This window comes from Python bivittatus, unplaced genomic scaffold (assembly GCF_059951505.1).
Source record: "Python bivittatus isolate LINGU-HERP-01145 unplaced genomic scaffold, Pbiv_v1 ctg000580_np1212, whole genome shotgun sequence".
Taxonomy (NCBI): domain Eukaryota; kingdom Metazoa; phylum Chordata; class Lepidosauria; order Squamata; family Pythonidae; genus Python; species Python bivittatus.
The window spans coordinates 17,111,726-17,358,911 of NW_028277087.1; the positions used below are offsets into that span (position 1 = coordinate 17,111,726).

Genomic DNA, 247,186 nt, shown 5'->3' on the forward strand with positions numbered 1-247,186 from the left:
TCTGGATAGATTTATTTATTTATTTATCATATTTATATAGCCGCCCATCTCACACAAGGTGACTCTGGCAGCATCCAACAGTTAAAAAATAAATACATAAAAACAAGATCACAAGATGGCACTGGTCTGCTACAAATGGAGAACTCTCTGCCAAAAATCTCCATAAGTAGATGGGAGAGGGATTCACATTATTACAAAACACAGGAAGATTCTACAGGAAAAAATACATCTTAAATCCATCCAAGTTACTGGCTATCACCATAACTTGCACTAAAAATTCCACAGGTAAATTATAACCAAATATTGTATAAGAGTAGGAATTAACATTCTTAGAGTTTCCATGAAGGAAGAAACTATGAAGGAAGCTGGACTTTGTACTATACCTGGGTACAATCACTGATTTATGCTTTACTTGATCTCATTTCTCCAGTGTCTTAACATTGCCTGCTTCCTTTAAAAAGCACCTCCCAGTGAACAAAACTGAAAAAAGGCTGTACAGAGATAGAATCTTGGCAAGTATTGAAGAAGAAAGCTAGAAGTAGGAATCATCCATGTAACAAGCCTGTAATATAAACTCTTAAACTTTTTCCCACAATGGTTTCATGTGAATGTTAAAACACAAAGAGGCTACAATAGAGTCCTAAGATGTCCATAAGTCAAAGGCCAGAATTGTGTTCCTCTAGCATCACTTTCTGGAAGTGACTAGCCAAAATGGATTAGATTAAAGATAAAAATATTTCCAGGAATTTTGAAGCCATGGGGGATAAAAACACTCTTTACTCATTGAAGCTCATTTTGCCTATTTTTAAGAACATATAATGCAATACATGTAAGTTGTACAATTATGCTTAGTATATTTATTATGTATAAAATTATAATTTATTATTTTTCTGCACTGCACATTTTAGCTGCCGGTCTCCCATGCATAAACTTGCTAGAAGTGAAACTGGCTTAGGAAACCCTTTTTCAGATTTCACCCCCTTCATCTACTTTGTTCATAGTGATAGCCAGGTGTTCTATCTGGAGTGCTATAAACATAGCCCCCAATCGGTGGTTTCTTCTTTTCCCCTCCCATCTACACCAGGAAAATATGCACCAATTGCTTTCCCTTTTCTGAAGACTGGTAAAGAAAAAAAGAAAAATTGTAGTTATTTCTGTCACTTGGGCTAGAAGGGGGAACTTGCAGAACTCTCATCAATTTCATCTATTAAAAGAAAAATTAATAAGGAAACAGACATCATTTCATCATTTCTCTGCTTAACTTGTTAAAAAAACTCAACAGAGAACAGCACATTTTCACTACCCAAACTGGGGGGAAAAAATCCAGTTTTTCATGGCAGTAGCCCACTAAGTAACAAATGGCTATCAAAGACAGATGGGAGTTGCCACCAGAGCACATGTCAGCAATTTGGAATAGAGGCACTTGTATAAGATGTAATTAAGTGCAGCAGATGGACTGGATTGCCTTGCTTACACCAGCAGAATGAGAAAAACACTACTTTTGATATGGAGCAAGAAAACTAGGTTGGAATTTACTTTCTTACTAGTTTAAGGGTGGGCTAAGCACACTATTGTCCTTTCCTGCCCTCCCAAAATGGCATGTAGCTCGTCCTTGCACTGGGGCAAGCTGGAAGTATGTATCAGCTCATTTATACAGGTAGTCCTCGGGTTAAGAATACCCACTTTAAGGATGACCCATAGTTAAGAATAGAGCCTATTGTAACAAAATTCAAGTTATACACAATGATTCTATTTAAGTACACAATGGTTTGAATGAATTACACAATATTACTTATACAGCATTATACAATAATACTGTTCCGGCTTACATACAAATTCGACTTAAGGACAGACCTTGGGAACAGAACTCATTCTTAAACTGTGGAATACCTCTGCTGTAAAATGTAAACATTTGTAAAAAATAAAACTAAAAATTCTGTAATTCTAAGAAATCTAGGATCTTTTCATTTAGTTGAATTGACAGATTGGGAAAAAAATCAAACTAAAGACCAAATAAATCATTAATATAATAATAAAACAGAATTGTGTACTTTGAGGCTAGTTAAGAACAAATCCACTTAATTCTCCTTTGTTTGTTTATTGAATTTATATAGGCGCCCATCTCATTTGCATGTGACTCTGGGTGGCGTACACAATTGGTGAAAATGGCAGTGCCACCTGGGGGCAGAAATGCATTTGTGCATTTGTGCACCTGGGGGCACAAATGCTCTTGCATTTGGGAGTTAAACTGCACTAGTTGCCTTCCTGTACAGGAATTGTAGTGCTCAGTACTTTAGATAAAGTCTTCCGTTTAACTTAATAGAAAAAAACTGGGGAATATATAAGCACATGTCCTATTGCATTCATTATTTTAAGAATGTATTTCACTAGCTTTTTTTCACTATTTTCAAAATTGTTCAGTTAGGAAAAAATTCTGGGGAAAAGCAGGAAGAAAACATTTAGGGTTTCATAATTTTTTTCTGAACCTTCACATCTCTAGATTGGACCCACAAGAAGTCCTAGTTTAATAAACAACCCCAGAAGAACACGACAGTGAATTATATGAGATAGAAATGAAAGATCCAGTAGAAACAACAGGGACACACTCCCACAGTCCTGTTCCAGTATAAATTATCCCCCGAGTTGACTAAGGTTATTTATATCCCAAAGCCCAAAGTGAAAATTATCTAAAAAAAATTGTTTTCAAGGAAGTCTGAGGGTGTGCAAGCGGCTAACTACTGCATTTTGCTTTTAAAAAGTATGCTTCGGGATTGGCTGATAACCTAACACATTGTGGTCTAACAAAGGTAGAACTACCATATCTGGACTGCAAAAATATGGCTAGCCCTAAAAAAGGCTTCGTCAACAGTGGTCTCATAACTACATCCTTTAGGTAAATAAAATATCTCCTTTTCATGAAGCATTATCTCTATATCCCATTCAAGTTATCCCCTTCTAATAGCTTTAAACAGCCAGCTTAACCAAGGACTTAGTAAGTTATAGTCCTTACCCCTCCAGGTTACATCTGTTTGAACAACTGGTTGATCATGGAGTTGCTCAGAAAGTTGATAACAATAACCTACATTATCAACTAAAAGTAAGGAAACTGGGACTCCAATTTTAAGAAACTAATAACCTTCTAATCCATTTTTTCCACTTTGATTTATTATATATTTTAAAAGAATACAAAATAATAACAGTAATACTATAAAATAGAATAATTTATTATATATTTTAAAAGAATACAAAATAAATAACACAGTAAAGAAAATCAGGCACAGATATTGAAATATGGGTGGATAAACAACATATGTGAAATATTCTAAAACTAATATTTAGAATTGATAATGAAGATATCGAAGTGTTGATGGTTCATCCTAAAAGGCAAAAACCATCTAACAGTAAAGGAAGAAGCTGTCAAAAAATATGCCACATACTAGCACTCTGTAGAGCAGCCATGAAGGCCTTGGAAAAGATATTCAGATGCTGTCATGTGTCTATACCTACAAAAATCAAAATAGTGCAAGCAAGGGTATTACTTGTGACACTCTATGGAAGCTTCAAAGCTGGACTTTAAAGAAGCAGGATAGGAAGAATATTGACACTTTTGAATTTTTTTTTAGATTGTTTTATCCCACCTTTATTATTTTTATAAATAATTCAAGGTGGCGAACAAACATAATACTCCTTCTTCCTCCTATTTGCCCCACAATAACTCTGTGAGGTAAGTTGGGCTGAGACAGAGTGACTGGCCCAAAGTCACCCAGCCAGCTTTCATGCCTAAGGTGGGCATGAATATTGGTGTTGGAGAAGACTCCTGAGAATACCATGGACAGCCAAGAAAACAAATGAATCATCAAACAAATCAACCCAGAGTTCTCACAAGAGGCACAAATGACCAGCCTCAAATTATCCTACTTTGGACACATTATGCAAAGATCTAGCTCCCTGGTGAAGACTTTAATGCTGGGTAATGTGGAAGGAAAGAGAAGAAAATGACCAGCAGCAAGATGGATGGACTCAGCTACAGTGGCGATGGGTGCACCATTGGAAGACCTGAAAGACCAGGTTAGGGACAGATCATCATGGAGAAAATCTATGTGGTCACTAAGAGTCAACACCAACTTGATGGCACATAATCAACCAATCAAAAACACTAATATAATCCAATACATCATTAGAAATTTACAATATTAAGAAATATTTCATATCCATTTTCTAGTCAAAATCTACATACCTCTGTTGAACTTTAAACTGAGCAAAATTTGGTTAACATTGTTCAAATCCTTAAGAAAAACTATAAGTAGTAAATAATGCATTTCACTAATACCATGAATTATATAACAAGTTGAAATATGAGCTCTGTGAAACCAAATTTTGGAGTGGACACAATTCCATGTATGAGATTATAATCCAAGAAGGGTTTCAAATTAAATTTCACATCCGATTTACTTTTTAAAAACAAGATAATTTTATATATCAAGGCATACTCCCATAGTTTAGTTAACCTTTCGTCCAAAGATGGAATCAAAAGTCTTTTTCAATAAGAGGCATACCTTGGAGTAACACTGTTCTTTGTAAAGTAAATTGATAAAACAAATACATTTTATATGTTAGTGTTGCAAGGATAGCAATATAATCTTCCATTACATTGTGCTTCATGACTGAGATGGAATCAGGAATTCCATAAACAGCAAAAGCCAAGAACTCAAAAATATTGTAAAACCAGGGAGGGAAATCTTTTGCATTTTAAATCATGGTATAATAAGCTAAATTGTGAAGAACAACAGAAAAAAATCTTAAAATGAAGTCCAAACTTATTCAGTGATTGCTTCTCACATAGATTTATTCTTCTGGGAAACATAGGAATGCTTAAAAGATAGGAGGACAGATATAAGATGTTTGCTATTTTGTTTGTATAACTAAATACGTTATGGGATTTGCAGTCAGAAAATGTAGCAACTAAAGCAACACCATAAATTTAATCTAGCATGAATCAAAATGATACAATTGTCCTCCACAAAAATAAATGATCTCACTGAGGCAAACAACAGCACAAAACTAAGGGAACTTTCAAACAACCAGCCTTTCCAGGCACAAACTCTTCTGATTCCAATCTAAAGCCCACTCAGTACTGTTCTGGGCTGTCCTGGCCATTTCATATGTTTTGGGAAATTGACACGATGAGTAAGAGGTAGATTTACATGCAAGAACTACCAGCCAATCAGTATTAATTTTTTTACAACAACAGAGCACACAGAACTGTCAGCCAGTCAGTGTACGGCTGCTGGCCATAACTGAGGGCATTGTCCCACTTCACCACATTCACATTTATACCCTTTCACCCTCTTCAGAGAAATACCAGAAAATAAATAGGTAGCATTCATGTGTGTTTCTGCTCAATGTGTGTTATGTCTCTGTCCCTTTCAAAATTACTGATGCTGGGATGCCAAGATTACTACATTTGGGCTCTTCTGACCACTCCAGTCACCACATCACTATGGATGGAGAACAGGAGCTTTGAGGTTAGGTGAGCTGTGGTTTTCCTCCAATAAGAGCACTGACTAGTAAAAACAAGCAAACTATGTTGCTGGAATGGTGTTTTAGTAATGTAACTTTCCCCGGTTGACAGGGAAGGATTGGTATTTCTCACTTTTGCAAGCCTCTAGCTATAGAGATACCTGACTGCAAGTAGAGTGGGGGCATCTCACATTCTGTTATCATCCCTGTCTGGAATTCCCCTCAAATTGTTTGTTAGGTTTTAATAGCTTCCTATTATTTTACAAAGCAGTGTGTCTTGCATCACAGTTATAAGTATTCCTGTGGAATGCAAGCAGAAGAGATAATAAACGTATTTGTTTCATTACAATATTTTTTGAAATGTAAAAACCATACAACAATGACACCAACTGTAAGCTGACCTCTAGCCAAAGTACACATTAATTATCCAGCTTAAGTCAAGCGGATGCTCAAGGAAAGGGGAGATAAAGTTACCCTCAGCTGGATACTTTGTAGTAAACACAAATGTAATATAAAGCGTACCAGAGTTTGTCAAGTGTCTGTCTGGATTTTCAGTTTTCATTAGTGCCCTAATTAAAACCACATTTCTTGACTATATTACCTATAACTAGAAAGGAATGAGAAATGAGGTTGTCAAGGTCAGTCACTCTTTGCTCTTTGTGCTGAGGATCTGCAGGCCATGAGCTGGATTTTGGTGTAAGCCAGAGCAACTGGGGTGGAATGTCACATTACAGCTAAAGTTCTGCAGTTGAAAAGACAAACCTATGAGGTCACTTCCTTTTAATCACCAACAGAACATGTTTATCTGAATGGTGTATGTGAGACAAGGAGGTGGACAGGCTGATGACAGGCGGAAATAGCAAGCTTCCTGAATATAAGTCTATGGATACCTTAGGCTCAAAAAAGGAGGACAGACAGGGCTTAATTTGGGTTAGGTTAACCCTAGAAATAGTTAAGCCAAGCCTTGAAAGCTATAAACAAAAATAAATTTTCATTCATAGGTAGGAAGATGCAGTTGTTCCACATATGCTTATTCCATATGACTACAAGAAAGGACTTGATCTCAGTATTTAAGCTCTTAAGAATTTCATTTTAAAAAGCACATTCAGTGTAAAAATGTAAGAAGACTGAAGGAAAAAAGCAAGTGTTAATCACTACATATAATATGGCAAAATTCCCTTTTCATTACAGCCTAGCTCTTGTAATTACATTTGTTCAAACAGCTAGACTGTTCACAAGTATTTACTCACAACTGAATTAAAATCTTTCTAGGCCTTATTTGCTTAAATCAGATTCCGGAAAGATTAGATTCAAAACAAGTCAAGATTCCTGTCCTTAATGTGTGTAGGAAATTTTGTCAAGTGCACAAGTGTCACATATAGTGAAACAAGTTGTACCTGATTAATTGCTTTCTTCCATATAAGCCTCAGACTGTCAGGTTCAGCCGGCACTGCACGCCTAGGAACTTGCCCAGCCGCGCTTTAGTCAATTTCACCGCTCGAGCGCTAGTGCAGAAAGAGGAAATGCGAAACCGCAAGCTAATGAATGGGCCACCTGGCGCCACTTCACTAATCTGGAGCGGATGCGGATGCGTTGTGTTAACGCCAGAGGGCCGCGGGCGCTATAGACAAACGGAACTGAGGAAGAGATCAGCGCGCGAGGGGATGCTCCCGGCTGTGCGCGCGACAGAAGCCCCAACGAAGGCAACGACCACGCCATAGGCAACAACAATCAAAGAAACAAGAGAACTGAGCTGAACCTGCCATTCCAGTAGAAGGGGGGGATTACAGGGGGCAATCTGCAATCTAATTTGTAATATGTAACCTAGCAACGAGGCCCGCGGGGGGGATTGAGACAACTATAAAGGAGTAATGTAAATGTACCAAGCCAGTCCTGGCTTTGCTTGTGACTGCTACATTACGCATGAGTAAACCTCTTTTGTGAACCACACGTGTCACGGGAGTTTCTCTGTCGAACGGGGCAAACCTTACACAGACAACCACATTAAACACTGGAGATACTTCCTTAACTATTGGTTGGGGAGCAGATAATACTCAATCAGAGAGAGTTGCATAATGAAGTAGTTCTCAGTACCTGCCACTTACTCCACCTATCCTGTTACTGAACTTATTCCCAGTGCAGATTCTAACAGCAAATCTGAGGGTGCTTTCAGGTGGACAGCTCCTAACATTACTAACCAAAAGGATTAGTCCTTTCCCAGCATTAGAGGCTTCTCCAGGGAGCTAGGTCTTCACATAATGTGTCCAAAGTGGGATAATTTGAGCTTGGTCATTTGTGCCTCAAGTGAGAACTCTGGATTGATTTGAACAATTATTCATTTGTTTGTTTCCTTGGCTGTCTATGATATTCTCAGGAGTCTTCTCCAACACTAAAATTCAAAAGCTTTAATACTCTTCCTATCTTGCTTCTTCAAAATCCAACTTTGAAGCTTCCATAGAGCATCATAGGGAATACCATGGCTTGCACGATTCTGATCTTTGTAGGTATAGACACATCATGGCATTTGAATATCCAAGGCCTTCATGGCTGCTCTATGGAGTGCTAGTCTGCAGCATTAGGGTTGATTGCTTGTTCCTTTACTCTTGATGGTTGTCAAAAGACATATGCTATCCATCCTTTTGATATCTTCATTTTCAATTCTAAGGTTGGTTGTTCTACCTGTTGTCATTAGTTTGGTCTTCTTTGTATTTAATTTTAGTCCCGTTTTTTCACTGTGCTCTTTGATTTTTTGAGCATGAAACTGAGCAAACTCAAGGAGGCAGTGAAGGACAGGAAGGCCTGGCGCAATATGGTTCATGGGGTCACGAAGAGTCGGACACGACTTAACGACTAAACAACAACAACTTTGATTTTTAGGACTGGGGCTTGCAGATCCTATGCATTTTCAGCTATCAGGGTAGTGTCGTCAGCATAGCACAGGTTATTGATGTTTCTTCCTGCAATTTTAAAACCAAGCTCACCTTCTTCCAATCCAGCTTCCCTTAATATATATTCGGCATACAGGTTGAATAAATAAAGAGAGAGTATACAGCTTTGTCTCACCCCTTTGCCAACTTGGAGTCTGTTTCACCATGTTCTGCCCATACCGTGGCTCCTTGACCTGTATACAAGTTTCTCATGAGGACAATGATATGTTCTGGGATTCCCATTTCTGAGCACTTTCCAGAGTTTGATGTGATCAACACAATTGAAGGCCTTTCTATAATCAATGAAGTACATACTGACTTTTTCATATTCTTTGGCTTTCTCCATTTTCCATGTGGGGCTTTAATCTGCATTGGATGATCCTAAGCATTATTTTGCTAGCATGTGAAATTAAGGATATTATATGATAGTTTGCACATTCTATTAAGTCTCCTTTTTTTGGTCCTGGATTGTACATTGACCTCTACCAATCAGTTGACCACTGTGCTGTTCTCCAGATTTGCTGGCATAGCTTGATTAGAACCTTGACTGATTGTTCTTCTGTTGCTTGCCATATTTCAGTGGATATTCCACCAGTTCCTGTAGTCTTTCAATTTGGTAATGACCAGAGTGCTGATCTAACCATCTTCTAGTACTAGAGGTTCTTGCAAGTAGATGTTCTAAGGTATCTTGAATATTGACATCTCTACTATACAGTATTTCAGTATACTCCTTCCATCTTTGTTTGATCTCCTTTGGATTGGTTACTATCTATCCATTGGAGTCCTTTAGCATACCAATTCAAGGTTGGAATCTCCTTCTGAATTCAGAGATATTTTGAAAGACTTTCCTTGTTTTTCCATGTCTGTTTCCATTCTCAATGTCTTTACAGATGTTACTGTAATATTGCTTCTTGTCTCTTCTAACAGTTCTCTGAAACTCTTCGTTAAGTTCCTTTCTGAGATTTTTGTCTTTCTAGGCTTTGGCTTCTCTTCTCTTCTTCCAATTGGTTCGGACACCCAGTTTGCCTTCTTCTCTTTTTTCATTCTTGACAGTTTCTTTTCACATTCATCCTTAATAACTTCTTTAAGTTCATTCTATAATTCATTTGGTTCCCTATCAAAGAGGTTCAGGGCCAATGAGGTTCAGATGTCATCTGCATCTAAAAAATTCCAAGAATTCAAAGGGCAATTGCAAAAAAAATTCAACTAGAAACACCTGAAACACCATAAGATTACCTACTGGGAATGTGTAATGGTATGTGGGAAAGAAACTGGACTCAAAATTTATTGGCTCTTTCCCAGTGATTAAGCAAATAAACTCAGTAGCATTCCATTTGCAATTGCTAGTGAAAAAGGCACCCTCTACACTTTGTATTCACAGACAGCACCCTCCTCCCCATACTGGTAAACTGGGAGGAAGAATACGAGGTGGGAGCACTGCTAGACTCTAGATGCAGTGGGAAGCAGATTGAATACCTGATACACTGGAAAGGCTACACAGAGTCAGAGAGGTCATGGGAGGCAGCAACAGACATGCATTGGCCATAATTAGTGCACCACTTTCATGACCAATACCCTAACAAACCCTGTCCTTGACAAAGACCAGCCTTGCAGGAGTCTTGCACTGACCACAATGAGCAGGAGGAGTTCTTCTATGGGGTAGAGGACATTTCAGGGATAGCAAGAGACCAAGGAGGGGGCATGGGAAATGACCTAGCTCCTTTCACATCAGGCATACAGGTCATGGGGGGGAGACCAACAGATTCTGGATGGAGGGGCGGTGATCACCTCTACAGGCAAAGCTGAGTTACAGGATGCCTCATGTGATCTCAGGGAGTTGCCAGTAGAAGAGGGGAGCAACACAGCTACATTTCACTCTCACAGCCCACAGTCTCCCCCATGAACTCGGGGGGGGGTGAGTATGAAGGGGAGTGTGAAGAGTGATATGTGGGAAAGACTTTGAGAGACTGGGCAAAGAGATTCTGGGAATGGTCAGATAAGAGACAGCAACACCCGCAGCTGGATAGTGGGCAGGGCATGAGGCTCAGAAGACACCCTCCTTAGTTTCTTGGGCTGTAAAGGAGACAGGGTGGGGGGAGAATTGTACTTTCTGACTTGCAAGATTCTGTCAATGTAGCTTTACAATAAAGTAGAGTTAGCTCATCTGATTATGATTCCTATGTGGTTTACCCTGCAAGGCCAACAGAATGGCCTTTGGGATTCTATGCTGATGTCACAATCAATTAGAAAAATTCATTGAACTTTTACTACTGAGAATATATTTTATTTATTGTTAAGTTGCATTTAGAGGGAGGGAGGGAGGGAGGGAGGGAGGGAGGGAAGGAAGGACTTTAGAGTTCCTGCTCCCTCAAATACATTTTGTTTGCAATTTGTTTTTGAAATACAGGTTTAATATCTCATCTGCTGATTAATGGCCAAAGCCATATGGTCCCTGTAAAGGCAAATGAGCTGAACTATTACTGCAGATGACTTTCCTTGATAAGTCTCTGTATAAATTAACCTGTTTGCAATTGGCATTTCTTTCAATGGGCACTTCCTTATCTGTAAACCTTATGATACTTCCCTAGACTCCAAAGAAAAAGCTATCCAAATTAAAGCAGCAAAGAGATTAAGATAAGAATAGTCATGATGACAGCAGGACTAACAGAGCCCACCTGAGGTAATAATACTTGCCAAGAGTAGAATCACCATCCTTTGGGATCTGAAACTTGGGAATCAAAGCTGACCTTACACAATCCATTTTGGATTGAGATTGAGCACTTTATCATTGAGATAAATAAGATAAATATATCTTATCTTTATCTTATAAATAAATAATGATAACTTAATTTATCATTGAGATAAATAAGAGATTTTAAATAATGTGCTCTTAAAAGCATATATTATTTTCTCCATCATAATTAACTTCTTTCTATCTGTATTCCTTCCACCTCAGATTAGTAATCTGAAGTAGTTTGGCTTTTCATATATTTTGAAAAAGCATTCTTTGTATCAGGAAATCATAACCATTGTTCATTTTCATATATGTTGGCATGATATTATAGGGGCCACCTAAAATAATAATACCAGATTAGTTCTAATATTTTGTGTTACTTTCATGAGAATTGGTCAAAACAAACTATTGATAGGCATCAAGAAGATGCAATGTAAAGATGGGTGCATCTTGGATAAGAAGTGAAGAATCATATAGATGTTTAGAAGTGGAGATAACAAGTAATTTTGGCCACCATTAAATAAAAGTGCTCCTGTTGGCTGATGGCTGTGCTTTGGTACAAAATATTAATTACAGCAACTAATTACATTAAGTACAGCAACAATTGCATCAACTGGTTTTCTTAGCAAGAAAATATACCTTAAATGCTTGGCATATTTAACTGGGAGCAAGTCATATATACATATGTCACTTTGTGTCAAACGGGCAGCTATATAAATACCATAAATAAATAAATAAATACATATATAGTGGAAGGAAAGTTGAACAGAATCAGTAACAATATGGAAAGAAACATGTTCAAAATGTTTGTTTTACAAACAAAATGAAAAATGTAGAAACTACCTCTCCAGATATATTTCTAATGTTTTATGTAACTGCTTTCATACAATTTCCTTTTATTCAAAAGATAAATGATTTATTTTTAACAATGTTTTTAAAAGAAAAATAAACAGCTTAATGCAGATAAAATATAAACGATTCCAATTTTTACACTCTCAAAATAAAGTTGATAAGAACTTCAAAAGATCCATGCTGAATTAAACCAAAGACCTGAATAGACAGTCAATGGTTTATGCTACTTTGAACATCTTATTTTTCTGTAAGGTATAATAGTAACAATTTTTTAAAAAAAATTAAAAGTACTTACATTCATAAAGCAAGAGTGCCCTCTACAGTTGCAGAAGTATTAGGCCAAAATGCCCTTTTTTTCTATTTAATTAATGAAAGCAGGAGCAAATCCCAGTCACAAAAAATAGGAGGATTAATAAAAATATTATTGTGCATATATTTATAGATGTATTTATATATGTATATAAATGTGTGTGTGTTGATGCTGTAGTATTTGCATACAGTGTAGTAAAATTTAGAGATAAATGCATTCATAGGAAGTCTTTCCTGGGAGGTAAGTTTCACTGAACTTAATTAATGCATATGAAAATACTATTAATTTGTGTATTTAATCTATCCTATTAATATATGCCTAAGATAAATTCAGAATGTGATTTTCAGAAACATACCTCTTTTTTATTAAATATGATTTCTGATACTGAATGGATTATATTGAGATTTTACAAGGAAGAAATTGTACTGTTCTGACACTTCAGATAGCAATTTAGAGTCATAGACTCAGCATGTATACAGTAATTCAGTGGCATTGACAGCAGCTGTTCACATGGCTTCACTTTCAAGGACAACTACAGTCAGTTGTTTTGTTTTTTCCCTAGAAGAGGAGGAGGAAATATGTCTTGTGGGTTTACATTCCATGGAATTTATCTGAAAATTTAACCAGCACCAGAGGCAGGATATCAGAACAATGGAAAAAGGTTATTGTTATTGTGTTTGGTTGGGAAATTCAGTCAACACAGGCTGGGGATGAGCAGAATCATAGCCAACACATCTGGATGATACCTTTTCACATAATAAATGCAGGGAACTTTAAAGCACCCTTGATGTAGTCTCTAAATCAGTGTTTTCAAACTTGGCAACTTTAAGATGTGTGGACTTGAACTTGCAGAATTTTGTTGCCAAGTTTGAAAAACACTGTACTAAAGAAAAACAATATAATCTTCTTTCAAAGAGGCTGCTTTTAAAAGTGTCCAGTCTCTAGTACATTCTGGAAGTTGAAATCCACACATCTTAAAGTTGCCAAGTTTGAAAAACACTGTTCTAAATCATCCTCAGCTGTGCCTCAAATAACACAATACTTTTCTTCGTTTGGGGGTACATTTCTACTGAAGTACTGTATCATACCTTTGCTATTCAAAATCCGCATAAAAAAAGAACTACCTGTATCTTGAATAATTCCTTCACTAGAAATAGATTTTACATACTGAATTACTTCCTGCTGTTTAAGAAAATTTACCTCCTGACCCTACACATACCCACTTCAAAGGAAATCCATACAGTTAATAGTACTATATGTACACGCGACATTTAACTGAACTCAACTTCTCATCGACTTCTTAAAAAGCGCCGACTGTACTGTATTCCGGCCCTCAAAGTCATCATCCAATAAGCATTGTCCTTTCAAGTTAAGGAAAGGAGACTTACCAGGGTTTGAAATTTATTTTTTCCTGCCGCTTGATTGGCTAAATGAGGAAGCTTTCGCGAGGGGTGGGGTATCAGCCCGCGTTCTCGAATCAGCTGAGGGTTTCCTTTTTAAACCGTTGGTGACGGCAACTTTTTGGCGGGAATTCACAGCACTGAGGTAGGGGGGTATCCTAGCAACACGGAGAGCGGGAGGGAAGTTTCTGTTTGGCGTTCTTTTCTGCATTTTGGACTAAAAACGTTTTTATTTTCTCTTCCCTAGTGTTGCTACTTGAGCCTTTTATAATTGAGCCTCTGAGCATGTTCTGAGTTTCCCTTGCACACGGGGGACAAACATGCTTTGAACACTTCTATTTTATTGATTTTAGGATAGAGGCTTCCTTTAAAGCTATTAAAGTATTTCCGTTAACAGAAAAAGAAGAAAATACGGGGAAGCCAAATTAGCAAAGAAATTTTAAAAGCCGTATCTAACATTTATCAATTTGTTCGGGCTAGTTATGTGAAAGAAGCCTTCGGCTTCTTGAAAGATACGTTCTGAGGGGCTTGTGCGTGAAGCCAGAACTTCCGCTACTTCTAAGGCACCGCCCCCAGTTGCCCAACCCGCCCCATCACGGGTTAAGGAACACGATTGGTGGATCTTTCTCCCGCTAGCAGTGACGCTCTAGGAGAGGAGAAAAGAAGCCGGGAGGAATCGGCCAATGGCTGCCCTCCAATTGTCCCCTGTAGCAACTAAGCGGAGCCCCTGGTTACAGAAGTCGTGTAAGGATCAACCAGGAGAGTCGAACGAGTTACCCCCGTTGGCTGTTCTGTGAACTCTAGGACTGATGGAGTGAACTATGCCGCAGCCATCTCGGTGTCCCCCTAGAATTAAAGCTTGGCATATTTTTGTGAGTGAAGCTGCAAGCAGAGCTCCGCAACTGATGAAAAAAATCCGAATTCTGTTCCGACCAACAAATTTTATGAGTAGGCATAAGCTTCGGTGAGCTTACCACCATAGACTAACACGACTCTCCTCCCACAGCATCTGATGACGCGAGCTACAGCTGCCGAAAGTTTATTCCTTTTCATAAAATCTGCTGGTCGGAAAAGGTGCTAGCAGACTCCTTACACGTTCTGTTATCTCTTTCTCACACTTTATCACCCACAGATGATGTTTTTTTAATGGCTTTAATAGTTTTTATTGTTTTAATGGTTTCTGTTATGATTGTAGTTATTTTTGAATTTTTTGTGTTTTTAACTCTGTAAGCAGGCCAGAGTCACTTATGTGAGATGGGTGGCTATATAAATTGGATAAATACAAATAAATTCTGCTGCTTACTATTTCTAATGCTGCTCAGGCTGAAAAAGAATAGTATGATGGGAACCTATACATGTGACATTCCCAGGGTAGCTAAATGGTAATAATTTGGGTTGTGTAGTACTTAGATTTCATTCCAAAAAAATGCTTTGGAGCAGGTAAGAATTGTTTAAACAGCTGCATCTTCTTCTGGGATCACAGGGCTACCTTCTGCAGCAGGTGTGTGATTCCAGGAAAAGGCATGATTGCTTTAAAGAACTGCAAATAAGTGCTATGGTTGTAGTTTTGCATGATTAGAAGCAGCCTTCTGGAATTAAATTTGATGCACAGCACAGCCCTAATTAAATATTCAAATAATAAAATCAACTTGATAAAAGTTCTTCATATCAGTTTCCTATTTAAGCTGAACCTATATAGTAAAATAAACAAGCTCCATGCTTCTCCCAAAATTTATTTTATCTAAAGTTACTATATTTCTGTTTCCTTCTCCCATCTATTGTATTCTTACAACTAATTCTAACAAAACATTTAGAATTCTTTGACTGCTTTACTTACTCCTTTTTCAAAAAGGATCAGCCAAAAATCATTTCCAAGGCAATCCTATGACTTTTATTCAGACAAAAGTCCTTTTTTGTTGTTCAATGTACTCTCATGGAGGCATGCAATATGTATAGAACAGCAGTCTAAATCACTGTCATTCAAATGTTTTACTTTTTATCATTCTATCACATGCTTCTCTTTGTATCCCTAAGTTGGTTTCAGTGGCTCCTGGACCTAATGCATGTTTGTTGCTTTTACCATCAAAATCTCAGCAGTGCTCTGTGTTATTTTTCTCATAACTCAGTATATCTATCCTAGTCTTTATCCTAGATACACTCCTCTCTCTTTTCATCACGGTAGCCATTCAAAGATCACCAGGTGATCTATAACTACAATTCTGCCCTTCCTCCCTTATGCTAATTGCTACCTTGCAGACTGTGTATCCCTCTCCTCCTGTTCTTATTTTAATTTGAACTTTTAGAGGAAATCCAGATTTTAATGGGCCTAAGCATTAAAAAGTAAACAACTAGACATGTAGCAATCCTATTTACCATAGTTATTTGTGGCTAATTGTAAACAGTCTTTCCAGATATTAAATTGTTCTTATGTATGGAAAAGGAAATTAATGCGGACATCCTATGATAACTCATGCAATAAATGTGTTGATGGCATAAAAATATTTTCCTACAATCTTTCCTTGAGATGTGTGCAATGCAGGTAAATGAATTTGACTCATCAGATGAGGAGCCCTTGGAAGAAGAACATACACCTTTTCAAGTATCCTGGTAAGACTAAAGGTGTTGGAGTAAAAATAGAGTAAATCACCTGTAGAATTTTTTGGAGCAACTTAATATTCTGTCCACATCTCATTAATATATTTATTGTCTTTCTTAATTTACTCCATATTATATAAACGAGATGCCACTGTTTAATTTTCTGCCGTCTCATTTAAGTGACAGCATCTCTTCTGAACACCATTTATTTATAACAATTTCCATTCTGCTTCTTTCCAAGAATTCAAAGTAATAACATAGCCCTCTACTCATCTTTTCAATAAATTGACTACAAATATAGAAGGAATAGAAGTTAATTAACTTGCCCTGCTTCTAACATTCATGTTAAGATGGCCTGTGTTTGAATAGAAATGTATATGTATAAGCCTTTTATGTACAAATGGCACCTCTAGTGTGATTAGGAATATTGATTGTGAGTGTGGGACCATGAACTTACAGCTATATATACCTAGATCCCATCCCAAAATTGTGGAATGTAGAATGAGGTGACCAATATAATATTGGTCTTCTATTGGTCTAATATTAACCTTCTATTGATCTAATATTCTCCTCTATTGGGACCAATATAATCCCCCTCTATGCATTCAGTGTACATGTAAAAATTAAGATGAAAGTAGTGTTACAGAGTTGTAATCACAGCCTGAATGTTTAAACCCAGTATAATTATCTACGTATTTAGCTCTCCATTTCTTGGATGTGATTTCTGATGCTTATAAAAATGTCACATACTTGGGGTAAATATGTTCACTAAGCTACTTTTCCATGCCTAACAGATACTTATTACTCTTTTCCATAAATAGAATCATAGAATGTAAAGACTGGAAGAACTCTGGAGATTGTCTAGCGCAGGAGTCCATTGCTACAGCATCCATGTCAGATAATCGTTCAGTATCTTCCCTTCCAGTAAACGGGAGACCAGCAGTTCCTGAGACAGTCTGACCCATTGTTGAACAGGTCTTTCCATTAGGAAATATTTTGGTGCCCAGCTGAAATCTATTTCAATGTAGTTTAAATCCATTCTTATCTTCTGGAATAACTCGGAACAATTCTGTCCCATCTTCTATATGACAGCCATTCAGATATTTGAAGGCAGTTACCATGATTCCCTGCAGTCTTCTGTTCTTCAGGCTGAACATATCCAACCCCTTCAACCATTTCTCATATGTTTTCTCTTCCAGGCCACTTATCATTGTAATTGTTTTCCGGTGAATCCACTGCAGCTTCTGCATACTGTAATGGATGAAATATTCTAGGTGTGGTCTGAACAATGCAGCATAGGATGAATGATGACTTTTCTTGATCTTGGCACTTTACTTCTACTGATGCAACCTAGGACTGTGTTTGCTTTCTTGTAGCTGCATCACACTCTTGGCTCATGGTCAGCTTGTGATCCACCAAGACACTCAGATCCTTTTCACATGTATTGCTGCCTGGTATGGTCTAATCCTAACCCTATACCCACGCCTTTGATTTTTCCTATCCAAATGGAGGACTTTATATTTGTCATTGCTGAAATTCATCTTGCAGATGCTTGCCCAAAATTTCAACCTACAATTCTCCTGAATCTTGATACTGTCCAATAAGGTGTTTGTGGATGACACAAAGAAGGGGTGGCAAATTTAATCATTGTAGTTTGGAACTCCACATCCAAATATGCTGAACAGCCCAGGGCTTAGAGTGGAATCTTTCAGGACTCTACTTGACACTTCTTCCATGACTTGATGCTGTCATTTATGTACAAGTGTTTGATACAATTATTCAGCTAGCTCTGTATCCATCTAATGGTAGCATATCCAGCCAGTGTTCTGACATCTTCTTTCCTAGAATCTCATGATAGATTTCAGTGAATGCTATTCTGAAGTCAAGCTTTCTATGTTCACTGCATTCCTGTGGTCAACTAAATTCATCATACTATCAAAAAGAAGATAAGGTTGGTTGGCATGATTTATTTTTGTTAAACCCATGCTGGCTCCTGCCAAGCAATGCATTCTTTTCTAAATACTCACAAACCAATTGCTTAATAGCTTCCTCTGGAATTTTACCTGGTATTCATATCAAGCTAACTGGCCTGTAGTTACCCAAGTCCTGTTTTTTCTCCTTTTAGAAGATAGGAACATTTGCCCTTCTCTGGCACTATGCCCACCCTCCACAATTTCTGAAAGATCATAGAAAGGGGCTTAGAGAGGCTTCTTGGAGAGCCTTGAAAGTAATTGATCTAGTCCTGGAGATGTAAACTCTGGTAGCCAGGTACTCCCTAATCATCTCTACTTACCTTGAGTTGTCACTCCTACTGCCAATTTGAACAGTTTCTTTTGAGAAAAAGACCAAAGCAAAGTAGGAATTAAGGAGCTGTGCCTTCTCCCTGTCACCTTTCAGTATCCTACCATCCTCCCCTAGCAGCAAGCCCAATTTTAGAGAATATGCAAACTGAAATAATCATATTTCACATTAGAATTTGAGGGATCTAATTTCCAAAGAAATGACGTGAATATACTGATTCTTGGTTGCATGTTTGTTACATACACAAATTTTCCACTTAAGAAACTCTTATCTGTGGGATTAGTGAGAAAATTTATCAGTACGCTCTTGTATATTTATTTTATTAGTCAAATAAAATCACAGCACTCTCAGCAGTTCATAAAGTAAAAAAAAAAAAAATAGGACAAATAATACTCAAACAGAGTGCATGGCATCAGGCCCCCAAAACTATCTGGAAAAGCTCTTTCTTCAGCTTTTTCTGGAAGGCTGACAGTGTTGGAGACAGACTGAATCTCCAATGGGAGGTCATTCTAGAGGACCAGCCCCATTATTAAAAAAAAAAAATGCTTCTGGGCTTTAGCCCCCCAACCTCCTAGAAATGGGAGACACCAGCTGTTTCTCCTGGTGTGATTGAAGTGGTTGGGCTGATTCTCGTGGGGAAATGCAGTCCCGCAATAACTAGGCATCAAGCCATAAAGGGCTTTATAGATAAAACTAGCACTTTAATTTGCATCCAGAAGCTAACACGAAGCCAATTTAGGGCACAAAACTGATGTAATACATGCTCAGCAGTCCATGCCTATGAGCACCTGGGCCACTGCATTTTGCACTAATTGAAGCTTCCAGATGGTTTTTAAAGGCAGCCCCATTTACAGTTGCCTAACTGGGTGGTGTTGGAGGTGTGAGCCACTGTAGTCGGGTCCTCTCATCCCAAGTAAGGCTGCAACTGGCACAACAGCCAAAGCTTCAGCAAAGGCCTCCTGGCCACAGCTTCCACCTACTGATCCAGCAGGACTTCTAAGCCCAGGAAGATGCTCCTTCAGGGGCACTGCAACCCCATTCAGATATAAAATACGGGGTGTGGAGGATCCCAGTGTATAAACCGTAGCTCCATCTTGCTAGGGTTTAGTCATATGTCTTGAGAGCAAATGCAGTAGATAAAAATGTCAATTTGTAAGAGAACTTACTATTGGGTTTTGGGCTTTTTTCCTGTAGGTTACCCTTATCACCAGCTTATTCCCAATCCCTAGGAATCAGCTCACTACCAGGTAAGTGCATAGAAGTGGCTAAAATCAATCCATGGATGTTTTATATTTATAGTATTTATATTTATAGTATTTGTTTTAACCTTAATAGCCATGTTTGTTTCTTTCTTTTTCCTCTTTCTTGCTTTAGGTTGCCGATTCAAAAGTATTAGAAGAAGCCTTCAGAAAGACATAGGTAATTATATATCATAATTATATATTATGATATATATATATATATAATTATATATAATGGCAGAGAGATATGTCCTTTAAAAACTTAATTTTCATGAGTTTAGTTTTTATGCCTTGGAACTGCAGTTAACCATTTGCTTGTGTAAAGGACTTGTATCTCACTTATAAACCTATATCACTGTTGTAAGAAACATAAAAATATATTAGTACAAATCCAAACAAACAAAATGAGGAACAGAACTCCATGAGGCAACTGCATTAACATATGGCATAAAAATATGCATCCTCACACCTGAAAGTAGACTAGACACCAGGTGAAGCATCCTGGGAGAACATCTCCAGCTGGAACATGGAGATTCTCTCTGTTAATCACCTAGTTAACATCTGATGACTTGGGCAACTGGAGAAAAAGTCTCAAAAGCAAAACATAATGCACAGGCAAGTTCATATAGCAATCTTAATTAAGGTATGAGCTTTAGTGAAATAATAGATTGGTTAGTCAAATAACTGCTTTGCATGGGAAAAGTGTGCTTCTAAAATACACATTATATTTAAGACTTGGGAAATCTTTAACCCTGTAGATCAGTGTTTCTCAAGCTTGGCAAGTTTAAGATGAGTAGACTTCAACTTCCAGAATTCCCCAGCCAGCAAGGAGTTGCTGGGAGTTGAAGTCCACCCATCTTAAACTTGCCAAGCTTGAGAAACACTGCTCTAGATGTTGGTAATCTCTAGCATCACTTATCACTGACATTATTAAGTGCAACTGCTAGGAATTAAGATTCACCAAGAGACAAGGCTGTAGGTTTTCCTTTATTTGCTTTATTTAGATGGTGTGGTTTTGTAAGATATAATTTACTACCTGAAATTTTTCTACGTTATTTTAAAAATAATGTAAGCATGTTAAGAATTTTCTCCTGATTACTTGGAACATCTTTTTATTGATTAATATTTTAAATCTAATGATCTAACCATGTGCTCAGTAAATATTGCTGTCCTACTTTTCTTGTATCTGCTAACAGAATGAAATAACAAAATAGCAGATTTCACAACAGAATGCAATTTCTATTGCTAAAATTAGGGAAGCTTAAGTCTGACATCTTTAGTTTGCCTAACAATTAGATCATGATATTCATATTAAAACTGATGGTAAAACCACTTAGAAAAGTTTGCAAATTAAACTTTTCTAACTGGTTTTACAATCAATTATAATATGAATATCATAAATATTATATATGGATTCAGATTTGTATTTAATTTAGCACTTTAACAAATATGTAACTTGGCTTCTGTGCAGATGAACTAATAGGTTACGGGGTGCTGGATGTATTTGTACTCTGTACCAAGGGAGAACTCACAAAGTACCGTGTCCCACACCTCATGGAGACATACCAGAATTATGGGATCACTGTGCATCACCATCCTATTCCTGATGGAGGTACACCAGATATTGCCAGATGCTGTGTTATTCTAAATGAACTGAGGAACTGCCTTGAATGTAAACGAAAAACCATAATACAGTGAGTTCTGATGTTCTAGTCCCTTATCCTCTTTCAATAAATGGAAGTGATTCAATCACTAAATGTTTGGCTGCAATCTCTGTGCCAAAATTAGACTTCTTTTTGCTGCAGTCAGCTTCTTCTGTTATCATTCCAAAATGTAGATCAGAGATACATAGCTTGGGGCTTCAGGGTTGCATATACCCTATACTCTCAATAGCCTGGGGTTTCCAGAATTTTACAATATTGTTATTTTTATGAGACTTTGGGAGAAATTATTAAATTCATTTACTAATCATATTAAGTATATTTAATTCTGATTAAATTTTAATGTAAATTGAGTTTTTGATCTGATTTCAGCCACTATGATTTGGACAGTAATCCTGCATACCAATTGAAGTTTAAATATGTCTCTTGGCTTGGAAAAACTTGTCCTCCCTGTCTAGATAATCTTATATCAAGAAAATTCCACAACTGAGTTTCTGGGAGGGAATGGAAGAAGGGCAGTGAGGTTGTAAGACATTTTAAAAATGGGGTAGGGGAGTAGGGGTTATACTAATGTTAATTATACTTTTTTCTGCTATATATCTAACGAACTTTAGAGTTGCACTGAAGACTAAAATGCCCAGTTTCCTGTTCAGATACTGAACAGTCCCAAAGTAACTTAACTTTGACAGTTTCACTACCATAAAAAAATACTATTCTAGAATATAAGATGATGAAAACTTATTGTGAGAAAGTTGAGAAGCGCCCATTATCAATAGTCCTAGAAAAAAAGAACATTGCTTTTAAGTTAGGCTCTGGAAGAGTAGATCCACCTGAAAACATGTGTATGAAGGAATGTCATTCACAGCAGATTTAAAAAACATGATCTTGGTTATGGAGTTTGTCATGTTTACAACTATTGCAATATATTCATTTAAAAAAATATATTTTTTTGTTTCAGTTGTTATGGAGGACTTGGACGATCCTGTCTCAGTAAGTGAAATGCTCTTTATAAAAATTGCAAAGTATTGATTTCCTTAATATTACTGGTAATATTCTGCAATGTGAACTCATCTAATCACAAAACTATTTTCTCTACATAGCAGGCAGAATATTCTCCTGCAATACACAAAGCCTTATTCCAGAACCAAAAACCAAAGCTCTCTTTAATCTCTCACAGCCAACAGCAGGCTCATATCAGTTTTTAATAGCAACAGATTTCCCTCCCAGTTTGAAGGAGATAACCACCTAAATTGTTTTCTGTAATTATAAAAAGAACTATCCTTTTTTTTAAGCTGGTCATGAGAAGCTAGAGTATTGTACACTAGGTGCATACACACATACTGAAAAATGGGAAAGTAAATGCACACTATGACTTTTATCAGGAATTCTTTGATATAATACTCATTCAGCGAATATGATGAGGGTTTTGGCAAGCCTAAAAAATTCATAGATGTGTTGTGGCAAAAGTTTCAAGAGCGAAGCTGAAGCCCTATCATGATACCCATGACACTAATGTGACATTGGACACTTCCCTTAGTGCTTGTGCCTACCTGACTCCCTTTTTAAAAAATTAATGTAAAAAAAATTTCACAGGAAGGTTACATGCTACAAAACAAGTGCCAGCATCTCACATTGTTGTTTCCAAGAATGTCTGGTGTACTGTAAAATAGGAAAAATATTAATCTGTTATTTCTGTGCTGACCTCTAGTTTACCCACTCTCTAGTGGTCTAGCAAATCTCCCTCTCATAGCTTTTACTGTATTTTCAATAATAATAAAGTATAATCAAGAGAAGGAATGTGAGCATTTTTCCCACAATCCTACATACTAGGGTGTCTGCAGGGTAGGGTAGTCCAAAAAAAAAAAAAAATTAAGATGGTCCAACCATCTTTTAGGGACTTGGATCTCATGATTGCAGTGGCTATCTTCACTTTTTGACAACCACCCCCTGTGGACACTCCTGCTTACATAGAAGCCATGCTCTCTCAATCCAGCTAGCCCTGCTACTATGATAAATCCCTGTTAAAACTATGTATGTACAGAGGATTTGAATTCTTGTTTCAGGGCCTACATTTAATATGCCTAGTCTACATGAATGCTGTCACTGACATTTTCCAAGATAGCTGACATGTGGAAACCTGAAAATCCATGAATAAATGAATTAAGGAATCTTTAAATGTTATGTTACCTTGTTTACCTTTTAAACAGGTTATTCCTCCTCACTAAAAATCTCTTGCTCACTTAGGTTATTGTATTGTTTCTTTACAGTAGCAGCTTGCCTTCTGCTCGAGATATCTGACACCATAGACCCACAGCAGGCGATAGACAGCATGAGGGAGTTGAGAGGTTCAGGTGCAATACAAACTCTAAAGGTTAGACATGCCAAGGGAGAAGCAGAGCTTAAAAGATGCTTCTTAATTTATTTATTTACTCTATTTCTGTACCTCTGTATTTGCCAACGCTTCATAGGATACTTGACTGTAGACATTTTGCTTGGCAGGAAGTCTTTTCTGGATTAAATGCACTACACTTGCCCTCAGGCCGCAGAGCAAATCCACTACTGCTGCTGGGTCCCCCTTGATATTATTAAACCTTTTATTCTTTAACACATACCTTGCCCTGCGTTCATTTTTCCTGCCCTTAGTGTGCTTGTGTCGTTACTGTTTAACGAACGGCGTAACTGTTGCTTCTATCTCATTACAGTAGGCTGCTTTTCAGCCAAACACTTAACCATAAATTATTTAGCTTTCCTCGTTCTGCATGGTTGGGTTTGCACAACACAAGACTTAATTAAAATGGGATTGGGTAGTTTATAATTCAGCAGCTTATCAGAATCAGGACATCATTTTGCCAGACCTTCTTAATAGTGGCACCTCTTCTGGGGAACTGCTTGCCCTACATATAAGATCTCCTCCTTACTGAGTGGGGGGCAATGGGTGGGTAGGGCTCTTTTATAATTTGCCTGTGCTGATTAGGGCTACAGGCAGTCCCCAAGTTAAGAACAAGTTCTGTTCCTAACTCTTTAACTCGAACTTGTACATAAGTTGGAACTCATACTTACAAATGGACTGCCTGTTACTAAAAATGGCGGATGCCATTGTCTTTCCTTGAGCCGACAAACCGCTGAAGCCACGCAATGCTTTCGGGAACTGCTGAAATGGTTGATCAGCTTGCAGAAGGAGAACACCATCTGCCATTTTTAGTAATAGGCAGCCCATTTGTATCTAGGGGTTGTTCTTATGTCGGATGTTCTTAACCCAGGACTGCCTGTATTGTATTATATTTTAATAATTACTCTTTTGATGTTTTTAAACTCTGTTTCTATTGTTATATAATATAGAATTATATTTCTTTATTTACAGCCAAAAGACTCCACTTGGAGCCATTTTGGAGTACAGCGACAAAGAGATGCCAATAATAAATAAAAATGAATAATGTGGCTTGTTTAGACATAGCAAGTTTTAGTAACACAACAACTGTGTTCTGTGAAACTACATATTTACTGAGTTTCCTTGCTTTACTCTGAACTGTGCGTGCTGGGAATGAGTACTGTGAAGTATTTTTTTTTTCCTCAGAAGCAGAGAATTGCCAAAATTAAGCATTTTCCAGGGGGAGGTAGGGAGAATCCAGGGGACTATCTTCTCCAACCCAGTTCAGCTGATAATGGAAAATATTATAGAAACCTGTTCTCTGATAAGAATATCTACACATTCAGAGGAGAGGAGAGACCTTTTGATAGAGAGTTGGAGAATGGAAATCTATTCTATCCTCTTTTTCTGTGGTTCTCCACTCATTTCAACCATATCATTAGAAAACGTTAAGTCATCCTAATGCTGAAGTCTGTCCATTCTGAATAATGTGTTTTTCTTTACAGCAATACAACTATCTTCATGATTTTCAAGAGACCTTGGCTGCCTATTTGGCAACAGAAAGTGCAATAACAAGATCAGTATCCCGATAAAATAACTTGAGTTTAGTTACCACTTGAAAGTATATATTGCATTGTTTTTACTTTGTACACATAGTGGAAAATAATTTTATTAACTGCCTGCCAGTATCTCCTTGACAAGTCACACATGAATAACTGCATAGCACAATGAGTATGAATAAAGTTCCATCTGTGGATTGTATTTTTAAAACATCAAATTATAGCATGCAGCAGAATTCATAATAAATATGATTTTTAATCTCTCTTTACTGTAAACTCTTTCCAGTTCCTATCTAGTTTTCTCTGCTATGATGGAGGATATTTTTGTTGTAGTCCTGTCTACAGTTTATGGGAAAGTCTATATAAGAGAATCTCATTATCTTAATAATGTGGCAGTGCCAGCTTTTTGGTGGGGTATGTCATAGGACACTAGAAACTGAAGGCATTGTGGATTGTGTTTCACATGTGTTCCCTTTTCAATTCATGTGTCCCTGTACCCATGCCTATTACCATGGCAAACCAGATGTTTGCTCACAAATAGAGATGTTCATGAACTAAGGTTTTGCTTGTTTCCTGGTAAAGCAATTCATACAGTCTCCCTTAAAGCAGAGTAACTTTGTAGTCAAGTTGTCCCAGCCCGTCATCTGAAAGAGCACTCTATCATTACTACAACTAAGTACCAACCAACCAGGATATTTATTTTCAGGATTAGCAGTCCAACCTACTACTTAAAACAGGAAATGGCAAAAAAATCTATTCCATAAACAAAATCTGCATGGAGCAGCATGAAATAGTTATTGTTGTACTGCTCTTTGCATAAAGAAAAATGTAGGATAAAAGACTGTTTCCTCTGTGTTCTACATGAATGTGAAACAGATATACTGCAATAGCAGCCAACTGAAATTCAAAAATTTCGACAAGACTGAAGTAGGTCTACTGCTTGAAGCAATATATGTTTGTCTACCTACAGTATTCATTAAATTTATATTCCACCACAATCTAGTGACTCTTTGCAGCTTGTGTGTTATAATATAGCAAAAAAATTTACAACATCCATGTCATGTTAAACTTCCATGGTATGGTTAAAATGAAACAACTAATCATAAAACCTCTCGAACTAAAAGTTCTAATAAAAAATAAAAAAATGGTGCAGTGCGTAAACTTAGAGGGAAGCTCTCCAAAATAATTCCATCTTTAACATAAAGTAGACAATCTTACCACAGACCAGAAGAACACAGAATCAAAACCAACTCAAAACAGAGGACAGAACAGGCCTCAAAAACCTAAAGAAGGACCAAACCATCATCGTCCTCTCAGCAGACAAAGGCCAACACGGTTATCATGGACATATCACAATACACATAAAAAGCCAAAGAATTACTGGAGGACAAATAAACCTACATCCCAGTAAACACCAACCCAATACAGAAACTAGACAACCTGATCAAGAGGGCCCTTAATGACCTAACCAAGAAAGATCAAATCACAACAGTGGTGGATGAAAAGCAGTAGACCCATCCTCCCACGCTTCTATGGATGCCCAAAAATACACAAGCCTGACATACTTCTTCATCCAATTGTATTGTTACTAGGAACCCCAATATACAACAAAGTGAAAGAACTTACAAAACTTGGATGTCTCACAGAGGGGAGTGAATATTCTATCAACTCCCCACTACAGTGCCTCCAAAAATAGATGAAGATGAAATTATGGTTTCATTCAATGTCAAGCACTCTTGACATCCACAGACACAGAACTAGTGAAAGAATCCATGGCAGCAGTACTACACAACACAACCAGCCTAACCAAATACAGTAAGATCAAAATAACCAAAATCATGGACCTCATCAACCTCTGCCTCACTACCTACTTTCAGTTTAATGGACAAATATACCAACAAATCAGAGGAACACCCATGGGATCACCGCTCTCAGGATTCATAGCAGTGCCTAGAAACTATAGCACTCCCACACATACAACCAAAAGTATGGATCCGGTATGTAGATGACACCTTCGCCATAATAAAAAAGGAACAACTAGAGAAGACACATGAAACAACCAACAACATCTTCAAAGAAATAAAATTCACAAGGGAAGAAGAAAATAACACACTACCCTTCCTGGATATCCTCACCAGCAGAGGAAATAATGACAAATTAGAAACACAAGTCTATCAAAAAACAACCCACACTAACCAAGTACTCCATTACCAAAGTAACAACCCAACCTTCCACAAGAGGAGTTGTGCAAGAACATTATTCAGAAGAGCACAAATGCACTGCAGCAACCAGAGCAACAGAAAAAGGAAGAAGAATGCCTACAGAACATCTTCCAACAAAATGGATACCCATGCAAAAAGTGCCTGATCACTCAACACACTACAGCACAAACAACACAAGTTATGAAACATTGCCATACATCAGAAACAACCAAAAGACTATTAAAACCACACAGCATCACCATAACACACAAACCAACTAAAGTCATAGTTTAAAACAGGAGTCATCTACAATATACAGCGTAAGGACTGTAACAGCCACTATGTAGGACAGGCAGGCAGAGTGCATCCATGAACACCAACTAGAAATCAGAAAACACAATGAAAACTCCTTAATCTCACAATACATGGACTCAACCATACAGGTGAAACTCGAAAAATTAGAATATTGTGCAAATGTTCATTTATGTCAGTAAGGCAACTCAAAAGGTGAAACCAATATATGAGATAGACGCATTACATGCAAAGCGAGATATGTCAAGCCTTACTTTGGTTTAATTGTGATGATTATGGCGTACAGCTTATGAAAACCCCAAATTCACAATCTCAGAAAATTAGAATAGTGTGAAAAGGTTCAATATGCTAGGCTCAAAGTGTCCCACTCTAATCAGCTAATGAATCCGTAACACCTGCAAAGGGTTCCTGAGCCTTTAAATGGTCTCTCAGGCTGGTTCAGTAGGAATCACAAGCATGGGAAAGACTGCTGACCTGACAGCTGTGCAGAAAACCATCATTGACACCCTCCATAAGGAGGGAAAGCTCCAAAAGGTAATTATAAAAGAAGTTGGATGTTCCCAAAGTGCTGTATCAAAGCACATCAATAGGTTATGTGGAAGGGAAAAGTGTGGTAGAAAAAGGTGCACAAGCAGCAGGGAAGACCGCAGCCTGGAGAGGATTGTCAGGAAAAGGCCATTCAAAAGTGTTGGGGACTTTCACAAGGAGTGGACTGAGGCTGGAGTTAGTGCATCAAGAGCCACCACACACAGACGGATCCTGGACATGGGCTTCAAATGTTGTATTCCTCTTGTCAAGCCGCTCCTGAACAACAAACCACCTCAGAAACATCTTACCTGGGCTACAGAAAAAAAGAACTGGTCTGTTGCCCAGTGGTCCACAGTCCTGTTTTCTGATGAGAGCAACTTTTGCATCTCATTTGGGAACCAAGGACCCAGAGTCTGGAGGAAGAATGGAGAGGCACACAATGCACGATGCTTGAAGTCCAGTGTGAAGTTTCCACAGTCTGTGTTGATTTGGGGAGCCATGTCATCTGCTGGTGTTGGTCCACTGTGCTTCATTAAGTCCAGGGTCAACGCAGCCGTCTACCAGGAGATTTTGGAGCACTTCATGCTTCCTTCTGCAGACGAGCTTTATGGGGATGCTGACTTCATTTTCCAGCAGGACCTGGCACCTGCCCACACTGCCAAAAGTACCAAAACCTGGTTCAGTGACCATGGGATTACTGTGCTTGATTGGCCAGCAAACTCGCCTGACCTGAACCCCATAGAGAATCTATGGGGCATTGCCAAGAGAAAGATGAGGGACATGAGACCAAACAATGCAGCAGAGCTGAAGGCCGCTATTGAAGCATCCTGGTCTTCCATAACACCTCAGCAGTGCCACAGGCTGATAGCATCCATGCCACAGCACATTGCGGCAGTCATTGGTGCAAAAGGGGCCCAAACCAAGTACTGAGTACATATGCATGCTTATACTTTGCAGAGGTCCGATATTGTTCTATTTCCAATCCTTGTGTTATTGATGTCATGTAATATTCTAATATTCTGAGATTGTGAATTTGGGGTTTTCATAAGCTGTACGCCATAATCATCACAATTACACCAAAGTAAGGCTTGACATGTCTCGCTCTGCATGTAATGCGTCTATCTCATATATTGGTTTCACCTTTTGAGTTGCCTTACTGACATAAATGAACATTTGCACGATATTCTATTTTTTCTACTTTCACCTGTAGTTTCAACTGAGAAACTGTGAGCACCCTAGCCCAAAAAACGCTAGGGAATTCCTGGAAGCATGGCACTCAGACACATCAGCCATCAACAGACACATAGAGATAAACCACATTTACACTCCGTTCAAAAGAGACAATAAGAAAGCTAAGAAGGAAACAAGAAGACCAGAACACATCCTCACCAGCAGCCTATACCCAGATAAGCAGGGATTAACATCAGGCAAACAACCAGAAACAACACTCTAATCAAGGAACTACCAAGGAGGCAAACAAACCAGACAATCAAGCAGAAAACAATACTTTAATCAAGGAACTACCAAGGAGGAAACCACACCCACACCAAAACTGGCAGCTTTTTGGTGGGGTATATTGTAGGACCCTAGTAATAGAAGGCACTGTGGGTTGTGTTTTATGTGTGTTCCCTTTTCAATTCTACTGTATATGAACAGGGAGCAAACCCCACACCCACTAGCACTGATATGTTACCAAGTCAGGTTATGAAACGTCTGCAATCAAACAATCAAGCTCAGAGAGCACCGAGGACTCCACAAAGCATATTGCATTAGCCTAACCAGATGATGATGATGGCATGAGTTACTATACTCAGGTCCCCGGCACCAGATGAGGGCATAAATTAACATACCAGTTGAAGCTGGGCAAAGGCCCCTCTAGCCACAGCTTCCACCAGCTGTTAAAGCAGGAGCCATAAGTCCAGGAGAACCCCCCAAATTGTGAGCCTGTTCCATCATAGATAGTGCCCACCTATGCAGAGATAACATTGGTGTTGACAGAGAATCCTGATGTACAAACAGCAGCTCCATCTTGGGTTCAATTTCAACCTGTTCTCTCTCACCCAGACCCATACAGCCTCCAGGCACCAGGATAAGGAACTGACAGCATCTCTCTACAGCCTGAAATGGCAATATAAAGTTAGATATAATCAGCATGCTGATGTTACCACCCCCCAAACCGTCAGATGACCTCTCCCAGTGGTTTCATATAGATGGCAAAGAGCAGCAGAGAGGCGTCCAATCCCTGTACCACTCCACATATCGGGGCAACCTCTCATCCCCCACCATCACAGATTGAAAGTGCCCCTGAGAAGGAGCAGAACCACTGCAAAACAATCAGTCCCCATAAACCATATAGTAAGATACCATGATCAATGGTATTGAAGGCTGCTGAGAGATCTAACAGGTCTGGGTAGGGTGTACTACCCCATCCAGATCCTGACACAGGTCATCCGAGAGAGCAACTATTGCCATCTCTGCCCCATGCCGGGGCCTGAACCCTGACTGAAAAGGGTCCAAATAATCCATTTTTTCTAGTGTGCTGTGAAGTTGGTCCACTATCACCCTCAACCTTCCCCCAGAATGGAAGCTGGAGACCAGCTGCATCCAGGGATGGCCGTTTCAGAAGGGAGCACACCGCAGCTTCCTTCAAGACTATTGGTAAATCACCCTCCGCAAAGCAGCAGATCATCTCCCAGATCCAAGAGGTTACCTCTCTACCTGCTCCCTGAAACCACCAGGATACTAGGCACAGAACCATCCAGGCAGCACCCTATCCACCCATTCAGGTCAAAAGGAGTCCCACACAATTGGCAGGACAGGACCCTAGTTACCACCAAAGACTGCCCAGTTGAAGTAAAGATTTTGGCAAAGTGAGCCACTTCATCAGCAAAATGCTACGCAAATTTGTTGCAGTGGCCAAGTGGGAAGTTTCTTTACTGATCCTTCCCAACAGGGACTTGGTCATCCTAAACTAGGATGCTTGATGACAGCTCACTGACAAAATAATGAGAAGTTGGTATGCTTTGCCTCCCTTACTGCCATGATATAGTCCTTTTGCATGTTCACATATAGATGATACAAATGAAAAAGCATTAGCACACATTTGGTTGGTTGGTCTGCTGAGGTGCGGAGCGTGTTGCACATACTTTTGGTCCCCAACGTTGAGATTCAGGATGTCTTTACATATGCAGGGAGTATCTCCATCTTCAAAGGCACTCTGAATATTCCACAATCAACAGACAAAGAGCATACACAGAGTACACTGGTACATATAAATTCAGCCAGCCATCTTTTTTTTTTTTCGCAAAAGTTTTATGCTTTGGTTTGGCTGATGTACTCTGTGGTCTATTTTGCTACAAAGACTTGTTTGAATTTGGTGGTTTGACCTGTTTGCTGCTGTTCTTCTGTCCATTTACCACTTCAAGTATAAAAAGAGCTGTTTTGGTAAGCAAGCACACATGCATGACTCACAATTACTCTTTCATTCTGTAGCTATGAATGCTGAGAATATAAATGTAATTTATATTTAGGATGTAAATGATGGCTGTCAGACAGGGAGGAATTTTTTGTGCTTTCCAGAGTAGGGCTCCTTTCCTCAGCTCACTCCTGTTCACCACTAACTGTATTACTGATAAATGGAAGGATTTACATGCAATAAAAAGTGGAAGACAAAGCCATCTTACAAGAAAGCATATTTTAAAAGGAGCAGAGAAAATGGAAGAGTAGTATAAGTATTATCTATTATAAATGGCCTTTTTTTTTTTTTTGTAGCATTAAGCTTTGGAAAGTATACATTTTCCCCCATTTTCAAAGGAGTTCTGTCATTTTTACAACTTCATAATTAGTAAACTGACGAACTGATGTATAGGAACAAACACAATCACTGCTTTAAAAAATATTAAGCAGACTTTTTGGTGAAGGGAGGGATGGAATAGATAAGAGGTCTTATCCAGCATGTGACTCATTATGCGTTTTGTAATATGCGTTGCAATACCAACGGTCATAATATGAATGACAATCCATTATTTTTATTCTTAAAATGCTACATGTCTCCCAAATAGGCAGCATAATGGTGCAGCTAGCATTCAAGTTCATGTAAAAATTCAGTACTACTATAAAAGATAGAAAATACCAAAAACAGAGATATTTTTCCATGTGAATATATCACTAAGGATATCTCACATATTTAAAGGAGTGATGTGGATAATTTCAGGTTTTCTGCAGCAACCTCCATACGTAGAAACTGCTGAATCACATGAACATAATTTGACACGAAGCACTAGCCTAAATAATCTAATATTGAAGATAGTGACAGTGTTCCTAGAAACATGTGCACAGCTCTCATAACAGAATATGGATACACATGTGTTTATAGCATTTTGGTAAACTCAACCCATTTTAAAGAAGTGAGCTTCAAAGCTATTCAAAATGCTCAAAAATGTATTTAATAGGCTCTGTTTCTAATTAAAGTTCTCCATATTCACTCCTTTTTCACCCATCTTTATAGATCTAAATGAAATAAAGTTTTCCTTATTTGCACTTAAAAGAGACCTTATGATCTTGTAGCTCCCTTCTTCCTGAACTGTAAAGGGAAATTCCATCATGAATAGATTAAAATGCTTTCCAACAGGGTGAATCAAATTCAGTCTAGTTTAATGATCTCCTCTTTTTTCTCCCAAGATTATCCATTTCCCAAAGTGCTTTAAATTGAAAAGTATGATTTAGAAATCTCTTGTAGCATGAAAGCATACATAACCTGTTCCAAAGACCATGCTCTTGCTTGAAAATAGTGCTTTTTGTTAGGACCAGAGCAAAGTTTACGAATGTAAAAATCCCAGCAATCAGCAGGTGCTAAACAATCCACTGGAGAATTGTAGCCATGCTTGCTCAACAGCTAACTGTTTATGTTTGAAATGTTAACATTTGGATCTGGTAGCAATATCTCTCTTGGAGATTTTTATCATGTGGCACAGCAAAGAAATTTGCCAAACCATGTGGCATTTGTGACTCAAAATGTATGCCATGCACTCTCAAAATGATTTTTTATTATATTGGCTTCAGATGTATGGCAGTTTGAGACAGTTGCAGAAGTTTTGTAATAAATATGACTTAAAAATGAGCTCTATTTTCCCTAACATCCATTTAACCTGGAAAACTAAAGCAAGGAGCATTCAGCTCAATGTTTCATGTTAATATGAAAATGCTGATCCATGCATATTACAGGAGAATATCAATATCCTAATAGTAAAAATAGAACTACAACTCTTCCTGCAGTTGTACTTATGTATTCATCTACGTGACACACAGAAGTTACCTAAGAGATAACATACAGAAAAGCATTCGGTGTTTTAGAAATGGTGACTACAGTTGACAGTGAGATGGAGGTTCATTATCCAAATGAGCCACTATAAAGTCCAGTAAACAAAAGAAAAAGTAATCCTCTCTTATACTGAGGACAGTAATTTATACATTTTTACTGAAGATACGACTGATCCTTATGGAGGGCAGGAATAAAACTGTCCAAAAGCCAGAGGCAGTTGTGTTACATTAATTTATATGTAATTCTTGCCACTTTAAATATCCCAATTGAAAAAAGTCTTTCCATGAGTATTAAAGACTAGATGCTTTTGGACGGGAGAAAACAGAAGAGGAAGGCATTTTTCCTCTACTATTACTATGATCATCAGATTCCATAGCTAAATCTTTATACCAGTTTCTTCTTCAAAGATAATCCTTTGCTTTATGGCTTTTCTGCATGCACTTTGCTGGAACCAAGTCTGTTGTACATCATCCTTTAAGAGCTCACCAAAACATAAATCATGCTGTTGGAAAGAGAAGAATAAAAAATAAAATATATTTCTGTTAAATTTTTGTTCTGTTTCATTGGAGATGGACAACTAGTAACCAACTTTTAAGCTTCCTCGCTGGGCTCACTAGGCTTATGGCCAGGTATTTTTACTGGCATATCCCTCCTATCACAGGAAACCTAAAAGCAGTCTCACTTGTAGAACGGTATGGTAATAATTGCAGTGCATCAATTAAAAACCTCTGCCAAGAAAAGATGGCATGTTTTTCCTCTCCCAAGCTGATATACTGAAAACAGTATTGGCTGTTCCAAATTTTTGGTTCTGGCCATCATTTTAGCTCCAGTGATTCACCAAAGTTAATTACTAGTTCCCACCATATCATTCATGCATTATTTGCAGGGTTTATTCCCAACAACATAAAAATCAACCTAGCAAATACCTTTTATACTAAAGAGGATGCATATCTCCAGAAAAAGTCAACATGATGTTCACCACTTAACTCTCTTGTTAGTAGTTAATGTTATTCTGATATCAAATCTCAACTTATTATAAAATGTTTTAAGTGTTTTTAATATTTTAAACAACTGCACAACTTTATTTTTATTTCTGAAACGGAAAACAGGTTTTGTCTAAAGTAAAGCCTCTTTCCACAATACAGCAATTTAGTAAGCAACATCTAAATAGAACAAATACTTTTCGCTCTTTCTCTAAAAGTCAGTGGTGAGGTTCTTGTTCCAGGGCCAAAAAGAATTAGAAATTCTGTATCCCCTTTATTGTGAATCAACAAGGTGACACACAGTGAGTCAGTATGGTACTGCTGTTTAAAGTGTTGGACTAGAACTGGAGGCCTGAATACGGATCCATTCTCAACCCAACCTACTTTATAGGAGTCCTGTTCTGGAGAAAAAAAAGGGTGGAAGCAGCTTTGTATTCCTGAATTAAGAGTAGGATATAAATCAAACAATATGCTGCTGGACACTCATCAAGATCCCTTCTCCCTTTCATTGTGTGGGTGTGCGTGTGTTTATTTAGGGAAGCCACCATGCGACAAAACGAAGCAATAGCCTCAAACTTAATATGTATTTCCAAAAAGGTCTCTAAGCTACATGGGCTACAGAGGCTTTCTTAGAAAATAATGTAAGTGGCCACAACTGATTGTATAATGTATATTATGGCATGCAAGTGATTCTTGTCTGGCCTCATCATGGCAACCATTTTATGAAAATGCCACAACATGCTCTCAAAACATTAAATGTGCCCAGGGATCAAACCGGTTGGGATTCCTTTGCTTCAGGCAAATGAATTTTAAGTGCCAGGCCTTTTAGCATTTTTTAAAGTAACTGCTGTAATTCAGTAAAAACATATTTATATTTTTATTTTGCTTTCTTACATTTTGTGTTCATCTACTAGAAAGACATTATTTTATTAGAAAAAGAACACTGGTGACTTACCCATATAGGTAGTAAAAAAAGGATAGAAGATAAAACGCTAGTTTGCACCACCCTTCCTTCTGACAATATGCTAAAATATCCGCATTCATAATGGTTGTGGGATCATAGAGTCCTGGTCCACTCATTACAGGCCTACTCATATACCTGAAAAAATGAATTGGTATTTTAAAAAGTCACGGAAAAATGAGTTTTCTCATCAAGGAACTACACCTATCATCACACTGTAGTGCTTTCTACCCTGTCATTTATTCCATGTACACAAAATTCCTTAATTCAGCAGTAATGAAATAATTTTTTGGTGCCTTCGAGTCAGCGTTGACTCCTGGTGACTGCCTGGGCATGTCCTTGTGGTTTTCCTGGCAAGATTTCAGAAGTGGTTTGCCACTGCCTCCTTCCTTGGGCTGAGAGAGTGTGAGAGAGCCAAGGTCACCCAGCTGGCTTCATGCCTAAAGCGGGATTAGAACTCAGTCTCCCGGATTCTTAACCACTACACCAAACTGGCTCTCAATGAAAGAACATGCACTATTAAAATGGAAACTCTATGTTCAGTTCATCTCTGCCAACATTCACAATGTCTGACATCAAAATGTACTGAGCAAAGGGCCAGCCTGAAAGGATAAGACTAGTTTCATGAAACACAGGCCTAACTCTCAAGCCAAAGTGAAGCATCCTTTATGATCATCTTATGGTCTTTCAACTGAGACAAACAAAAATGTGCAAGCTTGTAATATCTGGCAGAAGGGTAATATCTTTCTGAATGTGCTGACCTGATCCCTCTCTTTTTCACGTTACTGAATGGAAGCATAAACATTATTACATTTTATATCAGTTTCTCTGGGGGTAAAAGCACAAAGCAACAGCATTAAGTATGAATAATGACAGCAAGTTCACAACTGATCTCTGATGATGATACAGCAGGAGAAAGCAACACACTGTTATCTTTCTCTTGCTTCCCTTGGGATCTTCCAGAAGCAAGGAATGGAGGAGGGAATTGAATACAGCCTCTCTCTGTCCCAGCAGACCAAGTAATGTTGGGGAGCAGGATTTAAGGGACAGGAAAATCCCTGTAGAACAATTCATACAAAATGCAATACACCAAAAACAAAAGCCACAATTAAGGTTATACCAAAGGATGTTCAAAATTACCTCCAAATGTGGTAAGCCAGTAATGGCATATTAAGACTCAGTGTAAGCCATTCTGTTGCACACAAAAACATGACACAGAAGAATGCATGGATGAGATACTCTGGAAGTACAAGCTGCAAAAGAAGACAGGTAGTTAGATCATCCTCTTTTCAACTTTTTGTGCACTTAAAATAAGGACAGCATTATTTATGGGAACAAGAAGGAAGTGAAGTAAAAGAAGACCATTAGATAAGGTAAGCCCGTAGAGAAAATATCAATTTATTGTGCCGTAATACCTGGTTTGTAAGCGTTACACGTACTTAGAGAAATTGTATAAAAGTGTAACTTCTCTTACGGAATCTGCAGTATGAACATTAAAATGACAGCACTATCACTTACATATATCTTCCAATTTCCAACTTTTATCCCGGAGATGTTAGATTTATTTTACATAATTTCTATCGGTCTCCATATTACATTAGCAGATGGCATTTAGATACCTGCTGAAACCTAATTAATTGCAAGAAGGACCCGCAGCTGCCTAGAAGAAAAGGTTCTCATAATCTTACTGTACTATCTCAGAGTTAAAATATCTGCAAGCCTGAATTACACACTCTTTTAATAAAGGTTGGTAACTTCTTGGAATATGTGGGCATGTCTGGCATTTTAAAAAGTAGTGTAGACTTCATTATTGAGGAAGGGTGGCTAGTCACAAACTTTTATTTAGTCTGGCCTGTCACAAAAAGCTGGAAGCAATCTGCATCTTTTTATGTGAGAAACAAAGACAGGAAAGCAGAGGGAGGACACGAAAAGGGAGGGAATGGGACAAACAGAACTCACACTCATATAGCTGGGAGAAGGCAGACAAAGATGAAGAAGGGAAAAAGAGAAGACAGAAAAAGGTTTTCAGGGGAAGTTTCTATTCAAATCTCTGGAGGAAAAAAAATGCTCCATTCACTTGATTGGGAGGGGCAAATTCTATGTTGCTCTTCTCCATTTTTAGCTTTCACTAACTATTCCGATCAAATAGTGTTCTGTCTGTTGCATGCAGAAGTTATAGAGCACAATGCACATTAGACAAAGGTTATATACACACAAAGGTTCAGGCCTAAAACTGTTGCACAAACCACTGTATACAGATATCAGCAGCAGCAATTTGACTGCAGAGACAGGAGCAAATAGGATAGAAAAAAAATCTGTGTCTATATTCAATCTTTCTAGAAGCCTGGATTTTATGTTCTGGAGAAAACCTATTTCCAGTTCATATTTTTAATATATTAATTTCTTTACCATCATATTTTTCAATAAAAACCTAATATAGAGAGTTCTGAGTATATGAGGTCCTATTATAGGCAGCTATACTGAACAAAAAATGTGCAGCTATTCACTGTAACAAAAGCCATTGATGATTTGATGCTCCTTGATTTATCTGAGTTTGCAGAAACAAATGAATCTAGTGTAAAAAAAACACAGACTTCAATCAGCATAGGCTCAATAATTTCAAACTGCACTTCTGCTAAACTAGGTTAAACTATGCAATGCCTATGGAGACCAAGTTAACAGCTGAAGCCTCCCTTGGAACCACAAACTCCCTACCTCTTCTGATACTGTATTTTTGGAATCCTCTGTTTTAAAAAATCAAACAGGATGCTGGCATACTGCAAAGCAAAGCACCAGCCCTCTAGTGCCATCTTGATTTTCAAGGATAATATGGGGCCCACAGACATTCCTAGATAATAAAAACAGCCAGGCCAGTGCTTCGTGTGAAAAATGTTTCCAACTGCCCAAAAACAACACAAAGGAAAGCTGAAGGTCTTTGAACATCTGGATGGTTAGAGAGAGTGGCATGGAATAGCCTCATCAGTCTGCCTTCTGATAAGGGGTGTTTTATGATCAGCCATTCCATGAATAGGTAAGTCAGGTCTATGGCGACTTGTTTATGAGACCATCCATGGCATGTAGTACTAAGCAAAATAAAAATCAAAGAGTCATTTATTAAAAAATATTTAAAATTTAGCAATTTAGTAATAAAGTATCAAAAACTGCATTGTAATGCTAACATTCCTACTAACTTGTTGGCAATTTCTTATTTTTGTTGTTACTTTTTCCTGCATGTATTCCCAAGACCCTGCACTAAGAATATGCAAAAGCTCTCATCAAATTAAACAAATAGCCAAGAGAAGCATAACATGCATATGGTAATATCTTTTTCTTAAAAGTCTGATAAAGGGATGCACAGATGTAGTGAAAGTCTCTCTTCTTCGCACAACAAATGAGAGATGAACCGAGTAGGGTAAACTGTTCCATGCACAGCTTCTATCCATGTTTACTTCTTCCTTCATTAGAAAAATGGGGAAACATCTTTTAGCAGTCACTCTTACTTCACAGTAATTTTTTCTTGTTCACTAGTTTGCATTCAGCACTTATGCCAGTTCCTATGGCTCAGGTTCAGCAGGACATCTGGGATATCTTATACAATTTTCTAGAGGAATGCTACCTAGTCAGTCCATGTCAAAAATATATGGAAAGAAATAGCAGTCTTTCCCAAGCCTCTCAAGTATACAATAATTTGTTACTAGTTTGTCAACACGCAAAAGAGAAACATTTTAAAGTAAAAGTGGGAATAATGCATATGAAGCTGGAAAACTCTGTTTTGGTTCTCTAAGGAATAAGGAGTTGCTGGTATAAATGTGAGCAAAGAATGGTAGGTACTGTCTAAACAGGTAAATGCAGGAGATTACAATAACGTCTTACCAATCACATAGACAAGCAGAGTTTGGATTCCCATCAGGAAAGGCCTTCTAAAAAGCCCAGGAACTGCAGGCCATTCAACACTACAATAAAGTCTTCAAGCCAAGCTTGATTCCTGTTGATGTCATAGATATGTGCATACAATTGTCTTGGCAACAATACAGAAATAGTTTGCCACTGACTTCTGGGATGCTCGGTCAACTTCCCAGGTTAAGCCTACAGTCCTGGCTCCCCCAGAGATCTCCCATCCAAGTCTTAACCAGTCCAAATCTAGCTTAGCATCCAGCTCCACACAAGGTCAGCCAAATACTGCCACCTACTAGGACTACGTTAAATATAAACATTTTGGAAATGGGCACGTATCTCACTAAGATCTACTACAGCTGTACTTGTCACAACATGGAAAAACAGAATTGGTGGTATTAAACATACCCATGGCAGAACCTGCAAAAAGTGTCCCTAAGATCAGGGTGGGCAATAGGGGAAAGGTATTGTTTCTACCATTACACTACAGGTACTATTTCCAAGCTATCGCCATGCAAATAATCTACTGTAAATCAAGAAGCCAGAACTGAATGAGTATATTCCTGCTCCCCAATTCCAGGATGAATTCCCTTAACTGTGACTTAAATCTGTATCAGCTCTAATCAGGATCCCAACTTAACCTTGGTTCATGATATGAATTAAATTTGCAAATTCTGATTAAGGAGAAATATGACATTTCTTCCATTTAGATAAACACAAATTTATTGAATTGTTGACATCAAGACCTGTTAGTCTTTGAATTATTGTAGAAGAATTTAAGCATGTAACAGTTTTCCCCATCTCTTACTAAGCAAGTGCAAAATTCAAAGAGTTATTTCAATCCCTGAATAGACAAAGACAAGCAAATGAACAGGCACATGGACCAAAACAAGAGTTAACATAGATATAGACATGTTCCTAATAAATGGAAAGCAGAGAAGACTGTGGGATTAAGACATTAAACTAAAAAGCAGTACACACCTTGAATGCAATTTTGACTCTTTTAATCTTTTTAACCTTTTCAACTGTCTTTGTGCCGAAAACGTAAAAAGCAGATTGAAAGAATGTTAGTGTGACCACTGACAAGTTCACCAGCAGATAAATAAGTCAGAATTTCAAGAATGGGGGGTGGGGGTAAGTGTGAAAGAATATAGGGAAACAATTCTACCTAGAAATCTTAAATCCATTAGATATTGTAGTATCAAATAATATGTATGTTAAATCATCATAAATCTACAAAGAAAAAACCTAACTAGGAATTCATGAAGAAAGTTCTGTCTCATATAAACTTACAGGATTAAGAGTATTACACTGGTCTATGGGATTCTTGTAGTCAGTCTTCAGCTCATCAAAAGCTATAATCTAAAACAAAATTAAAATGGTTAGGTAACAGTATAAGTACTCTTCCCATTCTAAAGTCCAGCATTTAGAACAGCCTAACTTCTAGATGCAAATTCTGAGGGAATCTCCTATGGAATTGACTCATCCAGCTAGCTTCAAGTAGTACTAAATAACTAAGCTTTTTAAAACACAATTTTAAGAATTCACTCATATCCCCTATACAGTAGCAGCATCCTTGCCTCCCACTCAGCCTTGAATAAGAATTGGAGTTGAATTCTGACTGAGCAAGTCACAGTGAACTGACTGAGGCTTCATCTGGTCCTATTATTTGGGAAGTGTTTCACCTTGTCACTCCTGAAGAAGTGGACAGAATCTTGAGTTCTAGCAACCCAACCACCTGGTTATCAGATCTGTGCACATCCAGGATGATTAAAATTTCCTGGGAGGTGGTGTGTGGCTGGATCCATCGGTGGTAAATGTTTCTTTATGTCAGGGAATGGTGCTATCTGTCTTGAAAAAAAGTGGTGATACACCATCCCCTGTAAAAGCCACTGTTGGACATGACAGTTCTGAACAACTTTTGTCCAACCTCCAACCTTCTCTTTCTTAGGAAGGTTGTTGAGAAAGTGGTCAGGGTGCAGTTTCAGAGAGCCTTAGATGAAGTGGATTACCTGGATCCTTTCCAGTGGGGTTTCAGGCTAGGACAACACTGACTGCACTTGTGGAGGTAGGATGGAGGTTGTGTGAACCTGAATCTTAATCTCTTAATGGCCTTCAATACAATCAATCATCATACCCTTCTGAGGGATTAGGAGGCACAATGTTATAGTGGTTCTCTTTTCTCTCAGGCTGGTTTCACTTGGTGCTGGTGTGGAAGAAGGGAAGGTTGATCCTTTGGCCCCTTATCTGTGGGGTGCTTCAAAGCTCAACCCTCTCACCTCTCTTGTTCAATATTTACATGAAACTGCTGGGTGTGGTCATCTGCCAATACAGGGTCCAATACCATCAATACACTGATGATATTCAGTTATACACATTGATCCTGGGCCAACCAAGCAATGTCATCAAAGTGATGTCCCAGTGCTTAGATGCTGTGAAGATCTGGATGGGGAGGAACAGGTTTAAACTCAACCATGGCCAGACGGAATGGCTATGGGTTTTTGGCTCTCGCAGTATCAGGGATTTTTCATCTTTAGTTCTGGACAGGGTAGCACCTCCCCAGATAGAACTGGTGCACAATTTGGGAATCCTCCTGGATCCTCAGCTCCTGCTCAAGGAGGAGGTGGCAGGTGTAACCAGAAAGGCCTTCACCCAATTTGTCTGCTGCACCAGTTGCATCCTTACTTGGATCAAGATTCTCTTCTCACAGTCACTACTACCTTAATCACCTCACATTTGGACTATTGCAATGTGCTTTACATAGGCTGTTCTTGAAGACCACTCAGAAGCTGAAACTGGTCCAGAATGCAACTGCATGGGCAGGTATGGACGCATCATAGTACACCCATGTGATACCTCTGCTGCATGAGCTGTGCTGGTTACCATTACGTTTCTGAGTGCTGCCCACCTTGTATGCTTCTGCAGAGTGGGCATGCTCCAGGTCCCACCAGTGAAAAAAAAGTCATTTAATGGGTCCCAGGAAGTACGCCTTCTCTGTTGTGAAACCTGTCCTCTGAAATATTATCTATCCAGAGGTTTATGTTGCCCCAACCCTGCTGTTGTTTTAGTGGGCTTTGAAGACTTGTCTCTTTCCCCAGGGCCTGGATGAGGAATGGTTTTCTTTGATTGTCTGTATTATCATGACTTGTTCTTTTTTGTTTTTTTTAACTTTTATCAGGTGATACCATCTTATTGGGAATTTTTATTGGTTATTTTTATTGTAAGCCATTTAGACTCAACTAAGTTGGGTAGCTCTATAAATTTGATAAAATATATACATAAAATTTGTTTTTAATTATTTGTGTAATTTCAGGATAAAGGAATAAAGAATGGACTGTGGACCCCACCAGCTAATCCAATTAAAATGTCCATGCCATCTATTTTATAGTATGGGTATATGCTGTGAAGCCAACCTGTCTTCACAGTCCTCCACACTGTCAGCTGCAGTCTTCTCCAATGCACATCCTTTGGTGTCAGACAGGATCCTCCAGGGTAACAGTGTTTATTTTAGCACACAGTTAAAGGGGATTCCTCCTGGCCTATACCCTTCTCCAGAGAAAAAGTGTTTGCCTTTTAAAAAATCCAAAGGAGAAGCAACATACTGGGGCTAAGAAGAGGAGATAAGGGACACTGCTCCTGAGACTCTGATTAGAGATTGTAATCTACTAAAATTTTTAATTTTTTTTTATTTTACTATTAAATTTAGATGCTGCCCATCTCCCCCAGAGGGTGACTCCGGGTGGCTTACAATTAAAAACCAAAAGAATAAAAATAAAAATATAATACCCCCCAATTAAAACCACAAGCAAGAAATTTATAAAAGCAATATACAAATCAAGAAGATGGGGGAAGCAGTATCAATCATCCCATCAGCCAGTTCCAGCAATGCAAGCCCCCACCAGGCCCCCAGGCCATCTGGCATAGCCATGTTTTTATATCTTTTCAGAAGGCCAGGAGAGTGGGGGAAATCTGGAAAAATCCAAGAAAGCAACTAGGAAATGTTTGCTGCATTGATCAGTTCATCTTTAAATGTTAGGTAACAGGTGTGAGCTATAAATACTGTATAAAATTAGTTTTATTTTGGAATGTTTTAAACTTCACAGGCTCTGATGTACACAGTGTTGTGTATTTTCTCTATGCAAGCTCAGTGACTGCGTCTCTTAGGTAACAGACCAATACATCTCATAGTCTGCTCAGAGTCTTAACTTTTCTTGTGTATTTTTTCCACTGGAGGCTCTCTTGAGATGCTCCCTCTGATTTTCACATCTCTCTATTTTTACCTCCTCCTCCACCACTAATTGTTTTGCACATGGCTACTTAAAATCAAAAAGGAATCTTTTATCTTTTAAATAATGTTAATTTTGTTTATACCTTATGAGATTTTATTCTGATTTCACTGCTATGGGCTAATTTTCCTATTCATATATCTCCTGCTACAAGATCACAAGATGACACTATAGAATTTATTTTTTTTCCTTTTACTTGTCAATAAGGTACACAGGTTGCCAGATCCCTATCTCAAACATCAAAGTTGTGGGGAGATCAGCAGGTAAAAACATCCCCTGAAAAATAAGTGGTTGTAGCAGTAGCTATGTAGTAGCTACACCAAGGAAAGAAAGTGGGGCCACGCTGTGTAGTCTCAGAGGGCTTCTGGGAGAGGTGGTCTGAGACTTCTAACCTTTCACCCTACACACTCAGCCCTGCCACTACAGCACAAGCCTGCTAGAAACAGCCTTAATATACTTTCACACAAAAGCACACAGATACATTTTATCCTGAGACTATTAAGATAGCATGTTACAATTCTGTGCAGCATAATGCATTTACCCACTCCCCACATGAATAAGGCAGAGTCTCACCTCTTCCAAGATTCCCCTCTCCTACAATTCTAGTCCCTTTTATTTCACAATCAGCTTTAACAGTCCCTGGCCAAACCCCATGATGTCTCTTGCCCCACAAGTTACTACTTTTTTCATATTTTCCTCTTTATTCTACACATCAGTCCAATTTCAATTCTTCAAACACACACATGAAAAAAAAAAGATGTATCACACTAAAATGCCACCTAGTTCAGTGTCTTACTTCCTACAAAGATCACGGTGAATTAACAGCCGTCCTGTTGTAATCCCTGGCAATTGGCATTCAGAGTCCAACTGCCTTGTTACTGGTGGTAATATACCGGAAGCATGCCAGGAGCCACCAGTGGTGTGAAAAATGACAGTGATCTACTTCAGTGGGACACTTCAACCCTGCCATACCAAGGTACTCCACTTTGACAAAGCATCAAGATGGGGTTGAGCCAACTCAATTGGTCATTTCACTTCACAAAAGAGGTTGCTATGCACACAAGGGAACCCTATGGCTGATCAAATAGAAGTAAGGTAGCTGCTCTATTCCACGGCTGTGCAGGATACCGCCCTTCCTTAATAAGGTACTTTGCGGGGATGATTGTGGAGATGCTCCAATCAAGATTCCTCACAGCAAAGGATCTTTTAAAAGCTCTGCACAGCCCTAACACACTTGAGAGCTTGATCCTTCTGAATATCTCTTGAAGTCATCCAAACAGGACTTATCACTAATATCCTGCAGTATGAAATTCCATAAATTAATTATGGGTTCAGGAAGTAATTTGTTTTTGAATTTTAACTGTCCTGTTTTTAATCTTTTCTAAATATGGCATCTTTTTAAAGCCTGATCACTCCAAATATCCCACACAACACAACACAAACGTGGAATATAAATCCAATACTTAAATACCTTTTAACTTCCCTGAAGTGTAGAGCACTACAAAAAAGAAATATTTCTTCCTATTCACTTTCACAATGCAGTCTTTAATATCCTTCTAACATCCTTCCTTCTTTCTTTTTCTGCACCTTTTCCAGTTTCGCAAAAGTTTTTTTTTTTTTTAAGGATGCAGAGATGACACTACATGCAATACTGAAATGCGGTCACGCCTTGTAATTGCTGAAAACTATGACGGCGCCTTTTTCATGCCCGCTGCGCACATGGTCGATGTCCTGACGCCCCCCAAGACCCCCCGATCTCACCAGGACAGAGGCAAAGTTCAGATTTGGGGGCCCGCAGTGCCTCGCCTGACTCTTCCCTGCCGTGGCGCCACAATTGCCAGTTTTTAATGCCCGCCTCTCCAGTTCTTTGTGGCCACTTTGGGGTTTAACCTCCCTGAAAAACTGAGCGCCCCAAATGAACGGGCACTTCCTTTGCTTCCCCCCAACTCCAGGCAGCCCCTTGTCCACATTCACCCCTTCTTCGCCCCCCTTCCTTTACGCCCACCGCCCCAGATTCCCCGGGAATACCAGACGCTGCCCTCCACTCACATGCCATATAGCGAAGAAGATAAGGGCAGCAGTGAGGAGCAGCGCCAGCATGTAGCAGAAAGCAGCGAACGTGAACGCCATGGCGGCGGCGGCTGCGGCGGCTGGCACTAAGAAAGCCCGGCCCGACGGCGAGGCGCGCGGAAGTTTCTGGGCCAGATTATTCAGGGCGGCCGCAGAGGCCCCGGAGGGGGAGCGGCAGAGGCGTTTGACGTCATTGCGCAAGCGCACCGAGGAGGGAAGCCACGGCCGCCGCCTTCCCGGGCCCAAGGAGCGCGCCTCAGCAGCTGCTGCTGGAGGGCGGTGGAACTGCAACGCGTCTCCCTCCTGACCCCGGGATGCTTGCTCCTCGCACCCCCGGGAGGTGAGCTTCACGCGTGACGCCCGCAATACGGAGGTTGCGCCCGGCGCGCTCTTTCTCCTCCTTCCACGGAAGAGCAGCGTAGCGGGAGGACACGTCGCGAGGAGGGGTCGTGCCCGGGTCAACGGGGGACCTGAATGGGCTTGAGCACCGGGGAACTGTCACGCCGGTACGGATGGGCGTTTACAACCTGCAGATCGCGCCGCTACGGAAGAGGGCACGAACCTGGCTCGATTACAACTCGGAATCGTTTTTCCAACCCCAGGAAAAGGGCTCGTTTTGTATTTGCCCGGGTTCTTCAACATGTTTTATTAGGAATGGGTTTATAGCAGTCCTGGATGGGTCGTTACTAAAGGATGCTCCTTCTGTACGTTTAAGGTTTGATTAAATTAAAAATCCAGTTCTGTTTAAAAATATAAAATGAATTATGTCATTGACATTTATAAGTACATGAAATAAGAGTGTTGCTTTCGTGGAAGCATGTACTCTTTTTTTTCAGAATTCAGTTTTTTATCTGGACAGTTCATTTTATCTTCATTTTATTTTTACTCTCACTGTTACTTTCCCCCAGTTTGGTCCTTGGGTGTGGGGTGAACTCCATAACTCCCACATTCTGGGTAGGAAAGGTGAGACCCTTTTGCTGTGGATGGCCTCCATTTTTTAAATTCACATTTTCTTTCCTAACCAGCATCTCTTGATACTGCAAAGGCTGGGCAACCTTTAATCTGTCTCGCATATAACTTGCATCTGCGTAACCCACATCTCTCTCCTTCCTTTCCCCCCCTCATCCCAGTTTAAATCCTACATCTGTTCGCTGCTCAAAGCATCTGCTGAAAGGAGCTTTAGCTCATAAAAGCTTATGCTTGTGAATGATGTTAGTTGGAAACAGTGATTATGGGCTATCATAGACTAACAGGGCTGTCCTACAATTTTGACAGTGGAGAAATCTTTGGAGCACCTCTGAGTTGGTGTGGGGGTGTGGTGACAAGTTGGTTGGTTATCTGCCATCAAGTGACCATATAGGTACATTTCTCCATGAGATGAGAGTTTACACAAAGCTTTATTACTTGAATAGCTTTGTAATTGTACGGCTCTTAGGGGAGATGTCTCTTGGCAGTGTGGGGCTCAGCTGTTGCATTGGGAATCCCAGCTAAAAAATGAGGTGGGGGGAGAGAGCGCAGCAAAAATGTTGTGAGACCTGAGCTTCATTTGAGATTTGGTGTGGTCCCTAAAGTGACAGGCAATGCCTGGTAAGATTCAGCAGCTAGCGCAGTTGGTATCTTTGTGTGGGAATGCATTTTGTCCTTTGCCTCAAGCAATATTTTTTTTAAAAAAGTTGAATTTTAAATTATATGGCATCCCAGGTAGCTTTTACTATACGGTAGTTTGTCAATGGATCAAATAAATGCCAGCAAATGAAAATGGAACATTGGTCTTCCAAGGAAAATTTTTACTGCTGTATAAATAAGAAAGGAATGTGGAGTCCTTGGGGCTCTCTGAGCTTGGTTCTTTTCTCGCAAATGTTTCATTGGCCAGCTAGGTAACATCTTCAGTGCTAGAATGGGATGGGGTTTGCTCTGTTTATATACTGTGGCACGTCCTGCCAGTGTTGGTGGGGGTGGAGGTTTTGTTGAAAGGAATGATAGAGAATAATTTATTTCCACCCTTGGCTTGATTAGGAATTTCCCAAAACTACTTCACCCAAATTCAACAGGTGCCAGCAATTTTCCATCACACAAGGACTGTGGGACAGGAGGAAGAAATGAGGTGGGATCTGCCGGTCAGGTACCTGCCAAAAATAGAAAGAACATTTTGAGGGTGAAGAAACTACTCACTGGAAAATCCACCTGTTTCTGAATCACTGGTGCTTCCTCTCTAGTACGTATACAGGTAGTCCTCACTTAACAACAATAGGGACCAGGAAATTCGTTGTTGAGCGGGACGGTTAGGGTTAGGGCCCGATTTTACCACCTTTTTTGCAGTGGTCATTAAGTGAATCACACAGTTGTTAAGCAAATCACAGAGTTCCCCACTGATTTTGCTTGCCAGAAGCTCGCTGGGAAGGTCATGTCACCTCAAAATGCTGCAACTGTCATAAGTGCAAGCTGGTTTATTCATTTATTTTTATTTGATTTCTCTCCCACCTATCTCCCCTACAATAGGGGACTCTGGGCAGGTTGCCAAGCATCCAGATTGCAATCACATGACTGCAGGGGTGCTGCAACGGTTATAAGTGTGAGGACTGGTTGTAAGTCCCTTTGTTCAGCACCACTGCAACTACGAACAGTCACTAAACGAATGGCTATTAAATGAGGACTACCTGTATTATTTTGAGAGCAGCTTCTGGTATGGCAAATCTGAAGATCAGTGGAGAAAAAAAGGTTGTTTGCATGCATGTAGAAGCACTTCCTTAATTACTTAAAACACTTTAGAGGTGATCTCCCACATTTCCTATTTATTGTGCTGTTCACCCAGGTGTCCCCAGGAAGATCATAAATGACCCATTTGGTTTCTTTGGACTTACCTGCTCTTTCTTAGAAGCTTTGTTGGCAACCACATCCAATAGCCAGTAATTTCATGATATGAATTACATCTGTAAGTAAAAAAGTACTGAATTTCCACAATATGTTTCTTGAGATGGAGTCCTCAAAGGTGCACAGAATATTTCAATTAGGTGAACAGAACAACTCTCTGTAAGTACAAGCTTGTTTTATTTTCTAGATCTTTCCGCACTGTGGAAAAACATACTGAACTTAAGTTTTCACAAGGAACGTGCCACTGTATCTCCTAAGATTTCTTTCTGGATTAGTTACAGTGAACGTAGATCTCCAGCTACATAACTGTGTACTACGCAGACCTTCCTAAACTTGACATTCCCATTCCTGAACTCCCAGCATATGTCACCTGTAAATGGAAACATTCAGTATCACCCCAGATCTGAATAACAGATGAGTCTGATTTGTCCTGGAACTTCTTTAAACACCTGTTCTCAATGTCTGCAACTTAAACAACAGATTTCTCCTGAGCATGTGCAAATGAGTCTGATATACAACCATGACTATTGCAAGTGAAAAAGGAACAACAGTCTCTGGCCAGTTCTGCATAGGCTTAAATTTGTCACTTTTTCTTTTACAAATTTTTCCTTCAGTGGTCTGGATGGGAGAAAATGGCAATTTGTATTCAATACAAGCAGGGGCTGACTTCTTTGTCCCTCAGAAGCTAATGATGCATGCCCAGACTGGGTCAGCAACCCATCCTGTTATATATTTTGTCTTAAATTACACAAATTACAACAGTCAATCTGTTGTCAAATGGCAGATCCTGGATAGGAAGAGCTCTTATTCAAAGGTTCTATATTCTTCTTTTTGCCATGCCACTCTAGTTTTTTTTCCCAGCTTCAAGCTTATTCTATCACATTAAAAATAAAAGACAGGAAGTTTGACAGGCTTTATTAACGTTGTATGATCATTTATACCAATACAAGCTCCATGCTTTACCAAACAAAAAGAAAAAAATGGTTTAAAAAAACATGCAAAATCAACTAAATAGAGCATTAAAAAAAAAACAGACACTGCAACACCTTGTCAAGCTGGATAGTTTCATAGAACTGTAGGACTTCTCCAGTCAGTCAGTCAGCTCACTGAACAATAAAAGCACATACTGTAGTTGTCACTCAAGATCCGGATGCCTTCTTCACACAGAAGCATTTTCCTTTCGACAATATACTGTTGCTGTTGTCTTATACAGAATACATTTTCGGTATTAGAAATGTTTAATTATATTAAGTCAATACTTGATAATATATTCTCGTAAAGAGGCCAATATTCTCATCAACAATTTGCAGATTTGGGGAGGGGAGTTGAGCTGCAGTGAAGCAAGAGAGAGTGAAGAGGGTCCTGAGTTCAATCTGCAGCCTTTTTCAAGTTGGTTAAGAAAGAAATTCCAGGGATCAGTGTACATGAACCTTCTCCAATTTGGCACCCTCCAGATGTGTTGGGACTACCGTTCCAAGAATCTTAGCTAGTATACTGGTTGGAAATTCAGGGATATATCATCTGGATACATCTGGAGGATACCAGTTGGGGTAGGTTATTGTACCAGATATTTAGCCAGATGAACTAATGGTCCAGTATTACCAAGGAAGAATTCTATGCCAAAGGCCCAAAAGAAGCCTTGGCTCAAGGAGAGACTGAACTATAGATGCTACAGCTCATACTCTTCAGGTGCAAGTAGAAGAGATGGCAAGGGAGCTATAATTGGCTTGGTTACAACTTTATCCTCTGTGCTTCAACTATCCTTTCTCAATAGCTTTGCAACTTCGCACATTTACAAAGTGTGCACCAAATTACTGCTCCCAAATTGGTTGGCACTATCCTTTCCTAAAAGGTGTTTCATACAGTACTGATATATCTGATTTCAACACAAACATTTAAGCTGGTGCACAGCTGCCAGAACTTTAGGAATCTATCCAGTTTTATTAGTAGACTGATCCTCATTTTTTTAAAACCCTGCATGCTCTTATGAAAGCCTTTTCACATGTTACACACAAGAACATAACCTTCCATCAGCTAGAAAATACATTCTTCCATATACATAACAAGCCATGTCTATTCACTTAGATCAGCTTTCCCTAATCTGATACCACCCAACACATCTGGAAGGGGTCACACTAGAGAAGTATGAATTAAATCACACAGGTTTTCACAAGGGCTGATTAGTGTTGATTAATAGAAAGCAGGAAAAATTCACAAATGCTAGTTTCACATTTTATCCAGTGAATACTGCACTATCAATAAAGCATAAAGATGTGATTTCTTAAGTTCAAACAAGCTTGTACAGAAAAAGGGAATAAACTCATACAATTCGTTCATACAATTGCAACATGTGAATATTAAAGACACAGATATTAATTATGTGACTTTTCCACTTTGCTTGGATCTTTCTGTTTATATGCTACAACAAACCTGTACTATGTATTTGTAATATGTGAAAAGGCTTAAGGAGAAAAAGATTTCAAAATCAAGTTTTAAGGCTGTGATATTTAGAATCATGACAGGTCCCCAGTATTTGGTCCTGATTTGAAATACTGACAACTCTCATCTAAAAGAGATCAAAGAGAAGTACTACTAGAAACAGACTGGAAATGGAACCGTTTTTAAAGTTTATCATCCCACTGTATTATTACTTTTTACAAGTAGTTTTTGCTTATTAAAACCACCATAAGAAGATTTGATTTAAACAAGTTAGTACTTCAAAGAATTGTTACAACTATATATTTTGGTGGAAATTCTTCACACGATGCTCCTTCAAGATCCAAATAGAGGGGAAGGGGAAGAGCAGCAAAAAAAAGACCAAAAAAAACCCCCCTCTTAGCACAGGATGCCGAGGTTTCCAGACTGCAAAAAGAATTCCAGTTAGAAATAAGTATGGTTCACATTATACCCCCAAAAGACATCAAAGAAAGAAAGACTGGGGCAGAGTGGGGAGAAATAATTTCTTAGAAAAGAAAAGAACATCCACAACTGTGAAGCTGTCTCAATTTCTTTAAACCTAAGATCAAGCCTACAATTTCCTTCACTGACTTTGACCAAAACATAATTCCAAGGAGTTCTCAGCCACGTGTCCTTTCTTGCCAAACTTTTCATGCCACTGCATGGATATTACAGTACTTTTTAATTTTTAAATGCTTCTGACAGGATTATTCATTTTCCAGACTGTCTTCAGCCTCCATTTTACCCTACACCAGAGGGGGCACAAGCATGGCCCAGGAACAACATGTAGCATGCCAGCATTTATTTTATGTCCCTCAGAACCCTTCAAGACTGAGTAGCCTGCCCCCTTTTCTGCTTTCTGGGGGATTTTAAGTCGCAAAATAGGTGATTTACACTTTGCATGTGCTCAATTTATCTCTTAAAATTCTGACAACACCTACCCAAAACAGAACCTAACCCCACCAACCTCTGGAGTATGACTCACAAAAAGCTGGATACAGTTCTTGAGCTGATGGAGTCTGCTCTAGTAAAAGGCAGGAAAACAACTTATCAAATTAAGAGCATCCAAGGATGATCAACTTAGATGAGGGACTGCACAGGATCAGTCATTTGGATGCATAAGAAAAAAATGTCCTAGGAAAAACACTCATTATAAAGACTAACAAAGGAGTGGTTGAGAAGGCAGATAAGCACAAAAGAATCTTCAGATATATTTTGTGCTTGAAGAAGGATGCCTATGTATATCCTTCTTCAGCCAAAGGACAAATCTGGCCCCCCAAAATCCATGTAAAATAGTTTATGCAGCTGTATTATTTTAATATTCTAGGGCTAACACAGCTGCAGTTCATTGGAATGTCACTCAAGATGGAACAATTAGACCAGAGGGCAACTGATCTCTTGCAAGACGCCCTGGATTTACAAAGGGCCTCCATAGACGTGGTTCTTTGGAAGGGTTATCTGCATAAAATTCATACTTCCAATATAGCATTCATGGCATGAAAATCTGGGTTTTTACTTTCTCAGAGAATACAAGATTTATTTTAGGTATTTATAGTCACTTTTACAAACTCCCCAAAAATTAGAACTTCAGTTCCAAGTCTTGCATAGAAATGGCTGTTTATAGGAAAAATGCAAAGAAAATATTCTTCCTCCAAAGAGCTCAGAGTGGCTTCAGAACATCTCTTGAATAAATCCTATCAAGTAATAAACTTGAAATACTATTGAAGTGTGCCTTTTTGCAGACTTTTTTTGCAGGGTTAATCTCTAACAAAAAGAATCCTAAGTTATTCATATAAATTTTAAAAGTACATTTATCTTGATGGTTCTTCCACTCCACAACTTTAAGAAAATGGGGAGTGTGTATGTTTAAAATTATATAAAACAAAAACAAATGCCCAAGATGGATTATATTTTCTTACTAACGAAGACAGAAGATAGCCATTGAAGAAAGAAAATAAAGATAGCTAATAATACTTTTCTATGTCATTTAATAAAGGTCTGCCTCAACATGTTATTTTAAAAGTCTAGGCTCAGTTTTTGCTATCGGTATCAACTGCCCTCTTTAAATATGAACAGCCCAATTCTATCTGTTGCTATGCAAGTAAACAGCTTTCAGAATTAGGCAACACACACACACGTGTACCCAAAAAGCACAACACAATCACTGCATGGCTCTATTTCACTAAAGTGGACAAGAACTGAACTGATCTACTAAAATGGAAAGACTACTGCCTCTTCCTTTGTCCTGGCCATGAGAAAAACAGCTTACAGTTCATGAACTATATCCATCTACCAAGTTTTTCCAGAGAACAGCCTTCCCCAATCTGTGCTCTCCAAATGTGGTAGACTACAATCTTCATCATTCCCATAATGCTGACTGGAGTTGATGAGTATACTCACCCAAAGACATCTAAAGGATGCATAGTTAGAGACATCTGCATTAGAAGATATTTCCTCCCCTCAACATAAAAACTGGCTACTTGCAAATCCTACCCTACAGTGTGTTAGCGATGCAATTTTCTCTCATTGGTCCCATCAACCTTAATGTACAACTATTACTTCTAAGCTTCCAGGAAAGTTCACATTTTAATTTTACAAGTTGAAGGAAAACCCCACAAATGTCCAGAATTCATGTTACTGGAGTTATGATCCCACTGATGCCAATTAGTATCAGATTCAGTATACAGTATTTGTAATTTTGCCCAACTAGATGACCTAGGATGTGTTGAGATTTTGAAATGATGCAGTTATAATACATGTACAGTGCAACACGCTGATGAAAACTCATGTAGAGTTTGATCAACTAGCTATCGGGTTAGGGAATAACATACAGTATATTTCTGCTCCTTTCTCAGGAGGAGCTACCCCAGCTCTTGGGAATCTCATTCCTAGATAAACCATAACAATAGTAGACAGAAAAGGTCTCACCTGTCTATCTCTAAAGCCTATATTGCCAGTTTATAGGCAAGATCGTGCATGCCCTCCATTGAAGGGAGAGTCAAGTTTTGCAGCTTCAAGTTGCTGATCAAGGAAGGTGGGATTCTGCGATCTGCATATGTTATTGTCAAAGTCTAGTTAAGGAGAAGCACAAGGTGTTAAGTAGGACACCAAGACTCTGCTTTCCCCCATGCATTGCAATGAGTATTCCTCTGGCTTCTGAGAAGGCATTGCCTACATATTTTTAAAGTACAAAAAGGAAACCAAGGTAGTCAAGGAAGCCAAATTCTGCATGCTATGTATTACTTTTTTCCTCCCCTGCACTTGTGAGAATCAATAGACAGCTCTATTAAGATACAGAATGCAGAGTTGTGGTAGACACTGATTAACTTGAGATTATGTATTGACTTGTAATTATATTTTTTAGCTGGGCAGATAATTTTGCTTTAAATCATAGTGTAAACCAGAAGGTATGCACCTGCAGCTGAAGTTAATGGAAACAGAGATTAAGATGCTGGTAGGGCAATTCTTTTAGACAAAGTTAACCTGTATCAAATTTAATATTTAAAAAAAACCTGGCAGTGTAAGACTTTCTTACAATCATTTGATAGATTTTTTTTTCTTAAAAGGCACACAGATTGAGAAGTGCTTGCATAAAAAGTCAAGAAAAGTCAAGACTTTTATATTAATAGATCTACATATAAAGACTTTTGGAATGGAAGTCCACTACAGTATGTTACCAAGCCCTTAGAGGTTGCTTTAAATCTACTTTCTATTTGATTAGTAAAAATGCTATCTTCTACACACACAAAAATAGTGTCAAACCTTTGACCCAAAGTGGAAATACAAGATTCAAAATAATTGGATTTTTTTTTTAAAAGAAAAGAAAACCCCCATCTGGAGAAGTTAGGAACCATACTAAAATGTAAGTACCTGTCCCAAAATATGTTGGGCCCAATTCAAAAGTTTTCATGCCTCTGGATTCAATGTTATTTTCACATACTATTATGTCAAGTTATTAATGATTAATGTCTAGTTTCTATTAAAAGAAGATGCACTTGTAGCTCAAGGGAGAAAAAAAAATCTGTAAGTTTTGAGACTACTTGACCGAGTACACCCCTAACACAGCCCGTTAATGTGAGCAAGAGCTAGTGCACAATGTGTCCCTTTGGAGACTGCCCCAGAGCTGTAAACAATTACCAGTTCTGAATCAGTCCAGATAGAAATATTAGTCATGTGAGTGCAAAAAAAAAAAATTATCCCTGCAGGAAGAGAATTGTTCCCTTTTACACAATTAGAAGGAAAGGAATAATCCTGGGCAAAGTTTGGTTAAGTAGAAGATGCCTCTTCCCCTCATGTATATAACTTTTGCACAGACAAATATATACATATATATGTACATACATACAAACACTGCAGGAAACAACTGTAAGTACAGTGCATTCTTAGTAGGTTTAGAAAGCAGGAGTTGTGTCTGGTTCCAGTTTGAACCGGATGGAATGCTTAATCCTTCTTTTAGTGGAAGTAGCCAAGCTTCTCCTGAAGCCATTCCTCAGTGAGATCTTCTGTATTCCTGATTTCAAATACCTGGGAAAAAGACCCAAAACAAAAATAGCTTCAGCAAGTGCACCAGGATATGGTTAAAAGGATAAATCACAACTGACTATGCTGATACAACACACGAAGCCAAACCCACACAAATTACATTATGGGTTAGCATGCTGTATGCACTGAGCCAAAAAGGCAAGTCATCCAGCCCAAAAGGGGATAAGAAACAGATATTATTGCAACATATTTTTAATTTAACTTTGATGTAGAAATCTACTACTACTGATGCAGATAAATTTGTCCAGGAGAGATTTAGAGCTGAGAAGACCAGCACACAATCATCTATCCTTGGCCTAGAAACGGCTAATGTTGGACATTTAAAAAAAAATATGTTGCCATTTGGTTTGGGGCCTTCAAAATGACGTATCAGCAGGTCAAACTACAGTTCTATCTTAGGGCCTAGTTCCCATTCCCACAGACACAGGACACTTGAGATCAGGACAGAACATTTTTGGTTGCAGGATAGAACTCCATTCCTTCCTTGGAGAAGGACAGCAGATCAAGGAGAAGGCTCAGTCAGAACCTCCTCCCCCGCATTTTAGTTTTTTATGTATAGGGATGTATTTTTTATTACTATAGGGAACATTTAGTCATACAAAGTTTCATCTGTGGCTTAAAGGTCTAGGATTTTCTCTTGAGGCTCACCAGCTAGGAATGAAAAAAAGAGGAAGGTCAACTATATGGAAAGTACAGTGCAAAGTTGCTTAATTCTTTACTGCAACCTTGTGCTCCCTCAAGATACTTCAGACATGCATCAGCCTCTTGTGGGAGCCATAGCCCAAGAAACATGGAGTGCACCAAGTTGCCTACCCAGGCCTACCCCAAGATTCCTGAAGCAAAAAAAAGAAACAACACAAGGCTGGGAAGGGAAGGTGAATGCAGCAGTTTTAGTTACTTTTGTGACTTCTCTACTGTTTAGATGTATACTGTCCACTCAGTGGACTATTGGACTATTCACTCAGACACTGTTTAAAATGAAAGATGTAAAGCATTCACCCCAAATCCTATAAGACTGATTAGCTCAAAACAAGGCAGCTTCTGCAGTCAAAAAAGGGAAGGAATTGAAAATGTATATGAAAATTAGGAATCTTCTAAGGGGAAAATTGGGCAGGCAAGAGAAGAGAGTCCAAAAACATTCTGTTAAAGACAATATGAAATGTCAGTACTTGGCTAGAGAAGAACAGGTGTAGCAGCAAAAGAAAAGAATAACAGGTGTAGCAGCAAAAGAAAACCTGAACAATCAGAAACACGGGAAGCCTCAAGGCAGGTTCTGCTTGCAGTGACTGTGGACCAGTCAGCTTGAGCTGTCCCTCTTAACCAGGAATAATGAAAGTTGGAAGCCCCTTCCCAACTGCTTCTATAACCCATCTGGATTTCAGACTCTCCCTCTCCCACCAGAAATAGAAGCACTGCAAGACTATACACCTTCTTTCAAACAGACATCTTGCACCACTGAAAGGAACTTCAGTTTTCATTTCCAGTCATTTTAATTACTACTTTTTAGAGTCACAAACTCAATTTTGGAGAAAACATTGTGAGAAAACACTCTGAGCTGGGGGGCTGAGAGTGGGTAAGCCCACCACACCCACATAGATAGAGTTGGGCTTTGGAAAGAAGTTGAAGGATTTTTTTAAAAAAAATTTTTTAATGGTATTATGCTTATTTCAGGGGATAAGCTACAGCTTTCTGTCTCTAATTGACAGAAATTCTGCTGTTGGTTTTCAACAATTATGTTCAAAGAGCACTCCAAGGATTATACATTAGGCTATATGCATCCCAGGACCCACCCCTGGCTATAGGAAGCCAAATAAAATATCATTTTTAGTTTTTATCTTAAGTAAAGATAAATATTCACCAGCCAAGTCTCCAATGAACATGGAGCTGCATTTGAACCCATCCTGGAGAACAGCGATTTTGGAAAGGTTATAGTACATGTTACAAAGTTCAGCTTTCTCTGGAAACAATTTTGATAAGTACCAAATTATGTACATCCTGAGAATATCAGTATTTGAATTGACAGACTCTTTGGGGCAAGAGGGAACACATCAAGTTCACAACAAATGCATTCAAGGTTTGCTTTGGTTTTACCTTTGTGAGTTCTGCTGTTTGTACTAATTTATTTTTGCTACCAGCATACATCATCTGTTGCTCAGGCTTACACCCTGTAATTGTGAAAAGGGAGGAAGGCAAACAGAGACAAAGAAAAGCGCATTAGTCAGTCTCTTTGGCTACTGGTCTTCAGTCCTTACTGTATATGTAAGAAGCTACCCAAAGAAACAACTACCATAGTCTTTTCCTTATCCTTATTGCCAATTTAAAATTAGGGATCATGCCTCTTTGTTTTTGTAGAGAACATAACAACTTCCCCAATCCAATGGTTTCCAGATGTATTAGACTAATTCTTACAAGAGGCTGGCTGGGAACTAAGGGAGTTGAAGTCCTCCAACACATATCCAGAACATCAGCTTGGAGAAAGCTCAATTATATCATTCTGCACACCAAGAGATTTTCAGCTAGCAGTAGCAGTAGTTCTTTGTTAAAAGAAGTGCTTGGAAAGTAATGAAAAGGCCAGGTTGCCTTATGAATATGCCTATATTTTACAGTGTTTATCTAAAGCCTCTTACAAGTCCTACATGATGGGCACTAGGACAGGCCTTTTTCTGTGGCAGCACCCTTAGCCTGGAGGTTTAAAACTTAAGAAATGTTGATTAAGAATGTATTAGTTTAAGGGCTGACGTTTTTATTTCTGCTTATTAAACATAATATGTGTCTGTGCTTGAGGGTTGAGAAGTACGCTATAGAAGTTTTAATAAATGTTTATAAAAGAGACCAGGATCCACAACTTCATGATCTGTAAATGTTTGCAACTGTGACTTCCATAATCTTTTGCTGGCTGGAGCTATAGAAGGGCACCAGATTGCCTAGTGCTGTACACACCTACATATTGAACATGAAATCTGATCAATGATTTACCTGTATCACTATCCTCTTTGAGTGCTATGCTACTAAAAAGATATTTACTGAAGACACCAGCTGCCGATTCTATTCATACACACCAAAAGCATTAAACACAGAACATATGTTCCATAGTCTATACCAGCTTGTCAGATTGGAAACATATAAGCAGCATCCACAGAATGTTCTAAAAAGCACTTTAAAGGTTTACACACATTACTGAGTGATTCTTGTTATTTATATTACAGCAGACCATTATTAGCCCTATGCTGCAAACATGGTAATTTAGGATATGAGAGAATATGTATCTTAAACAACTCAGACAATTTGGTATACTAACTCTTAACATTCATACAGACAGAGGCTCAGTGTTCTCGCATTGTGCTAAGCGTAGGCAACTAATGTAAGTCAGAATGTGTATCATGATGTCATCATACAAATAATGCAAAATTATATTTCCACTATACCATCATAATGCATGTGACATTACTTGCCCGCCTGCAGATGCCAGTAGTGCTAAGTTCTTGTTTCTTTTATCTACAGAGGTTCTAACATAATATTAAGCCATCAGCTATGACCCACAATCAACAACTACTGGGTTCACAAAATAAATTAAACCAAAACAAACAAACAAACCCCATTATGGCTTAGTGAAGGGTCAAGTGCCACCACACAACGTTGCAGTCCTCTCTACCTTGCAAGTTTTTGGACTTCTTGCCTAGAATTTGAGATGTTGATATTCTTCTACAAGATCTCATAAGACTTCTTGCAAGGACTCCAAAATTCCACAAGACTGACCAAAATCTAATATAGCCATTCTGGTGATCCCTGGGTGGTATTTAGAGGAGGTGGGGATGTCCCTGTCCCCTGGTTGGTATGCAGGTAGTCCCTAGCTTAGTTCAGCATATGAAACCACTACTTTCAGGGCAATATTTATTTATATTTCAAATTTAGATACCGCCCATCTCACAAAGAAGCGACTCTGGGCACTTCACAATAAAACAACAATAAATATTAATTAAAATACAATAAAAACAGTACAAAAATACAGTAAAAATACAATAAAACCAAACACATACACAAATAATATCTTCCAAGATGTTGAACATATGGGAGCATCTTCAAGGTGCTAGCCACCCCCAGGGTTGGTTGCCCCTTTTTTTGCCCCATGCCAGTTGGCAGAGCCAGGTCTTGACTGCTTTCCGGAAGGACAAGAGAGTTGGGGCCTGCCTCACCTCTGGGGGGAAAGTATTCTATAGGGCAGGGGCCACGGCAGAGAAGACTCTCTTTCTGGATCCCGCTAGTCAACATTCTTTCATTGATAGGATCCGCAGCATACCCTCTCTGCCTGACCAGGTGGGACGGGTAGATATAGATGAGACGGTCCCTCAGGTAGCCCGGTCCCATGCCATGTAGGGCTTTGAAAGTGATAACCAACATCTTGAATTGGACCCGGAAGCAAACTGGGACCCAATGCAGCTCACGCAGCAAAGGTGTAACATGTGCCATCTTTGGGGCACCTAAAATTGCCCGTGTGGCTGCATTTTGAACCAGCTGAAGCTTCCAGATACTTTTCAAGGGTAGTCCCGTGTACAGCTCATTACAGTAGTCTATACAGGAGATGACTAGGGCATGTGTGACTGACTGGAGGGACTCCCCATCCAGAAAAGGGCATAACTGGTACACAACACGTAGTTGAGCAAAGGCCTTCCTGGCCATGACTGCCACCTGCTCTTTGAGCAGGAGTCGTGAGTCCAGGAGGACCCCAGATTATGCACTGGGTCTGTCTGGGGTAGTGCAACCCCATCCAGAACCAAAGATGGTAAACTTCCGGATACAGAGGAGCCCCCAACCCACAGCCACTCTGTCTTACCAGGGTTCAGCTGAAGCCTGTTGTTCCCCATCCAGACTCCCACAGACTCCAGGCACCACGAAAGGGTAGTCACAGCATCACTCAGATCACTTGGGATGGAGATGTATAACTGGGTATCATCTGCATATTGATGATACCTCATCCCATGGTGGTGGATTATCTCACCCAGTGGTTTCATGTAGATGTTAAAAAGGAGCGGGGAAAGTACTGAACTCTGCAGCACCCCACAAAGGAGAGGCCGCGGGCTGGAGCTCTCACTCCCTATCAACACCGACTGGGACTGGCCTTGGAGGAAGGAAGTGAACCAGCACAAGACTGTGCCACCCACCCCCAACTCCCCAAGCTGACCCAAAAGGATACCATGGTTGATGGTACTGAAAGCCGCTGAGAGGTCAAGAACAACAAGGATGGATGCACTACCCCCATCCCTCTCCCGCCAGAGATCATCCAAAACTGTGACCAATGCTGTTTCAGTCCCAAATCCAGGCCATATGTAAGGAATGAGGAATTCCCTTACATTTCAAATCCAATGGCTGTCAAAAGTTATTCATCCAATCACTGTAGAATAATGTGCATAATTGCTGAAGTTTTTACAAAACTCCTTGTCCTGTTCTTCCAACAACTGTTATTGAGCTGGGCTTCAACACTGTTTTTCTTCTGCATTTGTAGAGCCAACACAATGGCACTCAGAAGCCAAACAACATGAACTTCCCACAGCTAATCAAAACACAAACTTTAACATATCCTTAAGCACTTTTCATTTTGGACAACAGCCAGCAATTTTTTATTTCTACTGAAGACAGTTTGCACATCAGTTCACTAGAGTTAAACTTACCAACTGGACTAGAGAAGATAAAGCAGAGTGGGTAAGAGACTCGCCCATCATCATGTTGGTACTTGTAGCTATAGACAATGAATGTTTTCTTAAGGTAAGGAAATCAAGCAACTGAAGTGTGGTTTGTGGAATATTCCACAGTTGGCTTGGTTCACATACTCCCTAAGCTAAAGCCAAATAAACTATAGTATGGGTTTGAGCAATGTATGACCCCAGTACAGAAATAAAGCTCTTTCCTCTATTATAAATCCCTTCCCTTCCTGGACACTTACAGCAAAAGTAAGTTTCTAAGAAAGATCTGCACACCTTCTTTAACCTCTAGACTCTATGCCAAGAAGCACAGCATAGCTTACTTGGTCAGGCACCAACAATAACAGCAGAAATTGATTTCTATGTATCCAAATATTACTTTGATCAATAAAGGATATCGAGGTTGTCTTTCTGGAAGTTCATCTTTTAGTTCATCTGGAGAAATGCCCTGTAAGAATAACAAGAACAACTAGTATTTTAGCAATGTACCTTATAGCCAGGATGCAATACACCATTACAGCCTTGACTCATTTTTAAGGCAGTATTTAAAGCCAATACCAGTCCTTAAAAACAGATTATTATGACCTATTAGTTAATTTAGAACAAGGCTATCCTGTTTTTCTTTGGATGGATGGATGAATACATATAAAATATTGTATCTATTAACCCCACATTCAGCAAGAACATAATGTTTATATATTTAAGCTTTGCAAAGCAAAAAGCTACTTCTGCCTCCTACTCAGACATATCAAGCCACAAACCTCATGTTCTTCATCCAGAACCACCAGCTGTTTCTCTTTATCAATCTTCACTATATAAGAAGAAAGAAACACAACAATGTTAATTTAAGCTATGCTATCGGGGGGGGGGGGGAAGCTATTGTTATTCACTTAGATGGCTTTTTTACTAGTTGCCTTTCTTACTCTTTCACGTGAACTAACAGTCATAACTGACTGTGTAACAAACAAGACCATTAGAAAAGGTCTTTCCTAATAGTCATCAGGCTGCGCTGCCTTTTTCCCACATCACATTAAGCCAAAGTAGTATTATGTATGGCCATGCTCATCCATTCTATGGCTCTCAGCATTTCTTCCAGGGAAGTTGAGACCAAGATTTATTGAACCGTTTATTGGTTAAAGCCTATAAAGCAGTGTTTCTCAACCTTGGCAACTTTAAGATGTCTGGACTTCAACTTCCAGAATTCTCCAGCCAGCTTTGCTGGCTGGAGAATTCTGGGAGTTGAAGTCCAGACATCTTAAAGTTGCCAAGGTTGAGAAACACTGCTATAAAGCTTCAGAGCACCAATTTCTCCCTTAAACATCCCAGCGAACAGAGCCAATAGAAACAGCAACAAAGTAGCAAACAGAGCCAATAGAAGTTATTGTTTCTGCATTAAAAAATATATATAGTTTGTTTGGTTTGGACTCTGTGCACTTTGTTGATCCAACCACTGTCATTTACGGATGCTTAAAACTTCTGAAATTCCTTCTGAAAACAGGCTTTGAGTCTGGCCAACTTTGGAATAAGGCCCTTGACATGTTGCATGAAGCTGGTGTGGTCCTCACGCCAACAGAAGTTCATATCCCCACTGGATGCTGGATACCAATCACAATTAACTTACATGTATGGCAAAATCTGCACTCTTTGGAATTTTGCAATGCAGACTGTAATTCAAATGCAACTAAGACAATGGAAATGATACACAGAAAATGTAGATTTTTACATGGATATATATATATATATCATTTTTTTGCACAATGGGCTCAAACCAACTCAAAATAGGGCAAATGAGAATCTGACTGATCATTACATGTTTGCACAGCAAAATGCTCCTAGATTTGCTTCAAAGACTTAACAGCTTTTTAAAACTTTGTGTATATACATTCAGAAACAAAAATCCAAGTTAATTTCAGCCAGAGGAGAGAACACAAGGCTGTATTCCTCCCCCTTATGACTTTTGTGAGTCCTGCCTTTCAGCTTACTGATAATGGCTGCATTGTTCGTGTCTTTGCGAAAACGAAACTTTCTCAGCTTCTCTACAAGGTCTTCAGCAACATCGCAAACCACTAGGGATTCACTCTAAAGAGATGAGGGGAGGGGAGGGGAGTGAAGAAGAAAAGAAAAGAAAAGGCATGGATGAACAAAGGAACTCTTTATTTCAGCCATATATATCACTCCAATCCTCAACTGCTGGAGATGCAATGCATATTAAAAAAAAAAAAAGTCAGACAATACCCTGTCTGGAGAAAAACTAACAAGTATTTTGAAGGAGAAAATATATCATGAGAATATAGTACAATAACTCCATAATATGAGGACAACTGTTGCAGTTTCCTAGTCTGCTGCCCTCCAGATATGTTTAGTTCAATTATATCTGGAATATAGGGATACTTCAACACCCCATTACCAAATCCTTTTGGCAAATAGTGGTTTATAGCAAGCATTTATAGTTGAGGCTTGATGGAAGATGCAGTAGTCCAACCCACTTGGAGGGCCCCAAGTTGAAGGTGCCTGGCTTTCCACACTTTCACTTTCCTTCTTTTCCTGCATGGCAGCCAAAGAAATCAAGCTTCAGGCAATCGTGGGATTCATACAGTATGAACTCAGTGCAACTATGGGAAGGATATTTATCCTTTTCTTCCTCAAAACCCTTGATGGTCTTTCCCCTTGTATCTCTATTCCTACATTCCAGGGTGGGGAACACAAGGCCTTTCAGGCGTTATAGAACTATCACTTCCAGCATTCCTCACCTCTGGCTATGATTGTGGGCTTGCTGGGTAATATTGTTCAGCAACCCCTCAGAGTCTCCATAATTTATGCTGTATCCCAATGCTCCTCTGCCTGTGGCCACCTGGTTCATCATCCTTGCCTATTGAAAGGTTTCTAACTTGTTCAAATAATTCCACCTGGTATTTCCTTATGGTCTCTGATATCCAACAAGCTCTACCATGCTACTTTTCTTTCCTTCTTTCTTTCCTTCTTTCTTTCCTTCTTCCAATCCTTCATTTACTTTTTTTGTAAAGTATGCAACAGAATGCACTGTCCTCACATCCAGCTGAAATCAATCTTACAGTGACTATAAAAACTAAATATTCTTCCTTGATTGATCATGATTCCATTTCCCTGACTTTTCCATTTTGTCTCCCTTGGATTGTTTTCCAGACTGTAAGGCCTTCTGGACCTCTCTGCCTTCTTATATTTTGATGGGGGCTCCATATATAGACAATAGCTGCCATTGACTATTCTCAGTATGGCAATATCTCCCAACACACAGCTTGTTATTAGAGTTCAACATAGTCTGCAGTGCTAAATACAGTTCTGAGGAAATAAATCCCACTGAGTTCAATGTAATTTACTTTGGCAAAATCTAGAAGTACTTCTAGGTTGCATTCACACATTATACCTAGCCATAATGTTAGTTTGGTTTCGGCTTAGAATGTTCTGTGAATGTAGTGATTGTTTAGTCAGAAGCCTATGATTAAACAAACCATGACTTAGTACAATGTGAACCTAGCCAAGAACAACTTCTGGACTTTGCAGACCTATCATTGCAGTAGGCGAGATGATCCACCTCAGGAAGGAGGACAATGCTCAAGTCTTTCTGGACCAACATAGCTAATGCAAGTGTTACTAAATCACACAGCTAAGCGATCCCAGATTCCTTTTCTCTCTGCAGTAGAATAGGTTGGAGATCCCCATATCCAATATGAAAGGCTGTAAACTTTCACAAAATGCATAGTTAAGCTACAAAATTTGTAAAAATATAGCAAAGGCACCAATATAAATGCTATAAGAGGGAAGGAGACAATTTATGGAGAATAATAGTTATTAGTCACAATAGCTATATATTCCTTCCAGTTACCAAGGCAGCATGATTTTCAATATTAAGAAAACATGAGTCTATGTGTTTATGTGAGCTTTGAATTTCCCATATGCATCTGGTTGTATGCTGGACTAGGATGATAGACTAGGATGCTATCTGATTCAGCTGAGTTCTTATTTAGGGAAAAACTGGTGAAAATTACTCTCAGCAGATATTCATTATTCTATAGTATTACACAAATAAATCAGAATAGACAATATTACAACATTTTTTTAAAAAAAGAACACTTGTTCATGAATCCAACCTGTAATCCATATTACTGTATACTTACAACACTCACCCTGTATAAATGCTGTATGAAAATATATCCTGGCAGTTACAATTGCACACAATTACATTATGCCAGAAAAGCCACAACTGAGTTTCCTGAACAGATTGTCTTTCAGGCATTTGTTATGATATGCAAATCAACTATCCAAAAAAACATTTGCTCATAACAGAAGGTTCTGAGCCTGCAAGGAGTCCTTGAGCATGAGAACAGTGTATCACAATCTTGTTGCCAAGGAAAAAAGAGAATAAAATGGATTCAGAAGTCTTCATCTTCTGTATCTCACTGTTTAGAGATTTGATATCGGTCCTGTGCTATAGCTGAAGCCAGTTTAAATACCACAGGATTGGAGGGAGATTAATTTGTTGACCTTTCCTCCTCTCCCACTAAGACTGCAAAGTCTTTTGGATAGGAACTGTTTTTTATTTTATCTTACTTCTGTTCCTCTAAAGCATCATATATACTATGTTAAAAACAATATTTCTCTGAGGGAACATGACATCTAACAAAAGTTGCTACAAAGCACATAATTCCTAGTTAGAGGCAGAAGGGATGTCCTGACTAAATCTGACTTAGGTTTACAGACATGCACTGCATTTCTTCATACCACATATCTAAGTCTTAAAACCTCTCACAAATACACAGCTTGAGGTCACAAAAGTCTTGCATTTTCATTTAAGCAGGAAGAGTCTTACCAACAGCTTCTGAGCACACAAAAAGATAAGCCAAATCCTTCAATATTAAGCAATATTTGTAGTTAGGAATTTAGAAGGTTGTGACAGCACAAGGGAATGGATTTGAAGAGAAAGAAAAGCAATGAAGAGGCCCAAGGCCATTTAGACCAATCTCTTCTCACAATGTACACAGGCTATTTCTATCTGTCAACAATGGCCATAGAGGAAAATGACCACACTTTTTTGGACCTGAATAATCAGCAGCCCCATTAATTTAACAAATGAAAATAAAATGTTAGCTCTTCAAATTATTCTTTCTCAGGACTGCTAAGGAGGATTAGTAAAATAATAAAGTCTTCTTCAAGTTAACTCCTGGCAAATTCATGGACACTAATGTGTATCATTTTTTGGTAGCAACATGAAATGGTTTGTTACTGCCTTCTTCCAGACTTTTTTTTTTCCATTCTATTTTCCAGTCTAACATCCTGGGATTTTCAGGTGGTTTCTCATCCAGAAATAACCAATCAGTCAAGGTTGGCTAGATGCTGCCGCCTGTTTGACAAGGAGCATTTAGATACACATAACATCAGATTTTGCCAACTCTTTTCAGAGCTACACATACTGAAAAGAAGCCCCTTTAAATCAGTTGGCATTTTTCCCCTAAATAAACACAAATTGTATCAGTCAGTTGCAAGTATTCTAGAGCAATTCTCATGGATTACAGTCCTCCTTTCAGGATTCTAAATGTGTCTTAATCACACCTGGAATTTAAGCCACTCATATCTCCACTTTTTCCATCAAATCTTGAAATGAAAGACAAGTGGAAACTTAATGCACATATAGTATTTGTCTGTGAGCATGAATCTAAAGTACTGAAAGGGGCTTTTCCTAGAGCAGTGGTTGATATCAACCCCAAAGGCTCAATGGGACTCTCCATTATTGTTGTTATTATTCATAGTACTATTAGTTAGGGTAGTATTTATTAAATACTTGGGACTCAATGAACAATCTGAAACTTCATGAAGGGCTCGATGAGCTGAAGAGTTTGGGGACCCCTGTCCTAGAAGCTAGCCCAGTGTTTCTCAACCTCAGCAACTTTTATGAGGTGTGGACTTCATCTTCCAGAATTCCCCAGCCAGGGGAAAATGCTGGATGGGGAATTCTGGGAGTTGAAGTCTGCACCTCTTAAAATTGCTGAGGTTGAAAAACACTGGGCTAGAAGAAAGACTATCTGTTTTCCCCAAGGCAGTATCTCCCAGATGTACTGGACCCCAAACCCTAGCCAGTTATTTTGGTGATGGGGGAACAGAAGGGGGGGGGGAAAACTACAGACAGAAAGAAAAGGAAATATGAAAAGCTCTTGTGCTAGAAAGAGAGCTGCCAAACGGGAAACCGAAGGAGTGCAGCTTAGTGCTACCTTTGCAAGAAACACTGATTTTTCTTGCGGAGGCGGCAGAGAATAGCAATCCTAGACAGCCCCCCCCCGCCCCTTTCAGACGTGAGGGGAAACTGGAGATAATTTCATCAAAACGAGCATCAATCCGAAAAGCGGCGGATTATCCCCGCCACAGGAAGTCATCATCTTAACCTTTTCGAATATTTAGGCAAAGCTTTTAGGAACCCGAACGTTATTTACAAGCCACAGCGTATCATCCTCCTAACAAACAAGCTCACTGCACTCAATTTATCTGAATTTGTTGTTATAGGGGGAAAAAATCTCACTCTATCGCTGGGAGGGCTATTTCCTTAGAGCATAAATAATTGCGGGAAGGACGGAAAAAAAGAATAACGAACACCCAAACGCTAAAACCAAATCGCGATTCCGCGGCAAGCGATCCCCTGAACTTACCATCTTGTAGCTGCAGCAGTCGCCTTCCCTCGAGCTGGCCCTTTAAGAGCCGGGGAGGGTCCTCCCCACCTCAGCCCCAAACCAGCGCCAGGTCCACTTACTGCGCATGGCCCGAGCACTCCCTGAGCCAATCAGTTGTATCGCTCGGCTCTGCCAGCGGCCTCCCCCAGCTACGGTGAGCGAGAGGCGGTCACTCCGGAGCTCCTTCTCATGTGGGGATCATTAACTGCCTCCCTACTTCCTCCCGCCCGGGCGTCCGTGCACCCGCCCACGCCTAGAGAGGCCGGAGGATAAAGAGCGTCCATAGTCGATAATCTATACTTGCGGGCGGGGCGAGGGAGAATGCTTCCTCCTCGCTCCCTCTCCTCTCCGTTAACCAGAAGCAATGTTGCCATGGTAACCAACGAGCTTGCGTTCTTAAAAAAATGAGGCCATGGCACCCCCTTTCAAAAATGAAACAAGCCAAGCTATGCAAAATTAAATAATCTGATTACTCCTAAACTAAAAATAACAGTCACTTATGTTTGGGGCACATAAGCGTTATTTTAAAAATTCAAATTTAGCATTTAAAATTGTTAATGTTATCTCTACCATAGAGGTAGTCATGTTACAGCAAGGAAATCGTCTTACAGGCATATGCTGTCGGAGACTTAACCACTCCGTGACACAGAGACTCCTTTCACAAAGGCCTGTTCTAGCCTTCTGCAATCTGGTGTCTTCATGATGAGCTGGACTACAGTTCCCATCATCCCCAGCCAGCAGTGCATCCATATTAGCTCAACCTGGTTTGAATTATAATCCAACATATCTGGAGAATACCAGTTCTGGAGAATCTGGGTTTTATGTTATAATCAATTTGTTATTCTGAAACAGTGTTTCTCAACCTTGACCACTTTTAAGATGTGTGGACTTCAACTTTCAGAATTCTGGGAGTTAAAGTCCACACTGGCTGGGAATTCTGGGAGTTGAAGTCCACACATCTTAAAGTGGTCAAGGTTGAGAAACACTGATACCATCCCAATCCAGTCTTTTGGTACTTATGGCTTAGGATTCAGGAGAAACTGGGCATGGGGCTTCTGTGAAGGCATCTGTCTGCTAATGAGGGACCATCTTGTCAGGGGTTATGTGGGCTCCCTAGAAACCAAGATTGCCCACCCTATTGAAAAGGTGGTTTAAATCCTAAGACTAAGGATCATGGTTTTAGATGTGTGTTTGTGGGTTAGCAAACCAGAGAACTGACCGAAGCTGCAGGACAAGAGAACATCACTCTTATAAATTAGACAGAAAAGCCTCTAAAGTTCATCTCCTCTCCAGTTAAAACCCATCAGGAAATCCCTCCCCACTCCAACGCTTTGGCCCCAAAGGGAAAGGAAGAGCCAATATTCATTTAAATACAGAGGAAAAGCACACACCCCATGACCTCTTCATATGATTTGTCATAACTGTTTAATCCCTGTAATGTTTTCCTCTTTTTAGAATCAGGCAGTAATGCTCCACCACTGGAATTTACCAGGCACCTCACTTTACAACCACCACACCTTGCATGTGTCAGCATGTGTCAGCCAGTTTTTAGCCTGCTTTTAAAGGCATGTTTAATGTTGATCAGAGTATTGCTGTTTCAAAATTCTGATACCCAGGAACAGACAGGAAGACTATCAGATTTCTTTAGAAGGCACCTGTGCAAAATCAAAGCTAATTCTGACAACCAGCTAAACGTGGTGTTCTAGCCATCTGTCATACCACACCTTCTCCCCAATTCCAGCCCCACCCACTAGGATGTTTTTCCCACCGGCTGGTGAATTTTGTGGGAGGAAAAATGAAGCTGGAGGACTCTACCAACCCTACGTTAAAAAGGGCAGCTCCACTTCTGGCCTTATTAGTGAGGTAGAATAGAGCTCAGCAATAAAAGCAAAGCAAAGGCTGTTCACAGAGAGAGGTTAGAAAAGTCATGATGGTGGATGCAAATGTCTGATCAAAGCCCCATCCCAACTTTACATGCACATGATGCAGGCTATAAAAGAGTGGGACTTCAGTTGTGTAGTTGCACCCACCATCTTAACTTTTTGACCCCCCCAGTGGACACCCCTGAAAACATGCCAGTATATTTTTCTCTAACTCAAAAATAGAAGGAAAACCTTTTAATTAATAGGACTGTGAGGAACAGCATCAGGATTGAATAAATGCCACAAATGTTGTCATTTCTGTTTTTTTTTGTTCCTTTATCTCCTATGTTATTTTATAAAAAAAACATGCAGATTGTTTTGTGACCTGCCCTGTTTTAATTGTTATTTGTGTTACATGTGGAGATTGTGAAGAAAATATGCAGGCTTTAATAAGTCATACTTATTGGTTGCTTAAAGCAGGTAGAGATATAACAAGTAAACAAAACCAAAACCAGAAAAATATAGAACTGATCTATCAATAAAATGAATATATACAAAACTTGCATGCCAGTTTCCATTATTTATTTTATATTTATATCTTCCCAATATTATTTATAAAAATATGTGCTGTCATTTGATCCACATAAAGCAGTGCCACTAGAAAATTAAAACATATAAAACAATACCAGTATAAATTATAAGCATAATCCTATGCATGTCTACTTGGATATAAGTCATGTGGTAGTGAGTTCAGTAAACGTGTACTGAACTGCACTTTAACACAGCAATGTGTTGATGAAAGAACTCTGAACAACAAAATTGCATCAATGGGATGCAAATGAAGGGTATTTTTGTTAATAATTTTAATACATAATGTATATAAGTTATGAGAAATATTTGCAAATGTACACATAAATGTTCAAAAATACTATTAATAGCAACAGTGTTAGCAAAGAAAAACAGAGTAATATGCAGTAATTCATGCATTCTTGTTTTAATTCTTATTTTAATCCATCTAAGGATCCATTTAAAATCATTAAAAATGCATGAAGCACTTTACTAGTGAAATAGTAATACAGTGTTTTTCCATTTTTTTCAAGATCTGCACATGGTTTGGACCTCCAGAAGCTGTTGGGCTGCAATTCCCATCATCTCTCATCATTCGCCTTCCTTAGTTGGAATTCAGCAACTGCAGGTTGCCCGTATTTGGTGCATAGTTTTGAGTGATGGTTCTTATATGCTGATCCGCTTCGATCTAATAGAATAACATCAAATGCCGTATGTGTAATCTGACATTTTAAAAAATTGCTTGGGTATGGCTACATACCTCCAAAACAATGTTTAAATGTTTCAAAGAGATAGTTATACTTTGTAATTGTAGATTATTTATTTATTTATTTATTTATTTGGTTTCTATAGCCGCCCATCTAATAATACGATACTACTGCGTTGAGAGGGTGGTATAATATATGCGAGGGCATCTGCATTAATGAAGTAAACAGCCACGGCCCGATTGCAAAAACGCCCTCCCCAGCCCGATCTGCAATCATAACAAGAGGAGGGAGGAACTGGTAGGGCGGCGGGGAGAGAGCCGCGGCTTCCCGATTTCTTTGCGAGCGTGCGCTTAATTTGCGCACGCGCTCTTAGATGACAACAAAAGGACGGTGGGGTTTCGGAGCGGGAGTGTCTCCTCTCTCTCTCTCTCTCTCTCTCTCTCTCTCTCTCTCTCTCTCTCCCCCCCCCCCCCCGATGGCTGCTGCGTTGTTGGTGGCGCTGTACGAGTACTCTCCGCTGTTCTACATCGCCCTGGTGTTCGTCTGCTTCTTGGTGACCAGCGGCCTGGTCATGGGCTGGTAAGTCGGATAGCGAGAGAGCAGGATCGCGGGGAGGCAGCGGATGGTTAAGGTGTGCAGGGCGGTTTCTCGAGTTGAGCCGAGAAGATCCGCTGAGGGTCTCGATCGTGGGGGTGGCGTATGTAGAAGGGCAACTGTCCTCCAACCGGGTACCCTCTGGTTGCGATGGACCATGGTTCCCATTATCCGATTGTCCATAGAGTGTGTGTTGGTAGGAGACTTGGTGCAGTCCGGTGCGTCTCGGTCGGGAATGACTCCTGCGAGACTTCACCTAGCTCCCACTAAAGCTGTTGAAAGCATAGTCACTCTTATAAATAAAATGCCTGCAGAGGAAAGCAGTATTATGAACCTCGTGGGCTGGATGAGATAGGCGGCTTCAAGAGGTGGGAATTGAGCAGGATATGAGGGAGAGAGAAGGGGTTTAAAGCCTGGATACTGTGGCATGAGACATGGGGCTTTGTAGAGAACATGTAAGGGTGGGAAATGGCTTTTTCAGGAATGATGCATAGACTCAATTGAAAAATGGCTGTGCTTGTATGTTTTTAATGGGAGGGGTGGTTGTAAGGAAATTTAATTGACCTTAGAGTAGGTGGAAAGCAAATGCAACAGGATTTGGAGGGTGTGTTCTTTGAAGATGTTATTATTCCTCTAATAGTCAGATTTGGGCATTAATGCAAATCTTTGTTATTTTATTATGCTTTAAGTTGCACTAAGGAGTGGGTTATGCTCAGCCCTTCCAGATCTCTAATTTAATTATTACAAATGTTTTGTACTTCCTAGGTTTGGGTGGGATGTTCCTGTGATTCTGAGGAATTCAGAAGAAACTGAATCAAATGTGAAGGTGTCCCAGAAACAGATGCGCCAAGTGAAGAATCCATTCAGCTTAGAGATCAAAAATCCAGAAGTGGCTTCAGCTTCAAGTCAGTATACGGTATTTGATATTTGTTGAAATTTTCTGTTCTACCTTTTGCTTCCTTCATTTTTATTTCTATTTACCAGAACAAGTGGACACAGTTTTGGTGATTTAATCTGAAAGTATTTTTATCGTAAGCTTAAATCACTTCTCTGCTATTATCCCTCCTAAGCAATAAGCATACAAGAAGGAAATAGAAAAGAAGTATTTTTAAGGAAAATTCTGCCCCATATAGGTTTCCGTTTGCATTATGAACTTAACTTGAAGCGAGAACCGTTGGTGGGGGAAAGAAAACATTCTTAATCTGTGGATAATGGTTCTCCATCCTTGTTGGTATGGGAGCTGAAGAGCTATAAGCTCATTACAGAGAATCACAGGAAATATACAGCTGCTTCACTAGTTCGGTTTGCATGACAAGAATTAGGTCATCATAATAATGGCACATTTTGAGCCTGATAGTTTAATTCTGAATATATTTACAACCTTATATGGCCTCAAAGAGGTAATGAGCCAGTTTTTAGAATGTCTTGGATTTCTACTGCTTGAAGAAAACCATTTGAGCTTGGGAGTTTTGAAAAGCAGTTAGACTCTAGGAGGATGTTAGATTCACTATATAATAGCATGATATAAAGATATTTTGTTTTCATTGTTGATTTTTGAGTTAGCACAATTCCTTATTATACATTTGTACCATTTGTTCTTTATTTCCCTCAAGATGGCATTACCCTGGTGTCTAATTGCCTGGAAGACTGTCTCCTTACATGCTATTGGGGCTGCAGTGTGCAAAAGGTCCATGATGCTCTGCAGAAACATGCCTACTGCTTTCGAATAAAAACTCCACAGTCTTTTGAGGACGCAATGTGTAATGAGTATCTCTACTGTCAACAGTATTGGTATCCTTTAACGAAGCTTGTGTATCTTCACTTTTGCAGAAGTATACAGTGGTGGAAAGTTCTCCTTGTAAATAGAACATGTACAAGTAAGCCATGCTTCCAGTCCTTATGGTTGCAAACAAGAATTGGGAAAGTGAGGGGAGAGTCATTGTCCCATGCCCTTTATATTAATGTCTTTATACCAGTTCTGTTTCTAATGATTGATGTTTAGATGTTACTTTCTCCTGTTGCTGTCCACACTGTGAGAATGGGGTGCCTTCATCTGACAGTCATCATTTTCAAAGCAGGTAGAAAAATGCTTAAAAATTATCTGGACGTGGGAAGTTGGTGAACTCCATATATTAAAATTGTAAAAGTTGCTTGCCATATCCCCTTACCCTCTTTTAAATCTTTGCCGCCACTGAATATTTAATTTGAAGTATGAACTCTTAGTCCCATGTCACCATTCCTTAGCCTAGTGTTGTCCAAACTTGGCCACTTTAAGATGAGTGGACTTCAACTCCCAGAATTCCCCAGCCAGCCATGCTGGCTGGGGAGTTCTGGGAGTTGAAGTCCACTCATCTTAAAGTGGCCAAGTTTGGACAACATTGCCTTAGCCAGTTCCTTTGTGTCTCTGCATGCTGCTTTGTTGCCAGGGCAAGCTGCGCTGGTAGACGTGTTTAACTATCATACTTCCTGTTTACTGTCTAGCAGCTGCACAGCCAAAGAAAAGTAAGGAATAGAAGCCCTTCAACTTTTTATCAGCCTTTTGTCAACTCTTTGCCATAATAAATCTGTATTCTGTTTCCAAAACAAAAAATTGTGGCCAAAATATAAAAATGAAGTGATTTGCATGCATTTTAAAATTTTATTTCATTTGTTTTTGGGCAAGATTTCTGCATTTTTAATGTTTATACTAATCATCCAGAGAAGTGATGCAGAACATTAAAGCCATACTCCTTTATTAGTTGAGATTAGCTTATTTCTGCCCCTGCATGGTGAAATCCAGTGGTACTTCTAGGGCTGTGCATGCTTTGGAAATGACTTGGAAGAATTGCATTGAAACTCACGTGACTATAGATAATATCTCTCTGCTGCTACTTAAAGTTGCTATGGTTTTTTTTTCTGGCTTCTATACAAACTTGAAAAATGACACAATTGTTATAAGAGTTCTATTAAGTCATTTCTGCTCATTAAAATACAGGTAGTCCTTGCTTAATTATCACAATTGGGACCGGCAACTCCATTACTAAGCGAGACATCATGTAACCATGATGGATTTATGACCTCACTTCTGCCACGGTCATTAAGGAAATCACCCATGGTTGTTAAGTGAAATTTTGTGTGACTGCAACTTGCAATTTTACTGCCAGCTTCTCCATTGATTCTGCTTGTCAGAAACTGGCTGTGAAGTGTGCAAACAGTGATCATGTCATTGCGGGGATGCTGCAACAATTGTAAGTGTGAGGACTGGTTGTAAAGTTACTTTTTCAGCACCATCGTAACTTTGAATGGTCGCTAAACAGGGTAGTCATTAAGCAAGGACTATCTGTAGCCATGTATTTTTTAAGGCTCACCTGGAAGTGGTTGCTTTCACAAATAACAGAGGTGTTGTGCTGATGTGGCTTCTACATTCTTCTTCCAAATCATTTTCAAAGTATGCTTTGAAATAGTGATGGGCAAAATATGTCTATCACTAGATGGACAAGTTGGTAGAATGAATTATCCTATACTTACTTCCCCAGCAGGTAAATATTTCAGAATAACTTGAAAGGTTAGTAATAGAAGGAAAATTCCTTTATTTGATCAGAAAGTCGCTTATGCAAAGCTGGATGTTGTTTGTAGGAACTAGTAATGCTTTTAAAAATGGATGCAACTATTTAAAGTTCAGTCCTAATTTCTGTGTTTCTGAATTGTCATAATTAACGGATACGTTACTCTTTTGTCCCAGGTGAAAACAGTAGAATAGTGGTTGTTATGTATCTTGAGCCTTCCTTTGTAAATTTGATGCATGCTTGGCACAGTAGCCTTTTTTTGGGACAACAAAGACTGTTCCTTGACACAAAAAAGCATAAAGAAGACAGAAAAAGAGGAAAAGCATTGCCAGTTACCAGAAGAGGCAAAAATCAATGATTTTGGTCTAGTGCCTAGATCTCAGTATCCACTAGTAATTTTGTTAACCCTTGCTGATGAAGACAACAGAGAAATCTATGACATTGTAAGTAATCTCCACTTTTTTTAAACAGGGAAGGAATGTGTATTGTCTTATACAGGTATTAAAAAATACCATTGAACAGAATTGAATGAGATGCTTGGGGTTTTTTGTTTTCTGTTACGTAACTGTTAGTTTTAATATGATTTTTTTCATGTTTAAAGTCATATCTCTGTGACTCTTGAAATTGAAAGAAGTGCAATTATTGAAAATTATAAAGTTCTATAAAGTTCTCAAACTGTGATCCAGAGACCACCAATGGTCCTTGGAAATGGTACAGGGGATTCTTGTTGTGGATAGTAGTAAGAGTTTGGGTGAATTTCATGAGATTTTAGTCATTTTATTTTAAAAAATGTAATTTTTTGCTGACTCAAGGCCTATGTGTTTCTCATCATTTTTTTAATGATAACGTAATGTTCTGTATAAAAGAGGGAGTTGGGAACCACTGACTAGAGTAGATTTCTGCAACTTTCTACTTTCCAAATGTGTTAGACCTCAACTCTCATAATTCCCCAGCTAGTATGGCTGGAATAGAATTATGGAAATTCAGGTGTAGTGAACATAGGAACATAGTTCTTGAGTTTGCCATATCTCATGGATTTATATGTTATATCTGTTTCAAGTGAAAAAAATTACAGAAAGAGCTATTCTTATTGTTCATAGACAAAAGTTCACATTTGGGCAAGTTTTTAACTTGCATAGCCAACTAATGAAGCCAAACTAATTTTCTTAGGTGACCTTAAAATAAAATAAATTTCACATGACGGAAATAAATCACTATCACCAGGAGGAGTTCACTAGAACTTGGTTGGAAATCTAAATATTTTAGTTACTTTCATAATAAAGAACTGAAATAAAGGTTATATAGTAGTTGCCTTTTTGATAAGGTAAATCCCACCTTTCTTCAAAATAACTTCAAACCATTTCACAACCAATGGAAACATTTACATAAAAACATTATCATGACCACATAAATCAGACAGTCAAATCACAGGGTATTAATAGCAAGTGTCATAGTCATAGTAGGTGTTTCGTTCATAGCTCTAAAATGAAGTGATTGGAAAAACAGAATAAACGTAATAATTTTGGGAAATTTGTGCAGATAAATACATATGTGATGTGTGTATAGCACAGGCTTCAAAATGTATGTGTGGGTTTGAAGGTGACACAGCATTAACAGATACATTTTTAATATGTGAAGTGTACAATTAAGCAAAATTGTGGGAGACTCAGAATTTATATCTGTTAACATTTTTAGCTGTTCTGTGGTCTGGTTGGGGTTTGCTTGAACTAAAAGGGACATTGAACTGAAATAAATGTTTCTGTCTTTCTTGAGATTTCTATGGTATCCATAATTCATATTCCGGATGCCAGTTACAGGCTTTCCTGCCGGATACTGTATCAGTATCTCCTCTTGGCCCAAGGTCAATTTCACGATCTAAAGGTAAGCTTTCGGATTCATTTTCTGGACCAATTTTCTGCATTATCATCTTTGCCAAAGGCTGTTCTCTTCAAAAAGACAAAGAAGTTGAAGCCCCAGAGTTGAGAAGCAAAGTGAGGCAAGTGTTTCTGCAGATGGAGAAATAGACTACTCATAAGCCCCACTGGTACCACAGTATGGCAGAGAAAAAAACAGCTTTCCTGTGATTTTAACCAAATGGCAATAGAACCAGAAAAAAGGACTATGTTCTCTAAACCAGCCGGTCTTGTTTGATTACACAAGTCTAGAACTGATTTCTAATTGGTGCAGGGTTCTTGTGTAGTGATGCATTACGTGATAGAAATCTTTTTATACATCTGCAAATCTATAATCCTTTGTAATTAAAGGCCATAATTGTCTAGATTCCCTGGAGCAGGTTCTTCCAGTCTGCTTCTCTAAATTTCCCCTGTGCATTCTTCATTAGATTTGTTGGCAAACATTCTGACTACATTAAACTATGGTTTACATCACAGTTCTTAAATTCCCAGATCAAAATAAGCCAAAACCAGATATGCCACATTAGTTTTGTGCCCACCCTACTCCTGCACTTTAAAGACTACCCATTTTTATATTGATATGATTTATATCAATCTTTTGTTGATATCAATCAGTCAGTGCATTTGATAGAAAATTGGTTAGTCCTTAAGACTCTTAAGTTAGTTCTTTTTTTTCCTGGGCTCCTCTTTCTGTTGAATTCCAGTAGAAAGTAAAGATCAGCCATAGTCAGGGAAGTCTCTCTTTTAATTTCCTTTATGCGTTTATCTGGATACCAGGAATCAATGCACTTTTTCTCATGTTTCTGACAACAGGGTAAAGAAAGGCACCATTCTCTTTCTTTTCCACTAACTTTCTAACTTCCACCACTTTCCAATTCCTATTTTTCCACTGTTATCCCAGATGCCAGTGCAATCACTGAAATGCCTTTTTCATAGCATTACTTCTCATTTCCTCTCCCTTCTCCGGGGCTCCCTGATTGTTGATCATGAAACTGCCATTGCAGTATTTGCTTCCTAAATTCTGTTTACAGAAGAGATATTGACTGGGCCATAAGTAGCCTCAGGTATTCAGACTTTGGCCCACAGTTAAAATCCTATGTATTTTATCTCCAAAGCAGTGTTTCTCAACATCAGCAAGTTTAAGATATGTGGACATCAACTCCCAGAATTCCCCAGCCAGAATTTTGGGAGTTGAAGTCCACACAATTTGCTGAGGTTGAGTAACACTGCCCTAAAGTGACATATGGAGACCTAGTGCATCCATAGACACCTTCCTTGGTGTTTGCCAAGCTTCCAGCCTTGCCTGAATGTTTAGATTTTGAAAAGAAGCAAATGCCACCAACATTTTATTTCCAAGAATGATTCTGTGTCTCAAATAGACCCCATTTAGTTTATTAGAAAATAAAAATGTCTTGTGCTTTGCATAGAAGTGCCTTGCATCCACTTTCCCAGAAAAGGGACAAAGGTAACTGAGTATCAGGGAGCATTCTGTTAAATTGCTCTTTTTTACCTGCTTACCTGCCAAGGCATTTAGTTTGGGAAGGGGCAAGGCTTCCCCCAGGAGCCATTTTGCAAGAGTGAGCACAAAATGTTCTAAAATTCAACCTGTACCCAACAGTCCGTAAAGCTGAGGATTCCTAGTCTGTCCCAACCTAAGGGGGGGGGGGTATTTGTAAATGTTGGCTTCTTTCTTCCAAATTTTCCCATCTTCCCTCCACCCAGCAACTGTTCATGTCTGCCAACAACAATGCATCCCCTTTGAGCGGCCCTCTCCCTGGAGAGACGACTGAAGACCATGTCCTGCTTGAAAAGGCCGGCCTGGTGGAGAGCGAGTCAGAGGTGCTGGAAGAGAGCAGCAAGGACTGCATTGTCTGCCAGAACCGAGCAGTCAATTGGGTGCTTCTTCCTTGCCGGCACACCTGCCTGTGTGATGAATGCGTGAAGTACTTCCAACAGTGCCCCATGTGCCGGCAGTTTGTGGGAGAATCGTTTCCATTATGCAGCTAGAGAAAGTGAGCCTTGCAAAAGAGGATCCTGTGCATGGTACTTATCAGGGAATCTGTAGCAAAGGATTGATAAAAGTTTCAGCTGTTGATTTTGCAACAGTATTTTAGATCTCACATTTCCTTCTACTTGAATGATGTCTGGTGCCTGGAGAACTCTGAAGCAGCGTTTTTATTTTCCTTTAACAAGGCACTCAGAAGCATCCCTATGAAGGCCTATGACATAGGAGCCTCAGTTTAGTCTTCAGGAACGGGACAAAAGGGGAAGAACTTCAGGCAACAGAGACAATGCACTGAACTTGGAATGAAGGACTTATTTAAAAAGAAGTCTCTTAAATATTTCCAGGACATTATTTAGAGGTTTATTCCAACAAGCACAGAACGTATGGAGAACAAATATCCACATATGTAAGAGACATTGACAATCTTTATTTATTTATAAAAGTATTTGAAAGAGTAAATATCACATAGCTTGGCTTTCAGCCATTAGCAACTTTGCACTTTTTAAGTTATAGTGCTGGAGGGGGGGGGGAAATATATTAAAATTCTCTACATAGCTCTTCAGTAGTTTCAGATGTCTTTTGTGTCTTCCAGCCTTTGTCAGTTTCATGATCTTGAGATGTGCTAGGATGATAGTTCTAGAGTCCTGACATATCTGAGAATTGCCACGTTGGGATGGCTGGTGTTTTCAGTTCTCTTGGGCGAGCTGGAGCTAGGTGCTTGGATTCCTTTGCAGATGCAAGAATGGCATTGGCTGTGAATTGTCACTCCCAACAAAAGGATGTCTAAAGGATGCAAACTCAAGCAAGTATTCATTGAACCACAAATCAGTTTCTGTTTGTCTTGTCCTTGGACTCTAAAAATGTGTGCGCCTCAGGAAATTTTAGACATGACATGACATCAGTGATGTCATGAAAAGCTGATATGGCCCAAACTCAATGTGATGTAAATTAGTGTATTGACAAGGAAGAGTGCATTTGAAGACAGTGTTAAGCCTTCATGTGGAAGTGTTTTGGGTAGATCTTGTCTCCTGCCCAAGATGTCACTCGTAGTCAGCATTCTAACACCATACTCTTTGACTTATCCAAATTCCAAACATAATTTTAGCCCCCATAGCAATTCTATGAAGTAGGTTTAGCTGAAATGGGAAGATGTCTGCATTCATGCATACATCATACAGAGCCATAATTTAGTTGTTTGTTTTTGGCTTAACATGCTGTGTGAATCTAGCCGGTTCTGGTTTATTAAAACAAAACATGGTTTACAATATTTTGCTTTACTGTAATGTGTAAATCTAAACAATTACTTTCTCACAACTTGCCACTGTGTTTCCTACCCGAGTTGGAATTTTAACCAGCACTGTCACTCTTGATAGGGTCACATAAGTAACTTGGAACAGTTACTGCTAAGCCCCGCTGAATGTATCTGCAACACTAGCTTCTCTGGGTTCAGTGTGTGAAAAGTGAATTTGGAAAAAAAAAGTTTGCACTTTCCACCTTTTTCTTTTCCAACTATAAAACATGCATATTTGGGGCTAACAATAACCATTATTATATGTTTTTTTGAAAAGAGGCTATTTTTAGGAGGGAGGCTCTGAATAGGATTCATTTTTATATTAAGCCATAAATAACATGGTTTGCTTGGCTTTGGCTTTCTTGTGAATCCAGCCATTGTAGATTCACACAGCTTGGTGTGATGTGCCAAACAATCAAGATGTTGTTTATTCAATAAGCCGTGGCTTAATGTAGTGGTCAGCAGTCACTTCAGGTGCCAGATGTTACCACCATTTTACATTATGGCAAGAGCCCGCCTACCCGCCCTTTACATTATGGTTGAAGTATTATACAGCCATGGAATCTTACATGTTTCTTGCTGTTTCATTCAGAAGAATTTGTGATATCTTTGTGTTCTCACCTGACATTTCAAGATGTATCTATTTTAAAAAATAATGTTAGGGTACCATGGACATATCTGCTGATCTGTGGCTGAGCACAGTGGAAGATTCCTGATTACCTTTCTTTCAAAATTAATTTGTTATGCAATTCTTAACATTTACTAAGCACTGTACACAAATAAAACAAAGAATATAATCCTACTAGCAGAAGATTCCAAGAGACATAAAACAAAAAAGAAGGGGATGGGGAGAAAAAAGGAAAAGAACCAGACACCAGTCTTTAGCTTGCATACCAAATCTAAAATAAACAGGAGTAAAAAACCAGACTTTCTAAAAGCATGGTCTAGTTCCTTTCATACGCAGAGTACATTGTTCTCTTTATTATGTAATTATAGTTCTTGTACGTACAGAATTAAAAGGATAACTTAAGTCACAAGGCCAGGAATTGACCGGGCATAGCTGGACACTGATAAGAATATTTCCGTTGCACAAAACTAGTCTCCAGTTCGATCCTTCGTGTCTCCATATACAACTGAAAAAACTGCAAAGCATTCTCAGTTTGCTATCAAGCATATGGCATCTGTTTTGTTTTTCTACAAGAAGTCCTGGAAATCAGTGCAAAATCATTGCTCAGGAAGACACTTCCATTTCTGGAATAGGGTACCTTGAAGTATACACTCTTTTATATGTAAGGTAAGAAAATTATTTTCTTACCTTACATATAAAAAAGAGAAAATCTTTCTGTCTTATTTAAGAACCATCACAATTTACTGGTCTGCTGTATATCATAGGGAGACTTATCAGTAGATCCCAATATTCCTTCTGCCTGCCTGCCTGCCTGCCTGCCTGCCAGCCACATAGACAATATTGAGTTAAATGGACCAATAATCTGAGGTGATAGCAGCTTCTAAGCTCTCTTAGCATTCTTAATAAAAATGCTTGCTAGTGTGGACACTGCTTGGGAAATGGGTCAGCCCCAGACCCTATTCCAGATAAATAAATCAAGAGAGATGCTAGAAGAATGCAAAGAGAGGGCCTATTGCACGGAATATCAGTCCTCTCATGGTGGAGGTAGCCGGCTAACCTGTGTGGTCCTGTTCTTCATTCAGTTCACATGACAAGCTGAGGGAGAAACAAGACAGCAAGAATTCATTACCTCTCCCCAATGTTTTACCTAAGGCTTCAAATATACTGGCTTCACACAACATAGTTATTTAATTAAACCAGGCTTCTGATCTGAATCATATATCAAACTATAACTGCACTATCTGGATTCACACAACATGCTGAGCCATAAAAACTACACCAGGTTAACAGTTACCAATCTGCAAAACATACTGTTGTGCCATTTTAATTCTAAACATACCTTCCTAGCTCACTTTAATCATCGGATACAGTAACCAGGTTAAAGGGATCTGTTTAGCTGAGGGGAGAGCAACTTGTAGCCCTCAGGGTGGCCCAAGATTCCATCTGTGGCTCCAGAAGCACCCCAAGATCACACTTAACATTTTCAGTGGCCAAATAACTCAGTAGTGAGATTATTTTTACTCATTTGCAGGGGTTTCTGAGGAAGGGAGTGGGAATATGAGATTTCCGGAGATAAAGTGTAGCCATCCCTCTCCTAAAAGGCCCCTTAAAAAAAAGAACATAGAGTGAAAACTCCCAAGAACATTGCTACTTCTTTAGAAGGACTTGTTTTGGCCTGCCAGCAAGATGGAAAACTAAGCTGCCTATGAGTTAGAAAAACTTGCCCACCCCTGATTTTCCCAAGGAATTTCAACTTCCTACCACCACCACAACAATCCTGTTAAGTAGGTTGGGCTAGGAGAGAGTGATTGGCCCAAATTCACCCAGTAAGTTTCCATGACTGAGGGTGGAACTGCACCTGGGTCTCCTTAGTCCATTACACCAGGATTCTTGTTATTGCCCATGGCAAAGTATAAAAATACCATATGCACATACTCACTTCCCTAAGCCTAGATCTCTATATTCTCTTTCTCTTTCTCCTGCTCTCTGATATACTCCAAAGGTAGCAAAAGTCAAAGAAGTTTGGAAACCAAAATTAATCAGTGATGAAGGGATGGTTATTTGCAGATCGTTAATTATATCTACTGGCCCTGTTTACGTGCAGAAGTTCCATTGTTCATCCCATCTTCAGGGTCTATAGTTGATCAATCCATGCAAACAGTGTTCCCATGTCAGTGATGCCACCGGCTGATTTGTCATCCCCCACCCCCATCATCTGCTGTTTTGTCAGCCTTTCAGGGCTGTCAGTGTCTTGATTAAGAAAATCTGGGACTCCTTGAAATGTGATACCAGAGACTGAGCTGTAACTCCTAACAGATGGCTTCTGTTCTGTTGGCACGATGCATTTCATGTTTGCTTAATTAGTCGCATGTCATATTGAAAGCTGAAACGTGTTTGCACGCCAGGCACAAGCACAGAAGAGAAAGACTGGCCTCAGCTTTCATGTATAGCCTTCTTCAGCTGGATGCCCTCCAGATATATTTCGTAGAACCAGGGCACTGGGATGAACTTTAGAGGTTATCTAGTCCTGCACTTCCTATTCAGTACAGGATCCACTAGAGAATCTCTGACAGATGACCAGCCAGCCTCTGTTTGAAGACCTACTGTGAAGGAGAATCCATCACTTGTTCCACTAGTTGACAAATTGTATGTGGGAACAGACGTTAAAATCCCAACATATTTGGAAGATGCTCAGTTTACTATGGCTGGGTTCAGAAATCATATTAAGCTATGGCTTTTAATTGTGTGTTTTTTTTAATAGTGCCCTGGTTCATGCATAACGCTCAGCCGTAAATCATGGTTTTCAGCAATAATGGTTCAAGCATTATCACACCAAGCCAAAACCAAGCACAGCAGATTAAGATTTAGGGTAATCTGTCAACCCAACCATATAGCCATGATGCGCCAAGCAAGAGGCAATCTTATCTGAAGAACTATTGCTCTTCTTTACTCTCTCTAGTATTTATTTTGACTGGGCCAGGAGAAAAAGAAAGAGGACAAACCTCTCTAGACAAGAACCCATCAGTTCTTCCCATTTAGTGAATTACAACTCCCAGAATTCCTCAGTTCTGAAGCCAATGGAGTCCCTCACTCAGTATTAGAACATACATTCTGCATGCAGAAAGTTGTGGGTTCCATTTCCAGCATCTCCATTTTAAAAATGTATTTAACTGATTGTAGAAGTTATGTTCCTGGCGTGCCAGTTTGTAACAGTTTACAATAAGATATTAAACAGAATTAAGTAACAGCATCAAATAAAATGTATAAATAATAATGCATAAATACACCCCCCAAGCCCTTAAGCTGTAGAGGTAAAGTGTAAAAAAAAAAAAAGCAGGATGGGAATGCTTGCTTATAAAAAATAGGTCTTTAGATTTCTCTTAAGTCCAGCATGTGAAGGTAAAGACCACTTCTCAAGTGCGGGGAAGTCCTGGCCTAATTGTTTCTAACTGGCCCTCTTTTTTTTTATCCCCCCTTTATTTTTTTTATAAATAACTCAAAGTGGCGAACAGACATAATACTCCTTCCTCCTCCTATTTTCCCCACAATAACAACCCTGTGAGGTGGGTTGGGCTGAGAGAGACTGGCCAAAGTCACCCAGCTGGCTTTCATGCCTACGGTGGGACTAGAACTCACAGTCTCCTGGATTGTAGCCTGGTGCCTTAACCACAAGACCAAACTGGCTCTCTTTTCTTAGCAATGCCTGTAATAAGCCCATAGAGGACAAACATCACTCTCAGCTAATAACATGATGGGGAAGGTGTTCCTTTAGGTAAGCAGGACCCAAGACAATAGAGGATTTGTTTGTTAAAACCCATATAAGAAGCCAGTGCAAGTATCACATGCTCCCAGTACGGAATACCCAACAGAAGATTGGCTGCTGCATTCTGGACCCACCACAGTTTCCAGTTTCCTTCAAAAATGTCCACACATTTCTGTGTGCATTCCAGTAATCTATCTGGGAGGTGGCTAGCATATGGATCACAAAGGTCGGGTCAACACTGTCCTAAGAAGGGCTAAAGTTAGTAAATGAAACACGCATGAAAGAGGGATCAGGCGCATCCCTCACCACTTTCTCACATCCAGGATACAAGCCTGCTCTTTCAGGGGGAATCTAACTCCATCCAGGGTTGGTAACTTCGCTTCCAATAGAATAAAGTTATCACCAACCTTCAGACTTTAGCTTCAGCTTTAGCCTGTTATCCCTCATCCAGGCTGCAGTCCAAGCAGGAGATAACCACAGATGCCAACACGCCTGAAGAAAATAAAAATAAAAAAGATCTCGATCATCCACATAAAGATGGCACCAACTCCACATTGTCTATCACTCCCAGTGATTTCATATAGTTGTTGAAGAGCGTGGGAGATAGGAAAGAACCCTGTGACATCTCACAGTTCAAAGATTGCAGGGAAGAGCAGTAATACTCAGTAATCTTGCCAGGATCCTGCCCTCAAGGTCAGAGTGGAACTATCACAAGAAAGCTGTGCCTCCAATCCCTACCTTCCCCATGTGGTCCAGGAGAATATAATGGCTGATGGTATCAAAAGTTGTCAAGAGAACCAGGAGCATCAGGCAGAGACACTACCTGTTCCATTCTATGGAAGCAAAGGTTGGACTCTGAAAAAACAAGATAGAAAGAATATTGATGCTTTTGAACATTGGTGTTGGAAAAGACTCCTGAGCATACCACAGACAGTCAAGAAAACAACACATGGATAATAGAACAAATCAATCCAGAATTCTCACTCAAGGTACAAATGACTAGTTTCAAATTATATTTTGGACTAATCATGTGAAGACCCAGCTCTCCTGAGAAGTCTATAATGCTGGGAAAGATGGAAGGAAAGGAAAAAAAAGAGGATCAGCAGTATGGTGGATGGATTCAATTACAGAAGTGATGGGTGCAACATCAGAAGACCTGAAGGACCAGGTTGAGGGCAGACCTCATCCTGGAGGAGGTCTATATAGTTGCTAAGAGACAACACCAAATTGATGGTACATAATCAATCACTCAATGAAACAATCAATATTATCCAGAAGTGCTTGAAAGTGCTCAGCTTGACCTACTCAACCACATTGGCCCAGAATGGGAAGTTAAAAACTGGGCTATATCTGTTAAAACTGAGGGATTTAAACATGGCAAAAACCATGAAGTCCTGAGCAGGAAGATGATAACCACACTCTTCCACCATTTGCTCTCTTTTATTTCTTCTCAGACTCCATCTCATTTTCCACTACAGACTCTACTTTTATTCTACCCCATTTCACAATGAATCTTCAAACCTCCTGTTCATTTTGATTTTAAAAAATACTTCCCTTTTATCTTCACATTTTGTTATTTTGTCCTTTCTTTCTCCTTCTCCACTCTTCTCACAATTCCCCCCAGACAATTCCTCCCAACAGACTACTTCCACACTGTGACTCCAACTGAATTTTAACTTACACTCTCCTTCCCTAATGCCATCTCCTTTCCAACAATCTACTTCTCTGTATCCAGTGCCATCACCAACATACTTCCTTCACCACTGTCTCTTCCTTTCATTTCCAGCTCTCTCTCCTACTTTCCATCTCCAGCTCTGTCTCCATCACCAACTTGTATCATCATTCTGTCAAAGTTCCTTAAGTTGAGTTTCCTTTTATCCAATACTTGGTCAATTCAGTATATCCAATTCTTCTGCTTCTCACTAATCCAATTCTTATAAATCTCCAATAGAAGAGAATATGTGTAGCTCAGGGTTGAACTGTGGCTCCTTGGTGCTCTTTGAGCTTGGTTCTTTGCTTGCAGACATGTCATTACCCAACCAGGTAACATCATCATAAATGTTGTTATTGATATTAAGGCAGTATTTTTATTGCAAGCTTGCAGATTCCATGCCAGATCTCAACATCTGCCTGCCATAATTGTATTAACATCCACAGTCTTCACAAGTATTTGGGCTACATTATTTGATGTGAAAAAAATAAACCTAGCCAATGTTTTGAAGTTTGAACAATATATTTAAAAAAACAAAAACCAAAAAGTTTGATGTGTGGAGAAAAAATATTTTTATTCAAATGTTGGAAATAAAGTTGGAAAAATATTGGGCAATAGGCAATAAAATAATACGCAATTGCCATATACCTTTAACTACCCAATTTTTAAAAACAATCACCTGAAAAGTAAATAAGATACAACTTTGAAACTATCAAGCTTGCCTGAAGTGAAAAATTTTCCATAGAAAAATTTGATCCTGAAAAATTTTCCAAAAACATTTTGATTTTGGATATTTTTTTTGTCCCACATCCTTGCACAAAACCATAGCGCTACCAAGGCTCTGTACTGCCTTCTATTGGTCATCCAGATATCTGTAGCGCAGATGTGGTATGTCTGAGCTTGATTTGGGAAAGCAACACCATCTACATAGCTAATATTAGATTGATATCTGATTCTAGGGTCAGGCTAGAACCAGGGAAATATAAGTTCAACCTTCTTTTGACCATACAATTTGCTGGCTAGTCCACCCACCATATTCATCTGTAATGTAACTATTTCACTTTGATTACTGCCTTGCGTGAATTCAGTCATTATGGTTAGTAAACCATGTTTTAGCATGAAATAGGTACTCCGCAAATTATGATCTGTTCAAGAACCATGGATTAATCTAATGTGCAAAGCCTAGCATAATTAACTTGGTCCCCCACATTCAATTACCTGAACTACAATTTCTCTGATATGTTGATCTAACAGATCCACTAGATGGCACTTCCTTGTTACTTAGTCTAGGTTCAAGGATAGCAATAGCCTGCACAGCTGTCAGTCCCAGAAAGATTCAGCATAATTGCTCTAAGATGGCTCTACAGACAGGTACGACTTACTGCAATCCTGAATAGCATAACCACTGTAGAGCCTGACCAAAGTAAAATCAACTTCTTGCCTCATACTGGACTTTACTCCACACCTACTTAACTTTTTAGGTTGTGGGGAAATTGTTTTGGTAAGTTATGATTTGCTTAACCATGATTTATTGGACAAGTTGCAGTAGCTAGGTTGATGCAAGTTATTTATTTATTTATTTATTTATTTATTTATTTATTTATGTATTTATTTATTTGTTTATTTCTGGTATTTCTACACTGCCCAGCTCAGACTGACTCCTGGCAGTTTACCCAAAATGTAATAAGTTTTTATTTATATTTATTTATATTTCAAATTTGTCACCACCTATCTCACTATGGAGAGACTCTGGGCGGTTTACAGTAAAAATAAAGTAAACATTAATTAAAATAGATAAATATTAATTCATTAATTAAAATATGCTAAACACAAACTTCCTTTATAATACTTTATAATACTTCCAAGAGGTTTTCAAACCGAATTAATACAGGAGACATTCAACCACAGGAATAGACTACTGTACAGTATGCTAAGCCATAGAGTGTCTTATCTGACAAAGTTCAGTTTCCAGAGATCCAGCATGGTGCAACTTTCAGGTTCAGAAGACCCAGTAAAACTGAAAATTAAAACAACACGAAGCATGTGCTTGCTGAGGTTTCTACCTGAGCATGTTGCATGAGCAGACTCTATGGATAAGCATTAGGTTCAGATCCAAATCATGGTTCACCAAAAATTTGCAGCAGTTTGCAAATTTGAGGAAATGTACAAGAGGGGCTCTGGAGTAGCCAAAGCAGCAGCTCCATCCTATGAACAAAAAGAGAAGCAAGTAAGTGAAGGGTGAGTGAGAAGAAGAGGGGCTATTTCTCCCTGCTCTCCCTCTAAATGACCCCCCCCCCAATATTTAGGAGGCTTCAGCTTGCTCTGAACATGACAAAAACGATATGTCCTCCGACTTATTGCCAAGGTGTGCATATAGAATTAGAACACTGGTCTCGGATCAAGCCCTGCAGCCCAGAGGGTCCCCAAATTTAGTGATATATAATAAAAAAAACTAATTTAACAGAAGTCTATCTTGTCCTCTCAACTTCTAACATCATCTTTCCTGGAGAAAATTAAAATGCTGGGTTGACTGTGTCTTTTCTCTGTAACATACACCAAATTCTTCAAAAGCTAAGGTTTTAACTTTTCTAAGGTTAGCTTAGAAAGAAAAGGGGTTTGCCAGAAAGAAAGATGGCTCAGGACAGATGTAGGGCAACCCCAGAAAAATGCAGAGAGTTACCGAAGATATATCTCATCTAGATATCTGTCACGTATTCTGCCCCCAAGATGTGTCAGGACAGTAATAGAATTGCCAGCCGCCACAGCTATTAACGTCTGGATCCTGCAGACCCAACTCAGTTTGGGGAATGTTCCTTCTAAATCATGGGACTGGTAAGAAGAATTAAGCAAGTAAACCAGACATTTGCAGATGTGAAAGCAAATATTTTAAATGACAGCATTCCTCAGTTTCAGGAAGGGAAGTATTTTGTAGCAAGCAAATAAAGTCTTGTGGAAGCTTAGCAATCTATTCTCACTTCACTTTAGCAGATAGTATTCCTCAGCTCAAGGGAGAGGAAAAGGCAGACAATGAAGACATCTCTGGAATCTGTCTCCTTCAAGGATAAGGTCACCTCTGCCACTGACGCCCAAGACTTTCTGTCCAGGAGGATGGAGAACACTGGAAGTCCACTGGTCCAAGTAACTGCAGGAAAAATACCCATATTCTGGTGAGTGAATGAGGTGATAAGAACATTTAAAGTTCTTTTGTTTGTGATTATCAACCCAAATTCAAAAGGTGTGTGGAATTCTTCTTCTGTTATCCATTGGGGCTGCTGATCAATCACAGCAAGGAACAGTCCTGATTAAGAATGAGGCCAGAGAAGAAGAGAATGGCCCTTGGATTTCTCTTTTGGTTTACAACTCTTTCTGCAGACATTAATTTTAACTATCTTAAACATGAGGAACTAAATACCACAAATCAAGCAGTTGTAGGAAAAACACTAAGAATGAAGAAATTCAGAAAGCATTACTTTGTTCAGTGAGGCTTATTTTCATGTATACTTATTTAGAGCTTCCAGTTCTGAGCTGCAAAAATCTGGATGATCAAGAGATGGCAGAACGTGCTATTTGCTGCCATTTAGTGCCCATCCAGATTTTTTTAGCTCAGAAACCTATTTGGCAGTTTCAAAATCAAAGTAGCTAGGTTACAAGTCAGTGTGTAGATTCGCACATTGATTGAAAAATATCATAAGTATCTAGTTTGCACAGTTTGCTAAATTTTAAGCTATGGTTTATAAACCATGATAGCCAAACCCAAACTATAAATCAGAAAAGTATAAACCAAACTGACTACGTTATGGTAAGGTAGGAAGCAACTGACTGCCTTATATTTAGATTACAGTAGATTTCTCCAACATGCCCATCTTTTGAATAGAGATAAAAGGTAAATTTCCTTCATGTCAAGCTTGACTTAATAGACACATCCATGTAGTTTTCTCTGTAGCAGTATGGAAATAGATTGCTTTTGCCTTCTTCCAGGATTTCTTTTTTTACTTTTCAGCCTAGCCTACAACCCTGGTGTCCCTTGGGTTCTAGTAATCCACGTTCTAATAAGGTCCAGATCTGCTTAACTTCCAAGAGTAGATAAGGTCAACCAGGTGCTGACCCCTGCTGAGATTTTGAATGCACTCCTTTACTTGATTTATTTTTGAAATTAAAACCTTTGGGGCTTCTGAAAATGCTAAAATAGCCATATAACTTCCCATATTCTAGATTTTGTTTTGAGACCTTAAGAACAGGATGGTATCTGATAATAATAACGTTACTGAATCAGATCATTTGTCATGGAGGTTTCTGAAAGATTTCTAAATGAAAGATGCATGCCAAAAATGTCAATTCTGCTGTACCGTTCCAAACCATGTTGGCTGAGAGGTCAATTATCAAGCTGGGAAAATTCCAGCTTTTCCAGCTCTGAATTCTGGATATTTAAAAGCCATCTCAGTAGGGAAGGCAGCTTTATCCCATGAAGCTCATACCACAAAAGTTTTACTCTTTAATATAAATTCTACAAGACAATCTCTTGACAAACTGATTATTCTTCCTGCACATTGGTAATGACATTTCTTGGGCAGAAATTAAAATAAGACACATACAGGCCAAATACCATACTTTGCAAGTACAGTACTAGTGGCTATCTTGGAAAACAGAAATGTGACAATTGTTCTATTCATTTAAAACATGTCTATTTGTGCAAGACATTGAGGGACAGGTAGGCTTACAACTGCAATGTTGAAAGGAAAATAAGGTCAAAATTTTACCTGCTAAAATCAATCATAAAGACTTTACTCCAAAACTACCTCTCTCTACTGATCCTTCCAAGCACCCAGAGAAAACAGTCCAAAAATAATCTAACAGCGAACTATTGCTGCCGCTGTGCAAATCTGTGTCCAGCAGTAACCCAAGGTCAAATGCCAGCATGGAATCACATGCCATCAACAGAGCCAAGCCCTTTTGCAGCAGAACTCAGCCTTCTGATTAAGTTGCCTACAGCTGTAGAGACAGCAGTCACCCTGAGCACATGGGGGCAGGCACACGTCGGAAGTCAGCATCGTTGCTAGTAGTGATCAGAGGAAAGGGGGGAAGCTAATGGTTTCTACCTGGTAGAGTTGCTACTCTGGAATTCCACTACAGCTCTGCGTTGGAGCTACTGTCACTATGGGCCTTAGAAAATGGGGATGGGGGAAAGATATGAGAATGCGTCCATTTGGCAGAAGGATAGATCTGGTGTTTCATACCAGTGTTTCTCAACCTTTCATACCAGTGTTTCTCAACCGAATTCGGGGAGTTGAAGTCCACCCATCTGAAAGTCCCCAAGGTTGAGAAACATTGTTTCATACAGTACTGTATAAGCAAATTCTTCCCCTACTAAGAGTGATGTATTCTTGGTTCTTTACCAACCTATAACAGCCTTCCCCAGATGGGTATCTATAATCCCTGAATCTCAATGGTGGCTCGGAACCCCAGGAGTTTTTATCCTAACTTATCTGAAAGGCAATGTCTTTTTCTGCTGAAGACCAAACTACCTGCAAGACTCTCTTGGCTGCACATAGTTGAGACTTACTCCACAAACCATAGTTAATGTGATATATGAATCCAATCTAAACAGATTCACTTTTATTTTTCGAGAACTAGATATCCATGATCAGGATAGGACCGTTGCATGCAGAGAGAAGAGGATTAATACCACTTATGGTCCTGGTAATTCCCTTCCCTATCCCTTACAAGCTGGATCAAAGAACGCTGGTTCATATACCACCTATTGTTATCATCTAGCCCAAAAGTCTCTACTCCAATTATCTGCAGTTGTCTAAAATCTCAGTCAAAGGAATTGCTTATCCTTTGCTATCTGGAGAAGAGTCAAGGACTGAACCTGGGTTCACAGTATGAGGTTTATCATTGAACTGTATTCCTTCTATTGCAATTAGCTCAGGGAAGGAAACTTACCTAGCAACCTCCTATTCAAAGCTGCAAAACCATTTTCATTAGGAGTAGAGCAATAAGCCTTCCCCATAGTCCCCACCTTATGGAATTGAACTCATGCCAAGACCAAAATTATCAGTTCTGATCGGTCACAATATTCCACACTCTTAGAAAGATCCTTTAAAGAGAGGTTCCAGGGATTAAATACATTTGTATACAAAGCATGTGCTCTACCAGTGAACTCTTGTTTCCTAGGAATGCATGGGTGTGGTTTAGTTTTCCATTCTCTTCGTAGGCAAGTTTGACTCAACGAAACTTCTCAGGGTCAATCTGAGAACTCCTTTAGAAAATGCATTCCTGAAAATCCTCCAGAAGTCACTGGAGTGGAATGTTGTGGTGGCTATCTAGCACCCATTTCTTCTATCATCTGTACGAATCCATAAAACAAAATAGCAGCTGGAAATCTCAGCACCAGTGGGAAATATGCCTAGGCTTTGCATCTCCTGGTGGTTCTTCTCTGTTTTATTGAGAACTTTAGTTTTTAGGTTGGTTATACATACATTACAGTTTTTTAAATATTCTTTTTCAAGAAGTCCTAAAAGTATAGTCGGGAGTCTTCGAATGTGTTATTTAGAAAGGGAGTTGGTGAAACTGGGACGAAAGTTAGGCAGGTGTGAAATCAGAACTCATGCTTCCATTTCCAAATATGGTTTTGAGTATCAGGTGATAGAGATTAACTATAAGGGAATTATTGTAGGAGGAACACCATGTTAGCCTATAGTGGCAAAAATGAAAAGGAGTCTGGTAGCACCTTTTCCATCTCGCGAATTTGATCGAAAGGCTAAGCTTTCATAAACTGCAGCTCACTGTGTGCATCTGATGAAGTGAACTGCAGCTCACAGAGACTTTCGGTAAAATTAGTTAGAAAAGGTGCTACCAAATTCCTCCTGTATTTTTACATAGGAATTAGCATCACCAGTTTCCCAGGTTTACATGGGATGCTCACATGGGTCCTTGAAACGTTCAGTGTGATTAAGATACTTGGGTCAGGATCATCCCCAAATGAACAAAGTACCCCAGCTTAATTCTAGGTGATTCAGCTGAGTCAAGTAGCATGGGGAGGGTGAAATACTAACAGAATAGAGGTGGAATGACAATTTAACCTGTCCTATTCTTACTATATTCAGGCCACCACAGTTGTTTTTAAGAACTGTGTCTTTTTAATTTCGAAAGCATGACATACAAAGCATGAGTTTGGGGAAAACCATGCAATCTTCTTGTAAATCCTTGTCTTTCATTTTGATTGTCCACATGAGTGTGAGAAAGAAGTAGGGGTACCAAATCTGGACTGCAGAAATGCAGGCAACCAGTAGATGGAAGTAAAGAGAAATGGGAAAACAAGTCCCACTTTTTGCAGCTCAGATCAAGTAGGCCTTGAGAAACTGGAGTGCACACAGTAAAACCAATCAGAACCTAGGAAGAGGTCTTTGAGACCATTCCTAACAAGAGAATAAAAATGCATGTACAGTATTTCCTGGCCAGAAACCAGCTCCTAGCCTACAATCTTTGATGTGAATGGGGGCCAGGTTGAGCCACAGTAGCAACAGACTTCTACCTTTGCAGAATATTGTAACTCTGCTTCTGCAGGACTCAGCAAAATCTCACCAGGAGTAGATACTAAACAAGGAAATATTTTTTCACAAATATACATAAGCATTAACTTTTCAGTTTTTGCCCGCCGTAGGTTTACTGCAATCCAGGCCTTATCTTTATTCTCCAGGAAGAGACCTGGTAAAGTCCTTCTCTTGCAGGTTGTTCTAGTTTTGGGCTAGCACAGCAGTTAATCAGGGCCACTCATTAAAGCTAAGCAGAGGGGAAGCCATTAATCCACATGCCTTATAACTCAAAAGAAAACAGCCATCCATTTGCCCAAAAGATGACTTAACGTATTTCCATCCATCCATCCATCCTTTTCTCTCTCTCTCTCTGTTGGAATGTGGGATGGGAAAGGAACATGTACCTATTAGTCAACTGAACACATGCACCTGGAACATCTTGCCTCTAGCCTGTCTTTTCTCATGCTGGAATAGTGTCCTATTTAAAGATACAGATGGCTTAAAAGATTAAGGGAGTTCAGATCTCCCCCATCAGAAATCAGAAAGGGCTGTTGCAGAGCTGTGTATCTGAAGGGAAAAGATGCTTCAAAGCATGTAAAGGTGTCAGTGTAGCACTTGTCTACAACTCCTTAAACCAAGTATGTGAAGCACCATTTTGCCTTCAGATCCAAAATGCTGCAGAGCCCTAGAATCAAACATGCTGAGACGGAGTCTATTATCTATTGGACAAAGAGATTATTCTACAATTCAAAGTGATTGATTTAAGTGATTTAAGGAATTGTATTGTATGCTCAAGTGTTTTTAGTATAATTGGAAAAAGGCTACAAACAAAACCAGAATTAGTTGTGTCTGTAATTTCGTATTTTAATTAACAGGAAGAGAGCTATCACTGAGCCTACACAATGGTGCACAATCTTTTTGGGCAAAGAGACCCATCACCTGCATCCCAGAAAGTTGATACAAAAACTACATTTGATTTAATTTAAATAGAATGTAACCAATTATGTGCAGTTAATATGATAATTATTCCTCCATCTTTATGTGTCTTTATATTGTGTCTTTATATTCGTAGAAACCATTTGGCGCTACATGCTAAAAAAACCCTGAGGGCCACATCCAAGGTGTTTGGAGATGAAAGTTGTGCAGCACTGGTCTAATCAGGAGGCGCATAGCTTGCATCTTGATGACTGGGAAACATTTTCCTGAAAGATCTAGAAACCCTCCCTTGTCTTTGGAACATGACACAGATCAAGCAGAGAAAATTGGCAGAGTCTCTGAAGCCAAAAAATAATAAGGCAAGAAGGAACTGTGAGCTGGCTGAAGATAAAGCACCCTGGGGGTATTATGGGGCTGTCTCCGAACCTTGATGTGGCAGACTGGTTTTGCTATCTGCAACAAAAGTCTACAGCTTCCCACAGATTTCGCTGATGTAATTATTACCACTCTAGATGTTACTAAGGTAGAACAAGTCTGCAGTCCTCTCTTACCCACCACGTTAGGAAGCTGCTAACAAAACACTCCCTTTACGGAAGTTAAGAGTGACTATCAGCAGGCACGAAGCCCTCACCTCACTCCCTCCACAGGCATACAAGCGCCCGCCCGCACACACCTGATGCAGGTGTTCCCTGTGCCAGGCTAATCCAATGCAGTGTGAAGAACCTGGGATAATTTTGCAGGGCTGTGCAAGCCGCTCGTTGGGAGCATTAGGACGTGTGTGGACTTCCTTGCAACCCCCGCACATATCTCCCGATCTTAAACCAGACAACCACAATCTGCAATGCAGCAGCGTTTAGAGGGGGCACTCCAATGTTGCTGGGAGGTTCGATTTGGTTTCTTTCACGGCACGCACGAAACTCTCGCTCGTACCTCGCTACGGCTCACTCCTCCAAGACCAGGTTTGTGTAAAGGGGGGGGGGGGGGTTTCTTTTTTTAGCGGCCTGCTTTTGCAAACACCATTTAGAGGGGGCGGAGGTTTGCGATAGGAAGAGGGAAGCAGGACGTCTCGGAGCCATGCGCATCCCAGGAGAACCAACCTGTAGGCAGGTATTGGGCCAGGAAGTGGGCGGCTATCCATTTAGGATATATATGGCTAGCAGGGGGGGTTTGCGGACGGGCGTGTCCTTTGCAAGCCAGCAGAAGTGCGGGCGCGCGAGATGAAGCGCAACAAGCCGATTTGCCTTTTTGCAAATGCAAAGTCTCCCCGCTTCGGGAATGACAGCAGCGAGCAGCTGGAGCCTCTCCTCCTCTGTCGCTCTCCTGGCTGGGGTGGAATCAAGTTGCGCTCCGCCCCTGCAGCCAATCGCGCCCCGCGCAAAGCCACCTCGGCCTCGCCTCGCCTGGGGCTGAGTCAGCGGCGGAGGAATGCGAGGCGCCCCCCTGCTCCTCGGGGAGGGGGCGTTGCACCTCCGCTGCCGAGGCCATGACGTCATGGACTATGCTAATGACTAGCATGTGAGGAGCGGGGGCTCCGCGGGGCGCGCGTCTCACTTGTGCCTGAGAAGCAGGCGGGGAGAGAAGCGGGTCCGACGGCGCGCCCGGACGCACCGCCGCTCTTGCTCCGTGCCGCCGGGGCCGCCTTCGCTGGTGCGCGGGCTCGCCATGGCCCTGCCCGGGCACCGCCAGGCGCCGCCACCGCCTCCTCCTCCACCCCCACCTCCATCACCGTCTCCTCTTCCTCCTCTTCTTCAGTGAAAGGTCAGCCAAAGCCGGCAAAAGAAGGAAGGCGAGCGAGAGGGCGGCTTACGCGACAGCCAGGTGGGCGCTCCGCATAGCGCGAGAGGGGCGGGCGGGCGGGGAAGCGGGCGAGCGCTGCGGCGCCCGTCTTCTCGTCCATCAGGAGCGATCGCGGCGTTCTCCCGGGCGCGAGGGGACTCCGGGCGCTCCCGGCGTGGAGCCGAGGACGCCAGTCTGTCGCGGGGCTCAAAGGACGCAGAGGCAGGGGGCGCGGCGGGGAGGCGGAGGCGGAGGCGGAGAGGAGCTTCGCGGATGTCTGTGGCGAGGGCGCGGGCAGTGCCGGGTGAGGTGCCCGGGTCCCTCTGCTCTCCGCCTTTTGCTGGGAGAGGTGGTGGAGTCCTGGGCTGGAAGTTTATTTGGGACCGGTGCTTGTCCTCCTGTACAGTCAGAAGCCGGGGGCGGGGGCGGCTGCGAAGAAAAGGTCGCTGCTGCTGCTTCTGACACCCTGAAAGAGTGCGATCAGGTCAGCCGCGGAGGATGAGGGTTGGCTAACCCTTCTGGGGAGCATCCAGTTCTTGAGGACTTACCTGCTTCAACACTACGGAAGCCCATTCAAGTGAACTGCCTCCCTCGGACGGTTACTTTTTCGGCACCCATCTGCGCTTGGGAGATAGCGGCTCCCCCATTCTTTGGCTCTAAAACGGTACTCCGGTGCGAAAGCTGGCCCTCTCACCTGGGAACTCTCCAGAAGTGTAGGATTCCAACTACCGCCTCCGTAGCCATTGCCATTTTGACCGGGGTGATGGGAGTTGTAGTCCAGGGCATCTGGGGGACTGCCGGGTTGGGGAAGCCTTTTCTGTAGATTTCCAACCCCTGGAAGCAGCTGTCCCTGGTAAAGGTTTCAACCCAGCAGAGAAAACGAGAGATGGACGCCACCTTGTGAAAGAGGTGTGAATATAAGTGCGTGAAGCGCATGCAGGACAGTTGGTGAGCCTGAACAGCGATTGGAGAAAGGGGGAGGGCTGGTGTCCATCCCGTGTTTTTTTTTAAAGCCGCGTGAAGAAGGGAAAGGAAAGCGAGCTTCCTTGGCTCGCCACCCCCTCCTCGGCTTCTGCTGAACTGTGTGTGCTCTGGTCTTGGGGAAGGAAGGGGGTGCCTGAGAGAGTTTATTTTTGTCTCCTGCCTGCTGCTCCTGCTGCTGGGGCTTGCTTGGAGCCTACATCCAGCGGGGGCTGGTGGGGACTGGTTGGAAGATGCTTGAATTCTGTCGGTGAAGCTGCAGCCCTTCTCCTCAGCCGCCTTACTTTCTGGCTGGGAGGGAGGAGGAGGAGGAGGGGAAAACACCAGAACCTGGGCTGGTTTGCATTAGCTATCTATAGCCGCAGTGTTAAGTTCTCTCCCCCCACCCTCTTTTCTTCTTGTGTGTGAATGATCAGTTGGGTCCTGTCTCTCCCAGCCAGGTACATTCCTGTCCTGGGGTGAAAAACTGCTCAGAATGTACAATAAGCAACAGGGAGCTCCGTTCTCACCACTGTGCAGCAGGGAGGTTCCTTTTAAACCTCTGTGATGTGAAGCCCGCACCTCTCCATCACTCCCTCTGCTGCCTGTGTGTGGGCTGCATTTTTAGTGTCTCAGTATCTCTGTGCTCATTTCTTCCTTTTGCACAGGACCTGTTCTTTCTTGGGAGGGTGGTCTTAAAAAAAAAGAAAAGAGACACAACCCCTTGCTGCCCCACACACCAAGCCCCAAGCCATTCTCTCCCCCCCAAAAAAACACACCCCCTCGCTCTCAGTAATTGCTGATCCCAAATTTCCCTTCTGTCATATTAGGAAGTGAGCCGCGTTGTTTGTCATGCTGAATCATAGCATTGCCTTTCAGAGTGTCTCATCTCACAGCAAAATTCTTTTTCTCTCTTCCTCCATCCCCTCCTCCCCTCCAACAGTTGTGAAGGCTTCTATTTTCTCCACTTCCCCCCAGCAAGGAATGCTGTGACTGTGGATGGTCCAGAACGCTGCCCGAGGAAGGAGAGCCAGCGCCAGCCCTGGGCTAAAATAACCAGACTGGAAAAGAGCAAGGAAGGGAGGGGGAAGCAAAACACAGAGAAGAAAACAGCTACAGAACACACATCCCCTCACAACATCTTCACACATTGCCGTGCCTTGTTGAGAAATACAGCTATATAAGTCCACACACAGAAACCACACAGTTTATCTGTTTTCCTTTGCCACCATGTGTCATCGTCTTTGGCAGAATTAAGAAGCAGCCACTGGCATTTCGGCCTGAAAAAGGGACGCATGAGGAGGAAGAAGAGCCAGCAAACCTCAGAATCAGTCTCCAGACATCTGTCCTATTTCTGCAGTAGCAACGTTGTAAAGTAGACAAGAGATTTTAAAAAAAAGGTGTGAGTGGGAAGAAAAAAGGAACTTCTAGGGGATTCTCCTACTTTTTTTTTTTTTTTTGAAAAAAAAAAAATCAGAGAGAGAGAGTGCCGCACACAGATTTTTCTCTTCTCAATATTGCACACGGACATTCACTTGCACGGACACCAACCATGATGTTTCGAGACCAGGTTGGAGTGCTGGCAGGTTGGTTCAAAGGCTGGAACGAGTGTGAACAGACGGTCGCTTTGCTTTCCTTACTGAAGCGAGTCAGTCGGAGTCAGGCCCGTTTCCTTCAGCTCTGCCTCGAGCATTCCCTGGCTGACTGCACAGAACTGCACGTTCTGGAAAATGAAGCCAACAGCCCTGGTGAGTTCCCCGCCTTGTCTCCTCTTTCTCCTCTCCTCCCCTCCCCTTTGGTGCATCCAATCCATTTTGAATGCCACATTGTTCTCTGATGTGTATGAGGATGGTGCATAGTCATATTTGAAAAGTGTTGTTGTTTTTTTTGTTTGGATGCCGTATAGAAATCACTCTTCCGAAACAACACTCTGAACAGCAACAACTGGAAGCAACTTCCTGATGATACACTTTTTTTCCTGCAAGCTCTTTCAGCATGGGCTTTGCTGTAACTTGGGTAGCATGAATGATTGTAAATTTCTTTTTCTTCCCTCCCATAAAACCTCCTGTCAGATAACTAAGTCAGGTCACGTAGAGTCTGGATTTCCTAGGCTTTTTTTGGGCAATAGGATTTCCTCTGTCTTTCAGCAGTGTGCAGAAGAAACCTAATGTAACCTTATGAAGGATGTTTAATAATTCATGCCTTTGCTGCTCTGTGTGTGTGCATGTGTGCTCGCATATATGTATTTATATCACACACATACATCAGTTTTAGCAATTCTGGGAAGCCCATTCTTTTATAAGAACTCGTGATTGATATGTTTTTCAGCAAAAACTTCTAGTAGTTGTTTGTGGCTTTGCCAATATGTTGAAATATTCATTATTTTACTGTAGAAAATATGTGCATATTTAAATTGATATTTTAGTTTTTTTATGTTGCTATTTTCCCTATGAGTAAGGATTAAATTATTGGAGTAGCTGGGTAGCAAACCCATGATATGCATTGAAAAAGAATTAAGTGTGCATCTTGCATGTGTTAGAGCAGAGATGGAGGAAACTGGTTTTTAGAAGTGATTGGACCATAACTGCCATCATTCTCACCGCTTTCCACGCTGGCTGAGACTAAAAGGGCTAGAAGTCCAACAGCGCTGGACGACTACAAATTGTTTGTCCTGTATGTAAGAGCAAGAAAAAAACGTCATTTTTCTCAACATTGCAAAAAAGTCTGGCATTCATATGTAAAGTTTTTTTTAAGTTCTATGGAGCCACCATTGCAAAATCCTTGTGCGGATACTGACAAAAGAGTTAACAAGACGTGACATTTATGTAATGTATTTCATATTTTTCTTCACATATATTATTCTAATATTTTTTGTCAACCCTGTTAAGTATTTCCATATTATTGTCTCCTTATTGTCAAAGGTGAAGGGTTAGCTTAGGAGAGAATGGTAATTATTGGCTGGTTCACATACGCATACAGCTATAATGTGATTTATTTGGTACTGGCCTAACATGTTATGCCAACCCAGCTATTGTGAGTAGAAAATGAGGGTTTATAGTGATTTGTGTTGTGCACTCCTAACTAGTCCTGCTGCATTTATTAAACCATGGCTGAGGAAAGCACAGCTGCTAAGAATTTGGGGTTTATGACCAAGAGAAGGTTTGAACTGGGGGCTTTGCAGCACATGCACTTAAACCTCTTTTTATATAGGCCTTGTGATAGGCTAAGCCAATGTTTTCCAACCTTGGCAACTTTAAGACATGTGCACTTCAATTCCCAGCATGCTGGCTGGGGAATTCTGGGAGTTGAAGTCCACACGTCTTAAAGGTGCCAAGGTTGAGAAACACTGGGCTAAACAGTGAAGCAGTTCAAGAATGATAACATCTCTGTGCAAAAGGTGTCAATGAAAACATTATACTGATCTAAATACATACACACACACACACACACACACACACCTTGCCATATAATACTACCATATTATATATTGCAGTGCATTGTAATACTAACATATTCAGAGTATTAAAGTCCGCAGTCTTGTATACCAGCTTTCCCCAGTCTGGCACCTTTCAGATGTTTTGGGACTGCAATTAAGGAATTTTGGAAGCTTTGTTGAAAAAGAGTGCCAGATTAGAAGGACTGCTGTACACTTATTTTTGAGATCACATATCTGTTTGAGGTTAGGCAGATTGCAAACAGAGAGAGGGGCAGGATCTTTTCTGAGATAATGCCCAGTGTGTGGAATTATTGTTAGCAAATAAAACTTACTTATTTTTAAAGAATTTTTAGAGTGATGTTTGAAGATAGAGTTTTTATTTTATACTTTGCCTAGTTTGTGTAAACTGTGTTGGAAGCAATGCTGAGAGGTAGCACACTTTTCTTATATAAATAAAATGAGCCTGATTAAACTCAGCGGAGCTAACTTTTGAGTAGACCTTCATAAGATTGTGAGTAGCAAACTGAGAAGTCTCTCATTCAAACTTTATGTCTACCTTGGATTTATTAGGCAAGCCACACTCTTAGTCTTAGATTTCCCACCTGAAATAAGGAATGGTGATTTATCTTCTTGGATTGTGGTAAGCAAAAAAATGAATTGGGATCATGTGTGCAAATGCTTGGCGTGCGCAAGTGCAGTACACTGCATGGGAGTGGAATCAGACTGGGCTGACGCCCTGGTTCATTCCATCGCTCCTCCCCTGAATTGAATGATGTAATTGGTTTGGACCAACCCCCATCTTTAGGAGTGCCATCCAGCTCCCAGGGAAGAGCAGCTTCAAAGAGCCAGGAATACCGCCTTCCCCAAAAGGCCCTTAGCAATGGCACCTAGGGAATTTTCAGGGGGAAAGGTGCAGGACACCTGGAGTAGGACTGCTTTGTTCTGGTGTTCCAGCCAAAATACCACAAATGTTTCTCTAGTTGATGAGGGAGAGGTAGGAGGAGAGGTGGCCTTTGGTTGGAAGCCAAAGGCCCAAGTTTCCCCAACTCTGTTTAATATAAAAGCTCTAATACAGTTAGAAAAAAAATGCATCACTGATTTCAGAAGTATGTTACAGTTCTTTATTCTTTTCAAAACAACTATAACAACTGAGAATGCCTTCTTATGAGCACTTAGAGTTCAGGTATGCAAAATGCAGCTGAGTCATGGGGGAGAAAGCTTATGGTGTTGATGATGATTTCAGGTAGAGGTTCAGATAATAGAGATTCAAGCCTTTTCAATGCATTCTCACACTGGTCTTTTTTTGGAATGAACTTCTTCATTTTTGATTTAGTTTTTTTTATCATTTGTAAGACTGACCAGGGTTGACCATAAGAACTGAAAAAATTGGGAAGATGAGCAATAAAATGCTCTGTTGGAGACAGATGAACCTGGGAAGCTATGATATAGGTCATTTCCTGGTTTTTGTTCTGGTATCAGTGGTGAATATTTGTTGGAAGCAAAGTTCATCTATGCACACTCAAAGGTCTTTTTGTTCATTGATATGCTCTGAGGTTTTGTCCTTCTAAACATTGTGGATAGACTGTATTTTCGAATCTATAGATTCCCATCCTCATATATACAGTTGTACTATAAATTAAATGTTTTTACAGTAGGGTAAGAAAAGCTCTATTAAATGTAGCTTCCTTGGGCAAAAATCACAAAGTAAAAAATTCTGAACATATTCTCTGCTGCTGCTGCTGCTTCTTCTTTTTTTTTTTTTTTACAAAATTCTGCAATTCCAACCAACCATAATATCCTGGGTGATATTGAACAAGTAGCCCACTGCCGACAGAAGACTTCCATTAGTAGCTGGAGGTAATTCTGTTTCCCCTCAAATCTGCTTTGGAATGGGAGAGAGGGGAAGGAAATTTCCACTGCCTGAGTAAATAGGAGTTTGGGGAAAGATACATTAGGCAATTGGATTTGGTTTGCTTTGCTATTGACATGGGTTTGAGCTAGATCAAGTAGCGTGTCAAGAGATTAAGAAGCCGGACTATGTGGCTACATTTGTTCTCAAGGGCTTAAAGAGCTCTTGCTGCTACCCTTGTTTGCAAGTAATGCTATGTATGTATCTAATGTAGTCTAATGTATGTATATGTATAATTGCCATCTATGAAATGCTGGGCATACAATGCTATTCCTGGAATATTTGAATATATTAGTTGACCTCTGTGTCTGCATTATGTGTTTGTTTACACTCAAACTTTATCAAAGTAATTGCCTTAACTGTTCCTTGTGAATGAAGAACTGTAGTCTGCTAATAGATTATTTGGTAAATTTTGTGTGCAGAGATCCAGATTTGGAGCATTCTGTGTTGTTGCAGGTTTTTTTGTCCTTTATTTGTGCAGCTGCCCTTTGCAGATGATGTGCAATCCAGAGAAGAGATGTATTTGGTTTAAGGTGTGTACAAGTGGGTCTGTGTGTTAATGCACGCTCCAATTCACATTTTGCCCTTCAAATTTGGATCTGTTGCACAGCTGTACCATTTGACTCCATTATCATTTGCAGAATAAAAATCCACTTTATTATTTATTACCAGTTTTTTAAAGAAAATGAATCAGTTTATTGCTGCCCGTGAATGAAACATTTACACCCCACCGCTAACACATGTCTTGTTAGGGGAAGGGGAAGATGGTGCTGAAAATGTGTAGTCCCCCCCCCTTCCCATTTTGTCCAGTCTCAGTCTAATTTTGAACAGAGCCCCCAGTGTTCATTGTGGAAGAGAATGGTGAGTGTTCTTCCAGATCACATGAGAACACAAGGCTTGCAGGGTTTGGGGGCAGCTGTTGCTCAGGCCATTTGATGGTAGCTTCCTGCTGAATTTTGCAAGGCATAGAAAGCTACTCTGAAATTTGTTTTTAGGAAATCACTTCAGGGCTCCATTCCAAGGCAGCGAGGTTTCTCTGTTTGAGTTTGTGGTAGTAAACCCTGCTGGGAATTAGGCTGTTTCCTTATATAGTCTGTGTGAGGAACAGTGTTGTGGTGTGTTTCATGAATGCCCCACACTGCATAAAAGAGTTTAAAGTGATCTAATCTTATGAATTTAGGTAAGAAAGCGAAGCATGATTAAGAATAAATTATCTGGTGTGAGAGCACTGGGGACCGAGGAGTTGAAGGGTGGATGAATGGGCTGTTCTCTCTCTTAACTGCTTCATAGCTAGAGCTTGCAATTCTTTAGCTACAATGGAGAGACTTAGCATATGGGATTGCACACTCACTTCTCATGCACAACATTCCCATCCACCTTAACTTTGGTTAAACATGATGTGAGCATGGCTTGAATGTGTTTTAAGGTAGCTTGTTGGAAAAGCTATGCTCCAATGCTCACTTACTTGAAAAAAGTCTTGTCAAGGAAGACTTTTAAGTCAGCATGCATAGGATCACAGAGTAGTAGACTGAAGTCTAAAAAATTAATGCATAAATATCTATGTAACCTTCATACAACTTCCTTTTGGAGTAAGTGGTGTTATAAAAAGCACTGGAAAAAAAATAACAGTAAGTCAGAGTGATTAAAGATATGAGAGAAAGGAAAGAAAAATATAGCTAAAACTGATTTACTTTACCACCATTCACTTTAGCTCTCCATATCATTTTCTATCTTTGCAAACCATCCTTAATTTCATCATGTCCATATACCACTTTATAAATTTCTCACCTCTTTCTTTTTGAGGATCTCATCAGCTGCATCTAGCTACAGCTTCCTTCATTTCCTCCTTCTCATCCTGTTTCTTCTTCCTTCATATGCTTGTATTGTAGTTTGATCTTCATTCTCTCTGTATGACCAAACCACCTCAACATGCTTGTTTCAGACTGGCCATTCATTTTTGTATTCATTCCACATCCATTCATTCACTGACCTTATCTCTTCTTGTTTTAGCATGCATGCTTCTTAAGCAAATTATTCCCACTGCATTTAACTTAGTTTTGTCTTTCTCCTGACATGGCTATCTGTAAAGGAATTTAGAGCTGACCTTGGGGAAAGTATGAGAGAGCCATTAAGGGGAAGAAGGAAGGAGCAAGCAGTTAGGGGAACTTGAATAAGAGATTATACAATCCAGAGATAGAAGGAAGTGTAAGAAAGTAACTCAAAATAAGCCTTGATTTTGCTAGTATAAGATAGGACAGAGAAAAACCTGGATAGGCTTTCAGTTATTATACCCTACAACAATAAAGTAGCATTCCTAGAATTCCTGTGGTATCTCTTTTTTGGTCTGGCCTACCATGAAGAACTGATAAGTTTCCTCATTTCCAAATAACAAAGTAGGCAGAAGCATACTCTGATTCCCAGTTATTTTTGCTTCTTTCAACAAACTTTCATTGTTCACAACATACTACTCCTATCTACCCACATTTGTACATCTTAAAATTTCTCCATCCATTTATCTATCTAAGGATGAACATTTTATCAAGGTATACAAATTCATCTACTTGCTTTAGCTTTTCACTATTTATACAATTGTTTACTTCATTTTCCATGTCAAACACAACTGCCTTGATCTTTGATACATTAATTTTCAGATCCATACTCCTACTGCATCATTCAGCTTAACGTTTACAGGAAATTATTTAGGTTCTCAGTTAACACAGCATAATTCTCACACAACAGTTCACATACATTCATATCCACAACCCTCACAAGTCTGTGGTCAACACAAGCTTCCCTTATGTATTTATCCATAAGTCATAAAACAGCCAAGGGGTATCACACAACCTTGTCTTACTTCTTGCTCATTGTTGAACCATTCACTAAGTATTCCATTTATTCTCATACATGCTTTATACCCATCATTTATTTTTATTGCATTCATCAACCAACCTTCAACTCCATAGACATGTAGAATGTTCCATAATTAAAACACCTAGACTTTTATCATACACTATCTCTAAATCAACCAATTATAATAAATTAACTTTCTCACTTTCATACCTACTCCCAGCATAAAGCACAGTACATTTCCTTAATATTGCACATCATAAATTTACATTTTTATCAGAATTCTTCCAGATACCTCCCAGGCGCACATAACAAACAGTCCTCCTATACCTTTTGAATTCACTCTGACTACTTTTCCCTTTGTACAAGGGGACAATAACAACATTGCTTCAATTACTGGGCACAGATGCAGTTTTCACACACACATTAAATAAGTTGTGCACAACCACTTCATCAGCAAACTACATTAATATTTTAACATTTCTCCAGTTATTTAATATCTATTATCTATCATCATTATCAGTTTTCAACACTCATAGCGTTTATAATTTTTTTCATCATTTTTTCTTGGACCCTTACATTTGTGGCATTCATTTAAACTCCTCACTTAAATATATAACTGCCACTCCCATATGTATCTCTAAACTACTCTTCCAACGTTTCCTCACTTCAGTTTCATCCCAAGTCACTTAGTCATTTTTATTTTTTATTTTATTCATGCTGCCAGAGGGTCTTTGTTTAATCCCCTTCACTTCTTTCTAAAACAAATTTTAATTTTTGTCAAATTTTCTTCGCATTCTCTCTGCCTCTTTTAATCTTAAGTGTTCCTTGCTCCTTTTAACTTTGCAACAATCCTTTTCTCTCTATACAGGTTATGCAATAGCTTTCTTTCATCCTTGCTTCTTGCAATAGTCATTCCATTATATGCATTTTTCTTCATCCACAGCTTCTTTCATTTTATGTTCCATCCTTTTTCATTCTTCCCATTAGAGTAACCCCACACACTTCTATGGCATTCTCTAACATAATGTTTTCACTCTGTTCTGAGCAGCTTCCCATCCTCTTTCCTTACGTGCTGCTTGAAGAACCACATCTCTTACACAAGCCAAGAGCACACTTTGGAGCTACAAAGAATGATACAGCAATTTCTTTCTATGTCAGATTACAAGTGGTTGCATTATTTACAGGTTGAACCATAAGAATACATCTAGATGTTAATGCATGAATGAGTGATCATTGTCATTTGGAAATGATCGGTTGATTGATCATTGTCACTTGTTTGGCAAATACTCGGGTTTATGGAAGTACTTTTTCAGTCCCCTATGCTCTTTGTGGCAGGCAACCCAAGTAGAGATTAGACCAGTGTCTTTCAACTTTGGCAATTTAAGATTTGTGGACTTCAACTCCCAGAATTCTGGGAGTTGAAGTCCACACATCTTAAAGCTGCCAAGGTTGAAAAACACTGGATTAGACTGGCTACAAGCTAGTTAATAAGACTAGTTAAAATTTGCAGGCTTTTTCTGCTAGATTGTTTGTTACCTGGCCATCAAATCAATATCACTAAAGCCTAAAAAACTCTGTATGTGAGAGACTGGAGAAACAAGAATGAATGTCATAAGGAATGGATATGATCATAAGGAATGATGGTCCAGTGAAGGGCTCCTTTTTCTGTATATTTTCTCTACCCCTTTTTAACAGAGGTCATGTGGATAGATTCAGGGAATGATATTCAGATAGCCCCCAGTTTAAGAATGAGTTCCGTTCCCAAGGTCTGTCCTTAAGTCAAATTTGTACGTAAGCCAGAACAATATTATTGTACAATACTGTATAAGTACTATTGTATAATGAACTCGAACCACTGTGTGTTTAACTTGAATCATTGTGTATTTAACTCGAATTTTGCTGCAATAGGCTCCATTCTTAATTATGGGTCGTCTATAACCCAACCCGGGTTCTCTTAACCTGGGGACTACCTGTATGGGATTCTTCTATAGTCCTTTGAGAAAGGTTGTTTGGAAAGAAGCAGGCTAAGTATGACTGCCTAGGGCTGGGTTGGTCATAGTAAATGCATAAGGTGCATTCCCAGTTCTGAAGAAGCCTCGAATGTTCTGTTTTTCATACAGAAAGTCCTAGGTTTTATCTTTGGCAGCTCTCATTAAGGCAAGGTTGCCTGGGGCAAGGGGGTTACATAAGGATTTTTGAGGGGCTGAGAAGTGCAGTGGGCAGTTCAATAATATAGAGTGGATAGTGTCTCAGAATACACTACACAGGGCCAGCTTTTTCTGGATTTTCTTCTGTTTGGGGTGGAGCTGGGGGTATTTGATTTTTTAAAATGTTAAGCATATTTTAGAATTTACTTCATAGATGCAGTGTGGCAGAATATAGTCATCAGTTTTTAGCAGTTGTGATTAGAGGGGGCTCTGACAGCTGGAGAAAGAGAGTTTGGGGCCATGGGTGATCGTGGGCCCTACTGCCCCCTCTCTGCCAAAAAGGATCATTTGGAAGGCTGTGTTTCTCTTCCTGCAGCTTGTAAGAGCTATTGCCATTTGTAATACACTATACTTGGAGAAATAGCAGAATAAATTAACTTCCCATGTTTCAATGCAGCAAAGATTCTTTGAAGCATATCGGATTCATTTGTGCATTTCTCCTACATCCAAACAGTTACTACAATCTGCCACATCTCCTCTTTCCTACAAAGACCTGTTTTTGCAAAGAAAGCAAAGCTTTTCTACCTAACTGTTATTTATTCCTCAGGATTTGCTTCCAGTTGCGGAATCTTTAGGCATTTCTTCTGGTTGTACAGCTGGTGTAGGAGAAGAGATTATCTACAGAGGATGAAATCTTACCAGGACTGAATTGAGTGACACTGTGGATTTCTCAACCTAGTAAAAATAATACTCAGCTGTTTCTAGTGCCTTCCTCCCCTTTCCTGTCAGCTTTGTACCCACCTGTTGCCTCTTGTCTTAGCTTTATCTTGTTGAAAGTTGATTTCAGGCTTTTTAAATATTGAAATGAACTTAATGTATGAAGAAGGCTACCTGAACACTCAAAGCTTCCATCTAAGTATACTTACCTTATACTGAGCCATGAATTGCTTGATGCTTCAGCGGCTGGCAGAATGTAAACCAGAAGAGGCCTTTGCCCCAAAGAGCTTACAGTGAAACTTCCAGCAATAGCAGAATGAAAGGAAGGAACAGGGGGCGTGCTGAGAGATAAATATAGCCTAGTGCGATTCCGTGTTTTGGGCTTTCATTTTACCTGAGTGTGTGGAGGAAGAGTTTAAATTAAAGTCTGCAGGAAGAGTGAGTTTTAAAGGGGGGTGATTACATGTTAGAAAATAATTTTAAAAATGAATACAGGTAGTCCCCAATTTAAGAACGAGTTCCGTTCCCAAGGTCTGTCCTTAAGTTGAATTTGTATGTAAGCCAGAACAATATTAATATTGTATAATACTGCATAAGTAGCATTGTGTAATGAACTCAAACCATTGTATATTTAACTCGAATCATTGTGTATTTAACTCAAATTTTGCTCCAGTAGATTCCATTCTTAACTATGGGTCGTCTGTAACCTGGGCATTCTTAACTCAGGGACCACCTGTATAGCAAAAGATAGACTTTTGGGTCATTTACAGTGAATCAGTAGGTTTTTATCACTCCAAGTTGTTTAACAATAACAACAACAAAATAGCTTTTTTCCTGTTAAATTAGTTGCGTTTTGAGAAAGAGTGGGGTAGTTAGAAGAAAATTTCTGTGTGCAGTTCAACCCTGTCCTGCCTTGTCTTGAATCTGAAAATAATTTTTAAGGGTCATGATTTGCTTATCTCAAAGACTTTTGGAAACTAGAAAACAAAGTTCATCTGTTGACTAGACTGAAGTCTGCCTACTCCTTGACTTAGGCTTTACATGCTTTGTGATCTTGCTGCTGATCTAGTTACCTACTTGGGATCATTGACATAAGGTTGAATTTGGGATTGTTGGATTGTTTGTGTTCCTTAAAAATAATATTCAGCAACACCAACAGATATTACAAAAACGAAAGACAAATATTGCATGATGTCCTATCACTGCTACAACCATTCATCCGTTGTTCTCACCTGCCTTTTCCAACATGGTGCCCTCAAATATGTTGTGACTGCAACTCATACTCTTCCATGGCCTTTTCTGCTGCAGAGATGATTCAGGCAGATCACTTGACTTGAGGGAGTATGGACTGGAACCACTTACTACACTGGATAAGGATATCTTTAAAAATTAAGCTACTGTGGTGAGGGGTAGGTTTTTTCAGGATAACACCATGTGCAACAAATTAATGCATCCCACATCTGGCCTCTGGTATAAGACTGAACAGGAACAAGATGATGACGGTGATACAATATAGACAGGTTTTCATTTTAGACTTTTCAAATGCTGCAGAATGTCCATATCAAAGAAGGAGTTATTTGCCATTCCTTCTACTTTCCTGGTTATCTAGACATTATTGGGGGGGGGGAGTTATGATTCATCATTTTTGTTAGGTTTTGTTTCCACAAATCAAGGCAGGAAGCTCTTCTATACTATTATTGTGTAGAATTTTTTTCAGGAGGGAGTGTTGTGTTGAGGGATGAGAATAGTTCCCATATAAAAAGATGAAAAGAGCATCTATACCTGGGTCTCCCACACTACTCAGCAGGATGCCTCACTAAAAACCCACAACACAATGCCTCTTCTGTTTGTTGTTCTGCAAAACTGGTATTCATAGACATGAATGGGGAACGTAGCCAGCATGACTATTACTATTAATTGAATCTCTGTGTAACCAATTCCATGAGATGCCACCTCAGTTCCTGCTTCTCCCTGTGCCCTGGCAGTCTGCTGATTCCCAAGAATGGATCAGTGGTTGAAAATTATCAAAAGTGGTTCATTGAAGTATACAAATAATGATACAATAGCACTGTGAGTACCAAAATTCAGAAAACTGACAATAGTGAACAGGTCTCAAGTACGGTAAATGTTTGTGAATCCACGTGTGCTTTGCTAAATGGAGCTCAGCCTTGCACCTGCAAACCACAAGAAAAGTGTGAATAGGAAATGAATTTCATTGGGCTGGAGGTTCATTTGCCCTTAGTATTTTAGAGGTTTCTGTTGAAGAAGATTCTTGACCAGCAGGTTTATTGTTATTATGGAATGAGATACATAAAATAATTCAAGTAATAAATAATTTTGGATTAATTTTTGGGGGGGTTACAAAATTCAGTTTTAAAAGGTTTTAAAATAGAGTGTATACAGTAGGAAGGCAACCATAGTCCATTTCATTCACCAAAAAGTGAACTCTGATGCTCTTAAGGACAAAAACATGAGGGGAGCATTTGTTGAATTAGGTGGTCTCTGCATTTTCAAAATGATTATTTAGTAGTCTGTGATTGCAGGAAGTTTGAAAAACACTGCTTTACGTCCTAGTAAAATAAGGGGAGAAAAAAATCTCTGGTTTTTCCATATTATACATAATGATACTTCTATTTTCCCTTCCTCATATTTTTGCTAATCTAAAATCTTGCAACATTGCAATGTTTCCATATAAGGAAATTGCTCCTGTCCCCCATTTTCTTTTCCTCCTCCTCCTTTTCCAACTCTACAATATCCTTTCAGAAGAGCTGCGCTGGAGTTGTACAAGTGGTCCTCATTTAGCAACCACAGTTGGGATTGGCAACTCCCTCCCCTTTGAAAAGCTCACCCCAGGTGCACTGAGATAGCTGGCTTACCAGTTTCACCCCTTTGGCTTTTGTTTGCCTCCTAACCACTCCCCCACCCTTACGAATGCTCACACAGGTGCTGGGATAATTTACAAGAAGGGAATTAATGTTTGTCGTTACATTCATTGGAGAGGAAGGGATTTTAAGAAAGTAAGTAGGCACATAATGGGGACAGACATTGAAAGCAACATGTTGAAAGCAACGTACTGGCAGGCACAAGTGCACTATGCAAACAGTCTGATTTGTGTGTCTGCTTATTCTCTTGTAATCCTTTCCTCTCCAATCTCCATTCTACAAGGGAGGGGAGAAAAACAGCAGGTCAGGCACAAGACAACGCGTACTGACTGTAATGGTGATCACATGACCGAGGGACACTGCGAAGGTCGTAAATTGGCTGTAAGAGTATTTTTTCAACACTGTTGTAACTTCAAATGGTCGCTGAACTAGCAGTTGGTAACCGTTGACTACCTGTATAAGCATAGATTTTACCCTATATTTGCAATTACACATTCATTCTCTTGCCTAGTGATCCCTAGCAAAGAACCTACTTTTGCTCAGCTGAACTGTCATTTCTGCTGATCTGTCCTCATATTCCCAGAAATCTTTTGTGGCCATTTACAGTCAGCTCAGATCCATTAGTATGTATATGAGGCCAAAATGGTTTTGGCCCAGTATGAATTTTTAGGCTGGTTCACACATCACCCTGTTATTATTTGATTAGCCAGTTTTTTTAAAGATTTTTTATTCCACCTTTATTATTTTTATAAATAATGCAAGGTAGTGAACATACCTCATACTCCTATCTCCTCCTCTTTTCCCCACAACAACAACCCTGTGAGGTGAGTTGGGCTGAGAGAGTTACTGGCCCAAAGTCACCCACCCAACTTTCGTGCCTAAGGCGGGACTAGAACTCACAGTCTCCTGATTTCTAGTCTGATGCCTTAACCACTAGACCAAACAGGCTCTAGGTTTATTGAATGAATCATGATTGGCTAGTTTTATGTGATATTTGGTAAGCCAACACAAAATCATATTATAGTTCAGCATGTGTATGAATCAAATCATGTTTTCTTTCCCATCTCTCCACTACCTCCCCAAATTCAGGAGAATCACATTCAGGGAAATTATATGAGGGTATCTTGATGTTCTTTTTTGCTTTTCTGTACCTGTGCTCTACACGGATCCTCAATTTGTCTCTGAAGTAGCTGTTCACTCATTTGGTTTGGATTTATTCAGTGTTTGGTCATAGTCTTCCACTAGAAATCACAAGGGTGAAAATTGATGGAAAGTATGTTGCAGGGTCACAGCACAACCCTAGTTTTTCAAACTTGTGTCCTGACATCAGGCACAGGTGTGCAAGTCATAGACATCATGATGTCACAACACATTTCAGCACTTCCCTCCCACTGCAGACCCCTATGGCTTTGGTTGAATATTGCTTTCTAGTTATAAACATTGTCTTTCACTCTTCTTTGCTCTTTTAGTTTTGCTTTGTCTGCCAAAGTGAATTTGATAGTTCTTCCATGCCAGACTTGCATTATGCCTTGCAGTCAGCCTGCCTAAATGAAATAATAATCAGTCTGGTCAGCTATATTTTTAGGCTTTGTTACCTAGCACATTGCCTTCCCCTGCCTTATGTTTGTTAGTTGCATGCTCGTATTCAGCCAGCATAGTTTTATACAGGTAGTCCTCAATTTACGATCATTCATTTAATGACCATTTGAAGTTACGATGGTGCTAAAAAGTGACTTAAAACCAGTCCTTGCACTTACGACCGTTGCAGCGTCCTCATGGTCATGTGATGTGATGGAATGTATCTATGAAGAGTGTGATGTGAGAGATCAAGGCTATCAGGAAGGAGGGGTGCATACCAGGAGGGGAAAGGAGACAAAAGACAATACAGTTGTAGGGGGAATGTGGGAAGTGAAAGAGATTCAGGATAGCCACTCCCTAGAATCTCCCACGGTATATCCACTTGTTGCAGTAATTTAGTCTGGCAAGATTCTGTCTATAAGGTGTAAGCAAATAAAGGAACTTACTGTATTTTTCCGACTATAAGATGATACTTTTTTCTAAAATCCTTACCCTAAAAACTGAACGGTGTCTTATTCAAGGAAGTCATCCGAGAATCGCGGTTGCAAAACTGCCAAACTTTGTTTCTGCAGAGAGGCTTCTTCCTATTGCTAGCCTCCAATCACGAGTGAAATAGCTTTTCTCCCAAACAGACTTCCTCCAATCACAAGCCTGATGTAACTGACGTCAGCTGATGCTGAACAAACCAATTAGAGGAAGGCTGTTTGCAGAAATAAGCTATCGGCAGTTTCACTCGTGCTTGAATGTAATCAGTTATGCAAAAGAGCCTGGAAATGGAGCTGCAGAGAGACGGTTTGGACCTCCTCCCACCGAGTATATCAGGTCAATGTTAACTAATTACTAAATAAAAGTGTGTTCTGCACTATCTTTAAAATATTGATTTTTTAATTTTGGGCTGGAAAAGTGGGGGTCGTCTTGTACATGGGGGCATCTTATTGTCGGAAAAATACAGTAACTCAACTGGACTGTTTCACCGTTGTTCTTGGGCTGGGTCTGACATGTGATCAAAATTTGGGTGCCTGGCAACCGGCATGTATTTATGACAGTTGCAGCATCCTGGGGTCCCATGATTGCCATTTGCAACCTTCCTGGGGGCTTCCAACAAGCAGTCAGTGGGAGAAGCCGGACTTGCTTAACGATCACAGTGATTCGCTTAATGACCACGGCAAAGAAGTCGTAAAATCGGGCACAGCTCACTTAACAACTGTATCACTTAGCGATGGAAGTTCTGGTCCCAATTGCGATTGTAAGTTGAGGACTACCTGTAACTAAAAAGAGAAGCAGGGAAGCCACTGCTTCAAATCTCACCCATCTGGTAGAGCTTTACAAAGCAGCTATTTAATTAGATTGCCCTCATTATTTCAGAACTGGCGTTTTTGGACATTCAGATTCTATCTAGTCAATTTTTATTAATATTACAGATTTATGCAACTTGAGGATGTGGACAAGATCTTTGGAGGGAAGAGATCCACCCTTTCTATCTTTGCCCATTTTGGCTTATTAAATCAAGCAAGATAGGGCCTGATTCTTGGAGACAGGGATGGGAAATTGAAATTTATAAACATTACGAGACAGTGATGCAGCCCATAATGAGGCTGCAATAAGGTCCTCTTTGGGGTGGGGAATCAGTAGAAGAACCTACTAGAATAATTTCCATCTGGTCTTAAATTTGCCATTTGGGGCCATCATGGTTTGGTGCATCACTACCTAGTCATAGAGCAAAACGAAGAATATGCAAGTTTTCCAAACCGTCCTGTCTGTCACACAGTTATGAAGTGGAGATGAACAAGGACTGTTTCCCTGTTGATTCCTGAATCTCCTGAACCAATGACCATAGATTCTTCTGGACCGAGTAGTTGGATGGGACTTGGAGTCACTATTTATATTACTTCTGATCTTTCTTAGAGGCAAAGTTTCCACCCTGTTACCTGGGGGATGTCACAGAGTTCCATTTTAGGATAAGGTCATCCAGAAATGTGAGTGATCAATGTTCACAGATGACATTCAGAAAGATTATGAAATCTGCCTCTATTTTCCATCATCTGACTGATAATGGAAATTCTAAACTGGTGTCAGCAGCTTTAGATTGAATGAAATCTATGCAAAAACAGAAGATTTATAAGATGTAGATTCCGCTGATTGAGTGATCCTGATAAACTGAGTGGGGAGGTGCAAGGTGAAGTATACCCCTGAAATAACAGGTTCACAGTCTATTTGCGGGACTACCTGTTCCCCATTGTTTTTGCCTGTCCCACTAGGTCCAGAAGGGAGGGTATGCTCCTGATCCCCTCCATCAAACAATGCCATCTTACTGGATCCCGGAGTCGTGCTTCTTTGTGGCCACACCTGTCCTGTGGAACAACGTCCCCCCAGAGATCCAGATGGCCCTGACCCTGTTAGCCATTCATAAGACTCTGAAAACCTGGCTGTTCCTCCATGTTTTGGGGCTAGACAGTTAGGCAAGCTCTGTTGGTGTTGATGATGTGGTTGTGTTTGGAGGGTTATTATGTAATTGGGGCATCATGAGTTTTTACTTTTGTGATGTTTTTAAATCTTTGTACGCCAACCAGAGTTACTGCTGTGAGATGGGTGGTTCTATAAATAGTTTAAATAAATAAATAATCTGACACTGAGTACTTTTAGATAACCAGGTGGAAATAGTGACAGGGTGTAGTGGCAAGAGGCACTTTTTGATAACGTGATTTGATATTACAGCTACATTTTTATTGCCTCAGACATTCATACTTCAGCCAGGTTGCATTACTCTGTTTGATGCTGCTGTGCTCTTGAAAACAATTTATAAACTGCAGTTGGTCTAGAATGTTGTTACTAGAGTCTTTCTGGGATCAGAAGATGACTGCTTTACTTGGTCCCTTCTGTTGGGTACACCATTCATCAAGTCATTTCTACACACATGGAAAAGGGTTGGCTTTTTTCTTTGAAGAAATAGAGTGGCATGGGACCAGAGTATCTCAAGAACTGCTACCTCCTGTATAAACCCTCATAGAGGACTCCATTCCATCACTGAGGTCAAGCTCCATGTTCCCTTGCTATCTGAAATGCACAAAGGAAGAGGGTGTTGGTTGCTTTGGTACCTATCATCTAGAATCCCCAGAAGAGTTTTATTTTAAAGCTGGTATGAACTAGAAATGTAATATTTTCATTGCCTTGACTATATGTGGTATGGGAATAATAATATGAATCTTCTAGTACTGATAAGTATTAAAACTATGACCTCATTAAAATCATTTGATTTAATCAGGCTAGTTTTATCCAATTCACTAAATACATTAGATTCGCATTTTCACAGTAGGGAGGAGGAGGAGTGGCTGTCAGTCATCCACACCAGCCTATGAGATCCTCCCCTGGAATCTGTATCTCTCTACAACCCTTCTATTGAGTTCTGGGTTGTCTGGATGTAGCTGATGAAAGAATTTTACTGCCGCCACCATCTGTTCTTGATCGGGGAGATGCCATCTGGAATCTGGATGGGTCAGAAAAGGAATAAGCTTTTAAATAAATGACTCCGGGATTCCTCTTTTTAGGGGGTTAATCTCTATTTGCAGGACTACCTGCATGGTACTGGATTACAATCTGAATATTGGAGTAATCAGGACAAAAAAAGGATGTTTATTTTAATAACGGCAATAAAGTAAGGATTTGAAAGAATAGTCTAATTCTCCTGCATTACATACGGCTCAGATCTGCAGATCAAAACTAGGATTCAGTAATTTCTAAACAATCTGAGCCAATAGACAAAGAGATGGAGAACAAGTGAACTGGAGCTGATACAGAATTACTGTACTCAGACTTGAGCGAGCAGCTCTAAACATAGATAGACAGACAGACAGACAGACAGCTAAATGAGCACTCCTTATTGACTTTGCTGGTTCTAGTTCTCCAAGGGCTTTTGAGGCTTTGGCCTGAGTTCCTAGGCCCAGTCACATGAAATCTGTTTTCTTTAGGTCCTTTAGGGGACCACCAACCAAAATTCCCTGAAACAAAGAAATTTTATCCTTCCTTTGCTCCTGAATTGTATTCTCAGCCTCTTACTGGAAAAGTCAACGGCTGTTCTGAAAGAGGACTTAAAAGACCATAGCTAGCCAGCAAGCCACTCAAAATTAAGAGTCCCCTTAACCCACTAAAATATTACATTTTTTTAAGAACAAGGTCTTATGGGGAGATATGCATACATGTAGCAACCACTGGTATAAAATAAGTTTTTCTTTCAGTCTTTGAAGGGGGAATACCTCTTCAAAGACACATCAGGAGACAGTATCTACCATCTATTATAAGTAATAGTTAATGTTTCTTTTTTTTCTTATAAATGTTATTAAATTTCCAAAAGGTTAAAATACAAGAAGGTCAAAAAAAAAAGAAAGAAAAGAAAAATCAATAAAGAAGAAGCATAGAAAAAGAAGAATAGCTTCTGACTTTCATTGGTACAGGTATAAATGTAAAATACATTCACCTCTTACTCTAATATCTAAAAATTTACATAATTGAAAATAATTTTTAGTCTAACATTCAAAAAAAATTGTAGAATCAATTTATTTCAACAATACATATGATTTGTACAAGATATTTCTATAGGTATAACAGTCATTGAATCCCAGAATCAAAATTGCATTTTTTGGAGTGTCAAGCAGAAAGTCCAAGAGTGGTTTCCAATTAGAAACAAAGCTAGACAGAGCCTTCTCTTTAAGCAAAGTAGTCAGTTTCACCATCTCTGCCAGTTCTATTAATTTCAATATCCATTCTTCGGCTGTAGGTATTTGTAAATCCTTCCATTTTTGCGCGTATAAAAGTCTTGCCGCAGTTATCATATAAAAAAATTAATTTCCGTGTTATCTTTCCATTTGTTTATCCATCATACCTAAAAAGAAGGTCTCTGGTTTCAATTGCAAGTCTATTTTCAAAATCTTTTGAATCAGAATACATATCATATTCTAATATTTCTTAGCTTTTTCACAAGTCCACCATAGATGATAGAATGTATCTTCACATTGATTAATTTCCAACAAATATTTGAAATTCCCTTATACATCTTTGACAATTTATCTGATGTCAAATACCAATGGTACCTCGTTTTTTAAAACATTTCTTTTAACATATAATTAAGAGTGAACTTTAACCCTTTATTCCACATTATTTTCCCACTGGTCCAGCATTATGTTATATCCAAAGTTCTTTGCCCATGTAACCATACAATTTTTAACGTATTCATCTTCCAAATTCATCTTTATCAAAAGTTTATACATTTTAGCAATAAGATGTTCATCATTAATACACAAGGCATATTCAAATTCAGTTTTCTCAGTGGTAAATTCATAACTTTTCTTATCTAATTTAAATCTTTCCAGCAACTGTGCCTATGTAAACCATTGGCAAACACAATGGTTGTAATTCTTCTCTCTTCTTCAGGTTAAGTACTCCTTCAGAAAATAATAACAGTTGCATACGTCAACCATGGTTGCTTAAGTGTCATTTCTCTTCTGTAAAAAGCTTCTTGGGGTGACAACCACAGAGGAATTTTTGGAGACAATCTTACTTTGTATCTATTCCAGACTCTCAGTATAGTACGTCTGATGAAGTGATTCTTGAAATCAATATTAACTTTCACTCTGTCATACCATAAATATCCATGCCATACAAATCTTAACTCATGTCCTTCTAATTCCAATATCTTCTTTTTTTTTAAAGTCACCCGTTCTTTCATCCATACCAAACAACAAGCATCAAAATATAATTTTGAATCTGGAAGACCTAACCCACCTCTTTCTTTGGCATCCTGTAAACGTTTATATTTTATTCTTGGTTTAACAGTTAACGTTTCTAATGTAAAATAGATTTAAAATCAACTTATCTAACCAAATTAAAGGTTGTAGCCATAACTATAATTTGTTAGTAACTATCATTTTCTGCTCTCCCCACTTATCTACTGAATCATTTCTGCTGGAATCCTTGGATTTCAGTTAAATAACTAGAAATGTCTCTTTTTTAGTTTTTTTTAAGTGGTAATGGGAGAATCTGCAGTAGTATTAGCTTGCTCTTTATATAATAATTCATTAGATCATTAATATACTGATGCCAGATTCCAGAGCTCTGACGTGCAGACTGTAAGAAAAAAGGCATTTGCTGGACTCTTACATAAACTCTTGTAACTTTAGCTCAGATGTTTTAGATCAGTGTGGGTATTTGTTTAAATTTCTCCCACAATAATTTTTGAGAACGTGCTGTGGATAAAATAAAAAGTAAAAACTCATTCAAGTTGAGCTCAGCTCCGGGTAGCTATATGGTCCTGTAAATAGGTAGTTTTCTTGACAATAAAATAGAATTAGTTTGCCATTTTCCTAGAATTCTTCTTCCAGGATGATTTTTCAGTTTCAAAACTCTAGCCTACAGCCCTAAGTTTTCTAACTATCTCCTATCCAAGTGCTAGAGAAGTCATGCTTAGCTTTTTTTTTTTTTTAGAATACAGTACTGAATTTTAACTTTGTGGATGTGGGTTTAAATCCATCTCTGCCAAAATGGATAGTCCACATGTGCAGATATGCTAATTAATTGTCTGCCTTATTTATTTATTTATTCAATTTTTATAGTCCATCTCACATTGGTGACTCTAGGTGGCTCACATGTTAAAACAACCAAACAACACAACCAATAAACAAAGTACGAAAATCAATAAAAAAACGATAGTCCCTTTAAAACCCCACTAAAAATCAAAATTAAAACCAGAAAACATAAAAAGCAGGCAAGTGCAAATCATGGATCAATCAGTACAGCCATCTAGCCAGATCCAAACCATAGTCAGACCCCCAGGCACATTGGCACAACCATGTCTTTAGAGTCTTTTAGAAGGCAAGCAGGGTTGGGGACAATCTAACCCCCAGGTGATGATGTTCCACTGCACTGCAGCAGAAAAGGCTCTCCTCCTGGGTCCCATCAAATGACACTCCTTAATAGACGGAACCCGTAATATGTCTGTTCTGCTGGATCTGGTGGGATGGGGAGATGTAACTGGGGAGAGACAGTCCCTCAAATAACCCAGCTCCTTGCCATGTAGGGCTTTATAGGTTATTGACAGCACCTTAAATTGGACCCAGAAGCAAACTGGCAACCAATGCAGCTCACAGAGCAGAGGTTTAATGTTTGCCGAATGAGGAGCACACTAACTGTTCATGCTGCTGCATTTTCCACCAATTGTAGCTTTCGGATGCTCTTCAAAAGCAGCCCCACATAGAGTGTGTTACATAATCCACTCAGGAGGTGACCAGGGCATGAGTGACTGAGAGTAGAACCTCCTGGTCCAGGAATGGGCGCAACTGTCGCACAACACAAAACTATACAAAGGCCCCCCTGGCCACAAGCAGGAGCTGTGAGTCCAGAAGAACCCCCAGTTTGGGCACAGGGTCAACCCCATCCAGCCTCAAAGATAGTAAGTCCAGTAATGAGCCGAAACCTGTTGTTCCCCATCTTCCCTAGAGTTTGAAATCAAAGTTGGATGTGGGTATGCAAACTGTAATTATGAGGACGTCTGGTTAGTTTCTGCCAAGGTTAAAGTCAGTGTAGCTCTAACTTTGAATTATAATAAGAGCTGAAAGACAGGAGATGACGATTTGCAATAGAGATGGTTGAATGTTGATTTCTTGATGCTTGGTTTTTGTTAAAAGGTGATGCTTTAAAAGGAGGCAGCAGCAAAAGATCAGAAATCAATGATTTTTTCAGATATGAACTGATATAGTTCAAAATGCTCCTCTTTGCATCCAAATTCTGTATTTCTGTGGTTAATGCCAGTGTGAATGTTCATCCCATTGTTGCATGTTCAGATGGAAAAAAGAAAGTGGTGGTGATGATGATGAAAGATGGTTAATTTGTGGTGCATGAGAGCCCCCCCCCCAAAAAAAAACCTGCGCAAGAGATTCCAAGTTCAGATCTATGAAGAGAGACTTAGGGATTAATTATATTTTTTTCTTTTAATTGAAAGTTGAGCTTCTTACTTGTACTGAGCACAGTTATGTCAAACATGATAAGCTGCAGAAAGTCTTATGTCAGGCCAAATTATTCACCCATTAAGCCTGGTTCTGTCCTTCAACTAGAAGCATGTCACTCTACCTTGAAACAAAGGTATTTCCCATTTCTGAATATTTGTGCTTTCCTTCATGCTGGGAGATGAGTCTGTGACTTTACACCAGGCCTGCACAACTTGTAGAGGAGAAAGATCATAGTGATAAATTAAAAATACTTGCAGGCCACAAAGGACTATCTGGCACGCCAGTCAGCTGTTGGGTGGCCAGCAGAGTGGCAGCAGTGCTGGAGCTGGCGGTGTCAGTGTGTGTTGATGTGGATCCATCCTGGCAGCGGCAGTGTTTGGTGGCAGTGAATTTATTGAATTTTTAAAAAACACTGGTGGGCCGCACAAGGCTGCTTGGCAGGCCACCTGTTGTGCAGTCCTGCTTTAACATCCTGAATAGATCCCTGAATTATGCCTAGGGGAGGAGAACTCTGTCAATTCCTATTATTTCAGTCTTCCTGCTAATTTTTGCAAATCTTATCAAATTCAGTTTGTTAAGCCTGAAGATTCACAGTTATAACATACATACATACATACATACATACATACATACATGTCATAGTATAATGTACGCCTGTACATTACTTTCATAAGTACACACATTTTTATGAACCTTTCCCCAATTTACATTTTTTTTTAAAAAAGTTGTGAACTGCCGTGCAAAATTCAGAGAAATAAGACTTCAAACGATTCAATGAGGGCCCTGGGTTCAGTCCATGTATGTACTTGAAAATGTGCAGTGAGTAAATTCAGCCAAATGTATTTCTTCTCTGTGCTTAGCTATGTAGCAAAGATTCCAAGCAAAGTTCTTAAAGGTTTTCAAATTTAAGTTGTTCCCTCCTACCCAAAAGTTGCAGCGTACTTTGAAGAGCGTATAGTTATAACTCTCCTACATTAGCCTTTGATTATGTAGCCTGTTGATTAAAAGCTAGAACTGGTTGGCTGATTCAGGCTAATAACTAGTGGGCATTTTTCAGTAGGAATGTTCCTGTGAACACCACTCATGTTTTGTTGGGAGGAAAGGAGCTGAAAGGCATCTGTGCGCCATATCCCCTATTACTGCCACATGTCTCACCCCTGCTGCTCTGTTTGCTCTTCCAGTGTGTATGGAATAGGGCCCTGTGTGCATACTAAAGGAATGGTGGACTAGCTTACGTGTGCTATATATGCATTGAGAAATGTGTTGCGTTTGTTTTTCTGCTTATATGTTGTTATGGAGAAAATACTATTAAGAGAACAGAGTTTCTCTATAGAATTACATGAGTGAGGATCTTCTGTGGAAGGTAATCTTTGATTCACTACAGCCCTTCCTTTATGGGTTTGCTTTTCTATTTTACTTACAGTATTAATTTTATCTTTATAAATGAAAGAATAAGACACCAGTATCCCCTGAAGCAGAATCTCTACTTTGATAGGAAAGGTTGCCATTTTAAATGAAGTGGCATGAAGATCTTTCAGCCAGAGTCTAGAGTTTTAAGAGGTAGATCTAACTGAATTCAAGTAGTGTCCCAAAGTGGGCCCACTCCACCACAGTGTATTAAGGGAAAACATACTTGAGGGAGTCTAAACCCAAGGAATAATTAATGTGGTTGTAAAACTTGTCCAGTTGGAGCTGTCCACTTCTCCACAAAGGCACCTTTGATATCAGGTGGAGCATCACACTAGTCGTCACCTTTTAGAAAGCTTGTTTTTGTTTAAAATTATCTCTTCATACCACATTTGAAGGATCCATCCCCTGGCTGGTCAAACTAACCTAGTGAACAGTTGTAGGCTGTACAAAGAACTGATGGATCATTTTAAAGGACTGCACTGTGCTGGGTTTTTTGAAAGTCCCCTCTGTGTGCCAGGAATGGGGGTGGGGGGAGCGCCAGGCTGCTGCTGCTGTTTTTAAAGCCCATATCAAATTAATCCAGTCCTTGAGATGGGGGTTTGGAGAGCAGGAAGATTTGCCCGCATGTTTGGACAGGTGGCTCTCATCCCTCCCTACCCCCGGGTTGTCCTCAGTTTTTTGGAGTGGAGGGGGGGAGGTCCAGTAATCCTCAGTGATGTGGTAGGAGGATGGTGCACAGCAGCTGAAGGATCCTGCTGTTCTTTATGGGATTAAGGAATTTTATCAGAGAGGCTATTTGTGTGCCTGGGTTGGAAACTGGGTTAACACCTTCTCTGCTGCATCCAGAATCCATTGCAGGATAGGGGAGGATGGGAAAACTATTCTATAAAGGTTTTCTTTTATAAACATTATTTGTTTAAACAAATGTTGATTTCAAATCATCACCGGATTTAAACTAGTGAAATGTACATCTAGTACATAGTATACAGCTGGATAGATACAAGTTTTCTGGGATCTACTTAGTGTCTATAAGTACTACTACTATAAGTCCACTGGAATCTGGTACAAAAGTCAAAGGCCTAATTCCCACAGTGTGCCAGGCCATAATATAGTTCATTTAGCTTTGGCATAACTTACTGTGTAAATTCAGTCAATTGCGGCTCATTCAATAAATCAAGGTTAAACAAACCCTAGCTCACCCCAGGGTTAACTATGTTCAACAGAAAAATCCACTCCTATCTAGTGGTATCCCTCACTTTCTTCGCTACAACCATGAAATTTGGAATCACTGCTGCTACTATTAAAACATTGGGAAGCATGTTTCCTTCTGATCTTCTGAGATTACCCAGTGATCAGTAGTCTGATTTAGCCATGATTAACCAAGTGCTGGTGTTAATAAAAGATTACAGGTCAGCATAGATAAAAGGAAATATATTTGTAAAATGTTATCAAACAAGGTACGGTTAGTCTTCAACAGTTGCTGTTCTTATAACCTCTATGCCTGTAAGAAGAAGGCCATTCATCCTTGTATAGGGGAGAAAATAAAACTAACAAACAAAATGGAGGCTGCACCCTTTCCCCCCACCCTCTTTTAGATGTGGCCAGGGTCAGACCCAGCTCCTCTCTTTGCCTAATCCTATCAGACTCAAATTGGCCTCCCTGCCATTTCATGTAAACCAAAGAATAGAAGTCTCCTCACCAGCCCATAGTACAGCCCAAGGACAGCCCTCCCAAGGGAATTGCAACCTAGAGAAACCCCAACCTTCCATCCTCCATCAGCTGAAGACCTCAACATTCCATCTCCTCTAAAATGGCTTCCTCTGCTCTGCTGCCCTCCTGAAGGACCCATTTTGCTTAACAACAGAACTAACTCCAGGTATGTTGACAAGGACTTGCCTAGCTTCCCTAAACTGGCCAGCCATTCAGACCCTTCAGATCCTCATAGCCCTCAACTTCTATAAAAATATTTGCTTTTGTTCAGGATCCCTCTTTCTTGTAAAGCAGGCACCCAAGGTAGCAATAAATATGGTTCTTCTCAGTGTTGTACTCCTTCTTCAGACTGAATCCACAACAAGGTATATGATGGGGGTCATGATGGGTATGTACAAAGTTGGTAATAAAATAAGCTTCCTTTCTTACCATCACAGCAACAAAATAAGTTGTAAGACAGGTTCTCACCTGTGTTGGGTTATATTTGTCATACATCTTTTATCACTCATGTGCTGCTTGTTGACTCCTCTGTTTCAGTGCCTTCAACTCTTTCTCAATTTTCAGGATGTTGTAGAACTGTCATACTGACGATCCAAGTCAGCGTTTTACTGAAAGTATTGACTACAGCAGCTTTTGCCGACCTGATGCTCACCAGATATGTTGGATTACAGCTTCCATCATCCTACGCTGGCCTGGGATGATAGGGTGTCCAACACATCTAGCAAGCATCATTGTGTGGAAAACTGTGCTGTATGAAAACACAACAGGGTTTCTTGGGTATATGAATGAGGTATTCTATGGGATAATCATGTTGATAGTGTCCCACTGCTGCTTTTTCTCTGGGAGAGCACATTAAACCCGGCAGGTGATGGGAGTGTGTGTTATTTGAACATCTGATGTGCAGAATTTTAAACCAGATTACATAGAAGCCTTGGCAATTACTTGCCAGGGCTGTATGTCTGTATATTGCATTGCCTTTTTACAGCATTGCTTAAGTTACTTTTTAAATGTGCTTTCTGCTTAGCAGTGCTTGACAAACTTAGAGTTCCCGTCATGTAGCAATTAATTGCTCTTCAAGCTGCATAGTGTTTTCTGTCTTCTCAATCAACCCCCAATTCCTGAAAAATAATATTTACAAACTTTGTAAGTAACAAAACACAAGACATTCCAGTGATTTCTGCAAATGAAATGAAACTTTGTTCCATTGTTGCTGCTGTTACCAGTGGTGAGAAGTTCCAGGGGCAAACCTACAGTTGCCTCAGCTGACAGCATGCTGGAGATTTATAATAACCGTCTCATATTTGCTGTATTTACAAATATGGAAGCAAAACATAGTGGAGGCAAATATATCCCAATAAATAGACAGCAAACAGCTGATACTATATTCGTTTCCCAAAGACAACAGCTGCATTCCAAGGACGCATCATCCAAGTAACAGCTGTTTCTGTGTCTCCCAGTTCAAACTTCTGGCAACTGCAAACTGTTTCTCTGACCCCTCCTTTCTGCTAAAGGGAGGATTCTTCTTCTAAGCACATTCCAAAAACTGGAGATTATTAGATACCAGAAAAAATGCATTCATTCTCATTGATGAAATAAAAGCCATGGGCTGGATTCACCCACATATTGCACTAAGTTCTGTTTCATAAAAATATACTCTATTGAATGAATCACAGTTCAGCGGATTCATCATAAGATACTGAGCTGTAAACCAAGGAAACCACATTATGACTTAGTAAAATGTATGAACTCAGTCACAGACTTTCAGCAAACCATCTGCTTAGTGAAAGGTGGTCCTCCTGCAGCTAATGTTACTGTATTAGCATCCTGGATGCATGATGTAAATTAGAATTTCCAATGATTTCGGATTACAGTGAACAAACCAGCATGCTGATGGGTGTTGCTCCTTTTTGGTTCCTCTTGTTAACCAACAAATATGGGTGCCTTCTAGAAACACGGACTTCAAATTGTCATCACATTTGTGTTGTCACGTATTTGCCAAGTCTTAGCATAGCTTTTCCAGTCCTGATAGTACTTTAACTTAACGGTTTAGCAGAAGGTGAAGATAGTTCAGGACTGGAGAATGTTCTCAACATGGTTTTGAATTGGAGTTGTCCACTTTGGGGGGAGGGCTGCATTGATGGGTTTGCAGCGGTTGTGAGAGCTGCAGCAGCAATGAATCATTCCTTTGGGTGGAGTTTCTGTGTTTTGGGGTTACTCTTTTTTTTTTTTTTTTTAATATAAAGCCTTTTGAATTGTGCTATCTGTTAGTTACCTAAGAAAATGCAGTTGATCAGAGTCTGGAGGGCAGTGCTGAGACCTACAACTCCCCCCCCCCAAAAAAAGACATTCGGAACCATGGATTGCCTACTACAACTTTAGGTTGAACAGTTTTAGATTCTTGTGGATTGTTTAACTAGGGTACAAGTTAGGAAGTTACATGCATATACATTGGGTTGTAATGCTTTGTATTTCTGTAGAAGAGTAACTGCTATCTGTTCAATTAAACATATAGACTATATCAGCTGTTTATACAGTAACTCACATTATCAGGATTATTTTGCAACTAGCTGTCTCATATTACCTCTGAAACAAGAGAATCTATTAGGCATGATGCTAGTGTGATGTTCAAACAATTTGCCTGTGAAGGTGGTCATGGCTGATCTTTCCAGGAAAAGAATGCTGATTGACCATGCTGCCCAATGTTTCATGCAGAGAAGGTGGCCTTTCCATTGGAGATGCTGAGGACTTAATTTGGGGGTCTTTTCTCTGCAGATCATAGGTTCTAAGGCTCAACTTTGTTGATCCACAAAGACTCTGCAGATATTATTGATTCACTGACCGACTGATTAGATTTATTTACCACTCTATCTCTTGGTTCAAAGTTATAGCAGTTTTTCTGAAATGTAACATTTTCATCCCCAAGAGGCACGTGTTTTTGGGAATGAAGGAAGCAATTTCATACCATGCCAAAATTATTCCATTTAACTAAAGACTGTGTTCTCCAGTCTTGAGAAGCTGTTTGCCTTCTAGAGGCATAGGATTTGCCTACATTGGCCAATCTGATATGGATTATAGTGGTAACTATTCACCATATCTGCCCACCAGATTCAGAATAGCAGCCTTTTACTCTCAGGATTTAAGGAAGAAGTTCTTTCCAGCTATTCCTAAAGATGCCATTAGTGAAAACAGATCATGCATAGAACTTGTGGGATGCATGTGAAAAGGAATTGATGTGAGTTCACTGTCTGGAGAAAGAATGTACAGACAATGGCATGCTAAGTCACTTTACTCATCATAAAGCCTGACCTTTTGTAGATGGCTTGGCTTGTACAGGAAAATGCCCTGTTACTTTGGAGGATTATGGAATAAGGTTGCCCTTGTGAATGCAGACATTGGCCAGAGTCCAGCAAAGCTGTAGAATTCTAAGATCTTTGTGGCATGGATATCTGTATTTTAAAGTTATTGCTTTGGGAACCCAGAGTGATTTAGTCTGTGCATAACTAAATCTAATAAAGGTAGTGATTGGAGCAGTCTATAAGTTCTGTAAATAAATAACTAAACAATGCAGGACCAATTAATGTTGACATTAAAAAAGTCATGAACTATCATTTATTCCATTGGTGTATGTTAAAGGGTGGATGAAATCTAGAAAGCCTAGACAAGGGAATACTTTCTCCCAATTGGACAATAGCTTAATGCAATTTTGAATAAATCAGAGCCTGACCCAGGGGTAAAGGAAAGATGTGTTCCTTATACTGTATAAGTAGTATTGTCCAATGAACTCAAACCACTGTGTACTTAACATGAATCATTGTGTATTTAACTCACATTTTGCTACGGTAGGCTCCGTTCTTAACTATGGGCCATCTGTAACCTGGGCATTTTTAACCCGGGGGCTACCTGTGTATAGAAGTTAGACACAACAGAAGTAATTGTGACTCAACTTCTTGGAGAACTTGGTGTGCACAAGTGGTACCTTTTGCAACATGATTGTCAAGTTTTGCAGCACTGTGAAAATGAACTCAGTGTTCCACCCAAGAAAGTTAAACTAGCATTAGTGCTTTAGAAATGAATGATCTGTAAGATGGATGAGGCCACTCTTGGTCCCTGGAAAAGAATTGGGGTCCTGGAGCATTTGGATAAGCTTGCACAATTTGTGATACAAGCTGGATACATCCAGTAGTCATATAACATAGTGTGACATTGTTGTCTTGCCCCTTTTTTTCTGCAGTGCTAGACTGAAAGCAATATAAAGATATCAGTAATGCTCCTATTGGGCTACCATATGACTTGAGTGGGCTGTGTTCAACTTGGTGGCTTACCAGTTGTACAGAACAGTTTTATGATTTGCTGCTGACTGTTCAAATTGCTGTTCACAACTTCTTCTAAGAGGATTCCTCCAGCTGCACGTAGAGAATACCTGGGAAAACTGCACACTATGCTTTCCCCTTTAATTTATCTTCCTTTCAGGCTTTCCTCAGCAAAATTAAGATTTTGTCCCATGGAATAACAGTTTACATGTAGAAAATCAAAATGAATATGTGTGCTAGCAAGGTATGACTTGGCAAATGTGTATTCACAGTATGAGATTAATGTAAGGAATAGATTCAGCATGCTTAACTTACAGGGAAGAGAACTTGAGGAGCTAAGAGAAAACTGAAATGGAAAAAATCTATCCCTGAAATCAAGTGGCTTTCACAACAAGTTCTGGCCCAGATAGCCAGGGAAAGAAGAAAAATGAAAACTTTGAGCAGCAAGAAGGAAGGACAGTGTCTGAATGCAGATTTCAAATGTCACACAAGAAAGGACAAGGCAAGTTATTTTAATCAAGACTGTCAGCAGGTAGAAAAATATAACAAGAAAAGAAAAAGATACTCTTCAGAAAAATCACAGGAAAACATACATCTTTAGAAGGTATACTCAAGAATAAATATGGAAGCAATCTTATAAAGGCAAATGATGTTAAAAGAAGATTTATTCTAAAATCCTTTACAGAATGACATTTGTAAAGAGAAAAGTGAAATACAACAGGCAACAGACCAGCTTTCAAATAGGATAGCACCAAATGCATGTTAAAATTGCAGAAAAGACAGTTAAAGGGTTAACAGCTGTATGTCAACAAATGCAGAGTAAGATTGTATGGCCTAAAGACTGAAGATGATTGTTGGGCATACCTGTACTAAAGAAGGAAGATGCAAGAGAATATGCTAATTACTGAGCTGTCTCATGCTAGCCAGGTTTTGCTTAACATCTTACAAAGAAGGAGAAACAAATGCCAGATGAATAGCTACAGGTTTCAGAAAAGGCATAGGTACATGAGAACAGAGAACTAACATAAAGAGGATAATGGTAAAAGCAAAACAATACAAAAAGATGTACTTCTGCTTGATTAAGTATAGCATAAGCCTTTGAATGTGGGACATATGAAGGCTGATTAGTAGCAATTTCAAACCCTTAGAAAGAGAAGCTCCAGAGCAAAGCACCTCTTTTAGATTACTTAAAGCGGTTGCTTTTTTTTTTTTCCAAGCACATGCAACTGCTCTGGAAGCTGTTCCTGGCTACCTCTACATGTCAAGTGCCCAACACTTTATATTTTTCCCAGCAAAGCTGGAAGAAGATATGACTGCTTTGACTATTTCGAAAGAGATGTTTCGTATGTGTTCCTGTGCATTCCTGACCACCTCTTTAGAAAGACTTCCACTGCCTTACTAATCATGTGCCAGAAACCTAACTATTCTTCTGAGGAATTTTTACAGTGAAACTTGCAGTTGTATGCCACCCAGAGTCACTTGGTTTGTGAGATGGGCAGCTATATAAATTCAAAAAATAAATAAATAAACTTTACGATAAGAACAGAATGTAGAGAAACAAAGTGGTTCAGAATAAGCAAGGGAGCGGGACAAGGATGCATGTTGCCTGTATATCTGTTTAACATATAGTGAATATGTTATAAGAATGGCAAAATTAGATGAGACAAGAGCAGGAATTCTGTCAAATGTTGAAAAATCAGCATTTTAAGATATGAAGAGAACACCACTTTATTATCTTAAAGTAAAGAAAGGTTATCATGAAAGTAAAAATGGAAAGTGACAAGTCCATGTTAAATATTAAAGTAATATCAATCTACATAGAGAATACTGTATATAGATAGCAAAAGAAGATAAATTGGTAAATAGTTTTGTTGAATAAGGATTGACAGTGTGCTGGAGAAATAAAAAAAATTAATCATACAGGAAAAGGCAATGCTAGGCTAGATCGTGAAGGACAGAGACATTTAGTGACTGCCATGATAAGAAACTAGGCTGTTAACAGGGAGGGAAAAGGAAGACGGATGCCTTTGAATTAAGGATTTGGAGACATGTATGAGGAGTATGATAGATTGCAAGAACTAGTCAATCTGTATTGGAGCAAATAAAGGCTGTCTGCTCCCTTGAGCAAGCAGAAGCTCATATACTTTGGGCCTGTGATGCAGGCAGATGATATACTTGAAACGATTACTGTGTTTCGCAACGTTGAGGGAAATAAAGTGGATGGACAGGATCAAAGAGATTGCTGGAATATCCTTGGAAGAGCTATACATTATTATTAAGACAGTGATGGGCAGCTCAGTTTGTCCACATAGTCAACAGGAGATGAACCTGGCTTGATAGCACCTAGGCAATTACATTTGCACTTTTTTCCTCTAATAACTTGATTATATTTTCAAAATCCATACATCAGCAGTATTTGCATTAAGAATATCAGTTGTATTAGAACAGTATTCTGCAACCTGTTGCCCTTCTCATCTCTGTAGCCCAGGATGATCGTTGGCCGTGATTGCTGGAGGTGGTTTTTAACCCTGCATACCTGGAGGCTGCTAGGTTGCCAAAAGCTGCATTAGACTGTATGCTCCACTTACACTACCTTAAGAATGGTGTGACCTTTTTCTAGAAGAGACCAATATGGCTTGGGGCTTTCACCAGCTTCAATCCTCTTGGATCAGAGCCATCTAAGTTCCCATATTGCCTTTTCTTTTCTCAGAGATGGTGATGACAATTATATGATTATTTTGGGCAGGCAGAAGGAGAATTGAGGAAACATTCTCTTGCTTACACGACAAGGCTCTGTTGTGTATCACAAATAGATCTATTTATGTCCATGAACAATAGGGCCAGACGTTGGAGGAAAAAGAAATGTCTACCAGGGGGCCTCTCCAAAAGAATGTATACATTCTTTCATTTTGATCTCTTGGCAGTAGGTAGGGCAGAAAGAAGAACCACCAACCCCCCCCCCCCCCCAGAATTACAGAAGGAAAGATCCACTATAGAATAAATTTGCAGCAATTCTAAGTTTTTCATAAATTTCCCCCAGACATCTTAACTTGATTGAGATCTGAAAAGGCAAGTGTTTGAGCTCAAATTATTTTTGTTGGCATACATCTAAACATTTTAAATATAACCGTTTAGTAGCTGCTAAGTAAAAGAAGCTTACAAAGGTAGACGTGATTCTTTCTCAAGCTTCCTATTCATTGACTTTGACCATTGACAATGGTTTTGTACTGTGTTGCTTGTTTGATACCCTGTTTTGCTAAAATTAGATGAGTTTGTCTGTTACCATTAGCCCACATTCAACCACTCTGCCAAAATAATAACAACCACCAATAACAAATATTTCAATATACTAAAGTTTCCTCAGGTAAAGCAGAACGCTGTATTTGTATCAGAGTAGAGTCTTCCTGTGCATTTGATATGGGGAAAGGATGGTTCTAATCTTCTCCCTCTGAAATGCCAGCAAGGCAAGGACTTCCTCAGTCGCTGCCCCAACCCTATGGAACAGCCTGCTTTCCACCCACCCTGGTCAGGGTGATCCTTTCTCTGTGTTTCTTCAGGAAAGAGGTGAAGGTCATCTTCTTCTGCCATGATTTTGGAGCACTGATTTTTAAATATGATGGCGGCTATGTATTTATTCATTGCTGTGCTATTTATTTATTTATTTATTTATTTATTTATTTATTTATTTAATATGCCACCCATCTCCCTGTATCAGTGACTCTGGGTGGCTTACAGGTAAAAAAGTGAATTTTATGTGTGATTGTTTAATTCTAGAATGGTGTGTTTTTATCATCTGTAAATTTTTATTTTTAATTTTATTTATTGTGAAATAAATGCCAAAGTCTAAGATTGGGCATATAAATCTTACAAAATAAATAGATGAGAATGAAGATCCCTTGCTATGCAGATCTTACTCAACTGTTCTTCTGGTCTCTTAGATATTCTTATAATACCAAAGTACTTTTTTTTTTTCAAAGACAGCCATAAATAAAGTAGCTTTAAGCTTGTTGATTATAGTGGGATTAAATGCATCTTGCCATGTGCTGCACGATTGCCCACAATAAAACACAGCACCCCACAGTACTTTAAGTCCTGTTGCTTTAGGAAAATACACACGTAGCTTGGCTTAACTTTTAGGATGTTCCCTGCTACCTAGAACCCCCACTAATATACCACACCTATGACTCCTTTAATTTATATAACCTAAAATTATAGTTATTGTATGACCGTTTAGATAATCACTATTACGATGAGTTGCAGCTGTTGTATAATTCACTTTGAATGTATAGAGCAGTGTTTCTCAACCTTGGCCACTTGAAGATGTGTAGACTTCAATTCCCAGAATTCCCTAGCCAGCTTCCACACATCTTCAAGTGGCCCTGGTTGAGAAACACTGGTATAGAGGTTAATATTATTACAAGTTGTGGGCATTTTACTTTGGAGGCTCCTATTTTATATCCTACTATAATTCCTTTTAATACACTTTTCTCTCAATTCTTATTTTATTCTGAGTCTGAACTGGGCTTAGTTGTAAGTACAGTGGTACCTCGGGTTACAAATGCCTCTGTTAATGAACTTTTCGGGTTACGACCAGCTCCGGCCGCAAAAATTTACCTCGGTTTGCGAACTCTGCCTCGGGTTACGAACCGGATCCGTGGCCATTTTCCCTCCTGTTGTCAGGTTCGGTCAGCACGAGGCTTCAGGGAAGCACGGGGCTGCAGGGAAGCTCGCAGCCAGACCACGCGGAATCCACCGGCGGTAGCTAGCGGGGAAAAGAGGAACCGAAAGCGCCGCTAATTAACGGGCCACCTGCGGCCAGCCAAACAGGAAAACCGCAGCGGAAGTTTTTAACTATAAACTGATAACGGCGCGAGCCAGCAAGGAACGGGGCCGCAGGCAGCGAAACAAGATCGCAACGCAGCACCGTACCCGCGGGCTTGCACGTAGCTGGGAGGAACCAACCCAGCCGGAGGGGGACTGGAGATCAAGGACAATGGACTCTGACCGATCCTGCCATCAGGAACAATCAAGGGGGATTATTGGGGGGCCAATAATCCGCAGCTGCAACGTGATCGCGGGGCGGGAAAAAGCGCGGGAAGGGGGGAATATAACAAGTGATGCAATTGTACCAAGCCAGTCCTGGCTTTGCTTGTGACTACTACGTTACGCATGAGTAAACCTTCTTTGTGAACCACACGTGTCACGAGAGTTTCTCTGTCGAACGGGGCAAACCTCACACCTGTGACACGGTCCACGGCCATTTTTCTGCCCCTGACACATGGTCCGCGGCTATTTTCCGCCCCTGACACGTGGTCCGCGGCCATTTTCCGCCCCTGATACGTGGTCGTTGGGAGGGGGACTCTCCCTCCAAGCAATAGCCGCCTCCCTGTCCTCCACGCCAGAACGGATTAACGGTAATTACATTGAACCTTATGGGGAAATTTCCTTCGGGTTGCGACCAGAGTCACGGAACGAATTAAGTTCGTAAACCGAGGTTCCACTGTATATAATAAAATGTAGAGTCACTGTTGCTGCTGATTTCCCATATAAGGCATATGGTTTGCAGTGCTGGGATCTATTGTTACTTCCATCCAAAGAGACCAAAGATCAAACTTATGCAGAGGGAGCCTCAGGAAAATGCCTGGCACACTGAGAACAGGCGTGTATAACCCACAAAATAGACCACAGCCAGCTGTTATAACCGGATTGCCCCTAATTTCATTGACAAAATGCAAGTCCCTTTAAAACAGCTTATGACTTGATTCACACAATGTGCTAATGCAAGGTTAACAAAACACCATTGCTGTGCCCACACACACACACACAAACCATATTGTATCTTAAGGGATAACCTGGCTCACACATGCTAAGATAAGAGCTGGGTTCTCACAATAGAGCAAAACACAGATTACTCAACCCCATTTTAGACTGACCTAGTATGTTGTTTGAACCCAACCCATGTTCCATTCAAGCACTGTTGGCTGTGAGGAACCAGCCATTTGTCTTTAAAGGGTGGACAAAGCCAAAATTGCAATGTAGAAGTATTGAGAATGAGAGTACAATTTTCTCTCTATTTTAGCACTGTACGTATGTGTAGTGCTGTTTCTTTCATAAGAGTCAAGCTGCTTTTAGAAGCATGTAGTTATCTAAAGTATTACAATGCTGTAGGAGCTGCAACTGGCATATTTTCCACTGAGTAATCTATCAGTGGATCCCAATCTATCTTCTTTCCACATTGGACAATACTGGCAGACAGTGGATTTCTAGAGTTTCAAGCAGATTTAGAGGTGCCTCTTCCCTGTACCACTTCTCTCTCTCTCTCTCGTTTTATATACACACACACACACGTATGTTTATATGTATGTATATGTATATATTTTAATGTAGACATTCTGGGTACTGAATTTGGGACTACCTGCAGCAAATGTCCTGATGTATTTTCACACCTTTGAGTAGTGTCATGTCATCATCTCATAAATAATTTTTCCATGATAAAATATAAAACTTTTCACAACTGAGCATTCTTCTCCATGCTGGTTTACATATTTAGTGATGCTCTGATAAAGGTGTCAGATGAGGACCCGAGGTCCAGTTCAAGTTAGCTATAGAAGCTCACTGGGTGACTTTGGGCTAGTCACTTTCTTTGAGCCCAACCTACCTTGTGGGATTGTGGTGAGGAACTGAAAATGCAGGAGGGAGTGATATGTACATGACTTTAAACTGATGGAAGAAAAGCAAGATATGAAACTAGCTGAACTTGTAATTAAACAAGGAAAAAGCTGTAAAGGAAAGAGGCAACTTATCAGGAATTTGACATGATTAGCTATCCTGTCACAAAATAAAATGTCCCTTAAATTCTAAAGGCCTGAAACTTTCTACACAAGCTGATAATTCCACTTCGAAGATACAGGAAAGGGGCTTTCCTATGGATTTAAGCTATGGATAGACACAAATACATGTTAGCATATCTATGTAATTTTTCCCCAAGCAGTGAAAAGGAGAAGCTGTGGTTGAACCACTCCTTCCTCTGCCTTTCATTTAACATTAAGGTTGCTGGCATTTGTTTCAAAGCTCAAGTTTTAAATGTGATCGATAGCTCACTCAATTGTCTACTCTCAGCCCTTGCACAGTAAGAGAATTGGAATGTCCATATGTTTGAATTTGCTGCACAATTCAAATATATCTGTGATCACCCAGAAATGCAAATTTGACATCACGCAATGTTGTTTTGTGGCACTAACTTTGAATGCTTTTCAGGGCCTTTCCAAACCCAGGTTTACTGTGTACACTCTTTAAGAAGTTGCAACTACTTTTTTGAAAACATGTTATTCTTTGAATTACAGGATTAAATTATATTCATATACCACTCTCTCCAAGTTGCTGAGAGTGGAGTACATAATAATGGAAAACCTGCATAAAATGGGTTGAGACAGAGGCCTTTAACGCATATCTGCATGGTCATTTTCCATTCTGTAATAAACTGAAAAGATGCAAAGAAACAGTTGCACTTGATCTCCACTCTACATTGACAAGTTGGTCATGTAGGAAGATTGTGAAGGTTGCACAGATAGCAGTGGCCCAGTGGTATCCTTGAGTGCCATTGAGAAGACAATATCTTATTTTGTGTTTTCAGGATGCAAAGAAACAGTTGCACTTGATCTCCACTCTACATTGACAAGTTGGTCATGTAGGAAGATTGTGAAGGTTGCACAAATAGCAGTGGCCCAGTGGCATCCCTGAGTGCCATTGAGAAGACAATATCTTATTTTGTGTTTTCAGGATTAAAACATTTGAAGCAATATACTTGGGCTTTTTTTTATTTTTTATTGGAGATAGTGCTACTGCTGGTGGTCCAGAGTGAACTTCACTGCATGTAATAAGTATAAGGAATAATTGTAAGAGTAATCATTTTGTTTAGTTTTAAGCCTAACATCCCTAATTTATCTCTCTGTTGAAACTCTATCAGCTAGGAGCCACGTTGAAACTCTATCAGCTAGGAGCCAGTAATGATGGGGTTAAATCAGAATTCTTTAACAAGGCCATCTGAGCCTCTGGTTATCAATGTAAGGGGAAAAAAGAGGTTGGGATAACAAGTTTTGTGGAAAAGGGATTTAGGGAGAGAACAGAGAACGGCAAGTGTATTATGTATAACTGTATTATGTCCCCAACGTTCCCTTGTTACAGTAGATTTTAGTGAAAATAGTAGTTTCTAACCAGAGTTCTAGATACCTAGTGGAGACATTAGTGCCTTTTCAAATCACAGCTTTTCTAATCTCCAGCATCAAAACCTATTAAGGCAGAAGTTGGAGTTGGCTGGCATGGGTTTGTTTTACTACCTAACATGTCAAAGCTTGTCTTCATGTAATGTGGATGTGGATGTCATGCTTCTAGGTAAATGTGTGTCATTAATTTCCTAACCTGTTGATGACATTTTAACTGTATCAGTTCATCTTAAAATTATAGAACTGTAGTTAGAAGCAGTCGTTGAATCCCACCCACTGCTCAATAGAGGAATCCAAATTAAAGCATCCCTGACAGATGGCTGTTGAGTCCCTGTTTAATCACATCCAGTGAAGGGGAACTTGCCTCTTTTCTAGGTAATTGCTTCCCCTCTGAGACCGCTTTTAACGTTAGGAAGCTTTCTCTAACATTCATTTAGAATCTACCTTCTTTGTATCTTAAATCTATTATTTCATATGCTGCACACTTGAACAATAGACAGCAGGTTATGACCTTCCACGTGACATCCTTTAAGGTAATGGAAGATACTGAGTCTTCTCATCTCAAGGTGAAATATGCCCAATTCCTTCAATGCGACTTAGTTTCTAGTTCATTTATCGTGCTCTTGCCTTTTTCTGAACCTGTTTCCCTAAATCCTTTTTAAGTTTGGTAACCCAAACTGAATAAAGAACTCAAAGAGCAGAATAAAGAATTATTATTTGCTCTGGTTATGACTGTCCTCCCAGGATATTTCTGAACTGTGGCTCTCTCATCCCTAACCACTGGGCACATTAGCAAGGGTGATGCAATGTGGAGTTCAACAATACCTGGAGGACAGCAGGTTCCTCAGTCCTGAACTAAAGCTTTAATCCCAGATTTTCCTAGGAAAACAGATTGAAATCACAGCCTAGAATTTGCAAGCAATTTTCTAAAGGAAGCACATTCATTGAGAACTGGTAAACTTTCCCTTTTCGTCCCTTCTCTATTTCTTGAAGAGCCACTTCAGTGAACTCTAAAGCCAGAATAGAAAAATCTGAAGCCATAAAACCCTTTGATAATTGAGTTTTATTTTGAAGGCATCATGACTCCTAAGCAAAGGTTCAGTGCTTTCCATCTCTTAGATTTCCTGTTTGAATTTTTAAATAGTAACACTTGAGCTGGATAATCACAGGGTCTATGTCTTTGCACTGGTTTGTAAGTGCAATAATAAAACAGTCCACATTTTTACATTGGAAAAAACCTCATGGAGCATTCTGAATTGTTTTTATGTTGCATACTCTACGCTTGAGATGAAAAAGGCAGCATCTACAATGCAAATCTTAAGGGCCTCTTTCTCTTTTCCAAAGAAAATTACAAATGCATGCTTCTCTCACTTTTAAAGCTTTTGAGAGACCATGCTTCTGGGTGGGTTTGAAAGAAGCAGAAATAACACCTGTAACCTGGCTTTTCCCAACTTTGCATATCCTCACGCCATATTGTAGAGAGTGAAGACAACCTTGACAGAGAAATGCAGGATCCTTTCCTAGGTAAAAGGAGCCGAAGCATTTTTAAAGTCCAGAATGTTCAGATAAAATTTGGAAGTGACTCAGGGAGATGCCTAATTCACTGAACTATAAGAAGGAGAAGGAGGTACAGAACAATCAGACTTGCAAGGTTATGTTATTGTAGCCACTCCAAGTGAAAGTAGTTTTCGCTTTCCGGTAGAGTTGATTTCCTGGTTTGGTCTACCTAGTGGGACTGTCACATACAGTATATTGGGAGTTTAACTCCTAGAATTCTGCCTAGAAATTTGGGGAGTTGCAGCCCAAACATATCTGGAGTTTCCAGGTTGGAGAAAACTTCCCAAAACAATATTCTTGAATCAGAGAAAGGTATACATCATACTTCTAGAAAGTATTTCCTCCTCTGGAGTATTGGAGATAATTCAAACACTTTCCAAAACCTGGTAAAGAAATGAGGATGAATATGGTCAGGGGTCTCCATTTCTGACTCACCTTATTGAGAAGAAAGATCTAGGGGAAAAAAACTAAGTCTTTTTTAACAAAAGAAACTTGAGTTCAGGGGTTAAACCATGGCTTCCTACCCTCCCAAAGCCAACATTCTTATGAAAGTGGAGGATTGAGCTCCTTATAGGACTCACTTTTGATCTTTAGACTAGACTTGGTCTCCATACACAGCAGAATACGGTGGCAGATTGATATTTCAGATTGTAGATAATTATTTTCACTTTTTATTGTTCTCCTACATGGAAAATCTCACAGGAAGAATGGCACAGTGGAAAGCAACCAGGGCATGAAGCTTCCTAATGTTTTTGTTACTTTACTTCCAGGGAAACATTGCCCCATTCTGCAACCTGAAATAGTGGAATAGATATTCTTCTGCATATCTAGACCATGTTCCTGTCCGTACTCAATGTGTGATCAGAGCAGGCATGTGAAAAAAAACATGGTAGCTATTGTCATGTGAAAGTTTCCTTTCCAGAGTCTAACTGGGCCTTCTTTGTTTTCTGACATTTCCAGTCCAAAGATTTTGGATATTGCAGGACCCAGCCCAATATATTGGAGAAAGATTGCTCATTGGAGTTGATGGTGGTAGATTTTTTTTTAAGCATCTGGGTTGCTTTAATGACAGCTTTTTATTTGTAACCAAGAATGGGGGACCTCTGGCTCTCCAGATGTTTTTTCATTTTTATTTACTATTTCAGCTTTGAGGCTGCCTGACTCCACAGTGACTCTGGCTGGTTTACAATTTAAAAATTTAAAGCAATGTATTTCAAAGAAGAATACAGTTGACTGGAAGACAGAACCCAAAACCAAAGGGGCTCACCACCTTTCTAGCCCCAGGCCTGGGAGGACAACCAGGTCTTTAACAATTTGCGTAAATTCAAAAGGATGGGAACAGTGCAGATCTCCAGGTGGAATATCGTTCTACAGGGCAGGAGTCATCACTGAGAAGATACGCTTCCTGGGTCTCTCACACTGCTTAATCGATGGGACCCAGAGCATGCCCATTCTAGCTGACCTCACCAGGTGGGTAGAAACATATTAAAATAGGCAGTCCTTCAGATAGCTGGGCCCTATGTCATGAATGGCATCATAGGTGATAATCAGTACTATGAATTACACCCAGAAGCCAACTGGTAACCAGTGCACCTTGTGAAACAACAGGGAACATGCATGTACTACAACACACCCATCACTGCCCACGTATTCTGGACCAGCTATACTTTCTGAGTGATTTTCAAAGGCAGCCCCACATGGAGCATATTACATGTTGCTGAGTTTAATTCTCAAATCCTTTACTACAGTATTAACTGTTCTGGCTAGGATCACTAAGCATTGTAGTTTAGCAAAATTAATAGGGGTACAGATTCCTCATCCTGATATGTGCTGCATTTCACTACAACTTAAACCCAGCCACTGATGCCTGTGATGATCTGGGAGGCAAGAGGGTGGAGCAGGTGACAGGACCAGTGCCAGAAGGTGCATGGTGTTAAGCCAGCTTCGGATGCATTTACACATGCATTACCTACATAAATTCGTATCGCCTGGGGCCCACCAAGATCCTTCATTAGCTAACTTGCTAGTGAAATATTTATAGCTGCCTTATCTCAGTGTATTTTCAGTATAAAATTAAACAATAAATGCTTCTGCTATGGGAAATGCCTGAGGCTGTCTTGTTGAGGCTGCTTCTGGTTGCATTCTTCATGTATTACCTGTATACAGACAGTCCTCTACTTACAAACTTTTGAGTTATGAACTTTTGCCAATACGAACAAACCTGCCTGCAACTCAATCTAGAAGGTCCCAGAGGCGGGAAAGACTTGGTTTACAGTGTGCTGCACACGTACCAGCACCGTTGCACGTTGGGAGGCATGTTTTTTATACTTGGTTGGACTTACGAACAAAATGAACTTACAAACAGCCTCTTGGAATGTAACCTGTTTGTAAGCGGAGGACTATCTGTAGTTTCATGTATACTTTTTGGATAGCTGCAATCAGAGACAGTGCAAACATTTGTGTGGTCATTATGGGAAGGGAATGCTGGACAAGATAATACTTCATTTCTGCTCTATCAGGACTAAAATTATGCTTAGAATCATACCAAAACCCAAGTGTGTGAACGTACTTTTTCTTATGGAAAGCATTGTATCTGAAGTGACACCAAGAGATGCTGATGGTCTGTCTGCTGTATGGTCTACAGGCATCTTTGACTGAACTACTATTACTGTTAGTAATGACTCTGCATGCATGAACCAGACAGTCAGCATAGGGTTTTTTTTTCCCTAAGGACAGTGTATAAACAATGTGATCAGTGTTATACAGGCTCACCCTGAATAAAAAAAAATATGGCCTGTTCAGTTATAGTTAACTCCTTTTACTGTTTTCTACATTTCACTTTCACCATGAAATCACCCTCACTATTTAATTAATGGAAAGTCACTTTACTTGCTAAATTAAAGCATTTGTTGCTTCTGTTGCTCTTAGAGCTATTTTCCTCCCCACCTCCAGACCTGAGAACATTACACAGCCACTGTACATAAAACAGAATGGAAAAGTTCACATTTTATGTTGTTTCGGATTCATATTTTCCAGGCTAAACCATTTCAGGCCCAGGTTGTTAACCTCTGCAATATGTTAGTAATTAAAAGGCCTTCTTTCCTACCCCGTTTTGTTTTTTTTTTAACTTGGAAGGAAGTAAACCACCTTTCAGTAAGGTGATTAAAATTGCAAAGCTCAGAGGGGCTTTTTGAGGAAGGAGAAGAAAAATGTTAGTTTTATTTATCTCAGTAACAATATTATCTCGTCCTTCCTCCATGTTGTATAGATTTGCAGTCAAAACTGTTAAAATACTTTTTAAAGAAATCAAATAATTTGCAGAGTTGCCATTTGCTAGTCTGTCACCTCGAATAGATTTTTTCTTCACAAATTAAGCTACAATCCAGTGTATTTAGTTTAGCTGCTTTCTAGCTAAACTTGTGATATCAGAGAAGTAACGTTCAGTGTGGAGGAGAATGCCAGTTTCCTAGTACCCAGGCATGGTACATTATTGGTGCTCAAGACATTATTGGTGCCTTGAAACTCTTTGTGTGGGGTGGGGGGGTTGGTAGCCAAGACTGCCAGAAAAGGCAACAGCTACAGTAGTGGGATTTCTTGAATGAATTGCTAAGACGATGTCAGTTTAGATGTCTCTGTTTTGGTTTCAGTCAAAGAGCGCAAAATGGTAACATCTGCCCACAGAAATGATAAAAGGAAGGAAGTCCTTTTTCATCCCTTATTCTGTGGTTCCATTGTGGCCTCCTTCCAAAAATGTTCATGGTGCGTCTAGTTGCGTGTTCATTGAAGCTGGCTACAGCAACTCAGTATTCAAAAATAGAATGGTTCAGTTTTCTCCCCTTGGTTTTGCATGTCTTAGCAAAGAGACGTGAGAGCTATTTTACAAACTTGTCTTTGGTCATCTTCCCAGCTAATATCTTTGTTACAGTTATAGATGGGCACCAAGAAATGAAGAGGCAAGAAATGAGGACTTTAAAGCAGTGTTTCTCAACCTTGGCAACTTTTAAGATGTGTGGACTTCAACTCCCAGAATTCCCCTGTCCAGCTGGTTGTACTAGAAGTGCTTTAACTCTTTGTCCTTTACTGGTTTAACGCAAAGCTAAAATCCCAAACAGAGCACAGGGGAACCTGAATCTGAATTGCCTATATAAATCTTAAGTAAAAAATCCAACAGAAGAGAATATGCATAGCTCACAGTTGAACTGTGGAGTCCTTGGTGCTCTCTGAGCTTGCCTGCTTTCTTGTAGATGTTTCATCACCCAGTTAGGTAACATCATCAGTGACACTGATGATGTTACCTAGTTGGGCAATGAAATGTCTGCAAGCAAACAGTCAAGTTCAGAGAGCACTAAGTAAATAATTCCTGAGTAAAAGTTGTCCTTGTGACATAGCACTTTTCATAACTTTTCATAACAAAAATTGTTGTTTTTGAAACTTCAGTCAACTCCATGATAGTAGAGGATAAGAGGATGGGCATGGAGAGGAGCCTAGAGATGATGGAGAGATTTCAAGGCAGACCTACCCCATTCCTACTGCTGCGCTAGAACTGACTGATATTTTTTTCCCATCAGCTACTGATGTGCTGAAGAGGGAGGGCAGTAAAGCTGAAGGAATCAACTAATTTCTTTGCTTGCCACATGTTGCACATCCAAAATCAGGACAGTACATTTGACAGTGAGGCAGAACAGAGGCCAAATAGGGCCAAAACACTTTCTCCTCTATTAACATTTTGGGGAGGTCACATCTTTACTTCTATGATCATTGAAGTATTTTGGCTTCATTAAAAGACAACTTGATCTGGTTTTATTTTATTTATTTTATTTTCCTATTTTTGCCCCCAACAAGGGCCACCTGCATACAATACAAGTGGTCTTTGCGTCACAAATTGGAAACCTTAGTTTAGTTGCTCATAATCAGCTTGTTCAGACAGGCTGACAGAGGAAGATTTCAGCTCATGTGGAAGAATTTGGATGCATATCCAGGTTGCCTGCTGCAGACAGCCATAGACTAAGCAGGGAGACCATGTTTTCACTTACGTCACCAACACCATTAGCACAACAACATCCATGGGAGAAGTCAAAACAGGTACGACGGCAGCCTTATAGTAGGAGGCCCACCTCTTTACCATGTACATCAACATTGCATGTACTTGCATAGAGGCAGAGCCACAACTACTGTCTCTTCACACACCCTGCAGAGGGGCTGCTCTGTGCTCCTTGCATATTGAATGAACACACAAAATTAATCCAATTGCTTCTAGTGGTTTTTGAGACAATAAGTGTAGTGAATTTGGGAGAGACTCTTTTCCAAACACCATAGCTGAGATCGCTTTTTCAGTTTGAGCACATCTTGCTCTATCTCTAACACAACTCTGCCCCCATAGGCAGATATCTGCAGAGAACTGTCTACAGCACCCTATTACTAAGTTCCCAACAATTACTAGCCTGCCCCCCCCAAAAAAAACTCCTCTGCTTTTTTCTTCCTTGATAAGAGGAATATCTCTTTTGACTAAAATTACAGGCTTTTTTTTTAAACTAGCCTGGAACTACAGCCTCCCCCCTCCCCCCGAAATCAAATAATCTGTATCTCTTTTACTAGTTTGCTTCCTTTTTATTACTTGGTATGGAGTAAATAAAGCTTTGACTGTTGTTTTTTCACCTGCCCATTAATTCACTTGAAGGAATTCTACTATGCACCTGGATGGAATTCCTGGAGTGATGGCAATCAAGTGAATGATTAAGAGCCAGGCCAGCATCCAGCCCATTACATTACAAAATCAGGGAAAGTGGGGAGACCTCTAGGCTTGTGTGCCAACCCAATGAGTGAGCAGCCAGCACTCGCCCAGTCTAACAACCTGGCTGGGGAAACAGGAATAGTGTCTCCATGACATTGGGAGGCTCCTTTTCTTGGTGTTGCAATTGTTTAACTAAGGCAGCTTGAACACCTGGGACACTGATTACAAAAAAAAATGGGAGCTCTTGCCTTCAGTGGGGAAAAAGGAAACCAAATGAGAGAGAGAAAGGAGGGGGGGAACCAATCTAGTTTAGCTCAGGGTTCCTCAACCTTGGCAACGTTAAGATGGGTGGACTTCAACTTCCAGAATTCCCCAGCCAGCAAGGTCCACCCATCTTAAAGTTGCCAAGGTTGAGGAACCCTACTTTAGCTATTCCTTCTTTGATCCTTACCAACTTTGGGGTGGGAGTGTACAGAAAGGGACATCAGCTTTTCCTAAGCACCTGAAGCCTTTTGGTGGTCAAGAAGATTTGCAGAGCTCTTTCCCACTTTGACTGGAGAATGTTCTTTTACTTGAAGACTTGATGTAGATCTGGTAGTAGACTTCAAGTACCTGCAAGGCTAGTCTGGAGCTAGTGTCAAGTAGCCACTTCACAGAGTGGTTCATGGTGAAGTCATCTGGAGGGTGCACATCTGTCTGGGAAGCCATGGGGTGGGGATGGAGGAATTTTGGTCTGCCCATCAAGATCGACCTTGGGGTGTCTGGCCATTTGGACTGCTCATCCTGGGAAAAATATAAGCTTCCACCCCCCACCCCCTTTTCTCCCTATGCCCAAGTTTGTGGGCAAAGGAGCAAACTCTGGAAGCAGGGCCTCAGGGGCCACTGGGCATCTATGGTAGCCCCAGAGCACCTTCGTTATAGAGAACAGAGGGACGGGGGAAGAAAGGGGAAAGGTAACGCCTCTAGGAGACCCTTGCTGAAGAGGCATTCCTAGCAGCTCGGCCTGAAGAGACTAGAAAACTCAAATTCCATCCAGACTTGCAGGAGAAGAGAGAATTAAGGGAAAGGCATGGAGGTCTTATAAAAAAGCAGTGAGTGACTCAGAGATTAAAAAAAAAAAAGAAATGGAGTAAATGAGATGATAAAGAAACCTTTTGAGAAGCTTAAAGTGCTAACAGACATTGTTATTTAGGAGACAAAGTTTTGTTTGCTTTGGTCTCTTCTTTGCACTTAACAAAGGGTTCAGAGGTGGAAAAGTGATACAAGAGATGCTGTTATTTCCAGCACCACTATTGTATCAAAGCACATCATCATTTGCAAGTTTAAATATAATAACCATGATCCTGTGGCTGCAGTAGAAGATACTTGCTTTTGGGGAAACATTGGTTAAAGATTATTCAGATTTTATTGCCTATTGCTATACTTGGTGGTGCCTTTTCCTTTTCTGTAGCTTAGTTCAGTAGGACTTTCTGGAGCAACCAGGGCAGAGAGTAGGAAATGGAGATGAGCATGTGAAAAGGTGGGAAAGCTGAGAGATTTAGGAGAAAATACGGAGAGGTGGGATGGGGCTTCTACTAGGAGCTTGAAGGAGTCAGTGGAGCAGTTACAAAGAATCAGCAAGGAAAGCATAAATCAGAAGAGCAAAGTTAAGGAGAAAGAGCAGCCTTACATTTTCAGCTACAGTATTAGCTGTAGGGGCTGAGTCTTAGGGAAGTCCAGGGTTATGGGGTGGAGGTTCCCAAAGTTTAAAAATATCCTTTGAAAAGAAATCTCCTTTCCCTACTTGTATTCTGGAGAGCTGAGGGAAAGGGAACGGGAACACACGTGCATGTGCGCGTGCACACACACACACACACACACTTGGGAGCAGAAATCAGGAGGCACACACAAGAACTCATCTAAGTAGCCTCAAGGAATTCCCTAGGGCAGGGTTCCTCAACCTTGGCAACTTGAAGATGTGTGGACTACAATTCTCAGAATTCTCCAGCCAGCATGGCTGGCTGGGGAATTCTGGGAGTTGAAGTCCACACATCTTCCAGTCGCCATGGTTGAGGAACCCTGCCCTAGGGTACTTAGGGGTGGCTGTACCTCATGGTTCAAAGAGACAGACAGATGAAACACGTGTGCTTGTACAGACATGCTTGCTTTAAAAAGAACCTCATGGTTCAAAGAGACAGACAGACGAAACACGTGTGCTTGTACAGACATGCTTGCTTTAAAAAGAAGCTACTGGTGACTCTTGATTCTCACAAGCCTGGATTATAAATAGTGTGCAGGGAGCTCAGGAACTATAATGCCCTCAGTGGGGCAGTTACTTTTAGCCTAGGCCCCTGATCCAGGGTTAGGAGGGAGGATAGTGGTTGGTCAGTGTCAGCCCACATTGGGTGATATGCATCCAGTATGGTTTTTAACTCCCATTGGAAACCTGCAGGATCACATTCTAGCTTTTAATGCTTTCTAATAGATTTTCTTTAGCCCTGGTGTATTCATCCCAGTGATTAGGGTCATTGCAGTCCCAGGTGGGGCTGTTTGCTGGCCAGGCAAAACGGGCTGGGACTGCTCGCCCAGGGACTGGGACTATGGGTCTTCTGGCTATTTCAGCAGTTTTCTCATACAGTTTAAAAATCTCATCTCTGGTAAGAAAGTTGTTCAACAGCTACATCATGCCTCCCCAAGATGAATTATGGCTTTCAGTAATCGACTGCAGGGTCCTAATGACCACCTGTGGGTCCTTTTGAAAGGGGGGAGCATCCTTCTTCCAGATTACCAGATCAGACAGGGAGAAAGACGTGTGGGTAAAAACAAAACCTAAATTGCCTAGAGCTCAGCCAGGTATAGGATTTCTTAATAAAGGTGCCATTAATTTCCCTGCGGTATTCCCGTCCAAGACATCCGACTCAGGATGGGCTGGAGTGGCATTGGGTGTGTTTGAATTGGAAATCACACCCGTGGGATTGGAAAGTTCTGCCCAACAGCACCAGTAAGGCAGATGGGAAGGCTTTAGTTCTGGTCTTAAAAGTGTTAATATAACATAGTCGAAAGTACCCATTTCAAGTCAAGTTGAACTACCAGCTGCATCAGTAAGCTTAGTCCATTCCAGACATAAATTCTGTGCACGGATCTTCCTCATCCCCCCCATCCCCCCAAAGCAATAACCCCCCATCCCAGGCGATGAACATCCTTCCCAAAGGGGAAGCTGGGGAGATCTTTGACTTGTCATCCCCCATTTCCGTCCCTAACCATGACACATGTGTCCACCTAGGTTTGAGGCGCTCCTTTTACATCTGGAGACTCTCTAATAGAGTATTGGTCCTCCCTTTTTGCCACCCTGGTCCCGGACTAAGAAAGGAGTAGAAAGCAGACTGGTATTTGCCCAGGTAAAATCAGTCATTCAACCTTTCACTACCTGTTGAGGCACGCGAGTCTCGTCAGTTTCCTTTGCTTTCCAGGGTCTCCTGGTCATCACCTGAAATGGGCTAGCAGGTGTCTTGGGGTGGCTGAAACTGATTTCAATGCCCAGCCCTGGTCAACAGTCAGGGTAAAACACAAAAGGGAAATCTTACACTCAGTTACTCACTGGACACAAGACACAAAATTTACAGGGTACTTACCGACTATGAAGACTCAGTTTCAAGCAACTGTTTGGCTCAAAACCAAAAACTCCCTTTACTACCAATGTCAATGCAGGCAGAGCCAGGACAGCACCCTCCAGCCAGGTGGGTGAAGTTGCCCAGGCCTGATCCGTTGACCCGGTGAGTCTTGGAGTCCCTTTGTGGTTGCCATATAGTTAGAAAGAAATCTTACCAGGTTTGTTTCTGAGTCAGGAATAAAATATGCTGGCAGTTGCTTGAACCAAAGGTGAGGTTTATTTCTGAGAGCACAGTGTATAGAATCAGCTGTTGGTAGCGGCCACACTAAGTTTTCCTTTTAAAGCCCTTTATATAGGGAAGCCTTGCTATTATTCCCCAAGAGCGTGAGAAAGTGCACCCTCTAGGACAGTGTTGTCCAAACTTGGCCACTTTAAGATGAGTGGACTGCTCTAGGAACTCTGAGAAAGCGCATTTAGCCAGCATTCTGAGAAAGTGTGCCTCACAGTCAGGTACTCTGCTGAGTTGTGGTTTCAACTTGTTTAGCATTTGTTGATTGAAATGGTAATCTCTTTGGGAAAAGGAAAGGATCTTTTCTTATTTGAGCAAAGAGACCTCTGGTTAAACTTCAGCCAGGAAGGAATGTTATTGAATTGGCATCTCCCTGCATTTTGATCTATGTATTGGGCCCATTCTAATTGCAGTTTCTCACCTTTTGCTTTGATTATGGCGGGAACACTACATGGCAGGGAGGGTTTGATTCCCTTCCCACAGACTTAAATCTGATTTTTTTTTTTTTTTAGTAGAATTGGTTAGTTCTAAGTCAATCATGTGGCATGCTTGCATTACTAGAAGGAAATTCTTAACTACTTGATAGACACTGCTGCCCTCAATTTTAGATTCAAGTGTCCCTTGGGTGACCATAGTTCTTCCTTGAAGTTGGGCATTTTGTTTTATGTTTAATTGCTTGAGAGAAACTTTCCTGAGCAAGCTGCTCTAAAATAACCAAGAGCAGTGCCTATTTCATTTGAACAGAGCTTGTACAAGGAGATTGTGCCTTCAGAACACTTCATCTTCAACTCTGCCCTCCAGAAGGGTTAGACCACGACTCTCATTAACTCTTATTACTCATGCTGGCTAGGGATCAAAAGAATTGTAGCTGATACATCTGGATGGCATTCGATTGGGAAAGTCTGTCTGACTATATTGGCCCATTAAAGATAAAACCAAAAATAGGTCAGAATGAAGCATTAAATCATTACATCATTAGTTTAGAATAACTCAATGGCAGCTTCAGCCTGGCAGTTCCAAGCAGTAAAGGAGGTGCTGCAACTGAAGAAAAATCCAAGTTTGAATTCTCTGGTTTGACACTTAAAGGATTTTTGAGCCTATAAAAGCTAACTGGCCTGGCTACAACCTTTTCCCTCTAATTCTGACATTACAGTGGTACCTCGGGATACGAACGTAATCCATTCCGTGACTCTGGGCATATCCCGAGTTGGTCGTAACCCAAAAAGTTCGTTAGTAGAGGCGTTCGTATCCCAAGGTACCACTGTATTTTCAAACATAATGCAGGGGTGGTACATATTTCTGGAAGCAGGCAGTTGAGCAGTCCACAGCATCATCTGTACCTGTTCCTTTGAACTGAGGTAATTGGTGATGACACATTTAATATGAGTTGCCAGATCTTTACAGTAAATGCAATATGAAAGCAACCAGAGGTTTTTGCTTTCTACTTGTCAAAGGTGTGGTACCTGGGTGGATGATAGGAATCCTTGAGCAATATTGCAATTCATGTTTGGATGTCTAAATGCATGTATAGTTTTCTAGATGTGGCTGCTGAACAACATCTCACCATTTCTTTACAGCATTAGTCATGCTAGCTATAGCTTCCAGGAGTTGCCACTTAGCAACATTCAGAGGACTTCATGAAGGTGATTTCTTAGACTTGGAAAATAGGATGAGAACTATTTCAGCTGGGTAAATGGAACTTATTCCTGGTTCAAATTGTTCTTCTCCCATGGACTTTATATATGGCTAGAGACAAATCATTTTTGGCTTTGGGGACCCTGTTCTAAAGATGTAGCAAATCATGCCGACTTAAAGTTGTAACAGTAATGGAAATTATACAGATTTGAAAGCTATGTTGGATCACATAGCATTCTTAGGATTCAAAGACATTTGAGCCCGTCACTTTGTGCAGTTAAGCTAAGCAGTTCTGGGTCTGGTTGATGACTGTGTGTGACTATCTGAGAATTCCACATGCACTCTTGAGTTCCAAGAAGAAAAAAACAAAATACAATACATGCAAAACATTACCAAACTTTTCCTTCCTTTTGATGGTTGTTAACACTTTAATGAGACCATGGGGATGTCAGAGACCTGTAAATTAAAAAAAGAAAAAAGAAAAAGCTACATAGGAAGGAAGAAAAAAGTTTAGGTTTGCGGCAGTTGGAATTGTTGCTTGTAAGGAATAAATTTGGCTAGATATCAGTGGTCTGGAATGACTGATGAAGTTTGATCGCTGGGATTCTCTTTGGAGAAGAATTTATTTCTCTAATCCTTGTCCACTTCTTCCTGTTCAGCTACACCTGCTCTGGTTTTCCTGTATGATATTTCCAGGACTTTCAAATGCAAGAGCCCCGACTTCTGCCTTTACTCTCTTCCTGTGTTCTCTCTGTCCCTGGTTTCCACTGTTGTGCTTTCTCAAACGGGGATCAGTGATCTCGAAGCAAAAGAATGCAACTGACCACTGTCATTTGGGATCCTCTGAAGTGCTACCCTACAGAAACTCTGCATTCTTTAAGCTCGCTTGTGGCGCGCCAGCACATTCCAATGGCCTGAGGTGGAAGGGAATAAGTGGTTGCGAGCACTGCCACGATTTGGGGTGGAGAAAAGGATCGTAATTTTTAAAAATACTCCTATTTATATTCTTTCTCAACAAGTGAGCTTTAGAAACATTTTTAGCTCTTTATAAATGTAGAGATTTCTCTGTCCTTTTTACATCTTTAAATCAGGCTATGATCTTGTTGACTTATTTTTGTAAAAAAAAAAAAACTTGCTGCCAGAATGCTCTTATTTTTAGACTATGTAAAAAAAAAAAGAAAAGAGAGCAAGCAGGCTTGCATTCAGCTGTTTCTTCTTCTGGTGGATTTTAGGTACACACACACACCCATACACACCCTTGAATAGCTTCTCTTTTTGTTACCCTGATTTGGATGTAATTGCTAATTGCTAAATTTTTCTACCGTAAACTAGTCATGAGATTCAGCTGTTATTTTGTCACTAGCTGTAGCTGAGGGAAGTGTTCTAGATTGTATTTGGAGGATGTTGTTCAAATGGCTGTATTACCTTCTCCACATTCTTGAATGCTTTTAAGCAATGCCTGATGAGCATCTTCATCTATGTTAACCTTTCCCAGTATGGCCACAGTCCAGAAGTGTGGACCAACTCCAGAATTCCCCAAGTATGGTCATTGTTGGAGTTGAAATCCAACATCTGGAGGGTGTCAAGATTGGGAAAGTTGTCCTGTACATTCCACTTCCTGTTGAAGCCACTTTCTCCCTTAAAAGCTCAACCTGAAGATTCTGCCCCCACTGGAAGAACTTCTTGATTTGACACTTCTGCCTTTGTCTATTTGGGGAGGGGGGAGGAAGAGAGAGGTGCCACTGATGTGCCAGGATTCTCCTTGTTCAGATGGCTCATTTTGGCCTGAATCCTTCTGCCATGATTCCGCCCTCAGCCTCTTATAGGCAGAAAACCCAAATAATATTGTTCTAAAGGAAGGAACAGATCCATGTTTCACAGTGATCTGGTTAATCTCAGTTTTCTGATTCCAGGTCATTTAATTGAAGAAATAGCCTACTGAGATCACTGTTGAAAGTTTTTATTAATAATATAAATTAATAGTATGTGCAATATTAATTGTATTTTAGCTTTCCATGAAGGTTTAACTTCACAGAACCTTCTTAGCTGAAAACAAGTAAAACGTTTCTTATATTGTAACAGCAATTCCAAACCTTTTCCTTAAAGTTGAAAGGTTTTGAGGACCACCATGGAAACTAAGGATCAGCAAGATGGCGTCTGCTGATACTGTAGCATGTGTGTCTCGCCCCAGAATTAAATAACAAAATTTAATATTAATATACTGCAATAAAGTTATTTCAGTATTAATATTGATATTGAAATAACTTTATCAGCCAAAATCTTTCAAGATGGTTCAACTCATGAATCACCTAACTCTTGGATGATTTGGCTATCTCCTTAGACTATGGCCATTTAAAAAAGTACATCATAATTTTGCACCCATATCGAAAATTACCTGCAGCTTTCACATGGATTGTACGTTGGGAACCATCATGTTAGAAAATGTATGAAATAACAAACAGAAAGTCAGATTTAAAAACCTCATATTTTGCTGTTTCATGTGTAAAGTGGTTTATATAATAAACCCAAACAAACAAAATGGCTAATTATTCAGTCTCCAAAACAAAACTTTGAGTTATCCACAAGAACTTCCAGAAGTATGATGTTGAGGCTGAACTCTATAAGACCTAAAGATTAAATCAAAAATATATTCTTTTTCCACAGGGAAGATGGCTTACCAAATATCCTAATAGCTGTGTTTCTAATTAGCATGTTTATGAATTTCCCGTGCAATCATATGAATATAAGCAATCAGTTTTAAAAGTTACACTGCCACAAAGCAATACAAGATAAAAGCAGTTGTGCTTCTCTTTGAGGTTCATCTGTACCAATAAAGTGCGAAAGGACAAAAACAGAGCAGCACTGTTACAAAGAAGCTGGTCTGCCCCTGGTTTATTCCTGGCTGCTGGTGAGACCACAAATGTATTTTTAGAAATATAGTCATATGCTTGCTATATCTAGCATGTGTCTGTACTTTTTCTCCCCATCTCTTCAGCAGGGTTGTGGTCTTCTTTACCAGACTACCATTCTTAAGGGTTATTTCACTCACACATCTTTAAAACAACATCAGAGTTAGACACTGCTTCTATAAGAAATACAAAAAAGATATTTTATTAATAAACCATTTTGAAAAAAAATCTGCTAAAAACAATGTTACTTGTAGTAATAAAATATATAGATGTATCATATATTTACATACTCTGCTTTTTTGTGGGTTTTCCCAAATTCCTCCCAATAGCTGAATTACATATTCATATTCATTAGGTCCTACTATTTTAGGGAGCCACCTCCCTTTTCTTTTAGATATAAAGATACACAAATTGAAATACCCCCCTCCACACACACACACACACACACACACACACACCTTTCTGGATTTTTGTGTTCTTTTAAAATGATAATGAGTTGCAGAGCCCATTTATTTTGCATATTTCCTAGGAATACTTGCTCATATATTGTGGTACTGTGACGTTTTCCATTTTTTCCAACAAGATTACTCAGTGGGAGAGGGTATATTTATAGCTACTAAATTAAGTTGCGTAAAAGCAAATAGGGTGGGGGAAAGAATCTGCTCTTTACTTTTGAATAAGCTTTGTCCTCCCTTTTTGGGGAACGCTGCACCTCTGACTGGGGAAGGGTCCACTCTCGGTAAGGCTGCTTAGCAGAGTGTTTCAAGTTTTCTCTTTCTGTATAGAAAGATGCCTCCCCCAGTTGTCTCTTTTGCTTCCCCACTGCCTCATCTCCCAGAGAATTGCTGCAAACCCAGTGTCCATCCTCATCCTGAAAATTTGTTCTTTCCCAATACCTTTCAGTCAACAAGCTTCTGTTCCTTTATTCCAATTGCAGGCCATTTTATTCTTGGTTGTATGGTTTTTCCCAGAACAGGAAGAAGTATTAAGATTTGATTATCGACTGGATGGGAAAAGGCAGAGAAATTTTAAACTTCTCCTTTTTCCTCTCTTATCATAAAATATATGATACTTTCCCTGCATTTTACCTCCCTGTCTCTCGGCCCCATTTGTAGCTGGTACTTTCTCACATAATCCCATTTTCCATACCAGAAAGAAAAAGAAGGTAATGTTTTGCCCATCTTCAAAGATTGGTTAAAAGAAGAAAAAGACTTGAAGGGCAGCTGTTGCAGGGAAGAAAAAAAAAACCTGGACTGGATTTCATTGGAAGGAAGAAAATTTTGTCTCCTAACCATATCAACCCTGGTTTTAGAAATAAATCTGTTCTGGATTGGATTGCAGCTTGTCCCCCAAAAGCAGGTGTAGTCATTAATTACAATTATTACAAGAATAGCCACAAAGGACCGTAGCATAACATTTGTGCTGTTAGTCCTTATTCCTAACAGAAGGGCAGTTTACCACTTGCTTGGTGGAAAGAGAAAGCCAATCTAGGTCTGTGCAGAAACACTTCTATTATATTTTGGGACAATAGACATTTTCTAGTATATTTAGCTCATTATCTCCTGAGATTTTGTACGGATGAAAAATGTGATATTGAATGCAGAATACTCAGCTCAGCTGCTTTTTATTTCATAGGTTACAAAATAAAAATGCATAACAGAATAAGATGACCTACTGGATAGAATACAAGAGAGAAATCTGTTTTGAACACCATCTGTATGACGGGAAAGAACCGAAGGAGCGGCTGATTTTAAGTCTGAAGACTGCTGCATTCTCTTCAGAAATCTGAATGGTTGTAAGGAAATAGTCAGCACTTGTAGAGAATATGTCGATAAGAGTAGCTATAAAACAGATTATATCTGCATACTGATTGATGGAAAATCATTCCTTAATCACTTGGGGTTTACATTCCAAAAACAGCTACCTTAGACAGGAGTTTCTAGATACTCTAGTTGGTCAGATACTCAAGAACAAGAAACATAATACCATTCTTGCTGCAAACTCTTAATAACAGCATTTCTAAATTACATTTCTATTGACCATATTGTTCTCTGAAAATAAGTTACACTACAGTTGATATAGCAAAATAACAGGGTATTACTTCTTTTTAGACTTGGGCAAGGAACTGGGCTTTTAGTATACTAATGCTCCCTATTAAAGGAGGTAAAGTAGAATATAATTACTTCAGAAATGAAATTGTGTAGAAGTCCTTGTGATCTTTGATATTACTAATATCAAAGATATTATAGCAGTAGATAATCTTCCACCTAAAACCTGGGTGGGCAGTTTATGACTCTGAAGGCCATACCAGTGGCTTGGGGCTGCACTTCCATAAACATTTGTGCTTAAACACACAAAGTCACTTTCCATCCCAAATACATACACTTGTGACCCATTTTCACAGTGACCCAACTCCATACCGCATAAACATGGTTATCACATCCTACCCATCTCTACATGCAAATAAACCGCATACACGCTACCCCATCCTGCCCCCACAGATACCTTAATTTATGATAGGAGAGAATACAAGGATCCTCTCTTCTTTCCAGTATCCTTATACATGATTGCCCTATTCCTGGAAGGAAGAGAGTTTTCTCCTTTCTCCCAGTGACTTGAAGTAGGCTTGTTAAGGAAAGGAAAGTTTTTTTACTGAGCTTACAATTCTTTACAACCCTCCAGTTTTTAGACGACATTCATTATCTCGTCTTTAGCCCACTGTAAAGAAAGCCTAAATTCATTCCTGTTTCAATTAAGTTTAAAAAGTAATGTGTTCCATATTGTTCTGATTGGTGAATGAACTATCTACCACACCTTGGTAGATTCATGATCTTGGTAATGAAGCAGTCAAAAGCTGGCATCTGCCAAGCTCCTTTTGATCAGTTGAGGCTGCTCTAGGCAGACCCTTCCCCTCCCATCATTGGGCATCACTGTCTGTCCCTGGCCATTTTTGTTTGGGCTGCAGGAAAACGTCTTCCTTCCACAGAACATCTATCTATGTAATATGATGTAATGTCCATCAATTAAGCAGTCTCATCTAGCAGGACCCAGGAAGTGTGCCTTCTCTGCCATGGTGCCCGTCCTCTGGAATATTGCTCCCTCAGAGATCCAGGTGGCTCCCACCCTGATGATGTTCTGAAGCTATTGAAGACCTGGCTGTTCTCCCAAGCCTAGGGGCAGGGTGATAGTTTAGCCCCTATTGGATGGATGTGCTGTTCCCAACTTTTTAATTGTAAGTTGGCCAGAGTCATTCAGAGTCAGGCTAAATAAATACATACATACATACATACATACATACATACATACATACCCAGTTATTTCAGTCTGAATTAGAAACTTATTAATATTCATTTGAATAACACCAGGTTCTGGTATTCATTTGAGAATTGTGGACCTGCTGGTTTCAGCCATGAGCAGATTTAACTTTTGAATTTAGGCATCATCACTAAAGAATAGAGAGCTAATGTTTATTACTGGGATAAAAGGCCCTCTTTTCTTTTTTTTTTTTAATCATCCTCATATTAATAATAAGCAGGCTGCCCTTAACACAATTTTACCAGCTGGCCCTGTGTATTTTTATTTAATTAATTTGTAACCCTTTTGCCGGTTTTTAAAATGTCAAGCCCTGCCTTCATTTCAGTATCCATAACTAAGGATGCTTGCATCTGACAAGGTTCCCTGGAAGGAAGGAAGGAAGGAAGGAATAGCTTTGCTGTCCACAGGACTATCACAGGTTCTGTGTTCTGTTCCTGGTGCAGATCTTACAGCACTTTTCAGTTTTGCTGTTTTTCCAGATATCCATTTAGAGCTATAAATCTGTACAAGACGTTTGCACTAGCTAGTGGGGAACGTCCCCAGACATGGTTTGCATCCAATTTGCAGAATTTTGTGTGTGTGTCAAAGTTCGGATTTAAGGATGAAGAATTACTTTGGGTTTAAATGTCAAACTTGGCCCTCTCCATTAAAAATGGTGTGCCTTTGCTTTGATTCCTAAAACCACCTCTTACAACCAGTGATACAATTAAGACATTAAAGCCTCCAACTTGCTGCATTGAAGTATCCAACAGACTCTTGAGATTTGTTGTTATAATTGTCTACTCTAATTGGGACTACTTGGTATAGTAGGTTATCAGTTGGATTGTTTGTGTTCTGCTCTTCATAAACAACAGAAAATAAAACCATTCTACATAAAAATAACTGCAATCTTCTGCTAAGGAAATCTGAATTTTATCTAGATGTATTTATAGTGTTGATTTTTAAGTGAAAAATCCCAGCAGACATTATTGAGGTTGCTCTAATCCAAACACATTCTATATAGCTTAGTCTCCCAGTGTGGCATCTGGGGCACCAGTATGCTCACAGACAATTCCTTGCGGGGGGGGGCAGGGTTGTAATTTAAAAAATGGAAAGTTTGCCTCTAGTGTAATTTTTAAGTTTAAGAATGCCTGAGCTCCAAATGGGCCCCATAGCTATCTTAGAAAATAAAAACGATGGACGGCTACAACCCATCATAAGTTTGGAAGTGTTTCTACCTTCCTATAAAAAGGATAAAGGTAAGAAGGAAAAGTAGATAGCATCTTATAGGAAGGAAAGCAGAGGGTCCATCAAGGAGCATTCTGATAAATCAGTGTTTTTAACTAGTTATGCCCCCTGCAGTGGCCACTCAGTGACTGAGCTAGTCCCAACTAGCAGCCATTATGGAATGATGCCCATGACATATTGTTAAAATTGCAAATGTGCGCACCATTTTGCACAGCACTCCAGAAAGGTTAGGAGCATCTGCCATATAGGATAAGGGAGATGACATTTTCTTTACTACTTAGGAATGGAACCAAAGAACCTGGATAACATATTGTCTTTATAGACAAGTGGATTTTGTCTGAGCTCCTGAAACCCAGTTGTATCAAAGATGCTGTTCCATGGACCATTGCCTGATTCTTCACTGTTTTGTTTTTTTTAAAGATTGTCTACCTGCCTGCATCACTTATGTACTAACATATCAGTATGTTTGTCTTGATGGATTTTGGTGCTACATAGACTCCCTTTTAAAAGTGTGAATCTGTGCATGATATGGGGGGGGCATTTGATTGAGTGATTATTTGCCATCAAGACGATGTCAACATTTTGCAACCACATAGATAGATTTTCTCCTGATGAGCTGGTCTTCTGAGAGTGTACCTATCACCACGGGGGGGGGGGGGGAGGGGGGGCATAGTTTGGGATTATCTTTGTTGTACAAATTTTCCCCACTTTCTATGCATCCTGAGTTTAGTATTATGCTTGTGCACAGGCTGTATGTAATTTCTGACTGTTTCACTTCTCCTTTGGAACTTTACATTCTGTATCCAACAGAATTGATGTAGCAACAGGGAGAAAATAGGAAATTAATACACCTGATATGAGGTAATGATTTGTGCCTGGTTTTTCAGGGTGTTATTTGTGATAAGGTATATATTCTCCCTTGCCATTGAGTTTCTACACATAGCAATAAAAGTAGTAGGGCTGATTCAGCATTTTTCCAGGGCGTTATGCTTTGCTGGAGAGCAAGCCATAGTAGGACTCCGGTCTAAGCCAGACAGGTTAATTTCTTGCAGTCTCCCAGCCAAAAAACCACCTCATCATTTAGTCTTGCTTCACTAAGGTATGTTGGAGTACTATTTCCATCGTACTCAACCAACGTGACCCCAAACTGTGCTGGCCAAAGTGAAAGGAATTATAGCCAACCCTTCTAGAGGGTACCAGAATGAAGGCAGTTCAGAGACGTCATTTGTAGCTGTTACAAATAAAACAATTTTGTGGCTTCCTCTCTTCTTGGGAGAAAATCCTGAAAGATTTTGTCCACTCTTGATTTTACCAAAAAAGTTCCTTCCCTGGCCCAAGACATCGTTTGGAGCGCTACACTTATTAAATTCCTCTATTAACCCCTGCAAGTCTGAGCATAACCATGACAAGATTCAAGTGTCCAAGATTCAACTGACCTGAAATGCCTGGTTGCCTGCCTAGGGCTAAAAGCTCTCAGGTTTTTTTTTTTTTTTATCAGAAAAATGTTGGCTCTTCAACATACTTGGGACGGAAATACAGCTGGGAAAGGAGACTGGATGGAATTTGGGATATTCTTCATGAATGTCCCTTCCAAGAAGTTAGCTGTCTGTTTCTCTTTTTTCCTTTCTAAAATTTCCACTTGGCCATGGTTTGCTGAGCCAATAGCATTCCAGTTGGCAGACTTTCTTTCCAGTTTGGCTGGAACAAGTGGCGATTTCACCCTGATCTTCCCTCCTCCTTCTGCCTTTTGCTCTGCTAATGTGGAAGTCATCATGGCTTTACGTCATGTGGCAGTGGACTCAGGCACATTTTATGGCCTTGTGAGTCATCATTACTTTTCCAGTTTTCATGTCATTAGCTTGGAATTTGTATTTGAAAGTTTCTCCACACTTCATTTACTCTAGATTTTTTGGCAGTGCTCTCTGCTTTGGTGTTTGTCTCTTAGTATGGTTTTTCTGGCCCTCTTTTCACAGCATTCTTCTACCACCACCCCTAGGATCCTGGAGGCAAACCCAGATTTTAATGTTCGTAATTATCCCATTCTTCCTCCCTCTTCTCCATCTCTTTGTCATTAACAAAAACATATCTGGTTTTGGTTTGTCATCACATAAGAACACCTATTACAGAATTAATAGTCCTTAACTGAATTTGCAGTTTTCTTTAAAAACAGGCAAGTATGAAGAAAAATTCTGGAGAACTGGAAGGTTAGTTTTTGAACAGGAGAAAGCAAAATTAACATCCTTGCAAAAGGTTTAGTGTGTTTAACTCTTAAAAATAATCTGATTTGAATCCCTGTGTGGTTCACCTATGCTGACTGAGCATGGTAGTCTAACACATCAGGAGGATATCAGGTTGGGGAAGGCTGGTCTCTGCCTTTGTAAAAATGCAAACTGAGTTTATATTTTATGTATTTCCTACAGCATCTCTTAGCAGGTATATTCTTAATGCCCACATTGCTTAATAGCTTCCAAACTGAAATGGTGGAGTCATTTCTGCACATTTCTCTTGGTGGGTGAGGGCAAATTTAGGGGGGGATTTATGGCTGTCCTTGCCCTGGCTGTCATTACCACTTGCCATTTCTGCCCAAGAAGGAGGCAGCCTCTAGCTAACCTTGGATATCTCAAAAAAAGTTAAGTAGGATCAGCCCTGGTTAGTACTTGGATAGAAGTTGACCAGGAAATCCCAAGACTGGAGGCCAGAAATCAGAAAACATCCTGGAAGGCAGTGGAAAACACTGGTTTATTGTTGCGGAGAAGACTGTGTAGGCCTTGTTCGTGTATTCACCAAAAGTCAACTTGAAGGAGTCTTTTGTTTACTTACTTTTTCCCAAATCCTCCTGAAGTTGTGATTATATAATGTTGTAGCATTCTCATAAAAGGAAGGGAGGGGGACAGATGGCAGTCCCAGTAGGCAAAAATAGGCTCCATGGAGGTTCGTGATGGCAGAAAATGGTTACTACTCAATCACCTTCCCCTGTGGGGGAAATTGGTTGTGACTTTTGCCTCATTCCTGGAATTCAGTTCAGAAATTCTCACCTATGCATAACCCTAACATTAGATGCCATTCAAGATCTGTTGCTTCTGCCTTCTGTTCTGGCAACCATGGACCATCTTGATGGAAATACTAGATATGGCAAACCAGTTTCCTGGGAGACAGTTTGCCCAGCACTGCTTATCTTGTATCATAGTTTTTCCCCTTATTTATTTATTTATGCATGCATGCATGCATGCATGCATCTCATTTATATAGCCGCCCATCTCACACAAAGTGACTCTGGGCAGCATAGAACAATTAAAATAAAATAACAAGTGAATAAAAACAGGCATTATAAAAAGATAAAAAGTTGTTATTAGAATAAAAACATTATCGCACATTTTAAAAAATAGATTTTAAAATATATAAACCTCACAGTGAGAGCAGAATATCAATTACAGTGGAGCCATCTAAGAATGTCTCTGGTTTCCAAAGACCCCCAGGCCTGATGACACAACCAGGTCTTGAGGGACTTCCTAAAGGACAGTGGGGAAGGGGCGAGCCCCACTTCAGGGGGGAGAATGTTCCACAAGGAGGGAGCCACAGCACAGAAGGCCCACTTCCTGGGACCCACCAAATACAAGTCCTGGCCGATGGAATGTATAGCATACCTTCTTTGCCGGATCTAATGGGACAGGCTGATGTGATCGGGGAGAGGCGGTCCCTCAGATAACCCAGCCCCATGCCATGAATATATATCCCCTATGAGCCCTGTGATAGTGACAGAGAACACTAGGATCAATGTACATCAGCTTACCAGGCTGGGCCTGTCTTGTGTGAATGGAGAGTAAGAACTGACATGTGATGGTGGGGCTTGTTCCACAGAAGGAGCTCAGTTTCCTTCTATTGTGACTGCTCAAATGGTGTATAGTCTTCCTTTGAAATTACAACTGACCTTTTCTTCATCTCCCTCATATTGTAAGCAGTTGTCCCATTTTCAAGCTACCATTCTGTTAACCATCTTGCAGGTTTATCCAATTGCATTTTAGCTTGTTACTTATTTTGTTTTAAAGGTTTGGAAGGAGAGCATGAAAAACTGCCTCAAGGAGTAGGTGGAAGGTAGTGTCATGATGTCACAAGGATAAGTCAGTCAGAAAGGCTTTCTCCTGAGGTTGATGTGACATCAGAGATAACGTACCTGACTAAGGAAGGAAGGGGGTATGTGAAAGTGTATTTAATGGTGCCTGGGCAAATTGGATTGTGTTTGTGAGTGTTATTGAATGCCCCAGGACTTTAACAAGATGTAAAGATTCTGTGGGCAGACTGTAGGGCTTTTCCTCCTCAAAGGAGAACATTTGGAAACCAAGTCATATCAGAAGTAGGTTGGACCTGGCAATGTGAAAGAAGTGTATTATGAACATCCAAAAAAATAAAAAAGAACCCCTAAATGGAAAGAAAACCCTTGAAGCTTGTGTTCTACCTTGTGGGGTGGAGAAAGGCCAAGTGAAGCTGCAATCTAATTTTGGAGTGGTGTTATTACAGGTCACAGAGTCATTTCACTGGCCAGTCACAAGCAGAAATTCCAAAAGAACAGGTCACATGGTGGCACAGTGCACTGAGGAGGCTTATGCGAGTGACGATTTATTTTTTAATTTGGCTGAGAGCCCTGCATTACTTTGCGTCTTCCTTACAAAACAAAGCAATAGTTCTAGCATTTCCTTTCCTGTAACACCACCCCCACCCTGTGGCATTGCCTAGCTCTCTGGACAGATGTGCTGAAGTATAGGGTTAGCACTACTGTTCTTCGTGGTTTCACTTGTATTATTTTTGTATGGAAGAATCTCATCAGCAGTTAGCAGCTTATGTCCCAGGAGGCAGAGAATTAGACCACACAGTCCTCGTGCATCTTTTATTTCCAGCATGACTCCCGCCAATCTCCTTGCTCCCTGGCTGCTTCTACTTTCATATACATTGTACCAAACACTGCTAGTTACGGTTGTCTAAATTGTGGCTATGGAGGGTATAGAATCCCAGGTGCTTGGAGCCCTAAATGCTGGTGTCTAAGAACCTGAACTATTTATACGCCTATGAAGATAAATAGTTGCTTATACTAGAAGTGCACAACATTTTCAGGCAAGGGCTAGTCCTGATTCTTTGTATGCTGGGCCATTGCCTGTATCTAAAAGGTGGCAAAGCTGGGACAAAAGCTAAATTTAAATTCATTAGATTACATTTATTAAATAATATAAATATGTGCCCTGCATGTTTAATAATTCTCCCTTCTTTGTCATTACAAATTACAGTTTGATGCCAATTTGTCAAATAGCTCCAGAGACCTTGAAGGGTCACTTATGAGCCTTGGTCTCAAGTTGTGCATCCCTTCTTATACAGAGTCAGGTTATCAATCGTTCTACAAGTGTTTTCTACTATTCTGGCAGCTGATGCTACTCCGACAACTGCTTCAATTCATGCAAAATGAGTGGCCAGTAGCAAGGTATATGAGATATTGTGGATGACCTCTGGTGGGAGCAGGATGGGGGCAGTGTTCCGTTCTTGCTCCGTTTGACCTCTTGGTGGTTTTCGATGCCATCGACTGATTATAGTGTCCTTCTGGGGGAGTTGGGAGTAAGGGGCATGGCTCTGCGCTTGTTCTCATTCTTCGGGATCAGTTCCAGTCAGTGTTGATAGGAGTGGAAAGGCTGAGGCCACACCCCTGCTTTGTGGGGTGCCTCAGGGCTTGATGTTTTCCCCACTCCTTTTTAACATCTGCATGAAGACGTTGGGTGAGGTTATTTAACAGCAGAGGTTGAGATATCAGAAGTATGCTGTGTTGGGGTTGTGAAATGTTAATACAAAAACCATGAGGAGGAGAGAGGATTCATTCTTACCTCATGGAGAGCCATGAGGAGAAGAGAAGGAAAATGAGGGAAAACAGAAAAAAGGCAGGATCCAAGTCCCTCTCACACAAAGCAGCAAAGCTAGGCCACAGTGGAGCCGTCCCTCCCTTTGTGCTCATGTGAGACAGGCTTGGTTGAAACCCCATAGTTTCCAACATGCTGATGATACTCAGTTGTACATCTTTGCCCCAGGCTAATCAAGCAATGCCATGGAAGTTCTGTCCTGATGTCTGGAGGCTGTGGGGGACTGGATGGGGAACAACAGGCTGCAGCTCAACCGATCGGAGTGGTTTTGGACTTTAGGGCCTCCTGCATCTGGTAATTTCCCATCATTAGTTCTGGGTGTAGTGCACTTCCCCAGAGAGAATTAATGCACAGTTTGGGGGTTCTTCTGGACTTGTGGTTCCTGTTTGAGGAGCAGGCAACAGCTGTGGCCAGGAAGACTTTTGTACAGCTACATGTTATATGCCAGTTGCATCCTTTCCTGGGTTAGGGGGCACTGCACAGGCACTCATGCTTTGGTCTCCTCCCTCATGGGTTAGTACAGTGTGCTCTGTATGGGATTCCCATTGAAGAACATCCAGAATCTGCAATTGGTCCAAAATGCAGTGACATGGGCAATTAGGGGATACTCTCCTTCATGAGCTACACTGGCCTCCAAGAGTCTTCTGGGTGAAATTTAAGGCCCTGGTTCTTCCTATAAAGTCCTTCATGGCATGGACCCAGGATATTTGTCATTCTCTGGATCCCAACAATTAAAGATTGTCATCTACTGCAACCTGCAAAGCATGTCTTTTCTGTTGTGGTACTGCCCTTTGGAATACCCTACCACCTGAGATTACTGCTGGCTTTCCAGAAGATGCTTAAGATCTGGCTGTTTTTGCAGGCATGGGGATCAGGAAGCTATTGAGGCCTGTGAGGTTTTATAATTGTCGTTGAGGAATTATCCTCAGCTGCCATGTTTTGTTTTTTATTGTCTGTTTTTTATTATTTGTGTTGTTATTTATATTGTTTTTAAATTATGTTTGCCACCTAGAGGCGCTTTGGGGAGATGGGCAGCTCTACAAATCTAAATAAATGAATACTCAAATAAATTTATATTGTTGAGTGTCCAAAGTTCCACTCACTATAGGGGTTCTTGCATCATTCTCTGGCAATTCCTGGGAGAGAAAATCAGCCTTGCTCTCCAGCGTCAGATGATCATACCCTTCTCCAATAGTGAATTTCTGGTCCCTCCATGACAGGAGACCACAGCCTTTTCCTCAGGAATATAGATTAGATCCCCTTACCCAAGAATATAGAGTATTGGCCAACTCATTTTAAAGCCTCAAATAAATCTTTCTAATTCTTATTGACAACTAATGTTGCATTCCAATTGCTTTTAACCCCCTTTGATCTCTTCCATTTGACTATGGACATGCTTTCTGAATTGAGATGATGCATTTGGTCAGGGCTGGTCATATTTGCAACAGCGTCTCTGCTGAGTATTTCACCCAATTCAGTGTTCTTTTCTCTGGCTGGAAGCAACTGCTGTCCAAAATATCAAGATGAGGTCTTTCCCATTATCAGCTATCTGGTTCTTTTAAAGGCCTACAGCGCCAGACTGAACCTGGATTTTTCAGCTTCTATTTTGTAAGTTCTGGATTACAACAAATGACTCTCATTCCAGCAGGGTAAGTTGCACACTGTAACTACTTCATTAGCCTCACAGTCATGCCTGTCTGCCTCCATTAGGGACACCACTTTTCCCAATGTGTAAGATAGGCATACGGTTAAGTTAGATTGATGTCTGCCTTTCCATGTCAAACAAATATAGAACCTCAGAGGAGCTACCATTCTTTTCATTTTAAGTGGTACGTGTCTTGTTAATCCTTCCTTTTCCAAATTTACAAACAGTCACAAAAACTGCTTTGCACCCTGGGGGATTAGCAACCACAGTTAACTGCATCCTCCACAGTAGTTGATGCAACAGAAATGATTGCATCCCATAGGATGCACCATCACCGCCGCTATGGTTGTCTTCAATAAAGGGTTATATCATACCCAGTACACAGCACCCTACTGCCCTCTTTGTGCTTGCTGCTGCAGCCCCACCCTTGCTGTTCACTGCCTTCCCCAGCTCTCTGCTGGGATGGGAGGCACTGAGGGATGTTGTCTTTGAAGACACGGTCCAGTTGGATCAGTGTTTCGCAACCTCCTCAACTTTAAGACATGCTACATGCTGGCTGAGGAATTCTGGGAGTTGAAGTCCATCCATCTTAAAGTTGAGGAGGTTGAGAAACACTGAGTTGGATCCCTCACAGGCCGCTGTTATCAGTCCACTGAGCTCTGCTGAAAATCTACAGGGTAATTTTCCTTGGCGCTGTGACAAAAAGCTATGTGTGTACATTGGAAAGCAGTTACAGTGCTATCAGATCACCTCTACCTTCCTTGAATTGTATATTGGTGTTTATACTCAGTTAGTGTGACTGGAAGAAGCATTTCAGAAAGGAAATGTTGATGTTCTTCTAGTTGGGCTAATAGACTGATACTCTGTTTTGTTGCTTTTGTTGAAGACAAGCACCTAACATGACCCAATGTATTGGGGCTTTTTTCGTTTAGAGGGACATTGAATTTCCCCTGTTTTAAATGGAGTCCCATTTCAGTACTGTTGTCCTTTAGTGATATTATTCAGTTATTCCACACATATTCCAAACCCTTCTAGGCACATGTCTAGTTCTTTGCATCCTTCTTGCCTGAAAAAATTATCTAAATGTGGTTAGGAGGAAAAAAAAAGCATTTCAGAAACTATGTTGTCAAATAGAAAACCATGATGTACTAGATCAGCAATTTATTTGCTAACAACCAACCGGTGCCCTTAAATGCATCTTAATGGCACTGTGCCATTATGACTGGACAGAAAGATTTTGTAAATATTTGCTGCTGTGTCATTCTTGAATTCTTATGGAAGTTTTTGATATATAAAAATATTCTGGTCTTTAATTGCTGCTTATTGTAAACTGCTGTCTTGTTTGTAAATTGAAGCAAAATTATTATGGAATTTTGTGTGCATGTCTGTGCTGAAACTCTTGGCTGACACATTTATATTCATCATTCTGACTAAATTGTACCAATCTACTTCCCACCATTCTTCCTTCTGGGAAACATCCAGTTCTTTTTGTTTGTTGTTTGTTTGTTTGTTTGTTTGTTTGAAAATGAGCAGATTTACTCTTAATGGGTTCCATAAGAATAGCTTGTAGGTTTCTGTGTCTCTGAGCTGTTTTTCCCTGTACGGAATATTTTTTTAGATTCTCATTCTTCCTTCACAGAGGAAAAGGCTTTGTTAGACTGGCTTATTTCCAGAATGGTGGAGACCTGCCCTGTGGAACAGCCTCTCCCCAGAGATACAGACAATCCCAACTTTGCTGGCCTTTCGGAAGGTCATGAAGACCTGCCTCTTCCCCCAGACATTGGGGCCAGGCTGTTAGTTTGGGAATTCTGGCATGGATGTATGTTCTAGGTGTTTTGTGTTTTAATGGGAAGGCCTCGACCTGGGTTTTTATTGTTGTTGTTTTGTTGTTAATGTTTTATATTGTATGTTCACTACCCAGAGTTTCGTTGGATAAATGGGTGACCTTATACATTAAATAAATAAATAAATGAGCTTTCTGCTCTCTGCATGTAGTTTTGACTCCCAGAATTTTGTCTCTTCCTTGGTCATTGCTCTGTGTTGAATACACTGATGCTTTGGGATTTTCTTACCTACTTAGTGATACCAAACGGTCCAGCAGCCTCATGGAATCCTACCTTAAGGGACGCAACATTCATTGTTCAAGACTGTTTGATCATCTAGGCCAGTACTTCCTACAGTATTCATGAAAGTGATTCTTCTGGGTCCTAAGTGTCCAGATTTTCCTTTACATGAGCCATTCTAATTAGAGTTCCTAGGAATTGAGCCTAGAACTTTCTGCATGCTAAATCTATTGGACTGTGGTGTCCATCTTTGGATTGTGTTGCTACCCATATATTAGTGCAAAACATGACAGATTTTTGTGCTGCTGATCATTCCTTTCAAAAAGAAATCTGTAACAAACATGAGATCTATAAGATTGCCAAATCACATGAGATTTTGCAACTCTAACCCCAAGATCTCACACGAAATCACCAGTATTTCATCTTTTATGATCTTGCAAGATGTTGCCCTTTCAGTTTTATCTTCTTAAAAAAAACATTAAACCAGGGAGCATGCATGCCCCAGTACTTGTTGTTTCCATGTTGAAACCCCAATATCAGCAGGAGGGGAGGGTGACCAGTGGCGGGGCACAGGATAACCTATTGATACCCATTGAACTTTAAAAAGTTAGTTAATTCATGTCTTGGATTTCTAGAGGAAGGAAAGATAGATCAGTTGTGTTCTGTGTGGCTTTAGATTACAGGTAGTCCTCAACTTACAACTACAATTGGGTCTGGAACTTCTGTCATTAAGCAGTGTGGTCATTAAGTGACTCACGCCTGATTTTACGACCATTTTGTTGTCATTAAGCAAATCATGTGGTCGTTAAGTGAATCCAGCTTCCCCCATTGACTTTGCTTGTCAGAAGCCCTCTGGGAAGGTCGCAAATGGTGATCACATAACTCCAGGATGCTGCAACTGTCATAAATAAATGCCAGTTGCCAAGTGCTCAAATTTTGATCAGATGACCATGGAGGTATTGTGACAGTCGTAAGTGCAAGGACTGGTCATAAGTCACTTTTTTCAGCGCCGTCATAACTTTGAACAGTTGTTAAATGAATGGTCTTAAGTCAAGGACTACCTGTAATTCTTTGATTTTCAGATGTACAAGTACAGTAAGTGGCTTTTATTAGCTTTTGGTTTTTTGTGTTTGTTTTTATGGATGTTTGAAACCTTGAGACCCCCCCTGGGAAGAGATTATTGTGAACCTCAGTTGAGATGGAGTGAACTTGCCATAAATTAGAAAGCCCTTGAAGCCCATTACTGTAACACTGCCCTTGAAGACTGTCCAAAAGTTTCCTTTTGTATAGCTTCCCAGAGTCTTTGGATTGCTGCAGGATAGAAAGTGAAAAATAAATAAATAAGGAGCAGCAAGTGGGGTTGTGCAAATCACTGGGGGTGGGGGTGTCCACAAAGTGTCAAAATGAAGTGTCTTGTAAAAGTTCAGTACAGCTGTTTTGAAGCCATTTCGTCTAATCAAGTGTTCATGTGAACAAAAAAAATAACTTCTTTGGCCCCAGTCCTGGTGATATGCATGTTCTGAGTACTCAGGGTTCTTGAACTGGCCATACCTTGACAGTCCAAGTAGCAGGTTTGAAGAGTTTCCTTGGACAGCCCTAGTAACTAGCACCGTTATCTTACATGCCAACATGATATCAGACCAGGCTGTCCAAAGAAGCATCTTTTTAAATATGAGCAGCCTGCACTCTAGAGGCATTATAGGGATTTCTTCCATGTGCCCTTTCAGCTTGGAAGCCATGGAAGACAGATAGTATAAGATTAAGCCTTCTGTGGATCATGGAATTCATTATCACAGGAAAGCCGTGTTTACATGACACACTTAACAAGGTCAGTTAATGTTCTTGGGGCCACATTTGCACCACATGCTAAACTTGTTTGTATGACACAGGGTTGTGCAAACCCAGAAATGGATTAATTTAATAACCAGATTAAAAATGTGTGAGTGCAACAAGTATCTAGCAAATCTCACATTTTATGGGTTTAAACAACCTTGTTTAAACTCCTACTCTTATGGACTGTTTCTGCTTCCTGGTCTTCTTGAGGATTTTGTTACTTAAAAAGTTTTTATCTGATTTTTATCAGCTGCTTCAAGGGCTCCTTTTAGTTCTAAATATGGGTATCAAGCAGCCATAAATACATTTTTCTGAAGAAAAATTAGTGACACATTTATAAGAAATCTGCAGTACTGTAGACAAGAGAAACTACACAAGTGGGGAAAAAACAATTCTGTTTTGCATTGTATGTGTAATTTTTGGTTTACACATCATTTTAAGTCATGGAATAAACTATAATTGAATTCACACAATATGCTGAGTCCAAAATAAATGTGTCACCTAATGTGATTTGTGAACCAGATTGAAAAAAGTTGATTCAGTGAAAAAAACAAAATTTGGAAATTGTTCAGAGGAAATCCACCAAGATGATAATGGGCTTGGAAGGAAAAACTTTGAGGAATAAACGGAGGTATTGGTTATGTTTAGCCTGGAGAAGAGAAAACTGTGGGGAGACATGATAAGTGTCATCAAGAGTTTGAATGGCTTTCATGTAGAAGACAGGGCAGAATTGTTCATAGTTGTTCCAGAAAACAGGATGAGAAAGTGTAGATTTAATTTACATGGAAACGGTTTTGGTTGGTACTAGAAAAAAATGTCCTAACTGTAAGAGATATTCAACAATAAAACAAGAGTGCTTCAGAGGTCAGTGACCTTGCCTTCACAGTTGTTTAAACAGAGGCTGGATGATCATAGCATGGAGTCCTGCAATGGGCAGAGACTGGGTGATCTCCAAAATGACTTCAATCCCTTTCATACCATGATTCTATGATAGACCAAAGAGATTCACCAAGCTCTACAGCTTGTGCCCTTTAATGTGATGAATTAAAAGGCACTCAAAGATATCGCTGATAGACTAAAGTTATAATGTACGCCTCCATCATTTTTTGGCTCCACGGAATAATGTTCCTTCATTCTGTTTCCCAGTAAAGAGGTAGTAAATATGCAGTAGGATTCCTGATACTGTTGACTAGTCTCTGACATTTATTTAGTAATTTAATGGATATTTACGCTGCCTAGTCAAAATGATTCTAGATATCTTACAAAAAATTAATAATATGCAACAATAAAATTCAGTCACCAATTAAAACTACAAAATCCAACAACAGAAGGACCAAACTATAGGAAATCAACTTCAACTCCAAAGATAAAGCATTATAAATGCTGTGTGAAAAAAGCCAAATTAGTTGTTGATGTTAAATGTAAAACGGGACTGGAAAAATGACTTAAAAGCATGGGGCAGAGTGTTTTAAAGGTAGCAGTTTTGAAAGTAACTCTGGTCTAATCAGTGTAATCGTAATAAGCCACTAACCATAGTGAGTGCCTTGAATTGGATCTATAAAAGAATTGACAGCTAGTGCAGATGTTTCAACAGATTGTATGCAGCTACTCATGGAAAGCCCATTCACCACTCACACTGTTGCATGTTTGACCAGCTGCAATTTTTGGACTATTTTTAAGAGCTGCCTTATGAAGAGTGAATAGTAAGAGATGGGAAACATTATGAACTGGTATCTTAGCAAGCATTTGTAAAGAAGATGTCTACCCACTCTTCTAAGAGGAAATATTAGATGGAATTGCCTTCAATTTAATCAGGAAAAGCATTGTGCTCACATACCAACAGCTGCAACCAGTAATACAAAAATATTACCCTTCTCTCATATAAACAATAATTATCTAAAGGTTACCTTTTAATAAAGTCTCTGATCAGCCACAAAATGCTTTTCTTTCTTTCTCAGCTAGTTGTCATTTGTGTAAGTGTCCACTTTTGAAACATGAGCTGTCTTTGTGGGTTTGAGCCATTTGTTATCTTGAAGGTGGCAGATGACAGAGAGAGGACTGTGTGGGTTGAGACAGTTCAGGCGCATATGTGCCAAAAAATGGAATTCCTGTCATCTTTCTCTACTACGCAGGCATTCAGTTTTCTTTCTTTAGTAGTGACTTATCTTTCAATAAACCTCCCTTTACGTATAACCACTTGCAAAGGCATTTGGCTGTCTGCCTCTGAGCCACATTTGTACCATCCTATTTCAAAACAGGAATGGACGTCACCCTGGTTAACCCAATATTTCATATTTACAATGGAGAATGAATAGACAGAGACAGGACTCAGCATTGCAGCTAGAATTATGAATGGCTGTAGGAAAGCAGAACTGGAGGTTTGGTTGGATTCCCAACATATCTATCAGATTGTACAAGGTTGATTTAAATCATGAAAGGAAAAGATGGTTGAGTGAATCTTTTACCTTCAGATTTTTTAAAGCAAGAGTAAATATTATTCAGTGGAATCCTAAAATGTAAATCATTCCAGTTTGGGTTGCTGCCTTCACTATCAAAGCACCTTGATTTATAACTGAAGTTTTTATATGTTTTCGAAGGATTCATTTTATAATAATATTTTGCTACTTTAGAAATAGACTATGATGTCTTGCTTATCTAATAAATAACTTGCTGTCTGTTCAATGTTGGTGGCAAGCTATATCAGGCTAACAACCGGCAATTAATTACACATTTTAAAAAATCAAATTGTGTCTTTATTTCCAGGTATGATTTCCCATCTGAACTGAGTAGGGCTCCCCACAGGGCTGTCTTTAAATAGAAAAGCAGCCTTGGCCTCAAGGTGTTTGAGTATGATAGTGTAATATGATTGTTTCAAACAATCTGTATCTTATAAAAATGTGCATTTATACAAAGAACTTCATACAATTGATGTTTTATTTTTTCATTTAACATATTTTTGTAATTTAAATTAATCTGTTGTCCCCCCCCCCCATTGGTAAATTACACATTTTTAACTGTCCTGGATTCCTGGCAGCTGAATTCAGAAGCTACTATAAACTTCATTATAAAGGTTATAGTGCCCAGCTGAGTCTGATCTTTCCCCCTGCAGAACTGTGATCCCTCCTAGGGTTAATGGATAACAGTATGCATAGCCATTTTTGCCAACCTGGTGGCTGCCAAGAGTGTTGGAGATACCACTCTGTTGTCTGCACAAATCATTCATGTAGTTCAGATATGGTAACCCTAACACATCTAGTGCCAGCACATCTGGATTTCCCAGGCAACAGGGTGGGGAAGGCTGATTTGCAGTATGATGTGAAGTTACATGTTTTCGTCCCCTGCTCTGTATCATTGGCCAGCAGAGAATTGCAGCAGAGTGAAGACATATTACATAGCAGTGGCTACTGCAGCTGGATTGTAAAATGGTCAGTCCCTGTCCTTTTCAGGTGACCAGGCACATACCCCAATTCTCCCTCTGTTAGACTGCAACTTCCATGATCCCCAGGTCACATGATTGGAAAAAACCCCACAAAGTGATCCGTACTACAAAAGAGCAATATGAGTATGTTTGGATCAAGTAGGGCAGTTAACCATTTTGGTGGTTGGTTCCGTTTTAAGACATATTTACAAGAGGACACTATTCAGAGAAGTTGAATCTTGAGGAGGGTATGTTTCTAGGTACAAATTGATATGAATTTGAAACAACAGTGGACATTTCTTCATTTGCAAGAGCAAACATAATGTCTCCCCAGACCACACTTGAACTTGCTTGAAGGTTCTTTGTGATTCAAAAGCTTGCATACAGCCACAGTATTATCCTGCTTTATTGTTGTTTGTTTTTATTTTGCATCTTTATTTTTACTGCAGTAGAAGAAAGAATAATTTGATTATTGATGAGATTAGTGTCATAAAGCTATTCATAGTGTTTTAAAATCTATTTATTTATTTCCTAGGCTTGTTTCCTGATTTCACAACTCTCTCTTTCTCTCTCCTCTCCACTCCTCCCTCCCCCATTTTTTTTCGGCCCAACAGGAATCATTAACCAGTGGCAGCAAGAATCAAAGGACAAAGTAATTTCTCTATTGCTCACCCACCTGCCTTTGCTGAAGCCAGGGAATATTGAAGGAAAAGTGGAGTACATGAAACTCCTTCCCAAAATCCTGGCTCATTCAATCGAACACAATCAACACATAGAGGAGAGCAGGCAACTCCTGTCCTATGCTTTGATCCATCCTGCCACATCTCTGGAGGACAGGAGTGCTCTTGCCATGTGGTTGAACCACTTGGAGGACCGCACATCAGGGACTTTTGGCAGCCAAAACAGAGGCCGGTCTGACTCGGTGGATTACGGGCAGTCACATTACTATCACCAAAGACAGAACTCGGATGATAAACTCAACGGGTGGCAGAGCTCTCGGGACTCTGGCATATGTGTGAATGCCTCCAGCTGGCAGGATAAAAACCTGGGGTGTGAGAATGGTCACCTCCCTCTCTATTCCTCGTCCTCCGTTCCTGCAACCATCAACACGATTGGGACTGGCACAGGCACAAGTAAGTCAGTCATATTTTTAAAGGTTGATGTTTTGCACTAGGTTGAGGTCAGAAGACAGAAAGAGATGGCCTAACTAATGCATCTGCCAAGTTCAAAATGGGCAGCACAAACAGTGGCCTTAAATAGTGCAATAGTGCAAAACATTCCAAAGCTTAAAATGCCCTGGTCTGATTTTGAAGGGTACCATTTCAAATTTGCTCCACTTGAGGTGGAAATGCACCATTTTGAATGTGAAAAACTATTTTGCCTTACCAGATGGGTTCAAGCTTAGCTGTAACAAGTTTAGAATACTTCCAGAATGATTGGAATAGCATCAGAACATTTACGGTAAAGTTGGGACAATATGTTTCAAGCAAAAAACAGCTCTTTCAAGCTCAAATTAGGTTAGTTTGAGATCCAAACATTTTAAATTTGAGGTATTTTGCATGCCCCTACATTTTCAGTAATAATGTTTAATACAGTGAGAGGTGGATTGAAAGATAAAGGTCCCAGTCTGCTAGAGCAGCAGTTTTCCCTAAGTATGATGCTGGAAAGGAGTTCTGGGAGTTCCATTCCAGCACATCTGGAGAGCATCAGGTTTGGGAATGTTTCACCTGGAATTTTTCCTAAATAAGGATGATTAAAATGAGCAGGAGCTTCATCCTTCATAGATGTTCAATGGACTAAGTCAAAAATATTGCAGATGATAATGTTACTCAACTGCAACCCTAGCCATTAATTGCATGTCACAAAACAAGACAATATTTATAGAGTAACTTTCTGCAGTACTAAATTTATCGGACAGGAAGCGTAGTTTTTTTTCTCCTAAATAATTTTTTTTCGTCGTTGTTCAGTTGTTAAGTCGTGTCCAACTCTTCATGACCCCATGAACCATATTGCGCCAGACCTTCCTGTCCTTCACTGCCTCCCTGAGTTTGCACAGTACATAATTTTTAGGAACATCTAAAAAAATTAGAGGAACATCTCAAGAACTTGTTAAAGGGAGCAAAATCTTTGTTGCATAACCTTCCAGGGTGAGAGGTGGAATTGACTTAAACCCAGGATCATCTTTAGTTCAGTTAAACATAGTATAGTATGTGTACAATAGAGCTCATTCACCCAACTCTCTGGATTATCATTTAATTCCCTCTCCTACTTTAGCTAGTCACCTTTGCTTCATACATATGCTTTATTCTCTGACAAAGTGGAAGTTGTGTTTTTTATTGTTATCTAAATAAATACTGAATTTGTGCCATTTCCAGAGAGATAACTGCATCAGCCTGTTGCTAAAAAAGCTACAGAGAATCTTGTTTTAGAAGTACAGAAAGCATCATGCCTAAACATTCTCTGGTTTACCAAGAAATATACTGTCCATGATACAGTATTTAGCCTTTAAAGAACAATAAGCTGTTTTGTTGATTTCCTACAGTTGTTTCTTTGTACACATCATAAAGTTTGAGGAGAATTTTATGAAGAGCTAATGAAGCCCTTGAGATGATGCATCAGTTGGGTTCCAAGTTTGTAAACAAATGGTGCATTACTCAACACATAGTGCAGAACATGGAATAGTATATTTAAGTTACAAAAGGGCAGATTTGGGCTGAATGTTAGGAAAAACATCCTAATAGTAAGAGCAAATTAACATTAGAATCAGTTATGAGGGAATTGTTGATCTCCCCTAAACAGGTGATGCAGACAATTTAATCATCTTGATGTGTAGGTGTTATGGCATTTATTTTTGCTTCTATGTTTTGGAAAATTGTATGCACAAAGTCTTCTTTGGTCAGAAGATAGACTTTCAAAGGAGAAACTGCTTTGGGAGGGAGTGGTCTCCTCTTTGTCAGAAGTTGTTAAGCAGAGTCTGAATGGCCACTTATTAGGGTTAGTATAAAAGTGGTTTGCCTGAATCAGAAAGAGGTCAGATTAGATGACTGTTGAAGTCTCTTTCCTTTCAAATTACTCCAAGTTCCACGTGGAGATTTGATTTTATGGTATTAAGATATATCATACATCATTGTCCTCAATGTGGATATATTCTGGATTGATAGACAAGTACACCTTTCAAACATGCACCTTACAAATAATATATAAATGGTTACAAACTATTTAACTCTTTTGACATAAAAGAAAAAAATGGAAGGAGTTATATTTCTGTCCCAGTATTCAATATTGGGGACTTCATTTCTAATCCATTCCATCACCACACTGAATAAGAAATTATAGGTGCAGAAGATGTAAAAGCAAGAAACTAGAGGTGCTTTACATATTTAATAATCCCAATAGTAACCTCAGTGGTATTTTGCATATCCACACCTACCAGAAATAAGATGTAGTAGGAAAAGACTTGTGGACAATCAAGAAAGTGCTACAGCAACTGTCTGGCAAAACTGTCCTCTCAGTTCCTTATTAGAACAAACATAGGATGCAAAATACAAAGAAAACCAGTAGTGCAGTAAAACTTCTCTGTGCCTCTATGAGTAGTCATCCATGCACGTGCGCATACCCACTCAGATACATTTTGGTATCACATCTCCTCCATTGTCATACAGATGTTTTCTCTACAGCAAATAAGTTTAAGAAGAGGATAACACAGTACTTGACTGACCTAAAGTAAAAGAATTTAATCAGTAATGTATAACAGCAAATCGATTTATTATAGTTTCAGTTTTCTCCATGGTGTGTTAAAAGAGTTTCTTATAAATTTAATGCAGAGGACCTATGATCCTCCAGATGCAGCTGAATTAGAACTCTGAGCATCCCTCAACACCAGATGATGCTAGAGCATCATCGTGTGTGACATGATGTAGCTGCTCGTTTCCAGTAATGAGGATTGTCTCTTAACCCTCTGCATCTTTATAACTGATTATGAAACAGTGTAGACAAGTAAGGATGGCAGGAAGCCAGATCATATTTGCTTGCGCAAAAGCAGACAGACAAAACATGCAACTGTTACAACAACTACCAGCACATTAAAGCAAGTGGCTACATAAAAAACTTTCTTGTGGGAAGCCACAGTTTGACCTCTCTGTCCATGTGTGGGAAACCCACAATTAAGCAACGCAGATAATTCACGACGGCTTTTGGATGCCTTGTTTTGCTCTTTTCTCCTTCCTAGTAGAATATTTTAGGTTTTTAGTTACATCAGTTCTACATTTCTAATCAATATGTTTTACTATTTTCTTGTAGAAGAACAGATACTTTTTACTGAACAAAGCCAGTTTCATGCAGCAGGGTCTGCAGAGGGGGGCAGTGATGGACTCAAAATCAGGAGCGCAGATTTTGAGAAGGCTAGAAATATTAAAAAGGCCTCAAGTGCTCTTCTCTGATCTCATGGGCTATGCCTTGGGTGCAGAACTTTGTATTAGATGATTGAGCAAAATGTGAAGCATCATCATAATAACTACGACAATGGCGATGATGGGTGATACAAAATAAAATTAAGCCCCAGACTCCTTTCTTCTTGTCTGTAGAGTCAGGGGAGGTAACAGGTTGTATAGCTCAGTGTCACTTGGGACACTGCATGTTGGTTCCAAGGAAGTGGATAGGGTGGGCTATAGTCTGAATTCTGCCACACATGGGCTAGATTCTTGCCCACCCTAGCTTGCTTGCTTATTTATTTATTTATTTATTTATTTATTTATTATTTATTTATTTATTTATTTATTTATTATCAAACTTGTATGCCGCCCATCTCCCCCAACGGGTGACTCTGGGTGGCTCACAATAATAAATTCTTCAGAAAGCATGGGGAGTGTGAGTGGCTGGATCCAGGAGATGGTCAAGAAGCATTCTTACCTTCTTCATGAAGGAGGTGGGGTATCCCGTTCCTTAGATCCACTCAGTTTAGGACAGCTATCACTTGGCTTCCAACCTTCCTTTTCTAGTGGAGATGGTTGGGAGAGAGGTGGGACTGCAAGTACAAACTGATCTAGATGAAGTGGGTTATCTGGACCCCTTTTGGTCAGGATTCAGATCTTATATTAGGCATAACCTTGGGGAAGGTATGAAAGAACCATCAAAGAGTGACTTGAGGAAAGATGACATAGTCCAGAGACTGAAGCAAGTATGGGAAAGAAGCTCAAAATAAACCTGCCTCGATTTTGTTTAATATAAAGTGGGACAGAGAGAACCTTGGACAGGCTTTCAAGATTCTGTTACCATATCCTACAACAACAATGAAGTAGTATTCCTGAAATTCCTGCTGTGTTCTTGACCTGGCTTACCTCAAAGGGCTGACAGATGGGAACCAAACTGGTTGTCCTGATGTTGGGAACTGGCTGGGGGGTGTATCCCTCCTCATCCTACTAGATTTTTTGGTGACTTTGGATACTCTTAACTGAAATCCTTCTGGGCTTCCAGCAGAGTTGAAGAGTAGGCGGCTCTGTTTTGCAGCAGTTACATTCCTTCTGAAGTGGGTAGTTCAGTTTGGTGAAAGGGAGAGGAGGGGTCATCCAGTGACTTGTCACTTGTGAGATGCTACAGGTAGAACCAATCCATTTGAGCGGTTTGATTCTTGATGGCTCACAACATGAAAAACAACAATAATAATTAAAAATACAAAAACCAACAGTAAAGAATGCAGTTTACCAATGGAGATCCAAATGGTGCCATTCTTGATGGTACTTTAGAATGTGGTTAAAATATAGCTTGTCTGCAGAGCTTTTAAGAATGGAATTGGTTGTGAAAACATGGATGCTGGGTTAGGGTGGGACATTTTATTGTTATAAGCATTTTATATTCAGTATTTTGTAAACCACTAGAAGTCCTTGTAGAGTCATCAGCATATAAATACTGTAAATAAATAAAATCATATATTCTAACATAATATTAGTCTTATTCATAATTAAATCTATACCTTCGCTTCTCTCCAAATATTCATCGACTCCTTAAAACCAGACACTCTTCATTCAGATCTCTTACACTCATCCTTTTCTCTCACAGTTTCACAGGCACATGATATACCTATTTTTCTTTCATTTCATTTCATTTCATTTCATTTCATTTATAATCATTACCATTCTTTTTTGCTTGCTTTACAGTGTTGTATCTGTTTTTAATCTGTATGCCATTCAGAGTTAGTGTTGAGTTAAGCAGCCTTACAAATCTGCTGGCGGAAGGCTGTCCATATCTATTTCACATGATTTTAGAAGTGCCGTGAATCAATCTATTAAAAGTTTTAAGAACAACAATAACAGCTAAATTAGAGCAGAGAAAATGAAAAAGAGTAAAATAACAGAGAAAGCTAAAAGTGCAATAAGAAAATAGAAGAAAAAAGAGAAAGATATAAAGAAGTAGCTTCCTATATTCTTCACCACAGTTGAAGTACAATTATATTTTAACCTCTCTCTCTAAAGTTCCATCATGACGCTCTTCTTCCTCTAAGTGAAGCCTTTTCAAAGGCAGGTTCTCGACCAGGTGAACCTGTCCCAGCAAAGGTGGATGTGGCTTCCTTTGAGCATCATCTCCTTCTCATTGGGTGCTCCTTTCTGAGCCAGTCTCTGCTTCGTGCACAATGTTCTATTCAGCTACACTTCTGGCATGAAGCATCTTTTCCCACCGAAAGAGCTGCTATGTAATACTTTTTTTCCCTTTTGCCTGAATGTTCTCTCCATGTCGTTCCTACACAAATAGCCCTTGTCCCAGCCCAAGATACTTCCTGACTTGCTACAATGAGGGCGTTCTGCTCTCGCTAGGAGCACAGCTTGCTCTGGCTAACACGTCGCACTTGTTCAACGAGAGGTTTGCGAAATTTCTCCCCTGCTGGAAATTTTTTAAAGTAGGATTTTAAATACAACACGTACATTTAGAATCTACAGATTGTGTATCCACATGGCATTTAGATGCATGCTTTGGAAAGGCAGGGTTTTTTTAGACGTTGACGTTCTAAATTTAACATTGTTACTTAAAGAAGCGTTAACAGTCTTTCACTTGCACATATAGAATGAAAACATGCAGATAACATTTATGAAGTCTGCAGTCAGATGAGCACCTGGACTGGATTTGTTGGTTTGTTTTTTGCAATCCCCAAACCATTCTCAAGATTATGTTGCTAAAATTCTATGCCAGCCACCTATCTGCATGAGTTCAATTTTCCGCTTGTTTAAAATGAGCAGTAAAACAGTGAACGGAGCTGCAATAGACTCAACATATCAATTTTTTTAAAAAGGATCCCACAAAACATTAGAAAGGAGGCCAACATTTACTGCTTTGCCCCCTTCAGTTATATCCCTGCATCCCTGCTATGCTTTCTGCAACCCCCCAGCCCAAAAGGAAAGAAACAGGCATGGCTCGTGCTGCACGAACATTGCCTGCTTAGAGGGAGTCAGATTCCATCTAACTCTATGACCTGCAGATCTTACTGAACAATATTTCCTCCACCATTAGCCATGATGGCTGAGGGTCCTGGGAGATATACTTTGGCAAGTTCGGGAAGGCAAGATTTCTTTCTCTGATGTAAGCCTAGGCAAACCGTACCCCAAAGCAGTTTGAGGATAAGTAAAACTAAATTGTTGTAAAGTTTGGTTGGTCACTAGCATTCTTTTAAGGAAGGAATGCCAAGGGTGCCCAAAATAAAGTGAAGGGGGTGGGGGATGGACAACACCCCCTCTCTGTAGCTGCCTCCACACTGTAGAATACCTTACCTGCCTACCAAAGTTGGAATGTCCTCAACCTCCTGGCTTTTAGGAAGGCAGTAAAGACCTGGTTGTTCTGCAGGATGTTTGGGTGCTGATGGTGACAGGTGTGCCTGTAATTAGTTAGCAAGTCTTTTTTGTATTTTTATGCTGCTTTTTTGAAGTTAAAGCATTGTGTTTGTATTGCCAATTGATTGCCTCAAGTCGAAGTATGTGAAATGTCAAAAGAATGGATGAGGCGTTCTTCTGCAACTTGCTGTCCCTTTGATGTGTGGATTTGCAACTTCACTTTATTGTCTTTACAGTTCAGGACCAAACAACAATTTACAAATTCATAAAATATACACTATAGAAATAACTGACCATAGTTTACATTACATGGGAAGAAGTCGGCTTCTAGGAGCCAATGCCACTGACAGATATTTTGTCACTATCTTAGAGATATTGACGGATTGATTGCTAAGTAGTATGTAGTAGACTTAGTAGACTTCCCGGTGCAGCAAACAAGTGAAGGATCTAACAGTGGATGCATTTAGCTCTGTGTGCCATTGAGCATACAGCGGACAGTGAGGAAGCACATGTGAGGCAGATTTGATTTCAGAATCTGAACAAGTTTGTTCCTTCCCATCCAGACCCTGACAACTTCTAGGCACTGATTCAGTATTAATACTAATATTTCATCATCTGTTTGGTCCAGGTCTGGGATATATAGCAGGGTATTATCAGGGTACTGATGACACCAGACCCCATGGCAATGGTTGACCTCGCCTAGCAATTTTATGTAGTTATTAAAAAGAAGTGGAGAGGGTGAAGAGCTCCGAGGGAGTCCACAAAGTAGAGATTTCTGGACAGATCTCTCCCCCCTCCCCAACTGAAACCACCCCTTGAGGAAGGAGGAGAATCACTGCAAAACAATGCCCCTACTCCAATCCCTTGAAGACGGTTCAGAAGAATACCATGGAAGGTGGAATCAAAAGCTGCTAGGAGATCAAGGAGGACCAAGAAGGTTGTAATCCCCCAATCTCAGTCTTTCCACATAAGACTACAGTTCCCATCATTTCCCGTTGATCACTCTGGAATCCATTGGGTGAAGGGGGAAGGTACTCAGAAGTTTTAAATAAGTGCATAGTGTTACAAGTAAATTCAGCTATATTTATTATGCTTTTGGGATTCTTCCAAATTTATCAGTCATTTCTCTGGGAGAAAACACTAGTTGAAGACACATGTTGAAAGATAGTTTGCTTAGTAATACCAGGCTTTCTAGAGCAGAGCCACAGAGGAGTGCTGGTTGGGTTTTAGGAGGTACTACTTAGGTCACACAGGGCAATGATAGATTCAGGAAGCATTTATGAAATGACAATATACAGTAAATCAGAGTGGATAATTGCAATCTTGCAGTAGCTACCTTCTTTTAAATTAGATCTCTAATATTTACTTTTGGAACCAAGTATACAATTTTATTTAGTAATAGAAATAATAGTTTTCTATTACATTTATTTATCCCATGTGTTGGGATAACTGCATGGTTGAAGGTGACCAATTAATACTTCTGTTCTACAGTTAAAGAACACAAAGGCTGGAAAATGAGAAATCAGCACAAAGCCACCAGTGACCAACAATTACAATTTTTGCTCCAATTGTAGACATTGTTACGCCATTAGAAATGGAAGTAGTTGTTGATCTGCTACGATCGTCAAACACTCTGCCTTTTCCCTATTCCTGTTGCAAGTTGTCCCTCATTATTCTTCACTTTAAGTCAAATTTTCATGAGAGGACATAAAAGTTGCTTGACAATCACATTAGTGTGCAGTGAATAATCTAAAGCTAGAAAATTCAGCGGAAATACCTCATAATAAAATATTTATATGTGAACAATAGCCAGTTGGAAAGGGCAGATCAGTTGTGAGTTTTTCTGTTGGTCATCACATTTAGAGGGAGGCAATATATCTGTACTTAATCCACTTACAAAGGCATAAGCAAGTAAATGCCAAATTCCAGGAATCTTGACTTCCAGGACTGATCAGCCTGCTCCTCTTTCTCCAAAGCAAATATTACAGGCTGATAGTGTTCCCATTACTGTTACTTTTTGTAGATGTGGTACTTATAGAATTCACCATGGGTTTAGAGTAGCTTCTATAACCACAAAGTAATCAGTGTATTCTGGTCTGCAAATCACTTGACCCAAAGAGCAGAGTGGGAAGAAACTGCAATAAATGTTTGTGGAGATGGAAGCAGGAGAAGATCTCACAGTTCCTGTTTCATGTATTGATTTTTTGTTTTTGTTGCTTGGTTTGGTTTGGAGCTGGTTTGATTACAGATTTTTATCAAAAAGAAATGATATTTCAAACTGAATTGAGGTGCAGCTCTTTGGTGGCGCAGTGTGATGCAAGGGAAAAAAAACTTGTGGCACTTCTGATATTGCTGGTTTTCAATTCCTGTCCTCCCTGATCAGTGGTCCTGCTGGCTGAGGCTGATAGAAGTTGGAGTCCTCCAGCAACTGGAGAGCCAGAATAAATGTGTGAGATAGACTGCAAGTGTAAGCCAGTTAAAGTGATTTAATATTTGAGATAAGGGCCACAGGATGATACTAGAATATATACATGTTGAAAGATCCTGATAATTTCCCAATTTCTTCAGCAAAGGTAGGCATAGGAACTTCAAGCCCATAGTTCTAATTGGGCCCCGTGAGTTTTTTCAGTCTGGATCATAAGTTTATTTCCCAGGCCCTGCATCTTCCTCCTTAGCCCTTCCCTTTAAATCCCCAGGTCAGGAAGAAGAAAGGCTCTCATCCTAAATCATCAGCTGTTCTCACCTGCAAGGTTCTAACACATCCTTCATTGATGTCATTAGAGATAGTTTTTGACTTAGGAGGCATTTGGAAGGCCTCCCCATTTTTAACATAACTAAAATGGATCAGAAAACCCAAACTGAATCAGACTGGATTTTAGGAACATTTCTCACCACTGTATAGTGAGTACCAGTTGTTTTTCCACCCAGAAATGCTCAGGATTGAACCTGGGGTCTTCTTCTGGCAAAACAGGTCCTTTGCCACTGAGTGATGTCCTCTCCAGAGTCACTTAAAAAGATCTAGAGATTACAGAAATTATAAAGGTGCAAACCTAAAAAAAATGCAGCTGCTTTAAAAAGATGCCTTACTCATGCTTCCACACATTCTGAAATACCTCTTTCAAATCATTTTCAAAACATGCATATCCTGCTGAATATGACAGCTCTATATGAAGAAAAAGATTGCAGATTTGGCAGTTTGGTGCCCATTTATCCTCTGTGAAAGGTGTTAAACAGATTGCCATGAAAACTATTTTTCTTCTGCAATATGTAGCAGCTATTCCTATATCGCCTCCAGTAGAAAACTATTGGAAAGAACAAGGATGCTGAGCTGTAACTGAACAATTCAACAATTGGCAATCTGAATTCTCTGCAGTTTTGCAGGGCATTCCATGTTTTTTTTTCCTTTTTGTCTAATTTTGTCTGATGCTTAGCCTTGCTGATTATTTGCAAACAGCTAACTGCTTGCCAGCATTTGGAGCATACCCACTGGAACATTTTTTTAAGCACTGAAAAGTATGTGTCAAAAAAAAAAATCTTTAACTTAGAGGTTGGAGCCACCTGGCACAGTCAAAGGGCAATCTTTTACAATTTGTTAAGGAAAAAATGTAAGTTCAGCAATCTTCTATGTGTATACCTTTTTCTTTACTTACTTATTACATTTATTACATGCAGTTCTGGGTGGCTAACAGTAAACATAACAATGTAATAATTAAAATCAATTAACAACAAGGAAACAATCTGTTTGGAGCAAGACCCAATGGGCAACGGCATGGCAACAAAAACAGGCTCACCCATTAGCTGGGCCCAATGCTCAGGGCAAGAACAAGGTCTTTAATGCCTTAGGAAAGACTGGCAAAGTCAGGGCCATCTGAATCCCTGTGGGGTCCCATAGAGCAAGTGCTGCAACAGAGAAGGCACACTTCCTGGGTCCCTTTAGAACATATTGTTTAATAGAAGGGACCCTGAGCATGTCCATCCTGTCAGACATTATGGGATAAGGAGAGCTAATTGGAGAGGAGCAGTCCCACAGATACCTGGCCCTGTACCGTGAAGGCTTTATAGGTGATAGCCAGCACCTTGAATTCCACCCAGACATTCTCTGAGAGCCAATTCAGTTTGCATAGTAGAGATGGACTGTGGCATGCCCATAGCTCCCCACACCGCTGCATTCTGGACCAAGTGCAACTTCTGAGGGGTCCTTAAGGGTAGCCCCATGTAGAGCGCATTACAGTAGTCCAATGGGAGATGACCAAAGCATGAGTGTGAGTGATCAGGGCCTTCTGGTCTAGGAATGGGTACAATTGCTGCACAAGGTGGAACTGTGCAAAAACCCTCCTAGCTGCAACTGCCACCTGCTCCTCAAGCAGGAGCCAAGAGCCTAGATCAGTCTTTCTCAACCTTGGCAACTTGAAGATATGTGGACTTCAACATGCTGGCTGGGGAATTTTGGGAGTTGAAGTCCATACATCTTCAAGTTGCCAAGGTTGAGAAACACTGGTCTAGATGGACCCAAATTGCATACCACCTCTATCTGGGAAGTGCTACCCCTTCAGAGCCAAAGAGGGCAAGTCTTCAGCAGGTCTCAAACCCCATAGCTATCCAGTCTTGCTGGGACTGAGCCTGACCCTGAGCCTTTTGCTCCCCATCTAGCCTCCTAGAGCCTCCAGACAGTGAGAAAGCATCTCAGCACCATCACTTGGCTAGCCTAGAGTAGGCATGTATAAATGGGGAACATGCTAATGATATCTGACCACCAGATGACCTTACCCAGTGGCTTATTAAAGAGGAGCAGGGAAAGTGTCAAACTGTGGGGAACCTCACACATTAGAAAGTCTGTTTTTGACCACTAGTTCTGTGCATCTGAAATGGCAGAACTTCCCTGCTGATAATTTGAAGTTTGTGGCCATAGAAAACTAGTCCTTTACAATGTTAACAATTACTGTTCTCTCCCTGCCAAAACTCATGGTGGCTGATTGCATCCGCCTGTGCATTAAATCTTTGGGGCTTTCAAATGTCGATTTTTAAATTTGCCTGCCAGACTTTCTCAGCAATCGGTATTTCCTTCTTGATTACTTAGTTCAAAAGCAATGTTGTCCTTTGATATTTCTTGCTTTCCCTTTTTAGCACGCACAGCTGTAGGACGATAATTTCAGCTGAGTAATTCTCCCTTCCATATACACATTTCCTAGTGTTGGCACGTATAATTTGGAGAGGGTAGAATTTGCTTTATTTGATAGTGCAGAAATAATAAATCAGTCAAAACAAAGAGTTTAAAGAACAGGGAAACAAGAGAAACAGGGTGAGTGAACTTTTATCAGCCTAGTTACTTCAAGGCTATCAATCCAGGGATGCAGTTACCTCATGAGCTGGGTTCATACAACACACTAAACCTAGGTTAAGAAAACACAGCTGCTGTGCCCAAATAAAGTATATTATGGCTTAATATAATGATTCTGTTCATATAAAATATTAAGGCAATCGTTGGGTTTTCACAACTACCAACTATCCAACCTCATTTAATCCTAATCAAGCGTTTTTTGTGAGCTGTCATTGGGCTGACCCAGAACCATCGGGTGTTACCCATATATTTGCATGTAGAGGTGTGCAGTATTCAGGTCTAAATATTGAACAACTTTATGTGTATGTATATACATGCTCAACAATGCATATGCTTCTGTATTCACTAAATTTCTCTTGTAGAAGGTGCCAGAAAGTGTGACTACGTAATTTCATAAGTACAGTATATAATTAAAACACAGATTGGTGTCTATATGACTTCTACAATGAACTATATTTCTGGTATTTCCATAAGAACAATAGACCAAATTCAGAAAATGTGTCAGTAACCTTGACTAATCAGGTAGAACACAAAACACTTGCTTTAAAACTCTCCTGTTGGAGCAAATGGCTAATGAGCTGAAGGTCTGGACCAGGTTGGCAGTGTGAATAAGAACCATTTTCAGTAGCCTTTAATTTGTAAGGTTCAGTCCGCTTTTAACTTGAAATTGCCTGTTCAGTCCACACAGGCATGATTATGATCATGGGCATTCGTGTGTGTGTCTGTGATGGTCAGAACAGGCAAGATGGTGGAAACATCAAAATTGCAAGCCCTACCACTTTTGTACATGCCTCACCAAATATCCCAAGTGATGGATCAGTGGGGTGGAGAGGAAGCAAGTTTGCAAGCACATCAAGACTATTCTTCCCTGCTTTATCAGCTCCTCTTCTGTGCTCCATGGACTTACCAGCTATCATTTTCTTATTTCTTCTTCCTCCTCCTCCTCCTCCTCTTCTTCTAAAGGAAGATCATCTTCCAGAGGATTGATGGGCCTGGGAAAACACCACTTTAACAACAGAACAATTAAAGAGAGCTTTCGACTGCCTCTGTAAAAGGCTGGTGATCAGATATCATGAGGACATAAAGACCATTAGCAAGATGTCTTCTTACCAAAGTTATAGGCACATGATGAGGAGCCCCAAGAATGAGTTTGCAATTAGTTTATAGGATATGAGGAGAAAGGTACTAAGTTTTTCTAAAAAATACAGACCTTTAAAATATATTTTGGTACACATTTCAGTCTTAAACATAGGTTCAGGTTTTCACATGTTTATACACAATTTGGTATGATTTCTAAATTGAAAGCTGTAGTACAAAGTTTGTGGAAGTGCAAATCAGGAACCTGATTTGCTTCCTTAAAATTGCTGATAGAATCCTCAATTATTCTTATGAGTAAATATGTAGATCTTTATTGTTAGTATCACTGAATTTATTAGTAGGATAAGCTTGTAAATAGTGCCTTTTCTACCATTTAATTGCTCCTTCTGTTATTTCACTTTATTTTAGCTTTGTGGCGGCAGCAACCATCTGTTTACACAGAGAATGTGCTAATATCTGCAATGAAAGGATGTATATATGGAAAGAACCAGTATTACACAAAATTTCTTGGCCACTCAGCTAGTTATAATCTCGTGGAATAATTTTGCTGATGGGATTTCCATTAGAGAGAGATGTTCTGCATGAGCATTGCCTCTAAAGCATCTCCCAGTTCTGTTTTTACTGATCACAACATTGGCGGAGGCCTAAATCTATCTTCTCCAATCTGGTACCGTCTGTATTTTTGGGACTAGAGTTGGGTAGGTGACCATATCTGAGCTGCAAAATCTAAATGGCAGCAAAGGGCCATGCATTTCCTGTATCTCTTTGCTGCCATCAGGTCATCCAGCCCAGAAACTCATCTAGTTCATATATAAATGAATATTAATTCAATTTGGCATTTTCAAACCCATATACAACCTGGAATAGGGCAATTCAACATAGCAACCCCCAGTCCCTCAGAAATCTGTTTAAAGCAGGCCATCATTTGTCTTTAATTCTGCTGGCCCCAGAATGATGAAACTAGGCCATAAGTTAGTCAATTCTCTTCCAGAGAATTCACGGGTTTTTGAAAAGTTTTTTAAAAAGCCTGAAAAAGTACCCCTCCCCATGATCCCTCGAGTTACAAAAAATCTTCTTTTTCTTACATAAAAGAAAATAAATTGCTAGTGCCCTTTCCATCCATATTTTCAATACATGTGTGCATTTATTTGGCCAGTAGCAAAACTAAAAAAAATTAAAAGCAATTGTTAAGGGGGAAGCCACCCTGCAGTGAAGGCACCATTCCTTCTCTTTCTGTTAAAATGTCTTTATTGGCTCTGATAGTGTGAGGGACCTTTTTGTAACCATTTTTCAATGGTCATAGATTGAGATGTGGAGCTTTTATGAGAGAGTAATGGCTTCTTAACCCAGAGGCTCAAAGATGGACAGCAGGCAAAAATTTGGTGCACGCTGGTTATATAAGCAAAAAAAAAATCAACCCAAGCAGTTCTTTTTACAGATATTTAGTATCTGACTAGAAGTGCTAAGGTTGTCTGTACTCCTTCCCCAGCATGGTCTGGAGAAGCAGCAGATAGCAAGAAAGTTCAATAGCTGGGCGGTATGGAGAACCAAGAGCAAAGCCAATTAAAAAGAAAACAGACTGCCAACAAGCCCCAATGTTGAATTTAAAAAAAGGAATGTCCACCATTCTAGTGAGTACAGAGGATGGCCTTGAAGGACACAGCAAAGATCTGTTACCAGGGCAGTGATCGAATAAATGAGGCTTGAGCCCAGGCCAAGAGGTTTATGAAAATGCCCTAGACAGGCTCCCCATTAATTCATGTGAAGAAAAAAGAGGAAGGAAGGGAAGCACATTCAGACTTGCAAGATTGTAATGGTACGTGGGAATGACTTTGGGAGACAGGGCAACAAGACACAATCGAGGTTGCAGTCAGATAAAAGGCAGCTTAGCCTGCAGCAGGAATGTGGGCAGGACAAGAGGCTCAGAAAAGATCCTCCCTAGTTTTTGGGCTGTAAAGGAGACATGGGCGGGGTGTGGAGAGAAGTACTTTCAGCCTTACAAAATTATGTTAACGTAACCTTACAATAAAGTAGAATTCGCTCATCTGGTCATGTTTTCTCTCTGGTCTACCTCATAAGGCTGACAAAGATAGATGTCAGCCCTATGAGGTGGACCAGACTAGGAAACACACACTGTGAAAATATATTAATGAACCTAATCAAACGACTCTGGGCATTGTACAAAAGGCTCTCAGGATGAGCAGTCTCCCTGTATACAACAATCAATAGCAATGAGTAGGAATTCAGTCAAAAATGACGGCCACCTTCTAACCTCACTAGGCATATTAAGAAATTACCTGGGAAATGTTTATCAGACAAAATTGCAGCCCAAAGCACATACAGTTGAAAAAAAAATTAAAAAATGTAAATTGCAGAATAATGCAAATTAGAGCCCTACATGGAAGCAGAGATGCAAGATGTTCTCGTTGTAGAAAAGGCCAAGGAACAACAGACATCGCTAAGGCCCACTGGATAATTGAGAAAGCCACAAATACCAAAAAAGAAGTCAGTATGTGCTTTCTTTTGCCACATTCTATGTGGTCAGTGGCTCCCTGTCTTCTGTATAGTTTTTCCACATCAATGACTTGCTGTCGATGCTACTCTGATATCTGAAAATGCACATGATCTGGAAGCTCTGGTAATTAAAGTCAAAGAGCTCAGGGAAAAAAATAAGGTTAAATAAGCTTTTAAACTTTAAAAGTTTAAAGACCAAGCAAATGACAATAGGTATAGCAACCAACTTTAGATTTGACAATGAAGATACTAAAGGGTGGATAGCTTCTGCCTTTTAGGATCAATTGTCAACAGTAAAGGAAGCAGTCAAGAAATATGCTGCAGGCTAGCATTTAGTAGGGTAGCAATGAATTCCTTGGAAGAAATATGTCAGAATCATGCAGGCAATGGTTTTGTCTATAATACTCTATGAAAGCAAAAGTTAGACTTTGAAGAACCAGGATAGAAAGAGCATTTGTGCTTTTGAACTTTGGTGTTGGAGAGATTCTTGAGAATACTATGAATAGCCAAGAAAAACAAATGGGTGATAAAGCAAATCAATCTAGAGTTCTCACTCAAGGCAAAATTATTGTATTTTAGATACTTTATGTAATGTATCTAATGAAATCTAATGAAATCTGTAATGCTGGAAACAGTGGAAAGAAAGAGAAAAAGAAGATGACCAGCATCAAGGTGGATGGACCCAATTAGAGTAGTGATGGCTGAAACATCAGAAGACCTGAAGAGACAGGCTGAGGAACAAGACATCCTCAGGAAGATCTATGTGGCTGGTTACAGTCAGCACCAACTTAATGGCCCATCATCATATCAATATATTAGCACAAACATTTTTAAAAAAATGCAATTTAACAAACCAAACTTGGTGTATTCAAGAAAACAACTTGACCCCTAGTTGCCCCCCAGAATTCCAAGTCAGTGTGACAAGTCAAATAACGGCCTTGAAAGAAGAGTGATTCTTGATTGTTAAATAGGTATATTGAGATGGCTAAAAAGTATTGTCAATACTTTTTATTTTGAGCTAAGGCTTTACAAGGTTGGGTCTATGTTTTATATGCTTCCTTCTTTTATGGATTTTTTTGAGTGCCTCGAGTGAGATCTGTACTTCCAAGAAATAGGTCTACATGGTATAATGTAGCTGTAGGACTCAAAAGGTCTCAACAAACATAATGGGTTTTTAACACATTACAGTTGTTACTTGATAACATACTTGTAATGTGTCTCACATGTAACCTGCATTTATATAATCATCCTCTCTCCCCCCACCCTTATCCCAATTTCAGTTGGACATCTGTTTAGCCACTCCATGTATCTGATGAAATGAGCTGTAGCACACACAAGCTTATGTGTTTTAAAATGTGTCCATAGGAAATAGTGTACCAGACTCTTCCTGGTTCTAGGACCAGAGTAAGTTTAGTTTGGCTATAAAATGCCTGTGAATTTGTAGTAAGGAAATACACACATACACACAAACACACATATATTCTGCAGTGATTTTGTCTGGATGCAGCAGAAATACAGACATCGGTAAGGAAATGTCTCCCTCTCTGGAACAAAGACTAGTTGTAGAATTACTTATTGATTACTTTTGAAAAGCCATTTAGCCATCCTTCTAAAGGCCAAGCATTTAAGGTGCTTCACATGATCCACACTAAAAAAATATGAATCATAGATAATAATGTTCAATACCTCTGCAAAAATGTATCCCTCCATTTCTTTTTAAACCAATTTGCCAGTACAGATAGTTGTGAGATAAGTGGCAACTGAGAACTTAGAGCACTGTTTCCCAGTTTGGCATCCTCCAGATGTGTCAGACATCACCTCTTAGGCTGGGGAAGCCAAGCTTAGAGGGGGAGAAAAGCAATACAAATATCTATGTTTAGAGAACTGTCTAGCTCCTTTCTTTTGGAAGGATCTCCCCCTTCCCAGGAGACCCAGTTTGGTATAGTGGTGAAGGCCCAGGCTAGAAACTGGGAGAGCATGAGTTCTAGACCCAGCTGGGCAACCTTGGGCCAGTCTCTCAGCCCTAGGAAGGAGGCAGTGGCAACCCACTTCCAAAATCTTGCTAAGAAAACTGCAGGGATTTGTCCAGGAGTCAAAAACTGATTCAAAGGCTCATCCCCTCCCCCCACCCCAAATGCTCCTTTCTGGAAGTAAATTCATTGCACTGCTTTCTCTACATGAGGAGAAACATTATGTTCTTATAATAACAGCAGTCATGTAACTTGTCTTCCGGTACACCTCAGATCTGTTTACTTGATTAGGAAACAAGCGGTCTGTTGTTGAGGAACACGGCTGAGTAACATCACAGCACTTTGGAGGAAAAAAAATTTATTCACCATAGTATGGCTGATTTGGTAGACATGCAGACAGGGTTGTAGAGGTGGCAGAGATAAGAATGCATGTGAAGACGTGACCTGCAGCATTGGATCCAGAAGTGCAGGCGAGAAAGGAAACATGTTTCAAAGAAAGGAAAAAGAAGCAGAGCCGGCTAGGGAAGGGAAGTGGAGCTGGCAGTCACCCACTTGCAGAGCACAGTCCATCTCTTTTAGGTCATATTTCCCTCCTTATTTATACAAACTTGTGTTTCAGTGATGTTTCATACGTTGTATGTTTTAAGTAGAAATGACCCTTGCTGAAAAAACAAAAACACCAGTTTCATGATATGATGCCACTTAATGTAATAACAGTTTTATCACCAAAAGGATATTGTATTGCTCCATGTAATGGAAGTCTCAGAAGTTATGGTAAATTGACTTATTTTCATCTAGGGGGCAACTCCGCTTAAAAGATGTAAAGTATAGTATTAAAGCAAAATGACCCAGCAAGAACATTTAATCAGGTAAAAATGCATATTAGTGCAAGTGAAATGTATGTACAATCCATGCTTTAAACCAGTGGTTCTTAAATTAGGGGTAATTACTCCCAAGGGACTTATTTGGACATATTCTGAGGGTAATAGAGCAATTTCTAATTGCTTGTTTGTGAGTCCAGGATCCAGTTTCAGACTGCCATCGCCAAGACACTTGCGTAAAACCACAGTCTGGTTTGTTTGTTTTTTGGAGGGGATATTGCCATTATGTGAGAGCAGAAAAAGGAGTAATTGGACCAAGCGGTTTAAGAACCACTGCTTTAAATTATCACTTGCCCCCTCTTGCTGCTCATGCATTCAAGAGAGACATTTGCTTTGATCTGCTAACCATGGGGGGGGGGAATACCATGCTTTAATTTTTTTCCAACTTTTTTTGTTTCAGTTCTCTCGAGTCAGACCCATCACAGCCCTCTGAAACGGTCTGTGTCCCTTACCCCACCCATGACTGTGCCTAGCCAGCCCCTAGGACACGGATGGATGTCTCATGAGGACTTGCGGGATAGAGGACCTCAGGGCATCCCTTCCGATCATGCCCCCTTGTCTCCGCAAAGCAGTGTAGCCTCTTCAGGGAGTGGTGGGAGTGAACATTTAGAAGATCAGACTTCTACTCGTAACACATTCCAGGAAGAAGGGAGTGGTATGAAAGGTGAGTGGAAACAACAGAAAGTTTTCCCTTCCTCTCCTGCTTGCTTAACAACATGCACACATACGCACCCACAAAGTCCCTGAAGTTGTTGGGAACACATTATCCAAAAACAGAATATAGAGGCATTTTAATTACCTTTCTGTGCTTATGCTGCAGTTTAAAATCTTCTGTTAAAAAGGTTGATCTGAGAGAAAGTCTGCCAAGAGTTATTAGTGATTGCTGTTTATTTTATTTATTAGCTGACATGGGACACCTCCCCTAAGGCAGCTATCCAGCTAGCTGAAGAAGAAGGGCATTCTGCAGTCCAACATTTCAATACAGAAAGTGTGAAGCACAATAGCTGGGTTCATCCATTGCACTGAGCCATAACCTGGTTTGTTTTGTTTTGGCTGGCTATGTTGTGCAAACCCAGGCAATTGCTCTCTCTTTGATAAACAGTGATCAATAAACCAGGGTTTAGCACAAGATGTGAGCTCACTCAGTAAAAAAAAAAAAAAAGATATTTTAGAATAGCCAGCTGAGAAAAAGGGAGAGTTAGGGTTCTGGTTTATGCATATCAAACACACACCAGAACACAAATGAAGAGAACTAATTAATCTTCTGGGGCGGTGTGGAAGAGCAGGCTGCTTAGCAAGATTGCAGACGCCTGTGATGCCTTCTTTCCCTCCCATTTGAGTGAGGCTTCTCCCCAGTGGCAGCATACAATAAAGCTGTAACCGTGACACAGGTGTGGGGGGGGGAGGGAGGAGGTGTGTGTGTGTGTCTGTGTCTTGGAGCTCTGCAGCCACCAACAAAGTTCAGCAGCTGAACAAGAGAAGGTGTTTTCCCTTCAGAAGGAGTGGATGGTCCCAAAGAGAGGAAAAGAAGGATAACCGCACAACGAGACAAAGCACAGTGTAAAAAAGGTGCAAGAGCCCTACGTGCTGGCCAGTAACGGAAAAAGAAGAAGAAAACTCAGAGAGAGGGGACTTGAGGCAGAACAGGCTTAAGAAAGAAAGATTGAAGCGTACTAGTGATAGAATAGCGCATAATACATAGGTAATTGTAATAGAGGAATAGGTAATAGTAATTGAATAATATCATAGACCAGTGTTTCTCAACCTTGACAACTTTAAGATGTGTGGACTTCAACTCCCAGAATTCCCCAGCCAGCCATGCTGGCTGGGGAATTCTGGGAGTTGAAGTCCACACATCTTAAAGTTGTCAAGGTTGAGAAACACTGAGCATAGTATATTGAATAGTAATAGTATAGAGTATAAACATTGTCTTAGTATATTGTAACAGTAATTATCATACTAATAGTATAAAGATAGGAATAGAATATAGGAAGTGCTCACATATCACTTTTATATGTTTGTTTTTACAAAATGAAACATCTCCCCAACCCTTACAGGGAGATAAAAAAGAAACCACCGTCCAGGGTCCAGTGCTTTTGTGTCTCTCTTGAGTCTGGGCCAATCTAGTTGGGCATGGTTTAAAAAAGAACCCGTGACAGGCAGACCATTCCCTAAGCAAGGCTGGGATGGCAAAGGCTTTCCTGCTCGGCCTTGATCAAGGAGGCCGCATTCTCTTCGGAGGACTTAAGCCTGTAGTATGCACCCTTTCTTAGGCCTGGGTGCTGCGTTGGGCCTAGGAGTGGAGATGGCACTCTAAAAAGTGAGTGGAGCCAGGACAAAGAAGGAACAGGATCAAGAGCTCAGTTGGAATGAAAAATAAAAATAGAGAGATCCTGAAGTTGAGCTTGACTAGATGTGTCCATGTGATTTTTTTTGGGAAGTAACGTGGAAGGGGGTTGCCACTCCCATCCAGGTACCAATTAGTCCTGACTCTGCTCAGTGTCCAAGCCAAAAAGTCAACTATCACTTGGTTAGGATAATTAAAAATGAAATTTAATTAATTAAATACATTTAATATGATTACCCCCACATATATATTTATTTCACCATGTATCCCTTCTCACATGTTAAAGATTTACAAGGGTCCAGGCACATAACTCTGAGCCATGTAGTTCAGAGTCTTAGGTTTCTGATCTGATTGGGCAGAGAGGGGCATGTGGAAGAAGATTGTCCACTCTTAAATCAGGAAAAAGGCAAATTAGGAATGTTCGGATATTTTGTATTGCATTTCCTATGAGTCCCAACGACCAGGCTTGAATGATACAGGATGGGGGTTACAATGTAGGAGAGTGGGGGGGTGCCAGGTTGCTTCCTCCTGGCTTAATATCAGTTGAAATAGTTAAATGGATCCACCAGCCTCAAAGATAGTATTTGTATCCTACTAATTAGCTTACTATCCCAAGGTGATAGGAAAAGAGGCCTTAGCTTTTTTGGCTGAAATTTCAAACAGCTGCCTTTCAGGCTGCAACATGTTGTTACAGGTCCTCCCTTTGTGTGAGATGGGCAGCTATATAAATGTAATAAATACATACATACCTTTCAGTAACAGTTACTGGGATGCAAACTAAAGAGAAGGGCCATAGCCTTCAAGTTGGGTTTTTTTTTTGCAGATTTTCCCAAAACTTCTGGTTGGCCAGTAGGAAAGATGAACAGTTGGGTATTTAATTTAATAGAGCAAGGCTCTCCTGGTCTTACGCAATTCTGTTGAATAATAAATATAGCAGTTTTCCTGGACCTGATGCCTCCAGGTGTGCACACATAAGTCCCTGCTGGCTGGGGTTATGGAGTTGACATACAACCCACCTAGACGGCCCCAATTTGAAAATACTCCAGTGTGTAGAATATTTCTGCATCCGAATCATCAGCATAACAGGTGAGCTTTTTTATCACCCACAATATGTTCTTCAATCTGTGCTTACCTTCATGGCATGTTAGCCAGGAGTTTGCTGTTCCCATCTGTTGCTTCTCCTTAACAGCTAAACTTGATGAGGAAATGGCGCCTCCCAGTCCCAGTGTGGCAGCAGCTCATTCTGCTTTACAAGAGGGGATCTTTGTGGGAATTGGGCTTTTACTTCTCTTTGTTTCAGATCGCTTCAGGTGGCACTTAGAAGACTGCCTGCAGCTTCCCTTCTTTGGTTTCAAGCAGTGTTTCTCAACCTTGGCGACTTTAAGATGTGTGGACTTCAACTCCCAGAATTCCCCAGCCAGAATTCTGGGAGTTGAAGTCCACATACCCTGAAGTTGCCAAGTTTGAAAAACACTGCTTTAAATTAAGAAATACAAAGAGAAGCCACAATTATTTGAAAGATACCAGAATGGCAGCTCAGTAAACAGGATTAAATTGCAAGCCTGTTAGTGGACAGCTGCTAATTTGCATTTTATAATTAGCATGACTTCATGCTGTGCAGTAATTGCTTGGGGATTGTACAAGTGTGCAACCTGGTGCCCGCCATGGTCCTGAAGCTTGTAAAAAGCTTATGAGGAATAAAAGTGAAACCTCAACTCTCAAAACAACAATTCAGCACAGGAGGGAAAATAATGTCTACTTTTCATGCACCCCCATTTTACTATTTTTCTGCAGTTTTATCATATTTGTAGGTAATTTTTAATGGAGAGGAACATTCACATGGTGTACTCAGTTGGTACCACTGTTTCAAATTTTGCAAGTCCTTAAATTAGCAGATGATTTTGATGCAACAAGCATTATAATCCGCTTAGATTCTGGACAGTTCAGCCTTATCATGAATACTCTGCTGGTACACAGTCTGTTTCTTCGCACTGGTGTAAGGGGCTAAAAAAGCAGCAATGATTCTTACAGCATGGCATCCTAATTATAGATCTTGGTCTCCTACTCCCTTTATAATCAGGATCACAAAGTGCAGTTTGTTCTTGATATTTTGTAATTTTGGCCAGTTTGGAAATAGGAAACAAGGATCAGTTTGGGTAACCTGCTAAACAAGTAAACCCTTTACCTGTTTAGCTAGGTGCACTAATGGAAAGAGGGAGGTGGGAGCAAACAGGCTCTGTACATAAGTCCACTAATCCTTCACAATAAACATAATTCTCTAGAATACGTTTAATGTTGTGCCTGAATGATACCTTGACCTGTGTAAAACTTGTACAAATTCTTTGATATCAAACCATTGTTTTGAAGAGCATGAAATGGGTATTTTTTAGAAGCCATGCAAGGTTGCTAGGGTAGCACATGCCTGGTGTAGCCCTTTCTGTTCATGATTCATCCATCCAACCTCTATCTCCTTCATCTTCTAAAGAGCTGAGTAGCTTTCTTCTGATTCCCAGGCCAATCCTATCTAGTTCTAAAAGGTCAACTATGACATCTGACATCTTTCTACTTCCTGGGCATCCTGGGAAAAACTGAATGTTTTCATTGAACCTGAGGTAATTGTAAGCCACCCAGAGTCACCCTCTGGGGGAGATGGGTGGTATATAAATTTAATAATAAATAAATAGATGCCACATCCAGCAGTTCACAATGCTGTGTTGGGGCTTAAGCCTTACCCTATATATAGCCATCTTGTGCTTTAAGTCTTTCCTAATTTCACCTCTTTGCACCTCAGAAAGGTGCTGTGAGGGTGGCTCTTCTGTCCTGTTTATGAGCTTTCCAGAATCATAATGCAGTCATACTGTGCAGCCAGTATACACCTGTAAATAAGGGGAGAGTTAAAATGCATGCCTGTCTATTAAAAAAAAAAAAAAAAGGCTGCATTATTTTAAGACATAGAGGAAGACAGTGGGAGCAAAGGCAACAAAAGAGGAAAGGGACAAAATACCAGTTATTGCATGTAAACAGGGAATAACACACATCCCTGCCCAATAATTACTTGCAAGGCTGATAACATAGTGGGCCTTAGCCACTAAGTGGATGAAACCTTCATAGGCCTTTCTGAAATACTCAAGTTCAGAGTTCACCGCTAGAGTGCAGTTGTTCCCAGGTAGGAATGGGGGAGGGCAGAAGCCACTTGAGATCATGGGTTGAGTTGTAGTCTGACACATCCTCCAGATGTATTAGACTAAACAGCCTTCATCCCCAGAGAGCTTGAGGTGATACCAATTTGGGGAATATGTGATCTAGATCAGGGTTCCTCATCCTTGGCAACTTGAAGGTGTGTGGACTTCAACTTCCAGAATTCCCCAGCCAGCCATGCTGGTTGGGGAATTCTGGGAGCTGTAGTCCACACATCTTCAAGTCGCCACGGTTGAGGAACCCTAATCTAGATGAACCTGGAAGGAGCAGGACTCACCAGACTTTGGATTGCCTCTTAAACAAAACAATTTGAGTTGAAGAGATTAAAACAGCCCCTCCAACCACCCTTAAAAAAAAAAAAAAACTCTCCTAATAGAAAGGGTAAGAGCTGACTCAGCCTCTTTCTAAAAAGCATCTCAGGGATGAGAAGAATCTCTCCTTCACTGAGATCCTGAAAATCTCCTGAGTTGTCAGATGCTATTCAACTTGACTGCTTATCCTTTTATGCTTTCTTGCCCTCTGTCCAAGTTTCCTTAGTGCTGAATGGAAATGCATGAGCTTCATTCTAAGGATGTACACAACGCACTGATTTGGGGACCAAAGGTTACTTTTGGGAACCCCCAAAGCGCCCCGAAACAATGTAGTCCAAAGGAGGCTCAGCATGGCTCAGAATGTTTTGTTTTGTTTTGCATAGGGCTTTTGAGGTTTAAGTTGTGAGATTGCATGAAAGCATGTTAATAAATACAAAGAAAGCTTTTTTCCCAACCAGGAAATAGGATATGTTAGACTACAGTTCGAATGATGTGTTGATGTGACAGCCATTGCGTGTTGTAATCTGACATGTCTGAAAGGTGCTACCTTGGAGAAAACAGTTACAAGGTTTGGAGTGTAAGTCATTTGAGGTCTTTCTGGGTCCAGAGGCAGTTCAGAAATATTTTTGCAGACAACGGTAAAATTGGAAGAAGGTATGAGGCCTCTGGCTGCCCAATCTAGATCATACAGAACAAACAACACTCAGCATTTCTCCTACATTGCCTTCCAGTGCTCTGTTGTATATTCTGTAGTCACTAGAATAGGCAGCATACAATGGTAGGTAAGTAAATACATATGTTTGATATGAAAAATGTGTAATATGTAAAATGTCCACAGAGAGGCTGGTTTTCTGTCATTGTTATTACAATTACAGGTATCCATCTGTATTGGGTATATTGTAATTATTTACTTACTTTATTATTTCTATTATTGCTGCAATTCCCTTCTAGGGTTTGAAAAATCTAAAAAAAAAAAAAGATGCAGTAAAAGAGTAACATAACATAATCTTACATGAAATGTCAGTAAACCAGCAAGCCTTGCTAAGTGCCATTCTTTCTGCCTTTCCCAAGCCAATCAGGTCATTCTTCCACTGACAATTGTTTGAAAAGCAGAGGGGTGCCCTAGAGAGGCGTCCCCCCCACCCCCGGAACCTTATTCCCTATTTGCATTTATTCACAGAGCCTCCTCAGATGGGTTTGTGGCAGGTCCTACAAGCAAGGACTTTTATATATTTTTAATCTCAGCCTTTCACTACAGTTTATTTGTGTATTTTATTTCTTTTTTAATCGTTTGTATATTTATTTACAGTTTTTAAAATCATTTTTGCCATCGGCCCAGGGAGCTTGGTTATGGGGCAGATGATCCTAATTGTTGCTCTGCTACTCTTAATACGTAATTGTCATATTTGTCTGTTCTACATGTAGATGTTCCTGCCTGGCTCAAAAGTCTGCGCCTCCATAAGTACGCTGCCCTTTTTTCCCAGATGACATACGATGAAATGATGTCCTTGACTGAATGTCAGCTTGAGGCTCAAGTATGTTAGATTATCTAGTTAAAAATTAGCTTCTGAGTTGCTTTGGCCATTTGACGCCTAATCATTAGAGCCTAAGACCACCCAATTTAAGAGCAGATTGATTAGAGTTTCTTATTAGCAGTAATTCTGCATCAGTGTGTATATAAATAAATACTAGATTTGAAGAGGGAAAGCCCATTTCTCAGTCTGACCCATTATCCTGATTGATGACAGGTACTACTTTAAGTGGTTCATTCCCTCCTATGGCTAAAAGACAATGCCAATCTTACAAAAACTTTTATAAAAGCTTTTATTTGGGTTAGAGCAAACTGCCTTTTTTTCTGGCCAGAGAGAGCATTCTACTCTGAATGCTCTTGCAGATAGAAATGAAGATCAGACAATACCCATTCTTTTTTCATCCCACAGAATCACCACTTCCGTTTTTCCAGGCAGACCTCCGATCATTCTAGATCATATTTTTAGGTAGAATAGGGAAATCACTTGGTCCGTGCCACCAGCAGGCTTTCTTTGCTGGAACAGAAATCTTCTGTGAATGAAAAGAGTCCATCTCTCTTTAATGAATTAAATAAGATTTGAATCAAATAGATTTAGGTCAGGCACCTTTTGACTTGATCTAAAAGGTTCAACGAAGTTTTCAGGCCTCGGGGGCCATAATACAATGTACCAGAGGGCCCTGCCTCGAATGCCTGAAATCTGGTAAGATACGTAAATTATACAGAATTGCAGTGATTGCAGTCTAAACTGTAACCTGTGAACAGTGAAATCATTTGCTCAAATGCAAGAGTTAGCACTGGAAGAACACTGGAATCTAGCAAACTTTCTTAAGATTTAATAATTTTACCAGCTTTCAGACATGTACACATCTAGTATCCACCAATGTCCAGATTAAGGGGGACGCGGTGGCGCAGCGGCTTAATGACGCTGAAAGTTGCTGGCCAGAAATGGTCGACACTTCAGCAGTTCGAGTCCAGCCTTCGTGTTAAACAGGGTGAGCTCCTGTTTCCTCCCCAGTTCCTGTCAACCCAACAGTTCGAAAACTTACCTGAGTAGATAAATGGGGACTCTCACTCCGGTGGGAGGAAAAATGCTGGCAGCGCCTTGCAAAAAAGGAGTTGGGAGCAGTTGCCGGTAAGCGCAAAAAACCCCGCGCGCCCGAAAAGGGCACGAAGCAACGGAAACCCCACCTCCTGCGCTCGCCAGCTGGGCTCTGCCCTAGGAAGGAGGCTCTGGCAAACCACTTCCGAAAAACAGTTGCCTTGAAAACTGCAAGGACTCGTCCAAGCAGTCACTGCAGGGTCAGCAATGACTGAGCGCAGACAAAAAAAAAAAAAATGTCCAGATTATCTAAGCAGTTAGTTGGCTAAGCCCTATTGGAACCTCGTCCATATTGGTTGCTTCGGTCTAGAGTGATGAACTGTGCTTCCCCATGTGCGATATCCTGTGCATGTGTACTAATGTTGTGTTCCGTGTTTCTGTTGCAGAATGTTACCAAAGGCGCAAGGCATAAGATTGTGATCAGTATCCAAAAGCTAAAGGAGAGGCAGAACCTCCTCAAATCCCTGGAAAGAGTGAGTTCTCTCCATTTTTTTCTTTGAAAACAGGCAAGAGTTTGGCTGTTACTTCAGCTAAACGTATCAGTAATTAATGCTCTTAACCTCTTTGCCCACATGTATATTTCCAGATGAACTCTGTGTTGATGAATTGCTATGAATAACATCATCACTTCCTTTCTCCACAACTGGGTTTGACTTTTGGTTTAAACAGCTGTTTGAACTTGCCTGCCTGCCTGCCTGCCTGCCTGCCTGCCTGCCTGCCTGCCTGCCTGCCTGCCTGCCTGCCTGCCTGCCTGCCTTCCTTCCTTCCTTCCTTCCTTCCTTCCTTCCTTCCTTCCTTCCTTCCTTCCTTCTTCGTTCGTTTATTCATTCACTCAATATTTCTGTGCCTGCCCATTCACACATGACTCAGGGTGGCTTACAAAGGGTTAAAACATCAATATACATAATTAAAACAAGAATAAAAATGGCCGTGCTGGGGGGAAAGTCCATAACAATTAACAACAGACAACTCAGAAAGAGCCAAGCCTTCAAGATTCACTTGCAGTACAGCAGGGTCGAGGCTGCTCTGACCTTGAGGGGGATGCAGTTCCAGAGGAAAGCTGCATTGACCCATTTGTGGGGGTCCATGTAATACCCAAGCCACAGAACACTCAACCAGGTGATAGCCAAGATTACTGGGCTGTATGATTGCAGCTGCTAGGTCTTTGGCCAGGTTAAGCATGTTGTATGAATATGAAAGCATGTTCTCCAGAAGCAATAGAGAAATTACTGAAGTGAAATGGAACAGAAGAGGAATGAAACTGAGATGGGTACAAAAAGGGGACTACATAAGGAAGCAGCAGGTTTTGATGGCAGCAGCTTTTCAGCCTTGGCTGATCTAAAACAAAGATAAGCAGGGTCAGACTTGGTTAGTTCTTGGATGGGAGATCTCCAGGAAATTCTAAGGCAGTAAGCTAGACTGAGACATGAAAAAAAGTCCTAGAAGAAAGCAATGGAAAAACTCTTCTGTGTTGTTGTTGACAAGAAAACTACACGCATATATCCATGTAGTCACCAGGAAATAGGCTTCTCTTGAAGGAGGTTTTACTGTTTTCAACATAGGAATAAAGAAAGAAGAGAGAAACAGAGTATATTTGCATGCTGCACTTCACCTAGCCTGGCACCACCCATAGCCAGGGCACTGAACCACGGCTCTGGTGCCGGATGACCAACAAACCCCAGTTTGACTGAGAACAGCTGCCATGTCTGGGATCCCAATTATTTTTGCAATGCAGACAGTTCTCATATGCTTATTTTTTACAGATTAAAAAAAAGACATAAAAAACAGGGTTGCCTAATTGGATCATAGCATCACCAACAAAGGTGGGATTTGCCCACCTCCTTTCTCCCAGTGTCTTATAAGGGAGGAATTCTAAAAAGAGAGGGTAGCTGAAGTATCTCTAGATCAGTGTTTCTCAACTTAGGTGAGCTGTCTCCCAAGAAGTCTTGGAGAAAAAAGTAGGATTAAGGCACTCCAGCTTAATTAGTTGTACTCAGATTCTGGGTTTGAATGACATGCAAGGTCTTAGAATAACCTAACTTAGTATGGCATGCACACTTGGCCATAAAAGGTCTGGGAGAGGTAATTGCATTGAGCAAGAGTTTTGAACTTTAGTCTCTTGTGAGCTTATAAGCCTTTTGTATTTCTAGTATTGCATAAACACAATTAAAAGCAGATGTTAAGTATATAGTCAGCTACCCTCTTCTCTGCTTGGACCTTTTCAGTTGCTCTGCAGGTTGTCTCTCTGTTTGGTTGGCTAACACCTCTACAATATAATGTGTATTTAGGGAACCTGTAGAGGGTAATGAGGCCACAATAGATCTCGTGCAAAGTTAATACTAGCTTTAAAAGACAGGAAATGGCAGACATTGTATGTAATTTCTGAGTAACTTCAGTGTCTCCTTTTGAGCTTGCTTTTCTCTTTTTGAATTTGAAATATTAAAATTCCTGTTTAATGGTCTTAGGATATGGAACCATGAGCATGCTTTCGTAGTGAAAGTGTTGTCTGGCACTAATGGGAGTTAATGCCCCAAATGGCTGGAGATCTCTAGGTTGTCCTCTGCTTTACTGGAAATGGCATTAAAACAATATCACTTTCTTGCAAATAAATGCGTATGTAAGTTGGATTTATAGAGGCACTAAGAGTGTCATGAAGTCTGTCTTAAGCCATTAATGTAACTTATGCATCTATACAGAAAATCAAAGCCAGTTTTAGAAAAAATATTTTAGGGTACCTTCCAAGAAAAAAATACAAAATTTTCTAAATTTTTTTCCTACTACGGGCTTAGATAACAATCAACAACAGCAAAAACTTTGAAGTAAATGGAGCCTTTGAAAAAATTGTAGCAACTGGTTGAAAATGTTCTGGTTTCAGTGTTCTGAAATTAGATTTTTCTAGTTATTCATTTGGCTGCTGGATAATATGGAAAGCTTTAAAGTATTCTAATTGATCAATTTTTTAAATTGACTGTCAGAAAATCCTAAGGATAGATGGAGTTTAATGCTGAGTAGGCACACTGAGAGAGAATGCTCCTCAGTGTTAACTTAGATGTGTTCAAAAATCTGGATAAGCACAGATTGGGAGCAAAGTGCTAGAGGTTTCTGTGCTGCTATCTAGTTGTACAGATGTTTGCAGCCCTGATATGGCAGCCTTAGGATTCTTGCACTGTTTGGTATTTGTAGATAAATGATGTATTTCTGTGCGGGGATACAAAGTGGCATTATCAATATGCATATTAGCTAATTTTGTGGGTTTTCATATATGTCTCTGTGACCAAGGTTAGGCAATTTGATATCCTCCAAATGTTCTAGATTGGGTGGAGCTGGTGGGAACTGAAGTCCAAAACTTCTGAAGGATACCAAGTTGCCTGTCTTTTCGTAAGCTGCTCCTGTGTTGTGAAATTCTTGACCTCTATGAAATTTGTCTATTTTTGAACATGCACTAAGACATTATTTTTGCTGGTTTCGTTTATCGGTCTTTTGTCCTTTCTCAATGTTAAAAACACTGATTTTAATATAGGCTGGGTTTGTATAACATACTAAGCTAATATGTGGTTGGCTCAGTATGTAGCTTAGTATGTTGTGTGAGCCCAGCTACTGTGGTTAGTTCACAGTTTAATGTGTTCCATAAACCCAAACAATTGGATTAGTTCAGCAAAATAGTTATGTTAACTATAGGCTGATATGTTGTATAAACACTGCCATTATAACTATAATTTTAATATTGTAATTGTGGTGTTACTTTGCTAACCACTTTGAGTACCTTTTAGCAGCAAAGTGAGATACATATATTTTAAATAAACACATTGCAATGCTATAAAATGCTGGGTTTCCTTTCCCCTGCATTCATCTCTAGAGATGTCTTTTTGATTTCTTGTTTCTTTGGGAAGGTTTAAAGAACAGTCTTGAAAGGAATTAGAAGCTGACATGAATAATAGCCATTGAAAGCTTGCCCTCCATTGGTGTCTCTAAGTCTTTCTAAAGGCATCCTATTTCTAAATTCCAAAATTTAATTTTGTTGTATGTAAAGACAAACTCTCTTGGATCTGTCCTGGAGCAGTTAAATTTTTTGCTTTCTGGAGATGAGAAATGATGTGTTATTTGAAGTATTGATCACATGAGTGTTGTGGATAGTCTTTATTAGCTTTAATACCAAAATGAAATTTCCATGTCCAAGGACTTAGCTCTGAATACAGAGACAGAAAACAGGAAAAGTCTATCACCTTTGTTCCCTGTTTGCATGGAAGCTGGTCATGTTGGAAGCAGGATGTTGATGTAGATGGACCTTTGATCTTATACCCTTACAGGAGGTCCAACGTCATGGTTTCTCCCAGTAGAGGCTGGGAACTATAACTGTACGAAAATGATGAGTTCCCATTATTTAAAATTCCATCTTCAAGCTTCCTAATGAAAAGGACTAATACTTTATAGATTGCAATTCAGCATATAAAGTGTTTCGAAATTAATTCTAATTGAACATTAGAAATATCTTCCTTACAGTAAGATTATGGACCATGTACAAATTACTAATGGAGGCCATGAGCTCCTTTTCACTAGATGTGGTCAAGCAGAGGCTGGACAGCCATCTGTTAGATATGGATTAATTTGGATTGATTTTCATCAATCCCCACATCAGCTTACTCAAGATTTGGCTAAAAAATAGAAAACAATATGGTAGACCAAAGATTTGAACCCAGGTTTCACAGAATTAAGACTGTATTGATACAACACCTGTTATAGTTTTGGCTTAGCTGGGTGTGTAAACTCAGTGATTGTTGTTTATAACAGTTATTTATGGTTTAGCATTGAACCCAACCAGTTTTGATTTATTTTACAAACCGTGATTAAGCAATTCATGGTTTGCTGCAATGTATCAAAGCTAAATCAACATTTTAGTGTCTTATGTTGAATTGTCAGGTGCTAAACATTCATTAGGTTTCTTCTTTGGTTCACCTTTTATCTTATGCAAGAAAACAAGTTTTATTGATATTTCATTGATACTGATACTTAACTCAAAGCTGTTACATGATACTATGCTTCAGGATTTGAGATGCTCATGGGTGGGTGTGTTTTGCTACCCACAGGATATTCTGGAAGGAGGCAATCTACGCCTCCCGCTGCAGGAGCTTCACCAAATGATCCTTACCCCAATCAAAGCATACTCTTCTCGGAACCTGACAGTGGATGAGCACAGCCGGGATTCTCAGCTCCATCAACCAACTTCTCTGATTGGCTCAGACAACCCAGGGTCAGATTGCAAGGACTCGGCCTCAGGAGGGATGCAGCATCACACCTTACCAGGTTGTGAGGGAGAATCTGGAGGGGCCCCTTTGCCAGAAGGTGACATCCCAGGACAGTTTACTAAAGTGATGGGGAAAGGTAAGCAGTCCATTTCCTTTTTATTCACTGTCCACTGTTATTTTGCCTGCTGTAAGTTGTTTTGGTCCATGTCGTAACTGTCGTTGTTCATTAACCAGTTTGTTCCAGGGATTTATTATTTAATTAAGTATTGTATAGGCTGCCTGACCCAAATGACTCTGGACAGCTTACAACTAAAAACCAACTTATTAAAAAAAAATGCAACCAACCGGAAGAGGAAAGTACAAAGAACCGGAACAAGGCAAGCAAAACCAAAAAGGTGGCTCCACAGTCATGCTTTCCCCAAGGCCTTAGCAGTGATTCAGAGACCGAGTGATGAGGATCTAATGCAGAAGTGTTCAACCTGTATTTCTAAATTCACATGCAACCAGCCAACCCAGAAGCATCCACTACGGGAAGACCAAGAGGACCAAAATAGTGGATACAGCCACCATTTTGCCCCTCCTTGATCCCCCATAGTGGATCTGCCTGCCTTTACTACAAGGCTTGAGAAGCTCTTCCCATGTTGCCCAGAACTGATTTGCTATTGCCTTTTCCAGGATTTTTTTTTAAAATTTACCAATCTAGCCTAGCAACTTGGGATTCCCTGGTGTGCTCCCATCCAAGGATAAAGGAGTCCCTCCCTGCTCAATTATTTCAGTATCACTCAAGGTCAGTGAAATGCTGCCATCTGTTGTGACCCATTCAACTTGAATTAAGTCTAATTGTAAATTAAATTAAGTTTTTGTGGGGGCTCCTTCTATTTCTTTCTTCCTGGTCTCAATTATTTTTTGGAGTGCAGCACTCCATACAGAAGTAAGGATGGTCCTTCACTTGAAAAAAACTTGACCTAATAGAATTAGATAGTTGATCATTCTCCTCCTCAGATTCAGTTAACTTTAATACCAGCCAGTTTAAATACTGGATCCAGTTTTTATTTTGTATTTTGTTTTGCATGTTCTTTTACTTTCATTCTGTTTGCCTTTGCTTATCTTCTGTATCTGGACATTGCCATTTCTCTCACTCTCTCTCCTCCTTTTCTTCCTTGTTCTGCTCCTTGTTCTGTCCACATTTATCCAAAACACATTTGCTATATACATTTGGTGTGATTTGTATTCACTACCCGTCAAATTGTAGTAAAGATCTCACATTGATCTTGCCTCCCTCCATGGCTGCAGCAACAGCAGCATTTAATAGAGGCAGCAAAGCATCAGTCCAAGGCAGGCCCACATTTGCAACTAAAATTGACTTCAAATTCAGCTTTGTTTAGAGTTGTTTGAATTCAAAATACAAGTGGCTTGTAGAGCATATGTTTTGCATACAACGAGTCCCAGAATCAGATTCTCATACAACAGACTCTTCCATAGAATATATTGAGTTGGAACAGCCTTTCCACTCAAGGTCATCCAGTCCCGTGTACTGCAGCACATGGATCTGCTAAACCATCTGTAGCAGGTGGCCATTCAGCCCCTTTCTGAAAATATCCAGTGAGGGGGAGTCCACAGTTCTTCTAGGGAGACTATTCTCTGCTGTTTTATAGCTCTTTTGGTCAGGAATTACCTCCCAATATTTAGCCTGAATCTCCTCTCTTTTGATTTCAACTCAACAGCCCTTGTTCTGTCCTTGATTTCAACAAAGAATAAATCTGTCCTTTCTTGCAATGACATCTTTTTAGATATCTGTAAACCTTTGCAAGCTAAATTGCCTAGCTTCTTTGACTGTTCCTCACAGGGCTTGGTTTCTATCATCCTGATAGCTGAATCTGTTCCAGCTTTTGTGGCCCTTTTAAGTGCAGTGCCCAGAACTGGGCATAAAACTCCAAGTGTGGTCCAACCAGTGCATTTGGATAGCCACTCCCAAACATAAATTTCAGGTAGCCATGATGGTCCATTAGAACCAGTAGGTTAATATATTTAAAAGATCAAAAAGTGCCGAATGGACTTCTAAAATCTCCAGAACAATTCTTCTGGCTATGTATGCAATGAAACAAAGAATGCCATTTTTGCCTTTTGCTGTCCTATCAGGCTGACTTATCAGGCCAACATGCTGGGTGGAGCTTGGAGGAAGAAAGCTGGTCTAATTGGGCCCATGGACTTCAGCATCCCTAGAGATGCAAGGACTGTAGCAGAGGCAAGCTTAAAATGCAAAGTCTTTGACAATCAGGCCTTAATACTGTTGTTGTCAAATATTGACAAATATTGTGTGGCACATCTGCAAAGACTTTTAGGACTGTAGAGCAACTGTGCTATCAAGTTGTGCTGGATTACAGCTCCTTGGTCATTCTTGGTCAGTTTGCCCTATGGCTTTGCTAACTGGGGATGATTGAACTTGTAGCCTAACACATCTCAAAGGTACTGTATTATGGAAGTAATCCGGATAGCAAGGTTTGTTCTCCGTGGATCCAGAGTCTGACTCAGTATGAAGCAGCATATTATGCTCATACGTGCCCCCTTGTGGCAGTGATTAGGTTACATTATTCCATGTCTGTCCTATCCGCTCAAAGTCCTTCATGTAGCTTTTCCATATTGGAGCTGGAGAAGCAGGAGGCCCAGCTGCTTCCTTTTTATAAATAGACCTACATGGAATAATTCCAGATTGACGCCACAGTAACAGAAAGCAAAGGATAGAACAAAACAGAAGAAGGCATGAATGGAATCCAGCCTGTACATGTGCACATTCTTTAATGACAGCTATTCCATTGATGGCAATTCTTTTCAGGTCACCACAATGAGGGCAGTTTGAATTCATTCTTCAAAAGACTTAAAACAGTTGTAAAATTCTCATTAATTTTACACTTTTGCTGTTGATGATATTGATGACATTGTTGTTATTATTTTGCAGTTTGTACCCAGCTCCTTGTCTCCAGACCTGATGAGGAGAATATAAGCTCCTATCTGCAACTCATAGACAAATGCCTAATTCATGAGGTGAGTCATTATAGGGGGGCTGAGGGAAGGGAGATGGGTTGGCAAACCCTTGTTCTCCTCCCATTTCTTAAAGAGACCTGCTGGATTTCCTAGATATGCAAATATGACCATTTCTAGCACTAATATTGGCATGGGTGTGGCTTAGCAATAGAGTTTCCCCTCTGGGTAAAGAAGTGCCAAGGTTCAGTTCCTGGCCAGCCAGGTAATGTTGGGAAAACTCTAATATTAAGCAATGAAAATCCATTGCCAATCATTGTAGAAACAGTATTAAATGAGGCTCCCATATTAAGTAGATGGTTTCCAAGGATCCTTTTTAGTTCTTTGCTTCTCTGTTAATAAAACGATTTTAGAAAGCTTCTGCTTTACAGTAAGCAGACTAGTGAAAGAAACATCTCTAAGTATAACCACTATTAATTTGTAATAACAATTAGCAAACATTTTCCTTATATGTCTCTAAATACTCTCGAGTCTTTTCCCTTCCCCTCAGTTAATAATGATCTTTCATAGGTCAAAATGTTGTTGCCCTGCTTTTTGTCTATGGTCACACTTGGGCAGGAACACCTCCTCACCCCTCTCTGCTGCAACTTCTATTTTGGCATTTCTGAACTACATGTAGCTTGCTGGGACTGTCTTTTGATGTTTTATATTTATCAAGTAACATTAGCGTTTCTAGCCAGCTCTTCTGTGGCATCTGGCATTGAAGAGAGATTCTATAACATCTGGAGTAGACCAAGTGACCAGACAACTGGTCAACTTTAACCTGCTTATTAGCATCTCATCTCACCTCATTTCACTTTTTTTTTAAGGGCAAATGGATCGTGTTAGTTTTTTGTTGCTGTCATATTTGCCCAGGCTCATGGTTTAAATATAGCTGGAGCTGACTATTTTTTATTTTATTTTTATTTATTTATATTTCAAATTTGGACACCACCCATCTCACAAGGAAGTGACTATTAAGTGAACTCATTTGTTTCAGTCCTATCTCTTATGAAGTACTACTTTCATTCTCCTCACAAATGTTTGCAAATCTGATGCAGTCTGACCAAGCCTGCCCTTTTACAATAGTGTAACAATTTAGTGTAACAATAAACAATGTTTATTCCACCAGGCTCTTTCCTATTTATAAAGGATCCAGTGAGTTCACACATTGCACTAAGCTATGGTTTGTGTAACCATACTTTCTTAACTAAACCAAAAAAAGATTCAGAGATGGTGAACAAATTCAGCAAAAGGCAACAAAGATGATCAAAAGAATTAGAAACTAAGTCCTATGAAGGCAGATTGAAGGAGCTGGGGATGTTTAGCCTTGGGAAGGGAAGATTGAATGAGGGAGATGATAGCACTCTCCAAATAACTGAAATGATGTCACAGAAGAAGGCAAAGATTTGCTCTCTGTTGTTCCAAAATGCAAGAGATGGAATAATGGATTTAAGTTACAGGAAGGCAGATTCCAGCTGAATGTTAGGAAAAAGAATTTTCTAACAGTAGCAGCAATTCAGTCTGAAATGGATGGAACATGTAAGCAAGATGTGCTGCTTATAGTTAAAGAGCGCAGTGCCAAAGTTGGAAATAGTAAGGACGAAAACATTGTTGGCACAGAAAGGAAGCAAGAGAACAGCTTAGCAGTTTCTGCCAATCCAGTTATTTGCTGATTGCTAACCCAGTGTTCAAACAACCAATTCATGGACATGGACAATACATGGAATACACAGAAATTAAATAAATTATATTATTGGTACAGGTAGATGGAAGATCCCACTTATAACAGTGAAGATATGGCCAGGGGATGACTGTTTAACAGATCATGAATTGCTCATGTGCAAGTTCCAAATCAAGCTAAAGCGGAAAGTCAATCAGTTTCCAAGATATATCTTGAGCATATACCCAGAATTTTCAAGGAGAACATTGGGAACCGCTTTGAAGTCTTGAACCATTGATAGGGGATCAGATAAATTGTGGAATAAAATCAAAGACATTGTTAAGGATAATTGTGAACAGAAACTGCCAAAGACCAAGAAACAGAAGAAAGCAAACTGGATGTCAGAACGAACAGTGGAAATTGCCAAGAAGAGAAGCCAAAGCCAAGAAAGGCAAAAATTGTATGAAGGAATGTAACAAAGAATTTCAGAGAGCTGTTAAAAGAGACAGGAAACAGTATTATAATGAAATCTGTAAAGACATCAAAGATGAAATCAGACCCAGAAAACAAAGGAAGTCTTCCAAAAGATCCCCAAACTTAGAAAGAGGTTCCAACCTCGCATTGGTTTGCTAAAAAACACCAATGGACAGATAGTAACTGATTCCAAGAAGATCAGACCAAGATGGAAGGAGTATGCTAAGATTCTGTACAACAGAGATGTCAACTTCCAAGATACCTTAGAAGATCATCCCTATTTACAAGAACTCTAGGAGAGTAAGATGAAGTTAGATCAGTACTCTGGTCATTACCAATTCAGAAGGCTACAGGAATTGATGAAATATTTACAGAAATGTGTCAAGCAACCGAAGAAGGAATCATTGGTAAAGATTCTAACCAAACCATGTTAGCAGATCTGAACAATACACAATGGCCAACACATTGGAAGAGGTCAGTCTAAATATCAATAACACAGACTTAACAGTGTGTGCAAACTATTGTATAATGTCCTTAATTTCATATGCTAGCAAAATAATGCATAGAATCATCCAACATAGATTAGAATCCTACATGGAAAAGGAGATGCCAGATGTTCAAACAGGTTTTAGAAAATGCCAAGGAACATGAAAAATATTGTTGATGCATACTGGAAAAAAAAGAAAACCAAAGAATACCAAAAAGAAGTCAATATTACAGAAAAGTCTTTGTGTTGACCATGTCAAGCTGTGAAATGTCCTTAGGAAAATGGGAATCCCAGAACATCTAATTGCCCTCTAAAGTTGGACTTTAAAAAAGCAGACTAGAATGAGTATTAATGTTTTTGAACGTTGGTGTTAGAAAAGACTCCTGAGAATACCATGGATAGTTTAGAAAACAAACAAAGGGATCATAGAACAAATCAATCCAGAGTACTTGCTTGAGGCAAAATGACCAGGGTCAAATTATCATAATTTGGATCCATATGTGAAGACCTAGCTTTCTTGAGAAGTCTATAACACTGGGAAAGATGGAAGGAAAGAGAAGAAGATGATGACCAGCCCCAAGCAGATGGACTCAATTACAGTGGCAATGGGTACACTGTTGGAAGACCTGAAGGGTCAGCTTGGGAAAGATGAACAACAGTGGTTGTTAAGGGCTGACACTGACTTGATGGCACAGCCCATCATCTCTCTGGGAACTAGTTCACCACTAACATCTTATTGTTGATTGATTAACAATAAGAAGATGTTAGTGGTGAACTAGTTCCCAGAAAGATGATGGGCTATCCTTCATTGCATGTGCTCGAGCAGAGACTAGACAGCCGTCTGTTGGAAGTGCTTGAATCTGGATTCCTGCACTGATAAGGGGTTGAACTCTGTGGCCTAAAGTATGCCTTCCAACTTTTTAATCATGCTAAGCCAAATAGAGACAAGCAACATTATGGCTCAGTGCAATATGTGAGACTAGTCTGCCCGAAATGTTGATCCCATGAGAACCCTGAAGAGTTTTGCTGCTATCAAATCCACACGAAATGGTGCTTGGCAACTTGCATGTGGAAAGAGCAGTAATGGTGTCAGAAACTTGGGAAGAGGCTGTTTTACAGCCCCTCCGTAGAATGACACCAGGATTGCAAGTACAGTCAATTCACAGCCTCAGCATGTAGGGATTCCCCTCGGTAATCCTCAGACGGAGAAATGTCTGCAGCTCAGTTTGTCTCTCCGAAGCATAATTAGTTGCACTGAAAAATACAGATTTCAGAGTTTGAATGTAAAACTTGCCGCTTGAGTACAGTGGTTGCCTTTAACAGGGTACTATGTTTCACTCATTAATGAGATGTTTTACTACTAAGCCAGTCATGATGATGATGATGGTCACTTGTGACTTTTTCTTCTAATCATTATTCTATTTTGTATGTTTACCACCTTTTCCCTTCCCTCCCCCCCATAACTCCCTCTCTTGGGCAGGCATTTACAGAGACACAGAAGAAAAGACTGTTGTCATGGAAACAGCAGGTGCAAAAACTATTCAGGTCTTTCCCTCGCAAATCCATCTTAGATCTCTCGGGATACCGGCAGCAAAGGACGTAAGATTGGGGCTTTGTCCCGCAGATTCAACTCCTGGGAGTGCCAATGCTGCAGAGAGTGTCTGGCTGTGTGAATGCTATGGGACTAGGTCTAGAAGGCCAGTGGGTGGGAGACGCACCCCTCGGTTCTAGGAGAGAAAATTGAGGCTCACGGTGGCCCAGGAACAAGCCCCATTCCAGCCTAGCAACTTTTATATTTCCACTATGCCTGGAAAATATGGTGGGTTGATCGATTTGTGATCAAGTGATAGACTTGAGGTGAGAGTTGGAAGAAATCACACATACAAAATTATTAATTTCCAGGTTCTTGACCGGAATATGGTTTTAGTTCCAGTTAAATTATTTGCAATGATTTATTTCAGTTATTTCAGCCCAACACTAAAACAATTCTGTAATTCTGTGAAGCATTATTTAATTACTTTAAAGTGAATTTGCAACATCCTTAATTTTAAACAAGACAGATTGCAAGATCTTCAGCTTCAAGGCTCTGGTAACAGGAAGAGGGAGATTGTGGCACTTTTAAGATTAACCAATGTAATATATATCATAAAGAGCGAGGTGTCTGTTTGGGGTTTATAATACAGGAGGTGAATTGCATTGGGTTGGATTTGTCTGATCTTGTTTCCTCAGCCGAGGTTTTGGCCAGTCAAACTCCTTACCGACAGCTGGATCTGCAGGTGCAGGAATGGGCAGGAGAAACCTACGCCAGTTCCAAATCCCCTCCCGGAATCTCCCCACCACGCGGCTGGGGCTTTTGGGTCCCAGTGGCCTCCTAGGAGCCAGCCAGCGCAACGGAGCTGCCAATCCCACCATCTTAAAGCAAGGAAGACAGGTGTGTATCCGTCAAGTTGCAGGTAATTTCTCAAAGCCACGAGGCCTGTCATAAAATAAGGTAGAAAGAGTTAGTGCAAGCTAGAGGGAACTATTTCAAAAGCGAGGTCCCCCCTCAGTGAAAGCCTCGGTACAGATTCATCCAATGTTGCCACTGGCCCTCTTGGGATTTTCTGACTGAACAGAAGCATTACCTAAATAAAAATTGTGTGGAACTACGTTAACAGGCTTTGCTGCCACAAAGTGTAGTGATGATCACTAATTTAGAAAGGATTTATACAGACCTGTGCCAGAGAACTCTGTCAAGAGGTGTCCAGTCATATTAGCTAAATAAAACTGCCTGTTTTATAAACTTCCAGATCAGAATGTAGTATCTCTTGCAAATCTCAGTGCTGGGGCAAACAAACAAGGAAACGTGCATCCATCCATGATAGAGTACTGTCTCCTTGGGAGCATTTGGCTGGCAGTTGTTGAAAACTGGATAGTCCTTAATCTAAAGCAGTCTTTCCCAAGATGGCACTCTCCAGAAACAAGGATTTTTAACTCCCAGAATTCCCAGCCAGTGGCTGTGCTGGAGTCTTGGGCATTGTAATCCCTGCACATGTGCATGTCCCACCTTGGGGAAAGCTGGCCTAAAATCACAAGGCAACCTCTACAAAAATGAATTTAATTGAAGTGTATGGTTCACACACACACACACACACACACACACACACACACACACATATAAAGGCACAATCCTGATATTCACATCTTGGAGAAAATCCAAATCCATGTATGGATTCAGATTGTAGATTTTTTTTTCCTTTGATGGAAAAGAAAAATTATTTATCACTCACCTAAAGTTCCTTTGTCACTCTCTTTCCAGTTTCCTTCTTGGACTAAACTGTAAACTCTTACATTCAATTTTAGTTTAAAAACGAAAAATGAAAGAGATTGCGCTGGCCAAAATAGTCTGGAGGCATTTCCTGTTTTCACTCTCTTCAGTGCTGTAAAGAGGTCCTGTAAAGGGGATGAGGGTTGCTGAGAGAGGAAAAATAAAATGCTTTGAGGGCAGGAGAGACGGGCCATGGTAGGGACTGTTTCTAGTCCTGCCTGTTCAAAAAGCAAATGCAACATTTGGTAGGTTAAACTGAAACTGTATAGAAAAGATAGAAGCAATTGTATGAATTATAGTTGTAAGTTTGATGTACTGAACAGTGGCCTGGTTCACATATAATATTAAATTATGATGTTAGTTATAAATTGCCGTGCTCTATGCTCTCCCCCAACTTTTCCTTTCTAGCCCATCCATAAGGAAATTGGAAGATTTTATTTCCATTTTCAGTCAACTGTGGTTATACTTTATATTCGATCCCAGATAGCTTGGGACTAGTACTAATTATGGATTAGGAGACAAATACCAGACCATGGTTAATTATAAGCTGATCTTCCTAATCATGTTTAAGACTGACTGTTATCCTTAGGCTGAATCTAGTAGGTCACTTAATTGAAAATAGTAGTAAAATTTTCCAGTTTTCTCCTCTTGGGCATTAGTAGGAAGTGAGCAAGAATGGAGCCAAAGCTTTATTCAGGTTCATTCCTATAGGGTTGCTGTATCGTAGTATGATTTAGCATTTACACACACTCAAAAGAAGCCATTAAGTGGACTCACAGAATATGCTAAGCCTTAATGTGACTGATTGATTGATTATTTAATTCAATTTAGCTGCTGCCTGACTCCAAATCAACTCTGGGCAGCTCACAATATAATCAACCATAAAAACACAATACGGTACTAAACAAAATGGGATCCAGTCATCCATCTTAACCCACGGTCTGGGAGGACGACTAGATCTTCAAGGCCTTATGGAATGCCAGCAGGGTAGGAGCCACATGGATTTCAGGGGATCCTTTAGAGTTGGTTCTTCTGGCTGACAGCATTAGGTTATGATGGACCTAAAACTAATAGGAGAAAAGGTTAAAGCATATATTATGAGTGGTTATGCTGTATATTGTCAGGAAAAAAAAATATCATGAAGTTCAGGCTATTTCAAACTGACTAGTGGTTTAAAGCCAACAAGGAAAAAAAAACCCATTATTTAAGAAGGATTCAGGGAAATTGGAACTGGTCCAGAGAAGGGCGGCAAGAATGATTACAGGACTGAAAACTAAGTCCAATGAAGAGAGATTGAAGAAATTGGACGTATTTAGCCTTAATAAGAGAAGACTGATGGAGGGGGGTTTGAATTACCCTTGGAGTCCTGGATGTTTATGTACCCAGCCAATCCAATGAAGGGGGCTGGCTGAAAGCACCAGGTGAGGGTTTATGTAGAGTTGGAGGTCCTTGTTTAACTGGAGGTGCTGAATGCCTCTGCAGAAGCACCTCTGGATTTAGGGGGTCCTTGTGGTTGGTTGTGTATGTATGGTGGGTGTGCTGCAGGCTTGGGCATGTGCCAATATGGCCAGGGGAGGGGGGAAGTCTCTGGAGTGTTGGGGGTGCTGTAACATCTCAGTAGTGACAGGTAAGGGGAGATATGATTGGAGACCAGGGGCGAGCTATTTTTGGGGATTGCACCACAGGTATATTGTTCCAGTGGTGCATTCTAGCCCCTCAATCTCATTCCTGGGTCTCAGCCAACAGACCCTCAAGGCCCAAAGCTCTTGCCTGCTGCTGCTAAACACCAGGTCAGTCTGCAAAAAGGCCATCCTCATTCTTGACTTGATCATGGATGAGAGGCATATATTACCAAAACCTGGCTGGGACCAGAAAGCGGGGGGGGGGGGGGGGTTCCCCGCTCTGAGCTGTGTCCAGCTGGGTTTCAGGTGTGACATCAGCCAGAATCCCAAAGTAGGGTGGTGGGGTGGCAGCTGTCACCCAAGATACTTGGGAGGCTTCCAGGGGCACTGCCTCACAGATTGAAGAGTGGGAAATCCTATTTGTTGAGCTGGGCTCTAAGGGTCAGTTGGGAGTATTGCTGTTGTACTGAGTTCCTTGATTCTGGGGCTGGGTTGGCAGTGGAGTTCCCCATGCTCTGGGTCCCGTCAACTAAGGAATACGGGCTGGCAGGCCCCAGACAATGAGCCTTTTCTGGCTTGGCATCTGCCCTTTGGAGCTATCACACTCCAGAGATTAGATTGGCTGCAACCTGCTGGCCTTTTGTAAGGCCCCAAAGACTCGGTTCTGCTCAGGCCTGGGACCCCAAGTGCATGAAGGGACCTGACTCCTGGCTTTGTGGATGACAGTTGGTTTTCTCGGCTGCTGTGTATGTTAATTTTTGTATATGTATTTGTTTTATTGTTTGTCATTCGGTCACCAAAATGGGTGGTTATATAAATTGATGCTGATAATAATGATAACAACAACAACTTGAAAATATGTCACATGATGTTCATATCTTTGCTGCATCAGACATTCTTTTTAGGCCTGAGCACATCAGCAGCTTTCATCCAGTCACATCATGAACACCAGTATTATTTGTACTTAACCGCTGTTATTCTCCAAAAACAAATTGGATATTTTCCGGGGAGAGGGGGAGCTGTCCTCTTCCAGTATCATGTTAACATTGTTCTGGTTGGGAATGTCTGTTTGCCTGCCTCTAATGAGTGACCTTTCTGGAAGTGTAAACTTTCTGGAAGTGTAAACTCACAACAGTATACTTCACAGCATCGCTATAAGGTGAAGGGGAGAAATAACAGCATTCTTCAAAGACTGAACAGGTGTTACATAGACGTTCAAAATCTGTGTTCCCTCATTCCAAGTACAGGACATGGAATTTCACTTACAGGAGGCCAGGTTCTGATTGAATTTTATTAAAAACTTCCTAACGGAACAGTTTTGAAGAGGAACCAATTATGCAGAGAGTTCCCCTTTGTTGGACGTGTTCAGTCAGAGGCTAGACAGCCATCTGCCTGGGGTGCTTTAATAAGGATTCCTGCCCAGAGCAGGAAGTTGGACTCAGTGACCTAAATAGCCCATTCCAACTCTGATTTTATGAGAGGGCAAGGGCAAAAAATTGGCTTTCAGGATTTAAAGCAGCCTTCCCCAACTTTTTGCCTTCCACATACGTTACACTATAGTGGCGCTCCTTTGCAACCAGCATATTCCTGCAGCCTGGATCAAATTAAAAGACTCAAACATTCTTTGGCAGCGTCTCAGGCATCGCACCTAGTTCAGCTTTAAGGGAATGTCTGAAGGCAGGTGATTATTGCTCACTTTTCTAGATAATCTGAAACAAGCTTTTATGGGAGGGTGTTACTTTTTCTTCCCCACACACATCCCAGAGCAAAAACTATAAAGTAGCTGGGAATAGTAACTGGTTCACAGTGTATGGTTCCCACTTGATGCCTGTTAAATCCCATGACAGGTTTGATAAAGCTTTCCCATTGCATATCAAGCCACCTCAAGATTAAAAAGGGCCCCTTGGCCCCTGGTTGTAGTGCTCTGTGGGTGCACAGCAGTCAGGGGAGTGACCCAGTGCCTCAGCTTCCTCTGTCTTTTTTCATCCCAGGCTCGAAGGTAAAAGAGGCGGCTTACTGGAGGATGGAGGTCATTGGACAGTGGCGGCAGCAGCGCTCATGGCACTCCAGCATGGCCCAACCAGCTGTCCCTGAAATTGTCCATAATGTCTTGGAATCAGCCATTTTAAGAGTGGCCACCCAACATTCATTAGAAGAAAACCAGAAAAGGAAATCTAGCTAATGGGTGTCAAGCAGCCACACAACGTTGTCACTTGTTGGTGTTAACCCTGTTTGCACCTCAGCAGTGTGCCTTCCAACCGAATCCTTGCTGCCTCCCTCACCAGTCCAAAAAGAGGGAAGCACAGTTAGATATAATAAAATCCATTATGGGCAAATGCACCTGAAGCAGGTTGGAGGAGGTTCTGCCGAATTACAGATGGATGGAAGAGTTCCTGAAATTAACTGTTTTGCTGCCCCCTTTCCAAAATCAGGGCGATTGTTCCCATTCTGGTGAAATCGGGCACGCTACCAAACAGGTTCTCTGTGGCCTTCTGGTATAATTCTAGGGATTATAATGTTGTTAGGGGCCCTTGTCTTTTTATATTTATGGCTTCCCTTATTTTAATGATGCATGCTTTGTTGTCTCTCCCTAGAATCTTTGGTTTGCAAATCCAGGAGGAAGTAACAGTATGCCCAGCCGAAGCCATAGTTCTGTACAGAGGACCCGCTCACTGCCTGTCCACACCTCTCCGCAGACAATGCTTATGTTTCAGCAACCTGGTAAGTCTGATCCATTTTCTTCTTCTCCAGGGCTCAGTCACCCTCTTATTTCCCCACCGAAAGAGCGATGAACACATGAAAAGTATGGCTTAGTAACAGTTCCTTTGAGGAGACATTTCAAAGTAATGATTTGACAAGACTTGAAAAGGGTGAATTCTTCCCATCCCACTCTCGTGTCAGATTGAATTAGAAATAAGCAATTTCCCCTTGAACTGGAAAAGACCGCCATTAATCTCTGGACTAATAGTCATCCATCATGATTCTTATAGGGGGTATTTTTAGTGCTGCATGTTTTTTGGTATCAGTTCCCATTTCATTTGATGAAACAAAATTTCATTGCATTTATTGCACAGCAATTGAGAGTTTTGATTAAATTCTCAGGATGAAATGTGGTGTTCTTGAACTTAGTTACGAGATGGCCAAGGGGTATGTGCAGTTCCCCTGCTTCCCCCTTTTCCTTTAAATTATCTAGGAATGCTTTGTGAGGGAACTCCTTCCCTGGACCTTTTTCAGACTGGGAAATGTGGGCAGTCAGGGAGACCTCAAAATGGTAGGAAGAGGGGCAATAGAAAATAACGCCAACAGTAGCGTTACTGTCCCTTCCAAGAGCCAAGTAAAACACTATTTGGAGAAATTCAAAAAACATTCTCAAGCATCTTGAAAATAAGATAGGAAAGCAGAAGCCTCATTCACAGGAGAAAAAACCTCGAGAAATTGCAGTACAGATTCTGGCACAGCGTTAGTTACTTTAAAGTGCTACACCCACAAAGAATGCTGATGGGAGGGACAAAACCCTCCTGGGCAACAAATCCTCTTCAAGAATTAGTTCTAGAGAAAAGGATTTTGACTCCCAATAGTTGTAGCTGGGCTCTACACACTTTAACTGTTTCTGTTGAAATAAGTGGGAGCATCATGTTAAACCATGAGTTATTTAACCATAGTTTGTTGATTAAGCCCCAGTCGGCTGGGTTCATAAATCACACTAAGCCATAGATAGTGCTTTGCAGATTACAATGTCATGCAGCATGCTAAGAAATCACAAATCAATAAACAACAAATAACTTATGGCTTAACAGAACACGCAAACCTTATTTGTTGCTGAGTGCAACATGTAAACCCAGCCCGTAGCCAGGTTCACCCTAAACTGTGCTTTAGAGTTCATAATGGCTGGGGGTTACACAGAATGAAGTCAGAATGAAATAAGCCACATTATGACTTACCATGTCCTGGGAATACGCCCTTTGTCAATACGTGGCCATGCTAATGTTAGCACAGTCCCAAAAGTTCAGGGATAAGGAGCAATCGGCGTCTGGCTTTTTGTAGCAGGAGATTTGAATGGTGACTTCTGGGAAAGGATCTCATCATAAGATTTCAAGTATCGTGAGGAAGAGAAGAGTTAAAGGTGGCATCAAGTTGGGTTCAGCTTCTGCAGATTGCATGAACAAAAGCTTGCTGTCACAACTTGTTCCTAACTTTTTAAAGAAAGTTGCAATTGCATGTTTTATTCATCCATGTGTTTCTGCACCTGACTGTGCATTTTTCTCCATGGCATATTGATGTCTTCTGTCTTAATTAGCATCTTTGATAGATGTAGGTATTGCAAGGGGTTGGAATGTTACCCTCCTTGGCTAGAGTTAATCACCACTTGATGGTGGGATTGTACCATCTTCAGATTGCTTCAAAATTATCTGTCCACTGTCCCAGAAGAACTGAGAGAACTGCTGTTGAGCCTAAAATGGGAAAGTCTTTTTTTTTTCCTTACAAAATATTCTCGCTCCTTGTAATAGCTATACCCTAAAGTTCTGTTCAGTTGCAGGAAAAGCCTTACAAATCATTGCAATGGTTCTCAACTGCTGTACTTAGTCCTCTCATTATCTTTGCAGAGTTCCAGGTCCCAGTGACAGAACCTGATATCAATAATAGGCTGGAGTCCTTATGCCTCAGTATGACTGAACATGCCCTGGGAGGTAAAAGCTGTTATTTTTTTCTTCTTTCTTGTCCGCTCAGATTAAAATTGCATCAAGCCTTTCTGATATTGTGACCTCAAAGCTCAGACTCCTGCTAGCTGGGCGATAGGGTTTTCATATTTGAAAGCTGCATATATGCCAACACATTGTCCTCTCTCACTTTTGCCATCAGAGTTGTTAATCTTTGCAGTTTCAGGCTTTCCTCCTCCCTCAGAGCACGTCAGCACCTGAACATTACTTCAGCTTTAATCAAACCACGTTAGAAGCATTAGTGCTACTTGAACTTGTCCTCTGCTCTTCCCCAGTAACTCATTGGATTTTATTTATTTTATTTATTTATCATATTTATATATGACCTGGAGGAAGGATTCCTTCCAACCTGGGGGCTCACCTTCCAGTATCATGTTGACTTTGTCCTGGTTGGGAATGCCTGTTTGGTTTTTCTGGTGGAGTACTGGAGTGCGTGGCCATTTCCTTTTCCAGCAGATCATATTTAGTCTCATTCCTCATCTATCACCTGCCCATTTACCTGTGTCCTAGGTGGGCCTTGAAGCATCCAGGTCAAGCCTTCAAGAGCTGATCTAGAGGGATGCCTTGTCTCCTCAAGTGACCTGCACAATCCTAATATTTATTATGGTTATTATTATTCTCCATCCCATCTACTCAATGAGCTTTCTGCATCACTTACAAGAAGAGTAAAATAGCATAGAGTTAAAACAAAAATTAAAAGCAATCAAGGGTATGGTCAAAAAAGTTAAAATAGTGGCCACAACATTGCAATCAAAGGTCTGCCTTTTTTCATGTGTCACACATAAAAGCAGGCAGAGCTTTTATCAAACCATCATGGCCACCATCTTCACTTTTGGACCATACCCTGTAGACACTCTTGAAAGCAATCATTATAAGCAACAATTGCTAAAATCAGTAAAAGCAGAGGAAGTCCAAATAGGGACAACCAGAAGATGAATCAGAATTTTAGCATGGGATAGAAAGGAGATGAGGCTGACGGCTTTTATGTTCATGTTACAAATTAATATAAGGACAAATCTATTTAATCCTTGTATGTGAAAATGTTCTGAGATTTTCCTGGCTTCTAAAACAACTTCAATTGTGTTGGGAGAAGAGGAAGAAAAAAAATCTTCTTTTTGCAACTGCTTTAAAAGACATCTTGCTGAGACATTTCACAACAAGACTTTGTTCTCTGTCCATTGTTTTTATTCTGAAATGATCAAGCAAGGATTGTGCTTGACATAACATCTTAAAAAGAGAGAAAAGAATTGAGGAGTTTGGATTGAATTTAGCTTGTTCATTTTTTTTTCACATGAAAGCTAAACAAGATAGAATGGTGGTTCCCCACCACCCTCCAATTAGGATAAACAGTAGAAGAAATGAAACCTAAGTATCAGACACATGGACATGATTGTTTGGCTAACAACATTAACAGGGAGAACCCTAATAACTGGCCCAGGAGCAGGATGGTGATTAAAGATAGTTGTGGGACAGACTGCCTCCATCCTTAACAAAACCTGCTGTGTCTCTCCACCATATGTGCCTATGTAACTTACAAGCCGCAGCCTTACCAGCAGACTTCAGAGGTATTTCCTCTGTCTCATTCCTGTGCTAAATGGAGAACATTATGCAGGTTTGTGAATTGGAAGGAGAGGAGGCAAGAGGTGAAGTTTAAATTGACAGTGGCTCCTTTCCATTTCTTCTGCCCTCTTTGAAGTTGTCCAAAGTAGGGCTACCAGATTTATGCTGCAAAAAGAGTTCTGTAGATGACTGCTAGATAATATTGAAGACTTACAGAAAACTTTAACTCCTCTGCCATCTGATGGTTGTCCAGATTTTTGCAACCCAGATCTATAGCTGTACTTCAAAGACAAGAAGGGATGCACAGTAGAAACTATTGAGAGATATAGACATGGTTCACACTCTAAGACATACTGTAATGTGGCTTATTTGGTCACTGAGGATTATAAACCATGCCTTATGGTATAGCATGTTGTGGGAACCAAGCCAGCTGTGGTTTATTCAGTTCAATCGTGGTCAAGAAAACCATTGCTTAGCACAATGTGCGAATCAGTCTCTTTGATACAATTGAGAGGGACGAGAGGCCATCAAATAAAAATTCCTAACTGCTGAATGAACATGTTTATCTTAAAACAGAGAAAGCCACAAGATTCTTCAAGGAGACAGTTATAAAACTACCAGCTGTCCAACTAGAGAGTGTAAAATGGTCACTAATAAAATACACAGTGAAACTAGTGATTTATTAAAGACAACTTTAATAAATAAATCGAACCTTTGTTTATCCACTCCCATGTATAGGAAGGGAACCACATGATTGCATCCTGCTTTGCACGTAGAATGTCCCAGATTCAGTGTCTGACAGTTCTGGCTAAAAGACACTGATTGTATTGGAATAGCTGAGCAATTATGTTTGACCTGGTGAAAAGTATTTTATGCTTTTCTTGAGCAGATACCAGGAGAGATAAAGGAGAAGAACAGGTGTCAGAAGGTTAACAACTACTTGTTATTAAAAGCACAAAGATTTTGATGGAGTTATGAGTGCTGTTTGGATGAGTGAATGGATGAATGAATGTGTTTGGTGTTCTTTTTGCTACTAGTCGTAGATCGCCATCTGCTGGATTTGCTGAAGCATTGTCCCCTTAATGGTGCAGAGCATATAATCTATCTCATTCACATAATTTTGCAGTGCTGAACAAATTGGAATGAGTTTGGGACAGAGAAGGGCTCTCCTCTTGTCCCATTTCTCTTGCTCATGCCCAACCAGGTCCCCGCCCAATCAAATTTATTAGAATGAATATTACCTCACTTCCTTGCTGGGATAAGATAAGTCTTCAAGATGATGCCAGAGCTACATCAGGGATGATCAGCCGTTTGAGGCAGTATGTGCCATCATATAGTTTTGTATAAAGGTATAGGTGCCTCCTCATAATTAAAGTTAAAATGACAATATTTTGGTGGTCTTCTCTTGCAAGCTTTCCTGGGAGAATACTGAAATCTAATGAGATTAGATACCCTTGTAGGGGCTTAGCCATGTACAAATATTTAGCTGTTTGTGGTTACTATTTAGCAGCATCATAGGTACTATGGCATCTCAGTGGGCTGTACTGCCAACCCCACAATCTGGAAAATCTAGTTTAATTGACCTAACCTGACCATCTGCTTCAATTTCTTCCCAAGAGAAACCAAAGTAATCTTGGGACAGCACTGCAATTTATCTATCTAGCAGCGCACTTTCTCCCAGCTTTGCTTCATTTCAAAAAGGCTTGTGTTGGGTTGGAGATATTTCCCAATGGGCTGACTCTGTATTTTTCACTGTATGATCATAATTGCCAGATTTGTCTGTGGAAGGGCCTGGAGAGAAAGGATAGAAATATTCAGTACCCTGCTTCACAAAAAGGGTAGGTTGAGTTCAGTGGTCTTTGCATTACTATATCCCCCTTGCTCCTAAAATTGCTTCTGAATTGGAAAGCCATCATGGCCAGTCTGCCGTTCCTTTTGTGCAGTGGCTTATCTAACCATGTCCAAATCCTCACAGATGGTGTTGACAGAACCTCAACTATCTAGAAGATGGAAGAATCTGCAGTGACAGCGCTGGCCGTGAGAAAATTTGGCTGCTGGACCAGTGGTAGATTTGATGAGTCCCTTGTCATGCTAAGGATCCCTGGAGATACTTTGCATCCTTTTCATTGCTGTTTCCTTCTGTTCTTCTCTCTGCCTTCTCTCTCTTCTCCATCTCTGTTTTCATTTTGTGAAGGGCTGCTTATCTTAATGGTTAAGTCAGAAGCAACACAGCAGTTGTGTCATCGGAGACAGCACACACACAAAGAAAACATCTGGAGGAAGCAAAGCAAGTTGGGGGGCTTCACCTAAGGGCTGGCATCCTGGTGCATGTCTTAAAAGTATCTAAGGGCAGGCATCTTAGTAGCAAGGGAATAGGCAAGAGGTCTCCAGTGGAATTGGGGGCGAGGGGCATGTTAGATGCAAGTCTTCTATATGAAGGAGACATTTAAGTATATTATTGAAGCATGGTCAAGAAGAGGGGAATAATGCATTGGCTGTCTGTAAATATGAGCTGTATTTCACTGACATTCAAGCCACAATGGGAGCTGTGGTTTCATTGAGTGGGATGGAACGGAAACACAGAAGGCCAATTGGTTTTGCCTCAGTGACATTAAAAAAACTAGCTTTGAATCCTGAGCATTGTTTACAAATGAAGGCGGATAGAAAAGAGCATGTTACACGTGCTTCAAACTCCACCTTCCTTCTTCTCCTGCAGAGAAACAATGGGGTAAGCCAGCCTAATTTCCAAACTTGCCCCTGGAGAGCCATCGTGCATGGCCAAAGTTCCTGCTGCTCTGGGAAACTACCAGTGCCCCAGTCCCAGTTGCCACGTTCCTGTATGAGATTGTATGTACATGGTGCAGATGAAATCTCTTGAAGAGATCCAGTGGCCGGGATAAGGACACCCCAAGAGAAAGGGAAACCAGCAGGTTCAGCTAGTCCAAGAAGAAACAGATCAAAGCCCTGTGATCTTGGAGGAACCAGGGATTCCCACTTTTCTTCTCATCTTGCCATAATAATAGATCTTTTGCATGGTACCTGTGGGTGTGTGCGTGTGTGTGTGTAATTTTTTTTTCTTTTTGGCGTCATAGCAGGTTTTGCCTTTTTAAATAATGTCAAGCTTCTATAGGATTTCAGGCACTTGTAACTTTTTTCTTGACTTTCCAAGTTGGGCCAGAGCAGGATGCCAAAGAAATGTTGTAGAGCAGAAAGAAGAAAAGTTGAAAAGAGGGTCCTGTTCCTTTGATTTTGTGTGAATGAGAGAGAGAGAGAGAGAGAATTTTAAAGATGCTTCGTTGGGATTTAGCACGAGAATATTGGGATGTTCAAGAATAGCTTTATGCAAGAAGGTGCCATCTTAGAGAAGATTGCTCTAAAGATTTTTTTTTTTTTCCCCTGAAAAAGCAGAGGCATATGCACCATGGAGATTTTTTCTTGATCTTGGTTTGGTAGCTTTTGGAATTCAGAAGTTAGGGAAGCAAATTTACAGCATCTATTTCACCCCTCTTTCCCCATTCCAAAGTATTACCTACTATCTGATGTGCTTGGTACATAACACTAAGAAAGAATTAGAGTAAAATAAGCTGCTATTTGGATGGAGCACCTTGGTACGGAGAGGGGAAGGTTCTTTGAACCTTCAAGCTCTACAGTAGAAGCCCTGTACATTTAACTGGAACACAGAATGTCAATCAAACAGCAAGAGGTTGGAAAACCTTGGCTTTGAATCACTTGGGTTGTCCAAACAGTGCTCCCTTTTCACTTTATAGAGGCCATTGGATCTCCCTCTGGGGACCATCAAGAATTAAGCTTACATGTCAAGTAGTTTGGAGGGCTTAGGTTTACTGAAGCTTAAATACCTATTTTCTTCCAAGTACATATACTTAGATGGAAATCATCAGCTAAACTTGGAAGATCTTTTGAGATTAGCATGACCTAATGTAAATGTTGACATGTTTCAGATAAGAGGCCCAGTTATTTAAATCAAGAAAAGGTCAGGCAAAGCAAAGATTCCATTTCTTTGCTTACTTTGTGAGGTGACTGAGGAAATATCGTTTTCAGATAGTAGATTGTGCTTTTCCTCAACCTGAGTCACATGGGAAGGAAGGATAAATGAAGCCATAGGAGATGCTACTCTCAGTCTAAATTGGGCTCTTGTTTCTCAATCTCAGCAACCTTAAGACACCTGGACTTCAACTCCCAAAATTCCCCAGCCAGCAAATATGCTGAGATTGAGAAACGGTGTTCCAGGATGTGGTTACATTGAACAGCAGGCACTGCTCTGTTTCCATAAGCCTGATAACAAGAAGTTGAGCCTGAGGGCAGGAGGGGCAGTTAAGCCAGTGCAGAGAGATCTGTGGATGGGTAGGCCATGGGGAAAAGGAGCTTGAAATCAATCTACTTGGTTGCACGTAGCTACCCAACACTGCTATCATTTCTTGCCGCTCTTTTCCCCACCACAACCTCTGTTGGGCCTGGCCTGGTCTGGCTTATCTTTTGAAGCCAGTCCAGCATGCCTTCAAAAGCAGTTTCTGTATAAACCTGAAAGAGAAGCCAAATCACAAAGAAAGTTAAGCTTCACACATAAGCGGTTCTGGAATTTGCTCATAGTCGCTCTCCCCCATCTGAGGAAGACTCCTGTGACCTGTAGCTCCCTCGATTTGTTCAGACGTTGAATTGTAAAGGGAAGTGACCGTCTAAAAGCATTATGACTGGGGGAAAACAGCTTCACAACTGTTGTGTTTTAACCCAGAGATGAGCAACAGTGTACACCACATGCAGTTGCTGCCAGTACCCATTTTTATGCTCCTCCCGAGCATCCCTAGAGGCTGATTTGCCCATAGAGAAAATTAAAGGGCAAAATGGGGTGCCTTAAGTCTCTGTGAGCAAAGATATTTATTTCATACCTTAAACCTGCCAACTCCCAACAAGGCCAAAATGTTGATGATTTCAGCCGTGCTCACTGCCATCTGCAGAGCCTGCCCTCAGGCTGTTCTCCGTTTTAGCCCACAATTTTCCACTGCTATCCTAATTACGTGCTGAGAGGAAGAGACGGCTTTTATATAGATACACAAAAATGTGATATGTTTCAATACATCACGTACCAGATAATACCAAGTGATAAGGTATCACTTAGAAATCAGTGTGTCATTTCACCATTTCTGATCATAGTACAGAACGAATCTGTGCTTCAGTTCCACTGCTAACTGTCCAGTCCATTCACCCAATAACAAGTTTATGTTTTAGTACTAATAGTTTCCTGTTCCTCCCATGGAAGAAAAACAGCCATGCATCTTCTCGCCCAAGATGCATCCTGAGTCCTTGGGTGTGTGTGACAGTGCCAAGCAACAAACTGCATATAGTGAACAATAAACCAGTTTGAAACTAGTTGCATCATCATGGCTTCTTGCATTGGGAATTGTAGTTTTGTGAAGGTGCTGAAGATTTGTTGTGATGAAGCCTATGCTAGAGATTTAAATTGGTTTGAAACTAGTGCTAAATAGGTATGGCTTCCTACTCCGTACTTCCCAGTTGTGTGAAGCTTTCTGTAGTCCTTTAATTTCAACTCCAATACAGAGGCATATTTCCCAGGGCCCACAGGTTGGAAGACATAACAGTGAAGCCAGCATGAAAGTGGACATGCCCGAAACGTGATGCAGTAAGGCCTGTTTCAGTAAGTCTGTAGTGCAAATTACTGTGTTTTTTTCCCAAACAGGGAATCCATTTTTGATAGTAGACATTTTCTCCATCTAATCAAACCTAACTTAGTGCCAAATATTTGCTGCTGCTGCTTTTGGGTTAGAAAGGGGAGGGAGCTAAAGGGCTGCTTCTCAAACTCCGTAACTTTTATTTTTTATTTTTTTTATTGAGCCTATCAATGAAAGAGAGATCAAAATATGTTTCAGATAACAGTATTTTAAAGAATTAAAACTGATATTTCTGAACAAAAGTGCCAAAATTCCTTTTTGTTTGTTTGATGTTTACTAGCATGCATATTAACAAGGAAGGACAACATGGTTTTATGTTTATAAAGAAAGAATGCAGTGATGGAGGGAAAGATTTTGGAAAGTGATTTTTAAGGCACGTGAGAAGACATAGTTTTAGGCAGAGGTTGTTTTGCAATTGATGGATTTACATACTGTTTATTGCAGGGCAACGTTCATTGCTGTAGATCAGCCTTCCCCAACCTAAGGCCTTCCAGTTGTTGGACCCATTGAAAATTCCCAACCAGCATGGTACATGGCCATAGCAGTGAGGAATTCTGGGAGTTGCAGTGCAACACATCTGGAAGAAACCAGGTTAGGTGAGGCTGCTATGTAAAATTGGCTGATTGGTTGCGCTAGGGAATTGTCGGGAAAGCAGGTGGCACAGCGTAGAAAACTGTTTGGGTGTAGAAGCTGAGGGAAGAGTAGGCTTGAGTATTTTGGAAGCCTATAAACCATGCCCTTGTGCAGGAATCTGGACTGGGGGGAGGAGAAGTAAGAAAAAGAAGTTGCTCCTCACAATCAGGGTGTTACAGATTCAGGAAACTTTAATCCATCTACGTCTGGAGGGCACCAGGTTGGGGAAATCTGGTCAAAATACTTACAAATCTGAAATGTTTATTTATTCCTTTGCTGAATATAGAAAACAGAGGTTATCTGATTATTGAGATATATTATTTTGGATAGACATATGACTTATAACTTGCTGTGGCTGGTACCCATGATAAAATTCTGGTATTAATAACCATATACATTTTTTCTTCTATTTTTCCCCCTTTGAATAAGAGAACTTATTTTCCATTAACACTGTGTAAGTACATTGCTAAGTTGAGCATGTTTCTGCATCTTGTGTGAAGATGAAAAGAGGCTTCAGATACATTTTAGAAGCAACCCCAAGTTTCCTCTTAAATCCTGTATTGAGTGCAGGTAGAAAACACAGAAGATTTAAAAAAAAAAAAAAAAACCTCCAGAACTATCCAAAATAAAATCAAATGTATTTATAAAAAATAGTTGCATGCTGAAGGCCATGGAAGTCAAATGTTTAGTATTTTTTTAAAAAGTGGCAGTGCCTTTCGTTTTTGTATTTACCATTTATTGCCGAATGCAACTGTTTTATAATAAGCAACTATATGATAGTTTCAGAAATTGCAGACTATTTCACTACATAGAAATGTGAGTTCTATTTTTTTTTTTTCCTTGTTCTCATTACAAGAGTATGTAAGCTGGATACCTCTGCCTGCTCTGCCAGAGACAACTTTTACTATGCGGTTATCATGTACGAAATTTATATTGGTGCTTTTCTTTCTAGTGATTTATGACAATTGTTGAATGGGGAAATGCAAACAAATTTATGTAACAGAATTGGGGGTGTGAGGGCAAGGGGATGAATTCTAGTGTTTATGCTGCTTTGACAATTATTTGAGGGATAGTAGTTGACAAGAGGAAAAATCCAATAACGCAGCAGGCTAGGCATTTTCATTCTTACTTTCTGGTCTGTGATTACTTTCTGTACTGCGGCGCAAAGCAATCCGGCACTTTGATGTGTCCTTGACTGTGATTTGCACTGCAGAAATAAACTGTAGGCCACAGGTCTTAGCACTGGTCCTTTGGCTAATTATTACATTCAGAAAAGAGCCTGATTATGTGGTGATGGGAGACAACCACCATTTAACGCGCTGCTTTGTCACCAATCAGCACGTACTCATTCTCATGACCGTTGTTAAAGGAAAATTCCCAGTTATCAGTGCCCCATGTTAATCAGCCAGGATAACATTCGGGCCTTCCAGCTCAGCACCCAAAACGTCTAGTCACCCATCATTATCCAACATCAAGCATACCAGAGATTTAAAGATTGGTCATCAAGACTCAACCTTGGCCTGCTTAGGTAATAAACACAGTTTGAGACTAGTGGCCTGGTTTAAAAAGGACTGTATCTGTGTTTAGTAGCATCTAATCTAATGGCCTTTTAATGCATAGAAAGGCTTTGGAGCTTCACACAAGAACCAATCTGTGGACTTCCACATAGAGCTCCATAAACAAGAAGCTGATTCAGAGCATCTTGTTTGCACTGGAATCCTACAGGGAGTGGGACTCGTTGGAGGAGCTGGGATTCAGTGGGCAGTGTCCCATCTGTAGATAACAAGACCCTGTGTTCATTTTTGTGGCAAACTCAGAGGCACCTGCAGGTGGCTGTCAGCAGGGGACAGGTAATGTGGCAGCCTTGCACTGTCACAATGAAAGCGCCACTCCTTTGGTATATGTGTTGTGAAGTCGCTTGCATGTCAGAAGGGGGCAGAGCTTATGGCGAGCTGCTGCTTTGGTCCTTCTGATGAAAGCCGCCTATCTTGCAAATTACTCCAGACAAGCTTGAGTATCCATCCTCAAGAAGACCGCAACCCACCTGTCATCAGGCAGCCTCTTTATATTCTCTAGACACTGGGCTTTGGCAGTGCCTTTTCCTCTTGTCTAAGATGAGGCCAAGCAAGAAAAATATCCAAGAAAACAAATCTTTCTTTGTGTCATTTGCTGCTCCTTTTTGGCCACTGGAACCTTTCCCAGTTTGAAACCAAGATACAACCGAGACTTTTCTCTCTATTGTCCTGGGAGCAGGCAGGAGAAGAACTTTCCTTGTTAGCTAACTCTACTCCCTGAACAAAGGATTGTTTTAATGACAGACATACAACTTTGTAGGCGCTTGGCTTGTCTGTGGCTGCAGAATTATGCTCTGATTTAGCCTAGAACCCAGGGCCCACCTTACAGTCAACTCCTTACTGTTTCTCTTCTCTCCTCCTCCTCCCTCCCTGGGTTTCAAGGAGCTAAATTAGAAGTTCTGAATGTTCTTGCTTCCCCTTCCTCATCTCACTTAGGAACACACAAAATGTGACATAATGGCATTGTGCCCATATCCCCTCTCCCTAGCTATTGGCTTCAGGAGCAGGTCAACAGGAAATGGGTTGCATTCTGTGCTTTCACTAGACACGATGGGGAAGAGGAGCAAAGAGATTTTCAGTACAGCAACAGGTCCATCTCTCTTGTAGCATGTAGCGAGTAACAGTTCCCTTCCCTCCTCCCCAATCAAGGGTTTTCTGGATGTGCCTGATTCTAAGAAGTAGAAAGAGTAGACTTGTAGAAAGTATAATTTGCACACAGCTATGATAACACTAAAGTTGATTTTATACAAGTCATCAGAGTTTGCAAAGTGAGTTTTATTTTTTGTATTCCTTTAATCTTTACTTAAAAGGTGAATGTGTATTCCTCTGGGAGGAATTGCAAGAAAACAGGAATGTTAATAAATGTTTAAAAATAAAACAGAATACTTCCTCCCTTATTAATATATAGCCCTTATGTATTTATGCCTACTGTAAGCAAATGAAAAAGCTTGGATTTCCATTTTGTTGCATGCCTGCTATCGGCAAAAATGAAAAAAGAGCCTTCTATTGTACATGCATGCATTTTAGTCTTGATCTATTTTTTTTTCTGTTTTATTTTATTTGATTTTTGGTTAGGGGGAAGCGTGTATTTCCCCTGCATAAAGTTAGTGCACAAAGAAATATTTTTGCCTAGTTAATGTTGCCAAGCAATGCATATTTTTAAAAGAAATTTGTCATATATGGAAATAGCATGTTTGTTTACATGTATCGGCTTCCTGATTAATCAGAAGAAGGAGGAGGGGCAGGGGGGAAAGTCTAATGTTTGGGGGTGCTGTAATTTCTTTGCAAGTGTACAGTTTTCAATTTGTTGTTATTACTGGTGAAACACCCTTGTGATTTCAACTTGCTACAATATATATTTATTACTCGTTCTCCTTCCATGTAACTAGGAATCATGCCTATGTTTCATATCAACGTTATATTGAAAGTGAAGGGAGATGATTAATACAAGATTTTGTAACATTGGGGAGTGTTGCCTCTTTATTTGGTGTGTTTGGATCAAAAGGAAGAAAAGGATTTTTTTTTTCCCCTCTCTGAAAGGGGAGAAAAACCCTCCGTATGAACTGTGAATTAATTTCAGCAATGGTTTTAATTCGGTATTCTGTAATGTTACAGAATAATATTGAATTGAACAGAAAAGTAGGATAAACATCAAATACATGCTCGAGACATCCTTCACAAACTTAGCCCAGTATTCCAAAATAAGCAGAGTTATGTGGGGACATTTCTGGGCCTTGTTCCAGCTTCTTGGGTAGCTAGAAGTAGTATACACAGGCATCAGAAAAGTGTGGCTCCTTTCACACATTTGCTGAAAAAACAGGCAGTTTTTTCTGAACCTCAGCAACTTTAACATGTGTGGATTTATGCTGAGGGGAATTCTGGGAGTTGAAGTCCACACATCTTAAAGTTGCTGAGGTGGAGAAACACCGCCTTAAGGCACAGATTGTTCCATAATTCAGAGTAGGATCAATTCATACATCCTCCATTCATATCCTTTGTAAGTCTAAACAGCTTACAAAAGATATACAATTGATCTGATTTGGATTTAGCACAAATTTAGCTGTATCAGCCCAGCTATTGTAGTTTGTAAACCCATGTTTTATGGCAGTGGGCCACACCTTCCAGCAGTTTGAGGTCCTCACCAAATTGGTGTGGCATGTTGAGGGCCATATTTCAAAAGATAATGCATTTTGTTCCCCAAATTTACAAAAAAAAAAGTCCTTCACTTCTTTGGCCCAACCAAGCTCTATAGGTTGCAAAAGAGATGCTTATGAGTCACAAGGAGTCCTCAGGGGAGACTTTTTGTACTGTTTTACAGCATGCAATATTGTACGAGCTAAAGCAGTGTTTCTCAACCTTGGCGACTTTCAGATGTGTGGACTTCAACTCCCAGAATTCCCCAACCAGCCTGGGAGTTGAAATCCACACATCTTAAATTTGAGAAGGTTGAGAAACACTGAGCTAAACCAATTGTAGATACATTCTTGGTTAAGCAAATTATGATTTAGTGTGAGATTTACTCATCTGTGCATAGTGCAAAAAGAGTACTGGGGACATGGGCCACAGGCATTTTTTTAACAACCCAGGACAATGGAAGTAAAAGTTGAGAAGCTGGAGAGATTTCTTGTTTATTCTCACAGAAAGCAATTCCAAACTATGTACCTCATGGATGCTAGAAACTAGCTGGAAAATATCTGCCAACTTTAGTATACGTAGTCCTCAGTTTAAGAACGAGTTCTGTCTCCGAGGTCTGTCCTTAAGTCAAATTTGTATGTAAGCCAGAACAGTGTTATTGTGTAATACTGTTTAGGTAGTATTGTGTGATTAACTTAAACCATTGTATTTAACTCGGATAATTGTGTATTTAACTTGAATTTTGCTACAGTAGGCTCTCTTCTTAAATATGCGTCATCCTTAAACTGAGTGTTCTTAACTCGGGGACTACCTGTACATATTGACCGTGCTATAATTTTATTGCAGTATCTAATTAGCCTTAGGAAAGTCTCAGGTGCTCTTAATGTTGTGCCACTACTCACCATGTAATTAATTATAAGAAGACAAAAGATGAAGGATATACAGGTGGAATATTGATGATGGTTATAATATCAAACAGGTCAGCTGTTTTAAATACCTATGTGTGATGTGTTTTGCTGCTCTTAAGAGAGTGCATTCTCAATTCCAGAGAGCTCTCTTTCCAACCACTAGATGGGAACCCAATGCAGCTCTTGGCTTGGAAGAAGGTGGCAGAGGACAGGGTTTGGTTGTCCATGCTTGCTTATTAAAGGTGAAAATTTCTCCCACTTGGGCTGTGGCTGGGTGCTATTATGCAGTGGGGAATTAGGATTCTTCAGGCTTGAAATTAAAGACATCCTTCACATCAGATCCATAATTTCATCACCTCCATTGAGAAGATGTGACAATGTCATGTTACACATTCCTTAATATGTGAGCCATGCATGGTAGTATGAAGCCAGACAGCAACAGTTTGCCCCTTTCTTTCATCTTATCTTATTAGGCCTTTGTTCTTCTATCACAACTCATCCAATGTTCTCCATTGAAATCCTGCTGGGTCACATAAGTAGCTAAACCTGAATCGTGGACAGCAGAGAAATTTTATCCATAGCCATCATAGTCGCGGATACACCTGAGTTGCCCCTCAAAATGCAGGAGAATCACTCTTCCTTCCAAACCCACTCATTTCTACTAGCAATGTATTTACACTCTTTGGATTTCAAAGTGACAGTTCTGCCCTCATTAGCTGCCTTAGCCAGCAGAACATCACTCAAACTCTTTAATCTACCCTATTTAATATTGATTGTCCTATGTGTAGCAGGGCTGTGACCTAGCCACCTCACAGCCACTTAAGTCCTAAATCCTCTGACAATTAGCTAAGCTTTGGAGCAATTTGATTTTAGGAGATCCCAGAGTGTTCTGCCATACCAGACATCTGGGTATCCTCTATTATTGAAATGTGATCAGCTGTCTGTTGCCAGCTAAGCCACAAACTCTGTTTCACCTCACCCTGTAAATGTATGTTTGTGCAACCTACCCATCATTTCATCATCTCAGCTCATCTCTACTACAAATTGACAGAATATCATGTGCATGCTATTATACATCTGTACATTGAATGCTTTCAGCTTGAACTACCCAGAAAGAACAAACTATTTTGGGACGATAAGAAAACCATGGAATGATGTGTGTGAAAATTGTCTGCAAACTCAGACTTCAGATTCCAGATCTATATTTTCATTGAGGTCAGAATAATGACTATTAAGTGTGCTGGCACCATATTTATTTATTTATTATTTCTTTCTTTAGCAGATTTATATAGCCATTTATATGTGTGGATGAATCTTGAAAGAAAAATGGAGCAAATAATTCCAAACTTGATGAAAGACCTTGCCACAGCCAGAATCCCCTTAAAAATTAATTGGATAAATCAAAATATTGGAGAGGCATGATCATTTTCATATCACGTTGCTTTTCCTTTCTATATTTGATGTCTGTTTCTTCATGCCCAACATAGTTCTAAATATATTTAGTCAAGCAATTCCATAGTGTTTGTAACTGTACTTTTCCTGCTCCATAGCAGGTAAATATTTCTTAATACAGTGGTACTTCAGGTCACGAACTTAATTCGTTCCGCGACTCTGGTCGCGACCCGAATTGGTCACGACCTGAATCAAATTTTCCCATAAGGTTCAATGTAAATATGATTAATCCGTTCTGACCCCTACGAATTTGGTTGCCAACTGATTTTGGTCACGACCTGAATCAAATTTTCCCATAAGGTTCAGTGTAAATATGGTTAATCCGTTCTGAACCATTTTTTTTTTTTTAAACCACAAAAATATGACACAAAGTACAGTACAGTACAGTATGAAGAGAGAGAACACTAACCTTGCTTGAGGTGTGGAGGACAGAAAGGCGGGTGGGGAGGCGGTTATTGTTTGGAGGGAGAGTCCCACTCCCTACAGGAAGCCACGACCACGTGTCACGGAAGGGAAAATGGCCGCGGATCCTGTTCGTCACCCGATGCGGAGTTCGCGGACAGAAGCAAAATTTTGCAAATGGTGCTGTTCATGACCCGAATTGGTCGTGAACAGAAGCGTTCGTGACCCGAGGTACCACTGTACTTATGACTATGAAAATCACTCTGCCATTAAAACTGTAGATACAAAGACTACCTTTAGAAAATACAAATGTTATGATGTAGGATGCTTAGTAAATGTGCCAACATAAGTTTGTAAATTTAATACACAAGATGTAGACCCTCCCTGGTTTAATCAAGGAACACTGTCAAGATGAAAATCCAGAGTACCATTTATGCAATGTTGTGCCAATCTAACTGGATTTCCCTAAAAAAAAAAGTGCAAATGCTAATTACAGATTGTCATGGAACTGAGAAGTTTCTGTTAGAAGTTTCCTTTTTCCCAACATACTATGAAAAGAAGACCTTGCAAATTTGTTCTGTTATATCCAGTACAAGACAAGATGCATGATGTTTGCAAGCATTCTCACATCCAACGAGCCATTAATGTGAGACTGTTTCAACAAGTTAGCACTTAGATATACCAGCCTTATCCAACAGATATCACTCCAGCTGTGGTAGGTCTGTAATGTCCAGAACTCAGCTGCCATCATCAAGAGTCATGCTGACTTGAGGACACACCTGACACCACCAGCTTGGGGGAGGCTGCACTACAGCCTGAGAGCAATCACAGACGTTATAGGTAAGGACCACAGTTTCTACAGGATTGCACCCGAAGCAAGAGATGGGAACTAGGGATCACTATTCCATCTTCAAAATTTCACAGGACTGCCTTAAGCAAAGGTAAGCAAAGTTAGTGAGGCCATGACTAGTTCAAGCTATTTCCCCACTAGTAACTTACAGTATCTTCATAGCATCACCCAACCATTGTTAAGTGATAGACAGCCTGTCTTCATTATGGTGTTGTGGATGGATGACTCTAGAAAACACTGTAAGTTGATAATGGGAAAATGTTCTGTGTGTTGCACATGAGGATCAGTATAATGAGAGTCTTACCTGCTTTTCTGTTTTATTTTTGCCAAAGTGTGAATCTCCAATGTGTAATGAGTTTCTTTCCCACCTTGATTCTTCACGTGAGTCCCAATGATGTATCTGGAAAACTTGCTACATGATAAACAAAATGCAAATATGAGCTTTATTAAATGATACAACCAGTTGGGTATGAAGACCAAGCATGATGAAAAATTTAGGCCATCTTTAATTTGATGATTGGTATCTAGGTTATTTGTTCATTTGGATGGTTGTTTAGGTAATCTGTCTTATAGCCAAACATGACTGCATCTCCTGCTCCTTAATCTGGGCATTTCCTCAGTGGCTTGTTCCTTACTAAACTGCAAACAGGCCTCCAACCATATCACAACAGGACACTCATATCTGAACTCCCCCTGAATTCAGCAATATCTTTATTAAAATCTCTTGCACGTAGAACATCTCTGCCTTGCTCCAGTATCTTTCCCAGGAGCCTATCAAATATATTATTTTGTAGCCTGGCAGGTGTGCTTGGAAGGTGCTGAGGTAGAGGAGGGATAAGCATCCGATTCTCTTGACTTCTAGCATGATAACAAATATCGTTAATTATACCTGCTCCTTAGGATAGTACCGTATCTCCATTCTGCAGGCTTTTCCCCCATGCAACTCTTCTTCAGATTAGACTATTCTAGTACTAAAGATCTTAGTATGTCTGTGCTTCTGTAAATGCTACATTAATTAGAAAGTGAATTTGCACTGGGCTCATAAACAACACACCAAGCCATAATCCTTTTATTTTAACAGGGCTGTTCCAGGTTCAGATGACAATGTAATCATATAAAAGAAAAATCAACAATTGTAGTTAAGGTCCCATGCTAAATGAAGATAGTGAGCTGGTGTGTATTTCACATCTGGTTAGAGTGTTTAATCATCTCTTGGAAACTTCCTCTTTAGACAGAACCAGGAAAGGTATTTTAGATACTTCTCAGGAAAATAATGAGGAATAGGACACTTATTTGCTGCACTTAAGGACTTCCCAGACCAACTGGTCTTGATAACTCTTCTCAGCCCTTTGAGGCAGTCGAGACAGGAAACCAAAACCATGAATACTAATACTACCTATGTTGTAAGGTTACAGTAACAGAATTTGCAAGTCCGAAAGCACTTCCCCCTTCCCCTGCCTTTACTTCCCAGAGAACTAGGGAGGGTCCCTTCTGAGATGCTTTCTCCACCCCCATTTCCCCTTTGGACTTAGATTTCATTAAAGAGACCATTGTCTAGGCTATGGCTCTTCTTCCTGTCCCCCAAGGTTATTCTCACAGCTCACTACATTTATTTGTTTGTTTATTTATATTTCAAATTCAGTCACCACCCATCTAACTAAGGAGCGACTCTGAGTGGTTTACAGTGAAAACAAGAATAAATATTGATTAAAATACAATAAAAACCATATTCATACATAAATAATATCTTCCAAGGTACTGATGGTACATGAGGTTATTAACCTATAGGAGCATCTTCAAGATGCTAGCGACTCCCAGGGTTGGTTGCCCCTCTTCTCACCCCACATGAGTTGGCAGAGCCAAGTCTTCACTGCTTTCCAGAACATCGAGAGAGTAGGGGCCTGCCTCACTTCTGGGGGGAGGATATTCCATAGGGCAGGAACAACGGCAGAGAAGGCTCTGATTCTGGGCCCCTCCAGTCGACATTCTTTCATTAACGGGGTCCATAGCATACCCTCTCGGCTTGACCAGGTAGGACAGTTGGATATAATGGGGGTAAGGTAGTCTCTCAGGTAACCCAGTCCCATGCCATGTAGTGCTTTAAAGGTAGTAACACCTTGAATTGGACCCAGAAGCAAACGGGCACCCAATGCAGCTCCCACAGCAAAGGTGTACCGTGTGCCATCTTTGGGGCACCCAAGATTGCCCATGTGGCCGTATTTTGAACCAGTTGTAGCTTCCAATACTTTTCAAGGGAAGCCCTGTGTAGAGCGCATTGCAATAGTCTATGTAGGAGATGACCAGGGCATGAGTGACTGACCGGAGGGCCTTCCGATTCAGGAAAGGGCGTAACTGGTGTACAACATGTAGTTAAGCAAAGACTCTCCAAGCCACCACTACCACCTGCTCCTTGAGCAGGCATCATGAGTCCAGGAGGACCCCCAGATTAGGCACTAGGTCTGTCTGGGGCAATGCAGCCCCTCCAGGACCAAAGATTGTAAACTCCCAGATGTAGAGGAGCCCCCAACCCACAGCCACTCTGTCTTATCAGGGTTCAGCTGAAGCCTGTTGTTCCCCATCCAGGCCCCCACAGCTTCCAGGCACCATGAAAGGGTAGTCACAGCATCACTCAGATCACCTGGGATAGAGATGCGTAGCTGGGTATCACCTGCATATTGATGATTCCTCATCCCGTGGCAGATGATCTCACCCAGTGGTTTCATGTAGATGTTGAAAAGGAGCAGGGAGAATACTGAACTCTGCAGCACCCCACAAAGGAGGGGCCATGGGCTGGACCTCTCGCTCCCTATCAACACTGATTGGTACCAACCCTGGAAGAAGAAGGTGAACCAGCACAAAACTGTGCTGCCCACCCCCAACTCCCCAAGTCAACCCCAAAGGATACCATGGCTGATGGTATCAAAAGCCGCTGAGAGGTCAAGAAGAGCAAGGATGGATGCACAACCCCCATCCCGCCCTCGCCAGAGAACATCCATGAGTGCAACCAATGCTATTTCCATCCTATATCCGGGCCATCACAGACTGCCTAGGGAATCCAAGGCAGTATTGTCCTAAACCAGGGTTTCTCAACCTTGGCATCTTTAAGACAAGATAAGTATATGCTGGCTGGGGAATTCTGGGAGTTGAAATCCACACATCTTAAAGTTGTCAAGGTTGAGAAACATCCTTATGTTAGGAGGCCATAATGGAAGAGCTGTTGAGCCTCATGTCCTTTGCGAATTCCCAAAACGTGGATGGCAGGTGTATGACACACAATGACTAAATAGAGGAGCCCTCTTTGCAGAATAAAGCATGCAGAATAACTTACATAAATTTTAAATTGGACTTGAAGTTCACAGTTAACAAATGTACCTCCCCTAAGATAACTGTTGCATAACCCACCCAACTCACTCCCAACACTGAAGCAATATGTCCTGCGCTGGGGACAAACTGTCCTTAAAAGTAGCCGCCTTGAGCTCCCCAGGATGTCACTGCTATGCAAATAGCTGAGACAAAGTCAGTTGGTAGTTGGCATAAGAACTTGAGCTCCTTTAACCGCAATAGTGTATTTGCATTTTTACCTCTTGTTCACGCAGAGATGTGCAGCCTTGGTTCAGGCTGAATGCACTGAAAATGCTGCACTGTCCTTAAAATAGCATCCTGGCTGAGGCAGGGGCACCTGCCAAACAATTAATCACACTAGGGCATTTGATTTAATTTTAAGGAAGTTGCATTTAACAAACTAATTTTATTTCAGTATTCAATACAGCCCTCCTAACTTCCCCATCACATTCAGAATAACAACTCTGCAGCAAAGTTTGGAAGACCCCCAAGGTGGCCTAACCAAGGCTGAGAGGGGATTGTTTGATATAGAGAAAAAGGACGTGTTTGACAGAAACAGGTAACGTGTATGTTATACAGAGAACATAACTGAAAGGAGCTGTGTGACGATGCCATGTCTCTGCCTCTTGAAATCCCCCTTTTCCAGGGAGCATCTGAAGTGAAATAAGTGAACTGAACGAAGTGCCTCCCTTTAACCCCTTTGTTTTGGGGGCTTCCTTTATTTGCTTGCCTCCTGGGGAAGGCGTTTTGGCGGTGTTTGCTCTGGATGTGCAGGTGGCGTCAATATTCAGCCAGCAGAGGGCAGGCCAGGCCAGTAGCCTGGCTGAACCTTGCTATGCGCTTGGACGGTGCTTCCAGGAAGAAAAAGAACTGGATGGTCCAGGGTTTCCCCAGCAAGGCAGCTTGCCAGGAGAGTAAAGGGAGCCATTCATAATCAGTCTAGAGCAGCCATCATAATTTTCCACTGCGCCGCTTGAAAAACAAATACGTGTCAGGAGCCCTGGTTAAATAATGCCTTCACTTAAGACCAATCAAAATAGCATGAAAAGGGTGTGAGCATTCAGGAAGTACAGAATTTTTTATCAGGCGAGGTGGTCCACAAAATGAAGGAGAGGAGGGAAAAATGGGCCTGGCTTGCGGTGTGCCATTGCTGGAAGATAGTAGCCATGGGCCTGATTTTGGAGGCAGCTAATTTCAGAACCTCTGATGGGTTCCTCGCAAAACGGTAAGTTGTGACCATGACTGAGCAAGCTGAACTGATTGAGCATGTACGACAAGCTAAACCACAAACCATGTTTTGCAAACCAATAATGGGATTTTCACATTGTGATAAGCCATCCATTTTTTAACTATGGTTTTTGTAGCTCGGCACAACACAATATGTGAACCCAGTCTCTGCTTCAGCTTCAGAAATCTCTTTGAAGCTCCATCTTAGAAAGGAAATGCATGTTTTCACTAAACATAATGACGATTCTTCTATAGCCACTCAGATATGCACCCGAACAGATGCTTGAGTTCTACGTCCTTTTGTTAGAAGTAGATTGCAATTATTCCCACAATTGTTGGTTCAGAAGTTAAGATTTCATTGAGAGGGAGATCAGAATGACAGCATCCTTTCTTGGATACAATTACACTTCCAAAACCAAAAGCTACTTTAAAAGCAGACATTTCCTAAGTTATTTCAGGGTCATTTCCTTTCCCTTGTGCCCAGATTTGAGAAGTTAATGTTAAAACCTTTGCTTGAGTTGTGAAACCGAGATAAAGAGAAACCTGGGAAAAATTTGCTTAAAATCAATGAAAGGTTACGCTCCGCCTAGATCAGCCTCCTCCTATGCCACTCCAAGGGTGTGTTTAGCAGCTTTGTACAACTAACCTAATGTGAAGACATTCTGGCTGAACAATTTTTATTCAGAAAGCCATGCTCCCCTGGAAAGATACCAATGAAGATCCATATCTTTCAGACAAAGAGGCAGCGGGTACAAACCGATTATTGCCTGAGCTGTTGTGGAAATGGTCCGGGGTCCATGAAGTCTTAGGCAGACGGTGCTCTAAAAGACCAGCAGAACTATCCTTCTGGAAATCGTCTAGGCTGGAAGGTTGGGCACTGATAAAGGACCATTTATTTAAATGGCTAACAAAGCTGAGGTTCAAAGGGCCTTGGTGATTGCAAAAAGCATTTCCCAATGCTGTCCTTTGATTTAGACACACATAGAAAGTTGGCAAAATGTGTACCATTGTGAAATGATGGCTTCTGGGAGGGATGATATGAATTTGTCACAATGTGCTGAACATCTCAAGAAATTTTACAGGGCAAAGAAGTTGCCACTCTCTGTGGGCCTCTGTTAAGAACTCTATCAGGTTAAATAATGTGGCTGAAGCCTGTTCTTAAACCTGATATATTAAGCTGCTTATTGATGTTAACCATTACAGTATAAATTCCAGATTCACCAACAACGTGAATCAAAAGAGAGTAAGGTTCTATAGGTTTATATCTCTAAATCAAGATTAGTGATAATCACTGATTTCTTAAAAGTTTTGCTGACGCTCAGAAGTGTTTGAGCAGCACTTGAAGGCTGAATTAGGTATCCTAAGAGTTCCATATCTTAGATAGCTTCTTCCTGTATCTTGTATGGTAGCAAAGTCAGAATAAATTATGTGAAATGAAAAGGGCATATGTGTAGTGTTTGGACCACCTTCCATGATATCAGAATGAAAGGTCATCAAAGAAGCTGATTAGAAGGAGACTCAGAAGAGACAAAAGGAAGCCATTCTTCACACAGTGCAGAATTAACCTTTGGAATTCATTACAAGATGTGCTGATGGCAGCTACTTTGGATGGCTTTCAGAGGAGACTGGATGCATTCATGGGGAATAGATCTATCGAGGGCTATTATTAGTGAAATTCCGTGGGGGCAGCATGCAGCCAAATACCATTTCCAGGGAATCAATGGCAGGAGAGGAGTTGTCTCCAGATCCTGCTTGTGAGCCTCTGAGAGGCATGTCTACTTAAATTGACCACCAGGAGGCAGTACACAAGCAGTTTTGTTCTATTTGGAACTCCCCAGGTCTACGTAGCCCCAATGCCAAATCTTACTCTGAACATCAAACCCTCTAACAGGAATTGAACTCATGAATCCTGGCACTTTAGGTGACTCTATAGAATACATTCGCTTTAAGAGGTCCTGGTGCTCTGCACTGTTGCTGGAAGGGAGAGAGTTTCTCTTTAGAAAGGGAAGCTGTGGCGACCCACATCATCTCTCACCTGCTGGCTATACCGATTGAGATCTGGAAGTTACAATTTAGCAGCTGAACAGCTTTGGGTTCCCCAGGCCTGTGAGATTGTAGAAAGAGAGCTGTGTCAGTCTATGATAGCCCCAAACTATAAGGAGTCTAGTAGCACCTTTTCAGACTAACATTTTTTAAAGCTTTCATGAGCTTCAATGCCTGTGAGTATGGTACTAAAATTAAGCTATTCCAGGTGTTGTCAGAAGTTGACTAGAAGACCATTGGGCAGCCTCCACACATTTCTCCTTGAAACCATGGAAGGAAGGTGATATTTAAAAACGAAATAAGCACAAATTTGCTTGAAAGGCAGGCAGCATATACACCCTGGCTTCTGACATTCTCCTTGGCAATATGGTGCAGCTGTTGAGGTACCTCTGAGGTCAGTCTCTGCCTGAGACATAGATTTGTCTCCCCAAACCACCCAAACATTTATCCAGTCCAGCACAGAACAGACTGATTTGCAGCCAGATGTTCATCAAAGCCTCAGCTGGTGAGATCAGAAGGTTTGTGACGTTGGAACCAGGAGCTTTCAAAATAAGAGTTTGCTGGGTAGGCAAAAGCGTCAATCTCTTGCAAAAGAGCAAAGGGGGTGGTGTGGATCTGGCAAATGCACACCCAGCTAAAGATCAAGCAAACCTCCTTAGTGAATGAGAAAACCAAGCTGACCCTTGTTCTGCTTCTAAACTATCTTCTCTTCTAAACAGGCTGATGTAACTCTTCCTAAACTCTGTTCTGAGCTGACATAAAAAATGAAAGAACAAAAGCTCATGAGTATAGTTAACCTTTTCACAGCAAGGCAGTGCTATAATGTAAAAGGGAAAAAAAACACCAACTTGGGCTAAACATCAAGTTGGCAGTCTAAATGCTCTCAGTACCTATAACTGAAGGTAGCATGGGCTTTAGCCTCCTCAGACATATACAGATGGAGAAAGTATCTCAAATCCAAATCTCAGCATCATGAGGATCTCTGTTTCCAAAATACATACAGAGCTGAGCACTTTTTATATTAAATCATAGCACTGGAAACAATTTAGGCCATACAGTTCAACCCCCTTTTCAGTGCAGGAATCCAAATTCAAGCATCTCAGATAGATAGCTATATAACCTCTGCTTAAACACATCCTATAAAGGGACACCCACCATCACTCTCAGTTGGTTCCATTAGCAGAACCTTTTCCCTCGTCAGGAAAACAATTCAAGGATATTTCTTCTGAAATAGATCTAGATACATAAACCATTAGCTTGGTTATTATGAGAAGCATGTAGAAGACTGGAGTAATCCAGATTGAAGTCATGGAGTAATCCAACCAAAACAGGATTGTTATGGTAGGGAAACGTTGGAAGGGTGATCCTCTGAACTCCTGGAGGAAGGGCAGGATATAAATCTAGTGAAAAATATTATTGCTTGCTCCATAGTGAGAGTTATGAATGCCAACCTGGTCTATAGCAGAAGCAGATGGGAGATATAGTGCATGGGGTATCTTGCGCATGTAGCCATTCCTGACACCCCTTCTTTTCATCCTGAAATCTGATTCTTTCTCTCACATTCATCAGAGAACCCAAAAGAGAAGGAAAGTTGAATTTCCAGCCTTTGCAGAGGTTCATAATGAGGTCCTGAAGCAACTCAGATTAAAATTTATGAACTAGTTATGACATGTCATTGATGTTCCTCTTTCCTTTTTAAGCACTAATAAGAGTGGCAGAGAAGGAACATCTGCAGAAAATTAAGAGCTGCAGTGCTAGAAATGGAGCTAATACATTTAGCAAGGTCAGTTTCTACTTTAAATTCACCCCTTCACAAAAGCTATTTTGCCCTAGTACAAGTAGCAAGTATTTAGAGGAACTGTTTAGCTAACATGCTGTACGGTTTCCCCCTAACAGGGAAAAAGCAGTTTGATGATGGAGCAATTTCAATGAAGCAAATGGCATGGAAGGGAAAGAGTTAAGCTCATCCTCCACCAGTCCCACCCCCACACACCCCCACTCCCTCCTCATGGCTGTTGCTTTGGTTATATTTGTTTTCAATGGCAGGATATGCTCATTGCAAAACTGTGGTGGTGCTTTTACAGGATAATCATGAACAGAGATGTTAACTATGATTCTAGTCCTTTTGACCATTGTTACAGTATTCAGATTGGTTTTACACATCACAGTAAACCAGGGACATGCAACCTAGACCATATGAGACCCTTGATTCTCTTTTTTTGCAGCCATCAGACCCTTCTCTGATCATGATTGTTGAAAACTGATGACTCAATTACCTTCCATTTTGAAGTGGGAAACAGGTGAAAACATCAAGCTAAGTCATCACAGTTAAATATTATAAAATCCCAGAAACACCCCCAGAGCACCACCCACATATGCAATATGGCTCTACCCTCATTGCTGCTTTTCCATCTTCCCTAAACTTGTCAAGTATGTCCCTTGGCTACAAAAAAATTACCCACCCCTGTGCTGAGCCATAAAATGGCTGTTTTGAGTTTAGCTTAGTTTTGGTATATGGAGTTGTATGAATCTAGCCAACTGTGACTTATTCAATAATTAGGGCACTGTGTGAACTCAGGTTATAGAATGAGCATTCCTTGGCCTGTTACAGCTCCCACTTCACCTTTTGCATTCAGCTATCCTGATGATCAAACAGCCCCCCATTTCTCCTTGCTTCTGAGGAAGGGAGAACTGACATGACCCAGTTCCCAGACAGTATCTGAAATCATTGCTATCCTATGAATGTTCTGAGACCGCTTTTCTAACCTGTTATCTTCCAAACATATTGAACTAGAGCTCCACAAATTCTGTTTGGCTACTACATATAGGTCAGGTGCCATGTTGAAGGAAGCTGCTTTTTCAACTTGTTCTAAAAGTGATGGATAAGGAGTGGTGGCCTCATATCTCAGCTAAGGAGATCCATGGTGGAGCCAAGGTCAGACCTGGTCTTGTCCCAAAGTCCTTTGCAAAACTGCTGTAAGGCTCAGGATGGGGGAATCTAAGCATCCTTTTGCTGCGAAGGACAGGATACAAATGGCCGGGGCAGGGGTTAGTTCTGCTGGAGTCATCTGCTCCAAAAATATGGGCTCTTGCCAGAATTAAAGGTCAACATTTTAGTTCATTTATGGATTCAATAAAGCTGAACAAAGAAGGCGAAAGATGTAATTTCAAGAGTATTAGATAGCTCAGCTAAGCCAAGCTGTATTGTTTGAGGAGGCTAATATTGACACTGCCTTTTAGTTTTGAAATGCTATATTTTGCTGCTTTTGAAAACTGGTCAGCATTCCTCTTGAATGAGCAAAAACAAAGGAAAAATGTGGATTGCCTGACTTCAGATAAAAAGGAAAAAATGGTGTTTGTGTTTTGAAAATATGAGTACTGTACAGAAAAAAACCCAGTGCATTAGAAAAACCCAGGCATTGCATTTTGAGGAAAAAAGATCTTCTGTGGCATGGATTTACGCTGAGCTAAGAAGCAAGATGGAGAAATCTTAAAAGCTCCATCATCATCATATGAGGTGGGAATAAACATTTGATAATCTCTTTATTCATCTAATTCCCATCAACATGTCGCTGGGAATTTCCCCCTGCTGTCCAGTGGAAGATTTCCTTTAACTTGTGCTTGCACTGCCAGCATTCAGCTGCTTCCAAGGTTTTTTGGTTTGTTGGAGTATAAAAGCAATTCTCAAATAGTTTTAACTATAAGTTACGTATGTGTCACAGTGTGACTGTGGGTTCTTTTACAACTCTTTGTGTCATTAACTAGGACAATTGCTTCACAGAGACAGAGATGGGAGAGGCTTTTGGGGGGGGGGGTTCCTTTACTATAGACAGCTGTATTTCCAGAACTATGTACAGCAGTGTTCAAGCGTTCCAG

General features: G+C 40.2%; 5 protein-coding genes and 1 long non-coding RNA gene across 12 annotated transcripts; 3 read left to right on the top strand and 3 right to left on the bottom strand.

The window, feature by feature from the left end:
- The first annotated feature begins 13,795 nt into the window (after positions 1-13,795).
- Positions 13,796-25,764, top strand: CDKN3 (cyclin dependent kinase inhibitor 3). Of its 3 annotated transcripts, none has more exons than XM_088149677.1 (8): positions 13,796-13,888; positions 16,268-16,350; positions 19,834-19,886; positions 20,014-20,058; positions 21,352-21,574; positions 22,500-22,531; positions 23,809-23,912; positions 25,415-25,764. In XM_088149677.1, the coding sequence occupies exons 2-8, from the start codon at positions 16,268-16,270 to the stop codon at positions 25,499-25,501; spliced, it is 627 nt and encodes a 208-aa protein (XP_088005803.1). In that variant the 5' UTR covers positions 13,796-13,888; the 3' UTR covers positions 25,502-25,764. The 3 variants fall into 3 exon arrangements, with proteins under 3 accessions (XP_088005803.1, XP_007425687.3, XP_088005804.1); XM_007425625.4 differs by lacking the exon at positions 13,796-13,888 and adding an exon at positions 14,432-14,615; XM_088149678.1 differs by lacking the exons at positions 13,796-13,888; positions 16,268-16,350 and adding an exon at positions 14,502-14,615 and having other exon boundaries at positions 19,834-20,058.
- Positions 25,765-33,534: 7,770 nt separating this feature from the next.
- Positions 33,535-46,218, bottom strand: CNIH1 (cornichon family member 1). Its single transcript, XM_007425623.3, has 5 exons — positions 46,003-46,218; positions 40,961-41,029; positions 36,914-37,026; positions 35,768-35,911; positions 33,535-34,331 (listed from the first exon to the last, which is right to left on the bottom strand). The coding sequence occupies exons 1-5, from the start codon at positions 46,081-46,083 to the stop codon at positions 34,304-34,306; spliced, it is 435 nt and encodes a 144-aa protein (XP_007425685.1). The 5' UTR covers positions 46,084-46,218; the 3' UTR covers positions 33,535-34,303.
- Positions 46,219-53,059: 6,841 nt separating this feature from the next.
- GMFB (glia maturation factor beta) lies at positions 53,060-68,349 on the bottom strand. The gene is made up of 7 exons (XM_088149679.1): positions 68,264-68,349; positions 63,572-63,668; positions 62,351-62,400; positions 61,986-62,037; positions 61,560-61,640; positions 57,985-58,058; positions 53,060-55,875 (listed from the first exon to the last, which is right to left on the bottom strand). Exons 1-7 carry the CDS (start codon positions 68,264-68,266, stop codon positions 55,804-55,806), a joined length of 429 nt encoding a protein of 142 aa, XP_088005805.1. The 5' UTR covers positions 68,267-68,349; the 3' UTR covers positions 53,060-55,803.
- Positions 68,350-71,266: 2,917 nt separating this feature from the next.
- CGRRF1 (cell growth regulator with ring finger domain 1) lies at positions 71,267-81,579 on the top strand. Its single transcript, XM_007425621.4, has 6 exons — positions 71,267-71,999; positions 72,780-72,919; positions 73,628-73,805; positions 75,855-76,002; positions 77,333-77,440; positions 79,195-81,579. Exons 1-6 carry the CDS (start codon positions 71,794-71,796, stop codon positions 79,477-79,479), a joined length of 1,065 nt encoding a protein of 354 aa, XP_007425683.2. The 5' UTR covers positions 71,267-71,793; the 3' UTR covers positions 79,480-81,579.
- Positions 81,580-81,780: 201 nt separating this feature from the next.
- LOC148214680 (uncharacterized) lies at positions 81,781-98,063 on the bottom strand. Of its 2 annotated transcripts, none has more exons than XR_015797658.1 (6): positions 97,812-98,063; positions 89,846-90,012; positions 88,934-89,075; positions 85,898-86,014; positions 85,567-85,651; positions 81,781-82,491 (listed from the first exon to the last, which is right to left on the bottom strand). It is a non-coding gene; the product is annotated as an uncharacterized LOC148214680 (long non-coding RNA). The 2 variants fall into 2 exon arrangements; XR_015797659.1 differs by lacking the exon at positions 97,812-98,063 and adding an exon at positions 91,628-91,793.
- SAMD4A (sterile alpha motif domain containing 4A) lies at positions 96,725-229,903 on the top strand. 4 transcript variants are annotated; one of them, XM_088149680.1, is made up of 13 exons: positions 96,725-97,159; positions 99,021-99,825; positions 172,962-173,480; positions 192,363-192,626; positions 199,244-199,353; positions 200,835-200,921; positions 205,533-205,827; positions 208,648-208,733; positions 212,814-212,932; positions 213,563-213,764; positions 218,857-218,983; positions 220,867-220,950; positions 224,516-229,903. In XM_088149680.1, exons 2-13 carry the CDS (start codon positions 99,630-99,632, stop codon positions 224,542-224,544), a joined length of 2,118 nt encoding a protein of 705 aa, XP_088005806.1. In that variant the 5' UTR covers positions 96,725-97,159; positions 99,021-99,629; the 3' UTR covers positions 224,545-229,903. The 4 variants fall into 4 exon arrangements, with proteins under 4 accessions (XP_088005806.1, XP_088005807.1, XP_088005809.1 ...); XM_088149681.1 differs by having other exon boundaries at positions 96,725-97,099; XM_088149683.1 differs by lacking the exon at positions 96,725-97,159 and adding an exon at positions 154,588-154,747 and having other exon boundaries at positions 99,691-99,825.
- Positions 229,904-247,186: the final 17,283 nt, after the last annotated feature.

What these genes read in the sequence shown, in the direction of transcription:
- CGRRF1 (XM_007425621.4), top strand. Translation starts at nt 71,794, where the DNA reads ATGACAACAAAAGGACGGTGGGGTTTCGGAGCGGGAGTGTCTCCTCTC. An exon ending in CTCTACTGTCAACAGTATTG is followed by an intron (nt 73,806 to 75,854) that starts GTATCCTTTAAC and finishes GACACAAAAAAG; the next exon opens with CATAAAGAAGACAGAAAAAG. An exon ending in GTCAATTTCACGATCTAAAG is followed by an intron (nt 77,441 to 79,194) that starts GTAAGCTTTCGG and finishes CCCTCCACCCAG; the next exon opens with CAACTGTTCATGTCTGCCAA.
- SAMD4A (XM_088149680.1), top strand. Translation starts at nt 99,630, where the DNA reads ATGATGTTTCGAGACCAGGTTGGAGTGCTGGCAGGTTGGTTCAAAGGC. An exon ending in ACAAATGCCTAATTCATGAG is followed by an intron (nt 208,734 to 212,813) that starts GTGAGTCATTAT and finishes TCTCTTGGGCAG; the next exon opens with GCATTTACAGAGACACAGAA. An exon ending in GACTGAACATGCCCTGGGAG is followed by an intron (nt 220,951 to 224,515) that starts GTAAAAGCTGTT and finishes AAATCCTCACAG; the next exon opens with ATGGTGTTGACAGAACCTCA.
- GMFB (XM_088149679.1), bottom strand. An exon ending in TTCTGGATGAAGAACATGAG is followed by an intron (nt 62,038 to 62,350) that starts GTTTGTGGCTTG and finishes TTATTCTTACAG; the next exon opens with GGCATTTCTCCAGATGAACT. An exon ending in TCCAGAAAGACAACCTCGAT is followed by an intron (nt 61,641 to 61,985) that starts ATCCTTTATTGA and finishes TTAAGAAAACAT; the next exon opens with TCATTGTCTATAGCTACAAG.
- CNIH1 (XM_007425623.3), bottom strand. Translation starts at nt 46,083, where the DNA reads ATGGCGTTCACGTTCGCTGCTTTCTGCTACATGCTGGCGCTGCTCCTC. An exon ending in AGTGTAATACTCTTAATCCT is followed by an intron (nt 37,027 to 40,960) that starts GTAAGTTTATAT and finishes CTTCTTTTGCAG; the next exon opens with CTTGTACTTCCAGAGTATCT. An exon ending in CTGGCTTACCACATTTGGAG is followed by an intron (nt 35,912 to 36,913) that starts GTAATTTTGAAC and finishes TCATTTTTTCAG; the next exon opens with GTATATGAGTAGGCCTGTAA.
- CDKN3 (XM_007425625.4), top strand. Translation starts at nt 14,565, where the DNA reads ATGCCGCAGCCATCTCGGTGTCCCCCTAGAATTAAAGCTTGGCATATT. An exon ending in AGGAATCAGCTCACTACCAG is followed by an intron (nt 19,887 to 20,013) that starts GTAAGTGCATAG and finishes TTCTTGCTTTAG; the next exon opens with GTTGCCGATTCAAAAGTATT. An exon ending in AAACGAAAAACCATAATACA is followed by an intron (nt 21,575 to 22,499) that starts GTGAGTTCTGAT and finishes TTTTTGTTTCAG; the next exon opens with TTGTTATGGAGGACTTGGAC.